The 212,910-nt window shown below is 45.3% G+C and overlaps 3 protein-coding genes and 1 long non-coding RNA gene across 7 annotated transcripts; 2 read left to right on the plus strand and 2 right to left on the minus strand.

Annotated features, from left to right (window-relative positions):
• Positions 1 to 21,860: 21,860 nt before the first annotated feature.
• PPP2R2C (protein phosphatase 2 regulatory subunit Bgamma) lies at positions 21,861 to 161,702 on the plus strand. 4 transcript variants are annotated; one of them, XM_083155367.1, is made up of 11 exons: positions 21,862 to 22,217; positions 74,508 to 74,639; positions 89,284 to 89,313; positions 119,626 to 119,723; positions 121,648 to 121,813; positions 124,468 to 124,580; positions 128,458 to 128,635; positions 141,238 to 141,402; positions 148,826 to 148,995; positions 152,205 to 152,296; positions 155,821 to 161,702. In XM_083155367.1, exons 2-11 carry the CDS (start codon positions 74,630 to 74,632, stop codon positions 156,110 to 156,112), a joined length of 1,314 nt encoding a protein of 437 aa, XP_083011493.1. In that variant the 5' UTR covers positions 21,862 to 22,217; positions 74,508 to 74,629; the 3' UTR covers positions 156,113 to 161,702. The 4 variants fall into 4 exon arrangements, with proteins under 4 accessions (XP_083011484.1, XP_083011493.1, XP_083011503.1 ...); XM_083155377.1 differs by lacking the exon at positions 89,284 to 89,313; XM_083155348.1 differs by lacking the exon at positions 74,508 to 74,639 and having other exon boundaries at positions 21,863 to 22,217.
• A 10,372-nt stretch (positions 161,703 to 172,074) lies between these two features.
• LOC146023681 (uncharacterized) lies at positions 172,075 to 173,915 on the plus strand. The gene is made up of 3 exons (XR_014453140.1): positions 172,075 to 172,874; positions 173,564 to 173,713; positions 173,815 to 173,915. It is a non-coding gene; the product is annotated as an uncharacterized LOC146023681 (long non-coding RNA).
• Positions 173,916 to 175,008: 1,093 nt separating this feature from the next.
• LOC146023786 (uncharacterized) lies at positions 175,009 to 180,737 on the minus strand. The gene is made up of 7 exons (XM_083155397.1): positions 180,395 to 180,737; positions 178,751 to 178,902; positions 177,954 to 178,118; positions 177,197 to 177,869; positions 176,854 to 177,120; positions 176,560 to 176,685; positions 175,009 to 176,449 (listed from the first exon to the last, which is right to left on the minus strand). The coding sequence occupies exons 2-7, from the start codon at positions 178,898 to 178,900 to the stop codon at positions 175,776 to 175,778; spliced, it is 2,055 nt and encodes a 684-aa protein (XP_083011523.1). The 5' UTR covers positions 178,901 to 178,902; positions 180,395 to 180,737; the 3' UTR covers positions 175,009 to 175,775.
• A 3,052-nt stretch (positions 180,738 to 183,789) lies between these two features.
• Positions 183,790 to 203,191, minus strand: WFS1 (wolframin ER transmembrane glycoprotein). The gene is made up of 8 exons (XM_083155411.1): positions 203,022 to 203,191; positions 200,401 to 200,541; positions 196,300 to 196,382; positions 193,509 to 193,653; positions 191,347 to 191,517; positions 191,056 to 191,136; positions 190,556 to 190,701; positions 183,790 to 188,866 (listed from the first exon to the last, which is right to left on the minus strand). Exons 2-8 carry the CDS (start codon positions 200,534 to 200,536, stop codon positions 187,058 to 187,060), a joined length of 2,571 nt encoding a protein of 856 aa, XP_083011537.1. The 5' UTR covers positions 200,537 to 200,541; positions 203,022 to 203,191; the 3' UTR covers positions 183,790 to 187,057.
• Between the last annotated feature and the right edge of the window lie 9,719 nt (positions 203,192 to 212,910).

Below are 212,910 nucleotides of genomic sequence, written 5' to 3' on the forward strand. Positions count from 1 at the left end.
TCGCCATAGGATCAAATTGTCATGCCAGCCATGACCAGCCTGTATATGATCCTCCTCCCACTTACCCATAAACAGGTTGGCATAGCTGGGTGCCACTTTCGATCCCATAGCGGTCCCAGTGGTCTGTAGGTAATATGTGTTGTTGAACCATGTGTAGTTGTGGTGTAGAATGTATTCAATGGCATTGATGATGAAGTCTGTCTGTTCTGGTGGGAGTTCTGTGTCTTTATCTAGGAAATGTTTGGTGCTTTCTAAACCCTGGTTATGGTTTATGACCGTGTACAGTGATGTGACATCGCTTGTGGCGATCCAGTAGTCTGATTCCCAGTTAATGGTTTGTAGGTGATTGATGATGTCCGTGGTGTCTTTAATGTATGAAGGTAGAGCTTTTACATGACTCTGGAGGAAGTTGTCTGTGTACTGTGCTAGGTTGGAGGTGAGGGAGTTAATGCCTGAGATGATAGGTCTCCCAGGTGGATGTGTTTGGTTTTTATGTATTTTAGGTAGGTAGTAGAAGACTGGTATGATGGGGTGTTGTTGTTGTAGAAAGAGGTATTCATGTTTGTTTAAGATCCCATTATCCCTGCCTGTTGTGAGAAGTGCGTCTAATTCTGTTTTGAAGTTCTGTGTAGGGTCTCCCTTCAGTGGTTTGTATGTGGTGGTGTCATCAAGTAAACGTTGTGCCTCTGTGGTGTAATCTTGTTTGTTCAGTACCACTATGCCTCCCCCCTTGTCTGCTGGTTTGATGATCAATTGGTCATTTTTCTCTAAGTTTCTGAGTTCTTGTAGCTCTTGTTTGGTCATGTTGTTTGTGTTGTGATTAGTGGGTTTGTCTCTCATGTTGTCGAGATCCCTAGCAACGAGGGTCTCGAAAGTTTTAATGTGGTGGGATTTCATATGTGTCGGATAGAAGGTGGACTTGGGTCTGAGTTGTGTGTGTTTGTATTTGTCAACTGCGTCTGTATGGTTTCTGATGATTGGATTGGAGTTGAATACTTCTTGAGAGTCAGTTTCTGGTAAATGATTGTAAGTCACAATATATGTCAAATTTATTGGGTTTTTTTGTTGGTGCAAATTTAAGTCCTTTTGAGAGTACCTGTTCCTGAACTGACGTGAGGGGGGTGCCACTTAGATTAAAGATGGCTGTGCTGTCAGGGTTGTCCTTGTTGTGTTTGTCTGTGTTTGTTCTGGTATGTGTTGTTTCTGTTTTTTTGGTGTTTTTGGAGGAGCCTCCTCTGCATCTCTTCTGGTTTTTGTCTTTTTTTGGTGTTTTTGCCTAGGTTTGGGTTCTGTTGACTGGGTTTTTTAGACAGGCCAGTCTGCCTGTCTCTGTGTCTAAAAATGTTCCCCCCATTCTGCTGTGGGTGTTGGTGTGGGGGGTCGTTACTGTTGTAGTGTTCTGGTAATCTCTAAGTGTTGTGACCCACCCCTGGTCAAAGGACAGCCTTGCAGGTGATCGTACTCTGTGTCGTCGTCTATTTCATGGACTGAAAATGAGGAATCACCCTCTGATTCGGAGTATGTGGTGTTGATGCTAATGTTGCAATCTTCTATTTGTGGATGGTCGGTGGTCGGTATTGTGTTTAAGTCTTTGTTGTTATCACCTGTTGCTGTGTAGTTACCCCCTTTATGTGTGTGCAGTTTTTTCATGTATTGTTGGTATGTGAGTCCTGTGTTTTTGTAGAGTCTGGGTGTGTTCTTGTATTTGTGGGTAGTGTGATGTCTTTTGTTTGGGGTGTGAGGTATGAGGGTCTTACGCTTGAGGTGTTTGCTACCTGTTTGTGTTTTTGTATTATGTCTGATGTTAGGTCTGGTGTTGCTATTGGTTAATTTTGGTTTTAAATCTCTGTGTATTTTATTGATTTTTGTTTTGATTATTTGATCCTCTTTATTCACGAGTCTCTGTTTGGTAATGTCCTCTATGTCTTTATATCCTGGTTCCTTTGTGTAAGGTTCTATGAGTTTGTTGGTGTCTTCTATTTGTGTGTTAAGTGTACTTAATTCTGTGTCGTGCTTTTCTAGTATGATTGAAATGAGTTTGCGTGAGCAGTCGTTCAGTGCCTCATTCCATTTGGACATGAACGTGGTGTCGTCAGTACTATGTGTCGGTGCTTTTCTGATGTGTAGGCCTTTTGGGATGAGGTTGTTGTTGTAGTACCAGTGTAGTATGTGCCTGTCCCACCACACACGTGTCTCTTTCTGAATCAGTGTTTCCAGTTGTCTAAAGTTCTGGAAGAACTCGGAGGGAGGTATATTAGGTGTGGTGGTGTTAATCTCCTCTATGGCTTTAAGAGCCTTCTGACTTCTGGTCAGCCTAATATCAGTTATCCCCATGTATATTGGGATAGTGTACGTGGTGTTTGGGGAAATAGCAGCTAGTAACCAGTGGACTTAGTAGTATAGTAGACAATGGGGGTGGTTACAGCGCTTATTAGCCTTTTGTATGTGGGGCAGCTTAACTTGAGTTGTCCGTGCTCAAAAATGGTATATAATATAGGTTTAAGTTAAGCGCTCTCCTTTGTGTTTGTAAGTAAGTGACAAGATGCTGATAATATGAAATCAAATGTTTCTTTATTATGTAATTGCAAACAGATGTACAAAAGAAATCAGGGTCAATGGTGACAGTGTCGAATGAGCCCCTGTGGGGGAATTGGGGTGCCAGCAGGCCCCTTTCTACCATAAGCCTATCAGGCTTATGTCTCATACAGGTGGGGGTGGTGTGGAGGCTGCCAGTGATAAGCCCTTGCGGGTATAAGGGGTCAGCAGAACCCTTTAACCATAAGCCAGCAGGCTTATGTCTTATGCCGGCAGACGTGTGAGGTGAGGAAATGGGGTAGCGATGGGGCGAGTGAGAGTATAGTCCAGAGCAGTAACAACAATGGCAGCGGCTGGAGGCAAAGTCACTTAATGTCTGTGTGGGTTGCGCTGGGTGGCGGCGTCCCGCTCCCAGGTATCTTACCCAGCTGATGTTCTTGCAGAGTGCTGCGCAGCGGTGCTGTGCTGAGGTCCCGGGGTTTTCTGTACCAGTCCGAGGTGAAGGACGTTCACCCGGCTGGCTGAGAAGTGTGAGGTTGCTCCGTTGGAAGTGCGGCCTGCTCGGACGCTACTTCCGGATTGTCGCGGTGACGTCACCGGGGGGCCGAGCGCTCGACTCCGGCTTGGAGGAGACTTCGTTCTGTATGGTGTTGCAAGCTTGAAGTGCTGTAAGGTGGGGTTTGTATTGTCCAACGCGTTTCAGCCACTGGGGCCTTTATCAAGGATAGTTCAGATGTGGGTAAAGCTTGATTTATGCTGGAGGGGCGTGCCTGTGGACGCAACCATGGAACTTGATTGGTCCGGGTGGTGGGTTTCTCATAGGCTGTTAGGCGGTGTCAATCAGAAAGAACTGTGCTATGTGTGTGTGGGACGGAGGGCTGTTAACCCTGTGAGAGCTGGATGTCAGTTGCTATACGGTGGGTGGTGAAAACTCATTTATTAGGTAATGGAATAAGTATTCATAATATTGTGTTAGAAGGTAATTGCAGGATATATAGTGATAGATGAAAATCAAAGATGAAAATCACAGTGTATGATGTTGGCATTTTATGAATTTTTATGAATAATGGGGTCAGGATCTTTGGGTTCAACCTAAGTGGCTGTTATGAAAATCAATGTTTAGTCCTTTTGGATTCAGTGTCTTGATAGTGTATATCCAGAAGAGCTCTCGTTTATTGAGGGTGTCTATATGGTTTCCCCCTCTCCAATTTTTAGGGGGGGTCTCTATTCCCATAAAGAATAGATTCTTGGGGTCGCAGTTGTGGTGATTTTTGTAATGCAGGGATACACTGTGATTTTCATAGCCTATGCGGATGTTCCTAATGTGTTCATAAATGCGCTGTTTGAGTGTGCGAGTGGTTCTTCCTATGTATTCTAGACCACAGGGGCATCTTAGAAGATATATCACCCCTGTGTGTTCACATGATGTCTGTTGTGTAATTTTGAATGTTTTTCCTGTTGTAGTGGATGTCCAGGCCTGGACTTTCTTAGTGGATTTGTTAGTTATGTTTTTGCAGCCCGTGCATCTTCCACAGTAGTGGAAGCCTGTGGTGTGGTCAATGGTTGTCTGGGTTAGAGTCTTGGGTTTAATGTGGTTGTGTACCAGTTTTTGTCTGATGTCCGGGGCTTTACGGTAGGTGATTTTGGGTTTGTCAGGTATTGAAGGTGTGAGATCAGGGTCCTGTTGTAAAATGTGCCAGTGTTTTCTTAGTATGTTGTGGAATTGTTTCGCTGATTGGTTGTAAGTGGTTATGAATGTAACTTCATTGTTCTCTGACTGATTGGGTTTTGGTCTGGTCTGTAGTGTGGTGGATCTATCCAATGCTGTGACTTCGTTAAGTGCAGTATCGACTATGTGTTGGTCGTACAATTTTTCTTTGAACTGTCCCATCAGTTCCGTGCTCTGTGTTATAAATTCCTCTGTTTTAGAGCAATTCCGTCTGATGCGGCGGAATTGCCCTTTGGGGATGTTCTGCAGCCAGGGTTTGTGATGTGCGCTGGTGTAGAGTATGTAGCTGTTAACGTCTACGTTTTTTCTGTATGTTCTTGTGTGTATGGTGTTGTCTTCTATGTATATGTCCAGGTCCAGAAATTGAACTGATGTTTTACTGATGTTGGTTGTGAAGGTGAGGTTCCTATTGTTAGCGTTGAGATAGTTGGTGAAGTTGGTCAGTGAGTCAAGTGTCCCTTTCCATATGAAGATGATGTCGTCGATGAAGCGCCGCCATAGGATCACTTGACTCACTGACCAACTTCACCAACTATCTCAACGCTAACAATAGGAACCTCACCTTCACAACCAACATCAGTAAAACATCAGTTCAATTTCTGGACCTGGACATATACATAGAAGACAACACCATACACACAAGAACATACAGAAAAAACGTAGACGTTAACAGCTACATACTCTACACCAGCGCACATCACAAACCCTGGCTGCAGAACATCCCCAAAGGGCAATTCCGCCGCATCAGATGGAATTGCTCTAAAACAGAGGAATTTATAACACAGAGCACGGAACTGATGGGACAGTTCAAAGAAAAATTGTACGACCAACACATAGTCGATACTGCACTTAACGAAGTCACAGCATTGGATAGATCCACCACACTACAGACCAGACCAAAACCCAATCAGTCAGAGAACAATGAAGTTACATTCATAACCACTTACAACCAATCAGCGAAACAATTCCACAACATACTAAGAAAACACTGGCACATTTTACAACAGGACCCTGATCTCACACCTTCAATACCTGACAAACCCAAAATCACCTACCGTAAAGCCCCGGACATCAGACAAAAACTGGTACACAACCACATTAAACCCAAGACTCTAACCCAGACAACCATTGACCACACCACAGGCTTCCACTACTGTGGAAGATGCACGGGCTGCAAAAACATAACTAACAAATCCACTAAGAAAGTCCAGGCCTGGACATCCACTACAACAGGAAAAACATTCAAAATTACACAACAGACATCATGTGAACACACAGGGGTGATATATCTTCTAAGATGCCCCTGTGGTCTAGAATACATAGGAAGAACCACTCGCACACTCAAACAGCGCATTTATGAACACATTAGGAACATCCGCATAGGCTATGAAAATCACAGTGTATCCCTGCATTACAAAAATCACCACAACTGCGACCCCAAGAATCTATTCTTTATGGGAATAGAGACCCCCCCTAAAAATTGGAGAGGGGGAAACCATATAGACACCCTCAATAAACGAGAGCTCTTCTGGATATACACTATCAAGACACTGAATCCAAAAGGACTAAACATTGATTTTCATAACAGCCACTTAGGTTGAACCCAAAGATCCTGACCCCATTATTCATAAAAATTCATAAAATGCCAACATCATACACTGTGATTTTCATCTTTGATTTTCATCTATCACTATATATCCTGCAATTACCTTCTAACACAATATTATGAATACTTATTCCATTACCTAATAAATGAGTTTTCACCACCCACCGTATAGCAACTGACATCCAGCTCTCACAGGGTTAACAGCCCTCCGTCCCACACACACATAGCACAGTTCTTTCTGATTGACACCGCCTAACAGCCTATGAGAAACCCACCACCCGGACCAATCAAGTTCCATGGTTGCGTCCACAGGCACGCCCCTCCAGCATAAATCAAGCTTTACCCACATCTGAACTATCCTTGATAAAGGCCCCAGTGGCTGAAACGCGTTGGACAATACAAACCCCACCTTACAGCACTTCAAGCTTGCAACACCATACAGAACGAAGTCTCCTCCAAGCCGGAGTCGAGCGCTCGGCCCCCCGGTGACGTCACCGCGACAATCCGGAAGTAGCGTCCGAGCAGGCCGCACTTCCAACGGAGCAACCTCACACTTCTCAGCCAGCCGGGTGAACGTCCTTCACCTCGGACTGGTACAGAAAACCCCGGGACCTCAGCACAGCACCGCTGCGCAGCACTCTGCAAGAACATCAGCTGGGTAAGATACCTGGGAGCGGGACGCCGCCACCCAGCGCAACCCACACAGACATTAAGTGACTTTGCCTCCAGCCGCTGCCATTGTTGTTACTGCTCTGGACTATACTCTCACTCGCCCCATCGCTACCCCATTTCCTCACCTCACACGTCTGCCGGCATAAGACATAAGCCTGCTGGCTTATGGTTAAAGGGTTCTGCTGACCCCTTATACCCGCAAGGGCTTATCACTGGCAGCCTCCACACCACCCCCACCTGTATGAGACATAAGCCTGATAGGCTTATGGTAGAAAGGGGCCTGCTGGCACCCCAATTCCCCCACAGGGGCTCATTCGACACTGTCACCATTGACCCTGATTTCTTTTGTACATCTGTTTGCAATTACATAATAAAGAAACATTTGATTTCATATTATCAGCATCTTGTCACTTACTTACAAACACAAAGGAGAGCGCTTAACTTAAACCTATATTATATACCATTTTTGAGCACGGACAACTCAAGTTAAGCTGCCCCACATACAAAAGGCTAATAAGCGCTGTAACCACCCCCATTGTCTACTATACTACTAAGTCCACTGGTTACTAGCTGCTATTTCCCCAAACACCACGTACACTATCCCAATATACATGGGGATAACTGATATTAGGCTGACCAGAAGTCAGAAGGCTCTTAAAGCCATAGAGGAGATTAACACCACCACACCTAATATACCTCCCTCCGAGTTCTTCCAGAACTTTAGACAACTGGAAACACTGATTCAGAAAGAGACACGTGTGTGGTGGGACAGGCACATACTACACTGGTACTACAACAACAACCTCATCCCAAAAGGCCTACACATCAGAAAAGCACCGACACATAGTACTGACGACACCACGTTCATGTCCAAATGGAATGAGGCACTGAACGACTGCTCACGCAAACTCATTTCAATCATACTAGAAAAGCACGACACAGAATTAAGTACACTTAACACACAAATAGAAGACACCAACAAACTCATAGAACCTTACACAAAGGAACCAGGATATAAAGACATAGAGGACATTACCAAACAGAGACTCGTGAATAAAGAGGATCAAATAATCAAAACAAAAATCAATAAAATACACAGAGATTTAAAACCAAAATTAACCAATAGCAACACCAGACCTAACATCAGACATAATACAAAAACACAAACAGGTAGCAAACACCTCAAGCGTAAGACCCTCATACCTCACACCCCAAACAAAAGACATCACACTACCCACAAATACAAGAACACACCCAGACTCTACAAAAACACAGGACTCACATACCAACAATACATGAAAAAACTGCACACACATAAAGGGGGTAACTACACAGCAACAGGTGATAACAACAAAGACTTAAACACAATACCGACCACCGACCATCCACAAATAGAAGATTGCAACATTAGCATCAACACCACATACTCCGAATCAGAGGGTGATTCCTCATTTTCAGTCCATGAAATAGACGACGACACAGAGTACGATCACCTGGCAAGGCTGTCCTTTGACCAGGGGTGGGTCACAACACTTAGAGATTACCAGAACACTACAACAGTAACGACCCCCACACCAACACCCACAGCAGAATGGGGGGAACATTTTTTAGACACAGAGACAGGCAGACTGGCCTGTCTAAAAAACCCCAGTCAACAGAACCCAAACCTAGGCAAAAACACCAAAAAAGACAAAAACCAGAAGAGGATGCAGAGGAGGCTCCTCCAAAAACACCAAAAAAACAGAAACAACACATACCAGAACAAACACAGACAAACACAACAAGGACAACCCTGACAGCACAGCCATCTTTAATCTAAGTGGCACCCCCCTCACGTCAGTTCAGGAACAGGTACTCTCAAAAGGACTTAAATTTGCACCAACAAAAAAACCCAATAAATTTGACATATATTGTGACTTACAATCATTTACCAGAAAACTGACTCTCAAGAAGTATTTCAACTCCAATCCAATCATCAGAAACCATACAGACGCAGTTGACAAATACAAACACACACAACTCAGACCCAAGTCCACCTTCTATCCGACACATATGAAATCCCACCACATTAAAACTTTCGAGACCCTCGTTGCTAGGGATCTCGACAACATGAGAGACAAACCCACTAATCACAACACAAACAACATGACCAAACAAGAGCTACAAGAACTCAGAAACTTAGAGAAAAATGACCAATTGATCATCAAACCAGCAGACAAGGGGGGAGGCATAGTGGTACTGAACAAACAAGATTACACCACAGAGGCACAACGTTTACTTGATGACACCACCACATACAAACCACTGAAGGGAGACCCTACACAGAACTTCAAAACAGAATTAGACGCACTTCTCACAACAGGCAGGGATAATGGGATCTTAAACAAACATGAATACCTCTTTCTACAACAACAACACCCCATCATACCAGTCTTCTACTACCTACCTAAAATACATAAAAACCAAACACATCCACCTGGGAGACCTATCATCTCAGGCATTAACTCCCTCACCTCCAACCTAGCACAGTACACAGACAACTTCCTCCAGAGTCATGTAAAAGCTCTACCTTCATACATTAAAGACACCACGGACATCATCAATCACCTACAAACCATTAACTGGGAATCAGACTACTGGATCGCCACAAGCGATGTCACATCACTGTACACGGTCATAAACCATAACCAGGGTTTAGAAAGCACCAAACATTTCCTAGATAAAGACACAGAACTCCCACCAGAACAGACAGACTTCATCATCAATGCCATTGAATACATTCTACACCACAACTACACATGGTTCAACAACACATATTACCTACAGACCACTGGGACCGCTATGGGATCGAAAGTGGCACCCAGCTATGCCAACCTGTTTATGGGTAAGTGGGAGGAGGATCATATACAGGCTGGTCATGGCTGGCATGACAATTTGATCCTATGGCGGCGCTTCATCGACGACATCATCTTCATATGGAAAGGGACACTTGACTCACTGACCAACTTCACCAACTATCTCAACGCTAACAATAGGAACCTCACCTTCACAACCAACATCAGTAAAACATCAGTTCAATTTCTGGACCTGGACATATACATAGAAGACAACACCATACACACAAGAACATACAGAAAAAACGTAGACGTTAACAGCTACATACTCTACACCAGCGCACATCACAAACCCTGGCTGCAGAACATCCCCAAAGGGCAATTCCGCCGCATCAGACGGAATTGCTCTAAAACAGAGGAATTTATAACACAGAGCACGGAACTGATGGGACAGTTCAAAGAAAAATTGTACGACCAACACATAGTCGATACTGCACTTAACGAAGTCACAGCATTGGATAGATCCACCACACTACAGACCAGACCAAAACCCAATCAGTCAGAGAACAATGAAGTTACATTCATAACCACTTACAACCAATCAGCGAAACAATTCCACAACATACTAAGAAAACACTGGCACATTTTACAACAGGACCCTGATCTCACACCTTCAATACCTGACAAACCCAAAATCACCTACCGTAAAGCCCCGGACATCAGACAAAAACTGGTACACAACCACATTAAACCCAAGACTCTAACCCAGACAACCATTGACCACACCACAGGCTTCCACTACTGTGGAAGATGCACGGGCTGCAAAAACATAACTAACAAATCCACTAAGAAAGTCCAGGCCTGGACATCCACTACAACAGGAAAAACATTCAAAATTACACAACAGACATCATGTGAACACACAGGGGTGATATATCTTCTAAGATGCCCCTGTGGTCTAGAATACATAGGAAGAACCACTCGCACACTCAAACAGCGCATTTATGAACACATTAGGAACATCCGCATAGGCTATGAAAATCACAGTGTATCCCTGCATTACAAAAATCACCACAACTGCGACCCCAAGAATCTATTCTTTATGGGAATAGAGACCCCCCCTAAAAATTGGAGAGGGGGAAACCATATAGACACCCTCAATAAACGAGAGCTCTTCTGGATATACACTATCAAGACACTGAATCCAAAAGGACTAAACATTGATTTTCATAACAGCCACTTAGGTTGAACCCAAAGATCCTGACCCCATTATTCATAAAAATTCATAAAATGCCAACATCATACACTGTGATTTTCATCTTTGATTTTCATCTATCACTATATATCCTGCAATTACCTTCTAACACAATATTATGAATACTTATTCCATTACCTAATAAATGAGTTTTCACCACCCACCGTATAGCAACTGACATCCAGCTCTCACAGGGTTAACAGCCCTCCGTCCCACACACACATAGCACAGTTCTTTCTGATTGACACCGCCTAACAGCCTATGAGAAACCCACCACCCGGACCAATCAAGTTCCATGGTTGCGTCCACAGGCACGCCCCTCCAGCATAAATCAAGCTTTACCCACATCTGAACTATCCTTGATAAAGGCCCCAGTGGCTGAAACGCGTTGGACAATACAAACCCCACCTTACAGCACTTCAAGCTTGCAACACCATACAGAACGAAGTCTCCTCCAAGCCGGAGTCGAGCGCTCGGCCCCCCGGTGACGTCACCGCGACAATCCGGAAGTAGCGTCCGAGCAGGCCGCACTTCCAACGGAGCAACCTCACACTTCTCAGCCAGCCGGGTGAACGTCCTTCACCTCGGACTGGTACAGAAAACCCCGGGACCTCAGCACAGCACCGCTGCGCAGCACTCTGCAAGAACATCAGCTGGGTAAGATACCTGGGAGCGGGACGCCGCCACCCAGCGCAACCCACACAGACATTAAGTGACTTTGCCTCCAGCCGCTGCCATTGTTGTTACTGCTCTGGACTATACTCTCACTCGCCCCATCGCTACCCCATTTCCTCACCTCACACGTCTGCCGGCATAAGACATAAGCCTGCTGGCTTATGGTTAAAGGGTTCTGCTGACCCCTTATACCCGCAAGGGCTTATCACTGGCAGCCTCCACACCACCCCCACCTGTATGAGACATAAGCCTGATAGGCTTATGGTAGAAAGGGGCCTGCTGGCACCCCAATTCCCCCACAGGGGCTCATTCGACACTGTCACCATTGACCCTGATTTCTTTTGTACATCTGTTTGCAATTACATAATAAAGAAACATTTGATTTCATATTATCAGCATCTTGTCACTTACTTACAAACACAAAGGAGAGCGCTTAACTTAAACCTATATTATAAACATATATATACGTAGCGCACCTCACACATTTACACATTTGACAGATACACACAACACACATAACACACCACTCACAGTACAACACACCCCCACATTCACTACACACACACACACCCAACAACAGTACAACACACAGAACACAAACTTAAACATTGCACAGATACAGAAACACACACTTAAACATTGCACAGATACACACAGCACACTACACACACATATAGAAGAGAGACTTCTGGTGGGGGCCGGGGATGGTCGCAAGCATGCGAGCTCCCATCCACTGGAACTTCTATCCTCGGCCCCCGGAGAAAGGGTGCGCCATGGATGGGAGGAGGATGGTGAGAAGGCAGAGGAGAAGACCTGGCATAGAAAACAGTGATACCCACTACCCCCGGCCCAGGACAGGGCACCGCCACGGCCCCCGCATTGACCCGGCACAGAGGAGATGCACACGGAGGAAACGGAAGTGACGAGGAGGAGGGGGACCCGGCTCTGGACAGGGCACAGGCATCAGCTTGGCCCCGGCATTGACCTTCAGAGGCTCAGGACATGGCATAGGACCGGGCCGCAGGCGAGCCCCCATCGGCACTGGCGGCAGCACCCACCATATGCTGCAGCACCCACCAATGCTCTGGGAGATACACATCTGCCGGCAGCACCCCCCCAAGGGAGGAGGTAGGATCAGACTATCGGTGGCAGCGGCGTGGAACTCAGCCCAGGGAGGGTCCAACTCCAGCCCCAGGCCTCACTGTCTCTCCCCAGGCCTCAGTGACTCTCTCCCCCCCAGTCCCACCCCCCATCACCACCACCACCACTACAACCCACGCTGGCTCTCCACGCTGGTTACCCTACAGAAAGATGGCCTGTTGAGGCCTTCAAGATGGCGCCGCAAATGGCTGCCAAGGAACTGTGCACTCAGCTATGTAACCCCGTGTCTTTGCTCTACTGTTACCTACCTGGCTGCTGCAGTGACCGGTGGCGCCGCTGATGGCTGCCTAGGCGCTGTGCAGCTTGGGGGGTATGTGTTCCCTGTGTGATCACTATACTGTCCCTGCTTACATTGTTACCTACCTGGCTGCTGCAACTACCAGTGGCGCCGCTGATGGCTGCATAGGCACTGTGCAGCTCGGCGGGCATGTGTTCCCTGCCTGTAATGTCTCAAGGTAATGTATGCAATGTCCCCCCCCCCCCCCCCCCTCATCCCTGCTTGATGCTGCACTGTAATCCACAAAAAATTCCTAGTGTGCGCAAGCACACATGGCCAATGAAGTTGACTCTTATTCTGATATACGTAGCACACTTACACATTGGACAGATACACACATCTCTAACAGTACGACACACACCCACATTCACTATACACACCCCAAAACAGCACAACACACACACTTAAACATAGCACAGATACACAAACACACTTAAACATTGCATAGATACACACAACACATATACTGTATATACGTAGCACACCTTACACACTTACACATTGGACAGATACACACATCCACCCACCCATATACACTACAACAACACACACACACAAAAACAGTACAACACATACAAACACACAGAACACATAAAAAATAAATGCATCATAGCATACCCTCCAACTGTACCGAATTTGCAGGTTTTTTTAACAGTCTTTACTGGCAAATAAAAAAAATTGCACTAAAGTGTCACCATAGGAGGATTCCCAATTGTTGTTACGGTGGTCTTTTAGGGACCCCTTTACAACCCCGTAGGTGTCTTCAGTTGGAGGCTACGGTCTCCCTCAGTGATTGACTATCAATCACTGAGGGAGACCGTAGGCTCCAGGATAAAAGACCTACGTGATTGTAAAGGGGTCCCTAAAAGACCACCTGAACCCCAATTGGGAATTCCCCTATGTTGACACTGTTGTGAATATTTCCCATCAATTGGCGACCCGATGTAGGTCGTCAGTACCAAACCCCAATTAAGCCCACAATATCCATACCCCCTCCTATAGATTTGTTTCGCAACCCATCCCCATCCAAACAATTATCAATTTGAATCAGAACTTTAATTCCTATGCGTAGGGCATAATGTGTAATAGGCATTACGGTGAGGGGAGTATTGTGTAATTGCCATCACAGTGTGGGTGTAATGGGCATCACAGTGGGGGGTCTAATGGGCATTATGGTGTGCGACATAATGTGTAATTGTCATCATGGTGTGCGGCATAATGTGTAATTGGCATCACGGATAAATAGTGTATATTGATTTAAGTAGCATGTCATTGTTTGTCCTTGATCTGTGAGGAGTACTAGGGGCGGGATGTATTAAAATACTTTGCCGCCCCCCAGCCGCGATGCTGCCGCATATGTACAAACATATGCGGCTGGCATCGTGGTGCGGTGACGGAGGCCCCCCGCGATACCTGTACACCGATGTGCGGGGGGTCTCCGTCACCTCCCTGACCTCACGCCGGGGACAGCTATGCATGCTGTCCCCGGCACTTCCTCCTCCCCCCTGCAGCCGGAAGGATGTCCGGCTGCTTCACTAGGGGGAGGCAGGACTTACCTTCCGGGGTCCAGGAGGACCCTTCAGGAAGGTAAGCCAGAGGGGGGGGGGGGGGGTCGGCGAGGCGGCGGGATTGCGTCAGCGGGTGGCGAAAAGAAGCCCATAGGCTTCTATAGGGTATCGCCACCCAAAGGTGGTGATACCCTTCAGTGCGGTATCATTTTTGATACATTGGAAAATGCGGTAAAACCAGGGTTTTACCGCATTTTCCATTTGATACATCTCGCCCTAGGTCACTGTGTGGGCCTTTATATTTTTATGTCACTGTGTGGCCTTCAGCCCAACTTAAGTGCGGGAGGACAATGACAATTCCTGCGGTAACCAATGTCTAGACATGTAGGTTGCAAAAGTGAGATGTAAGGTAATTGTTTTCCTGCGAGACCACGCCCTTATATTAAGCCACACCCCTTTAAAAATAAACCACACCCCTATTTCGGCACGCGCAATTTCTTCTATATATTGGGGGGGGGGGGGCGCATTTTTCATTTCTTTGCACTGGGAGCTAAATTGTCTAGAAACGGCCCTGCATGTACCCGTAGCACATCTACGGACTTGTAAACAAACTACAAATAAACAACAAAGTCAGAACATCACAAGAACTCAATGTTCCTCTGGTTCATGTCCTCTGCAGCGGAACTTCGTCTTAACACATGTATGGCCTTAGGGTACGCCTGCATTATTTGGTTAGGTAATGCATACTTTAACTACAGTTTTAATGTAAGAACTTTGTATCGATCATACTTAATAGCAGCCTGATGCAATTGTTTCTGCAGGGTCACCGGAAGCTTCCTATTGAAACAAAACAAGTTCATACAATACATAAATCATTTTTATCCAGATAATATACAGCTTATGTACCCAACACCTTTTACTGGGTTTAGTTGCAAATATCATGTAATTGTGATGGTTTTATAAGCTGCATCTTTAAATCCTAATCGGTACTTGTGAGTTATCTGGGCGCCCGATTTCTAAATCGGGTCGGATCGGGCACATCGCATCGCATCGCATGCGACCATCGGATGCGATGCGATGCGATGCGATGACCCGATTTTTCCATAGGAATCAATGTTAAAATGGACTGAGTCCATTTTAACATGGAATTCAATGGGAAAAAGGGGTCCTTTTCATACCCCTACTATCCAAGTGGGCATGGAGTTGGATATAAACCTGTGGCGAGCGTAGCGAGCCACCGAGCCCGAAGCGTGGCGAGCGTAGCGAGCCCCGCGAGGGGACACAGAATACCGGCCCCTCGCGGGGCTCGCTTCGCTCGCCACGCTTCGGGCTCGGTGGCTCGCTACGCTCGCCACAGGTTTATATCCAACTCCATGCCCACTTGGATAGTAGGGGTATGAAAAGGACCCCTTTTTCCCATTGAATTCCATGTTAAAATGGACTCAGTCCATTTTAACATTGATTCCTATGGAAAAATCGGGTCATCGCATCCGATGGTCGCATGCGATGCGATGCGATATCGCATCGCATCGCATCTGATTGTATGCCTTAACTTAAGGCATACAATCAAAAAATCGGGCGCCCAGATAACTCATAAGTACCTCATAATCTTATTTATTACTGATATTCATATAACTTGCGGCCCTTATAAGAATCCGCAATCGCATACAAACCAATCGTATACAATCAAATCACATACAATCAATTTGTGCGATGTGTGACCTCTATTAAGAAATGCCTTCATTCACCCGACAGACAAAATGATATCCAGAGACAGACATGTTTATGTCTCTGCAATGGCCGTGGACCACCTGCGATCAGAGCTGCCGGTTCAGCTGTCATCGCTTCCGCATCAGGTTGCTTTCATATCCATGAAACCACTGCAGAGATAAATATCATCTATACAGTGGCGAGTTCAGAGGGAGGACACCAGGGGAAATGTCCCCCTGTCATTTAGGAGAGAAAAACATGCTGTGGTGGTCATGGCTGCATTACTGCTAGGGGCATCGGTCGAGCAGGAGAAGCAGGAGTGTGGCTGCAGAATGCGTGAGGGAGGTGGATGCAGCCCACTGTGAGTCACCGGCAGCTACCAGCAGGGGACACTAGGGTTGTAGGACTGTTGGGTAGAAGTATGAAGCAGTGATAAGGGAGAAGTGAGCCAGCGGAGAAGTGTCCCATGGCAACCAATCAGCAATTAAGTAACATCTATAATTTGCATAATATAAATTTATTCCGAGCAGCTGATTGGTTGCTATGAGCCACCTCCTCTGGCTCACGTCTCCACTCTTACCGCTGCTTCATACATCTACACCTGAGAGAGGCGCTGATACTCCGAACAGTGGAGCGACAGATGCTAAAGTGCACAAGCATACAGTGGACTGGTGAGCGGACAGGGGTTGTTACTAGGACTGTGCTGAGAATTGCCCCCCTCCCCGGTGGCTAAGGTAATTGTAGCAGATACCGGGGGAAATTTATTAAAATGTGTATTCTACTTAACATGTGATGGTAACGTGGCGGGTACGTGCGTATGGTGGTGGTGGGCAGACCCCTCAGCCGTGACCGCTGACGGCCACGGCGCACCCTACACTGACTCTATTGACCTTCTCGGGCAGGTGACCGTAGACTGCGGATTGCTAGGCTTCTCCTGTAGTCGCCGCGTTCAAAGGAGCGAGTTAAGCCCGCTACGACCCCGATGCAACCAGGTCTTACGTGATGACAAGACTACGGTGAACACCAGAGATAGTGCCAAGAGGAGATCTAACTAACTGGCGCTATCTGGGAGGAACACCCTACCTGACGGCACCAGGCCAAGGACAGGGAGTGTGACCCAGTCACAGACACCAAGTTCGGATGGACCGGGGTGCCACCAAAGTAAATACTGGATACACAATAACCAGGGGTACCCCAAAACAGCTGTATACCCACAACCGTGGGCCTCTCTGTACCTGGGAGAGCTGTACCAAAAGTAGACATGAAGTAACAAAGTAAACAGGGCAGCTTGCCCACAGTAATAAAGAAAGAACTATGGCAGCTTGCCAGAACTAGTAAATAAATAAGGAAAAGAACCAGGCTCCACTGGAGCACTTACATGACTGGAACTGGACTCTCAGCTGCACCAGATGGGTAAATGCAGGCTGGGAAGGACTGACGGAACTGGACAGCGATGTTGATCAGGACAGGACAAGACCAGACCAAGACAGAACCAATACTGCAGCAATTCCAGGACACACTGCAGGAAGCAATGAACTGACAGGTGACCGGCAGGAAGCAAAGGACTGCAGCTCTCAGCATCAGGAACAGGAAACTATCACCGGCTTGGTAGTGCTGGGGAGAATGTCTTAAAAAGGGCTCAGGTGATCCAGACACCTGTAAAAATCCAGCCCAACTCCCAAGCTGGGATAACGAGGTCAGGCTTGTGCATAACTAAGCTCACGGAGGATTGAGCTGTAATGGCACAGACTCACCACCGGAGGCCACCAGAGAGTCAAATACCAAATACAGACTGAAAACAACACAGAACAGACATGACAGGACTGAGCCATGATGCTTCTAGAGGGTGCTAAATAAATAAGAAGTAGATTCTGATTGGTTACCCATAGCAACATCACATGTGAGTTAGAATACACATCTTAGTAAATTTCCCCCACTGTCTAATTACTGTGTCAGTCAGTAGTAATCAGGGAGCCTGCGGCAGCCCCCCCATGTAGCTTTAAATACCCCATCTCCCACTGCTGCTTGCTGTCTCTTTTTCAACCTGCTGCCTGCTCCTCAGCTAGCTTCTTCTGATCCTGGCGTCTCCTGGGCCTTGACCCCGTTGACTGATCTAGCCAGTCTCTGCCACAGCTTTCCAACTATATTTAAGGTGTGTTATAATGACAGAAATCCCACTAGCATTATTGGACGCACCAGATCACATGACCGTGCATTTTTCCCAGCGATAACATACCTGAACTATATCCAAGTGTCACCAAAACCTCATCACAGCCTCTACCCCCAAAACCAGTATGTTTCCTATGGTCACATGTAGTCTTAATACATCCCAAGTACAGGATGGAAAGGTCTCTAATGAAGAGGGCTCGTAACTATCGTCTGTCTCAATCATTTTCAAACCTGTCCCCGATAATGCCAAAAGGTGGGTAAGAAAACATGTGCACCTGCTAAATGACACCATTCGCCCATATGCTTCATCACACAAACGGATCATGGCCCTTATTCAGATCTGATCGCAGTACAAATTTGTTCTCAAAATGGGCAAAACCATGTGCACTGCAGGTGGGGCAGATGTAACACGTATAGAGAGAGTTAGATTTGTGTGAGTTATTATGTTTCTGTGCAGGGTAAATACTGGCTGCATTATTTTTACACTGCAATTAAGATTTCAGTTTCAACACACCCCACCCAAATTTAACTCTCTCTGCACATGTTACATCTGCCCCACCTGCAGTGCACATGGTTTTGCCCATCTTGAGAACAAATTTGTACTGCGATCAGATCTGAATAAGGGCCCATGTGTACGATGAAACTAAGAAACTTTTTGTGTGTGGATTAAACGGTGCTCACACAGCCGCCCACCCTTTCTCGCTCAGTGAGTTCCCCCATACGACTGCGGATGGATGTTTTGCATAAACATCCATTTGCAGTCTTGGGTGCGGGGGCCAAGTCATTCGATGGTCACGACCATTGAATGATTTGGGATCAGCACGCAAAACTAAGACGCTCTCTGGTGCTCTAGCTTTGCGTGCTACCTGTACAGGAAGAGGGTGGGCAGCTGAAATCTGGTGATGTCAGCTGCCGGCCCCTGGCAGCCGCGTCACTGCCTAATTCCTGGGAAGGCCTAGCGTTTTCATGGGAACAACCTTCGCCTCCACCCCACAGCCACCAGCAGTTTGCGTGCCCGCTCGCACCCAGCATATGCCCATGCGCAGAAATGACATCGCTCCCCCGTGCGAACGTGCAGGGGAGCGAAGAGATTAAAACAAGGCCCTAATTGCTGGTTGCATCTCCCATTTCACAAATTCCAAAATACAGAATTTGTGGAGCGAGAATGAGACTGTGACACTTTTGCTTTCTGATGCTACAAATTGCACAAGCTTTGTTTCATGCATAAAATGAATATAAAAATATTGTAGAAAATTACCTTGAGACATGGCGTAAATTCATAGTAGGCACCTGGAGGTAAGATGGATGAAAGTGCCTCCTGCCAGCCCCCCCTTTCCTGTGACAACATTATCAGTGCCTCCCCAGGCAGTAGCCTTCTGTTTCTCAAGACAGCTCCTGACTCCTCTGCCAGTACCCTTTTGTCTCTCCAGCCAGCACCCTTCTGTCTCTACAGCCAGCACCCTTCTGTCACTCCAGCCAGCACGCTTCTGTCTCCAGCCAGCACGCTTCTGTCACGCTTCACTCCAGCCAGCACCCTTCTGTCTCTCCAGCCAGCACCCTTCTGCCTCTCCAGCTAGCACCCTTCTGTCTCTTCAGCCAACACCCTTTGGTCACTCCAACCAGCACCCTTCTGTCTCTCCAACCAGCACCTTTCTGTCTCTCCAACCAGCACCTTTCTGTCTTTCCAGCCAGCACTCTTGTGCATCTTCAGTCATCATCCTTCTGTCTCTCCAGCTCTTCTGTCCTAGCCAGTATCCTTCTGCCTCCCCTGCCAGCCATCCTTCTGTCTCTCCTGCTAACCCCTGTCTCCCCAGCAAGCTACCATATCCAGCCCCCCTACTGCCTCATCAGCCAGCCCTGCATCCAGCCTGCCCTCTTGTCTCACCAGCCAGCCTCCTGCAGCCCACTCTCAGTTATCTGCTCCTCTGTCAGCAGTGCAGCGGCTCCTCTGTTAGCATGTGGCCTGTGTGACATCATGATGTTTAAGGCTTGGTTTTACAGAGAAGCAAACTGGAGATGACAAATACTTTTTGGGCGCACTCTTAATGTATATTGAAATTAAGGTACTTATTTCCTAGCACGGTGCCTGCGATCAAGATTGTATCCATCGGGTCCAAAAAAATTGCGTCGATCGCATCGCATGCAACCAACTCGCATGCGATGCGATCGACGCGATTGATGCGATTTTTACATCGGAACCAATGTAAAATGGTCCTTGAGACCCGATTTTACATTGAGCCCAATGTTAAATGCCCCCCAGACCCCAATTTTCATTGTATACCCACCCTGATGGGTCAAATGCCCCCCCCCCATTGTTAACGCTACCCCACGATGAACGACAACCCGAAGTGTGGCGAGCGCAGCGAGCCCGCGAGGGGCGGCGGTACGTGTCTTACGACCTTTTCATACCCCCACTATCCACGTCGGCGTGGAGTTGATTTTATATAGTGTGGCGAGCGCAGCAAACCACTGAGCCCGAAGTGTGGCGAGGGGACGCGGAATACATGTAAAGTAATACCTGTGAAGTAATTACTTCACAGGTATTACACCCAGAGGGTGGCGATACCCTGCCAGGCGAAGACGGGGTGGACGGGTATTGGTACATAGGAAAATGTGGTAAAACCCCCGTTTTACCGCATTTTGGGCAGGATGTACTAAAGGGAAAATGCGGTAAAACGGGGGTTTTAACGCATTTTCCTATTTACCATTACCCGTCCACCCCGTTTTCGCCTGGCAGGGTATCGCCACCCAGAGGGTGGCGATACACTATAGAGGCCTATGGGCTTCTATCGCCGCCTGACGTCCGCGCGCCCCTCCCGTCCTCCTGATCTGCTCCTCCCCCAGCAGGTGTCACAGCCGGGAGGACATCCGGCTGCAGGGGGGAGGAGGAGACGCAGGAAGACACTGGCAGCCGCCGGGATGTGACGGAGACCCCCCGAAGACCACATCACAGGTATCGCGGGGGTCTCTGTCACAGCAACCCAATGCTAGCCGCATATGTTAGTACATATGCAACAGCATCGCGGCGGCTGTCAGGCGAAGGGGTGGTGATGTATATTAATACATCCCGCCCTTTCCCTTTAGTACATCCCGCCTTTAAAAAGTTTCCTCTCAGATGTAGCACTACACACCCATGCTTCCAGGTGCCACGTTCACAATCTCGTTTCACAATCTTTCCATATATGGAACTAGACACGCCTTATGGGAGGAGCATGATACACCCCCTTAATAGGGTGCGGTGCAAAATTCTGCTACCAACTATAATCTCCCTGAAACTAGTTTTCAAAAGTAGGCAAGTATGCGCCAAGTACAGGAGCACGTGGGAACTAAATCTGGAGTTGGCATACTCGGTAATAGTTGCCAACTACGCCTTGCGTGGAAATAAATACTGACAGTCCCAATTCCATTCTTTTTCTCTCCTAACTTAATGTCACTGGCCGTGAGTCAAGACTGGCCAGCCTCTAACAGGGCATGTGTCTGTGTTATCATGCCAATGCAGTTGGCACACCAATACATGAACCTACTGTTACTCAATGAGGTTGTGACCCACTTTGTCTGGGAGGAAGAGGGTCAGGGGTAGAATGACTGTGCCTAGGACATGCACAATGCCCAGACAGTGCCATGTGAGCAGCAAAGTGCAGCCCCTGCAGTGCCACCCTCAGCAGCCCAGCAGCAGCAGGCAGGCAAGCAGGCACTGGGCTTGTGTGGTTGGGTCAGGAGAAGCTGCTGGGGAGGGGCGTGATGTGATGCAGCAGAAGAAGCAGATGACTCTGACAGCAGCAGCAACGAGTCACACACAGCGCCGCCGCTGCCATCTCTGCTGCTGCACCAGGGGCACTGCCACCACCAGTACCCAGCCTGCTGCCCCCGGGGCTCTCACCATGCTGGGCTCAGTGTCCGTCTGTGCCCCCCTTCTCTGCTAGCTGCTGGCAGTATGGATGCTGCTCTTGTGACGACCTCTGCTGAATGCATCAGCCCATTGCGGATGCTGGGCATGCTGACTAATCCTGCTGTCAATGGGCGAGGACGTGGACACGCGAAAAATTAACCACAGCTTTCTCCGGGACCACAACTATGTAACTGAAGGTACCCCATGATTCCTACTACCCCCCTGTGTGCCCCACGCCCATGCATTGTGCTTCCACTATGCCTATGTGTCACAAAGTACCCCTTGGTTTCTACCATCACTCTCTGTGCCCCATGCCCATGCATTGCGCTGCACTGGGTCTATGTGTGTGGAGGTACCCACCTTATGCCAATTCATATTATTGCACCATGTCGATGTATTGTGCTTCTCCAGTGCCTATGCGTTCTTTAGTACCCCCTGATTCCTATCACTACTCTGTGTGCCCCATGTCTATGCATTGTGCGGCATCTTTCTGAGTGCAGGTACCCACCCCATGCCATTTCATATTATTACCCCTTTGTACCCCATGCCCATGTATTTTACTGCATCTGTGTCTATGTGTGTGCAGGTACCCACCCCATCCCAATTCCTATTACCCCACCCCCCTTCCTTGTACACCATGCCCATGTATTGTGCTGCATCTGTGTCTATGATTGTGCAGACACCCACCCCATCCCAATTGTAGCTCATGCACATGTACTGTGCAGCTGCTTCTATGACTGAAAATGAAGGTACCCCCCAACCCATTTACAACCCCCCCCCCCCCCCCCCCATGCCACCCCGTGTGTCCCATGTCCATGTACAGTAATGTGCTTTGTCTGTGTCTATATCATGTGTGCAGGCTGCCGGAATTACATGATAGGGAGATGTGTTGCATGCCACGGGGTGGATAGAGTGCACACAGGCTTCTGTGCAGTGCTGACAGGGTTAACTACTGCAGAGAGGGAACATGCTCGGGGAGATGAAGAGAGGGGATCCGGTCATGCTGTGATCTGTATCATTTTGCAAAATTGTGTCACATGCATGCACACAGCAGTGATCCCAGAAGTGCAATATAATTGTTTTTAGAACTGCATTTTATATTACCCCTGGGGGGATACCTATATATATATGCCCGCTGTATAGCTAGATTCTGTCTTGCATTTATAGGACATTCCATGTATGTTATGTATGTTAGGACTTTTTATTGTTTAGTGTATGGCAAAGTTGTGTATGGGAAAACCAATTCAGCAAGTCATTGTTCTGTATTAAATAAGAGTAAAAGGATTAGATGAGGGAAACACCGGCTCATTCCCATCAGTAAATTACTAGGCTCATCAGTGCAGGCTTGGTGGAGACCAGGCAACACTGCTGCAATGGGGATGTCAATTGTACATCCATAGGTTCCTCTGTAGCACAAGATAGAAGTCCCAGGGTGCAATTTGAACGCTGAATGGCAACATCAGTCTGGACTTGCAAGATTTCAGCAGGGAGGGATGTTCCTGTGTATGTGGTGGTGGTGGTGGTGGTGGTGGTGGTGGGGGTGGGGGGGGGGGCATATCCTCAGATATATAAAGTATATGATAGATTTGTAGTAGATTTAATATCAGTACAAGTACATCCATCTATCTATCTATCTATCTATCTATCTATCTATCTATCTATCTAATGCTGCGTTCTCATTGCCGCCCCTGCAAAATCCTGGGTTTTTGTTCCCGTGTTTTTGGCGGGGCACAGAGCATCTCAGCTCTACAGACCCCATTCATACTGCACCTTAGACCCAGGATATTCCCCTGTCTGCCCCGTTCACACTGCTTCCCCTGGTATGCCTGCCATCAAGTGTGTGGCATCTAAGAGCAGCTTTGATTGGATGTTTAAAAAGTATCTTTGATTGGCTGTTTAAAAAGCAGCTTTAAACAATGCAATGTATTACCCAGGAAAAACCCTGCAAAAAACCCGTGTGTAATTTCCAGGCCACAACACCCGGGAATTTCACAAAGACCCTTAACATTGAGACAGGACATGGGAAATTACTGCTCGCCCTGGCAAATACCTGAATTTTTGCGGCAGTGAGAACGGGGTATAATGCTGTCCCTACCAGCCACTATATTATAACACTGTGCTGTGATCTGACCAGTCTCCCTCTGTGGACGGTTGTTTTCAAGTCAGAATGATGCTGTAGGTGGGAGAGAACTGTAGGCGGCAGTGAGATAAGACAAGTTGCAAAGCAATAGCCACCAAGAAATACAGGAAATAACATTGCAATTAGTTGATTTTAATGGTAATAAATGTAATATATATTTTGGTTATTATGAGAAATAAAAAAAAAAGGTAAAAATACTAAAATTTGTCTTCACGGTCGACGCTTTGTACATTTGCTGTCATGTTTGACAGAGGTTTTTTTTTTGGTGTTGTTTGTTTTTACTTGGTGGCACCGGCATGTTGGCCCAAAGGGTAAAACATTTACGGATGCCAATCTCGGGACATTTTTTCAATCCGGGATTCCTGGGATTGGCATCCCTAAAAGAAAAACACCCCCCTGTCCCCCACATTAACTTATGTGGCGCAGAGTGGTGCAACTGCTGTAATGGAGCTGGGAGCGGGCGGTGATAGAGTTACGGTAGCGAGGTGCATCAGAGCGTCCTGCGCAGCGTGACCTAGTCAAGCTGCGCAGGCCGCACACTGGGGTCGGGAAGAGCATCTGAGCGGCATTAGACTGCGCATCCAGGAATGGATACTTCAATCCCGGGATTGAAAACTGGACATTTTGGGGCCAAATCCCAGGATCCCGCCGATCTCTATCCCTGACATGGTCACCCTAGTTACAGTATACATGATAGACAATGTTTAAGTCAACAGTCGCTAGGTCGACCACTAATGCCCGACAGTGACTAGGTCAACACCGAAAAAAGGTCAACATATTTTAGATCGACTGCCAAAAGGTCGACACAAGCTTATGGTCGATATAGGCAAAGCCGAGAATTAAAAGTTAAGTTAATGAGCTTTTCAGGATTTTTTACAATTTGCATAAGGGAAAAGAAGAACCAATGTTTCATAATATCTAACAGGTAACTAGAACATTTCATATGAGTACATGTAGCTAAAGTTACTCCTTAAATGTCCATACACACTGGGCGATTATGAACATCGTGTATGACTAACGACGATGGGGAAAATCGCTGGGCTGAAGAACGCTCAGGGCATACACACTGAACGATTTTCGCTCTTCCCCACGATTTTCCCTGGGGTGGACAACTTTGGTACTTGTGTATTATCACGGCGCCCCCGATTTCCATCGTAGGGCATTGTATGGGGTTGCATCGCATCGCATTCGATATGATCGCATACGATGCGATGCGACCCGATTTTTAATCGTACAGGCACCCTGATGGGTGATTACTATGTTAAATGCACCCCCATTTTTAACGCCACCCACACTATCAACGCCAACCCGAAGTGTGGCGAGTGCAGGTCGCCCGCGAGGGGCGGCGGTACGCGTCCTTCCGACTGGCCTACGGCACGCACGCCAAAATAGGGGTGTGGTTTATTTTAAAAGGGGTGTGGCTTAATATACGGGGTGTGGTCTAGCAGGAAAACAATTACCTTACATCTCACTTTTGCAACCTGCATGTCCCGACATTGGTTACCGCAGGAATTGTCATTGTCCTCCCACACTTAAGTTGGCGGGCTGAAGGCCACACAGTGACATAAAAATATAAAGGCCCATACAGTGACCTAGGGTGGGATGTATTAATATACATCGCCGCCCTCCGCCTGGCAGCCGCCGCTATGCTGCCGCATAGGTACTAACATATGCAGCTAGCATCGGGTTGCGGTGACAGAGACCCCCACGATACCTGTGATGTGGTCTGCGGGGGTCTCCGTCACATCCCGGCGGCTGCCAGTGTCCCCCTGCGTCTCCTCCTCCCCCCTGCAGCCGGATGTCCTGCCGGCTGTGACACCTGGGGGAGGAGATCAAAGGAGGACGGGAGGGGGGGGGGGGGGGGGGGGCGCGCGGACGGCAGACGGCGGGTGGCGATACCCTGCCTAGCGAAAACGGGGCGGACGGGTATTGGTACATAGGAAAATACGGTAAAACATTTTCCTGTTAGTACATACCGCCCCTACTACGCTTCACAGATCAAGGCCAAACAATGACAGGCTACTTAAATCATTATACACTATTTATCCATGATGCCAATTACACATGACGCCGCACACCGTGTTGACAATTACACATTATGTCGCACACCGTGATGACAATTACACATTATGTCGCACACCGTGATGACAATTACACATTATGTCGCACACCATGATGACAATTACACATTATGTCGCACACCGTGATGACAATTACACATTATGTCGCACACCGTGATGACAATTACACATTATGTCGCACACCATGATGCCCATTAGACCCCACACTGTGATGGCAATTAAACAATTACTCCCCACACCGTAATGTCTATTACACATTCTGCCCCACGCGCCGCTGCTGCACAACAGATGCAGTTTACTAATATGTCCCCACAGTGCCAGATATGCCCCCACAGTGCCATAAATAAATGCCCCCACAGTGCCATACACATATGCCCCCACAGTGCCACACATATATGCCCCCACAGTGACAAATATGCCCCCACAGTGGCACACATATGCCCCCATAGTGGCACACATATGCCCCCACAGTGCCACAGATATGCCCCCACAGTGCCACGGATATGCCCCACAGTGCCACAGATACGCCCCTACAGTGCCACATATATGCCCCCACAGTGCCACATATGCCCCACAGTGCCACACATATGCCCCCACAGTGTCACACATATGCCCCAAAGTGCTAGAAGCAGCACAACTCACTGTCTGGGTCTCACCCTCTGCTGCCATTGTTGTTGCTGCTGCTGCTTTGCTTTCCTGGGGAGGGAAGCGGAGCGCATCGCACGCCTCTCCTTCACTGTGTGTAGCTGAGCCGTCAGCCATTCATAGCTCGCGGGCTGGCTCCTAATTGGCTGCCGGCCCGCGAGCTCACTGATTGGCTGCCGGCCCGCGAGCTCACTGATTGGCTGACAGCCCAGTGAGCAATCGGAAGGAGAGACGCCCGATGCGCTCCCCTCCCCTGGGAAATCAGCTGGGCGCTTGAGCGGCGCTTGTGGCGGCTGGGGAGAGGGGGAAGAAGGGAGGCGGCAGCGTTGGGAGGAGCTGACGGGCGCCCCGGCTGTTAACAGAGGCGGACAAGCCGTGCGGCGCCCCGGGCTGCTGCGCGGCTTGTCCGCCTCTAGAAACGGCCCTGCACATCAATATCTAAAGACCCCCCCCCCCTCCATACACGATTTCACGCGGCGGATCGGGGTGAGAAATTGTGTGACATCGGCCCATATAGCATGTGTCTGGCGGTCCCGTGTGCATCAGATTAGACCCGGAGATGATATGTGCGGCACGTTATGTTGTCACTAAAATCACATTTACTTCCAGTCTGATTACTGTGTTGTAAGCCCCTTTGTAGGACATGTATAATCCTATTTATTACATACTGTATACAGTATCTCCATGTTGGTTAACTAGATAGGTTTCAGATACAGGGCCAGATTTTCTAAGCTTCAAAAGTGATAAAATGTAGAGTGATAAACAGCCAGCCAATCAGCTCCTGTCTGACATTTTTCAAACACAGTCTGTTACATGGCAGGTAGGAGCTGATTGGCTGGCTATTTATCACTCTCCATTTTATCACTTTTGAAGCTTAGAGAATCTGGCCCACAGCCTCTACCAGTTATAGGGGCAGCTACCATTAGAAGCAGAAGCTGTTGGCATCCATTCTGGCATCTTCCGCACTTTGGGGACATTCAGAGTTGATCGATATTGTGCAAATTTGAAATCTGTCCAATCATTGAATGACTGCGCATGTATAACGTACGCATTGGGCGTGCACCAGGCAGGCAGTTTGCCTGACAGGAAAGGGTTTATTTACTATGTTCTATTGAAGATGGGATGTTGCCCATAGGAACCAATCAGATTATGGGCGATGCACTAAGCTTCAAAAGTGACAAAATGGATAGTGACAAACAGCCAGCCAATCAGTTCCTGCCTGCCATGTCACAGACTGTGTTTGAAAAATGTCAGACAGGAGCTGATTGGCTGGTAGTTTATCACTCTCCATTTTATCAATTTTGAAGCATAGGGCACCTGGCCCTATATCTATTCTCTTGTAGAAGGTGCTAATTACATAAAAAGCAGATTCTGAATGGTTGCTATGGGCAAATGCCATCTTCAATAGAACTCGCATTTTAGCAAATAATCCCCCGAAGCCGGCATTTAAGGGTGGTAACCAGATATTTTCTGGGGTGTGACGTTTTAAGGGAGGGTGTGCACATCAGTGCCAGCCTCGCTCAGCGGAAGCAGAGGAAGATTCTGCTCATGGCCTTTGGTGCTGCAAGCGGACTCTGCCTCCAGTATTATTATCTGCGGAGTGCACATGTGCTGCTGTTACATTGCGCACATGCTAAGCAGTGATGGACTGAGAGGGTAAGGGCCCACCGGGGGTACGGCGTGCGATGTCACGATGCCGGGTCGGTCTGGTGTGTGACGTCATGATGTGGAGCAGGTCCGGTGTGTGATGTCATGACGCAGTGAACGTCATGATGACAGCCCACCCATCCGCACAACCTCTCTTATCACTCCCAACCTGCAGCCGTTGCCGGGTCAGCCACCTGCTACTGACTCCCCGCCGTCATTAAGGGTTTGTGCCAGGCCCTGCCCACATAAAAAGTGGGTGGGGTCATAAATCACGGGGGCCTACTGGTGAATCCACCTGCCGGGCCAGTCCAAGCCTGGTGCTAAGGCACCTTCGCGATCATATTGAGATTTCTACTGCATAGTAATTGTCAGGAAGGAATAATTTTAGGGAGGTAACAGGGTATGGCAGCAAAAACACAGTTATTTCATGGCTGTTATATGCCTCCAGCTGTGATCAAGTATGTACTAAAATGATTAGTTTATTATTAATACAATTATTAATGCATACCGGTAGACCTTATATTACATATTCAGTATACAACCCAGGGGCAGTCTAATAAAAAATTTGATTACTTTTATATTTGCTTGAAAATGGATGTGAATAAACATGTTTTAAATGTATAAACAAGATTTATTAAAGATCTCAGTGCAACAATATACAATCAAATCACAACAAGCTGTGATGTATATAGGTATAAGTATGACCCGGCTTGGGTGGTCATTCCATAATGCGGCCAGCTCTCTCTGTGGGTGGGGGCTGTAGTTCCCCCCTTTGACACATTTATGAGATACGTGGGGACTGGCATGCGTTGTTCTCTCTTATAAAAATATTGATAGGTATTAATGTAGGTGGGTCCTTGATGTACTTGTATGTTTGAATTACCGTGCGGAGGACAAATAATATTTAATTAGAACTTGAGTAGCAAACTTTTGCCACTGCTGCTACTGCCAATAATAACTATAATGAATCCCAATGCTGAGTAGGATCTATGAAATATATTAAGGAGGAATTCTAAATCTCCCAGTAAATTTAGCTACAGGTATCATAACAAACACACACACACACACACACATTTCTAAAAGTTAGTTTTTCAGCAAATTCTCCACTGAAATTCAATCTCCTGGTCTTGCTGACACTTCTACTGAACCCCAGGCAGGAACAGTGGGATTAAGGTCATGAGGCTACCACTGAGCCCCAGACAGGAAGAGTGGGATTAAAGTCATGAGGCTACCACTGAACCCCAGACAGGAACAGTGGGATTAACGTCATGAGGCTACCACTGAGCCACAGGCAGGAACAGTGGGATTAACGTCATGAGGCTACCACTGAACCCCAGACAGGAACAGTGCGATTAATGTCATGAGGCTACCACTGAACCCCAGACAGGAACAGTGGGATTAACGTCATGAGGCTACCACTGAACCCCAGGCAGGAACAGTGGGATTTCCATCATGAGGCTACCACTGAGCCCCAGGCAGGAACAGTGGGATTAACGTCATGAGGCTACCACTGAGCCCCAGGCAGGAACAGTGGGATTAACGTCATGAGGCTACCACTGAGCCCCAGGCAGGAAAAGTGGGATTAACATCATGAGGCTACCACTGAGCCCCAGGCAGGAACAGTGGGATTTCCATCATGAGGCTACCACTGAGCCCCAGGCAGGAACAGTGGGATTTCCATCATGAGGCTACCACTGAGCCCCAGACAGGAACAGTGGGATTAACGTCATGAGGCTACCACTGAACCCCAGGCAGGAACAGTGGGATTTCCATCATGAGGCTACCACTGAGCCCCAGTCAGGAACAGTGGGATTAATGTCAGGAGGCTACCAATGAGCCACAGGCAGGAACAGTGGGATTAACATCAGGAGGCTACCACTGAGCCCCAGACAGGAACAGTGGGATTTCCATCATGAGGCTACCACTGAGCCCCAGACAGGAACAGTGGGATTAACGTCATGAGGCTACCACTGAGCCCCAGGCAGGAACAGTGGGATTAACATCATGAGGCTACCACTGAGCCCCAGGCAGGAACAGTGGGATTTCCATCATGAGGCTACCACTGAGCCCCAGGCAGGAACAGTGGGATTTCCATCATGAGGCTACCACTGAGCCCCAGGCAGGAACAGTAAGATTAACGTCATGAGGCTACCACTGAGCCCCAGTCAGGAACAGTGGGATTAATGTCAGAAGGCTACCACTGAGCCACAGGCAGGAACAGTGGGATTAACATCAGGAGGCTACCACTGAGCCCCAGGCAGGAACAGTGGGATTAATGTCAGGAGGCTACCACTGAGCCCCAGGCAGGAACAGTGGGATTAACATCATGAGGCTACCACTGAGCCCCAGGCAGGAACAGTGGGATTTCCATCATGAGGCTACCACTGAACCCCAGACAGGAACAGTGGGATTAACATCATGAGGCTACCACTGAGCCCCAGGCAGGAACAGTGGATTAGCGTCATGAGGCTACCATGGAACCCCATGCAGGAACAGTGGGATTAAAGTCATGAGGCTACCACTGAGCCCCAGGCAGGAACAGTGGGATTAACATCATGAGGCTACCACTGAACCCCAGGCAGGAACAGTGGTATTAACATCATGAGGCTACCACTGAGCCCCAGGCAGGAACAGTGGGTTAGCGTCTTGAGGCTACCACTCATAATTGCTGAAATATAGTCAGGGATACAGATCTAATCACAGCACATGTGGTTAACTATCAATACAACACATTGGAAAGAGAAAATAAGGGCGTAACTATAGCAACACCATGCCACTGCCCTGGAGCCCAATAGGACATAGTAATGTATTCAAACTTCCAAAATTCCTTTTGGTCTGCTCTGTCTGCATATTACTGTATGGGATGTTTCAGATCCAGGAGACACAGGCAATTTGATCGCAGTGTTGAGTGAGCCCAGCCTGATTGACATATTGTTCACTTTGCGGGTAATTACTCCGGGGAAATGACAAATGAGCCAGATTCTCTCTCCCGCATTATATCAGCATCGGCTACACAGCATCAGCTACACAGACTTAATGTCCTTTGTGCTAGAAAAGTGAAAATGTAATGACTGCACTGCAGCAAATTATCATGAGTGGGTATGACAAAATGAGCGGGAAAATAGTTTCTGTGGTATATTATAATCTTTATTTGGGTCGCCTCGTGGCGTCAGGCCCTCCTATTCTCTTGCACATAGCCTCCAAAACTCCCCAAAGGGCAGATAAAAAAGTAGGTTAAATAGTTTGGTGTCTTTTCCTGTTGGCGGGCTTTACATTAAATACATGTTTAAGTATTTTGAAAATAAGAATTTTATGAGTCTGTTTTCATAGTTATATATACTGGCAGACTCTCAATTGCATGATAACACTCAGGTAAGTGGAAGGGAGGGGTAACTTTAAGTAAGAAAAAGCACATTTCCTCCAGCACACTGATACCCCTTTCACACAGAAAAGGAAATTACCGGGTTAAACATTTCTAACGGTAAATTGTCGTTCAACACAGACTTTTTCTTTACCAGCGTCAAGGACCCGGGATTTTTGACCCAGGTTGACCCTTTCACACAAAGGGGGTTATTCTGGCGGATTCGCTCTGCGAATTCGTAACCTTCCGAGTCAACCAGAACCCGCCCTGCGAATGGTGGGATGCCCAACCCCCACCCCCCTCGCAGCTTGTATTCGCACACAGGGGCTGCAAATGGATGTTTAACATAAACATCCATTCTCAGCCTGTGGGTGAATACACACATCATGATGTGGAACGTGAACTGACAGCTGGGCCACACATCGTTACCTCAAGCAGAAGAAACACTGGAAGATTTTGACTAACCTTCTTGGCGATTTTTTGCTATCTAGTCAAAATCTCCTGGCAAAATCATGTTTACAACCCTGTAGTAGAATTCAGAGATCTTGGTTGCATATGTTTGCAAATATATGGGTAACCCCCAAGCCGACTGTGGTCCCTATTGCTTTAACTATTGCTCCGAAAATCAGCATAAGCCCTACTTGCCTACTTTTGATTTCACCTCTCCGGGAGAAGCCCAGAGAGGCAATACGTCAGGGGGGCGGGGACAAGGCTGACATAACTTGGCCCCGCCCCCATTGCGGGAAAAAACGCAGTGATTCGCGGGCCGCGGAGAGGGGGCTTAAATGACGCGAAATGCAGCGATCGTGTCATTTAAGCCCCGCTCCCTCGCTAGCAGACCCGCAACTTATGGTAATTAAACCAGCGGGCAAGGGGGGAGTGGGGGCTATCACTAGAAAGCAGGAGACTTGGCCACCTTCCCTGGGGGGCGGGAGAAGGGAGAAGGACCCGATTTTCGGGAGGCTCGCGGCCATTCCGGGAGGTTAGGCAAGCCTGGCATAAGCCAGAAAATCCAGAGCAATACTAGTGAAATAACTAGAGATAGTAAGTGTAAGAAGACAGAGCTTTGTACAAAAGTGATACAAATATGATGAATAGAATGAAAATATTAAAGGTAGTGTTCATTTTAGCACCCTGCTCCTTGTAAAATCCTTGTAGTTCCTCCGTCCTGCCTGGGGTGTCGCTGTCTGCTGTGGTACTTCAAGAACAGTCTGTTTGTATCTCATTATTGAGATACAAACCAGACTGTTGTAGAAACACCACAGCAGACAGCGACACCCCAGGCAGGGAGGAGGAACTGCAAGGATTTTACAAGGAGCAGGGTGCTAGAATGAAGAAGGAATAGTGTTATGCTGGGTACACACCAGAATGATTTGGGCTCATTTCGACGCGTCTTATGACCAATTGTATGTAAAAAGAGCAGAATTGTGCATGTTTTCAATGCGATACCGATCTGATGCGCGTCCCTGCTGGTAGTTGGGTCGTGTTGAAGATTTTACTTGATGCATTAAAGATTCGTCATCTACATTGGATTGGGTACTGATCATGTGCAGATCGTGTGCTGCAATCCAATCGTACGATTTCAAAGAACGATCATGGTCGTTCTAGTGTGTACCCTACATTAGTGAGATAATTACCGTGTTTCCCCGATAATAAGCCCTAACCAGAAAATAAGCCCTACCCTTGCTTTTGGAAACTAGTCCAAAATAAGCCCTACCCCAAAAATAAGCCCTAGCAGAAAGCCCGAAAAAGATCTGTAGGTGAGGAGCAGGACTCGGGGCATGGTGTCTGTAAAAGCAGGACTGGGGGCATGGTGTCTGTAAAAGCAGGACTGGGGGCATGGTGTCTGTAAAAGCAGGACTGGGGGCATGGTGTCTGTAAAAGCAGGACTGGGGGCATGGTGTCTGTAAAAGCAGGACTGGGGGGGCATGGTGTCTGTAAAAGCAGGACTGGGGTCATGATGTCTAAAAGCAGGACTGGGGGCATGGTGTCTGTAAAAGCAGGATTGGGGGCATGGTGTCTGTAAAAGCAGGACTGGGGGCATGGTGTCTGTAAAAGCAGGATTGGGGGCATGGTGTCTGTAAAAGCAGGACTGGGGACATGGTGTCTGTAAAAGCAGGACTGGGGGGGCATGGTGTCTGTAAAAGCAGGACTGGGGTCATGGTGTCTAAAAGCAGGACTGGGGGCATGGTGTCTGTAAAAGCAGGATTGGGGGCATGGTGTCTGTAAAAGCAGGACTGGGAGCATGGTGTATGTAAAAGCAGGACTGGGAGCATGGTGTCTGTAAAAGCAGGACTGGGGGCATGGTGTCTGTAAAAGCAGGACTGGGGGCATGGTGTCTGTAAAAGCAGGAGAGGGGCATGGTGTCTGTAAAAGCAGGACTGGGGGCATGGTGTCTGTAAAAGCAGGACTGGGGGCATGGTGTCTGTAAAAGCAGGACTGGGGGCATGGTGTCTGTAAAAGCAGGACTGGGGTCATGGTGTCTGTAAAAGCAGGACTGGGGTCATGGTGTCTGTAAAAGCAGGACTGGGGTCATGGTGTCTAAAAGCAGGACTGGGGGCATGGTGTCTGTAAAAGCAGGATTGGGGGCATGGTGTCTGTAAAAGCAGGACTGGGGCTTGGTGTCTGTAAAAGCAGGACTGGGGGGGCATGGTGTCTGTAAAAGCAGGACTGGGGTCATGGTGTCTAAAAGCAGGACTGGGGGCATGGTGTCTGTAAAAGCAGGATTGGGGGCATGGTGTCTGTAAAAGCAGGACTGGGAGCATGGTGTATGTAAAAGCAGGACTGGGAGCATGGTGTCTGTAAAATCAGGACTGGGGGCATGGTGTCTGTAAAAGCAGGACTGGGGGCATGGTGTCTGTAAAAGCAGGAGAGGGGCATGGTGTCTGTAAAAGCAGGACTGGGGGCATGGTGTCTGTAAAAGCAGGACTGGGGGCATGGTGTCTGTAAAAGCAGGAGAGGGGCATGGTGTCTGTAAAAGCAGGACTGGGGGCATGGTGTCTGTAAAAGCAGGACTGAAGCCATGGTGTCTGTAAAAGCAGGACCGGGGTTATTGTGTCTGTAAAAGCAGGACTGGGGGCATGGTGTCTGTAAAAGCAGGACCGGGGGCATGGTGTCTGTTAAAGCAGGACCGGGGGCTTAGTGTCTGTAAAAGCAGGACTGGGGGCATGGGGTGTGTAAAAGCAGGACTGGTGGAATGGTGTCTGTAAATGCAGGACTGGGGGCATGGTGTCAATGTTAATTAAAATAAGCCCTACCCCGAAAATAAGACCTATGGTGTTTTTTCTTGAAAAAACAAAACAAAAAACAAGACAGTGTTAATATACATCGCCGCCCTTCGCCTGACAGCTGCATATGTACTAACATATGCGGCTAGCATCGGGTTGTGGTGACGGAGACCCCCGCGATACCTGTGATGTGGTCTGCGGGGGTCTCCGTCACATCCCGGCGGCTGCCTGTGTCCCCCTGCGTCTCCTCCTCCCCCCTGCAGCCGGATGTCCTCCCGGCTGTGCCACCTGCTGGGGGAGGAGGAGATCAAAGGTGGACGGGAGGAGGGGGCGCGCGGGCGGCGATAGAAGCACATAGGCTTCTATAGGGTATCTCCACCCAGAGCCATGCGGAAACGGGGCGGACGGGTAATGGTACATAGGAAAATGCGGTAAAACCCCCGTTTTTTCCCTTTAGTACATCCCGCCCTAAGAGAGAAGTGTTAAATAGAATGTAACAGTGGAGGTTATTCTGGTTGGTGCGTAAATTTCCGAATTCTTTCGGAGCGGTCCGCACGCCACGCTGTGCGGAGATCGTACAAAGAAACGCCCACCGGTCCACCGCATTCGGACGGACTCACACTTTAAGAAGAGGGCGTGTTTACGGACTACATCCAAACCTTGCGTGTGCGGTGGACACACACATATTCTGCACGACAAAAGAAAGAAGAAAAAGACTCTCTGTTTTTCGGGGCACTCTTTAGTAATTGATAGCGCAGGACAATCCCTGCGTATCCGGAATGGTCAAAAAAATTTTTTTATATAGGATGGGAAAGGGTTACACTAGGTTTAACCTGTTGGGTACATAGATGGAGAAACAATGTCTCTGGTAGTAGAATAACCGTGAATAATTGATCTAGTTTACACAATGTACAGGAGGCTGGGGGAGTTCATGAGGAATTCCCCTCATTCTCCTAGTGAAAAATGGGTTTCTTAAAATATAACTTTTAATAATGTATTACTTAAAAAAGATTACTGGACAAACATGTAACTTGAACTAGACACACATACATAACATAAAAAAGGAAGAAGCAAAGCGGTGCACGATACGGTATTTAACAATTTCCGTCGTGAGATACTTAGTGATTGCCACAGAGGGCAGATACGTACACCGTTTGTCAATCCTTATATAAATATAAATATCCCGTCAGTAGTGAAGTTTCGCCAAATACAGATCTGGGATATCAGTTTAATCGATACTATAAGGGTGCTTCTTTATGTTCACCCAAATTCTGGTATCCGCTAATCTGTTGGTGTCCCACTAGTGCAGCCCGTAAGCTGGATTCTGGTGGATCTCAGCCTAGGATGGCCGGCTAATTGTAAGCTATCCCTAGGAATCTAAGAGGTAGGGTTCTGATGAAGGAAGAAAGATGCAAGAATAGGTGGGTGATCTGAGGATTCCTGTGGGGGTGATGTGAGGTGTTCCCAAACCGACTTTATATACCTTCAACAGACAGGTAGTGGGATCTGGTCAGTTCACAGAAGGTCACCCTTCCTGACTGGCAGGTCCCTCGAATCCTGTGGTCAGCTACCACCAATATAGATCGTGTGGGCTTTCTAGGTATTGTGGGGGAGCACCTCCCCTCCAGGTCTCGAAAAAGTGGTGATTGGCTCTGTATGGGCCCTTGCGTGACAGGCGGCTGCTGCCCAGCTTTATATACCTTATAACCAGACTGGAAATTAATACATGTTATCCGAGGAGGTCTCCCTTCCTCAGAAAATGTTTTCGAACATGCCTGGCAGGCTGCCACCAGTTTAAATTAGGTGGGCCCTTTGGGGTATTGCGGGTGAGCGGGCCTGTGTGCACAGCAGGGGGGTTCCTAAATAGGGAGCCAATAGATAAGGGTGCTGTTGTCCAATTCTCTCCCGCGTCTCCCTGTTGAAAAGAGATTTTCCAATACAGGGAGATACTGAGGGGTAGAGACTGGGTAAGCGACCCTGAAAAAATAGATGAAAGAAAGTGCTGGTGTGGCACGTTGCTGTCCTCCCCTTGTGGCTGACCACAGAGGTGGGGGGTGAGTGCTGCCTACAGTTTAGAGACCAGCCAAGACAGAAAGGAGTAAGTAAATGAGAAACTCGAAAATGAGTTACAGGTAAGTATATAGATTAGAGAACCACTTGTTCTTTGGGTATTTTATGTAACTGGCTGTTGTCTACACGGAGTGGTTATGAATCTAATTATAGATCGAAACTGTCTTAATACAGTTCCAAGCAGTGTGCGTATAAAATATAAGCTATGCGGCTGTAGTTATATGCTGGAGATAACAGGGAAAGAAGCGTTTACTTGTGCTGCATAATAATTATGACTGTATCCATATTACCCCGGAGTAGTACAGTTTACCTTCTGACATGGGTTCATGGATACAACTACACTTCTGAGATAATTGCCCAGACAGTCCAAATACTGTTCCGGGTGATACACTGCAATTAAACGTTGGAGGTCACAGAAACATTGTATTTTTAAAGCGTTTAGATGCGCTACATATGAGTTACTGCTAGATACAATTTTATAGCAGATTAAGACAAATGGTATGATCACAGTGAGTCAAAGGCTCTTGTGTACAGCGTTTATAGCTGTTTGTTACTCAAGAGAAAACGCAACATAGGAGTTTATATATGCAGATTCATTAATTAGCACCTAGGTTGCCACTGGATACAGACACAGCATAGACGTTTAAACGTTGGAGATCACAGAAACAGTGTATTTTTTGAGCGTTTAAGTGCGCTACATGTGGGTAACAGCTGGATACAATTTTATAGCAAGTTGAAACAAATGGTATGATCACAGTGGGCCAAAGACTCTTGGGTACAGCGTTTATAGCTGTTTGTTACTCAAGAGAAAACATAACATAGGGGTTTATACATGCAGATTCATTAATTAACACCTAGGTTGCCACTGGATACAGACACAGCATAGGAGTTTTAAATATGCAAGCCGGTTAATTAACACCCAATGTATGCGCAATAAATTTCTCCAGGTACTGTTGATTTAATGGAGCAGACTTTCTAGGAGTTTTAAATATGCAAACCAATTGAATATCTCCTGGTGTGTACGCAGTAAATATCTCCAGGTACTATTAATTTAGTGAAGCAGACTTTCAAAAAGCTGCTGCTATGTCCGCGTTATAAGGTTACAGGTGATGCCCTGATGCTGGAATGAGCGGTTCCCTGAGAGTTCACAGTGACCAATGCAGATTCATTAATTAACACCTAGGTTGCCACTGGATACAGACACAGCATAGGAGTTTTAAATATGCAAGCCGGTTAATTAACACCCAATGTATACGTAGTAAATATCTCCAGGTACTGTTAATTTAATGGAGCAGATTTTCTAGGAGTTTTAAATATGCAAACCAATTGAATATCTCCTGGTGTGTACGCAGTAAATATCTCCAGGTACTGTTAATTTAGTGAAGCAGACTTTCAAAAAGCTGCTGCTATGTCCACGTTATAGGGTTACAGGTGATGCCCTGATGCTGGGATGAGCGGTTGCCTAAGAGTTCACAGTGCCGCTGTCCCTTAGCAGGGATCAGTATGTGTGCAAATACCTCTGAGCGCGCTGGTGCGCTCGTTGTGCCCGGAGGACCCGGGCGGCTGTTATCTACAGACTGCGGGAACTACGTCCGTGGGAGCGTTGCTCCTGTGTTGCCAGGTGCCGAATAAGCAGTAACTCACAGCCCGCTGTGCTGGTAGGGTCCTGGTAGCTGCTGGCTCTGGCTGCGGGGGATAGTATGTGAAATGGCGACACTCCACTTCCACCGACGGCCGTTTCACCTCCTGCTGAGGCTTCTTCAGGGTGTGTGGGTGTGTGTGCAGGTAAGCCACATGCTGCTTATTTATCTGTACTTGATATCGTGCCATTGGTTGCTGTGTTTAGACGCTATTGGTCCATTCAGGCACATGTATTCAGTAACCTGCATCAGGTGCAGGTAATGGTGTCCAATTATTCCAGCAGAGAGAAAAAATGCTGGATTTAGTTAGAGTAGAAAAAAGAACATAAACTAAGGGGAAATCTATTTGGGAAAAGATATATAGTACTGCAAGACAGGCAGTATAGATCTCAGCAGATAGAATTTTCGCTGGATTGGGTTGAGAAGATGAAGTGAGCAAAAAAGAGAGAACAATAGTGAGGTATAAAAATATATAAACTGGTAAGTAATAATAATAAAATCAAATAAAATAAATTGAATAAAAATAAGAATAAATATAAAAAATGACAAAATGAAGAACAAGAGATGCAGCTGGAGAGAGATAAAATACTGCGGAGCAGACAGTATGTTTTGGGGGCGTTAGAAAAAATGTCATTTTTACACCTGATCTTATAGCAAGTAGTAATGTCATAATTTTATGACAGGGGAGCGGAAATGCACCAGACTTGTGTTGGTGAGAGGAGTGCTGTGTGCCATTAATTCGCAGGTAGCCAATGTAGAGTTGGACATGGTTGATTCCCTCTTATATCTAATATATATGGAGGATAGGCTATTCTGTATTGGTGATCTATATTCTCTAATCTAGATATCTAGAATTAACCAGTGAAATATAGTGTACTAAGTGGGCATCCTGTTAAACAGGGGTGAGCCCGGAGGCTGGAGTGCTGAGCAAGGGACGTGTGGGCTAAACAAGAGATTAATAGATTAATCTGAGGGGGAAGTTCTGGGTAAGACCTCAACAAAGAAGCTGGGCACTTGGGTTGTGTGCCACAGGTAAGTGAAGGTGTGACATAGAAAGGTAATCCTGAGTAAAGGGCAGTGTGCCAGTGTCAAGGTGATGGTGATACTGATGAGGTTGAGTACAAAAACCTAAGTGATATGGACTCATACAGAAAGAGTGTAGTACCGTAATAATATGTGAAAAAATCATCAACAGTGACATTCATATGGAAAAATGTGAACAACAGTGTGAAAAAAACCCGGGACTACTAAGAAAAGCGGGATGGTGCTCCAGTGTGGCATGGTGACATTGTGTAGTTGGGCTGTATGCTAGATTGTTAGATAGGTCTTATCTACAAATTTCCCATTTATTGGTCATGCACATTAGGGGGGAGTGTCGGTGCCTGACAAACAAGGCACATCCGGGTGAGGGGGCAGATGGGTTGGTTCTGCGTAGTTATAAAAATGACCCAAAGCTATTATTTTCATTGAGACCAAATGGGTTAACAGAGTTAAGATTGAAAATCCACTTGCTCTCTGTTTGCTGTAGTAATTTGGTCAGGTCCCCACCTCTGACTCCCATCCTGATGGATTCAAGTCCGAATGCCTTAAGATCTTGTGGTGTTCCCTTGTGTTTTGACAAGAAATGTCTGGCCACAGATGTCAGTTTTTTAAATTTACGGGTGTCTGCCTCCGCATTCCGTATATTGCTGGCATGTTCCAGTAGGCGGAGTTTTAGTTTCCTGCTGGTCATACCTACATATTGAAGGCCACAGGGGCATTCCAAGCAGTAAATTACTCCTGATGTTTCACATGTGATAAATTGTTGGATTTTGATAGTGTTACCAAAACGATTTGTCACTTGGTTCACTTTTTTAATATGTGTACATGCTTTACATTTCCCACATGGGACTGTGCCAGTTACCTTTGGTTTCTTTTTGGGGATCCGCTGAAAGTGGCTGCGGGTAAGTTTGTCCCTTAGATTTTTGGCTCGCCTCCAGCTAAATTGAGGACCAGATGATGTAATGTCCCTCAGATCAGGATCCATTTCCAGGATGTGCCAGTTCTTACGAATAATATCTTGCAAGTCCCTCCACTGGTCACAGAAATTGGTTATGAATCTGGTCACTGGTTGTTGTGTAGTAGTTCTCTTCATGTCTGAGAATAGCAGGTCTTCTCTATGACATTTGAGAGCCAGGTATTTTGCATTTTTGATGGACCTACGACTGTACCCCCTTGTCTGTAACCTTTGGCTCAATTCTTCACTCTGAATCTCGTACATCTCCTTGGTAGAGCAGTTTCGTCGCAGACGCAAAAATTCCCCCTTGGGAAGGTTTCTGATAGTCGGAGGAAAATGTGCACTGTTGCTGACTAGCAGACTATTGGTCGATGTTTCCTTCCTGTAGAGTTTGGTCTCCAATTGGTTGTCATCTGACCGGTAAATTGTTATATCCAGGAAGGTAATTTCGTCATGATGGATACAGTGTGTGAGCCTTAGGTTGAGTTGATTGTCGTTAAGCATGTTAACACATTGAATTAGACTTTCTTCATCCCCTTGCCAGATTATCATGATGTCATCAATATATCTTACCCAGGATACTATCCTGTTGGTATGGGCATCATTGTTCTCAGAAAAGACATGTTCTTTTTCCCACCACCCGAGGAACAGGTTTGCGTACGTCGGTGCGCAAGCCGCGCCCATCGCAGTTCCTCGGGTCTGTAGGAAGTATTTGTCGTCAAATGTAAAGTAGTTTTTATAGAGAACAAATTCCAGTAATGTTAGGAGAAATTCCCCAAAGTCCGTCATCCCCTCCATGGAAAGAAAGTATCTTATGGCCGCTATTCCAAGTTTGTGTTCAATGCAAGTGTAGAGAGATTCTACATCTAGCGTAGCCAGAATTTGTCCCTCCTCCAATTGTACGTCATGGATTCTCCTAAGCACATCCCGTGTGTCCTGGACGTATGATGGGAGTGTAAGGACATGATGCCTAAGGTGTTTATCTAAAAAGATGCTGGCTTGTTCTGATAATCCACCAATTCCCGATACAATCGGTCTTCCTGGTGGGTTAATAAGATTTTTATGAACTTTGGGGAGCATATAAAAAGTCGGGGTTTTGGGGTGTTCAGAAGACAGAAAAGTATGTTCGCTTTTAAGGATAACTCCCGCTTGATATGCCTGATTGATGAGTCTATCATAAATGATTTTGTAGTTGGTAGTGGGGTTAAGGGTCAGTTGTAGGTAGCATTTCTTGTCATGGAGTTGTCTCCTGGCTTCTTGCATGTAGAGTTCCTTGGGCCATAGCACGATGTTTCCCCCTTTGTCTGAGGGTTTGATGACCATCTCGTCCCATGACATAATTTCTCTAAGGGTTTTTCTTTCTGGCTTAGTTAGGTTGTTGTTAATATTCTGACGCTTGTCGATCTGTAGGGTAAGTTTGTTCATATCTCTTGACACCGTGTCAAGAAATACTTTGATTTCTGGGCTCAAGTTTTCTTGAGGCATAAAGTTGCTCTTTTTCTTCAGGATAGGTCGGTTAGTTCCAGTATCTCGAGAAGTAGTGGGGTCTTGTAATTCCTCCAGAATATCTATCATTTGTAGATCCAGTTCCGTGAGGGTCTGTTCCTCAGGAGATTGTGTGGTATCCGTGTCAGATGGATATGTGGGAATGAGATTCTCTTTGTTTGCAAAATACTTTTTTAAGAGTAATTTTCTCCCAAATAGACGAAGGTCTTTTTCCCAGGTGAAGCGATCCATGGAGCTGTTGGGGGAGAAGGACAGTCCTTTCCCTAGGAGTTCATGATGTTCTGGGGATAACTCCTTTTGGGTCAGGTTGATGATGGTGAGCTTGTTGTCCTCTATTAGTTGGGTTTTCGGGTTCTCGATGATTGGCGTTGGGGTTGAGATGGTTCCCACGTCCGCCAATCTCTTCCCCTTCTTCTGTCCTCTCCGGATCGTCCTTTTCCCTGTATTCGTCTGTGGCCTCGATTGCCTGGGCCTTCCTCTAAAAAAGAGACCTGGGATCTGGATTGTGCAGATGCTGGTTCGTCCGTTTCTGATATATCCGTCTCTGAGGAGCTATAATTGTGTATATATCTCCTACTTTGATTTCGGTTCTGATATCGTGTTTGAGTTGTCCATTTGAAGATATTCCCACTGGTGAAATCTTTCCTATCTCTGAGGAACTTGCTCTTCTTTCTCTCTATAATAGTGTCCTCATATCTCTTGAGTTCCTCTTTGTGTTGCTCGAAGTTTTTCTGGAAAAGGGCATCCTTCTCATGGGTTTCCAGTTTGGTTCCCAAATCATCTATTAATTTCTCGCAATCACTGAGGGTTAGCATACTATGCTTGACGAGGATCCCCATGAGCTCGCTTGAGCATTTGAGTAGACATGATTCCCATTCAGATCTCAGGGCATCTGTGGCCAGTTCAAATGTAGGGAAAATTCTAGGTCTCAGACCTCTCGGTACTATCTTGTGTTTAACATAATTGTTTAGAGTGGTAATTTCCCAATTTAATCTTATTTGTTTCTGGAGGGAGTTTTTCAGGGTTTTCAGGTCTTCCTCCCATGTCACATCAGTGGCAGAGTTTGCTGATGTAAATGGGAAGATGTCATCTAGGTTGTCATTCGTATTCCATTTGGATGTTAGTTCTTTTCTCAGACTGAACGCCATGGTGATTTTGTCCAACAGGGTAATGTGTGATCCTTGGAGTATACTTTGTGATCTCAGGATGAGATTTTTGGGTTGAGTATGGGTACCGTGCTACCAAGTCAGTTGGAAACCTGGGTTAACCCAGGTATGTATGGATCGCTTTTAGAAGGGAAAAGGGGAAGTGGAAATGGCGACCGGTGCACAGGTTGGGATTTACAGTAAGGTTTAGTAACTAGGTATATACCTTGACCTTAAGGTAGATAGATGTTCCACAATAGAGGATGTGTTGTCGGAAACAATGTTTTCCTTTAATTTGGAGACGTGGAGGTGCACCCAAGAGAGTGGTTATAGTTAGACAAAAGAAAGAAGAAAAAGACTCTCTGTTTTTCGGGGCACTCTTTAGTAATTGATAGCGCAGGACAATCCCTGCGTATCCGGAATGGTCAAAAAAATTTTTTTATATAGGATGGGAAAGGGTTACACTAGGTTTAACCTGTTGGGTACATAGATGGAGAAACAATGTCTCTGGTAGTAGAATAACCGTGAATAATTGATCTAGTTTACACAATGTACAGGAGGCTGGGGGAGTTCATGAGGAATTCCCCTCATTCTCCTAGTGAAAAATGGGTTTCTTAAAATATAACTTTTAATAATGTATTACTTAAAAAAGATTACTGGACAAACATGTAACTTGAACTAGACACACATACATAACATAAAAAAGGAAGAAGCAAAGCGGTGCACGATACGGTATTTAACAATTTCCGTCGTGAGATACTTAGTGATTGCCACAGAGGGCAGATACGTACACCGTTTGTCAATCCTTATATAAATATAAATATCCCGTCAGTAGTGAAGTTTCGCCAAATACAGATCTGGGATATCAGTTTAATCGATACTATAAGGGTGCTTCTTTATGTTCACCCAAATTCTGGTATCCGCTAATCTGTTGGTGTCCCACTAGTGCAGCCCGTAAGCTGGATTCTGGTGGATCTCAGCCTAGGATGGACTGGGGGCATGGTGTCTGTAAAAGCAGGACTGGGGGCATGGTGTCTGTAAAAGCAGGACTGGGGGCATGGTGTCTGTAAAAGCAGGACTGGGGGCATGGTGTCTGTAAAAGCAGGACTGGGGGGGCATGGTGTCTGTAAAAGCAGGACTGGGGTCATGATGTCTAAAAGCAGGACTGGGGGCATGGTGTCTGTAAAAGCAGGATTGGGGGCATGGTGTCTGTAAAAGCAGGACTGGGGGCATGGTGTCTGTAAAAGCAGGATTGGGGGCATGGTGTCTGTAAAAGCAGGACTGGGGACATGGTGTCTGTAAAAGCAGGACTGGGGGGGCATGGTGTCTGTAAAAGCAGGACTGGGGTCATGGTGTCTAAAAGCAGGACTGGGGGCATGGTGTCTGTAAAAGCAGGATTGGGGGCATGGTGTCTGTAAAAGCAGGACTGGGAGCATGGTGTATGTAAAAGCAGGACTGGGAGCATGGTGTCTGTAAAAGCAGGACTGGGGGCATGGTGTCTGTAAAAGCAGGACTGGGGGCATGGTGTCTGTAAAAGCAGGAGAGGGGCATGGTGTCTGTAAAAGCAGGACTGGGGGCATGGTGTCTGTAAAAGCAGGACTGGGGGCATGGTGTCTGTAAAAGCAGGACTGGGGGCATGGTGTCTGTAAAAGCAGGACTGGGGTCATGGTGTCTAAAAGCAGGACTGGGGGCATGGTGTCTGTAAAAGCAGGATTGGGGGCATGGTGTCTGTAAAAGCAGGACTGGGGCTTGGTGTCTGTAAAAGCAGGACTGGGGGGGCATGGTGTCTGTAAAAGCAGGACTGGGGTCATGGTGTCTAAAAGCAGGACTGGGGGCATGGTGTCTGTAAAAGCAGGATTGGGGGCATGGTGTCTGTAAAAGCAGGACTGGGAGCATGGTGTATGTAAAAGCAGGACTGGGAGCATGGTGTCTGTAAAATCAGGACTGGGGGCATGGTGTCTGTAAAAGCAGGACTGGGGGCATGGTGTCTGTAAAAGCAGGAGAGGGGCATGGTGTCTGTAAAAGCAGGACTGGGGGCATGGTGTCTGTAAAAGCAGGACTGGGGGCATGGTGTCTGTAAAAGCAGGAGAGGGGCATGGTGTCTGTAAAAGCAGGACTGGGGGCATGGTGTCTGTAAAAGCAGGACTGAAGCCATGGTGTCTGTAAAAGCAGGACCGGGGTTATTGTGTCTGTAAAAGCAGGACTGGGGGCATGGTGTCTGTAAAAGCAGGACCGGGGGCATGGTGTCTGTTAAAGCAGGACCGGGGGCTTAGTGTCTGTAAAAGCAGGACTGGGGGCATGGGGTGTGTAAAAGCAGGACTGGTGGAATGGTGTCTGTAAATGCAGGACTGGGGGCATGGTGTCAATGTTAATTAAAATAAGCCCTACCCCGAAAATAAGACCTATGGTGTTTTTTCTTGAAAAAACAAAACAAAAAACAAGACAGTGTTAATATACATCGCCGCCCTTCGCCTGACAGCTGCATATGTACTAACATATGCGGCTAGCATCGGGTTGTGGTGACGGAGACCCCCGCGATACCTGTGATGTGGTCTGCGGGGGTCTCCGTCACATCCCGGCGGCTGCCTGTGTCCCCCTGCGTCTCCTCCTCCCCCCTGCAGCCGGATGTCCTCCCGGCTGTGCCACCTGCTGGGGGAGGAGGAGATCAAAGGTGGACGGGAGGAGGGGGCGCGCGGGCGGCGATAGAAGCACATAGGCTTCTATAGGGTATCTCCACCCAGAGCCATGCGGAAACGGGGCGGACGGGTAATGGTACATAGGAAAATGCGGTAAAACCCCCGTTTTTTCCCTTTAGTACATCCCGCCCTAAGAGAGAAGTGTTAAATAGAATGTAACAGTGGAGGTTATTCTGGTTGGTGCGTAAATTTCCGAATTCTTTCGGAGCGGTCCGCACGCCACGCTGTGCGGAGATCGTACAAAGAAACGCCCACCGGTCCACCGCATTCGGACGGACTCACACTTTAAGAAGAGGGCGTGTTTACGGACTACATCCAAACCTTGCGTGTGCGGTGGACACACACATATTCTGCACGGTCTTACAGCATCTGCACGGTCTTACAGCGTCAGAACGGACGGGAACCTTAAATAAATACATTTTTAATTTGATCCCCAAATGTGTGGTGTTATTGGTAAATGTAAAAGTGACATGTATATTTATATTAGTGATAGGAAGTTCTGTCCATTGCTTGCAGTGTAAATGTGTTTAACAAATGCAGCCGTGCTTTCAGCATAGATTTGTGTGTTTTGTAATGGACCATTTAAGCTGCAAGTTTTCCAATTGAAGCAATGAAAAGAGTGTAATTAATGAGTAATGAGTAGAGGAGTGGATTGTATTGTGTTCAGCTGACATTGGTTTAGGTGCGGGAGTACTAATTGGGCGATCCGAATGCCTAGCGCATGACCGAGTGGTGTCCGCAAAGAAATACTTGCTTATGGACACCGCATATTTCTTGCCTTTTGGTTCGTTTGCAGTCGGTGTTCAGTCCGAATGCACGCCTACCAGAATTAGTGCACTCCCTCGTGTACGCCCATGTTTACGCCCAGTTTAGCCCCGGTGTACTTCCGAATGACGCCCATAATACGCCCATATCTCCCGAGTGAATGCGGTGCACATTTCTGTACGGTATTAGTGAGAACAAGTACGGAGACCTTGCGTGGCACATGTGCATAGCGTTGCCTACGCATGCGCAGACGGCTAAAAAACGCCCTCCGAAAGAATTCGGAAATTTACGCATCAACCAGAATAAGGCCCCGTGTGTCACCTCAGAGCCATCCAGCCGAACTAATCCAGGGGCACCGCAACCACACCCATGTTACCCCAGTGTGGGTCCTATGATGACCTAGTAAAGAGCCACATGTTACATAGTTTATATAGTTAATGTGGCAATTATAGCCTTGTGTTGTTTTATTTTATGTTGTGATGAGTTTACTTTATGCCAGTCATTATAGACCTGATCTTTACTGCAGATGTGTGTATTTAGATACCACATATAAAGGTGATATCTACAATACAGTCTATGCATATGTCTTAGATGGAACCATTTATATTTCCCATTTGCCTGGGTTGTGGTCCTGCGGATGTGTTTCAGGCATATATATTTGGTCATTTATGTTTTTCTGACAGTAACATACTGTAGCATATACATATAATGCAGCCCATATTCACTTCAGTCCCTGTCCTACTGGAGCTTACAATTTATATTCCGTACTGTACCCCACGCTAACACTGGGAGCACATGTAAACTCTACACACTAATAAATTTGGTCAGGAATTGAGCTCATAATCTCAGTGCTGTCAGGCAGTATTGCTAACCACCACACCACCCTTCATGGCGCCTAACATCAACATTCCGTGGCATAACGTTTTATCACCTGATAAGCCACGCCTCCTAAAGAGGACAGATGTGCAAAATTTCCACGTCTGATACATTTCCGCTATAGAATCATCAGCAAGCCATATTTGCCAATGTATGGCCTTACATCCAATTACAGTTTCTCTAGCCAAATCTCATACCTCTTTCACACCACACAAATAACCCGGGTCCGACTCGTGTTGTTGCCAGGTCGAACTGGGTCTCTGTGCTGTATAAAGGGCCATTTGAAAAAACCTGAGTTCAGCAACCCGGCATTCAGACCCAGGTTAAAAGAAAAGTTGGATCCAAGTTGCTGGGTAGTACAAACAGGTAACCCAGGTCGAGCGACCCGGGTCTCGTTCACACTATAGGGAGGAGGCAGCATCAGCTCCAAGTGCTGCCTCCTCCCCTGCTCTATCCCCCCTTCCCCCGATGATGTGCCGCCGCTCCACCCCACCCCCTTTCTGACATCAGCGACCTGGCTTATTGCCGGGTAGGGATGGCCATCAGTGCAGTCGATTCTGCAACCAACCATCGACAGTTACAAATAATGTGATGAATAGTTTTAGCTATCGATGGTCATCCATTCTCTTTGATTGACTGGCCCATAGGCCAGTTAGAACGTGTGTGCTGGGCTTCTGGGTTGTCAGGGGGTGGAGCTATACTTGAAAAAAAAAAAGAAACATTGTTTCTGCTGTGCTATCGATGTAGGGAAACCATCTGGTTCTCCCTCATCGTTGGCAAAAGTATTTGACATCTGCCATGAACCATCGATGATTTGGAATCATTGATGGTCGATGGCCGTCCCTATTGCCGATCTCTGTTGGAGTTAATCATCGCAAATGCCGTGTCGCAAATGCCGGCATTTGTGATGTGAAAGGGGTATTGGTGTTTGCTGCCTACACATGTGGTGATAAAGTAACCGACTTGATGGACTGTACCCGCTCACGTAGAGCCTCTTTTAGGCCACGTGCATCTTTCATCATCAGAGTGGTGCAGGCTCTGTGTGCTGGGGGGGGGGGGGGGGAGTTAGTGACATGATCAGCTGGCCGGGAATCTGAGGTGTGTGAGGTGGCAGATCCATAAGATGAGCCCACACAGATCCTGTGCTTGTTGCTAAGCACAGTCAAATTTCAACTTGTTATTCACCATCCTGGCAGAGACATCATGCCAGATGACGGCATTATTGTTCCTGCCTATTATCCTCGTAGTCTGCATTTGTTGTTGTACAATATTAACTATTGTGATGCTGATGTAACTTCAGTGTAAAGTGTATTGTCAATAAAAAATCTATCTATCTATCTATCTATCTATCTATCTATCTATCTATCTATCTATCTATCTATCTATCTATCTATTGGGAACCCAATCAAGGGTGTAACTACCATAGGTGCAGGGAGTGCAGCTGATATGGGACCCAGAGCTGAGAGGGGCCACCTTGTCTGTCACAGTTACATTTTATTTATTTATTTATTATTTGTATTTATTAACAGTTTCTTATATAGCACACACATATTCTGCAGCGCTGTACAGAGTATAGTTGAACATTCACATTGTGCTGCAGCACGGCGCTCAGTGCGGGTTCTTTAGGGTCCCACCACTTGATGCTTTGTGCAGAGTGTTCATGCTGAGCGGGTGTCCCGCTTTGTGCTGAGCATTCGTGCTGCAACACGGCGCACAGTACGGGTTCTTTAGGGTCCCACCGCGCGATGCGAGTGCAAAATGTTTCAATCGCATCATAAAATTGCGACATTGATAAATGTAGGAGTTAGAAAAAATAATAAAAATTAATTTTTTTCAGGTTTGACTTAAGTTTTCATATGTACAAATAGCTGGTGCAGCTCACCCCTGATCTATAGGCATACCTCCCAACTTCTGTCCTGATGAAATAGCGCCCGAAAAGCTGGGCGTATGCAAATGAGGGCGCGGCTTTTGCTAATTAGCCGCAACCTTATTTTCATACTAGAATAGACGCTGTGCGCATGCGCACAGCGTCTATTCTACTCGATTGGAGGGTCTCCCAACAGCCACCCCCCGCAGCGGGACAATGCCTGCCGTGGGTGGGACAGCAGGACAGGACCCGAAAATCGGGACTGTCCCGCTGTAATCTTGACAGTTGGGAGGTATGTCTATAGGTGTTGGCTGCCTCATAGAAGCTTATGGCTTTCTTTTCATATAGCTCCCCAGAAGGATTAATAGGATTCCTTACAGTGTCCCTCCGTGGCTGGTGCATGCGCTGGTCGGCAACACGCATGCTCATATACCCAGGAATCCCCACACTGCAAAGGGGTGTGGATCATTAGGTCACTAGCATGTTGATCGACAGTCATTAGGTCAACACCATTTGGTCGACATGTATATAGGTCGACATGAGTCTAGGTCGACATGGTCATTATACATGCAGTAAGTGGCCAGTGCATGTGACACATCCCTGCCCAGAATTTAGCTGGAGACCACCGCATACGTCCGACATCCCCGTCCCATCTCTGTGCTGTGTTCTGCACCCATGTCTCAGCATCACAGCTCTGTGTCAGATTCCTTTTTCCTCCATCCACCTGTCAGAAAACAAACAGGAGGATAAGCAGAAATAATCTATGGCTGGGCGCACTCGGCCTAATACATCTGTGAGTTACTGAGCGTGTAGGGGAACACTAGTGACAGCAATCCATATTCCTAAATTACCCACTGATTTTCCTTACAAATGACTTTAATCTGTTTGCTTGTCTGGTAGATCAGCTGCATTTTATGTATTCTTTTTTTAATTCTTTTTTCAAATGTGCTTTATTCTTATTTTATGTTGTTCCCAGAGATAGTACTGCAGGGAATGAATCAGTAGTCACGGAGCATACACTGCTGTCAGTAATCCAATAGCCCCAGTATTGGACACGTCAAGGACATTTGCAGTCAGCGATGATATCACTGCATCTCTATCGATTAGCAATATCTATTTTTATTTACAGACAGCGGTAATTTCCACATGAGACCCCAGCGATCCATCTGCAGAACGCCTGCATCTGTTCTCCAGCAGTGAGTGACTGGAGATAACCCTGGTCACAGCCATCGTGCCACTCTTGTTCCAGCCTGTAGTATCAGGGCTTGTTATCCAGCATCATTTGCAAATATAGTATATCTGTATCATGCTGCTGATCTCTTTATCGGATGCTTAGAGAATGCGCAGATGTGTCCTTAATATGCATTTTTGTGCATGTGCCAAGGTGTAAATACTCTTTTCTGATGGACTAGGTGTGTGTGAGCATTGGTGTCGCACAAAGTGGGGGACTCTGGGGGGGGTGAAACAGCCATTGTATCTGGCTAGCTTCCTGGGACGGCACACTGCAGACAGGATGTTCAGAATAGAGCTGCACTACCCAGTGGAGGTGGCCCCGCCCCCTCTCTGTTTTGTTGTCTTCCTGTTAAGCAGCTGACAGTAGAGATGGCCATCGGTGTAGTCCCCGTTGATGGTTTAAGGGCCCCATACATCAGCAATTAATTGTGACAATTTTCAGATATGGAGATGATTGCCAAAATTAATTTTAGATGTGTGGGCTCCCCCTTTTGGCAATCCCAATCAAAATCGCCAATCGATTGCTTAATCAGGCTTTTAAACATGTTTAATAATCTGGTATTATCTGCAGATCTTTTTTATATGTGTGGGCATTCCCAATTCGTCTTCTTCATCTATTTACATTATGAACAGCTGAAATGACAATCGATTGGGCAATTTCCAGATATGAAGATGCAATCTTTAGATGGAAAAATCTGCCGATCACTGAAATAAATCTGTAATGTGTGGGCAAAGTCAGATAGATTGTAAAATCCATTTATCTGGCCAAAAAATCCCTGGATCTGGAAATCCATAAATTGTGATTGCTGATGTATGGGGCCCATTACATTGATGGTGATATTGCAAGTGTCCATCAATAGCAGCATACTATGCAATGGAAGACCATCGATGCTGCCACCAATTGATGGTCATCTTTTACTAACTGGCCTGTGGACCAATCAGAACCTGGGGGTAGGGCTTCCCATAGGTCAGGGGTGGAGCTATGCTCCGTATCCCAGCACCTTGGGGAAAATAAAATGTAAAAAACTATTTGGTTTTGCTGTGCCATCGATGTAGGGAAACCATCCGGTTCTCCCTCATTGGAGGCAAAAGTATTCTATATGGGCCATAAACCATCAATGATTATGATTCATCGATGGTCTGTGGCCATCCCTAGCTGGAATGCTTGAGTAATACAGGTGACTTGCTTTCAATTCTAAATCAGGCCCTTTCCTGTAATGTTTGGGGGTTTTATTGTATGTAATTTACCAGTATGTTTGAGTCAAATCCTCGCACCGTTGAGTAATTTAATTTAATGCATAAATCTCCCAAAGCTATCCTGTTGTTAAAGATGCCCCAAATTATAGTAATACATCAGTGAGTTAACAATTCACATTATATTACATCACACTATATACCTACATTACAATACATAAACGCTCAGAGAACAAGGCTTGTGTGTAGAAGCCATTGCTGGTGGTGACAGTGATGCTGCTGCAGGGTCTGATGGATGCGTATGAAGGCTGATATAAAGGGAGCTGCCAGGTTTCTGGAAGTGACACACATGGCAAGTGTGGGGACTGTCACCGTGGGTAGGGGACACGAGAATGATGCCTGAATCTAGAGCACTTCTGTAGCTTACTGTACATGAAGGCTTGAGATGTTCTACATAAGCCATAAATAAATGTACCCTTGTATTTTGAGAACAAGTTTTATGATATGACCGGCTGTCTCATTTTACTTATACAATGTTATAACTCCCCAATCTATAATTTATGGTTTTATACAACCAGTGGGGGTCAATTGGGTGGGGTTGCACCTGCGCTGTGATGCTCAAAGTACCGCTTATCGATACTGTGCACATGGACAGGACCCATTCTGCTCATGCAAGAATGGGTCCCGGGACTGTTGCTGCCGTATTGGGGGAGGGAAGATGTCAGGGTTCTTCCTCGTCCTAGGTAGCAGGTTGGACCACTACTGTCTGCTTGTAATAGACACCTCCTGCTGAATTTGAATACAGTGCCATAAATGACCCCCCAGCCCTGTACATGTAGTCACAATATTAATGATTGCAGTACTCTTAGTCAGAGCTAGAGGGCGCTTGTGGTGTTATCATTAGTTGTTCTTTACATCCCGCAAAGATTCACCGCCTAAGAAGCGTATCAGTGGATGCCTCCAAGTCACATTAACATGCCCATTTATATTAAACTTAACGGATGTTGTCCGAACATTACAGATTTATGTTGCCAGGACTTCGTCCGTTCGTAAGACGGACTGCCTGTTTGTTCTGCATGACGCAGGTAAGAGGGGTTGGCATACTTCTAAGCAGACCCTAGCCAGGTGGATCTGTTTTACTATTCATATGGCTTATCTACAGGCGGCTAAGAACCCACCCTCTTCTTTGTCAGCCCATTCTACAAGAGCAGTGGGCGCTTAATGGGCAGCGCACAAAGGTGCTTCTATCTCGCAGCTCTGTAGGGCGGCACTCGCCACACTATCTAAAATCAACTCCACGCCGACGTGGATAGTGGGGGTATGAAAAGGTCGGAGGACGCGTACCACCGCCCCTGCGGGCTCGCCACGCTCGCCACACTTCGAGTTGGCGTTGATAGTGGGGGTGGCGTTGACAATGGGGGTGCATTTAACATTGTTAGTACCCATCAGGGTGCTTGTACAATTAAAAATCGCATCGCATGCCGCTATATTGCATGAGATGCGATGTGATAAGATGCACTTCGATCAAAATCGGGGGTGCCGTTCTAGGAAACAAGTACCATGTGTTTTATTGGCAATGCTATGCGAATAAGACGCACAAGCAAACCTTGCTGATGAAAATGATATGGGGCATGCCTATATTGCTGTAATCCATCCATTATTGACAAAGTGTGCCCCAAAAAGCCGTTGTTGTTCTCTTCGGGTCATTCTTTTGACCTATTCTTTCAGCATTTCCTATAAATAAGCTGCATTTGTGCACAGAATATAGGAATGCCATATATCATTCTAATGAGCAAGGTCTGCTTGTGTGTCATATTCGTAAAGTGATCATCTGAGTATCACTGTGAGCATGTTCGGCTAAAAATGACACCAGACTTTAGCATCACCTCAATGTGTGCAGCCCCGTCTTCAAACCTTGCAGCCTGAATCACCTCCCAATTTAAGGATCCTGACTGCAGTGATGAGTATACCACATACCCGCCAACATTTTTAGGACAGAAATCGGTACACATACGAAAAGGGGGCGTGGTCATGGATAAAGAGGGCGTGGTCACGCCCCCTTTCCGAATGTATACTGGGCATTTTTTCAGATATATGTATTTAAAATGCAGGAGAAGCCATCTTGGTAATTTATTTAATAAATAAGTATTTTAAATATTCTTATTTAATATGCCAGCAGCCCACCAAGCCACCATGTGACATGAGCTGCAGGCAGAGGTGCGTCATACAATGGTTAGAGTCAAGTGAGGAGATTTAGTCAAAGTGCAGCCATATACTTGCCACTGTACTGGAGTCTGATGTGCTGAACAACTTAGTGGCAGGCTCTGTCCGATGCGAAGATGTCGAGATCCCCCGTCACGCGCGGCGGGGCTGGCTACCGCACCCCTCTCCCTCAGGCAGATTCGCACCCTCAGTTTCTCAGTCTGCGCATGCTCAGACAGTGAGGGCTGAGATGTCCTTCCCCTGAGTGTGCGGGTGCGCGGTGCTGTCGCCTGACATCATGACGCACGGGACAGGCCCGCAATGCACTTTTGGGAACGGAGGGGGAGAGGGGAGAGCCGGCGCACCAGGCAGCACATGGAGCGGGGCCCGGAAGCCAGGAGGAATGATTTGCGGTGCACAGTAAGTGACTGACCGCCGGCGCAATGGGGAAAAATTGGTACAAACTATATTTGCCGGTACAGACTGTTAAAAAACGGTACTGTATCGGCAAATTCGGTACAGTTGGAGGGTATGATAACATAGGTATCAATAACATAGTCCAATGATCTGTGTTTGTATTGAGTAAAGCTTCCCAGCATGCAGAATCCCATCAAAGAAATGACGGCGCCTTCATTAGGGGGTTGGAAGCCAGTTCTGTGTCTGATGTCTTCTTTTCCATCTTATCGAATTTCACCCCCATGCAGCAGCATGGAACAGCAGATTCTGTACCGCAATGTGTCTGTTCTGTCATCTCACATGAATCTGTGCAGCTATAATTAGCAAGACATGCATCCCAGGACGCTCAGCCTAGTGTTTGTACATGCCAGCGAGAGAGAGAGACAAGTAGATGCATTGTTATAAGTTACCATACGGTGGTATTGATAATAAGCTCATTTATTTACTTTTCCTAGATCAATAAAACATGTGGAACTAATCCTAAAAACTAAAGTAGTCGTTTCAGATCTCCATAGAAGAGGCGGCGATTTACATATTGAAAGGTAGTAAATTGGCAATATACACTGATTGGCCTGCGGCAGGAATTTAAGGATTGACAGATTCCTTGGGCTTTGTGTCTCTTACGTGCATAATAAAGGGACCTACACACAAGGCGATATGGGGAGATGAGCAGTCTGCGCGATGCTAGATCACTAAGAACACTCAGATCGCTCAGCACACAGCGCTGCACAGCGATGTGTGTGCTGAGCGATCTGTCAGGGCCGGTGTTCTCCGTGAGTTCACTGGTCCTGACCCCAGTGATTATAGATTTATCCAGCATGCTGGATATTAATCGTCAGGTGGTAGCGCCGCATGTGCCGCACATCCCTATCGCAATGCCCCTACACACGTAGCGATGTAGTGGCAGCGGCGTAACTATAGCACCGCAGCCCCCGCCACCGCGGGGGGGGGCGCTGTGCATGTGGGGGCGCCGGGGGCTGCTGTGCTATAGTTAAACCCCCCCTCAATCCCCTGCAGACTTACCTATCGCGCTGGTCCCGGCGGCTCCGTTCTTCTGCTGAGGACCACCACAAAGTGGCGGCCCCCATATAGCACACAGTTCTCTGAAACTGTCTGCTGTATAAGGGCGGCCATTTTCTGGTGGTCCTCAGCAGATGAACGGAGCCGCCGGGACCAGCGCGATAGGTAAGGCTGTGGGGGATTGAGGGGGGGGTTTGCATGGGCGGCGGGGTAGGGGTGCTTGGCGGGGCGGCGACGGACGGGGGGGTGGGCGCCCCCCTTACGGCGGGGGGGGGGGGGGGCGCCCAAAACGTAGCTACGCCACTGTGTAGTGGCATTTTCTAAGTAATCTAGTTGATTAGCTTAGGAAATGATCAGGAATCACTACGTGTGTGGGCCCCATAAGCTTTACTATAATCAAGTTGTTAATTTGGTCGCCTACCTGTTTAGGAGTTCCCCATCTGCCTTTCCCCGACCTTTTTCCACTAGATTAGTAAATCAATCACAAATTTTCTGTATGCAAATTTCCCCTGACCACTCCTCCAGCATTGTCTATCTTTCTGCCAAATTCCTCGCTCTCCTGTGTATAATGGAGTCAGAATTCATTCCAAATATCATCCAGGCCAGGTATTAAGTGTGGTCAAGTCTAAAGCAATCCTGTTTGCAGAAAACCTGTCAATTGGTTTAAATAAAGTGTTCAAAGACATGCGACAGTGCTCCTGATGCTGAACAAGCTGGCCAGGCGATAGGCCTGAAAGTCATTATAGGTCCTGGAACTTACTGGTCTCTGAAGGAATTCACACCTTGTTTGTAAAAGACCTGCAGTGACCTGTGGTAACTTGTTTATGAACTGTTGACATTCTGCTAAGTCTGCAAATCCTGTGGAGAAATAAACCCATTTAATTTGGAATGTCATCCAGTGTATCTGATCCTTGCACATGACATAATTCTTATCAGTAGTCTTAATTTATTCTATAGAATTGTCATGTGAGAAGTGACATCACTAAATATGTTAGCCTATATTTTAAATGAATATCACAACTATACCTGAAGTGTCCTAAGCTATTCAATTAGATACAGTATCAGGTTTACAAAGCTATCACTATAGCAAATGGTCTGTGATTTCATCTTTTGTCATAGATATCTTTAGAGAATGTCTCTGCACACTAGAATCTATATATAAAAATGGAAATTTGCAGTGTGGAAAATGCAATCATCCGTCATTGTTAATAATGAAAAAGCTGCTGATTTTCTATCTTTATCTTTTGTTGTCAGTGAATAATAAAGTTTTCTTTTAGGGTTATATTTGAGAAAAAATAAAGTGGTCTGTTTTGTAGCTATAACCACAATCAAATTGTTAATTGTATTCTAGTAGAGCAGTGGTGTCAAACTCATGGCCCTCCAGAACTACAACTCCCACCATGCCTTGCCACAGTTTTGCTACCAGGGAATTCTAAAGCTATGGCAAGGCATGCTGGGATGTGTAGTTTCACAACAGCTGGAGTGCCACAGTTAGGACATGCCTGTAGTAGTGTGTACTTACTCAGCTGTCCTGAATCCTCTGCTGTTCATCAGTGGGTAGTCGGCAGTGAGATACTGTTCTGTATTTGTGAAATGCCTTTTTTAGTGTGGGAATTAGTGATGTCAAATTCCCTATGGAAATAACGACCCCGTTTTTAAATAAATGATCAGTAAAAAATGTTTGAAGTCATTTTGTCTGCTGCGCAAAATGAACCTAAAAAAGATAAGTGTCTTTATAAATTATGTAATAATTGAAGCCAGACTTGGAAATAAGTTAAAATATATTTTAGTACTCGAAATATGACAAATCAGATGTTCTCCAGTAAAATCGTATGCATGCAGCATAAACAGTAATATTGAGTACAAATAAAGCTGGCCATACACTACTGCGATGTATCGCGGAAGCGTTTGGCCATCCGATTCTCCATCGCATTCGGTGTATGGAATGTGACAGCTGTTCCCAGATGCAGGGAGGGGGGGTCCGAGTCGGAGGTCGGACCAGCATGCAGATCCGACCTCCTGCAACATATTGTAACAACATTTTCTTGCATATCGCCTAGTGTGTACGCACTATGGGGGAAATTTACTAATATGTGAGTTCACATGGGAAGTTTCTATAGGCAACCAATCAGATACTGGGGGAAATTTACTAAGATGTGAGTTCTATTTCACACGGGTTGTTGCTATGGGCAACCAATTAGAATCTACTTATTTAGTACCTTCATCTTGAAGATAAGACATACAATCTGATTGGTTGCCAATAGCAACATCCCATGTGAAATAGAATACACATCTTAGTAAATATTGCTCTATGGGTCTAATTCAGACCCGTGCATAGATGTCCCAAAATCGCAGATCGCAGTTTCAGTTCCGAAAGGTGCTGGTGATGGGGGAATGAGGTGGTGTTGTGGGGGGCGTGAATGTGGCCACAGATGATATCGTTTGTAAATTACTTTATTGTGAATGCACTATATCGTTTTTCCAGGAGTTCGAGGCAGTTGAACAGAAATGGTTGATGACATTGAGATATTTGTAGTGTCGTCTAATGTGTACCCAGCTTAAAACGTTTCAAATCACAGGAGCATCCTTAAACCAGAGAGCATACAAGCCCATACACACTAGAAGATCCCTGCCAACGCCAATATCGGCTGCGGCAGGTGGTAGGCATCGGAAAGTGTGTATGCACGCGAGGGGGCCAACGGGGGGTGGGGGGAGGGGATAATGGTCATGCTGCGGCTTGACCGTCGATAACGAGGTCCGAACATGTTTGGACGAGGGAGCGGGTCGTTAAAGATGTACAGTGTATACACTAGGCCCTTTCCACCTTGTCCAGTGCGCAGCGTATCATTAACCGCTCGCAGTGTGAGTTCCCAGTTCTGCAATCAGGCCCAGTGGCAAAAGTTGGGATTTGAGCTCTCCGGTTTAGCACTACCTGTCCGAGAATCGAGTGTGGTTTAGCACAACAACATTTGGGATTCCGACAGTCATTAGCCCAACATCGGAATCCCGACTGCCTGGACTCAGGCAGCGGGGGGAGCGCAACGGAGCCCCTTGCGGGCACAGTGGCTCTTTGTGCTCACCACCTATTCTATTCTCCCTCTATGCGGGTCGTGGTCCCCCACAAAGAAAAATAGTCGGTGGCCGTGAGGTGGATCCCGAGTGTCGGGAGTTCCGACGTCGGTTTAATGACTGTCAGAATCCCGACTGTCTGTCAGTCATCCAGCACCCAGAGAATCAGGGACACTACATACATTACTGTTAATATATAGCTAAAGATGTAGCATTTTGGAGCCAAATATATCAATGATCTGTACATTGTTAAAGAACAGCCACCACTCACACACGCGCGCGTTTAATGTTTATATCCTCGGTAATAGAAAATAGTCCTCCGGTATAACAGTATACTTTCCCTCAAAACAAAGCTCTGGCAGATCGCCACGGTTACCCCCTGCCAGCGGCCTGTGCAGCAGAATCGCAGGACTGTAAATACAAGCTCAGTGCTGTTAGGTGCACACTGCTCAGTATTCAGGACAGAATGTCGCATGATTCCGTTCTGCTTGCTTTCATTTTTTTCCTATAATGTCACGGATATACAATTTACAATCTCTCCGCATGCCTGAGGAACGCTGACAATGAATTCAGAAAGGGATTCTGGCAAGAGACAAAGGAGTTATCCTCTGACAAATGCTTAGTAACAGCGAAGGCTGTATAGAGATTGCAGATCCTTTACTGTACTTTACACTTTACATGAAGGGGATTCTGTCTTAAGTCAGCCCAGGTCTCTGCACCTGCAATATTAATTTTACATAAAATTACTGAGTGACTCAACAGGGTCATTTGGAAGAGGGGCTGGTAATGGCATAATGCCTGATCCAAAGACACTGGCTAATGCCCCTGCAGCTGCGAGTGGGGGAACAAATATGCAAATGCTGTGTTGCAAGATAGGTGTCGGGGGAGCCAGGAGTCACTGCATCAAAAAAAAAACATATAAATGAATGGGAAGCCACTGATTGGCTGAGAGCTCTCTCAGCCAATCAGCATTCATTTGTATGGGGATGTCAAATACAAGAGATTTGGTCTGTTTTATCGGCCCAATTCGTCGGAATCGGGTCCAATCGGACCAAATCTAGTGTATGGGGGCCTTAACTCCCCACATAGGGAAGGATTTTGATTCTCTCACAAAAGCAAATTCTCTCTCTAATGGACAAACCCATATGCACTGCAGGTGGGGCAGATGTAACATGTGCAGAGAGAATTTAGGTCCATACACACTGGGCGACTATGCCCAGCGTGTATGGACAGCGATGCATACACACTGAGCGGCTTTCCCCCTGCCCGGCGCCGACGGAGGGGGAGGACGGCTTTGCATAGCACAGAGCTATGCAACGCCGTCCTCAAAGACGCTCATCTGCTGGTATTACCAGCAGATGAGCGGCTTTCCTGGCAATGATGCGGGAGCGCGCAGCAGCGCTCACCGCTCATCGCAGGGCCATACACACTGGGCGGCTTTGAGCTGAAAGCCGCTCAAACCTGCTGCTCAAAGTCGCCCAGTGTGTATGGGCCTTTAGATTTGGGTGTGCTTTTTACTTCACACTGATTTCTATATTGCAGTGTAAGAATAAAGCAGCCAGTATTTACCCTGCATTGAAACAAAATAACTCACCCAAATCTAACTCTCCGCACAAGTTACATCTGCCCCACCTGCAGTGAACATGGTTTTGTCCATTGGAGAGTGAATTTGCTTTTGCAAGTGAACCAGAACCAGGCCCATAGTTCCCAACCCCTCCCCTCTCAACGCCTAACCCTTACCTCCTACTAGCCTACAATAAACAATTGGCATTCTGGGGCTTGTTGACATATTGAGCTACGTCAACATTCTAGTGTTGACATTTTTATGTTGACCTTATGAATGCCGACATGATAACTGTCAATGATGTAACTGGATCCCCTCTGGTAGATTTATAGGGGGAGTTGTGCTAATCCTTGGATAGCGATAAAGTGGAGAGAGGTAAAGTGTCAGACAATCAGCCCCTAACTGTCGGCATGTGCAGGGCTGCTGCAGCTGTACCAATGCCTTTGGTGACTATCACAGTCGCCGAGGCGTTCGGACGGTTAGAGGAGGCCGGGAGGGGGCGTGCAGGGGCCGCAGCAGGGAACCGCCCAGCGTTTTATGGACGTCCACATGAAAACATTGGGTGTGCCCCTGGACTTGCAGGCGGGCCAGGGGCGGACAGCTTACGTCACATGGCGTCAGCGGCCGCCCCCTCTTTTGCGGACACCAACGGAAACTAGGGATGGGACATCGAAAGAAAACATTGGTCAAATGATGTTTTTCAACATTGGTTGCAAAACATCATTTAGACCTAAACATTGGTACTGTGAACCCGATGTTAACCGATGTTTCGATATTTTTTAAAATAAACTGGTTACCAAAGCATATAATACACTAATAAGCTTCTGAAATGATAAATAATCCCTCTATTAAGTTTATCTTGTTGGGGTGGGTGCAGTTGCACTCTCAAATCCACCACTTAAGTATAAAAGATGCAACATTGCCAACATCAAACATATGAGCAACCCTATTGTTGCTTAGAATAACCATCAGAACAAAGACGCTGGAGCCAGTGCAACTGCAAATTAATGTTTGAAACACGTCTGCATTTGACAAACCAGCCCCCATCCCCTCCCTCAAATAGAAACTACTGTACCTGTCACTCAGTATCTGCAGCCGCTGTTACTAATAAATCATTGCACAGAAATAAACTGTGCAAATGTCTGCATCCACAACTGAATCAGGCCCTTTGTAAGGTGCTGTGAGATGCTTGCTGCATAATAATAAATCAATTGATAGATTGTAAGCTTGCGAGCAGGGCCCTCATACCTTTGACTGACTGTTAATACCCAGTTTGTTGTATCACTGTCTCCTATTGTAAAGCGCAAGTGAATATTCTGTGCTATATAAGAAACTATTAATAAATAAATAAATATGAAGGGAGTTCACCATAATGTCACTACTAGTGACTATCGTACTATACTGTTCATTCTAGCACCCACTATCTTTGAAAACCCATGCAGTTCCTCTTCCCTGCCTGGGGTGTCGCTGTCTGCTGTAGTGCTTCTAGCACATTGTGGTCTGTATATCAGCACTGACCTGTGCTAGAAACACCACAGCAGACAGCGACAGTGACTCACTAACAGCACTATTTGCAGTGAGGCAGGGGTGGGGCTGTCCTGTGTGCTGCTGCTTAATGGCTGGCCAGACTGTCTTTCACTGTCAGCTACCACCCACAGCAGCAGCACACAGCCACACACACACATATGAAAGCCGTGATACTGTCATGTTTGTTAATGTTTTTTTTATCAGTCTCTTAAGTTTTTAATGAATATAAATCAAGGAGAGAGTGAGCTGGCTGCAGAGCATTGAAAGCAGCACACATTGACACACAAAAGAAAAAACATTGGAAGATTGAGAAAAACATCGGGGGAGAAATCTAGCGATGTTGATGAAACATTGGATCCTCAACATAGCAGGGTTAAACATCGAACATTGGAACCATAAATCCGATGTTACCGATGAAACATCATATGATTACCCATCCCTAACGGAAACACAAGGGGACCATCAAAATCAAATGCTTTCTCCCCTTTGACCGCATTTGATGGGATGTGTTTGTGTTCACCCCCTTGCATGGTACTGATGGTATTCAGTGACAGGGCGACGGAAAGGATGTTTGGCCGGGTGGCAGGTGGTGTTTCAGGGCCCGCTAAGCTTAGCAAACCTTGATGAATCAGGCCCTTTGTCCAGCTCCGCAGCACACCACCACTTTGCCTATGTGAGCACACATCATTAATCCTGGTTTCACCTCTTTGGACATAAGTATAGATGCGTCCGGAGACTTCCCACGGCTTCTGGGCATGTGCAGTGCGAATTCATTACAGCTAGCAGGAATCCACGAGCCAGACGCAAACATGTGATCCGAAGTCTCCATCTGGAGTAATTTATTCCAGTCTCCTGGGACTGAGACACCGCTGGTGGTAAAGCCCATTCCTCTGTGAAATGTGCTGCTTTAATCCTGCCATTGTGGAATAAATTACTGCTTTAGGTGATGTGATGAGCGGTTCTCTCTGAAAAGCTGGAATATGGAGCAATAGCTGGGGAAATACAGTTTGTACAGAATATGCAGATAATATTGCCAACGTATGCAATGTCAATGAGCCTAAGGTTTCTAGTAGTTATCAAAAGTAATCTGTATAGCCAGGAAATAAAATATGTATTTATCTACAAATCCCAGCTCTAATCATAATGTTTTCACTGAACATAATTATAATGCCCTTTTGCTTTTAATATCCCTTCTTAAGGTGCAGCATGCTAGCGTAAAATATAGGGTAAGAGCAAATACTGAGAGTTTTCAGTATACAGCTCTTAGCGGGTCACAGCATTGTGGGGGGATTGTGGTTACAGAAATATGGGGGGTGGTCATGGCATTGTGGGGAGGGGATGTGGCCACAGCATTATGGGGGGTGGTCACGGTTTTGTGGGGAGGGGATGTGGTCAAAGCATTGTGGGGGAGATGTGGTCACAGCATTATGGGGGGTATGTAGTCATGGTATTGTGGGGGGTGGGGGGATTATGTGGTCACAGCATTGCGGGGTGGATGTGGTCACAGCATTATGGGGGGTGGTCACGGCTTTGTGGGGAGGGGATGTGGTCAAAGCATTGTGGGGGAGATGTGGTCATAGCCTTGTGGGGACGGGATGTGGCCACATCATTATGGGGGGCATACAGTCACGGCATTGTGTGTGCGGGATGATGTGGTCACAGCATTGTGGGGGATTGTGGTCACAGCATTGTGGGGGGATGTGATCATAGCATTGTGGTCACAGCATTGTGGGGGGATGTGATCATAGCATTGTGGTCACAGCATTGTGGGGGATTGTGGTCACAGCATTGTGGGGGGGGGATTGTGATCACAGCATTGTGGGGGAGGGTGCTCACAGCATTGGGGGGGATTGTGGTCACAGCATTGTTGGGGATGTGATAATAGCATTATGGGGGATTGTGGTCTCAGCAATGTGGGGAGAAGGATTGTGATCACAGCATTGTGGGGGGGGGGGTGGATTGTGGTCACAGCATTGTGGGGGGATGTGATCATAGCATTGTGGGGGATTGTGGTCTCAGCAATGTGGGGAGAAGGATTGTGATCACAGAATTGTGGGGGGGACGTAGTCACATCATTGGGGTGCGGTAGTGGTAATATCATTGTAGGGAGGATGTGATCACAGCATTGTGGGTGTGGGGGGTGGTTGTGGGGGAATTGTGATCAAAGCATTGTGGGGGGTGTGGTCACAGCATTGGGGGGATTGTGGTCACATCATTGTGGGTGGATGTGATCACAGCATTGTGGGGGAGATGTGGTTAAGACATTGTGAGTGGGAGCATGGTTGTCATATTGCAGCACAGTGTGGTAACACCTCTTCCGCATTCCTGGGACCCTACAGAGGGCTGAGCCCAGGTAATTTACAACCATCCCCCCTATACACACACATACGCGCACACACACCATAATACCCCTGCCCTTACATTGCCTATTACATAGAGAAGCAACATACACCGCATGTACACCGCAACATACAAACCTCCCTTGACTGATATTTTTGCATAAATGCACCAGTTTTTTAGGAAATACACAGATTTGCTTGACAAGATGGTGTTATTATCATTAATATTAGTGCCCCTAATTAATTATTAATAATAACAATAATAATATATGTTATCATTATTATTGTTGTTGCTAAGCAGTGAGACTCTCACCATACATAAATCAGGGACATACAGACACGAATACAAGGGGTGAGGGATCCTCTCATATACTGTAGGCATCCAGGAGAAGCTGAGGTTAATGAGATTCCATGGATGAGGGAGGCGAGCTCACCAGAGACGTTCTCCTGTTTAATAGGTGGCTGCAGAGCGTGTTCCTCCCCGCAGAGGGAATTTGACATGTTCTTGGTGGTGCTGGATATCAGGTCACGGTCTATAATTTTAATGGCGCACCATATGGGAATGGGAATTTATAGCTGCAATTTTGCCATTGAAATTAACACAGTGAACGTACCACAGTGACATGTGTAATACAATTTTAACTGTCCCCTGAAGCCCATTATGCATTTAGGACATAAAATACCGTTCAAAGATGTATGTTATAATGAAAAAATGATAATTATGAAGGGGATAATCCTGAGGTTGATTGGGAGGCGGTGATCACTGCTCCTACCACGGCTGGACCGGCAGAACTGCAGAACATTGCACACGATGATGCTAATATGTGCAGTTTGCCCGAAGCGTATAATCAGAAGAGCTGAACGCTAATAGTATATTTACTCAGCGACACATCATAGCATAAGCCCCGGGGTTATGTCAGGTATTCATCAGATACACTTGTATACACAACCAGGCCATAACACACGTTACAGCACAGTGAGTATTAATTACCCATAATGCATATTGCCTATTTTACATTATTACCCCTATCGCCAACACAACACCAGTGAATCCGCTAGCTATAGGGCCGCTGCAACACCCACACAACCTCCCTATGGGGCAAGTTTACTAAGATGAGTATTCTACTTCACATGTGATGTTGCTATAGGCAACCAATCAGAATCGACTTCTTATTTATAGTAGTATAGATAGTAGACAGGATCTGATTAGCCCCTGTATATTTTTTAAACGCTTATTAGGATATAAAATGTACAATAATAGCAGATAGATGTGAACGAGAGAATTCCACCTGTTTACATGATAAGTTACGGTGTTGTTTGAAGCGGAGACGGGCAGGGAGACGCTGCCCAGCCGCCGTGTTACTGGGACGCGCGTGCACGTGAGACGCACGTGCATCCCAGTCCCTATCGCCGGCGCTCACCAGTGAAAGGGATCTGGCGGGCGCCGGCCAAGGATGAAGTCTGCTACATCTGCATATAGCGCACACATATTCCGCAGCACTTTACTGAGAATATTAGAACATTCACATCAGTCCCTGCCCCAGTGGAGCTTACAATCTATATTCCCTACCACATGTACACGCACACACAAACATTATAGGGTTAATTTTTTTGGGAGCCAATTAACCTACCAGTATATATTTGGATTGTGGGAGGAGGAAACCGGAGCACCCGGAGGAAAACCACGCAAGCATGGGGAGAATATACAAACTCCGCACAGTTTCAGCCATAGTGGGAATTTCACCCATGACCTCAGTGTTGTGAGGCAGTAATGCCAACCGTTATACCACCCGTGCTGCTCTGTAGTCGAACGCAAACATCTATGGATTAGTCACAGCCTTGCCCAACTGAGATACATCTCCACCAGCTGCTGAACTAGATGGTAACGAGGCATTTGTGCGGTGGCTATGTTTGTGAAGTTTAAGTTGAAGGCATGCCACTAGGGGGGATATGTACCAATCCTTGGAGAGAGATAAACTACCAAACAGACGTATACTAACTGTCATTTTTCAAACACAGCCGGTACCGTGGCAGTTAGGAGCTGCTTGGCTTGTACTTTATCTCTTTCTGCTTTACCTTTCTCCATGGCTTGATACATCCCCACTTGTAGTGTGCGCTGTGTGTACAGTCGGTTTTCTTGCACCACAGATAGGGCTCTGCTAATGGCAGTTGGCACATTTGCCCCACCTTGTGGGAAGGGCTAAGCAGCTCATTGGAGACGCATCAGTTTGACCATTCACCATGTTACCTGCTGCACTCCAGTGTGTCCCTGTCCTTGACGTATAGACGCCTACATCTCTAGGAAGCTATTTCATTTAGTAGATGTGAAAGAACAAAGCCTTGTCACTGGAGAACTCCCTACTGCGACAGAGAATGTTCCATGCCCTTTCATCTGCTGCCAAATGTGAACCTCAACAGAATAAGCATATCTGTGTAACTGATTTAATATCCTAGCTGCGACTTTGGCACGTCATTACAGTATCATTTATGTAATACTAATAGCAACCTAATACGACATTCTCCAGTAATGACTGCATTTTATGTTGTTATCCATAATAGCAGCGTTTTTTTTTTTTTATATCCATATTCCCGTAATGCTCATTTTTGGAATCTTACCAGTGTGTTCTCTAGGATTAGACATTCTTTTATCTAAAGCAGCATAATTCAGGGTCGCCTACTTCTCTCGGAAGTCGGGTCCCCCTCCCGGCCCCCCAGAAAGGAGGGCAATCCTCCCGCATTCCCCTGGACATGGTGCTTTTTAGCACCCACAATGTGTTGGTCTGATCTGTAGGTGTGTGCCAGTGGTGAAGCACACCACTGGCACACACCTATGTGCAGCAGCGAGGTCTGGTCAGAGCGGCGGCTGGGAGTTTGTAGTGGTAATTGCCAGGCGGTGGTGTGGGAAGTGCTGCTGATTTTGAAAAAATATTTTGAAAAGACTGGATGCTGATTGGTTGAGAGAATTCAGCTATGATCTTCACCTGGGGGCGGAGTCCTTTAAGTTCTTTTGCGTTGGCCACCGCTCACCCAGAACCTTGGAGTATTCAGGAGCTCTACTCAGCTCCTCATTCACCATTGGGCTGCCAGTCCTCTGTCTCGTGCTGGCTAATATAACCAACCCAAGGAGGCCGGGCGGTGACACGCAAGCCATGGTTGACCCACTGTGGCCATCTTGATTTTTTTTAAATGTTGCCATGTGTGAGCCAATCGCGATTTGCTTTGCCACCAACGCAGTCACTGGCCCTGCTGGCACCACCATCGCTCCCCTTCACCCAGGGCCAGTGTATTGGTGAAGTGTTCGCCCTATTTGCAGATCCTTGCCATACACCAGGAAAACAAAGCCCCGATAAATAAGATATTTAAACAGTAGCCCATACATCATTGATTTATTGTGACAATCATCTCCAGAATGGGGGAGCGATGCAATTTATTGCTGGTGTATAGGCCTTTTAAGCCTTGAAGAGTGATAAAGTGGACAGAGATATAGTACTTAACAATCAGCTCCTAACTGCCATGTTAAGGCCCCCTTACACTTGTCCAGCTTGTTGCCCAACAAGTGGGACCTGATTGACTTGAGATTTATCCTATGTGCAGGAGGTTCAATCTCTTGGTTAGACCCAATGGGCACGGGATTGTGCATTGGGTCCTACACATCAGCCACATCAGATTTTGTCAGATAAATTGCCACAATCCATTTGAATTTGGTCAAAGCTGACAAAATCTCACAAGTGTAAGGGGCCCTTTTTTGTCAGTATTTGAAAAAGGACAGTTGGAAGATGATTGGTTGGTACTTAATCTCATTCTATTGTACCCGCCCAATCTCTCTGCAAGGCTCAGTACATTGGGCCTTATTTTAGTTCACTCTTTCGGACAAAATCCTTCTTAGATGGACAAAACCATGTGCACTGCAGGTGGGGCAGATGTTACTTGCGCAGAGAGAATTAGATTTGGGTGGGGTTTTACTTCAAAGTGAGATCTATATTGCAATGTAAAAATAAAGCAGCCAGTATTTACCCTGCACAGAAACAAAATAATTCACCCAAATCTAATTCTACATCTGCCCCCCTGCAGTGCACATGGTTTTGTCCATCTAAGAAGGAATTTGTCAGAAAGAGTGAACTAGAATAAGGTCCATAGACTCATTTATCACTTCTTTATCATCTGTAATAATTATCAGTGTTATGGGAATGTATTTACTTTATGTCAATCAATTGTACCATAGTGTATCCATGACAATGTCAAGCTGTCATCTTACAGAGGCTCTGGGCTCCGGCTAGTACCATGAAAAATAGAAAATAATAGATTAAGAATCCTGTGGTTTTAAGAAAACAAAAGAAAACTGTGCAGTCTAAGCCTCAGGAGCCGTCGTATTTGAAAGAATTCTAAATGAAAATATATAGGGGATTACTGCTCCAGAAACAGCAGCGTTATTGATGACTGTCACAGTACCCCAACTCCCCTCCTGACCTACCGAACTCACTGCACCCCCTCAGGACTAATATACACAGCAAGCACAAGTACTGTAGTAATGAGAGTCTAAGGGGTGATTTATCGCTATGATAATGTCGGCCCAATCCGCCATGCGATAATTTATTACATTGCACAGATGCAATCTCATCGGAGCACTGATCATCGGCCCCTGAGTAAATATTGTAGACATGTAATACTGTATATTTTTTTTCACATTGTAATCAGCTTGTGTGTCCATCAGACACATATAGCCGATCACACTGCCTGGTGTCCGCACTGCTGTGCAGGGATTTGCAGTGATACCTGATAATCACAGGGCTCACTGCATTTTTTTTTTTACTTTTTTTTTTTTTTAAAGTAAATTCGACCCGGATAGCTTGGGATGTAGGGGAAATACCATCTGTTTTCTTTAAAAAAATGCAAATGAAAGGGTTCGGACCAAAAAATGTATTCAGGTGATACCATTGAGTCTTATGTAAAATGTATAGCTGCTGTTTTCAGGATCGTTTTAATCAGTCTGAACCGGTGTAGTCATTATTTGTATAGTTTGGCGAAATCTTATACTGTATCAGTGGCGTAACTATAGCGACACAGGCCCCGCAACGGCAGGGAGGTGCTGACTAAGTGTGGATGCCGGGGGTCTGTGGGTGCTATTGTTACGCCTCCCAGCGCACCAGCATTGTGGGTTCAGTGTCGCAGGGGAGGTGGTACCCCCTACCTGGGCAGCGTGAAGCGCCAGCGCCCTAGTGTCCGGGAACTGAAGCGCTGAGTGCGGACACTGTGGAAAATTCTTTTGAATTTTCAAACTCTGCTGCCTCTGTCCATCCGCAGTGTCCGCTCTCAGCGCTTCAGTTCCCGGACACTGCTTACTCCACATCCACAGCACCCTTCAGTTCCCGCCGCCGCCGCACCCACAGAACCCGGGCACTGGCACTTCATGCTGACCAGGTTAGGGGTACCACCTCGCCTCCCCCTGCCTGTATCTGTCCCAGTCACAGGGGTCTGGGGTGTGGGGTGGGGGTGCCAAAATTTTCCTGGCGGGAGGTGCATCATTTTTTGATACACCACTGTACTGTATATACTCTCCATTTAGATAGGGTAAAATATCAAGTATATCAATATCAAGTATTGTTGTACTTCGTGTTTGGAGTTTGCGCCTGTGCGTACCCCAGGAGCGAACGGCTGCAGCGGGCTTCACACTAACCGGACCGAAAGCTACAGAGGGGGTAGACGAGGACAGGCAGGGGCTGGAGCAGGGGAACGCGCAGCGTTTTATGGGCGTGCCCATAAAAACAATGGGCGTTCCCCTGGGAGAACACAGAGGTGTCATTGGCTGCTCGGGGCGAGCTTCTGACATCACATGACGTCAGGACCCGTCCTGTATTCGGCGATCAGCGGTGAGAATAAATGCCCGTTCAGACGGACATTCATTACCGAAGGGGAGAAAAATCATTAGATCGTCAGCGACCAGCGAATAATTTCTCTCCCTTTCAGGCCGCATGTGAGGGGGAGGTTCTAGTGCACATCCCCTAGCATGCCAGTGAGGGGATTCAGCAGCACGGGGGGGGGGGGGGGGGGGGGGGGGGGGCAGGCAGGCGGCTGCAAGTATACCAGCCTAGCAAACCTGTCTGAATCAGGCCCTACTCAATACAGTGCTAGGGACTGCATGCCTGGCTGTAATTATCTCAGGGACTCACTGCCACTGCTAAACAGTGCATATGGGTGATACTACCCTGGGGTGAGAGGGGGAAGGGGGGGGGTTTAGGCGCGAGAGCCTTGCAGGCCATACATACAATCTGCCACTGGTCGTAACCTTTATTACAATATGCTGATACCCCTATTCCTGTTACATGCACTGTATAGAAGCACACTGATAGGATCACATTTCCTCCCTCTATAGTAACATACTGTATTCCAAACTCTGTAGTATCACATTTTATATAGCACAAATAAGCCCTACCTTCGAAATGACCCATACGTTTACTGTAGGGCAGAGGTAGCCAGCCCCAGTCCTTGAGAGCTAACAACAGGTCATGTCTTGTCTCCTCACAATGGTCCTTATTCTGATTGAGTCGGACGGCTCTGCGTGCAGTCGGACGGCCGATGGTTGGTGTTCCGTACAGAAAATGATCATACGGAACCATACGAGCAGGGTGTGGAGAGGGGGCGTGAAGGGCTGTTTGGGCTCATTAGATTAGATTAGATACCACTTTATTGTCATCACCCTAATTTAGGGCGACAAAATTCAATTTAGCATCCATCCGAATACATACATACAGTAAAAACTGAATATCCATATACAACAACAGTGAATACTTAAAACCCATCAACCCTCCTCCCCTGTCCTGAATTCGCATTTAATTCAAAAATAGCCCTAGGGAAAAAACTATTCCTCATCCTACTAGTTCTGCACCGCATACAACTAAAACGCCTGCCTGACGGTAGTAACACAAATAAACCATTTGCCGGGTGGGTGTTATCTTTTAAAATGTTATGAGCTCTGCGCAGACAGCGCTTACTCTGAATCTCCTCAGCAGACGGGAGAGTAGTGCCCATTATCCGTTGGGCCAGTTTCATTACCCTCTGTATAAGTTTCCTTTCTGCAGCGGTGCAATTCCCATACCAAACGGAGACACAAATGGTCAAAATACTCTTCACTGCGCATCAATAAAAATTTTACAATATGCGCAGTGACAATTGTTGTTTTTTCAACATCCGAAGGAAAAAAAGGCGTTGATGAGGCGTTCCCATGAAAACGCTGGGCGTACGTATTTTAATGCGGCCGTGACGCACGTGTGGAGGGCGGACAGCTGACATAGCCGGATGTCAGCTGCCCGCCCATATCCCGGCTTTCATACGGAAAAATGTCCGTGTGGTCTGGAGCACTCGGTGCTGCCTGACCACTCGGTCCATCATTCGATGGTCGGCGACCATCGGAGGATGGGGGAGGTTCCCACAGATGGGGGAGTTGTTCACATGAAACATTCACTCGCGGTCCGTTTGATCGGCATCTTACCGCATTCGGTTTGTGTGAGCAAACTGTACGGTAGGCGGGGCTAAGAACACTCGGTTCCTGTCCGAAAAACGCATCCATCTGAATCAACTAGAATAAGGGTCAGATTCAAAAGTGAAGTACACAGCGGCTCCAGACGTGGGACAGGACAGTTCAAAATTCAAATAGGGGAGGCACATCAACTGCCACCATCTGCAATTACAAACTGATTCTTTGGCAGTGGGTGTAGCTCCCATATTTGAATTTTGAATTGTGCTGCCCCATGTTTGGAGCCACTACTGGTTACCATACTTCTCAAATATCCCAATTTTTTCAGAACAGTCCATTTTTTGGGTTCTCAAACTTTTTTTTACCTGAATGTCGACAAGGTCGACATGGACACAGTTGGAAGTCAGTCGCAGCCCCTCGCTTCGCTCACGATGCTTCGGGCACGATGGTAGGGCATGAAATACCACCGGTCGGCACATATCGGTTCATAAAAAACAGTGAAAAAACCCATGGCGACCTGTTGACCTAAACCATGTCGACCTAACGCATTTGTTGACCTTGTCCCATGTCGACCTAGACAGCTGTCGACCTTCTTCCATGTCCACCTAGAACCATGTCGACCTTGTTGCCTGTCGACCCAACAGTGTCGACCTAATTACTGTCGGGTTGACAATACGACCGTATCCCCCAGTAACAGCAAATTGACTGCCACACACGACAGACCGCACAGTAGCACTGCAAAGGCACAACAAGGAAGTGAAGTGACTGTGAACACTGCATTGCGAGCTCCATGTCACTGTAATGTTTATATCCCTGGGAAGGCTTTGAGAGTGTTACGAAGTGGCAGAGGGTGACAGGGGAGTGATAGGTTACAGGAGAGAGACAGTAGGTGACAGGGGAGATACAATTTGAGAGGTGGATGGTGGCAGAATCAATGTGGAGGGTGACAGGGGGGAGAGAGTGTCAGGCGAGAGGTGAAGAATGACAGGGAAGAGAGTGGGTGATGCATGAAGCATAAGAGGACCAGCATCTGGCGGTGTCGGGCACCAGCGGGGACCAGCAGCGGTGGCAGTGGAAGGGAGGCGGCAGAGGTAAGAACCGCCACTGTACATATTCGTACATGAACAAACCCCACACATCAGACGAGGGAGCAAATTAGTCTCTCATTGAGCCGGTCTGAATCGTCCCCTTAGTCTCACTGTCAGATTGCCAGAATTAATGTAATAACATAACAATAAACATTAAAATGATGATTTTCTATTTAAATACATTGCAAAAAAAAAATCTGTTTTATTAACATAATCACTCTGTCTGGTCTGGTCTGGTTGACAGTGAGAAAACATATTGTGAAGGTCTTTTGCCCTGTCATTGTGAGTTTGTTTTTTCAAGATGTTGCTAACGTTTTAAAATTTGCCATGGCAACCACAGTCATGACATGATGTAGGGAGAATTTGAACCACAATTTCCACAGCAAGCTCATTCACTCTCTTCCTTTTTGCTCGGATATCTTGTGACTACAGAAGAAATTCCAATACACTGCTTGTAGCCATTGCATGGCCAACTACAGAGAACCAGGGGCCCATTTATCATTCAATATTTGCGGCTAAATCCCCGTAAACACCCGCTTTCGGGGGTTAGTCGGGTACTTGTTTAGTTTCACGGCGGCAGCATGGCCGCCGTGAACTTCCGGGTACGGCGCTCACCAAACTATCTAAAATAAACGAAATTAACTCTATGCCAACGTAGATAAATCATACCCCCACTATCCACGTTGGCATAGAGTTGATATTAGATAGCGTGGCGAGCGCAGCGAGCCACCGAGCCCCACAAGGGGACTCAGACGCACGGCCGCTGCCGCCGTGAAACGAAACAAGTACCGTTAGTTGCTAAATATTATCTATCGCCCAAATGTATGTAGGTGGGACCGCAGCAGGAATTTTCAATGCGATCCTTGATAAATGGCCCCTTATTACCCTAAGTGCTACTCTACTGATCAGTAAACCAGTAAGTAGCAGTAATGTACATGGGGGGAGAGCTCTGACCCCCTCAAAGCAAGCTTGAGACCAGAGAGACAGCCAAACTCACCTCCGACACAGAAAGAACAAGAAGACATCCAACAAAAATAATATATTCATGCTAAACAGGTACCAAAGAGATGATGTGGTGTGAGAAGAGAACAGCTTCGACTAAGATACAATGTTTCACAACATTAATACAGTATTTTATATGAAGAATCTTGGCCTGGAATGTTGTAGCTGAATAAGATGACCTGGCACGCACTGATTTCACATGACAGTGTTTCTGCAACTGGCTAATAAGACGCCCTCTGATATAAACACCTTAGACTACTGGTATCCAGCTGTTATGGTACTACAAGTCTCAGCATGTTCTGTCAGCCTCTCCATCTTTTGTGGCTGGGAAGGCAATGCTTTAGCAGAGGCTTGGACTTGTGGTTCTACAACCGCTGTATTAGTACCATGGTTTATCTAAGCATGCCATAGACCCTTGATGGCTAACCTTGACACTCTAGCTGTTGTTGAACTACACATCCCAGCATGCTCTGCTTCAGTTTTGCTATTTGGCCATGCTAAATATGATGCAGAGCATGCTGGGATGTGTAGTTCAGCAACAGCTAGAGTGTCAAGGTTAGCCATCAAGGCCGTAGACATTGCTAGTAGAGACCAAGTTGCATGACCTATCTCCTACCTGAGAAAAAGATGGTCAGAACCTTTCCATCTTTTTTAATTTAGGAGAGAAAAGAGAGCGGCCTGTGAGACTCCCAGACTGTGGAGAGGGCATGTACAGCCTACATTGTGGACTTCCCAGAGAGACCAACTCCCAGATTCCCATTGCGCTTCACAAGGGCTGAAATATGAGCTGTGGTGAGTCGCACCGTCAGGGGAGATAGTACAATCTGTGTGTTTATTCATCTTCTTGTACCATCACTGAGGGCGAGGTGTCCTAAGCTTGAAAAGTGATAAAATGGAGAGCGATAAACAACCAGCCAATCAGCTATTACCTGATATTTTTCAAACACAGCCTGTGAGATCACAGGTAGGAGCTGATTGGCTGGCTGTTTATCACTCTCCATTTGATCACTTTTCAAGCTTAGTACATGTGGCCCTGAATGTAAAGTCACACCTCACTGTTCTCAGTCTAGTTTATCAGCATCAGAGACCTTCTTATCTGCGATTGTACACATCCTTGGTACCCATCACCCAAGTAATTGTCTATTTTAGTTCCTGCACTTTACACTTATATTGAGGGTCTAATTCAGCTTGGATCCCTAACGTGAGAATTTGCAGTTGCCTGTGAGGAGAAAGCCGACGCCCAGACAGAAATAAAACCCACCCGAGTCAATTTGCGAAGGGATCTCTACCTGCCGTTGACTTGCAAATCCGTACGCAATTCCCAAACCAGCAGTCTGTGTCTGTGCAGTTCTGACCCTTCCTCTAATCTGTGACTGAGACAGGGTGAAAGTGGTCATCGCTGACATCACAGACCTTACTCATGAAGGCCTGGGAAAGCCTGCGCCAGAAAAGGTCAGGGTTCCACTCCCGTACGGCGGCTACCTAACAGTCATAGGGGGTTATTCTGGTTCACTCGCAAATTCACTCTCTAATGGACAAAACCATATGCACTGCAGGTGGGGCTGATGTAACACGTGCAGAGAGAGTTAGATTGGGGTCGGGGGTTTGTACTTCAAACGGATATCTATATTGCAGTGTAAAAATAAAGTAGCCAGTATTTACCCTGCACAGAAAGAATATAACACCCATATCTAACTCTCTCTGCACGTTACATCTGCCCCACCTGCAGTGCACATGGTTTTGTCTATTAGAGAGTGAATTTGCCTTTGCGAGTGAACCAGAATAACCCCTATAGTCCGACCACATTGCTTTATGATCCGAGCACATTTTATTTCACTAATAACCATCGCCGATGTGCGATGTGTACGGTACACAGGCGTAGTCATTCCATAATCACTGGATTTGCAAATTCTCTAATTAGCGATGGAAGCTGAATTAGCCCCAACATGTAGTTTGTGATCATTTTAATTATTTAGCTAACTCAAAAGTAATGGAAGAACGATACGTTATATAATACGTTCTACTTTTCATACCTTCCCTCCCTGAGATGGTCTGGGCAAGTATAAAGGGGCAGGCGTGATTTGGTAATGCGATCTGCATCGTCACATGGGAAGGGCAAATATGCGCCATGCTGCTACCTAGGGTAGGCGGGGCTTGTTGATGTCACATATGCTGTAATGTGGCCATCCACACCTGGACCTCCAGTGCAGGAGAGTATCCTGATCTCTCTCTATTTATCTCTCTGTCTCCTGTCCAGTAGTTCTCCTATTGCCGGGATTCTCAAATTCAGACCTCAGGACCCCACACAGTTCACATTTTCCAGGTCACAAGTGCATTCATTACTCATTGACACATTTGAATAGACCCACAGGTGCAGATAATGATTTCACTTGCGATTCTGTGAGGTGACCTGCAAAGCATGCACTGCGTGGGGTCCTGAGGACCGAGTTTGAGAACCTCCCCCAACACTGCAGCATGTCAAACATGCTGCACGTGCACAGAATGAATCGTGCAGACCCCCAAACATGAATCATGCCCTACAGTACAGTACATAGCCTATTATATATAAGACACTGAATTGGGAGGCACTAGAAAGCCAATGATGTGATGCGTCACCTGGCTGACAGCCAATCTTTGGGCCTCATTCACCATGGATCACGAATCAGACAATTTGCAGCAGACTGTGAGCAGAAAGCCGCCGCTCAGACAGAAAGAAATGCTGCCCCTTGTAAAATTGTGACTGCATGGCACATAGCGAGATATTTGGAGATCCTTTTGTAAAAACCGACCGCCCCTGACCGCCTCCATCCCCCGCCCCCTTGTGCGAACGTGTCGGCAAGTTGCCGGAGGCATCCGCACAGCGGCCCTGCACATGAGTATATTAGCATGTACGCATGTGCAGAGTGAAACATCAGTCCCCCCCGTTTACATTAACGGATGCCGGACGGGGTCCCGACAGGCATTTACCCGACGTCGGGGAGCCGGGTTCCGGACGGCCACCTGCTATTTTCCCTCGTGGGGGTCCACCACCATGCCCGCAAGGGCTTAGTTGCGCTCACCATGCTGTCTGAGTCCGGACAGTCGGGATCCCGACATTGGGCTAATGACTGTCGGGATCCCGACTGTCGGACCCCTGTACCACACCCACATTAACACATCATTATACACATGTTAAAGGGCTCTAAGCAATTATACAAAATCTGCTGCATATTATTTATATATATATATATATATATATATATATATATATATATACAGTATATATATATATATATATATATGTCCAGTGTCTGTGTGACTCTGAAACACTGCCATCTGTTGGCAGCATGTAAAACTACATCTACTAGCTTTGGAAGCATTTGCTTCAATCGGGCTTACACTGCCATCTGTTGGCAGCAAGTGCAAATTCTTCTGCGGCTTTCTAATCATTAGCTTTGAGCTGGCTTACTAGTTGATATATACAAACCTGAGTATCTCAGGGGAGTGATTGGCGTTCGACTGTGTACATATCTCAGTCACGCATATGCCACGATGAGTGACAGTCAGGGTGTGTTTGGGGGCAGGTAACAGGGAGTAAAATGCAGGTACGCTGCAGCAGAAGACTGCGGCGTCAGTCACATACAGTATGCAGCTGTAATGTCTCCTGCATCTTACCTCATGCGGCAGTGCTGTGCCACCACAATGAACTCGTATAATGGACTGACGGATACTGCACCTTTGTATACAGGGCCTGGGATAGGCTAAGCCACAAGCTATTTTCGCAGACACTGCATACAAATCTACAGCTGTGAATACATTTGTGTCAGGCCATAGAAATGACAAGGTTCAATAGCAATATAGGTTCTGAACGTGTTAGTTCAGAACCTTGCTATTGAACCTTGTCATTTCTGGTGCAAGGTTCCCCAGCACCCTAAGCAATATGTCAGCTTACTGCCCTCCCTGGCAGGAATGAAGGAGCTGGTTCAACCGTAACACAAGATTTGGGGGCACATTTGTCAAAGAATATTTGCGGCTAAATCCCCGATAACAAAAGTTTTCCGGGGTTAGCTGCAAATATTAAGTAGACCACGAATGTATCCCTGCTGCGATCCCCCCTTCGCCGCCGCTGGCTGCATCCCCTATAGGTTTCTATGGGGGATGTGACGCTGACCAATGTATCAACATCGGGCAGCCCGGCTTCGCATCCCTGGGCTATCGCCATTCTGACTAGACTATGACCACGGGATCGCACTGCCTCGGCGGCAGTGCGGTCAGCGGGATCGTGGGGGACCAGTTCTAACCGCGCATGCGCAGACCCCCCAGCTTCGGGCTCCGGACATCGCAGGGGCGGGCTCTTTTCGGAGCCCTGTCCCTTCGCCTCCAACTTTATACATCCCGTTGATGGGATCGCATTTTACAATGCGGTCCTGGGCGGTAACATTCCGCCCAGATTGCATTGTAAATGCAATCCATGATAAATGGGCCCCTTGGGCACATGAGGGGGAGGGACAACATGGGGATATGAGGGACACAGGACATGAGGGAATGACATAGGACCTTAGCACATGAGGGGGGGGGGATATCACAGGACATGAGGGGGAGAAGGGACAAAACACCAGGGGAGAGGAGGGACACAGGACCTGGGGAAATGAGGGGAGAGAGAGGGATAGGAGGGACATAGGACCTGGGGAAATGAGGGGAGAGATAGGGATAGGAGGGACACAGGAGCTGGGGACATGATAGTGGATTTCACTCTAGTGGGGCGGCATCTACATGATCGCTGCCACTGCACATTCCCTCAGGTCTGAATTACCCCTTCATCTCTCTCACTTGCTATAGCAGAGTCACAGCCACATTACCAGTGCCGGCACAAGCAGAGATCTGGTCAGAGAACAACATATTTCATGTGGTGCCAAAATGACTGCTTGTCAGATGCGGTTACATAACCATCCTCTCCACCCAGTGCTCCGCAGTAAGGGCTCCGCACAGTGCTCTGCATGTCAGCCATTTCCACTCCACTGTCGACATGGACACCGTATAAGTGTGCCACATGGCTCTCTGCGCTTGGCACACCATTATATTCCCACTCTATGCCCACTTGCATAGTAAAGTATGAAAAACCACCTTTTTTTGAAAACAAATATGAAAAACTCATGTCAACCTTATTCATGTCGACCATGTCTATGTCGACCATAAGTGTGTGTCAACCTTTTTCCAATGTGTATGTACGACCTTGGGTATGTAAATCATTTCCAGGTGTCCACCTAGTCACTGTTGACCATTAATGTCTACCTAGTGACCGCATACCATGTTTACTCTGATTTCAGCTCATGCCCTTCCTAGATCTACAGATGAATGTCAGATTCTCTCTGCCTTCAGGTCATATACCTTCCAAGTAGATGACAGGTGCAGTGTGTCTGATCACCTATGAGCTCAATGTGTAAAGGCCCCCATCAGGGCCGTTTCTAGACAATTTAGCTCCCAGGGCAAAGGAATAAAAATGCGCCCCCCCCCCCCCCCCCAAAAGTCAACACGACATAGAAGAAATTGCGCTCGCGCGACGAAATAGGGGGCATGGTTTATTTTAAAAAGGGGTGTGGCTTAATATAAGGGCGTGGTCTAGCAGGAAAACAATTACCTTACATCTCACCTTTGCAACCTGCATGTCCAGACATTGGTTACCGCAGGAATTGTCATTGTACTCCCGCACTTTAGTTGGCGGGCTGAAGGCCACACAGTGACATAAAAATATAAAGGCCCACACAGTGACCTAGTACGCAGGATCGGATTGGGAATTAAAAGCAGCCCGGGAAATTATTTGAAGCAGCCCTAGGGGGGCCGAGGGCACCCGTTGCGCGCCGCAGGCGCGCCAACATTTTTAGGGGGCGTAACCTAGTGACATGGGGGCGTGGCCCATTTTTGCCGCTGTGGGGTCATGGCTAGTAGCTCACCCACACCCACAGCCCACCCATTGCCCCGCCTTATTTTTTACATTTGCTTCAATCTTTTCTTGATTTCGCACACGGTTATTCCACATACACGTTACGACACACACTGATGCCCATTATACATTATGGCACACACCGTGATGCCCATTACATGTTACGCTGAAGGCACACACCAAAAATTATATTATATTATACCACATGCCATAGTGCCTATTACACATTATGCCAGGGCTCAACAATTTTTCATAAAAGAAAGACAACAGTGACAGTGCGCACCAGAGGCCATGATGCCCATTACGAGTTATGCCAGGGCTCAACAATTTTTAAAAACCAAGGACAATAGGGAAAGTGCGCGCCAAAAATTTACACCGTTATGCTTGCTACACGTCACACACCCAAAACATATTATACCACGTGCCATAATACCCATTACATGTTATGCAACACACCGTAATTCACACGCAACACGCTATAATGCCCATTACACGTTATACAAAACACTTTCATTCCCATTACACATTATGCCACACATCGTGATGCCCATTACACATTACTCAACACACCGTGATGCCCATTACACATTATGCCCCGCACCGTGATGCTCCATTATACATATTCCCCACACCTTGATGCTCATTATACATATGCCACACACATGATGCCCATTATATATATGCCCCACAGGTTGGAGTCAAAGGCAAATTGAACTACTGCGCGCTTCACAAATAGCCAGCATACACACGGTTTAAAAAAAAAAAAAAAGTTTACCAGATACAAGAGGCCCAATTGGACCAGCGGCGGTGACAAATGAGCACAGCATGAGGCAACGGAGAAGGCGCAAAATCTCACGATGGGGAAGTCACCTCACTCAGCAGAGAGAGGAGGTCACTGCCCCAAGTGAGGACCCGCAATGCGTCGGAGCTCAGCCAAGCTACTGCTGAACACCCGGCGAACCGGACGGGTGGTGACCCTACACACACATTGTATAATGACATGGGGCACGCTGACACACACATTGTATAATGGCATGGGGCACGCTGACACACACATTGTATAATGGCATGGGGCACGCTGACACACACATTGTATAATGGCATGGGGCACGCTGACACACACATTGTATAATGGCATGGGGCACACTGACACACATACAGTACAGCATACAGATGTATGCAATCCCTTGCATCCCTCCTCCCCCAGGATGAATACCTTTGTGGTGTGCAGTGTGCTGCCTGTGCATGTCTTGCAGCTTTTAGTGAGCAGAATGGCCCCAAAACTTAGTGCACATTAGTGAAGGGGGGCTGTGGAGCGACGACAGTGGGCTTGCCATTTTGAAAAGTAAAGTAAAGGTGAACCGCTGATTGGCTGAGAGCCGTGACAGAGGGCTCTCTCAGCCAATCAACGGCCGCTGATTCCCCTGTCTGCCGGATGCTCCTCACTGCGGGGGGGTGGGGGGTGGCGGGGGTTGCTGTCGCCACGGCCAGGGGGGGTGGCGGGTGTGCGGACATCACTCACAGCCGCGCTTCCGTCGGCATCCTGCGTCCACTCCTCAGACAGTGCAGCATTGCCCAAAACCAATATGGCCGCCGCATATGTGCATTTAATATATGCATATATGCGGCGGCCATGTTTGTTGTGGGCAATGCTGCCGTTCATGACCAGGCTGGGCTGCGGCCGCTTCTAACAAAGGTAAGCGGCCCAGCCAGAGTGAAATCTGGTCCGGCCCACCGGGAAATGGCCCGGTTTCCCGGTGGGCCAATCCGCCTCTGCTAGTACGCCTCACAGATCAAGGCCAAACAATGACAGGCTACTTGAATCATTATACACTATTTATCCGTGATGCCAATTACACATGGCGCCGCACACCGTGATGACAATTACACATTGTCGCACACCGTGATGACAATTACACATTATGTCACACACCGTGATGACAATTACACATTACGCCGCACACTGTGATGACAATTACACATTACGCCGCACACCGTGATGACAATTACACATTACGCCGCACACTGTGATGACAATTACACATAACGCTGCACAATGTGATGAGCCCACCAATGTTCGATGCCCACCAATGTATATATTTGTATATGCCCACTGCCCAGCAATGTATATATTTATATATGCCCACTGCCCAGCAATGTATATTTTTATATGCCCACTGATGTATATATTTTTATGCCCACTGCCCACCAATATTTATATGCCCACTGTCACCAATGTATATTTATTTAAACACCACTGCCCACCAATGTTTATTAATAATAGGCAGTAACATATATATTGCTGGCCTGCGCCATTAATTTATACGTTACCACCTATTGTTAATAAACATTGGTGGGCAGTGGTGTTTAAATATACATTGGTAGCAGTGGGCATATAAAAATATATACATCAGTGGGCATATAAAAATATACACATTGGTGGGCAGTGGATATATAAAAATATACACAATAGTGGGCATATAAAAATATATACATCAGTGGGCATATTATAATATATACATTGGTGGGCAGAGGGCATATTAAAATACATACATTGGTGGGCAGTGGATGTATAAATATATGCATTGGTGGGCAGTGGATGTATAAATGTATACATAGGTGGGCAGTGGATGTATAAATGTATACACATTGGTGGGCAGTGAGCATTAGCACACACTGACCTGGCCGGGCATGTGATCACAAATAGCAGCGCTGCGGGACAGGCAGTGCAGTGGCGGCTATTTGATTTTTAAAATACCTGTCAAATGGCAGGCCGTTCTCTGATTGGCTGAGAGCTCTCTCAGCCAATTAGAGAATGGCCAGTCATTTGACAGGTATTTTGAAAATCTAATTGCCGCCACTGCACTGCCCGTCCCGCAGCGCTGCTATTTGTGATCACAGGATACCCGGCCAGGTCAGCAGCACTCGCCGCACCCGGCGGGAACTCATTTGAGAGCCGCCGCCCGCCCCCACTACTGCCGCTGCCTTGCAGCTCCCCATTTGTTTTACATGTGATAAATCGCAAGCAATTTATCACATGTAAAAATTGGCTCATCAAGTGCCAAATTGTATGTGAGCCTCCCGGGGAGCTGCTGGGAAGCTCACAGGAGAATTGGGTCCAACTTGTCCTAAGGACAAGTCGGCCTAATGTATGGGGGCCTTTTTGGTGTTCTTAATTCTTCATCCTCCTTGATCCTGTATCAAAGATCTTTCACTGAAAACTTAATTAAAAAGTTGCATTGTGACTGTGGTGTGCACATACCAGAAAGAAAGGGATAAATTTAATAGGATGAGAGATTCAGAAAGTGAGGGATTTGGTAAGAAGTCTCCAGCTTTTTTTAAAGCGGCAATCATTTACACTGCAAAACCAGTTTGATATTGCAGTGTAAATGATTGCCGCTTTAAAAAAACTGGAAATTTCTTACCAAATCTCTCTTTTTCTGAATCTCTCATCCTATAAAATTTCACCCCAAATCTCTAACTTATTAAATGCAAGAATTGCTTTTCCCCAATCCTCCAAGTGGTGTCAGCCACTGTGACACTAAGGTCGGAAAATACGAGTCAGTCAAATACGACTGATTAGTAAATTTTCCTCCGGAATACAAATTTGCATATGGCTAAAACAGCCGTATACATTCGTATCCATTCGTATTAAGAATGCAAATACGATTTTTCGTATTCGTATTCTTAGTAAATTTTCCCCACTGTATAATTTGCAGTGTCGTCTAATGTGTACCATACTTGCCTACCTGACCCTCTCCATGAGGGATAGAATGCTGTTACTGGACTTCCCTGGTAATGTGTCTTATCAATTACCTAGCTCCCCACAGGTGATGGCAATCATACATTACCAGGGAAGGCCAGGAGCAGAGCATTTTCTCCCTCATGGAGAGGGTCAGTTAGGCAAGTATGATGTGTACCCAGCTTTAGGTTCAAATCCAGAGTACAGGACCCCCAGCCCGGCACAGGCCAATAGCCCCAAGGCCACACCCTAGTGAGAGGTTTATGTGTTACAAGGTGTTACATTAGTTAAGCCTCCTACACACTAGCCAATCCTGGCGGGGGATTGGCTGAGGACTGGATTTGGAAAACACGGCCATAAGCACCTAACCATTTTTTTTTTTTTTAATCACATCAGTAAAACATTTCTGGGACAATCCTCAGAAGACAAAGCCGTATCGTGTGGATGCCACAGCCGTAGATCACAGATTATGCAGGAATAATCACTGTAATACCCCTTTTACAACCTTTTACATTACTAAATTATATTTTTTAATACCATTAACTTAAAAGTTTTATAAACACATTGGGGGATATGTATCAAAACTTGGAGAGAGTTATAGTGGAGTGAAATAATGTACCAACCAGTCAGTTATTATCTCATTTTCCAAACACAGCCTGTGAAATGACAGTTAGGAGCTGATTGGCTGGTCCTGTATCACTTTTTGCTTTATCTCTCCATGCTTTGATACATTTCCACCGTGGCAGATTCTGAATCAGATGCATTGCCATTTTCCTGTTCGACCCGAAGCAGCCTACGCACCCATGCATTCAAAATATCCGTTCAGTGCCGCCCAGTGTTCTCCCATCATCAGCAGTCATCATTAGTATGAGGGCTAGTGCCAGAAACCCCATTATCGGAAAAAAACGTCTTTCTGGCTACTTATTTAGGTACTGGACACCCAGCATTATCCCGCTAACCGTACCACTTAGCAGAGACTACTGAGTGCACCGCTTGCCAATGTATTGTGCCCATTTATGCAATGAAGGGATTTTAGCCTTAAATAGAACTAAAAGCATTTGCAAATTCATCTATTATATAATGCAAAGTGTTCTTTTGCAAGGTTATATTTTTCTCCTCCCAAATAGTCGATATCAGCTATGATCAATAGAGTATTATTTATTCAGTGTTCATGATTCCTGTAAACATCTTTAAAAAGCACCGCAGTGTTATTGCTGCTTTGGAAATGTTCCCACTCTGGGAATAGATTATGTGGGGGACGCTTCCCTCACGCTTAGCTTACACTTAAAGGGCAACATCAAATAGATAATGGAGGTGTTTTGAATAAGTCTGAATGTTAACATCATCTTCGCTGCTATTCGCTGTCCGCAACTGTTCAATATTGTCCGAAAATTGCTGAGATTCCCTTGCAATAGTCAATGTCTTTTTCTTTTGAATTGCAAATGTAAACTAAAACGAATTCAGAATATTGTATAAAGTATGACCTAATCGGCTCCTAACTGTCGTGTTTTGACAGTGAAAGAGCTGATTGGTTGGTACTTTATCTCTCTCCATACATGATACATTTGCCCCCTGTATGTACCCTGCGATATTGGTGGCGACAGGGACCAGGTGGATTGCTGAAATCGGCAAGTGCATACTGTACATACTGGTCAATGCCGGTGGGGAAGGGAGTGACGGCGAGGGTATTGGTGGCCATGATGGAGCGTTTACGACAGTGGTAGCCGACTCCAGACCTCGAGACCCACCAACAGTTCACGTTTTCTAGATCACTTAGCTGCTGCACAGGTGCACTCATTACTCACTAACACATTGTAAAAGAGTCACAGGTGGAGCTAATTACTTCACTTGTGATTCTGTGAGGAGATCTGGAAAACATAAACTGTTGGTAGCTCTCGAGGACTGGAGATGGCTACCCCAGGTTTATGATGCCCTCTATCGTATGAACTGGACAGATGAGGAAGGGGGTTGTTAACAATGCTCGGGAGTGCGTATTGTTAACGATATTGAGTGTACACTCAAGGGGTGCCGGACGGCTCCTCGACAGTCGGGATTCCGACAGTCAGTACTCCGACGTCGGAATCCCGACTGCTCCCTCGTGGGGGTCCACGACCCCATAGAGGGAGAATAAAATAGGTGGTGAGCGCAGCTTGCCACCGTGCCCGCAAGGGGCTTCATTGCGCTCTCCGCGCTGTGCAGTCGGGATTCCGACGTCTGACTAATGACTGTCGGAATCCCGACTGTCGGAGTATTATACCACACCCCACTCAAGGGCCCTTCTGTGCAATATCTTTTACTTTCTCATCTATTGTGTATGGGGCTGAAGAACTGGATGTATCAAAAGGAAAATGTGGTAAAAAAAATTAAATAAATAAATAAACATTTTTAGGGGGCATTTTCCGCATTTTCAGATGTATCAACACGGGACCGCCGCATTTCTGCCATTTTTTTCTCATGTTACCTTATAGAAGATTACGGGCTTCTTTTCTCATCCCCCCCCTACTGCGCCACCTCCCCTCACCTGCTGTCTGGGCAGCCCCCTGCTGTGCTGCCCGGACCCAGTGATCTTCTCCTCCCTGGCAGCAGTACAAATGGAGCGCCGGTCAGCCCGCCTTTAGAATTGCCAGATCCCCTGAGCTGGCGCAGGCTGGCAGATAGGAGCTCCATCTGATTGTGACGCGCCAGCGTCTCACACGCTTGCACGTCCCCGTCAGCACGGTGCTGAAGCAGAGACGGGCAGGGCGAGTGGGGGGTGCGACAGAGAGCCGACAGAGAGCAGCGGTGGGCTCCATCAGAATGGGTCTCCGAGCATCTCATGTGCGCGCCCCTCTTCTGGCGGATATCTGATAGAATTGCCAGAAGCAGCTCCAATGTGAGCTGATCCATCTGTACTTCCCCTTGCGGGTGCAGGGAGGAGGAGCCTGGGAGTCCCTGCAGCTATCTGCAGCAGGAGTCTCCCGGGTGTAGGAGGGACCCTCTCACCCAGTGCCAGCTCCTTGGCAAAGGGCAGCTGTCCTTTGTAATTCTAATAGCATTTGTTCGTACATATGCGATTAGTATAAATGCGATGTGTGGCAGGATGTACGACAATTGCTAAGTACAGATGGAGTACGGGTCATCCTTGCTGGCGGATCGCCAGAACGTCTCGCCAACGAACATACTGAGACGCGCACGCCTCAGGGAGATGGACAGGGTTGGGGGGGGTGCGGGCAGGCGGCGGGGACCCGGGGGAACGGATGGAAGCACTGTTGGAAGGGGACGCGCGCTCCTCTCGTGCGCGCGCGTCCCCTTCTCGCCATCGATATGGCGCTGGCGGGGGATGGTGGCTGGCGTCGCCAGCGCCATCCCCTGCAAGGATGGCCCGTACTCCATCTGTACATCCCACCTTGAGATACAAGTTGACTGAAGAAATATTATCAGTATTATCACTACACTAGTTCCCAGTCCTTCAAAATGATGGAACAACATAGCAGTAATGTCAGAGCCGGTGGCTCCCGAACAGAAGCAACAGTTGAATTGCTCCGTTGGCTGCTATCTAGTGGCCTACAGCATGCATAACACTTAAGGTGCGTACACACGGGGCAATATGATCGCTGGCAATATATTGCTCAGCAATCATATTGCCCCGTGTCCCGTTTTCATCTGCGACCAGAGATGGTCGCAGATGAAAATTTAAACACTGCTGGGTGAAGAGGCAGTGGAAGTCGCTGGTCGGAGGAGCATGTTCCTCCGACCAGCGACCATTCAGGGGCTGAAAACGGGAGCGCGCACCCGGCGATTTATCGCTGGTGCACACTCCAATCACTGGCAATATGGTCGCTCAGCGACCATATTCCCAGCGATTTCAGCCCCTATCGCCCCCGTGTGTACACAGCATTAAGGTGGCCATACACACGCAGATTAATCTTCAGATCTGTCTGGTTGGAACAAAAACATGGTTATGGATGAGAGCAAATGACAGTTGACCATTTGCTTGGAAATACTGGAAAACTGACAAACTGTCACTCATCCATAACCATGTTTTTGTTCCAACCAGACAGATCTGAAGATAAATCTTACTAGTGTATGGGCACCATTACATTCACCCCATGAGTTTGTACCACAGAATTAATAAATAATCTGAAATATGAAAAGTGCATATCCAGGTGCCTTACTTGGGCTTTCATTGGCTATAAAAATAGTTCAACCTCATTTATGGCACTGTGAGCCTTATTCAGGCTTACTCGGAAGGGGCTGAATATGGCCTGTGTTCATTGGATCAGGTCTGAATTAGGCCCTTTGTCTCGTTGGTCTTGTAGAAATAACAATGTATTTATATCAGGAATAATACCAGATTATAAATACACAGTACTGTATATAGGTTTTTTGCTTGTTAAAGCGAGTACACAAAGAAAAGAATTGATCACACAATTATTCACCTTCCTAGCTAAGAAACCCTGGTACAGTTGTCAAGGAGATTTGTCAAATCTCATATGCATTTGTTGGATAATTTGTACTAACATTTGATGTTGCCCTTAGCAACCAATCCGATTCTTTCTATCATTTTCTAGGATGCAATAGAGAAATAAGACAGAATCTGATTGGTTGCTATGGGCAACGTCACCATTTTTAGGAGCTTTAGTAAATTTACCATTTATAATGCAGACCCAAAATATACAAGGGAGTTAGAGTAACATACTGTAGACGTAGAACCCTACAGTATATCAACCAATAAGCAATTCATTTATCTCCAATTACAGATGGAACGCCTCTCGTTCAGTGCCGGCTGTAGCTAGATGCCCTGAGCTGGCAAGATCTGGCAAGATCTGGTGGAGAGGTGCTTCACCTGACGGGGACGCGCAAGCGTCTCACATGCATGCGCGTTCCCGTCAACATGGAGGCAGGAGGAGCTTTCCTTGCCCATCTCCACTTCAGGGAGATAGTCAGAGTTAGGGGGGTGTGGGAAGATATGGGGGAGCGCGGAGGCGGCGGAGGGCTCAGACGGCATGGGGCATGCGGGTGTCTCTTGCGCCCCCTTCCATCTGATGGCGGATCCAGGCGGTTGGCAATAGAATTGCCAGGACCCGCAACACTGAGGGCCACTCCTTCTGTAGTTGACAATAATTTAATAAAAAGGTGCAAAGTGCTGTAACCCATAGCAACTGGTCAGACACAATTTTTCTAATGCTGCTTAATAGTTGAAAGAAAATTGTGCAAACTGAGTTTGATCTAGATTTACGTTGCATTACTATATATGGGGGGGGGGGTATTCAATTAGTTGCGGCACAATGATTCACACATTCAGGGAGGGATACTTATCCCAGATCCCACTGTTTATCACGCAAAAACTCTCATTAATTGAATAGCCCCATAATGACCATTGTTTAAAGATGTGCTTTTAGCTTGTTTTTTTTTTTTCAGATGATAAATAATTATGGCTAATTTAAACACCCCCCATAGAGCTTTGTATGCATTTTAAGCAACAATTAATTATAATTTGATATTTAAGAGCGGACCATTATAGAGAAGCACATATTCCATACTGCAGTATTTATTGTATCTTTCTCCTGTGATTGCATCTGTTATAATTCGTTGCATCATGCCTGTTTTGTATGTGTTTGTCCGTGTGTGTCACCCCCTGTCCCATAACGTACCACTCACAAGTTTGTCGTCAGTGAAGAAAATTGTTGGCCACGTCCGTGTGTAACGTTTGGTGTCTGATTCGGTTCATTGCAGTTAAAAGACTTTAAGTTTGTATTCTTTTTGTTTTGTTCTTTTTGTGCATGTTGCATTAGGCTGCCTTGACATCATAACAACAAGCAATGGTAGGTGCTGACATCTTATTTTATTTCCACAAGCTGAATGTTTATTTCAACTGCATTTATTGATTTATTAACTTGAGTTAGTTCATGGCAAACAAATGTCCTAAATCAGCAATGTATTGTAATGTAACATTGACTAAAGTTTTCAGCAGATTGTTTGTAGCAATATAATATAAATGATGTTAAAAGTAAATACTGTACACTCTTATAGTATAGACCAGGCATGTCCAAACTATGGCCCTCCAGCTGTTGTGAAACTACAAGTCCCATCATGCATTGCCACAGTTTTGTTATTGGGGAATGCTAAAACTATGGCAAGGCATGCTGGGATGTGTAGTTTCACAACAGCTGGAGGGCCACAGTTTGGCCATGTCTGTTATAGGCATATGTAGTGGTAATTCACATATTCTTTTAGATCTAGCACAATATGATATACTGTACTCTTATGTTTAGTCATTTTAATACTATGCTTTACTGATGTCAGTAGATGATATTACTATGTTATTTTCTGTTATTTAGTACTATATGGTGTAAATTTAGTAAGGTGTGAGTTTTTAGAGGTAAAGTTCCCCATACATTAGGCCGACTTGTCTGACGGACAAGTCGGACCGAATTTCCCCTGAGCCCCCCCAGCAGCTACCTGGGAGAGCTCACTTCGATGCGGCATTTTTTACATGCGATTTATCCCATGTAATTCCTGGGGATCTACGGGGGGGCCACGCGGGGTGGCAAGTCAGCAGTGTCCGGGAAGCTGAGCGGACACTTCGGACAGCGGCGGCAGAACGTGAAGAAAATTGTAAAAAATAGACCTACCGCTGATTGGCTGAGAGACAGCGAGACCCCTGATTGGCTGAGACAGGGCACTCTCGGCCAATCAGCTGCAGGCCTATCTTTTTTAATCAAATTCACGTTCTGCCGCCGCTGTCCGCAGTGTCCGCTCCGCACGTCCTGGACACTGCGGACTGCCCGCCCGACAAGCGACGTTGTACCCACAGCCTGGGCCGCACAACGCTGTACCACAGCCCAGACCCCATGCTGCTTGCCCCCTTCACATAGGTGTGTGCCAGCGGTGCTTCACCGCTGGCACACACCTCCGGATCGGACCAACACATCGTGGGTGCTAAAAATCACCGGCGATGTGCCTCTGATGGGCCCGATCCGACAGATCTGTCTGAGAGAATAACAATGTATATACTGTAGTTCTGTTTTTAATATCATTACATTGAAATTGATATTGAATAACCCTTGTTTCCTTTTTATGATGTGTTTTTGCTGATAATTAGAGCATGTATTATTCATTGATGAATAATCATAAGCTAAAACTTTCATTTTCATCTGTCTGCACTTTAATCATGAATTGTTCTTTTAATGTGTAATGTAATTGTTCAAAAGGAAGTTTACTCTTTTTTTTAAGAAAAAAAAGGATAATTATACTTAAACTGACTGCTTAACAGACACTACCGCGATTTGGGCTGATTTCACCGGTTCCCGACGAGAAATCATCCCAAATCGGGTGTGTGTGTGATGTCCCCTCATTTCCGATGCACGGTTCCCTGCGCATTAGACCTGAGTCGAAGGTCGGACCCTCCTCCCAGTACATGGGTCACTTGCAATCCATCACATGTGAAAGGACTGCATGTGATGCATCGCAGAGATCGCAGCAGTGTATGTCCAGCTTCAGTCTTGAAGAGAGATGAAGTGGACAGAGATAAAGTACCAGCCAATCAGCTCGTTTCTCAAAAACAGCCTGTAAGCTATAACTTGGCAGTAAAGAGCTGATTGGCTGGAACTTTCTGTCCTTCCATTTTATCTCTCTCCAGTGATTAGTATCTGGGCTGTAACTAGGTGTGTGCACTGTAGGCGCACCGCTGGCACACGTCCTCCAGGTCTGTCACCGCGGGTTGGGATCTTTTGGTCTACAGCATCTTGGTCGACAAGCATTAGGTTGACACCACTAGGTCGACATGGGGAAAGTTCAACATGGTTCTAGGTCGACATGTCGATAGGTCGACACAAGTATTAGGTCGACAGTGTCTCGGTCGACAATCAAAAAGTCAACGTGGGGTTTTTCAGGTTTTTTTACCCAAATGTCGACACAGTCAACATGGACACAGTTTGAAGTGCACTGCATCCCCACTTCGGGCATGGTGCCTCGCTGCGCTCGGCACACTATTCTATTCTCCCACCGCGCCCTAGTGGATGGTAGGACATGAAATACCGCCTGTCGGCACATGTCGGCTCAAAAAACAGTGAAAAACCACATGTCGACCTTTTGACTGTTGACCTGGACACTGTTGACCTAATTCTTGTGTCGACCTAGAACCATGTCGACCTAGAAGCATGTCAACCTAGAACCATGTCGACCTAATGGTTTCGATCCAATGCTTGTCGACCAACATGCTTTAGACCAAATTAACGTATCCCATCAGCGCTATAGACAGTGACAGCAAGTTACATAGGGGGAGGGGCCCTAAACTGCACACCCTGGACATATGAGGTGCTACCTGCTGAGACCTGTAGTGCAGCAAGCAGGAGGAGAAGTTTGCAGGTGCACACAAAATATAAATGCTAGACCTTTTAATATCATTGCTGTATTGCATTTCTGAGGTTATTAGCATAATGATGGCCATTATTATGGACTTGTCCACCGCGTCCAGGTTACCTCAATAGGACAAGTCCCTAACACTACTCTGAGACAGGTCCAGGGCACAGGGACCCCCAGGCCAGCCCAGCAGAGCCACCCCATGGCATCACATTAGTGTGAAATTGAAGTGATAGTAAAAGGGATAAGGGAAATTATATGTGATAGGACTTACCTAAGTAAGAGGTAATAATAAATGTGAAGGGTGCTACATATATACTAAACAAACTAAAGGGGGTGATGGAAAGTGTACGATATGATGCCATGGAGCAGCCCAGCAACAGCAGCCCAAAGAGCCCTGCGCCCCAAACACAGTCCCACAGACTGTGTTTGGGACAGCAATTTCCCTCCACGCTGCATTGTGTTTCCAAGCCGCCTGCTGAGCAGAGCGCTGAGTCTAGGGCACAGGGGGGAGCGCCGAGATCAGAGGCAGAACTCTGGGAGGCAATGGAGTCATCTGCCGCCGGGCTCCTGCACCCAAGGGGGCACCTCTTCTCCCCTTCAAGTTTGAATCAGTTAATTTAAAGCAGTTGATATTATTATTATTATTATTATTATTATTATTATAATTTTATTTATAAGGCGCCACAAGTGTTTCGCAGCGCCGTACAAAGGAACAATACAGGGAGACAAAACTTGGCATAACATTGAATAAATAACAAAAATACAGTACAAATAAAGAGCACCACAGTTCAATACACATTACAGCTTAAATGTAAGTAGTGAGGACCCAATCAACATACAACTAGAGGCTTGAGGCCAATGATGGAGATGAGTATGAAGATGGTCACTGAGTGTTGGGTAAAGGAGATATTGCTAATGTTGCTGACTCCAACTTCTGACAGCATTTTTGCAAGTGTCACACCCTGTATTAGATCCCATGACCATACTGGAGACAGACACCTTACTGATTGAGCTATTTGGGGGGGAACCAATACTTATCTTGCCTCCGGGCAACTGGGATAAACTTACGCTACTGGCCGAGATAATGCAGATCTCACCCATGTGCCCTAGACTCAGCGCTCTGCTTGGCAGGTGACGCTATGACCGGACCTGTGATACAGTGAGGATTTGCCGGCTGTCAAACAGAGTGCAGCACCGGAGGGGACACACTGTCAGGAGAGCAGCAGGAAGGAACACAAGTGGCACTGGTATGTGAGCCAACACAATGGGGCGGGGGGGGGATGTGACACAGGGGAATAGAGGGGCAGAGGCATAGCTGATTCTGGAGGAAGGGGGACAGGCTGAACACTGAGGGGGGGTAAGGGGACAGGGCTGACATTGGGGGAAGCTACTTCTGTGGTTATTATGCAGTGTGTCTTCCTATACCTGGCGCAGTGTGTCTAAAGGAGCTGTACCTGACGCAGTGTGTATAAGGGGCTGTATCTGGCGCAGTGTGCATAAGGAGCTGTACCTGACGCAGTGTGTGTAAGGGGCTGTACTGGCGCAGTGTGTATAAGGGGCTGTACCTGACGCAGTGTGTATAAGGGGCTGTATCTGACGCAGTGTGTATAAGGGGCTGTATCTGACGCAGTGTGTATAAGGGGCTGTATCTGGCACAGTGTGTATAAGGGGCTGTATCTGGCGCAGTGTGTATAAGGGGCTGTATCTGGCGCAGTGTGTATAAGGAGCTGTACCTGGCGCAGTGTGTATAAGGGGCTGTATCTGGTGCAGTGTGTATAAGGAGCTGTACCTGACGCAGTGTGTATAAGGGGCTGTATCTGGCGCAGTGTGTAGAAGGGGCTGTATCTGGCGCAGTGTGTATAAGGGGCTGTATCTGGCGAAGTGTGTAAAAGTGGCATAATGTGAATTATGGGAACTACTGTGTGATGTAATATAAATTAGTACTCATGTGGCCACGCCCTCTCCCATGAAGCCACGCCCCTAAATAAGGGTAGATGTCCTCATTTAGAGTAAAAGTAAATTTGAAGAATCTACAAAAAGGAGAATGAAAGTATTTGGAGTAGGCACAGCATCGCATCAGTCGGGTTCTCAAAATTCAATAACAGTTTACAATGTTGGACATCTGATCATAAGAATTGTAACTTCCAAATAAATGGTTACATAATAATAGATGTCTTCAGCTGTGCCATTCTCATAGAGAGCACTTCGGTAGAACCCCCTCTGTGTTCAGTGCTGCCCCAGCCTTGCCAGTTCTCCATAATACCTTCCTCTTGTTAATTAATTGCAAGGTTTTTAACAGGTGATTTCAGGCAGTCCTGTTTCAAGTTGTTCCAGTAATGATTTTAATTAGTCACAATCATTTTTTCAGCAGAGTCATTCTTGTAATGGTGATAATAGGTTTTAAAAGCTTTTGTTTTCTAACCGCAGGTTACACTGTGCCGCGCTTGCAGTATTTTCAAATGAAAAAATAAGTGAATTACGTGGAGAAGTTTTATCATCCGTTTCTCAAAGTGCCTCTAAATACAAAACTAGTTGATTAAACATAATGGGGTAAATTTACTAACATGGGAGGTCTATTAAAGATGATACGTTGCTATGGGCAACATACAGATTCTATTATCTTCTCGAATGTGCTAAATAAATGAAAATTAGACTCTGATTGGTTGCTATGGGAAACATCCTATCTTCAATAGAACTCCCATCTTTATAAATTTGCCCCTATGAGTTATAATATTTATGGGGAGAGATGCAATTGGCAGGCTATATGCTGTATTAGAATGGCAGATGATGTCTGTCCGCATCCCAAGTTTTGTCCGCACCCTATAGAGATGTGCAGGGAAACGTGTGATGTCAGAGGTACCGTAACTGGCTGACGTGTGCAGCTGAGTATAGACCCATACACACTAGGCAATATTCAGTTGAAAATCGCCTAGTGTGTATGGGCCAGAGATCCCCGACTAGCGATGATGCATACAGTATGCTGGTAAAACCAGCATGCTTGACGATGATGGTTCATTTTGGAACCATCATCGCTCAGTGTGTATGCGCTGGCTCAATGATGGCCCAAAGATGAAACGCTGCCTCCCTCCCCCTGTCCCCTGTCCTGCTCTCCCGTCAAAGGCACCGTGGCAATTGCACCCTCCCCCCGCTCCCTCCCCCTGTCCTGCTCTCACGTCCAGATAGATTCATCACAGGTGGTGCTGCATTTGTTTTCTCCCCCCCGCTCCCTCCCCTTGTCCTGCTCTCACCGTCCAGATCACAGGCGCCGCTGCACTTGTCCCTCCCCTAGTCGAACTCACCCGCCCTGCCGCTCTGTTCGTCCGTCCGCACGCTGCTTGTCAAGGTGCCGCTGTGGAAAAGAAGCAGCAGCAGCAGCACCACTACAGTGCCATAAGTGAGCATACTGCCACCAATGAATGTGCGACTGTGCACATACAATATTAACAACACTGCCCACAAAAAGTAGCTCAGTGTGTACGTACTACTTTGGTGACAGATATATCTTTCAGAGGTTTTAGCAAAGTCTTTTGAAATGAAAATCTTCTAGTGTGTATGGGCCTTATATCTGCAATATCTCTTATTACATTTACCCTATTTTCTTCCAAATTTGCTGACTGGGGGTTACCATGATAATGTCTTCAAAGTGGATGGTTCTGTACAAAGCAAATGATAGTATCCTAGAGTTAAGTTCCATCAATTATTTATATAGTGTTTCAAATAGAACACTAAGGGGGGTAATCAATTTCGGGACAGGACTGTCGATCTGTCACGACAGCCGTCACCCTGTCCCGTTTTAATTTTGCTCAACATCATATTGCCAGGTGGGATTCAATGTCCTGCCTGCCGATCGGTGAAAATGGGGCTTGACCGCGTAAACGGCCGTGGATTGTCGAGATTCGTTTGTGATCGCGGTCGAGGTCATTGAAGACCGCACACAGTTTCCTCTTGTAGTAAATGCTTGTATTTGTGGTGCACAGTTCATAAAAGATAAATATTCACACTCACCCTCCTGTAGACAGAATAGTGGAGGAACCGGCACTCCAGGTATAAAGATCCAACGTCATTTTATTAAGGCATGAGAGAAATGTACACACACGGCCCAACAGCCTTTTCAACTGCACAGGGCCCTTGATGATGCCACAAAGGGTACTGGTGAGACTGGCAGGCCTTTGTGACCTGCCGGATTGCCTGTGTGCTGAACTTCATTCTGTTCTGGCCCACCTCAAATACACTGATAATAGAAGGCTATTGCAATAACTTGAGGATATGCCAGTTTTCCAGCATTTCAAAGCAAATGGTCAACTGTCATCTGCTCTCACCCATTACCGGGATTTTGTTCCAACCAGACAGAGCAGACAATAAATCTGTAGATGTATGGGTAGCTAGGACTCCTTTGAATGTGAATGCAAGATCCAAATATCCCAAGATCATTCATGGTCCAAAGAGATCTTGAACTCCTGTTATCTGAGCTCAGGAATAAGGCCATCAAGTAGAGATGGGGCATTTATTTCAGCCTCAAGAATGGAAAGCTCCTAATGCGAAAATCACCATCTGACCTCCTGGACTTTTGTACTGTCTTTGATATTCAGACAGTGGTTCTCCAAAACTGGTCGACGGTCAAACATCCTATATTTCATATATATATATATATGTGTGTGTGTGTCTAGTGTCCGTGTGTCTCCAAAACAGTGGTGCTTGAGCATAGTATCTCAACTAAGCCCAACTGGGGCTCAAGTTTACCCCTTTTGTTTTTACTATTGGTGAATTCTTTGTAGTCTGGCATTTATGATTATTTCTGTTGACCCGGACTTGTGCTCCAGCTCCTACCCAATTTCCCTTTTAAATGTACTGTAGATGTAAATTTATTTGTGACCCTAATAGCGAATTGACTGAAAGTCTGGCTCCATGAGCAGATATAATCAAAACCATGTTGGTTTGTAACAGGCAGATAGGCCTGGGGCAATACTAGTAAAGTCATTGACCTGATTCATTCAATATTGGCTTCACGGTATCATACACTTTTGTTGTATAGTGATGCTGAAAAGTGTTTGACTGGTTGGGTTGTAGCTTTCTTGCATGGGTGTTGGAGCACTTAAGCCTTGGTGAATTGTGCCGCACCCACATTTAGTTGCTCTATAGCAGGCATGTCCAACCTGCGGCCCTCCAGCTGTTGTGAAACTACACATCCCAGAAGGCCTTGCCACAGTTTTGATATTAGGGAATGCTAAAACTATGGCAAGGCATGCTGGGATGTGTAGTTTTACAACAGCTGGAGGGCCGCAGGTTGGACATGCCTGCTCTATTGCAACACTTAGCTGAAGTCAAGAAGAATGGGATCCTCTCTGATCCCTTTAGCCTTATGCCTCCCCTATGTTTGAATCTTTCCATCAAAGCCCTGGCAAGGTCTGTTAGTGCCAACCCTGATTTTCGTAAGTTTGGATTCGGGGATCTGAGCACAAACTGGCAATACTGTGGGCCAGATGCACTAAGCTTCAAAAGTGATAAAATGGAGAGTGATAAACAACCAACCAATCAGCTACTGCCTGACACTTTTCAAGCACAGTCTGTGACATGTCAGGTAGGAGCTGATTGGCTGGCTGTTTATCACAGCGTCTGACGTGATCACATGATGTAAGGGCCCGCCCCCTTTTCTGCCACCTCCGTCTGAAATAAAAGTTAGTTCAGACTGCCTTTATTTCCAAATGGGAAAATTTTTTGGCAGGGTCACCGACCTCCGTTCGGCGGCGCTGATGTGTTCACTGTGCTGCGAGTATCCGCAGCCTAGCGAACAGTTCTGAATCAGGACGTTAATATCCTTTCCAACTTGAAGAATTATTTTTTCTATTTGACTGATTTAAGTCTTTTGACCCCACCCCATACAAAAATCACCATGCGACAACCTTTCCCCTACACTAGGCAACCCTCCTATAATAAGTATGTAGCGTAGACATGACAAAATGTCTGGGACATAAACAGAGGATAAGATGCAAGGAAAATAGTCTGATGGTAGTGCAGCTACTGGATATGTGGATTCCTTCTAGGTTCATGGTCTTTGTGATCTTTAAACTACTTTTATTTATAGAGGATGTAAGCTTAGAGGAGACAGGAGGGTCACCATTGTAATTGCCAACTGTCCCCAATTTTTTTTGTCTTGGAACATTCCTAAATAATCAAACTGTCCATTGAAATGTCACAATGTTTCTGTATCGACCAACTGCAGTATCGGGGATTGTGGTTACAAGACCCTCCCAGGGAGTATGTGACAAATGCACTACTGTAGCACTACTGTAGCTGAGCCCAAAGTTCACCTGGGAGGCGATAAAAGATGTCAGCACGGTATCGGTATCACACCACAGAGAAGAAATGCTACATACAGATGTGTCCGCATACTGTCATACATCTAGCCTCCTTTCACGTGAACGAGCCGATTCAGTAGTACCGGTCATATTTTTTTAAAACTTTTTCAATTAAAATGCATCTTATTTCGGAATCTGACTGGGGGAAGATGTTCGACATCATGCTCTTCACAGGCATTGCAGAGAGCAAAGCCATATCTATACACTATAATTATTTACGTCAAATTATAGATTATGATGACATACGTTCTGGTATAAAGGCATGGACATTAATTATGCCCTCATTAACATGTAGTCAGCTGGTTAAGACAATGCAAACATCTAGGAAACTGATCACGGCCATGCAATACCAAGAGATGTTTTTGAACATCTTTCACAAGGCCTATTTCTCCCCACACCGACAATTCCTGGCGGGGATGTCTGAGTCAGCGTCCTGTCCACGATGCCATGATGTCACCGTACTCACGGTGACATCAGCCGTGGAACACATAAAAAGGTATCTTTTCCAATTGTTTGAAGATAAACGATTTTTATTTCACAATCAAAGATAAAAAAATATGAATAAAACCCAGGATGCGGGCAGTGTCAATATTGGAGTCAACACCCAGGTATCCAAGGGTCCGGACCTGGAACCTGTGTGGGCTTCCAATCTCACACTTACCTACTTCTCTGGGGATGATAGCACTAGTCCAGGAACAACATGTTTCTAGACATGTGTCTCTTCCTCAGGCTCATGTCTCGAAACATGTTGTTTTATTCATATTTTTTTATCTTTGATTGTGAAATAAAAATCGTTTATCTTCAAACAATTGGAAAATATATATATATTTTTTTTAATCTTGATCTTTATTTCCTTTTCAAATATAAACACATCAGATTTACACAACGAGGGGGGTGATTAGTCATCCCCTCCCCTCTAATACAGATAGATACCACGACCTTACATCCAAATACATTCATTTATATATTCAATCGGAAAAGAGGGAAGAAAAGAAAAAAGGAAGACAATAACGAGACAATCACATTCAATCCGTGGGGGTCCTATCCCACAAGAGCCTAAGATATTCAGACATTTCACTTTCAGATAGCTAGCCTATAGAAGTAAGATCATATTGCCGCCTCGTATTTCAATATTCCGTCATCGTCTATTCTATGCATTCCTAAATTGAGACCACAGGGACCAGTTTTTAAGTACCCCTTTTCTTGGTGTTCCCCTTTCCATTGAGTAACAATATTCTATTTTTCAGATTATCATGTTTATGCCCGGAATAAGTTCCTGTTTCCACAGCTGTGCTAGGGAAGTTTTGGCCGCCATCAAGATGTGTAATACCATAAATTTCTGGGGATATGCCAGATCTATCTGCAGGAGATGTAGGAGTAGGAGATGGGGTGTAACCTTAATTCTAATCCCACAGACTTTATATATCAGAGTTTCAACCTCTGCCCAATAAGGAATCAGCTTTTTACAGGCCCAAAATATATGAATCATATCGCCCACCCCCTCTCCGCATCTCCAGCAGACATCCGTTGTGTTAGGCCATGCTTTATTCAGCTTAACCGGGGTCCAGTATAAATGGTGAAAAATTCTAATATATCTCTCTATATAATTAGATGAACTGATGGTCTTATGGGTTAATTCAAACATCCGGGCCCATTCTACTTCGTCAATTGAGAGGTCCAGATCCCGTTCCCAATCCTTTTGCCATTCAGTTTTTTCAGAACATTTCCAATCTAAATTATCTTTATATATTAGGGAGATACCTCCTTTTTTACCTCTAGTATTCAAATAGTTAAAGATTTTTTCCGGTATCCTTCTTACTCTCGGTCCCTCCCCAGTAAAGGACTTCATCCAGTGCCGAATTTGGAGATATTTATAAAAGTCATGTTTCACTACCCCAAACTTTTCTGTAATTTGGGAGAAGGTCATAAGTTCCCCATTTATAAATAGGTCTTTTAAAGATAGGATACCTCTCTGTCTCCATCCCTCCAATTTTAAGTCCGGGATAAGGTTGGATATGGCCTGCAATGAAAGTGTTTGGAGGGGGAAGCAAAAGGGTTCCCTCTCCTCCATCCACTCATCCCAAGCTTTAAAAGTTGCTTTAGTGGCTTTCAGGACTGATGTATCCAACCTCCTATTTTTCCCTGGTATACATATCAGATCCCGAAGATTTACTCCCCCTGCCAGGTGTTCCTCCATTCTAGCTGTTGGATTTAAACTATCTACCGGGAACCACTCCTTTATTTGTTCGATTAAGGAGGCCCTCTGATATAACTCCAGATCAGGGACCTCGAGCCCTCCCTGTTTTTTGGATAGATTCAGAAAGATACCTTTTTCATGGCTGATGTCACCGTGAGTACGGGTATGCCACCCAAACTTTAAAGATACAGTACCTAGATAAGTGTATGAAGCAGTTTTTTCAAGTGAGTTGGGTACCCCTGGAGAAAAGAAATTAAAAATAAATCAAAATCATCTAGAAGGGGAGTATATATATATATATATATTTCTTATTTACATGATTAAAAGGTTACTAGATACCTTCAAAGTCCGTGAGGAAAGCGCCTAGGTCCCGAGTACATTACCAAGATTTTATACGTTTGCTAGGGATAAGGGATATATCCCACCACCCGGGACGGGCAAATTCCTATCATAATAGCGCCACAGATTTTTCCCAAATTATAAAAACCTGGATGCACAAGCAGCTTCTGCTGATTAAAATGTCTATATTCAGTGTGTATCTGCATACAAAATGCTTCGCTACAGATTGGAAAAATATCCACAATGCTGTTAATTGGCCTCACTCCAAACAGTAGTATGAGAAATGTAAAGAAGACAACATTGCTATAAAAATGCGTTATGTGTATTGATTTCTGCTTCATATAAATGAATAGCAATATTACACCGTTCTAGTTCTTTCGTTTAGTTCTTTAGTTAAGGTTTTTTTTGTCCCTTTTCACTACTGTAAATACAGTGCTATTTTTAGCACTCTTTTAAACGTGTTGCTCTTATGTTTTTTTATCACTTTTTTGGGGGGAACTTGATTCACTTTTAAACACAAGATCGTAATTGATCTACTTTAGTATTTTTGCCAATGTATGTGGCTTCTGATGGAAGGTCAGTCATTTAGCTGTACAATATGTTTTATCTGGGACAGGCCAATATCAATAGGATGGAGAAGCTGATGTGGTTGATGTTGTTATTAATAACCAATTACCATTCATCCAGTGCACGGTAATAGACCCAGTCATGCGTACTGCCTGGCAGAGGATACCATTGGGGTATATAGAGAGAGACCACATTCTATCTGCTGGCTATAATTGCATTGACAGAAAATAATGCAGATTGGAGCCATTCCATCAGGATTATAAACTCTCCTATCCATTACCGTAATGATTGCGACTCTGCAAAATTCATTATTTCCATGGCGGAGATTTAGGTCAGCTTACCGCTCAATGTCATTGCTTCTTATGTTTTGCTAAATTGCCGCCCATTGTAGGCATTGTTGGCACTGTCTGTGAATTGGCTAAATAATAATGTTACATTTTTATCTGTCGGTAATAAATAACGTCTTCAAAAATCCCACGTGCCTCTATAGCGCCACTGATTTACACGCATACATAGAAGACCTGGCCTCATTCATAGGTAGACTATGATGCAGCCGCAATTAAGGGGGGGTGTAAAAAAAATTCTAAAGGGTGTAGGGGATTACCTGATGAGCCCACTGGTTTGTACATTCAGATCTGCAGCCATGTGTTCCTGCAGTGTTAACTAAGCTTGCCTACTTCTTGGCTAAAGTTGTAGATCAGGGTGTGGTCATAATTTGGTCTACAATAACTAGGTCGACAAGCATTGGGTCGACACCACTAGGTCGACATGCAGCAAGACCAACATGGGTCTAGGCCGACATGGGACAAGGTCGACATGGGTCTAGGTCGACACAGGTTAGGTCAACAGGGTCATTAGCTCCACATCAGGTTGACATGGGCAAGGTCAGCAGTCAAAAATGGGATTTTTCACAGTTTTTTTACACGAATGTCGGCATAGACACAGTTTGAAGAGCACCACATCCCCTCGCATCGCTCGCGATGCTTTGTGCACGGTGCCTCGCTACGCTCAGCACACTATTTTATTCTCCCACCATGTCCTAGTAGATGGTAGGGCATGAAATACCGCCTGTCTGCACATGTCGGCTTAAAAATCAGTGAAAAACCCCAATTCGACCTTTTGACTGTCGACCTTGCCCATGTCAATCTAATGCTTGTGTCAATCTAATGACCTGTCGACCTAAACCCATGTGGACCTAGACCCATGTCGACCTTGACCCATGTCGACCTTGTTGCATGCCGACCTAGTGGTGTCGACCCAATGTTTGTCGACCTAGTTGTTGTAGACCAAATAACTGTATCCCGTAGGGGATGTGGATCATTAGGGTCAAAAGGCAAAAGGTCGACAGAAGAAAAAGGTCAGTATTATCAAAGTGTCGACACACGGAAAATGTCCACATGGAATAGGTCGGCATGGTTTTTCAATGTTGACCTTCTGCTTGTGTCAACCTTCCCCATGTTGATCATTAGTGGTCGACCTTTTGAAAGTAGACCTAGACACTGTCAACCTAATGGCCACATACCGTTTTTGGGGGCACGATAATGCATTTCGGTTCATTACAGCCCCGCCTCCTTATCGCCATGATAACAGTATTAGTATACTTGAGCACCGCCTACGGCTCATGATACAGTGAACTGCGCCCTCTGGCAGCAGGGATAGGGGGCCAGATGCACTCAGCTTCAAAAGTGATCAAATGAAGAGTGATAAACAACCAGCCAATCATCTCCTGTCTGACATTTTTCAAACACACTCTGTGACATGGCAGGTAGGAGCTGATTGGTTGGCTCTCCATTTTATCCCTTTTGAAGCTTAGTGCATCTGGCCCAGGGTCTGAGACTACTGTCCCGATAGTAAGAACTCCCTTCAAAAGTCTCCTAGAATAGGCAAGTATGGTGTTAACTGTGTGGAAGCTTTAATTGCAGTTTACTGCACAGTAGCCAGGTGTAAGATGATCCTGTAAATTGGCCAAATGGAACAGAGCTTGAGGTTGGGGAAAGTGATAATGGTGTCTTATAACTGAATTATATACAGTCTCTGTATATACTGATGTGGGGCTGGAATAATAAATCGCTGTGTCTGCATTTCTGTTATGACACAAATGCTTTGCTCAGATTCTCTAAGTATTATTTGTTACTGTTGGGATACTTTGGGGTAAATGTAATAGGATGAGAGATTCGGAAAGTGAGAGATTTGGTAAGAAATCTCCAGTGTTTTTAAAGCGGCAATCATTTACACTACAAAATCAAACTGGTTTTGCAGTGTAAATGATTGCCGCTTTAAAAAAACTGGAGATTTCTTACCAAATCTCTCACTTTCTGAATCTCTCATCCTATTACATTTCACCCTTAATTTTGACCCAATTTACCAGTGATATGTTACCAGGAAGGCTGAGTAACACTGGCTGGCAGATATAAAAGTACCCTTACAGCTTTACCAGCCAGTCCTTCAATCTAGTGCAAGTGTTACTTAGATATACAGGTTCCCAGTTGTGCAGTGAACTAGAAGCCTATATAAACCATACTTGCAGACTCCCTATTTTTTTGTATGTAGTCCCCCAGATCCATGGCCACATCTCCTGCGTACTACCCTCGTCCTAATGAAGCATGCAGTAACAGGAGATTATACTGGAAATTGCAGCACCATGCAGTGGGCAGGGTTATGTGACACAAAAGTGCATCATTTAGCCCCCTCCCTGTGAACAGGCGAATAGTGGCATCTTCCTGAAAAAGGGGCGGGCCAAGTGAAATGACAGCCCAGCCCCTCGTCCCTCAAGAAGCCAGTGTATCTTCTCCAGACTTCTACAATAGAGGAGACCTTAAAAGTAGGCAAGTATGATAAAAACTATTCCAGAAACACCCAAGAGCGTTGATTCACAGTTGGGAGCAAAGCTACAGTAGGAGCCCATCTCATCTATCTTCCTTAGGCCATGGCTCAGCATAGCTAGCCATGGCTATCCTATTGTTCTCAGCTGCAACACAATACATAGAACAATAGAGTAGGGGATTAGCAGAGTAATCCAATTACTCACTTAATCTTATTATAGAGATAGATGACAGTGGCTCCATCTGTAATTTGCACCTAGGCAAATTGATGTTGCCCTGCAGGTGGGAAATTATGGGCTAGCAAGGGTACATCTTATGCAATGTAATAATAAAGCATGGCGGTATATGAATAGGACATCCCATTGACAAATTTTCATTGATGATGAGAAAATGAAACCCCACAAACCCATACACATCGGACATCAGCTACTGATGTTGCTAACCCTCAATGGTTTATTCAGACTGTCCCTGTCGCAGCCACCCAATCAAAACCCAGCAAGAACCAGGAAGTATAATATAAACCTACCTATAATAACACTTTATTTGTCACCATTGATAGCACGATCAGGCATTGATTTAGACACATGTTTACAGATCATCGATTTCTGGACATTGTGGGCTATGCGCAAATCATTTAAATGTGTACACCGAAATGTCTTCTTAGAGAAAGTGGTAGAGAAAAAGGGTCTGATTCACGTTGGCTCGGAAGAGCCGAACCCGGCCCCGTTCGGCGCGTTAAGGTTCTTGTTAGTCAGAAAATATATCCTATCATTCCCTAATAGACAATCCCACTTATTTGTTTTTCCAATTTTGGGGTTAAAAGAGAAGTGGATCAGTGGAGATGTTGCCCATAGCAACCAAGGGGGTTGCAGAGAGCCACACTTCACCAATCACACACCATACAGGATTTTCTGAATATTTCACACATGCGCAGTAGCAAATAGTCGCTCAGTTACATGAACACTGACATAGCCTGAGTTTGAGTGCACCTCTGAATAAGGCCAAAGTGCTTAGAAATTTGAAAGCTTAGTATTTGGGGATATTCAATCCCGGGACAGGACTGGTCCGACAGCCGTGACCCAGTCCCATTATTGGCCGGCTCGACGGCAGCTCAGCAGTCCCACCTGCCGAGCTTCGAAAAGGGGGCGTGGCCACAAGATACAGCCGTAAATCGTTGAGCTGCGGCCGGGAGCTCGACAATTCCCGGCCGTTCTTGGCAGAACGGGCCTGACTGCTTGTAAAGTTGGGCCCGTTCTGCTGAGATCCCTGTTCAATGCTGTCGGGGAAGACAGCATTAAGTAGGGCCCCGCCGCTATTTCCCCCATCGGGAATAGCCCTGGGAGATTGAATACCCCCCTATGTCTGAGACGTAACACAAGGAGGACATTACTCCTCTGCAAGGCATTAAAACAATTATATGTTCTAGTAATGGTCATTTGTGAGTAGTCGAAGGGTTTTTTAAATTGGGGCTTGCTGCTTATCAGTTTCCCAATGACAACTTGGTTCTGAAATCCAGATATCGTTATGGGTGTGTTCCTTGTTCCGTCATTCTACAGCTGGCTCTGCTTGCCTGAAATCCACAGGGTATTTACTGTATAGTAAAGTCACTTCAGCATTTTTTCATTGAGTTTATTTTCACTTTTTTGTAGAAAAGCAATAAAATGGAAACTTACTAACAATCCATCAAACAAAAGATTACAAAAATAGGGTAAAGCTAAAGCACAATGCAATATTCCTGCGAGTTCGGCCCCGTTCCGATGTTTGTGGGACTGCGTATGGTCTATTATGTGCATGTGCAGTTCCCCTGTGCGAATGCATAGTCGCCGAGCCCTTGGCAAACATCGAGGCGGGCGGCGGTGGGGAACACCCAGCATTTTATGGGCGTCCCCATGAAAATGTTGGGCCTTGCCATGACTGCGCGGGTGGGCCGATAGGATGTCAGCCGCCCACACTGTCTTCATTCCAACGGCCGCAAATAAAAGTCAGTTTCCAGTGGCTTTTATTTGTGAAGCCAGGAGAAATCATTCGATGGTCCGCGACCATCGAATGAGTCTCCTGCTGCGGAGACATCTGAGGGGATGTGTTTTTGTTACACATCCCCTCGCATGTTAAAGAGGAGAATTGAAGGCGGCACTCGGAACGGCGGCGGGCGCGGTCTCTGGTGCTTGGCAAGCTGCAATCCTCGCAGTTTACAGAGCCAACCAGAATGAACCCCTATATTTGTACAATCTCAAAATTTGGAAAAGCTGATATTCATAGAGAGATGATCAGACATGAAAAAGAAAACAAGTAAGTTAGTAAACAACAATTTGTTCATGGCCTATAGAGAGATTGAGAAGCCACACGCATTAAGTACTATTTAGTTCATGGTTGCCTACAAAGAACAATATTGCTGGCGCTTGACTCCGTCGAATAGATGTGACATCAAATAGTGGTCAACATTGGTGATATTCATAAATGAGAAAAATAAATAAAGACGTGTCAGAATTTCTCAAAATGTCATCATTAATAGGGGTGAGGGAAGAAAAATCGTGATGATTCGTGCACCGAACTCACATATGTGTAAGTGAAGTCCCACATATCAAGGTTTCTTTTAGCTGACAGCCCCTTGAATAACTCTAGTGGTTTTGCTCATTGATGGACGTATTTTAAGAGCAAACCCACTAGAGGTTTTCAAGGGGCTGTCAGCTAAAAGAAACCTTGATAGGTGTCCACCTGCAAGACCTGCTGTTAGTACGGTATGCATCCTACAGACTAGACCCCTGCACACCTGGTGGTACCCTTAAAAGATACCTTGATAGGCGTGATACACATAGCTTTGTGAGTCGGGTATGCTATAAAGATTCTCTATGTTCTTTTAAGAAGTAAAACATCTGGACCCTATGCTTGCATAGAAATGTTCTCTTTTCTTCTGATGTATAATGGCTATATGGATCCATACTAATTGAGATTGGAATAAGCGATCCCATATAAAGGAACCGCTCCCCTTACACTTGTGAGATTTTGTGAGATTTGACTCAATTCAGGTGGATTGAGTCAATTTATCTGAAAAAATCTTATGTGCCTGATGTGTAGGACACAATGCACAATCCTGTGCCATTGGATATAAGCAAGAGATTGATCCTCCTGCATAGGATAAATCTCGAGTCAATCAGGTCCAACTTGTTGGACAATAAGTTGGACAAGTGTAAGGGGGCCAGGTTATTTGCTGTAAATACGGTACGCTTTTTCTGGTATTCCTCTTATCTTTCACACAGAAGGTGGACCAATAAAAGAAACCTTTACACACGGGACTTCACTTACACAGACATATGTGAGTTTGGTATGCGAATCATCACGATTGTTCTTCCCTCACCCCTATTCATTATTTTGAGAAATTCTGACACAAGTCTTTATTTTTTCATTCTCATTTATGAATATCACCTTCAGTGTTGACCACTGTTTGATGTCACATCTATTCGATGAAGTCAAGCGCTAGCAATATTTTTCTTTCTTCTTATTCTACAGAAATCCCACCTGTGCTCGGCCAGTGCTCCAGCCTGTCTGTATGTGCTGGCTTCCTGCACTTTGTCTGTGTACCTGCTATCTTTAGCTGCTCTCAGTTGTGGCCCGGTTTAGCTCAAGCCCCATACACTTGATGGCCCCGAGGTGAGCGGTGGAGGGAGCGACGCGACGGATGTGCTGCCGCTGCAGCATGGCCGTTGCTAATGATGCTCTCCCTCATCCGCACATGCCGGATTAGGGGGGAGCATTAACGATGCGCGTGAGTGCGCATCGTTAACGACACTAGAGGATATTATAGCGACACTTATCGTGCAGGTTAAACACTTCTTGTTTCACCTCTGTACCGAGGTAAATCAGGAAGCAGCAGTGCAGAGATAAATGTATAGCTCATCTGCGAGAGCTGAGAGCAAAAACTCCAAGCCCCTCCCCCCCTCCAGTGGTCACTGCCATACCCCCCACAGTGCATCAGCCTATTGCTTACGCACTGTGTGTCTCTCCCCCGACCTGGTCGCTAAGCATGCGCCAGATCTCGCCACTATTGCAAGATCTCGCCTGCATCCAGAGCAGGTGGTATATGGACAACAACACCTGCAGCTGACGAATGAGGTTGCTGCAAGTGTCAGAACAGTCAGTGCTACTGTCAATGAGCACACTTATACCCATTCATACATCAGGCGGGGTGTACTAGACTGAAAATGCGGTAAAAACCCTGTTATCAGGGTTTTTACCGCATTTTGATATGCAGTAAAGCCCCACTTGACCATCCCCCGCTACCCCGTGCGACCCTCGCCGATCCGCGATGCCCCCACTCATCCTCGGAGGTGTAGCCCGGCAGCCTCTGCAGCCATCTGAGCAGGAGGCTGCCGGGCACAGCCGGAGGGGTGAGATCAGCGGAGACGCGCTCACCCCCCCCCCTCGTCTGCTGCTTCGCAAAGGGCAGCTGTTATCATAAGAGCTGCCTTTGCGCTATGCGATTAGTATGATTGCGATGTGTGTTGGGATGTAACTGCTTGGTACATCCCGCCCATGGGGAGAAGCACTGTCAGCCCTTCTTACATCTACAGATGGAGCGCCTGTCAGCCAGCCTGAGGAATCACCAGATCCCCTGAGCTGGCACAGGCTGGCGGACAGGAGCTCCATCTGACCCGGGACCTGCAAGCGCCTCACACGCTGACATGTTCTCGTCAGCACGGCAGCGGGGAGCGGATTCCCTGCCCATCTACGCTTCAGGGACCGCGTTACTGGGGGGCTGCGGGCGGCGATGGAGAGCAGCTGGGAGCCGGCAGAGGCCGGCAGCGTCCTGTGCACACGCGGCCCCCTCTTTCAGATGGCGGACAGCGGCAGATGCCGATTCTATCGCCAAGAACAGCTCTAATGAGAGCTGCTCCATCTGTACCCCAGTGTTCTGTATCCATTAACATCTGTTTTGTACAGATTTGTAAGTACACCATCAGGCATATAACAATTTTTTTTTGTGTGTTTGTAAAGTGACCTCATTTTTCAAATCAGAAATAACCCCTAAACCTTATGACTCAAAATATCGTCATTCCAGCCTACATTTTTCCATAGAAACCAAGTACAGAATGTACCGGAGTTCAGGATGTAGGTGTAAATTACCATTTCAGATCACCACAATCTGTGTGTCTCCAGCACTGACAGTGTGCTTGTATGTTGTATTACAGCAATAGGAAGGGAAAGCTGTGTTTGTTAGCATGGAAATGAACAGTTCCATCTTCAGAACTTGGGGGTCCTGGAGGCCCAAAAAAGGGTCCAACCAATAGACAAAGTGAATCAACATATGGCATAGTTGCATTACATAGAGGGGAAGGAGGACATGGAGTTCAAGAAAAAAAACTGTGGTCAAATCTATAGGCCCCTTTCACTCGCTCCGGCTCCTGCCGGGTGGCGAAACCCTGCACGGCCAAGAAGCCATTCCGCACTGAGAAGTTTACTATGGTAGAGATGGCCACAGCCCGGCAGACGTCCTTTCCAGTGGTGGGATCCGGCTGGGTGGGATCGTGTCCATTATTAACTACTGTGTGCGGCACAGCTTTTGGCCATGCGGGGTTTCGCCGCCCGGCAGGAGCCGGTGTGTGAAATAGCCCATAGGCATGGAGAGCATGTTCAGGGCGGATTTGGATGAGAACTTCAGAGAGGAATGGCAATTTTGTGTATGCCGGGCAGACCTTTGACCTTTGACCCGGGGAGCGCGTTCTGAGCGTGCTTATTAATATACTTTTTTTGGATTTATATATGACCCTCTTTTGATGTTATCAGCACAAACTCTAACTGTTAATAGATGATTTTCTATCTGCGCTGGTTGTCAGCAGTTACAGGGGCCTGATCTGGTTTCCTTCGCTGGCTGAGTTATACACCTTCCCATGCAGATTATTCTCCAGTGCTCTGGAAGTTGCTGAACAGTTTTAATATATAATTAGCTCCCATTTAGACAGCTGAGGATGCACTATTATTGTTAATTAGCAAGCTGCTGAGATGTAATACTGACTTCCAATCTATAGCTACTGCATCTGAAACATTGAGCAAGTACCTGCACCTCTTACATTAAATTTGCAGTGCATTTTACAGTGATCTACAGTATAGTGTGTTATTATACATAGCACTTTTTTGGGTGGGATGTAGCAATCCTAAAGAGATCCAGTCAGCATACTAATGATGACCCGATCCTAAAGGGTTACAGCGGTGGTGGGGAGGGGTTAGGGCTGGGCACTAAGGTAGTATAGTTAGGGTTAGGTTGCTGTGAGTCGGACCCTGGTGTTGGAATTCTGCACATAGGGATAACACTGTTGGTCTTGCGATCACTGGCATCCCAAGCGCCGGCATCCCGATACCATTCCATCCTAAAAATATAGTATAATGGAAAGTACATGTCATTTTTGGAGTTTATTGTAATAAATAGTTGTTACAATATTGGCGATATCTGCTGTGTATACATGTAACAGTCCCTATAGGATTATATGGCATGGCATTGCCCCCATATTTATCACGCTATGGAAAGTATAACTTTCTGGAGCTTGGCCCCAATAAGCGACGTCATCTACAGATAGCATTGCCTGGGGAAGTCTATGGGCTTCGATTCACAAAAGCTCCCTGGAGAGGGATCTGAAGAATCTTTGAGGCGCTGATGCAGAAAGGATGCTGGTGTGTGACAAATCTATTGTACCTAGTATGGGGTGGGTGTATTACAGAAAAGGGTTCAGATCTGGTCACTAAAGACCATGACATATTGATAATATAATTGCCATGTTCATTAATACATATGTACACACGTGATCTGTAGATGGAATCATTGTCATCCTGGTAGACACCCCTCCCTCCGAAAATAACTAATGCAACATGTGTGAAGGTTAAATAGCGGTTAGCTTTGACATTGCCTTCTAAGGGAATGGCTTCACCAAAACCATGCCAAGACAACACAACACACCACACAGAATGCCGACCAGAATCCTTCACTGTTGGAATAGTCATTCAGGGCCCTAGAGTTTTTAAGGTTGGCACCATACATGATACGAATAAAGGATGATTCATTTGACAACATCAACTTCCTACTTTACTTGTAAACATTGACCGATATATTGGCTTTCAACGGGTAATACTGTATATTGTGAATGCGCCAGTTCAAGGTTAGATGAGCTGCTTATTCACAAGTGATATTATCATGATTCTTGTAGACCTAGTCATCAATGGAACTGGCAAACTGACATCATCTTATACAAAGGGCAGGCCAAACTGGTCCTCGAGATCTACCAACAGCCATGTTTCTCAGACCATCATGTGTTTGAAAAAGTGACAGTTATTAATGACTAGGGGTGGCCTTTGATGATGGTTGACATTGATGGTGATACTGCAACCAGCCATCAATGGTAACAAACTACAGTATATGCTGGAAAACCATTGATAACTTTAGCTATCGATGGTCATCCATTTTCTTTGACTGACTGGCCCATGGACCAGTCAGAACGTGGGGGCAGAGCTTCAGGGTTGTCAGGGGCGGAGCTATGCTCTGTATCTCTGCACCTTGAAAAAAAAATACTGGCTCTGCTGTGCCATCGATGTAGGGAAACCATCTGGTTCTCCCACATCGATGGCAAAAGTATTTAACAAAAGCCATAAACCATTGATGATTTAAAATCATCGATGGTCAATGGCGATCAATAGTAGTGACTAGACCCTTGCACAAGCTTGGTGATCTGGAAAATATAAACTGTTGGCAGATCTTGAGGACCGATTCGGCCAGCCCTGCCTTAGAATTTTACAGCAGCTCACTTGCTCATTAAATCTTGCCAAATGCTCCCCTATAATTCACCATCGTCTCATCTGCCAGCAATGCTGCCATAATTCTAGGTATATTTGTTCTGTATCCAGTAACTGTGTTTGTTAATTTCTTCTACCCAACAAGTTTTTTAGTCATCTGTATTTATTAAATCAGTCTCACTTCCAGGGGAACTCTGATATTTATAATGCGTGTTCCCATCTTTATGTGCATTACTGTAGAACATGTACATTAGTAAATAAAAGCATTTTAACTCCGCATAACTTGACATTTCTATAATTTGCGTTGATGTTCCTGTATCGGGCGTCATGCATAATTCATTAGGTAGTTGTGACAATGCTGTTTGCTCTTAGTGGAGTGTCTGCTTTATTGTGTTATTAGCGGAGAGGTTTTTTTTTGTTAGACAAATGCACTATACCCAACCTATCCTAATAATTTAATAGTGCGCTCAGAAAAGCGAGATCTGCCGCCCTAATTTGGCGCCACATAAAGTAACACAGGCGAGTTTTATTCACATAATTACTCACTGCTGCTATCTATGTTTTATTAGTCTGTCTCGGTGCAGCGTGTGCTCTGTCAGAGATGTACACAGTGTGCTATCCTATTATGGGAGGAGAATAAAAATAAATTCACTTCTTTTTTCCTTTTTATTTTAACTCTTATGCTTAGACTCTTAAGCAGCCTATCCCTAACCTTCCCCTGTGGCCTCACCCTAATCCTCCTGACTCTCCCTGCCCACATCCTAACACTCTACCTAGGGGTGTGGATCAGTTGGTCACCAGCGAGTTGGTAGACAGCCATTAGGTCAACATGTGTCTAGGTCGACTTGCAGGAAGGTTGGCATGAGTCTAGGTCAACATGGGTAAGGTCGACACTGAAAAAGTCGACATGGATTTTTTTGGTTACCCTTATTTCCTAGTAGTTGGTAGGGCATGAAATACCGCCTGTCGGCACATGTTGGGTCGACATGGACACCGAACATACTGTACCACCACGTTCTCCCACCAAGCCCTAGTGAATGGTAGAGCATGAAATCCTGCCGGTCGGCACATGTTGGCTCAAAAAAACAGTAAAAAAAAACATGTCGACCTAATGACCCATGTCGACCTAACCCATGTTGACCTTACTGCATGACCCAATGACCGTATTCCCTACCTAACTCCTCTCCTGGAGCCTAAACCTATCCCTCTGCCCGCAGCATAACCCTATCCCTACCCCTGCAGTCTAACCCTGACTCTCCCCCTAGTGCCTAACCCTAATACTCATCTCCTACAGCATTATCCTCCCCACCAGCTGCTAATCGGGGTCAGGTTTTGAGGTTGGATGTGGAATAGGGGTCTGACAGTCGGGATCCTGACAGTTATTATGCCGACGTTGGGATGCCGACTGGCCGGACTCAGACAGCATGGTGAGCGCAACAAAGCCCCTTGCGGGCTTGCTGCGCTCGCGAGCCACCTATTCTATTCTCCCTCTATGGGGGTCGTGGACCCCCACAAGGGAAAATAGCAGGTGGCCGTCGGGAACCCGGCTGTCTGTGTTTTGACAGTCGGGATCCCGACGTCGGGTGAATGCCTGTTGGGATCCCAACTGTCGGGACCCCATCCGGCACCCTTTGAGGTTGACTATGAAAAGTCTACTGAGCTCTAATTGAAACAGGTTTATGCTAATTTATCATGATTTATGAAAATTCCTTAGGGATGGCCATTGACGAATAATCAATGGTTTATGACCGATGTAGAATTGTTTTGCCATGGATGGGGGGAACCTGATGTTTTCCTCCATCGTTGGCAATCATAACCAAATAGTTTATATATTTTTTCTCCCCAAGAGGCCGGGACATTGAGTATAGCTCCGCCACTGACTCCCTTGAAGCCCCACCCTGTGGTCTGATTGGCCAACAGGCCTATCAGTCAATGGATGACCATCGATGATCATCCATTGCATAGTATGCTTCCATCGATGCAATGGCAACGATGGCCATCTCTAAACTCCCATGGGATGGGTGACCAAATCTATAACATACCTAAGGGAACATGTTCCCAAAATCTAAGTAATCTAAATGCTTTTAATTTCTGTACTATCATGCGGAGAATAAGGGAGGACGCAGAGAACTGGTGTAACCTTTACCTTTCATACTTAGGGAGAACAAACTTGGTAAAATGATCTTATTCCCAAGACTTTTATACCCACCTCATTCTCTCTCAATTCTATTGACTAGACATGACACAATGGAGACGAGACGCTAATTAACATGTTTATTTGGAGTAGTAGGAGGCCTAGGATTGGCCTTGTTCAGCTTCAGCAGAGTAGAACCAATGGTGGCATTAATCTCTACTTGCAATGCGTGGCACATTTTGCACCACAGATGCTCGTTGAATTCATACAAATCCCTATTCCTTCCTTTGATAAAGAATCTAAACTTCCAAAATAGGGCAGCGATATATCCTTTCAGCCAATGTGGATTGGATGCGGGATGGTTTGCCGGTGGACCAGTGCTGCCATAGACCCTTTCAATTGGCTATGACAGAAATAAAAAATTCCTAAAAATTCTATACATGCACCATGTGCATTTTCATTTTTCCATATAACCGAGCAAAATACAATGCAGCCCCTGTTCTGGCGAAAGTTTCCATAGGGTTCCAGATGACCTCCCCACAGTCGGGATTCCAACCATCACTAGACTGACATTGGAATCCCAGCAGTCAGAATCCCAATTTACAGGGGCGTGGCTTCTTTCATATGGTGTTGATCCCAGGCATGGCCTCCCCACTATGTTGTTAGCTGTTACAGCTGTAGGGAAGTACGGATGGCGTACCACTGGGAACAAAGTGTTGGGAAGATTCTGCTGCTTCAGGATTTCCTTTTATCAGTAATATATTCATATTATACATACTTTTGTGCTTTAGCCACATTTTGCTGCTATTGCAAACAAAAGGACAAAAGTTCAAGTCTAGAGATAATCAAATGCAAATTGTATTTCTAGTTGATTTCTTGCTTTGGATGGAGATGATGCAAATAAAGCACGTATCATTTGCATTCCCATGTAAATGTAATCAAATAAGAGTCCTGTGATACATCTATAAATACGCGTATGTTGTAAAGCAAATATTTATCAATGTTCTCTTCAGAACAGTTGTTTGGGAAAAAAGCTTCACAGAACAATTACGGCACTCGGGGATCACTAGTTGCAGCGCTACTGGTGCAGTTTTTGCACTGCACATGGCATCGTGGGTAACGTAGGTGCATCAGAGGTAGGTGACTTGTGGTGCTCCAGCTTTCCAGGGACCACATGATCCAGCATGCTTAGAGCTGTTGTGGAGTACAATACATACTGAGACGTGGATGTCTACACCTGCTGGAGATCTACAAGTTGCCTGAGCTATAACACTACTTCCAGAGCCCCCGCCCTGTTGTGATGACCCACCTAATCCTTATCATACCTACCAAGCCCAGACATTGGTGATCAGAGCTCCTGGAGGGCTGTCAGTCCCTGCTGCTGTGACCTGCAGTGCTGTAAAGTGAGCTGCAGCTTTACAGCATCACTAAATTGCACGGGGGGGTCACAAGAGCAGCAAGATGCCCCAATGAGCAGCAGCCCTCAATAGAACTCAGATCACTGGTCTTTGGGGAGGTGAGTGTGAGTTTTAAAATTGTTGTTTTATGTGGGGGGTTTTATACTGTGATCAGCTTGTGTGTCGTTTGTGTACACATAGCTGATCACATTGGCCTGGTCCCCGCCCAGCTTTCTCTGCCCCTAGGCATATTGCAGTAAGCCCTTTTATATCTTTGGCAAGATCATATTTCCAATTATAAGTATGGGAAATGTTATCTGGTTATTAAAAAAAAAAAAAAGATCATCGAATGATTTTTTTCTCCCATCCGCAAATAAAAGTCAGTCTGTGCAGGCTTCGATCCGCCTGCGTTCGCCAAGTGGTTTTCTGGGAGTACCCAGTACCATTTTTGCGGGCACACCCTGCTGGGCATCCCCATTCGCCAGCCCCTTGTCCATTCCCTGCCCATCCCCCCTCTGTGCGTTCACACATTGGATCTGCACATGAATATAGTTGCTGATGCACATGCGCAGGCCCGAAACATTCGCAGGTGAACATTCCAAGCTGAATCAGGCTCCAAGATTTGAATAGTGATAGAGTATGAGAAATACAACACCAATACTTTATCTTTCTCCACTTCGGGAGGAAACCGGAGCACCCGGAGGAAACCCACGCAAGCACGGGGAGAATATACAAACTCCGCACAGTTAGGGCCACGTTGGGAATGGAACCCATGATCCCAGTGCTGTGATGCAGTAATGCTAACCGTCGTGCTGCCCAATGGAAAAATTATAGACATACTCTGAATGGTTGCTATGGAAAACATCTCCTATTTGAATTTTTTTCTAGCTTGAGTAAATTTATCCCTGAATCTTACAATTAATAGGCTTAGACCGAGCATTTTTAAATAACATTGTATAACGAACACAGTCTTAAAATATGGCAACCTAAAAGTACATTTTTCTGCAGTTACAGATTTGATTAGTGACTTTCAGTCTTTGTGTAACGATGTAGCGTCGGGCAACAGCCCAGGCAGCAGAGAATAGGCCTGCAGATGTTTCAGGCTTCCTTCCTGCAGAGCCTGATAATTGTCGTCTATAAAGTGCCATCAGACTCTGTATTGCCTCTAATTAGCTTCCTCTTAGCCTTGGTGCCGTTAGCCGTCCCCCATTATGTCTCCAGCTCCCGTATATATCATGTCAGCGGGGACAAAGAATATATAACCATTGTAAATCAAACTACCACATACAGTATCATGTTATCTTAACAAACCATCTTACAGTTATTATGTGACATCTGTTCTTGCTGTATGTGTAAATAATAATAGCAAGTGGACTACACTGTATCGTAATTAAATATTAATTATTATTATTATTATTATTATTAGCAAAGCTGTATTCATTTCTCACAGTATATACAATACTGTAGTTGTATTTGTTCAGTATCGACCAGAATGCCACCACATCCATCATCCTGAAGCAGACTGTAGAAGGTGCACCGGTGTCAGCAGTGACACAGGGGAAATTCCACTATTTGTTCCTGAGCTGTGATTGGTGCCATGACATGATTCCAGTAGCCGTTCCTGGAAAACATTAAACATGCTTGGGGCCAGATGCACTAAGCTTCAAAAGGCATAAACAGCCAGCCAATCAGCTCCTGTCTGACATTTTTCAAACACAGTCTTTGACATGGCAGGTAGGGGCTGATTGGCTGGTTTTTATCACTCTCCATTTTATCACTTTTGCAGCTTAGTGCCCTATAACTTCTGTGCATGACTTATGCAATTAAGGGGCTCATACATCAGCAGTGAATTGGTGACAATTCTTCATTCTGACGATACCTGGGTAGAATGACCGGCAAAAGCCAACATGTTGGACAATCTCGAGTTCGCCATTTCCGACTCAAAAATGATCAGTACCTCTGAGTTTTTTTTTTGTTTTTTTTTTTAAATGTTGTATTTTTGGCCATCACCCGAAATTGCCACTTAGTGGATCGGCATGGAGGAATCAGGAATGCACCCGTTATGTATGGGTTACATTACTTACATTCTGAATGTAATACTGTATTTCAGATAGTATAAAGAAGGAAGCTGGGATTATTCCAGCATTTAGGGATAAATCAGGCTTCGCTTTGGGTGAGGCTGCATTTAGGATAAGGGCAGTGGTGTATCAATAATGGGTGCAGGGGGTGAGGTGCATTCCTGCACACCCTACAGGAGTTGAAATGGCGGCCATTTTCCCGGTGATTTTGCACAGCTGCCACTGTAAATGTGGGGTATATGGTCGTTGGGTTCGACAAATATAAGGTTGACCACTGAAGGTTGACATGGCTTCGGTGGACACATTAAATAGGTTGGAAGGTTGACACAAGCATTAGGTCGACAATTAAATTACTAGGTCGGTAGTCAAAAGGTCCACATGGGCTTTTCATTTTTGTTTGAGCCGGCATGTACCGACAGGCAGTATTTCCTGCCCTGCCATCCACAAAGGCGTGGAGGGAGAATATAATAGTGCGCCAAGCGTCGCAAAACACAGTGCCATGCGAGGGGGCTCAGTGCACTGATATGGTGACCATGTCAACACCGGGGACAAAGCAGTGGCGTAACTACCTTGTATGCGCCCCCCCGCCGCTAAAATATCGGCGCCCCCCCCCCCCCTTGCCCTCCCCCTCCCCTCGGCGCACCCCCCCCCCGATGCTCTTACCTGCCCGGCCGAATATGCAGTCACGGTCCCGTCGCCGGCAGCTGCTGCTATAATGAAAACGGACTCTTAGAAAATGGCTGCCCCCATACTGCAGACAGAAAACTGTCTGCAGTATGGGGGCAGCCATTTTCTAAGAGTCCGTTTTCATTATAGCAGCAGGAGCCAGTGCCGGGAGACGGAGAGACGGCAACGGGACCATGAAGGCAGGCAAGACAGCAGCGGGTAACTATTGCCCCGCAGACCCCGGCGCCCACATGTTCTCTGCGCCTCCCCGCCACCGCGGGGGCTGCAGAGCTATAGCTACGCCACTGGGACAAAGAAAGAGAAAACCCATGTCGACTTTTGACCTAGCCATTGTCGACCTAATGCTTGTGTCCATTTTCCAACCAGGTCAGCCTACTGGGATGGGGAGGGGGGGGGGGGGGTGTACGAAAGCTGCTCACTGGCCCCTTCGTTTTGCAGGGGGTGTTTTGGGCTGCAATTAGGATTACGCCGAGATTTCAGCAGAAATGGCATTTTACAACTGACATTCACAGGAATATGGTCGGCAGGTCGGCAGTAATTAGTCGACAGCCCATAGGTCGATACATGAAATAGGTTAACATGCCTTATGTCGACTTGTTCAAAAGGTTGACACAAGTAATGGGTTGCCATGAAAATGGTTGACATGAGGTTTTCACTTTTTATACGATGTCCATGTCGACCTATGTCGACATAGACACTCAAGAACCATGAAAACTCATGTCGACCTTTTTATGCTGATCTTTTCCATGTCGACCTATTACTTGTGTCTACCTTTGTACCATGTCAACCTAAGCCACATCGACATTTCTCATGTGCCAACCTAAGGTCTGTCGACCTTTTGAGTGTCAACATTATTATTGTCAACCCTATGACCCATACCCCCATTCATAATGTCAGCATTCTGGCCATGTCAACATTATGCTGTCAACATAATGAATGTCGACATTGTGATCATTGACGTGTGATACCCCACCCAGTAGGAGTACTCTGGCAGTCCATGGAGTGCTACGTTGTCTACCCACTAGAATACAGGACAGCAGCAACGCTGGTACTAAAAATCTGGAGTAAAAGATCTTACAGCAGTGGTGTCAAACTTATGGCCCTCTAGCTGTGGTGGAACTACACATCCCAGCATGCCCTGCCACAGATTTTATATAATCGATTGCTAAAGCTGCAGCAGGGCATGCTGGGACATTCAGTTCCACAACAGCTAGATGGGCCGTGAGTTAGACACCACTGGTCTTAAGAATTCTCAGGAAGTAAACATTTCTGAATTGAAAACAATGGCTTGTAGTAATACAAGATACAAAATAATATATAGAAAATAATGGTTTGTGTAGTAATATTCATATCTGCTGTTTTATGTACATTATGATTGTTATCTGACTAAAGCAACGTTCTCCTACTTCTCTTACAGCTGATATCATTTCTACAGTTGAGTTTAATCACACTGGAGAGCTGCTGGCAACCGGGGACAAGGGGGGTCGTGTTGTAATATTCCAAAGGGAACCTGAGGTAGGTCTCCAGTGTACTAGCCGCCCTATCAGTCATTTCTCTCTGGTGTTGATAGAGAAATTCTAGAATATGTGGAAAAGTTAAAAAAAATAATAATAATTTGTGCCAGACTTTTTCAGATACATAAAAGTGTGTAGTGAACAACTACCGAGTGTTGGTTTTTCTGCAAAAGAGAATGGCCGTACAGAAAATAAAAGACATATATAACATTATTTTTTTATAGCGGATGTTACAAACGACATTCTCATGACATTCACACCATTGATTTAGTACCGTAGCACAGTCAGGTACCCGGAAATCCAGCACATCAATCTCTCTGCCGCCTGCTTGGGTGACAGTTTCATTAGAGTTGTATAACTGTTACACCATGTGTGCAGCATCTCTGCTCCTGCTTGTGTCAGCAGTTCTTAAAGACATGAAACATTAACCTGGCATCATGTATGCAGCAGCAGCAAGGCTGACTTAATCTTCCCCTTTATCTCTTGCGGAGATTTTTGGCCTTATGACCAATACTGCTGATAATTAAGCAGTTATTAAACCGATCCAGTGCCTATTTATTCCTGCTTTGTTATAGTGCAGGTGTAGGCAACCTGTGGCTCTCCAGCTGTTGTGAAACTACAAGTCCCAGCATGACGTGCCACAGTTTTAGCCTCCCGGCTCACTCCTTCCAGGCATCTTGCGGTGCATGTCATATTGAGGCTAAATGTATGAGGTCACGTGTATAGCACATACATGTTCCACATACAGGTAAACCAGGCACGTCCAAACTGTGGCCCTCCAGCTGTTGTAAAACTACACATCCCAGCATGCCTTGCCATAGTTTTAGCATTCCCTATACTGTGGCAAGGCATGATGGGACTTGTAGTTCCACAACAGCAGGAGGGCCATAGTTTGGACATGCCTAATGGAAACTAAACAGTGTAGCTAGGGAACCTGTGTACTCTCAGATTTCCACATTGTTTTATTATTCCGTTATGCTGCTTTCAGACCGCATAACTGCCAAAAAACGGGTCTGCCAGGTAAAACCCCTTTCACACCGCATCGTGCGCGGGGGGGCCCCAGGGGGTGAAGTGCATATGAATATTTAATGAGCGCTCATTAAATATTCACTGCGCTGGGTCCTAATTACCGTTTCAGACCAGATTTTGATGCCAAAATACCGGGTCTGAAACGGGTAGGACCCTCCATTTTAACCGTTTTAAAAAAAACTGCTTTTTTAAAACGGTAAAGTGGTTCTGCACCTTTCAGACCGCACAGATTACCGTTTTAAAACGGTTAAAAATTGGCAAAATACCATTTTTTAATTGCTGTCTGAAAGGGGCATTAGAGGTTTATGCCAGTAAGATGACCAGTGGTCTAATTAGATATACTGGTTAGCACAGATAACCCATACACTCACCGCTTGAGAGAATGCTCAGTGGCTCAGATATTAATGCATACCTCCCAACTGTCACGATTACAGTGGGACAGTCCCGATTTTCGGGTCCTGTCCCGCTGTCCCACCCGCGGCAGGCATTGTCCTGCTGCGGGGGGTGGCAGTTGGGAGACCCCCCAATCTAATAGAATAGACGCTGTGCGCATGCGCACAGCGTCTATTCTCGTATGAAAATGAGGTTGCGGCTAATTAGCATAAGCCACACCCTCATTTGCATACGCCCCACCCCCTTTTCGGGCGTGTCCCTATTTCCCCAACACAAAAGTTGGGAGGTATGTTAATGCCAGCGAATGAATTCAGCCAGGGTACTGGGATTGGGAAGAAGTGGGATACATAGGGACAGAACAATATATCACTGTGGAAATGGGTAATAGGTTTCTTTTACTTTATAACACAGGTCCATTAGCACTGTACAGTATATGATTAATCATCTACCCTGTGTACTGTATGTGTGTGAGTAATGCACTTTCTTCATTGTTTTCTCCTTAGTGTAAGAATGAACCCTGCAGTCAGGGCGAATACAATGTGTACAGCACGTTCCAGAGCCACGAGCCCGAATTTGATTATTTGAAGAGCTTGGAAATAGAGGAAAAAATTAACAAGATTAAATGGCTCCCCCAGCAGAATGCAGCCCACTCCCTTCTGTCTACAAATGGTAGGATCACAGATCATCTGCCTGCTGAGCTGCTGGAGGAGACAAATAGTGATTACTAGAATGTGCGCTCCTCCGCAGAGACACTGTATTTAACACTATGCTCTATAGGACGGATTCTGATTTGGGAATAAAGTAAGAAATAACAAGTAACTCTGCACAATGCTGCATTGCAGGTAGGGCAGATGCAACGGGTGCAGAGAGATTTGGGAGGGGTGTGTCCAAATTCAAATCTCATGCACCTTTCAGACCGCACATATCACCCGGTATTTTGCCGTTTTTTTACCGTTTCAAAACTGTAATATGGGCCTTATTCAGATCTGAGCTCAGTACAAATTTGTTTGGAAAATGGGCAAAACCATGTGCACTGCAGGTGGGGCAGATGTAACCTGTGCAGAGAGAGTTAAATTTGAGTGGAGTGTGCTGAAACCGAAATCTAACTTGCAGTGTAAAAATAATGCAGCCAGTATTTACCCTGCACAGAAACAAAATAACTCACACAAATCTAACTCTCTCTCTATACATGTTACATCTGCCCCACCTGCAGTGCACATGGTTTTGCCCATTTTCCAAACAAATTTGTACTGAGCTCAGATCTGAATAAGGCCCCATGTGCGGTCCGAAAGGTCCAGAGTGAATTTACCATTTCCAAAAAAAGTTATTTGGAAACGGTGAAAAAGCAGGGTCCTACCCGTTTCACACCTGGTTTTTTTTGCAGTCTGAAACGGTATTTAGGACCCAGTCAATAGGGAGCACAAGCTGGTCCCGCTCTGTGCATATCTAATGAGCGGGACCCGCTCATTAAATATTCACTGTGATGTGATTGTATACACATGGAGTGAGGGTAAAAATCACTTCATGTGAGTTATCGAACAGGGAGCTTCAAGGGAAATTGCAGCACAATATTGGGGATGCAGTTTAAATCCCGGCGGTCAGGATCCCGGCGTTCAGAATCCCGACCGCCGAAATCCCGACACTTTCTCCCTCCGTGGGTGTCCACGACACCCCTGGAGGGAGAATAAATTAGCGTGCCGAGCGTAGCGAGGCACCGGGCCCACTGCGTGGCGAGCGCAGAGAGCCCGCAAGGGGGGGCGATCCACGTCCCCCCCTTGTCGGGATTTCGGCGGTCGGGATTTCGGCGGTCGGGATTCCGGCGTCGGGATTTTGAACGCCGGGATCCCGACCGCCGGGATTTCATACTGAATACAATAGCACAGACATGTCCAAACTATGGCCCTCCAGCTGTTGTGAAGTTACAAGTCCCATCATGCATTGACACAGTTTTGCTCTTAGGGAATGCTAAAACTATGGCAAGGCATGATGGGACTTGTAGTTTCACAACAGCTGGAGGGCCACAGTTTGGACATGCCTGCGGAATAGCACATACTGTATGTATGGGCATCATTAGACATTATTACCACATACGGTATATATAATTTTGTACTTTATCATTTCAGTGCCATTTTTTTTGCATTTCAGCCACTCACTAACAGACTTGCGTATTGAGGGCTTAGATTAGGCACTTTTCCACCAATACAGGTTGAGTAGCCCTTATCCGAAAATGCTCGGGACCACGAGCATTCCGGATAAGGGAATATTCCGGTTTTAGGAATATTTCTTTTAGCCATACTTACCTGCCCCTGGTGGGTCCCTGATGGTCCCTCGGCGTCCATGGAGTCCTCCGGCGTCCACGGCAGGCCACTAGCACCGTCTCCGGCGGTCCCAGGAGTGCTTTGCGCAAGTTCCCAGGCGTGCCGGTGACGTCACCGGCGCGCGCGCGCGCACTCGCGCAAAGCACTCCTGGGACCGCCGGAGAGGATGCTGAAGGCCTGCTATGGACGCCGGAGGACTTGGTAAGTATTAAAAGAGGGTTGGGGGGGGGAACAAAATTTTTTTTTTTTAATTATTCCAAAAAAACACGGTTTTTGGAATAATTCGGTTACGGGATGCCCGGATACGGGATACCCGACCTGTAGTAGCAGGTGTAAATAAATCCACATGATGCTGGCAGTGGGGGTCATTCTGGTTCCATCGGCCTCCAGGGTGTTCGCACAGGGGGAGTGTTGATAAGCCTCTGTGTATGCGCCTATTCTCATATGTGCATGTGCAGGGCTTATGTGTGGGCGCCTTTGCCGACCTGCACAGTCGGTGTGGTGCTTGTACAGGGGGTGGCAACGGGGGATGGGTACGGACAGCGTTTCTTGGGCATCCCCATGCAAACGCTGGGTGTTCCCATGCTAATGCAGGCAGGACGCAGTGTGCAGGGGCGGGCGGCTGACTTCACATGATGTCAGCCGCCCGACTTGTCTTCCCCACTGATTTATATTTGCGAGCCCAGGAGAGATCATTCGATGGTCGCCATGCGAGCCGATGCGAGGGGGCGTATTTTCAGCATGGCGGTCTCTTTGGAACTCGTTAAGCTGCGAACTTCACAGCTTACCGAGTCGACCAGAATTAGGGCCGGTGTGTACAGATCTGTTCTGAATACCGTGGTTATGACGCTGTATATTATACGTGATCCCAGAACTGCCCTGCTCTAGCGCCTGCCTGCCGCGCTATCTGTCTGCTACTCTCCATTGCACTCATGGTGTTTACAAGAAAACAATATTTGGGGGAAATATGTGAATGTAACACGGACGTGTTTTCTTTAATTCTAGATAAAACAATCAAGTTATGGAAAATTAGTGAGCGTGACAAAAGGCCGGAAGGTTACAATCTTAAAGATGAAGAAGGGAAAATGAAAGATCTTTCCACAGTGACCTCATTACAGGTAACTATAGCAGTGTGATTGCTGAGGGGCCAGGTAACTATAGAAATGTTTTTTAGGACAAGAGAAAGAAAGAGACTGCTTTCTTAGGAACGCACTGTACTGTATGTAAACGTTTTTAACCCTTATGTTTCGCTGAAATTATTATTCCCACACAGTCAATTTGGGATTATTAAAGATAAATAAATAAAGGTTGCATTTTATGAGTACATTTTTTTCAGTGCGTTCCCCAGAAAGCAGTCCCTTTCTTTCTCTTGTCCTAAAAAAACATTATATGCTTGACTGCTGGGAACAGCACCCCCTCTCATTCATCTAAAGAATTGGGGTCTCTCTTTGAACTACTAAAATTATTTGGTGTGCAGGTGTGCAACAGACTTCCTAGTGGAGTCACAACAAACTATAGAAATGTGACTGGGGTGGGGCCCGGTAACTATAGCAACGTGACTGGGGTGGAGCCCGGTAACTATAGCAACGTGACTGGGGTGGAGCCCGGTAACTACAGTAATGTGATTGGGGTGGGGCCCAGTAACTACAGTAATATGACTGCTGTGGGTTCCAGTAACTAAAGCAATGTGATTGGGGTGGGGCCCAATAACTACAGCAATGTGACTGCTATGGGGCCAAGTAACTATAGCAATGTGGCTGCTATGGGGCCGGTAACTAAAGCAATGTGGCTGCTATGGGGCCCAGTAACTATAGCAGTGGTTCCCAAACTGTGTGCCGTGGCTCCCTGGGGTGCCTCAGGGCACTGGCAGGGGTGCCCTGTGATGGTGGTCCAGGACCAACAAAAAATATTAATGGTGCATTATTTATTAGAAAAACCAGTGCTTGTGGCTGCCAATCATAAAATGTGTACAAACAGAAGCAAACCCTGCCATTTACCACATAACTGACATGAAGAATCGCATATAAACACAATCTAATAAAATAAATTTTGGCCTAGGGATGCCGTGAAAAAATTCTGATACTCTAGGGGTGCCTTGATTAAAAAAAGATTGGGAACCCCTGAACTATAGCAATGTGGCTGCTATGGGGCCCAGTAACTATAGCAATGTGGCTGCTATGGGGCCCAGTAACTATAGCAATGTGGCTGCTATGGGGCCCAGTAACTAAAGCAATATGACTGCTATGGGGCCCAGTAACTATAGCAATGTGGCTGCTATGGGGCCCAGTAACTAAAGCAATATGACTGCTATGGGGCCCAGTAACTAAAGCAATGTGGCTGCTATGGGGCCCAGTAACTATAGCAGTATGACTGCTATGGGGCCCAGTAACTACAGTAATATGACTGCTGTGGGCTCCAGTAACTAAAGCAATGTGATTGCTGTGGGGCCCAATAACTACAGCAATGTGGCTGCTACGGGGCCCAGTATAACTATAGCAATGTGGCTGCTATGGGGCCCAGTAACTATAGTAATGTGACTTTTGTATGGCCAGGTAACTATAGTAATGCAATTGCAATGTTTTTGGGGTGGCAGTGGGTGTGGCTTCTGTATTTGAGTTGTGGACTGTGTCGCAGCCAAACCTCTAGAGCTGCCCCTGGGTACGAGTGTTACCACGCAGACTCCTGGCCTCGCTGCGCCCACTTCCTTCGGTCAGCTGAATAAGCTGGGGCTTACTCAGTTGGCCATTTGCGTGGAACATTGCAACCATCGGATTGTAGCTTGCAACGTCGGTTGCAGTTCTGGGATCGTAGCTGCATGCAGGAGGCGTCTCTTCTATTGGAGACTGAACAGAAATACAATGCTGCTTGCATATGGCATTGAACTTTAATCCATCTCCAAATGTGGCCCATGGATTGTAAACTGTATTGGGGTAGGGGCAAATGGGAACAGCTAAAACATTCTCTGAACCACACTGCATAAATGGTGGTACTTTGCTGATAAATAGACTACCTTTGTACCTGGCACCTGGAAGTGCAATATTAAGGTCAGCCACGCCCCCCTGGTCAGCACTCTCCTCATCTATTACTGGTCATTGCAGCTGACATCCATCTATTCGGGCTGACAGTAGCTGGATCTATGAAGCAGCATGGAGCTGGACTGGAGCAATTAATGATCATGGAGATTAACAGTCTCTTATCCAGCGGACAACAATGCTGTCAGGGTGCTAGTTCAACAGAGGCTCTTTAAAAGCTTGTGTCACAATATCAGCCCTGGTTGAGGTGCCAGATCGAAGCACCAAAACCTTGTTAATTGTTATCGCTGGCAGAGTAGCCAAGGTTCCATCATTTATTCAGATTCTTGGCACAGTTACAAGACTTTCACACTGGTGAACCCCTGCTGTATGTGACTGCTCCTATCCTTGCTAATTTGTTTTGAGGATTCTATCACATCTGGCAAATATCTTTGATCGTTTATGCCACATTAGGAACATCCCTTGTTTTTTTTCTGATTGCTGGAAACGTACCGGATTATTTCTGAGACACCAGACTCCTAAGTATTTTATTGCATAGAACATTCATAGTTACTGCTGATTGCAATATTTGCCCCTGATGAAGTCATGATTTGACGAAACGCTTTGGGCCTTCTATCTGTGATCAAGAAATCTCTGAATTGAGCAATTACCACTGATGTTCACCAATTGTGTATCTGTGATACCCTAATAAGGGTTCTTTTATTATTGTACATGATGTATATGTGTACTTTTTATATTTTATATTAAATATACAATTTTCTAAGTGACATTTATTTTTCATTAGCGCACTCTGATCCCCCCCCTCTTTTCTCATTTCTATTTGACTGGGTCTTGTCTAGCAGAGGACCCTTCAGAGGTGCTGCTTTCATTCCATTAGCGCAGGAAGGGGTCTCTCCTTTTTTGTATATATATATATATATATATTTTTTTTTTTTTAGCTAAAGGTTTTGTGCATGGGGGTGGGGAAGTGCTGCAGTATCACCTATCTGCCAATGTGACAATGATTAATGGTGCTGAGCATCGGGAGCCAAGGCACACTGATTGCACAAGTGTGCAGTGCATTACTGGGAGTTGACTAAGTCCCATGACACTGCACAAGAGGTCAGAGGCTGAGAGGCTTGTGCTGAGCTCTGATTGGTGTAGCTCATCACATGCTTCTCAGGCCCATGTAGGACAGCAGCAGCAGCAGCTGCCTCATCATGGGAGGGGTTTTAATCAGAGGCAGCGCTGAGCCTTTGAGGTCTTCCCCAGAGTAAAATACAGAGGGATAAACACAGGCATTACTAGTGGTATGTGTATATATATATATATATATATATATATTAACCCCCCCCCCCCCCCATCAGTTACTCATTGACCAAGTTGGTATAGCCTTTACTCAGTGTTTTCACAGTGTAATATTCTCCAGTGCCAGTAATGACAAGTCGGAGGGGGCCGGCCCCCCTGTCTAAAGTGACCCGGGCCCCCCGAAGGCTTAATCCTGCTCTGCTCCAGCCAATCAGCTCCTGTCATGTGTCTGAGAAGCCGGCAGTGGGTGTCTCTTGCACAGGATGTCTCCGGCATATTTTCGCATATTTTCGGCAACTGCTGAATCCGTCCAACATATTTACATTTGTTCCGAATACATTTTCAGACCTGGGCCCAAAAGTAATAGCCTCTGACATCGGTGGCCTTTCGAAATGCCGGACAAACTTTTTTTTTTTTTAAAGAGGCAATCACTTACAAAGCATGGTTTTGCCTTGAAAAATTAATTGCCCCTTTAAAAAACCTTCTCAGTTCGGCCGGCATCCCGCACAGCTTTCAAAATCGGAGGCTATTACATCTGAGCCCCAATCATTTTGGAGCGTTTTTCAAAGATTGAAAATAAGGATTATTTGTTTATTGTGTGCTCTCCATATATTATTCCTCAACCAGAACAATGTGTCACATACAATACTCTTATCCTAAGATCTTCTGTTTCCAGGTGCCTGTCCTAAAGCCCATGGATCTGATGGTAGAAGTGTCCCCAAGGAGAATATTTTCTAACGGTCACATGTATCATGTCAACTCCATCTCTGTCAACAGTGACTGTGAGACATACATGTCAGCCGATGATCTCAGGATTAACCTCTGGCACCTGGCAATCACAGACCGGAGCTTCAGTATCCTTTTATACATCAGGAGGGAGTGTGCTCAGCGCTGTCACTGCGAAATTACCAGTAGCGGAAAATAAACAGTTTTATTTTTTGCATTAAAACAGCTCTGTTTTATTTAATTTTTTTTGCATTAATGTTTTAATGGGGAAAAAAATGAATCCCATTTATAGCAATACTGTGAAACAGTTCTGTGTATTAGAAACCTTGGTTGCCAATGTTTTAATGCTTTCTAACAATAACAATCCCAAGATTTTTGGCTTTGATATTATTTATTATACATCTTGAAATCAAAATCAACTAGTTTGTTACTGCTTATTATTCTTATTACAACTGAATTAATGTAGATAGATTAAACATTAAAACTTACAAGGTGCAGATGATGGAATTGAAAGTAAGAATGTTGGTTGTTTTCTCCTGTCTTAGGGGGGGTATTTAATCGCCGGCAACCATATCCCCACGGGGGAGATGACCGCCGGGCCCTATTCAATGCTGTCTTCCCTGACAGCATTGAGCAGGGTTTCTCGGCAGAACGAGCCCCACTTCACAAGCTGTCGGGCTTGTTCTGCCGACAACGGCCGGGAAGTGACGAGCTGCCGGCTGCAGCACGCCTCCACGCCCCATTCTCGCTTCCCGGCTGGCGGCACATTGAATCCCGCCTGCATGTTCTCGGTCACGCTGACCGAGAACGGGACAGGGTCGCGGCGGTCGAGCTGTGACCTAAACATTGAATACCCCCCTTAATGTATTGTTGGGGGAGGAGTTTGTGGAGTCTTAGCCGATGCTAGGCAAATTTAGTAGCTCACTGATCTGGTTCACACCCTGCCTTCCGTATCTCTCTCTGTTGTTTGTGTGAATTTACTGCATTGGTTCAGCTCACTCAAGTGAAAACCACAAGCAACAAGATTGTGGAATAATACCAGGGGGATAGTCTTTATCTAAGAAGTCATGGTGCCGTGCCTATAGTCACGGTTTTACTTAGTAATCCATAGTTTAAACCATGATTTAAACCAAGGTGGATTAAACCAGCCAACCCTGTAAAAATCGCAAAATTCTGTTGAATGGGTAAATAACCCTTAAGCGATTTTGAGCTTAAAGCCGCTCAAAACACCAAGTTTGAGCGGCTTTCATCTCAAAGCTGCCCAGTATGTATGGCCCGGTGGTGAGCGGTGATACACGCTCCCACATCATCACCGGGAAAGCCGTTCATCTGCTGGTATTACCAGCAGATGAGAGGATTTGTGGATGGCTTTGCATAGCGCTGCGCAATTCAAGGCCGTCCACCCTCCGCTGACAACGTCGGGCAGGGGGAAAGCGACTCAGTGTGTATGTACTGAGCGGCTTTCCCCCCAGCAATGACAGCGCTCATCACTGTCCATACATGCTGGACATAATCGCCTAGTGTGTATGGACCTTTATACCCCTTTCAGATCACAGTTATAACTGAGTAATTGCCAGGTCAACCTGGGTCAAAGTGTGGTGTGAAAGCACCAAATTTAATAACCCGGGTCGTGCAACCCTGCAATTCATCCCGGGGTTATAAGGCTTAACCCTTCTTTTAACCCAGGTCTGAATCCCGGGAAATTTGAAAAGGTCCTTTCACACCACACAGAAACCCGGGTCGACCCGACAACAACCTGGGATCAACCCTGGTTATTTTTGAGATGTGAAAGGGGTATAAAAGGGTCGGGCCAGATCAAAATCCGGCATATTAGATGTCATCTTCTTCACATAAACGGTAAACCTGTTATGAAACTACAGTAATTGGGGTTTTCAAATAATTCTGTAGATCCTGAGTTATTGGGCACATAACTCTGGGAATATAACTCTTTACTAATAAACACTGTGGCTCTGTGTGTCCATACACTTACTGTATGTTTCCAAGGCAGTGTTTTTTCTCAATATATGTTCAACTTTAAAATGTAGAGTTTACATGCAGCACAAATGATGCCATTGTCAACATCAACAAAATCCAACACATTTCTGGGCCTATGGTTTACCTGCGTCTCCACGTCCCTAATATACACTTTTAATTAAGCATTTTTGTTCACATGCATAGTTTAGGAAAACCGTATTATAACCCTCCCCAAATGGACTTGCTAAGATGAAATTGCAAGATCCTGCCCTTCCCAAACCTAGTAACTATACCCCCTTATTTTATTATTTATTTACAGTTTCTTATATAGCGCAGCAGATTCCATTGCGCTCTACAATAGCAAACAGTGATAGAACAAACTGGGTAACAACAGACAGACTTGGAGGTTAGAGGGCCCTGCTGCAAGCTTACAATCTATAGGGATATAGGAGGGAAACACAAGAACAGGCACCAGTAATAGCATAACAGTCCCCCAGTTACAAGTCCAGAAGAGAAGCTATATAATACATAAGTGCCTCAGAGGGTTATGCATGTAGAACTTAAACATTATAGGCTTGCCTGAAGAGGTGAGTTTTCAGGGAACGCTTGAATGTTTGGAGGCTATTGGAGAGTCTTATTGTGCGTGGAAGGGCATTCCATAGGATGGGAGCAGCCCGATGAAAGTCCTGTAATAGTGAATGGGAGCTGGTGATCCGTGCAGAAGAGAGACGCAGATATTGTGCAGAGCGGAGTGGTCGAAATGGGAGATATTTTGTGATAAGTAGAGAGATATATGCTGGTTGGGTACTTATGTAGTATCTGGGCGTCCGATTTTGTGATTGTATGCCTTACCTTAAGGCATACAATCAGATGCGATGCGATTCGATGCGATTTTGCATAGGATTCAATGTTAAGAAGGTCCTGTTCATTTCCCCACTATCCAAGTGGGCATAGAGTTGATTTTATATAGCGTGGCGAGCGCAGCGAGCCACCGAGCCCGAAGCGTGGCGAGCGAAGCGAGCCCCGCGAGGGAACGCATATTTCTTAAAAAGTATTTTGTGTCCCCTCGCGGGGCTCGCTACGCTCGCCACGCTTCGGGCTCGGTGGCTCGCTACGCTCGCCACAGGTTTATATCCAACTCCATGCCCACTTGGATAGTGGGGAAAGGAAAAGGACCCCTTTTTCCCATTGAATTCTATGTTAAAATGGACTTAGACCATTTTAACATTGAATCCTAAGGAAAAATCTTGACCATTGCATCGCATTTGGTCGCATGCGATGCGATCCGATTTCTAAATCGGACGCCCAGATACTACATAAGTACCGCTGGTTGTCACACCAGGGGTCTGAGTCGACGAGACTGAGACCTCTGGTGGGGACCTGGACCGGTACCTAAACCGGGGAGGTTGGAGAGGACCCTTACGCATAGAATGCGTGACAGTGCACCCAAAGCCAATGAACAGTCAGTAATAAAATACAACCAAGTTTTATTAGCAGATGGTTGTAAATGGACAGGCAGTAAAGTATGCAGGAGATATGATACAATCTATGCAGATAGCGATACTTTACTGATGGATGATGATGATATGGAATCGATGGTGGAACATCGGATCCGGAATGTCGGATATGGAGTGAAGACTGTGGGTCCGGAATGACGGACGGAAACAGGGAACAGGAGATCCGGAATATCGGACTTTACTGACGATGATGGAACATCGATGGTGAGCGATGATGGAACATCGGAAGGACCAGAGTCCCAGAGCTAGGCTTGAGTGCTGGGCTGTAGAAGCAGGATCACAGGAGATGGAATAACCTGGACTTCACAGGAGATGGAATGCCTGGAATACACTGCAGCATAGAGGAGACAACACCAGCAGGAATACACTTGCACGGAGACAAGGACACACACTGGAGACAACTGAAGCACTAGCAATGGTTCTGAGAGCTCCCAGCATACTTATACCCACTGAGTGGCCAGGATTGGCCGGGCAGGTATGACTGGGAGATCAGAACCATCGGGATTGGACAGAGCAAACATGTGACTGGGAAAAACATGGCAGCCCCCATGTCTGCTATGGCGGGAAAGTGTGTTTGTGCACGCCATGCTTGTGACTGGGAGCAATGGCGGCGGACAGACGGATTGCCGTGCACTGGACACTGTCACTGTGGGTAAGGAGAGCGGTGCGCCGCGCAGCCGCGGACTCAGCAGCGCTAAGAGGACTGGAGGATGGCAGCGGTGATGGCGCACGGCAGACAGGACGCCGGCAGGGATGACACTTGAACCGCAAGCTGAGCCTGCGGAGGCACTTAGCCGGTAAGATAGTCTGTCTGAGAGCTCGGATCGTGACACTGGTGCAGTATAGGTAATAGCTTTATATGCGAGTCTAAGTGTTTTATAGTGAATACGGTAAGATACAGGCAACCAATGGAGGGACTGGCAGAGCGGATCAGCAGACGATGAGCGTCTTGCTAGGTAGATCAGCCAAGCAGCAGCATTTAGAATGGATTGCAGTGGTGAGAGTCTGTTCTTGGGAAGACCAATCAGGAGACTATTGCAATAATCAATGCGGGATATAATGAGTGCATGGATAAGAGATTTAGTAGTGTCTTGTGTGAGATACGGTCGTATTTTGGATATGTTTTTTAGATGCATGTAACATGATTTGGTGACAGATTGAATGTGCGGAACAAAGGACAGTTCAGAGTCGAGGATGACCCCTAAGCAACGAGCTTGTGGGGTATGGTAGATTGTCGAGTTATCAACAGTTATGGAGATATCAGGATGGTAACTGTTCTTGGCTGGTGGGAATATAAGTAATTCCGTTTTGGAAATATTGAGAAGAGTCATTACAGATTTCTTAACAAACTGTGTAAATTATTACACACTATACACAATCCATAATGTTCAGCCAGATTATGATCAGAGCAAGCTACAGTATTTTCTGTGTATGCTAGAGATGGATGACAGAGATGTTGTTAAGCAGAAGACGGCAGACAGTTGTTAAAGAAAGTATGTGGGTAATCCATGAGCCCAAATTTTGGAGTCTTCTCTGTAATGTTTTCTATGTCCAACAGATTTGAAAAGAGAGAAGATAACGAGCTCCGTTTTATACATGTTGAATTTTAAGCAGCAGGAGGTCATGAAAGAACACAGCTGCAAGGACGGCAGGAACATGAATCATTAGAGATGAGAGATAAGAAACTGATAGATTTGAACATCACAAGCACATACTGTAGATGATAATGAATCCCAGAGGACTGAATATGCTGACCGTGACCATATTTATAAATGGGGAACAGGACAGGTCCAAGCAACAGAGAGTGAGTTTTAATAATCGGATAGAGAGAAGGTAGATCTAGGGTTGGAGACGGTGTAACGGTTAGCATTGCTGCCTCACAGCACTGAGGTCATGGGTTAGATTCCCACCATGGCCCTAACTGTGTTGTGAGGTTTCCTCCCACAATCCAAAAATATACTGGTAGGTTAATTGGCTCCCAACAAATTAAACCTAGAATGAGTGTACGTGTATATGTGGTAGGGAATATAGATTGTAAGCTCCACTGGGGCAGGGACTGATGTGAATGTTCAAATATTCACTGTAAAGTGCTGTGGAATATGTGTGCGCTATATAAATAACTGGTAATAATAATAATAATATTTATTAAGCTCGATGAAGTGATAATGTGGCTGGTACTTTATCACCAGCCAATCAGCTCCTAACTGAAGTTACAGGCTTGTTTTGAAAAATGACAGGTAGGAGCTGATTGGCCGATGATAAAGACCAGACACTGGACATTAGAGCCTTGGATTCCTAAATAAGAGAGATATTTGTATTTCAGATAATGAACAATTGCGTCCTGGACTGCAGGTAAATAGTGTGTGTGACTTGTAGACATTGCAAGTAAATTTGGTGAGGGAGAGTAGGGCATAATGACATCATGAGGGTCGGCTTCAAGAGAACAGTTGGGAAGTAGAGACAAAAACTGTTAACTGGGACAAAGATACATTTGATAAAATAGGGGATTTTGCTTTTTTTAAAATATTCATATTTGCCGTAATGTCCTAGTTACATGACAGCTACCAACCGCTGTTATTGCCATTTTAATAGTTATTATTTAGAGTTTTTTTATATTATTATTTAATGGTTTATGGTAATGGTATCTATATAAAAAAAAGATACAGAAAAAAATATGTGTATGTAACATATTATAAGGTTATTTTTCAATGAAAGGATTTGGTTATTTTCATTATTTCTAATTATAATATATATATATATATATATATATATATATATATATATATTTTTTTTTTTTTTTTTTTTTTTTAAATGACAGTGTATTTGACACAAATCCAGGTCAACTTATTCGTTCGGTGCTAAAATATGTTTTGCTGCCTCCAGCAATAGAATTTAAATTTATTCTGCAAGGAATATTTTTCTTCTGTGATCTGTGTTGTATTATTAATAGTACTCTGTCCTAAGAATATACAATGTTCAGAAGCAGAAAAAACTGTGTGATAGTGATATACTGTAGACACTGTGTTCAGGGGAGGAATATACTGTGTTAGATAGATAGATAGATAGATAGATAGATAGATAGATAGATAGATAGATAGATAGTATTCTGTATTGTATTCTATTTAACAACAGGTAGCTTTCCTGTCTTTGTGGCTCCTAAGGTTTTGGATCAATCAAAAAATCAACAGAACCCTCCCATTTTAATGAGCAAAATGTTCTGTGTGCTTTCAACCTCTTCTGAGATTGCTTCCATCAATAAATCCTCAATCTCCTGCTGATCTCTGGGTATAAATCTTATCTGAATCAAGGTCAATATAAATCGAGTAATCTGATAATAGACTAACTTTGTACATTTGGAGAGACGCACAAGCTATATATTTTGAGTGTTTTCTATTTTCTAACACATCAAAAAATATATAATCAATAACATCACACATTATAATGCACAGCACTTTTGTGACATCTTCATGATTGGTTGCATGGCACATGTGTTTGGACACAGGGGTTTAACCAGATATTCCTAGGCCCCATAGCAAATGTTTGTAAGAACCCCTAAATACAGAATAATGGCTATAAATGTATACAGCAAATATAACTTATACAGTAAAGATGGGCCCCCTTCAGCTCTGGGCCCCATAGCAGCTGCACCCCTTGCACCTATGGTAGTTACACCCTTGTTTGGACTGATTCCTTATTAGAGGAGAACAGATTATAGTTTACCCACCGGTAGAGAAGTACGGTTTTCTGTCCACTTTTCCATTCCCTTATAACCAGGCTCAGCATTACATGAGCCAAATTATTCCAAATTTCTCAGAACAAGACTGGGACAATACTCTGGATACAATTTTATCTTATATCCAGCCAGTATACAAGGCAACTTTTAAGCACTATAATTGTTAGCGGAACAATTTAGATTATGACAATATCCATACCGGCCTGCCCCAGTGGTTGCACCACTTCCCTGACCTAACTGTTAACATATTATTACTGAAAATATTTTTTCACTCTTGTTGTATTTTATCGCTAGTTCTTACAGAAATTTGTTTTTGAATATATATTACAGAACAGATATTAGTCCACACTGTAGTTTATCTCATATGTGCCCTAAGTGTCAGTAGATTAACGCTGATCTCTACCATTGTCTGTGGTCTTGCCCTATGGTCAGACTATTCTGGTTCCAAATGCGTAGATATGCCCTTGATAATCGGGATAAGTATTTGCTTTGTAATCCTGCATGGAACGTATTGGAAGTCTTGCCACAGGTTCAATGGATGTCAAGTAGTTGTAGTAAACTTTTATTGGCGCTGAGTTCGGCTGCTAAAAAAAAAACTATTTTACAAGTCTGGACTCAGCCTGGAGTGCTTCCTTTTTTCACTTTCAGGAAATATGATTTTACTAGTCCCGTATGGATTGGTTGGAGGCTTCCTTGGCTAAGGAGTCCAGAGCAGTAAATTTAATAAGGTTTGGGAGAGTTACATACTGTATCTGTTCTCTGTTCACAGACACAACGAGGGATGCCAATCCCAATTCATTTTTTTTTTAAATCCTGGGAATTGGGATTGATAAATGCTCAATCCTGTGATTGCCATCGGTAAAAGAAAATTGCCCCCCCCGGGGCAGCGGGGTAGTCGGCGGGTGTGATAGCGGGAGGCGGAGGTGCTTGTGTGCCGGCCGGGAGCAGCGGTGCTGCCTGCGCAGAGTGACCTATAACCAATGTTCAGATGCTGCCCAGCATTAGACTGTGCATGCGCAGTCTAATCCCGATATCCTGGGATTGGATATTCCAATCACGGTATTGAAATCCTGGACATTTTTGGGCCAAATCCTGGGATCCCACCGATCAAATTCCCAGGATTGGCCACCCTAGACACAACAACTACCTGTTTCTCATCAAACTTTTTAACGGATCTTCTAGTAAATGATCCCCCTAATCCATAGGGATTTATCCTTATAATTTGCACAGCATGTCTCCCAATTAATTTGTTTTTTATAGTTGTCAGATCAAATGTATAATAGCCATCGATCATTTTTGTGAGTTGTTATTATTATTGATTGTACCACTTTATTATCTAATTTGATATTGTGTTACATGCAATATCTTTGTTATGCTTCAATAAAAAAACATACATTTTTTAAAATTAATAATCAAACTCAGAACATGACCTCTCCTCTGTTAAGTGTGCCAGGTGACTTCAAGCAGTGGAGATCATGTACGAATTGCACTTGTTGCTTGCAGCACATGAACTTGGTTTGGAACCAGTGCCCGGATGGTGCATTTGATGCCTTCACAAAGTAGAATGGAACTATTTTGCAGAGATGCGGTAAATCTCTAGAGACGCACTGCGAAAATAATGAAAAACCTCAATTTCCATAAGCTTTCGCTTTCCCTTCCCCTAAAAAAATAGACTTGTCAGCTATCGTCATAGGAGTATATGTACTAAAGGTCAATGTTGGTTGATTTTTTTGTTTCAGATACAGTATATAGAAATTTTATTTCATTTTTGAAATTTTTATTTTTAAATCAACGGTTGTCGATTTAAAAAAAAATATTTTACTTGGTGACGGTCTTCCAGGGCTAAATCACAAATTTACTGACAGATTAATTTTTTTATTCATTTTAAAACGGTAGTACAAGCCCTGAATGTCCAACATCAAAGCTTCTTGCTCACATCCGCTATGCAGTTACCAATTTGTAGGCATTTTCCAATGTACAAGTTTAAATAGGGAGCTCTAGTAGTGGATTGGATGTGTCATTAGAGCGTAAGGATGCTTTTTTTATGGCTGGATTGGCTTAGCTGACCTTAATCAAGATGATGGTGCCCTTGCTGAATCATACTGCAGCCACAGGTTATTCCTGATATGACTGGCCAGCTGACATTTGCAAGCAGCACTGGCTAAGGTGAGAGGGGTTATGTAGCTTCATTGTGACAGTGCTCTGTGCATTTATTACACCTTCATTGGTTGCGATCAATGCATGTCATATTTCTCTTTAAAAATGTCTCCCTGGAGAGCAAAACTGCATTGATTTGTCCTGGCTGATAATTGCTGAGAACCCTGGATCAATAGCACAGATCCATCTCTTTCTTTTTACGCATTTAGAATCAGCTATACTAACCCTGTTTATAAGGCCACCTTTGCTATTCTTCAGGGTTTTCATAATTGCATTATGGTATTTAAAGAGGAATCATTGTATTAGTATAATAATTAATTACTATTCTGCCACTTAACATTATGGATCTTTGACATCACAGTAAAGTTCTGTGGAATCTATAACAGGATTTAGGTGTAGAGTTTGAGGCTGGTGCAGGTTTGGACATACTGTAAGTCAGCTTGTGGAATGCACTGTATTTTGACTAGGGATGGCCATCGTTGTCTTTACTATCGATGGTTGCCATCGATGGCAAAAGTGCAACGGGCCATCGATAGTGTAGTACTATTCATGTTTTTACATCTTGATGGTCATCCATTTTCTTTGATTCATTGGTCTGTGGGCCAATCAAAATACGGGGGCGGGGCTTCGCAGGTGCCGGGGGTGGAACTATGCTCCGTGTCCTGGCACCTTGGGGAAAAAGATAAATCTAAACTATTCGTTTAAGCTTGACATCGATAGTGGGAAACCATCTGGTTCTCCCCCATCGATGACAAACCTATTAAACATCGGCCATAAACCATCGATGATTGTCATCATCAATGGTCGATGGCCATCCCTAATTTTGTCTGTCTTCACTCATTGAATGTTCTAGAACCTACACTTGTAACTGAAGGGATGCGCCTGTCCTATAATGGGGTGGTCTCACATAGGTAATGTTCAGTGAGGGGTGCCAAATTGAATTGTATATACTACAGATGCGTAGATTATGTGACATCATTGTCATCATTAAGCCCTAAATATGATCGGGGGCCAGGGATGCACCTTTATAGAGCCTTAGACATTTTGGGATAGCTGTCTTAGGTAACCCATTGTGTTGGCAGTAAGCACGCTTGCCAACTTCAGCAACAGATGAGATCCATTAGTTTAGCTTCTGCTCCAAGCTGGCTCCACAAACAAGACAAACTCCTGCTCCAGGAACCCTGTTGCCAGGGCCGGCTCTACCATTAGGCAGCTTAAGGCAGTTGCCTAGGGCGTCGGGCTCTGAGGAGGGCGTCACCAAGTCTGCCTATCAAAAAATGAAGGGTGTCTATGAGGCTCCTTGTTGTACTTAATGAAGGTGTCTGCTCTGGAATTTCTAAGACCTCACCTCCATACTTTCCCTCGAGGCATACTACCCTACTTTGCTGCCCCCTCCTCCTTGTACTCTGTTGTGGGTGGCAAAGCGGGGCCTTCAGGGAAAGCAGGGGACTTGCCCACCTTCCCGGATGGGGCTGGTAGGACCACCCAGTTTTTGGGAGCCCCCCCGCCATTTTGGAATGTTAGTCAAGTATACCTTTAGGGGTTGGAAAGTGGGTATTGATGTCAGTATGGGGGAGGGGAGGGGGGTGCAGTAGGTTGAAGTTTTGCCTAGGGTGCTGAGAAGCCCTACACCAGCTCTGACTGTTGCAATTCTTTAGATTTAATGTCTAATTATCTGGATACATTTGTCAGTATATATTACATTTAGCTTTAGAATTAAATCTTAATATTGGGCAGACCAGCGCCCGCCCCCCCGTGTAAAAAAAGAGACCAACTATTTAAGACCCCCAGCATAGCCCTGTCCCTTATCATTAGTCCCCTCTGTGGCAGATGATCTCTGCATCATAGTTGTGGTGGGGAGGTGAATTATGTTCCCCTCCTAGCACACGCACCCTATCATGCTGCACAGAAGGCCACCTGGGGCATGATTTTAGGAGTGATGTCATGATCCCAAACTGCTGCATTATTTCCGGGGTGCCGCAGCAGCAGCAGGAGGAAGTCTGTTCTGTGCTTGTGCATTGAAGAAGGGGAAGCAGCAGGCCAGACAGACATAAGTGATAGCTCCTGTGCAGCTCTGCTAATGCCAGGTGTCTTTGTTGCTAACAAATGAGTCTTAATTGCAATGGAATGTGACAAGGACTCACGAGGAGACTGTGCTGAGTCATGTGATATGTAACACCTGTATTCCGTGTGTGACTGAGTCTTGTATATGGAGCAGAGGAGAACTTATTCTCGAAAAAACTGTGGCTGCTACATAATGGTGCTTCATGTACAGACTCAGAGACTCTGGTACCGTGACGGTGACTGTGGAATTCTGCGAGGGGCTAACAGTGGCTTCAGCAGCACCTCGGCAAGCGGCGCTGGCAGTGGCTGTGAAGTGGGGGAAACACAGCTGAATCATTCTCTGATTTCAGTACCAGCAGCGTGCGCGATTCAGGTGGAGAGTATGGGGGCCCAAATGACGACCGCCCCTGTCACCCCTCCTTGGATCCTACCATGGCCTCACGTGCCTAATGTGAGATTCACTCCTGCTCGCGTGCATATACAGTATATTATTAATATTGCAACATATGAAAAAGGGGATACCCTTATCAAAAATAAGTTAGCCCCCCCCCCCCCCCCCTACCTGTTAAGGGGCCTTCTTTTGTATCGTAATTTTGCTACATTGTAGTGTATTATATATATTATTTTTTTTACCAGTACTATTTGTGACACTTAACGACTGTATACAACTAAATAAACTTTCATTATTCTCTGCCTTTAGCCCAGGCATGACCAAACTATGGCCCCTCCAGCTGTTGTGAAACTACAAGACCCATCATGCCTTGCCACAGTTTTGCTATTAGGGAATGCTAACACTATGGCAAGGCATGCTGGGATGTGTAGTTTCACAACAGCTGGAGGGCCACAGTTTGGCTCTAGCCTCATCATTTATGGTTTAGTGACCTACAATGCAACCGACTTATCAAACACTTTACATTGCACTATGGTTTGAGAATGGTGAGAAATCGGCATCTGTACAAGGGCACATTCAGCTTCTCAGTAACGTGTACACAGAACTCTGTCGGCAGCTGCTGTTCCTATGTAACAATTGCAAGTCCATTAAAGCGAGTCCTTCTCTGTTAGCGCATAATAGCTAATGCTGATAACTGGAAATGACTCTGGTAATTTCCTGGAATCGCTTCTACGCTACCTCTCCTCATATGCAAAGGAGACAATTAGAGCACTATTATTATTGTTACAGCTTTCTACATGAAGGGGAGTTACATCCGATTCCCTAATTGCCCACAAAAGAGCACATGAATCTGTTGGATGTAAAATTACTTTTCTTAATAACCTCCAAAACCAGACATTGTAGACATCAAGCCGGCAAACATGGAGGACCTGACCGAAGTGATCACAGCAGCCGAATTTCATCCCTATCATTGTAACCTGTTTGTGTACAGCAGCAGCAAAGGGTCCCTGAGGCTGTGTGACATGAGAGCATCTGCATTGTGCGACCAGCACTGCAAACGTAAGTGTCATACTGATGTGTATTATTACTGTACGTGTCATACTAATGTGTATTATTACAGTACGTGTCATGCTAACAGTTATTATTACATAGGAACATGCTAAAACAGAGTAGGGGTGTTCTGTTCGCCTCACTGCAAATTCACAATGGGGACCAATGTTGATTATTTGTTTATTAACAGTTTCTTATATAGCGCAGCATATTCCGTTGCGCTTGGCCTGTACATGCGCATAATTGCTTATTATGCACTGCGGGCACACCGAGGTGCTCACAGCGCACGAGGGGGCGTTCACATACGAATGCCCTGTGTTTCCTGGGCGTAACCACGAAAATGCTGGGTGTCCTCATGTGAATGGGGACGGCCCCCTGCCTTCCGGGACAGGCGGCTGACATCACCGGATAATCGCTGCCCCCCGCCTTGTTCTCAGAACAGGGCACCAATGATCTAAGCCAGCAGAGACTGACTTAGATTTGCGAGCGTCACAGAAACTATTCGATGGTCGGCAACCATCGAATTATTTTGGGCTTGCACGCAAGCCTGCGAATGAATTTATGCAAAACATCCATTCGCAGTGTTGCGGGAAAATTCAGCGATTCGTCGTTACCTGGCGCACAGAGCAGGGAACTAATGCTGCTTTGTGAGCCAACCGTAATCACGGCCATATGCTAAAGTGTATTACATAATGTCACACTAAGAAGTATTAGAAAGTGTCATTCTACAATATGTTATAATTAATTATGTTGCCAATAAAGAGCCTAATTCAGACTGGATCGCAAAGCACATTTTTCTTTAATGGACAAATCCATGTGCACTACAGATAGGGCAAATGTGACATGTGCAGAGAGAGAGTTAGATTTGGATGGGTTATAATGTTTCTGCGCATGGTAAATACTGGCTGTTTATTTCTACACTGCAATTTAGATTTCAGTTTCAACACACCTAACCAACATCTAACTCTCTTTGCACATGTTACATCTGCCCCACCTGCAGTGCGCATGGTTTTCTCCATTAGAGAAAAAAGTGTTCTTTGCGATCCAGTCTGAACTAGGCCCATAATAAGATATGTTTGCTTAATTTAATTGATCAACTGTTGAACAGTGGTTTTATGAGATTAATAAGGGTTCTAGAGATGAGCGGGTTTGGTTTTACTCTGATTTTCTCTGTTCTTATCGCCAAATTATTGTTATTTCGGATTTTTCCGATTGGCTATCGGCTGTCACTAGTTTTGGATATCCAATAAGATTTTTGATTAAATCCGAGTAAAACCGAACCCGCTCATCTCTAGATTTTATCAGTTATGATGGAATTCCAAGTAGAGCAGTAGCTTTCATTACAATAGATCATACTAAAATACTTGGGGCGAGATGCAGCAAGCGGACAAACCTCAAAAAAATGCTTTTTTTGTGGATGATTGGCCACATAGATACCAATCCTGGAATCCGATAGATTCCAGGGCTTGGATGCAGCGGGCAACGCCATCTTCAGATGCCAATTGGCCACATACAGTATACTGATTTGGGAGTTTGGTAACCAGATTTGTTCTTTGTACAGTATAACTTTGTGTATTTAACTAGTAGTATTGATTTATGTTTGCATGCATGTTTACATCTCTTATATATTTAGCCAGATCTGTCACTCATCCCCTGTGTATATAACGTTCCCGCCCAGCAGGATACACAAATCCGCCCCCCTAGGGACATCACCTCCCCCCGCCCAGCCAGGGCTACAGTACACGCCCACCATTACTCCACAGACACCATCCACCATTACTCCCCCCCCCCCCCCCCCCCCCCCCTCTGCCAGCAAACCTTCCCCCCGGACACCCACGACCCCCCTCCCACGATTCGCAGACCCCCCATTCGCGGGACCCCCGCGACACCCCCCCTCCCACAATTCGTGGGACCCCCCTCCTGCAATTCGCGGCACCCCCGCGACCCCTCCCCCCCATTCGCAGGCCCCCACGACCCCCCCTCCCCTTATTCTCGGGACCCCCGCGACCCCCCTCCCACAATTCACGGAACCCCCGCGACCCCCCTCCCGCGATTCGCTGTACCCCCGCGACCCTCCCCCCCCATTCACGGGACCCCCGCGACCCCCCCTTCTGCGATTCGCGGGACCCCCGCGACCCCCCTTCCGTGATTCGTGGGACCCCCGCAACCCCCCTCCCGTTATTCGCGACACCCCCCGTGACCCCCCCTCCAGCAATTCACGGCGCCCCCCCCTCCCGTGATTTGCGGACCCAAGCCCCCTCCCGCGATTCACGACCCCCCCCCCCCACTATTCATGGCACCCCAGCGGACCCCCTCCTGCGATTTGTGACCTCCCCTCCCGCGATTCGTGGCACCCCCGCGATTCACGGCACCACCGCGCCCCCTCCCGTGATTCGCCGCGCCCCCCCTCCCGTGCTTCGCTGCACCCCCTCCCGCGATTTGCAAACCCCTGCCCCCTCCCGCGATTCACGGCACCCCCTCCTGCGATTTGCACCCCCCCGCGATTCTAGCACCCCTCTTCTGCGATTTGCGCGCCCCCCCGCGATTCTAGCCCCCCGCGCCCCCCCTCCCACGATTCGCGGCCCCCCCCCCCCTGGAACTTGCGAACCCCCTCCCGCAATTGCGAACCCCCTCCTGCGATTTGCGGACCCCCTCCCGCAATTCATGGAACCCCACAGCACCTCCGGCGCCCCCTCCCACGATTCGCGACCTCCCACGATTCACGGCACCCCCTGCACCCCCTTCCTGCGATTCGCGGCCCCCCACGACCCCCCCTCCCGCGATTCATGAACCCCTGCGCCCCCCTCCCGCAATTTGCGGACCCCCCCACGCCCCCATCCCTTAAGTCACGGCACCCCGCGCGCCCCTCCCGCGATTCACGGACCCCCACAACCCCCCCTCCCGCAATTCACTGACCCCCACAACCCCCCTCCCGCAATTTGCGGACCCCCCCTTCCAGCGATTCATGGCCCCCCCGCGCCCCCTCCTGCAATTTGCAGACCCCCGCCCCCTCCCGCTAATCGCAGATCCCCCCCCTCCCGCAATTTGCAGACCCCCCAGACTCCTTTCCGGCAATTCCACCCCCAGCAGACCCCCGTGACCCCGCTCCTGCATTTCAAATACCCCCGTGAGAATGGGGGATCCTGTACCGCCACAAGCAGGTGCCGCCCCTAGGTGGGAAATCCGGCACTGGCTGCTGCGCTGCAGGTTCCCCCACTGCCAGAAGTGTCCCCACAGTCCTCTGCACCAGCGCCACAACTTTTATCAATGTCTTGCCCACATACCACTATTATACAGCCTCCTGCTCTCATACACCCTGCTCACCCACTGCCGGGAGCTGCATACTGTCCCCCACCCTCCTCCAGTTCTAGGGATGCCCATTGACCATCAATGATTTCAAATCACCGATGGTTTATGGCCGATAAACCATCGATGATGGTTTATGGCCCCCACACCCGGAAGTCCCGCCCCCGAGTTCTGATTGACCCACGGCCTATTCAGTCAGATATATTGGAAGACCATCGATAGCTACAACAATCGATGGTTATCCATGTAATATGTTACTACTATCAATGGCATGGTGCAAAATCACCATCAATGCCAACCATCGATGGCGTCTGCACCAATGGCCATCCCTACTCTGCAACAGCCAAAAACCTTTACTAACCCTCATGCCCACACACCTCTATCACTGCCCTGCCTCCTGTTCTCCTGCCCCGTAACTTCCACCAGTGGGAAGCCACTCACCCTGTGTTGCCCACATTCCCCCATCATGCTTTACCACCCAGCCTCCTGCTCTCATGCACCCTAACTCCCACCCAGTAGGAGGAGACACTGTTGGGAATTTACTAAAGGAAATTTGTAAAAAAAAATAGGTGTATTTGTATCCAGAAATACACTTATTTTTGACATTTACTATCCCGAAAATAGGGCAATTCGTATTCATATTGATAGCACATCAATATGACTACGAATTGCCCTATTTTCGGGTGCACTCCTTACTGACTGACACATTCTAAACAGGGCCGGTGTAAGGCATCTCAGCGATTCACCTACCTCCATATCAAATACAGTATATGTTGCACACTGGAGTGATGGAAAGTCCACAAATCGTAGAAAACAGCCACAGATTGCCGAAAAACGGCCATGAATTTGTCAATCTGCGGTTATTTTGACAAAACAGACCCAACTTTTTAGTTGGATCGGACACCCTTCAATGCTGTAGTTAACGGCAGCATTGAATAGGTGAGTAACGCTATTTCCCCGGTTGGAATATATCGTCACAAATGTCCCCGCAAACTTGCTAATTAATATTGACCTTAACAAGTGAGTAGAGCTTGCCAATACTGGCTTCAATACTGACGCACATGGTGAATACTACATCTCTGTGCTGCTTTGTCTAGGCAGAAATCCAAACAAAATGCCACTTATAAATAATGCTAAGGGATGCCTTTATTCTCTTATGTGACTTAAAAGGGCTCAATTATATTTCTTTCTTATGCCAAAATCAATAATAACATGATGTGAAAAGTATCGTTATTAACTTTTCTGCTAGGTTCTGGTGGAAAAATGAGTTTATACCGACATGTATCAATTCAGTTTGAAAACATATTAGTCTGAGGATAAGCTGCCTCGCCTCCCCCTTCCTTCATTGCACCCTTCCATAGAAGTTGGCGAACAGTCACAACTAATGTTCAGGGGGAAATATTTCAGATGGAATGTTGCTATGGGAAACCAATCATATACAGATGGAGCCAGGGGCGGAACTCTGGGAGGCAATGGAGGCTCCCGCCGCCGGGCGCCAAGCCCTGGCGGGGGCACTTCCACTCTATTGTCACAGCCAGAGTCTGGCTCTGGAGGGCAAGTATCCCTGGGTCCCCCTGAAAACTCACGACTCACCCCCACTTTTGTAAATTTCCCCTTCAATGTCAAATAAAAATGTTTGCTGATCATCTTCAACAATTGGGGAGGTTTTATTATTATTTTAATTTGATAACTTTAATTAAAAAGTTCACACTAGCAGAGTGCGTAGGCCTTGTCCAGTGCATTCATCGCCCGTCTCCTTTGATGGTGCAGTCTGCAGATATCCACGAGATCAGCGCACATTCCCCACTTGCGCATAAATCAGGCCCTATAAATCCTGAATCTTATTTTCCTAAGATTGACATCCCCGAAAATGCAGATAGCCAGATACCGTTATTCTTCCTGCACTTGTCAAGCAAGGAGAAAGCCAGCGGTGGTAAGCGCAGATGGAGAACGTGTCATGTCACATCTTTCGGCTTTAAACAATAGAGGGCTTTTCGCAGAGTGTAAAAATTTGGGATGTCTTCCAAGTCATTTCGTAGCTTGTTTTGTGACACCGTGCAGAGATTTCCATTCTGGTTGTAGCATAGAAATGAGCAATTAGACAGATGTGGGGTAAAATGTCATTATCAGCCTCTTGGCGCTGTAGAATTATTTATGACGGCTTTACAAAGTGAAACGTATAATTTAGAATAAGAATTCCTGCCGAACGATCACAGTGCATTAGCGAGTGTAGCAGTATGGGTCCTCTAAATGTGTACTTAGCGCTCTTTGGGTATTGTGAACAGAACGTTATAAAAATATAACCCGGTGTATTGTTCTATTTATGTGTGAAATATAGTAAGCTGTAAATAACCTAATCCGGCTTTAGCAGCCTGTGATACTCTATGTGTATATATGCCATGTCTATACACTAGACAGAATCTAGTATCAAATCTCAATGTAAGCTAATGCCATGTTTTAAGGTGGCCATACACTACAGCGATGTATTGCAGCAGAGTATGGCCATCCAACCCCCCCCCCCCCCCCCCTGAGGCGGGAGGGGGGCCAAGTGGGAGATCGGATGGGAAGCAGGTCTGACCTCCAGCACAGGTCCAATGCACACAGAACTTTGCATTAGCCCCGAGGGGGATGTCAAACATCCGATTTGGGATGATTTCTCGCTGTAATCGGTCCAAATCAGACTAGTGTATGGGTACCTTTGGTCTTGTCATTCCCAACCTCTGTCCCCAAGGCACAGTAAGGCTGGGTACACACTTGTAGATATATCTGCAGATCAATCTGTCAGGACTATCATCACAACTGGGCAGGCTTAGGCTTTGGGTTGGGAGTGATAGGTTTAGGCTGCGGTGTAGGAAGGTTAGGGTCAGGCACTAGCGGGGAGGGTCAGGATTATTCTGTGTTGTGGGTGAGGTTTAGGCTGACGGGTGGGGGGGAGGGATGTAAGTATACTTACCAGACAACTGTTGAGATTACCTTCATTGGGATGCTGGCGTTGGTAATCTGGCTGCCAGCATCCCTATCTCTGGTAATCTGTATTCCTTCAATCAGGCATTCCCCAAACCTTTTAGATAGTAAGCTCTCAGGCAGAGCCGTCTTTACGCTCTGTCATTGCATGCAATTTACTTCTATCGCAAGTCCCTGAATGTACAGAACTGCATATCATGAGTCCCTGAATGTACAGAACTGCATATCACGAGTCCCTGAGTGTACAGAACTGCATATCACGAGTCCCTGAGTGTACAGAACTGCATATCACAAGTCCCTGAGTGTACAGAACTGCATATCACGAGTCCCTGAATGTACAGAACTGCATATCACGAGTCCCTGAGTGTGCAGAACTGCATATCACGAGTCCCTGAGTGTACACAACTGCATATCACAAGTCCGTAAATGTACAGAACCGCATATCACGAGTCCCTGAGTGTACAGAACTGCATATCACGAGTCCCTGAATGTACAGATCTGCATATCAAAAGTCCCTGAATGTACAGAACTGCATATCACAAGTCCCTGAATGTACAGAACTGCATATCACGGGTCCCTGAATGTACAGAACTGCATATCACAAGTCTCTGAATGTACAGAACTGCATATCACGAGTCTCTGAATGTACAGAACTGCATATCACGAGTCCCTGAATGTACAGAACTGCATGTCACGAGTCCCTGAATGTACAGAACTGCATATCACGAGTTCCTGAATGTACAGAACTGCATATCACGGGTCCCTGAATGTACAGAACTGCATATCACGGGTCCCTGAATGTACAGAACTGCATATCACAAGTCTCTGAATGTACAGAACTGCATATCACGAGTCTCTGAATGTACAGAACCGCATATCACAAGTCCCTTATAGTGAATGATATAAATGACAGGAGCGTATTACTGTAGAGTACAGTACTGATACACGTACTTGAGTGTGATTAATTATGAGAGCTGTATATTAATACTGTAAGCAGCAGGAATTACTGGGGTGGGCGCAGTGTAAATAGCACTATTCGGTTTATCCTATAAAATCTGGAGACAATTTGCAACCATTAACTATTCAATTTGAATCCGATGAAATAAATGACCACCTTCAGCGTTAGAGATCTGGTAATGTGATCTACTTTCTCTGCATTCAGTGTACGAAGAACCAGAGGATCCCAGCAACAGGTCATTTTTTTCTGAAATCATCTCATCAGTCTCCGATGTAAAATTCAGCCACAGCGGACGCTACATGCTCACACGCGATTACCTCACTGTCAAAGTTTGGGATCTGAACATGGAAACCAAGCCTATTGAGACGTACCAGGTAAATGTTTCTAAGGTGCTACAGTATGTTCTAAGTGTTGTGTTGAGATAAGCGGCTTTGACTACAGTGACTGCCAATGCTACACGCTGCATCGTTCAATGTAAACTTGAATGATTTATTGTCTGAACGTGGAATGGAACATGCAGACAGGAATCACTATAAAGAAAACCAGGTACTCCCTTAGTGGCAGATGTGAGTGACAATGAGATCTGATTGTTGGAAGGGAAGGACTGTCTATCTAGTGTCACTATTGAGCTTTCAAAGCCGTTGGTGATGAGAGGATTCTACCAATTGATTTCAAACAGCATCTGTTATACCGATCCAGCATGTATTACAGTTGCTAATTTGCAATCTGTCAAAGCCGGATCATTAAAGCCCCCAAGGCCAATAATGGTTTGCAGCCATCAATGTTTTGTGGCGAATGGTTTTTAAATCAGCGATGGAGGTACAGTGATACACATAGAGGGCAAGCCACCATCGATGGTTTCATGCCATGATTTTAAACAATCAAATAGCCCTAAGTGTCCACTGCTAGTCAGACCGTGTTCTGTGTTTAGCATACATCCCAACATGACCCTCTCCAGGAGGGACACATCGCTCTGTTCCTGGACTTCCCTCTTAATCTATGATTGCCAACACCTGTGTTGAACATGTTAATTGGTGAGAAAGGTGTTTCAACACAGGTGATGGCAATCATACATTAAGAGGGAAGTCCAGAAACAGAGCGATGTGTCCCTCCTGGAGAGGGTCATGTTGGGAGGTGTGGTTTAGTGTCCGAGGTGGTTTCAAGCCAATGTTTGTATAATAAAGGGATATCATTGACTTGTGTCAATCCCTGGCTCTCGCACATCCCACCTCGTATAGATAAAGGTGATCAGAACATGTGCTCTACTTGGCCTGTGCATAAGGCCTCATTATAGCCTCATCTGGCGGCTTGCTGGCTGTGAGAGAAGACTAAGCACTACAGGTCACTGACACTATGGGGAATAAGCACACCATAAATATAATAATAATGATTATACTGCAGAGCTGCTGGTGGCTAATTGAATTTGACCCTATAACCCTATATATCTGTGTGTGAAACATCAGCAAGTCAATTTACATAAGCTTACATGTATATAAACATGTGTCAGTGTGTTCGAAGACTCCAGAATACAAAGATTAAAGAGTTAGCTCTCTCTCTTTCTCTTTCTCTCTCTCTCTCTCTCTATATATATATATATATGGTACTCTTTACTTAGAAGGGCGCCCATCTCGGGCATCTCGGGGATTGAATGCACTAAAAAATCGGGTGCGATCAACCGACGAGATGCCCGAGATTTCCCATAGGGAACAATGTTAAATGTCTCAATTGACCCGATTTTCCTGTTCAATGCCTCAATTGACCCAATTTTTCCATAGGAAACAATGTTAAATGGGCCACAGAGGCCAAATAGGCACCCTGAAGTGAATAATGGCCACCCGAATTGTTAACGCCACCCCACGATCAACGTCAACCCGAAGCGTGGCGAGCGCAGCGAGCCCGCGAGGGGCGGCGGTACGCGTCCTACGACCTTTTCATACCCCCACTATCCACGTCGGCGTGGAGTTGAGAATAGAAAGTGTGGCGAGCGCAGCGAGCCACCGAGCCCGAAGCGTGGCGAGCGCAGCGAGCCCCGCGAGGGGACGCGGATACCTTCACAGCTGTCCGCGTACCCTCGCGGGCTTCACAGCTGTCCGCGTACCCTCGCGGGGCTCGCTGCGCTCGCCACGCTTCGGGCTCGGTGGCTCGCTGCGCTCGCCACACTTTCTATTCTCAACTCCACGCCGACATGGATAGTGGGGGTATGAAAAGGTCGTAGGACGCGTACCGCCGCCCCTCGCGGGCTCGCTGCGCTCGCCACGCATCGGGTTGACGTTGATCGTGGGGTGGCGTTAACAATTCGGGTGGCCATTATACACTTCAGGGTGCCTATTTGGCCTCTGTGGCCCATTTAACATTGTTTCCTATGGAAAAATCGGGTCAATTGAGGCATTGAACAGGAAAATTGGGTCAATTGAGACATTTAACATTGTTCCCTATGGGAAATCTCGGGCATCTCGTCGGTTGATCGCACCCGATTTTTTAGTGCATTCAATCCCCGAGATGCCCGAGATTTTTTACTAACGATGCCCACGATCAAAATCGTGGGCGCCCTTCTAAGTAAAGAGTACCATATATATATATATATATATATATATATATATATATATATATATATATATATATATATATATCTATATATATAAACAAACACATACATACATACATTTGTAGAACACTGCAGGAAAATGGATTTGAACACAAATCCTCTTTATACCACATTCATGAACTTAACTTGAGAGCTCTTGTTATTCAGTTACAGTACCCTTTAGTAAATGACACAATTCAATATACAGCAATACACATTCCAGTCAAACACACCACTCAATGCGCTATTTGATCCTGCATGAAAACTTTTGAGACTAACTATATAAAACTACTTGTACTATGTAAAAAAATAAATAATAATCCTCATTCTAATTGAACAGATCTATGTAGTGTGCAGCAACACATCCAATCCAGTGCAGCCACACATTACATAATTCATTCATTAAAAAAGATAATTGACAAGTGCCGCCAACAACACTTCCTACCCTGTGAACCACCCGGGTTACAGGCTGCTGAGAGGGGCTGTTTGGCATGTGTGCAACAAAGATGTAGCAGGACTCATCTGTATCTATCACTTAGATCAGGCATGTCCAAATTGCGGCCCTCCAGCTGTTGTGAAACTACACATCCCAGCATGCCTTGCCATAGTTTTAGAGTTCCCTAATAGCAAAACTTTGGCAAGGCATGATGGGACTTGTAGTTTCACAACAGCTGGAGGGTCATAGTTTGGACATGTCTGCCCTTAGTGGTCCACAACACAACCCTGTGCACATGGAATGCAATTTAGTGCTTTGCAGTGTAATTTTGTGTTGAAAAACACTTCATACATGGAAACGTGACACCTAAATGTAGTGGATGCGACCATTTTGTGGGTTGGATAAACATTTCTTATAAATGCAGAATATAAGCCAAGCAGTGCCTTCTCTGGTTCTTAGCACATAGGTACTGGTTCTCTTTGTGTAGGGGACGGTCCATGTGAATAAAAGGGGTAATAGGATAGATAGTTTGTGCCTCACACACATTTCTCTTTATCCCTCAGGTTCATGATTACCTCAGAAGCAAGTTATGCTCTCTGTATGAGAACGACTGTATTTTTGACAAGTTTGAGTGTGCCTGGAATGGATCAGACAGGTAACCCTGTTTATTTGCTTTTTATGCTTTTCATTTTTCATGAAAACTGCTTTGATACCATTTGTTTTTGAATTATCAGTGGGTGGTGATATTGAAGACTGCAATCTTACAAAGCAGAGTATCAAATGCAAATTAGAATGTGGAGCCATAGGGCCTGATTCAGTACCGCTCGCTAAACAGCGGTCACCCGCTGCTTAGAGATCGGCTTAACGCCGCCTGGCCGAATTAACCCCCCCACCGACGAATCGCCTCAGTACCATCCATTCGAGGGGATGTACACAAGTCACTCCTTCACATGTGGCCAAAGGGGAGAGAAATCGCAAGCCGCCCGCCACGAGCAGGCATCGGCCCGCCTGGGGACACCCATAAAATGCTGGGAAATACTCTCAGGTGCAGACCCCCCCACCATCAGAATGGGGCCGAATTCCACCACGTCCAATTACTAATGAATCGCCCCCATGGTTCAGAGTTGGGAGATGCATCAAGCAGTAAAACAGTGGAGAAGTTGCCCATAGCAACCACACACTTCTACAGTACCTTTCACTTTATAGAATGTACTTGATAATTTAGGTGATAGTATTGTAATTGGGGTAATTGGAGCAACTGACTGCACTACATTAAGGAACCAGGACAAGTTCATTAGGACACTGGTAACAAGTGAGCTGAAAGAATGATACACCTACAAAGGAGTAAAATTCGATTAGGGAAATGTGAGACATTTGGAGTTGAGATTCATGGCCACATAAACAAGACAGCCAGTGGTTTGTGCCTATTGGTGTAGCCAAGGAGCCCAGACCTGAATGTGTTTCTTATCATGTAGAAGAAAAGATACAGTAGCGCCTGCATCTGAATCCTAATAATAAAGGTCTGCCTCATAATGTGGTATGGAACCCCTTTGCAAATCGTAGATTTTAGGTATACAGTAATTCTCGGAGTAGTCTCCACCATGCATCAATGTCGCTTTCCACAATGGTAGATGGTAGAAGAGAGAGCAGACAAGACAGTGTAATACATTAATTAACTTTAAATATATGCCCATACAATTAAAAGAATTAGAAATAGTTTACCTGAAAGTTCCCTTAATCTGCAGGAGGATCAGGTAGTGGTCGTGTGAACATGTTTTGTCCTTCACACATGTAGCTGGACATTTATCAGGAGTGTTAGGCATAGTGTCCCTTTAGCTGTGTTTTGACCCCATACAATTAATTAGGCCAGGGGACAAGTGTACCGTCCGAAAACCCAGGTGAGCGTGTCACTTCCTGTGTATGTCCACAGGAAGTGTACAAGTTGTAATAGTAAATTGTGTTCCCCAGAAACGGAACACTGGTATAACGCTGGTTAATGATATTGCTCGGTTGTCCAGATGACGGCCCAGAAAATGTATTATATCGATAATGTGCAGAAAGAAGCACAGTTGGGCTGTTTCCATCAAACATTTACAGCAGCTGCTGATAGAATGTGAGAGGTGAGCTAGATTGGGTACTTGTTTCCTAGAACGGAGCCCACGATTTTGATCTTAGGCATCGCAAGGAAAAAAATCGCGTCGGTCGCATCGCATGCGGCCAAAAAATCGCATGCGTTGCGACCGATGCGATTACCGCGATTTTACATAGGGAACAATGTTAAATGGCCCACTTGACCCGATTTCACATAGGGAACAATGTTAAATGGCCCACAGACCCCAAATACCCACCCTGAAGTGTGAAATGGCCCCCCCAATTGTTAACGCCACCCCACGATCAACGTCAACCCGAAGCGTGGCGAGCGCAGCGAGCCCGCGAGGGGCGGCGGTACGCGTCTTCCGACCTTTTCATACCCCCACTATCCACGTTGGCGTGGAGTTGAGAATAGAAAGCGTGGAGAGGGGACGCGGAACACGCTCCCGAAGCGTGGCGATCGCAGCGAGCCCCGCGAGGGGACACGGATTACTTAACATGTATTCCGCGTCCGCTCGCCACGCTTCGGGCTCGTATTCCGCGTCCGCTCGCCACGCTTCGGGCTCGGTGGCTCGCTGCGCTCGCCACACTTTCTATTCTCAACTCCACGCCGACGTGGATAGTGGGGGTATGAAAAGGTCGGAGGACGCGTACCGCCGCCGCTCGCCACGCTTCGGGTTGACGTTGATCGTGGGGTGGCGTTAACAATTGGGGGGGGCCATTTCACACTTCAGGGTGGCTATTTGGGGTCTGTGGGCCATTTAACATTGTTCCCTACGTAAAATCGGGTCAATTGGGCCATATAACATTGTTCCCTAGGTAAAATCGGTAATCGCGACTGTCGCATCGCATGCGATTTTTTGGCCACATGCGATGCGACTGACGCGATTTACATTTTACCATGCATTTCTATGTAAAATCGCGGCGATGGGCGCCGTTCTAGGAAACAAGTACCCTAGATTGTGATGAGGGTAGCATTGGAAAGGATCAGGGGGCCTTTAAGTGAAGCACACAGGAGAAGTGAAGTCAAGAGGGGATGTAGTGGGCATCCTGGTGCTCAGGATGTTGATGGATGGAAGACTAGTGTTAGGCTGTGCGAAAAGAGGGTTAGGCCGTGGAGAAATTGGGTTAGGGGTTGGAGGGGAGATGGTTAGAATACTTACCTTAGAAATGTCAGGATAGTGGCCATTGGGATGCTGGGGTCTTCTGACCTCCAGCATTCCCAGCACCTGGATCCCATACCCAACCCATCTGGAAGGTCTAGATATTATTTCCAGAATACCGCAAGATATGCAGGAAGTTGGACAGCTTGCCTGGGTAGTAACACCACCTGAAGTAAATTGCATTTAGTCAGACTGGCCCATAGGGGTTCAGGTGATAACTCCCATATGGCTCCAGTGCCTATGAGCACCAACTCCTCCTGATGTCGGCTTCCAGGCTGTGTTACTCACTTATCTCAGGGGTAGAGTAGTTCCTGGTACAGCAGAGGCATGTATGAACATGGCTGCTTGGTTTATTTGTATAGAAACTCCACCTAGATCCGCCCTTGGTGGTGTACATGACCTTAAAAAGTTTGCAGGAGATGAGATTTATAGAATTTTTAAAGGATTAGAAGGACATTTTAGCCAAAAAAAAGAGTGAAATATCGCTTTCTAGGTCTAGGTCACATCTCCAAAGGAGGATCTCATAGTGGCTGCCAAAGGTTCTGTAAGTTGGGTAAAAGGAGCTAAACTGAAACCCTTGTCTTGTACCATTGTGGATATTAACTGGATCAGATGGAATGCCATTTATAATTACTATAGCAATTGAGCAGGAGAACATTTCCAGACTGTCCAAATTGGTTGCACATTCTGGATGTATCTTTAGCTTTAATGTAAACATGTAGAGAAATCTGTGTATAGAATGTCCTCGTACACCAAGCCTCAATATGCCATATAGAGTGTGTCGCCAACACAGACGTGCTGCCCAGGACCTATTGTGCCAAGAGGGGTTGTTTTTGCACAACTGTGGCTATGATGTATGAGACACCATCTGTAGGATGATTTCTGTCTACCTTCAAGGACAATATTGTCTTTCTTTTTCCTTTAGTGTCATCATGACTGGTGCGTACAATAACTTTTTCCGCATGTTTGACCGGAACACAAAGCGAGATGTCACCTTGGAAGCCTCACGCGAGAGCAGCAAACCAAGAGCCGTCCTTAAACCCAGAAGAGTGTGTGTCGGTGGCAAGAGAAGAAAAGATGACATTAGTGTAGATAGTTTGGACTTCACCAAGAAGATCTTGCACACAGCTTGGCACCCAACCGAGAACATCATTGCCATTGCAGCGACAAACAATCTGTATATATTCCAGGATAAAGTGAACTCAGATATGCACTAGGATTACCAAGTTTCTAGAATTCCTCAGCTAAACTTTCCAGGGGGATCACATTTTGATAACCTGTACAGGAAAGTCTTGTTGGTGACAGAATTCTTATATTTGTGTTTCTAAACTCCTTGCATTGTATAGCTAATCCTCAAACAATTATTTTTCATTGTCCATTAAATATTTCCTTTTTAATTATTGCAAGACATGAACTGTGCTATAAAAACTGATCTAATATTATTGAATGGAAAATGTTGGCCTAATTTTAATTGCCAAAGAGATTTTTAGGCAGCAGAGGTTGAAACCTTTTTTGTAGTTTTACTTTATTTACTTTGTGTAGATTTTGTTATACAAGTACGTTATGTTTAATATTTGAAACTTCCCACAGGATTTTAACGTTTAATCAGTTTTAAACTGTTTTTATCATGAATAACTGTCATGTTACTGTATTTCTTTTATTTTCAGAAACTACAAAGTGACATCTGCAAAATAAATTTTAATGCAGTTTGAAGAGAAATATTCAGTATACAAAAGACTGATAAATAATTTATCAGATCATGTAAATGTCATCTTCACATTCTATTAAAAAAATTTCAAAAAATAAAAACTTAAAAGACATGCACGAACCATAATCTGGTCAAATTTATTATATTCTTCAGAATACAGAGAATATATTATAGTTTTACCCAAAGTGATCTATAAGAAGTATCATTTAAGGGGTAAAAAAGTTTTTATTCCATCGACGCATGTGTAAAGTTTGATAATGACAGTTTTATGCTTAGTCTCATAAATATAAAAAGTGTAATCAAACCTAATATAAAATTACCAATCAGTGCATAAAAATCTGCATTCTGACTAAAACTACAGTATTTGTTATTTTAATGTAAAGGAAAAAAAATTAGGTTTCTGGAAAATAGATTTTTCACCATAACAAAAAAGACTAACTTAACTTAACTTAAGAAAATAAAAAAAATGCATTTGCTTTTCACAAAACATATATGAAATATATAACTTCAGAAAAATTTGGACTCGAACTACTCCTTAATTAAAAATAAAATAAAAAAACACCCTAATAATAATACTATAAGGAGAAAGATGTTAATAAACTTAAGGTTGAGAAAAAGTTATAATTAAAAATAAATCTACAACCCCATTCCTATTTCTGTTTTGTTTTTTAATTGTAAAAATATATATGGTCTTTATGCATGCTTTTATTAACCAAATAGGAAAGCTATTTTTTTTTCCTCACAGCTGCTGCTCTATTTTGCTCAAAACAGCATTTTATACATGATAACTTTATTTCATTACTACAGTATATTGCTTAGGAAGTAGAAGTACTCTGATTTGTGAGGTAAGTACTGATTGCTTAGGCACAGTACAAAATGGCTGCTCAGTTGGTACCTTATTGCATTTTTACTGAGGAAGTGAAGGCCCGTGAAGTTCACAATCTCTATGCAGGTTCACTATTTAGGAATCTCAAACGTACATTTTAAATAAAGAGAAAAACCGTAACAAGAAATGTTTACATTGAATAACCTTGGTGTTCTGTGTGGCGGACAGGTTTGTGATCATTTACAGGATTGTACTTAAAAGTGTGTCACCTACACACACTGGTGGCATCCATTTTGTTGGCTGAATTGATAGGCTGCATCCTGAATACTATTAGTTTATCTTACAAAATGGCTGCCTCCATGTGCATATTGTAAACCTGTCAACAGCGAATTAACTAAATATGCATGTTTTTTTATTATTTGGTTTTGGGAAGGGGGGCGGCTGCTGCTTTCAAGCGAGACAAGCAAATCTTTTTATATATCTATATTTCCTGTATGACAAGATGATACATACAATGTGTATGTTATAAATTTTCTTTTTTAAACTTATGCTGTAAATAAATGTGTGAAGCACAACCGCATGTGCACCGATTTTCAGCCATACTGCACACAATATAAAATGTGTCAGCTTTCGTTCAAGGAAATGAGGAATGTCTGTTTATATTGTATAATCTACTCAATAAGGACAATATATGTACATATTTACCGAACTAAGGTTTTTCTTCTGTAAAAAAAAATATATATATATAATTTTAAAGATTGTTCTGATAACATGGACAAATGAATGACAGAAAACAGCAAATATGATCGCTTTTTATTTGTTTACAGTCTCAGAATCAAATTTGCATCTAAATTAAAATGACATATAATTTGGATATTTTGTGAGGATTGCATTTTAATGGTCAGCCCCTCACTTTTAATAATTACATTATTTGTCTTTTTTTTTTAAGTTAAATAAGTGTCTCCCTCCATGATAGATATATGTGTGTAAATATACACACACACACCAGATATCAGTCTCAACACAACGTTGTTTATATTTATTTATTAACAGTTTCTTATATAGCGCATACATATTCTGTAGTGCTTTACAGAGGATATTTGAACATTCACATCGGTCCCTGCCCCAGTGGAGCTTACAATCTATATTCCCTACCACATGTACACACACACACAGACATTCTAGGGTTAATTTTGTTGGGTAGCCAATTAGCCTACCAGTATATTTTTGGATTGTGGGAGGAAACCAGAGTACCCGCACGCAAGCACGGGGAGAATATACAAACTCCACACAGAGCCACGGTGGGAATCGAACCCATGACCTCAGTGCTATGAGGCAGTAATGCTAACCATTACACCATCTGTACTGCCCTAATTTACTCAGTTTTATCAGAGCCAAGTGTTCATATACAACAAATGGGGTGTACAGACGTGTCGATTCGATATCCACGGCAGGCGGGAGCCAGCATCGAAGAGGAAGGAGGGAGGGACAGGCAGCACATGGGGGGATGCTGCAGAGAGCAGTATTACTTTGCCTTCAATCTTCCAGATCGAAGCAGAAATAGACTTGTCAGGCAAGACTATTTCTGTTTTCGATCCTGATGCTGCAGCACTTTGATTCGATTTAGATTTGATTTTGCTTCTAGAAGCAAAATCGAATAAAAAACATGTCCAAACGAAGTGTGCCAATAAACACTGTGGACTTCTGAAAGTAGTGTTTTTAGCTACATGCACTGAAACACGTTTTTAGTAAAGATAAATAAAATACCACCATCGAAACAGGATGACGTCTAGACTCTTGTACCCTACGTGTCCTATTCTAGTTCAGGGTGAATCATTGTGATCCAGCATGATGGCTTTTGTGATGGCTAATGAGTTTGGAAGGCTGTAGTCCAGGAGACAAGTATAAGATGATTATTTGATACAGTATGTGCTGCTCTAATTAGGCGCAGTATGCAGGTGTATAAAAAAGAAAAAGTGCACCTACAATGCTTCATTATCTAGGTAGATGATAAATGGAATCCTTTCCCCGATCATTATATACTGTAGTGCAGAAACAACATCCCTTATCTGCAGAGCACTGTACTAAATGGATCCAATGCACAACTAAAAAGGCAAAACTGCAAAGCAGAGCATACCAGTTCATTCACTCCAGTACCCTGGCCCTGTAATCCATGCAGGGCATTTCCTTTACATGGAAACAAGCCAGTCACTCTCAATCTAGATTGCTGCTGTTGCATAATAACGTTAGAGGAAGAAGCACCACCTGTCTTATCAATGTTTCGCTTTTCTGACCTGTAGACATCGTGGGGGTCATACTTAAGTAAAATATGTAGTTCAATATTTAAAGGACCATTTAAATCAAGTCTGTACTATTTATGAAATACCAGAGTGAGTGAAAGTAAGGCTGCGTAACTATGGCAGCCAATGGACCAGGGGCTTTGCGCAATGAATGGGACAGATGACAGAATTGGGCATCGGGTGAACTGTATTCTGCTCCTTCCCCAAAGTCCACCATTGTTGAATCACCAGGGCTTCGGACCTCTTAAATTTCAGAAGTTCGCAACACCCTGGCAGAGCCATCTTAACAGCACATTATACTGTATGCCACTGTTTCGAACTTGATTGATACATAACCCCACAATAACCATAACACAAACGCATATTATTTATTTCATTTAAAACTGTTAACAGAGGCTTTCATCATTATCAAAGTCAACAATATCCTTTACTTGCTCTTCAATTGGTTCTAGAGGTGTATTAATCCTTGGAGATAAATTGGAGAAGTTGTCCATAGCAACATTTATCTATGTAGCATCATCTTTAAAATTCCAGACACTGATTGGATACTGAAAAAAAGTCTCCACTTTCTCTCCAAGGGGCTATAAATCTTCATCATAAATCTTACCGGCATTATACCCTGTGGTATTGAAACTGACACTGATAAAACAATGGGAAAGGTGTCTATAGCGGTAAGTTGAGTGTAAAAATATTACTATTTTAATATGTATATATTGTGACACCATATACAGTATGTACGTGGTTACATTTACATTTTTCTGCACACATCCCCAGTGCCAAACGGAATTGGTGGCTTTGCAAGACTTCGATTTCAACATCAGTTTATTTATTTGTCAGCAGAGGGTGCTTCCTTGTATATTACATTTCACTTTTTACATTTTCAATGTGTTATATGTGTAAAATAGGCATACGAAGGCAGAGGCCAAAACATTCTTATTCACACACAATGGTGATGTAGCTATCCTATCCTCCACCATCATTTTTCAGTGCCGTACAGTAGCAAAAAGCGCCAGCATTGCTCAGTGTATTGCATTATGGAACTTTTTTGTAAAGGAAATGTTTTCCCCAATATATACTTTACACTTAAGATGTGGGCTATTCACATAAATTACATTTTTCAACTTTGCTGATCATGTAAATCAGGCTTTTAATGGATCAATACATCATAACATGGGAACCTCCTGCACCAAAGAACCAGTTTCTACCGATTCTGGACCATTAAGAGTATAGGATCCACTTTCACCTCTAGTTCTTACTTTTTGTTTTAATATCTCTTATGAAGTCAATGTTAAAAAATACAAACAGTTATGTTGAACTTTTAACAATTCCTGTCTCAGTTCCTGCTAAAAATCAAAAAGTTTCCTCATTTTTAACCTCAGAATTGATAGACGAGGTACCGAGAAGAAATCCAAATGTTTTAAATCCATTGACAATGGAATGTTGAGTAGTACGTATGTCATGCCGTTTTCAAACTGTATAGAAAACCGATTGTTTGGCTTGATTTTCATTTACACAGTCAAATGTTTTCCATTATAGTGGATCCCACCACGGCACACGGTAGTGGCAGCCATTTTGTGATACTACTGAGACATGGGGCACCTCATACCTCATGCCTTCATGCCTTATGCGTCAGTGATGGTTGCAAGCCAAATGAAATATTTATCACAGAAATTGCTGCTTCCGCTGTGTGATGGGTCCGCTGTAAGGGAAGACCTCCATTTTGAGGAGATTGTTTATTCTGGCAACATTTATGCTATTGACTTGAGAGATGTATTTTTTAAAGAAAACTTGATTTACAGAATGTATATTTTGACCTTCTTTTTTTCCCTTTCTTCGCTTGTTCTGAGTGCTGTAAAGTCATTGAAGTAAGCTTGATTTAGTCTGAATATTATGAAAGATGTTCTTATGACTATTGTGTTTCAAAAATTATAAATATGTTAATAACATTTTTTAAATAAAAATGTCTAACTGCCTATCATTTCCGTTCACAAGTCTTTGTTTCTCTACGAGGTGGTGTTATTTTAAGAAAAAGATGTAATTGCCACACGGCAGTCTCTTCAGCCACACAAATGCCTGTGCACCCAGAAGTACAGGGCTAAAGAACACTTAAGAATTCTACAAGGTTAAGCAACGCAGCTGCGTCTGTTGGTCGGCCGTCTGCAACTTTATTGCTACAAACAAATACGCTTGTGTACATCCCTGCGGCCAAGTGTGCACGGACTGAGATGTTCACTTAAACCTTAAACAGAAATAAACATGAGGGCGATAAACATCTAGCCAATCAGCTACCAACAATCATACTAAAGGCTTTGTTTGAAAAACAGCAGTTAGGAGCTGATTGGCTGGAAATTTATAGCTTTTGATCACCCTCGCGTTTATCTCTTTTAAGGCTTAATACATCTTCCTCTGTAATACAAATTGGTGTGCACTTATACAAAACCATTTAACGAGATGCAGTCCGGTGGTCAGGATGTTGGTGTTCAGTATACCGTCACCAGCAGCCTGACTGCCGTCTAAACACCGATGCCTCAAAAGGACCAGGTGTGCGATTCCAGAACTCTTAGGTAACCGAGGGGTTAGGTCTAGTCACTAGTGGGGGGACTTAGGGTAAGGCTGTGTGGGGGGGGGGGGGGGGCTAGGGTCAGAATGCTATAAGGAAGGGGTAAGGGGGGGGGGGGGGACAATGTGAGGGTACAGTAAATATACCCTGCCAGGATTTCCTCTTTCAAAATGCTGTCATCGTTATTCTGGCCACTAGCATCCTGACTGCCGGTCATGCGTATCTATCCCCCATTGGTCGCACTATGGCCCTTATTCTGGTTCACTCACAAAGGAAAATTGCTTCTCAAATGGACAAATCATGTGCACTGCAGGTGGGGCAGAGGTAACGTGCAGAGAGAGTTAGATTTGGGTGGGGTTTTTCTTCAAAGTGAGATCTATATTGCAGTGTAAAAATAAAGCAGTCAGTATTTACCCTGCACACAAACAAAATAACTCACCCAAATCTAATTATCTCTGCACATGTTACATCTGCCCCCCCCCCTGCAGTGCACATGGTTTTGTTCATTTGAGAAGGAATTTGCCTTTGCGAGTGAACCAGCGTAAGGGCCTATATTCACTCGCATTAGCCCTATGATATCCTTTTACCACAACATTTGTGATACAGGGCCTCTCAGTCGCAACAGTGCCTTTGGGCATACACTCTGGGTAACACATGTGCCTTAGGAGTTTTGAAGGATTTGTATTCATTTAGCCACAAGAGGTCAGGTGATATTAATTATACAATAATGTTTGAAAAATGATTGGAGTCAACTGTAACAGTCACATTTCCTAAAAAGCTTACAAAATCTTCCTGGTACTTATAAGGTGTTAGAACTTCTTCTGTAGTAGCTGCTGGCATCAGTAAAAGGTAACAATCCCAATGGTGATACTTGTAAACAGTTTCCTGGTGGGAATATGTAGCAACAGACAACCAAACAAACAATAAGCATATGCCTGTGGGCCTAATTCATGTTTGTACACAAATGCAATTTGGATTTTCTAGACCTGGGGTAGCCAACCCTAGCCCTCAAGAGCTACCAACAGTGCATGTTTTGCAGGTCTCCTCACAGAATCACAAGTGAGCTAATTAGCTCCATCTGTGGATCTTTTAAAATGTGTCAGTGATTAATGAGTGCAGCTGTGCAGCAGCTAGGTTGTCTGGAAAATGTGAACTGTTGGTAGCTCTCGAGGGCTAGGGTTGGCTACCACTGTTCTAGACTATACAACTGCTACAAGTCACAATGCTACCCAGGAATAAAAAGGCAGGTTTACCGTTTATTGCAAGCTCGTTAGCAATTGCATATACATTGGGGGTATGAGTTGGTATATGACTATGCAGTCTGGATACAGCAGTAGTGATGCTGGTACCATGTTTTTGCATGTACTGTACGAGCTCACAGCGGTTGGCAGATAAACACACTGAAAATGGCCATGGTACACCTATATTTTCCAAGTCCCTCCCCATAAACACTCTGTTTATCCCAAAAGGTGTTTGATGAAGTTGAGGTCAGGGCACAATGCTGGTCTGGAAAATAACTAAGATTATACACTTGGTAGAGTAATAGGTCACCTTAATGTTTCACATAAAAAAACAAGGTTGCCATCAGAAATGATGGGGCCCGGGGCTGAAAATAGGCAGTGCCCCCACCACACACACACTGCCCCATAGCTACACCTTAGCCACACACAAACTTTCTGCACCACCCCATGCAGCAGCAGCCTCTCCTTTAACCCCCCACAGATTACCATTGAGAGGGGACCAGGTGGCAGAAATGTGAATCGGGCCAATCAAGAGCTGCAGTCGGAAGCTCCTGATTGGCTGCTGGTCAGTAAGTTCCAATTGGCTTATTGCCTGCTCTGTCCATCTGTGGTTGCCCTCTAGTGCACAGCTGGCATGGCCCTGATCCACACTGCCGTCACCCGGGCACCCTATTGTCCCGGGCCCCGGATTGTAGTCCCAACAGTCCATCCCCGATGGCGGCGGCCTTGTAATAATTACCCCAATAGGTCATCAAACCATAGTGCATAATAACACTAGTAAACCTATAGCTATATATGCATGTCATGGAAGCATTTACCCAGAAGACAATGCATGCAGGATCCTCTGAGCGTCAGTGATCCCATGTGACAGGTACAAGCAGTACTATCGCAGGTTTTATTTCTCACTTAGGGCCAGATGTATCAAGCTGCAAAAAGTGATAAATTGAAGAGTAATAACAAGTAGGAGCTGATTGGCTGGCTGTTTATCACTCTCCATTTTATCAATTTTTGAAGCTTGATACATCTGGCCCTCAGTAATGGGATCTATGCTCTTTGCTTTAAAGTGTACAGGGCAGTATAGAGCCTGGCTGGGCCCAGGTACTTTTCAGGGGGTGTGGCCTAATTGCAGGAGGTGTGGCCATGCACTCATAAGGCCCCCATACACTATGCGATTTGGTAAAAATCGACCCAAATAGCATGTGTCTGATGTCCGATCCGATGCGCGGTCCAGTGTGCATCAGATTGCCCCTGGAGATCATATGTAAGATCTTCGAGTCGGACCCCCACCCGGTGACAGGGAGCAGGGATTGCATGTGATCACATGCGAACCTGCTGCCCGAGAGGGTTGCAGGCGGCGGAAGGGGGATTGGGTGCGACTTCTCTGAGGAGAAAAGTCGCATAGGGGGTTATTCTGGTTCACTCTTTCTGACAAAATCCTTCTTAGATGGACAAAACCATGTTCACTGCAGGTGGGGCAGATGTAACATGTGCAGAGAGAATTAGATTTGGGTGGGGTTTTACTTCAAAGTGAGATCTATATTGCGGTGTAAAAATAAAGCAGTCAGTATTTTCCCTGCACAGAAACAAAATAACTCACCCAAATCTAATTATCTCTGCACATGTTACATCTGCCCCACCTGCAGTGCACATGGTTTTGTCCATCTAAGAAGGATTTTGTCAGAAAGAGTGAACCAAAATAACCACCATAGTGTATGAGAGCCCTTAGAATAAAATACAGCTGCTGCTGTCAGGTAACAGGGGCCCCACTGGGCCTGGGTAATTACTATCCCTCCCCCACTCTCTGCACCACTGCCCCCAACACTTTGCAGGCAGCCACATTGTAGACTGGAGGAAATATTCAGTCAGAACCAGCACATCATGAATGCTAAGCATTACCTCAGCAGATGCCTAAACCCACTTCATAGCCGCCCATTTGCACATTTTCTGTGCTCCAACTGCTTATTCCGCTCCCCACGACACACCATACACTGTCTGCGATCAAAGTCTCACAACGGTCAACAAGAACCAACCAATTACATGTTTCCCTCTCCCTGATGAAGCAAGCAGGGCTTAAGGCAGAGGCTTGAGACACATCTCACTGTGAAATTCTGCCAGCACCTGGTTCTCAAGTAGTGAAGGCTGCAGGGTATCAGCACAGTCACAATAATAAGGCTCAGAAGCGTTTGACTGGCGGAAGTAACGGGCAGAGAGCGATCCTGCAGGCTCACTGTGCAGAGACACAAATAATGCAGACACCGCATTGTGCATGAAATACATACATGCTCGCTGCATAAGTCTGACCTATTTATACTGCTATTGTTGGAGGAAGAAAGACGCCTTATAACAGGAACAGGTAGATGTGGCCGTACGGGAGGAAGACTGCATACAGAAGCTGAAATAGAATCTCCGCTCACTTTTAAATCATTGAATTATTTATGCCGCTGTTACAAATGGAATCAACGTTAATCTCATCACAGGATAAAACGGACTCCAGGAATACAATAAATTACCCAATATTGAAAGGAATAATCCATCTTTTTAAATGTTACCTAATACCTACCCACCCAGAATGGCCGGGAGGCTCCCGAAAATCGGGACTGTCATTTTCCTGACCCCCCGGACCTACTGCCCACTTCACGGCATCGCCCTGTGTTCACGGCAGTGCGGAGAGGGGGCGGGGCTAAAATAACATGAATCGCACCATTTTTGCCCCGACCCTCTCCGTTAATGACATCATCGCCAGGAGAGGAGCACACGAAAGTAGGCGAGCCTGTGTTACCCACTGCAATGAAATGTAATAGCCAAGATATTATCTGGGATTTATTTACTAAAATGAAAGTTATATTGAAGATATTGCTATGAGCAACCAATCAGATTCTATGTATTATCGTCTAGAACAGGGGCGGGCAACAAGTGGCCCTCCAGCTGTTGATGAAGTACACATCCCAGCATGCCTTGCATCAGTTTCAGCATTGCCAAATAGCAAATCTAAGGCAAGGCATGCTGGGATGTGTAGTTCATCAACAGCTGGAGGGTCGCTTATTGCCCACCCCTGGTCTAGAAGGTGCTAAATAAATAAGATGTAGAACCTGATTGGTTGCTATGGGCAACATCCTATCTTCAATAGAATGCCCATCTTAGTTAATAAACCCCTCCAAGTTCAAGCCTGCGATTACCCAATAGAGATTAATGTAAATGCTAATGTCACAGGAGGAGACTGAAGAAAAGAATTAAAGATGAATTTGCAGATCAGAGGGCTGCATCCGAAGACACATGACTCACCATTGCATCCATGGACGGAAGGAGCGGTCGCCCTGGAGCCTCCACACTCTCCCACTGAATAGCGCATACCACTTGTACTAAAATCGGAGCACAGGATGATTCAGCTGTGTCTCTTATGTCTCCATTATACCGCCTCTGCCAGTGCCGCCTGCTGAGGTGCTGCTGAAGTCACGGTCAGCCTCTCGCGGGATGTCACTGTCGTGGCCGCTGGGATTTCTGTGATGACTAGGAGTGGGGTGAGGCGGCGCCATTTCACTCAGTGTCAGCTCCTTCCTCAGAGGCGGCAGCAGCAGTGTGTGACTGGCTGGCAGCGGGCTTTGAGTTGTGTGGTGCCATTACATATCAGTAATTGTGAATTATTCATAGACAACAGCATTATGGGCCTTATTCAGATCGGAGCTCAGTACAAATTTGTTTGGAAAATGGGCAAAACCATGTGCACTGCAGGTGGGGCAGATGTAACATGTGCAGAGAGAGTTAAATTTGGGTGGGGTGTGCTGAAACTGAAATCTAAATTGCAGTGTAAAAATAATGCAGCCAGTATTTACCCTGCACAGAAATAAAATAACTCACACAAATCTAACTCTCTCTCTGTACATGTTACATCTGCCCCACCTGCAGTGCACATGGTTTTGCCCATTTTCCAAACAAATTTGTACTGCGATCAGATCGGAATAAGGCCCTATATACGGTTTTCTATTAGGTAACGAAGTTTATTTAACTACTAATATTTTGTGAGCTTCCTTTGGAATCTTATGATGTCTGTCCATCTTCTTCCTGTTTTTGTTAACCCATTACTTACTGTATGTTATTTGTATGTTCTTAGAATAAATGCACCAAAGATTCATTGGTACATTTCAATAAATATATAACATGGAATAATCGATAAGTGATGCCGATGTATTGTGTTATTCTTTATATTATTAAAAATATTTGGAGCATTAGGGTACATTTTGTAAAGTGTGATTTGCATTTTGGTTTTCAAAAATAATACTACAGGCCAAATGTAATAGGGTGTGAGAATCAGAAAAAAAAAAAAAAAAAAAAGAGATATTTTGGGGGAGTTTCCTATTTTTTTAAAGCAGCAATCATTTACATTGAAAGGGTCTACATTGGGGATTTTTTTAAAGCTTTTTGGGGTGTCAATTTTTACCTAATAGCACATGGACCCCCAATTAGTATACTGCTTAGCTCGCCATGCTGCAGGTAAGTATTCTCAGTTGTAGTCCACATGGATGGTAAAGTATTGAAAAGTAAAAAAATAAATAATGTGACAAACACGTCAACCATACACTTTGTCCAGCATTGTCATGTTGTAGTTTTTGACCATGTCGGACGACTGAGTGCCGACCAGTAGTGTGTGACCTATTGTCCACATACTTAGAATTGTAATGGCATCTAGTGGCGATAGAAGTAAAATAAAGAGGCGGGGTAAGCCGCTGATTTGGCAGGTCTGGGACCTAAACTCCCATGATCAGATAAGGCGTACAGAGAATGATTTGGCAGTCAAGAGGCACCAACAGTAAAATGATGGCGGGCGACTGATAATATTGTGCCTAGGCTGACCCCTAATTTTGCTCCTGCCTAATCCCTCTGAGGAAGGAAGCATCGATTTATCCCGTACTTATCTATAAATCACTGGTGGACTTCATTGAAAAAATTGTACAAATCACATTTTTTATCACACAGTAAGTTTTGTGCCACACCGTACCCTCAAAGCCTTACAATCAGGGCCGGCGGAACCCACTCAGCGAGGGATGCAAAGCAGGGAGGCGCCGGCCAGCAGAGGCGCTCTCCCTGCCCTGCACCCTGCTCCTGTCGGCTGCCGCTACCTGTTGCAATACGGTACACTTCTATCATGGTTTTGGGTTTTTGCAGCAGATTTGTCAGACCAGGTAATGGGTTTATAATCTTCCAATGGCCATGGTTGGTGAGCCTCTGCCCTAGGCACTTTATTGTTCTAAAGGTCCATACACACTGGGTGATTATGCCCAGCATGTATGAAGAACAATGATGGCGAAAATCGCTGGGCTGAAAAACTCTCAGTGCATACACACTGAGTGTTTTTTCACAGTTCCTGGGGGGCTACTTTAAATAGCAAGACCCCAGGTAACACCAGCAGATGAGCGGCCGCCACCAGTGAGGATGCAGGAACGTGCAGCAGTGCTCATCTTTGCCCGGAACACGATGGGCAGCATTCCAGCTGAGAGCTGCTCAGCTGCTTTTAGCTGAAAATCGCCCAGTGTGTAACAGGGCTTCAGCTGCCAGGAGCGGAACCCAGATTGATGTTATGCCGTTGTAGCCTATCCACTACATGGTTTTGCTGACCGCTTATCATGGTGTTTTTGCCCACAGAACACCATTTCTCTGTATGTTGTTTTTTTTTTTGTACACTTTATATACTTAATCCAGCATGTCTTTCACCAACAATCATGCCACAGTCAAAATCAAATTGTCACATTTCTTTCTCTGCTGATTGGTCTGAACAACAACAACAACAACAATTAAACCTCTTGACCACATCTGCATGCTTTATGCATGGAGTTGTTGCCACACAATCGATCATTAGATATTTTAATTGACAAACGTGCCTTATAAAGTGGGCACTGACACTATGGCCTTTATTCAGATCTGATCGCAGTACAAATTTGTTTGGAAAATGGGCAACACCATGTGCACTGCAGGTGGGGCAGATGTAATGTGCAGAGAGAGTTAGATGTGTGAGTTATTTTGTTTCTGTGCAGGGTAAATACTGGCTGCATTATTTATTTTTACATTGCAATTTAGATTTCAGTTTCAACACAACCCACCCAAATTGAACTCTCTCTGGACATGTTACATCTGCCCCACCTGCAGTGCACATGGTTTTGCCTATTTTCCAAACAAATTTGTACTGCGATCAGATCTGAATAAAGGCCTAAGGTAGGATATTTCCCACCTTTTGAAAACTAGTTTCAGGGAGATTATAGTTGGTAGTAGAATTTTCCACAGCACCCCTTTGAGGGGGCGTGTCATGCTCCACTTAAAGGGCGTGTCTAGTTCCATATATGGAGAAATTGTGAACGTGGCCCTTAGAAGTGTGGGAGTGTACTGCTACAGTACATCTGCAAGGACTCTTTTAAAATGCATTATATCCAAATGTAGATGAGCCCCAAAGTGCTGGGAAATAGCGCTGATGATTTAATGTAAATGTATCTATCTCTCATTCCTTTTTTCCCCAAAGAATGTAACAGCGTAATGTGGGCTAGTTGAAATGAGGGAGATTGGTAGACTAATGAGGGAGAGAGGGAGATTGCTGTTATTTCAGGGAGTCTCCTGCAGAATGCAGGAGGGGAGGTAACTATGATATGGATGCATTTTAGCCCAGCTGACAACAGCTCTGTACAATGGTTGTGACAGTAAATGACACCTCCTATTATCTGTTTTAGCTTTATAAGCATTAACCAGCATAAACAGTACAGGTGTGCAGCCTGTGACATCAGCACAGAGCCACCTATAGATTGGCTCCAGCAGCTGGGAATTGTAATTATGCAGAGCTCTATAGAGAGTACAACACAACTGGGAGTTATACGGTGTCAGTTTGTGCAGAGTTCCCAGAGGCTGCAGGGAACAGCAAACAAATAGTATTGCTCCAAGGCTGGCCGGGAATGGCTAAATGCAACAAGCTGTGGTGTTCATTTTAGCACCCTGCAAAATCTGTGCAGTTCCTGTTCCCTGTCTGAGGTGTCGCTCACTACTGTGGTGCTTTTAGCACAGTGTGGTCTGTATTTCAGCTCTGATAAGCAGGCCAGACCTGTAATAGAAGCACCGCAGCATAGAGTGACACCCCAGGTAGCTAAGAGGAATTACACGGGTTCTGAGGCGCAGGGTGCTAGAATGAACACTAAACCTGTAAATTGTCATTAATAAACCTTCCACATTTGCATACATTTTTTTTTTCCAAATATGACCATGGTTTCAACCATGTGCATTTGTCATGAGGTAAATGCATAGAACGCCACAACATGATACTGGCCTCTGTCCCCTCCACACTACTGCATATATCTTTAAATAAGAAATAAGGGCAATAAACCACTAGTCACGTTCTTGGAAGATATTTAAAACACATTAATGTAGGGTAACAATGTGTTTGTAATGAATGTGCACAGGGGTCATGAAAAGTACCCAGCACCCAAGCCAAGTGTAGCAGAAGTAGTAAGCCTCGTAAAGTGATTAAGGGGGGTATTCAATCGTTATCGAAATGGTTTTTTTCACGTGTTTTTTTTCACTTTTTCACATCGGAGAGTCCTCAGCTATTCAATCTAGTCATTTTTCGAGTATGTGAAATGTTTTTTTTCACGATGCATTTTCGTTTGATTCGGTAGCGATATTTCCACTTTTTCACTTTTTTTTATAGCTTTTTTTCGACTTTTCACTCAGACATATTCAATGATATGATACCGATATGAATGTTTCCGCGTGTATGCTCTTCTTCTCAATTTTCCTTTCACCATGTCACGGGTGATGAATTCATAGATTCAACTCTGTATTTTGTTAAGTAACGGCTCGTTTGCTCTCCAGAATAAAATATATGCAGGATTGTTTGCCCTTATTTGGTTTTTTGCTTATTTTGTGTGAAATATTACTTGTTTTCTTACAATTCACTTCCCAGCATGCCTTTCTTTTCTCCCATCATGCACTTCACCACACCTCCTCACTCCTGCGTTTGGGATTTCATGGAGTAGCAGCCTTGTGCAGTCAGCTGTATTTGGAAGCGTTTTTATAGGTCAATTTGCGTTTTTGGATACAAATTCCTTCATTTTTTATCACTGTCTCAAAGAATGGATTATTTTGCTGACTTGCTTGTGATGTTCATGATCGTGTCAACATACCTGATGCGCTGTCGACGTCGTCGTTTGGCAAGTGGCTATCGGTGTCCTGTTCAGGGCCGTGGATATCATCATCGTGGTCAGCATCTTACTCCTTCTGGTGAGTCAGTGCGTGTTTCAATTCCACGTCCACGCCAGTATCGTACTAGGCGTGTACTGGATGGTCTCTCTGAGACGGAAGTGATTGGTACCTTTCGCTTGTCGTCTCAGGATATATATTCGCTGTATGATCTGTTGGAAGCTGACCTTGAGCCCCGGGTACGGTCAAACCATGCAGTCAGCGGTTTCCAGAAACTGCTGGCTGCATTGCAATTTTTTGCGTCTGGCACCTTCCAGCCAACTTTATCCCAGACATGCGGTTTTTCCCAGCCAACGATGTCTTGCTGTTTATCTCAGGTCATTAAAGCTTTCCGTAAATTAACGGCCCAGGTTATAAAATTTCCAGACACTGACAGCGAATGTAATGAGATCAAATTTGGCTTCTTTCAAAAATGGAGATTCCCCAATGTGCTGGGCGCGATTGACTGCACCCATGTGCAACTCACACCTCCCAGGGAATCGGAAGAATGTTATCGGAATCGAAAACACTTCCATTCCCTGAATGTCCAGATGGTGTGTGATTCCACAATGAGGTTATTGGACATCTGTGTGGGTTTTCCTGGGTCGACCCACGACTCCTTCGTTTTAAGCCAGTCATCTATTTTCCGTGATTTTGAGGAAGGAAGAATGCCAGATGGCTGGTTGTTAGGTATGTAATCTATATATATATATATTTTATAATGCATAAGTTATTAGCAAATATGTTACAACTTTTTATTGATATTTTAGGTGATGCGGGTTATCCGAATAAACCGTGGCTGTTGACCCCATTGCTTAATCCTGTAGGTGATGCTGAAAAAAGGTACCAGGAGTTACACATTGCATCGAGGGGTGTAATAGAAAGGACCTTCGGTGTACTTAAGAGCCGGTTTAGATGTTTAGACATCTCCGGTGGTAGCCTCTTATATTCTCCGGGAAAAGTCTGCGGCATTATTAATGCCTGTTGCATTCTGCATAATATCTGTGTCGCAAGACGTTTGCCGGTGAATATTCGTGCTAGTGTTAACCAGCATGGGGATCTTTCTTCAGTGTTACCTGTGGGCATGGACGAAGGAGCAGAAACCAGAAGAAATCTGATCAATACTTTTTTCGCATGTGAGTATTTCTGTGTTTTTTTTTCGTTTAAACAGATATCTCTATATATCATGATCCGTATCATTAACGATACATATGTATATACACACATGTCTGTATGGTTGACAGACCTTGTAATATTATTGTTTTAACGATTGCTATCGTATTGGGACATGTGTGTATAGCACACATTAGTTCTTTACATGTAAATGCACATGGACTTTACATATATATATTTGGTGTTTGTAATGTGATGCAATGGAACTGATTTTTCCGTGGTATTCAATTTGTACAATATTTAACTACGCATGGCGGTGGATAGAAACCTGTGCCAAGGGTAGTGACCCTCCGTGGCCCAACGAGGCAAGCACAGCGAGCCCTGCAAGGGGACGTTGTTTTGTTTTTAACTAATCAGCATCCCCTTGCGTGGATAGCTGATCATGTCCCCGATCTGGGTGGGTGCCTCTTGACGCTTGTCCCAGGTTTAGATCCAACTGAATGCCTTGTTGGATAGTGGGGATTTGCAAAGCTTACTTCCCATACAACCCTTTGAAAAATCGGGACCATCACATTGCATCGCAGTGCATATAAATTTGTTACATGCGATGTGATGCGATTATGGAGTTGCAACACACCAGATTGTGTGCCATGTTTCTGAACAAGTCCCTGAATATTTTTTAACGATATACTTTATCCCTTTCTAATTACAGAGTTGATCCATGTTGGTTCTTGTTGGCCTAGTTGGTTCTTGTTGGCCTTGTTCGGCTTGAAGTTTTCTGTCTTTTTTGGAGTTGTTGATTCAAAGTTTATTTTCGAAAGAGTCTGCATCACAAAATTATTGGGGTTCATTTGCAATGGATGTAAGTAGCAAACTGCCAGGTGTAACTCGGTGCCATGTCCGTGTGCAACAGGGCCACTACTGACCAGCACGCTATGTTCCCATTCATGTTTCCCCCTGCAGGTCCTTATGTCTCCTGCTGCCTCTGCAAACATCCCTTTGCAGTTTGATGTCTGCCTTCACGCCACATCCAGTTCATTCCCAAGTGCCAGAGACAGGCCCCACTTCTCAGCTGCTGTGTGAAATTGGTAAGTAGCTCATTCATGTGCCCCCGCAACACTGGTGTTCAACCTGTGGCACTCCTCAGGGAGGGCCACAGGTTGAAGACCCATCCCCTAGGTTAAACCCCAAACAAACCAAGGGCGCATGCGCTGTGTGCCAGGTGTACCTCGGTGCCATGTCCGTGTGCAACAGGGCCACTACTGACCAGCACGCTATGTTCCCATTCATGTTTCCCCCTGCAGGTCCTTATGTCTCCTGCTGCCTCTGCAAACATCCCTTTGCAGTTTGATGTCTGCCTTCACGCCACATCCAGTTCATTCCCAAGTGCCAGAGACAGGCCCCACTTCTCAGCTGCTGTGTGAAATTGGTAAGTAGCTCATTCATGTGCCCCCGCAACACTGGTGTTCAACCTGTGGCACTCCTCAGGGAGGGCCACAGGTTGAAGACCCATCCCCTAGGTTAAACCCCAAACAAACCAAGGGCGCATGCGCTGTGGGCCAGGTGTACCTCGGTGCCATGTCCGTCTGCAACAGGGCCACTACTGACCAGCACGCTATGTTCCCATTCATGTTTCCCCCTGCAGGTCCTTATGTCTCCTGCTGCCTCTGCAAACATCCCTTTGCAGTTTGATGTCTGCCTTCACGCCACATCCAGTTCATTCCCAAGTGCCAGAGACAGGCCCCACTTCTCAGCTGCTGTGTGAAATTGGTAAGTAGCTCATTCATGTGCCCCCGCAACACTGGTGTTCAACCTGTGGCACTCCTCAGGGAGGGCCACAGGTTGAAGACCCATCCCCTAGGTTAAACCCCAAACAAACCAAGGGCGCATGCGCTGTGGGCCAGGTGTAACTCAGTTCCATGTCTGTTTATAACAGGGCCACTACTAACCATTAATTTTTCCCCTTGCAGGTCCATATGTCTACTGCTGGCCACACAGAGAACACTGTGCTTGATGACCGGTTGAACCGATGGCAAAATCTTTGCATTACACCACTTGCATCGTGTGTCATAAAATTGTATTGTTATACTATAATAGTTCAATGTAAATAATTGTATACGAAAAATGATTCTTGAAATGTTGTTTGGTTCAATAAAATTTTATTGAACAATTTTGGATTTTCGACTGACATGAATCATGACCTTTGATGTTGTTTCATTTATAAATAGTTAGAAAGATATAAAAACGCTCAAAAAATGAGAAAATATTCAAAGTGTTTATAGAAACAGAGAACCAAGATACGCCACAAGGTAAAGTTTCAGAACTGTCATTTGTTTGTAACAATGACCATTGTCACCACTGACCACGCTGCTCCTTCCAAATGTGCAGTGCGTCACATCTGGGGGGAGAAGGTTGGCCAGTGTTGACAATGGAACATTGAAATCAGCACAAATGATATACGCCACAAGGTAAAGTTTCAGAACTGTCATTTGTTTGTAACAATGACCATTGTCACCACTGACCACGCTGCTCCTTCCAAATGTGCAGTGCGTCACATCTGGGGGGAGAAGGTTGGCCAGTGTTGACAATGGAACATTGAAATCAGCACAAATGATATACGCCACAAGGTAAAGTTTCAGAACTGTCATTTGTTTGTAACAATGACCATTGTCACCACTGACCACGCTGCTCCTTCCAAATGTGCAGTGCGTCACATCTGGGGGGAGAAGGTTGGCCAGTGTTGACAATGGTTCCTATGTTGCTGCATTGAAAAAAATAACTTATAGATAATAAACAATAAAAACTTAAATAAGTGCAATTTCACAATAAAAATACCTATTCCTTCCTAAAGAGACCAGAGTCAGATCTGGATGGAGATGGATGTTACAAGTTATTACTGTGAAAACATTGTAATTTTAAACTTTTTATAATTCCTGTGAAATCTGAGTTTCATCGTCATCGTGTGTAGGTGCTGATAATGACAGATCGTTAGCTAACGATTCAGGTTGCACACAAGATGTTGTCGCATGATCTGGCTCTCTAACATTTGGAAACATGCCTGAATATCCTGTGTACATTTGGGAATAGGAATAGGTATTTTGTGTGGGAAATACACCCCCTTTCCTCTCGTTTACTGATGCTTTTCTTTGTTTTTCACTTATGTTTTTTTTGTGCGACTTTGCAATCATGTCCTCTGCAATTAACTTCAGAGAAGTAGCAATCAACCCTGTACTGGCAGAAGTTTGTCGATGGCACTCTAACATGATATCAAAGGTATTTGCTGATTGTGCATTAGCATCTGAAATTTTCATTAAACTGTGTGCGTGGCTAGTTGTATTGTCAACCAATTTGTTGATTGACACAGCTATAATATTCAGTATATCCTGAGTAGTTTTGTATTGGCTCTGGCGGTTTACATCAATCTGTTTTACTATGTCTATAAAACCTTTAAAAGTGTTTTCTAAGCTATCTAGTCTTTTGTTTAAAACTTTTTCAAAGTCAACATGTCTCCGCTGCATTTGATCTGCCAAAGCTCTGATTTGCAGATATTCTGGTTCTTCTGATGTGTCGTTGTTTCCAAGCTGCCTTGCTTGAGATGCTGTAAGGATAGAGAAATTTTGAAGAACATTCAATTACTTGATTTTATTTGTAAATAATGAAGAGTGTAGTAGAAAACCAAAGATATTGCTGAAATATATTATTACTTACGTATAGGTGTTGATTCCGATTGTCGCACCTCCACATCTCCATCCTCAGACAAATTTTCAATTAAATCAGGCCTAAAAAAACGACCAATTCCGGAGGAAAGTCCTCCACTTGTCATAGGCATATCTTCTGTAATTAAAATTCCCATTAAATTTATTATAAACAAATAAATCACACTTTTCATGTAAGGAGTGCATAACATTTCCAAAAAAGTATTACTGTTTAATAAAATACATCCCTTGATTATAAACTGGTTTTATGCCGCAATACACAGCTATTTTTTTAAAAAAAACTAACCTTTTTCTTTTGGATTTACAGTACTCTCGCATTCCATCTGTTGAGAATTTCTCTCCCTTGAGGATCGGTTACCGGAATAATTATCTATGGAACTGCTGTTGAAACCCTCAAACGTTACGTCGGTTACATCAGATGATTCAAGGAAGCATGTTGGTATACTTTGCAATTCAGCCATACCACTGCCATCATTATCTTTCGAACGTTCAAGAACTCGATTGCTGGAATTATTGTGCCTTCTTTCCGCTTGCATTAAATGTTGACGCTCATCTAATGAAGGTAAAAATATTATTAATAACATTTCATTACATTTTGGTACATAGATTTTATGCTATTAAATTTTTACCATTTTTACTAGACATATTTTTCTCATTGCTAATTCTGCTGCCTCTTTTCTTTCTAGGATTCTCCTCTTCCTCCTGAATGCCTCCTCGTCTAGAGTCAACACCTCCTTTCACTCCATAAATCATTATTGGGTTTAATCGTTTCTTGATTATTTCCTCCCAGGAAAGCCACTTTATTTTCATCTCCGGTCCGCCACCTGTACCTATCTCATGTCTTCTTTGCATACCCATTTTTTTTTTAGTTTGCCTGCGGCAGTCACTATACCTTTTGATACAATGTTTGGAATCTCTTTGAACACCTGATATAGAGGTGACTTTTTCGGCAATATTATTCCACATCTTTCTTTTCAATTTTGGAGCTGTAGTTGGTGCCCTTGGACCAAACAACATATCATAATATCTATCAACTGCCTCCACCAGAGCATAATTCTCGGACTCATTGAACCGTACGCCACGTTGAGCCTTTTTCAGATTTTCACCACCGGATCCTTCACCAGAAGAATGATGAGATGCTGAGTCATCAGAAAACCTTGCAACCTCATTTGTATCACTTTGCATGCTTTCTTGACTACGGATATTTGATCGCTGCCTATCATTGGGACGCTTCTTTTCTTGACTGTTTTGTGGCCGGCTGTGATGAACATTTTGTAAATGTTGCCTTTTGCTGTGGAACATCTGCAAACAGAATGAGAATTTACAATTTAAACATCATTACATTGCAAAATTGAAATCATCTTTGGTTGAATTAAAAATAAATACCTTCGAATGTCCACTTGTGGTGGCTTTTTGTTTATTGCGCGATGCTTCAACTTTCGCCCTCCAGATTCTAAATTCGGCACTTTGCTCCCAATCCTCCTCAAATCTTTCAAAATCTTCCTCCGTTGTAGAAATATCGGAACGATGTGGGCTTCTCAATGTAGGAGACTGTATAAAAAAGATGTAGTGTTATTGTTTTTAAACAAGCACATAATAAAAATTATTTGCCATGTTCAATTTGCCCTTAGTTTACCTATCTCTTTCAGGAATTTTTCTTGTATGTCTAAATAAAAGGCATGTGTGCCAATGACATTCATTGATCACCCAGTTTAATAAACCATAATGGTTATAGACCCAGCACCCACCCATGTTTTACCAAAGCACACCAAGCTGTAACCGCTACTTTTTGCCTTATAGAAGGCTGCTGTGTCTGTTCCAACTTCTCGAATAATGTGTTGTACTTGTGAGAGCCAAATACCATTTCTTCCAATAAATTATGGTTGGATATTAGGACAACATTTTAAGAAATTGGTGTGTTATAAAATCACCATAAACAAATAAATGGATGTTAGTATTGATGTACCGACACATGGTGATTTTTAAAAACGCATTGGGGCGTGGTGTGAGCGTTGTTGGGGTTGGAATATCATATAGGAGGGTTCACTCTGAGGTGGCAACAGTATGAGCCGCACACCCACAGGCCTTGTCCGTGACACTCAATGCAATGCATATTTACTGATCCAGACTATCATTACATATTGGTGATACTATATTCATAAACCCAAAATAATTTTAATTACCCGATGTCTTCCATTGCTTTTCTTTCTAGTTCCAACAAGGCTTGTTGTCTTCAAAGCCATCTCATCCAGTTCTTGATGTTCTGTATTTTTATTCACTGAATCTTCTGAAGAGGAATCCACTGGTGAAAAAAGACTTCTTTCTGTAGACATTCCTAATAAATACAAATGTCATGATTGAGCATGGTCGATTCAATGTACAACAAAAGATCCCCATGTGCTAAACTTGCACAGTGAATACACCCAGTTGAATAACTTTATAACAGATGCCCATAGGCGGGGTGTGGATCATGTGTGAGAATGAAATTATATATGTACAGTCATAAAGTCGTCCCCACTAGTGCAACTTCCCTGGAAGGTCGACCTGACTTAGGTCTTATGTTGGAATTTGAATAGAGATCGACAGGTCATAAGATGAGCAGGGAATTTCCAGCACTTATGTGGGCACGACATATAACTGTAGAAATAAGGGCAGTCTGATTGATTACCGCTTCTATTAGAATGACTACTGTTTATGCCAGACTAATATACAGACACACCCGCATAGGCACACACAGCAACTCACACAAATATAAAATCCACATATATAGAAACTGCAACATACTTCACATGTACACACATAACAGGACGGACATATGCACATACACCAACAATTCATATATGGCATTAACAGACACAAATCCATGTATACACACAACAACATATGCACATACACCCACATCCATACACACAGCGTTATATGCACAAGAACCACCATCTATACACACTTCCACAAACATCACATGTATACACATGCAGTTGCTACAGATGCACATACACCCACAATTATAAACTGCAACTTTCAGGTACACAGACACATGTATACCCACAGCTACATGTGCCCATACATCCACATGTACTGTAGACCAACCTCTCTAAATACAGTGACATAATAGCCCTTACATACACACAAGCAACACATACATAAATAAACAAAGCAGCATCTACATAAACACACAATACACATACAAATCCTCACACACTGCGACTGCCCCCTCACACCTCTAAAAGAGCCATCTAGCTATTTCTTTATTCATAAGATAGTTGGAGGTGGTCAGCTGGATGGGCTTTATGGCTGCGAGGAAGACACAGGGGCTTTCTGCGTGTGACAGGAAGTCACGTCTCCTCCTGTGACTGAGCTCCTCCAGCAATGCTGCTATTCACTGCAGCGCTGCTCCATCACAAAGCATTCTGGCTGGCACGCAGGGGCTGGAGTTTAACAAATGCTGCTGGTCAGGCAGGGTGCACCCTTAAGACGTTCCCCAACAAGAAAGTGCAAAGCTTTGAAAAGTGGCCATGCTGACCCACCCCAACCATGCACACTTCAAAGCTCATATAACAGTACAATTTGAATTTATCCCCTTAACAACCAAGCACTTAAAAGAACCAATTTGGAAATATGAAAGACATGCCACACACAAGGAGAGTATCGTTTAAAGGACATGCTAAAATCTCACTAACAACGGACAAAACTAAAAAGCCCTAACCTGTGGTTAAATTCAAGGACAACGCTGTCGAGCAGAAGGTTCCATTTTAAAGAAAATAAACAATAGAAACAGCGCAGCAATACTGTACAAAACAACTAATAAAATAAAGGATATTACTCACTCTGTTTGAAGACACGCGGTCCGAACGTGGAAGGGGGCTGCTGTGATCCACTGCACTACGGCCATTAGACACAACACTGTCGGCATCCCAAAATGGTGGATGCGTTGCGCAGCACGTTCTTTTTATACAATACGCGTAAGTTTCGCTTAGCGAAAAAGTCACGCCCATTTTTCGATACATTTCACTTTTTTCACTTCTTGCTGTCTCCGGAAAAAAAACCTTTGAATACCTCGAAAAAAAAAATAGCGAAAAAGGATTCTTGATGCGAAATAAACGAAAACATAATGTTAAACGTAAAATAGTTTTTTTCGGAGCACATTGAATACCCCCCTAAGTGGAGGGTGATAATTTAGCAGCCAATCGGCTCCTGTCATTTTTCATTCAAACCCAGCCTGTATCTTGACAGCTAGGAGATGATTGGCCGCTGCATTATCACCTTCCACTTTGTCACTTCACCAGACTTAATACCTCTGCCCCAGAGAAACGGGACACACACACACACACACACAATGAACCAGCACATTGCACATGCCTATGTATAATGCACTCTCCTGACTTGTCTTTACAGCACATTCATAATGCACAAGAACCTATGTAAAGATTATTGTGTTACAGACCGGACCAGGCCTCTATTGAATTTGCAAGGCAGATTAATGCAAATCCTGCCACTTGTGTGTGCGCATCCCACATCCTAGTTTATAAAACAAAAATGGTATACCCCTTGTGCCTGTTCTGGAGGGGGAACATTGTGCTTTCAGAGCTTGTGTCACAGAATTCAGATCACTGACAAAGCAATAGATTTCTACAATACATTGGACTGTGCAAACTCAGAGCAAACAAATCAAGCGATCATTTATAGTACTGGTACTATTAGACAGAGGCCTGTACATTGTCTGTGTGCACCAGCACGGCCCAAGGGACAATTCTAAATCTCTACAGGTTTAGGGGCAAGCTATAGCTAGGAGCTCATTACTGACTTTGCCCCTGGCAATACCCGGAGGCAGAGATACTCAAATCCCATTAAATATATATAACATTGATCGGACTGATATCAGACCAGCTCCACTTGTGAAAATGTCCTATATTGGCTTTTGTGCAACAGTAAAAACAGAATTCCATAATAATGTAATAATGCATTGTGTGGGGAGTCAGCACAGTACAGCGTGTCTTATATTTGAACCAATGGCAATCAGCCTATGGAAAAAAAAATCAGATCGTTTTCACAACACAAAGAAAGAAATGACCAAATCATGTTTCCTAGAAACTGACAGCGACTTTCTATTTAAAATACGAGGCACAAGATGAAGGGAAGAGGCGGAAGTCGCAGATTTGTCATAGTAACGATTATCATATTAATGACATCAGTCTATGACTGCCCTCTGCTGGGAGACTTGTGAACTGCCAGAGAAATATCTCTATTTTTATTTATTTTCAGTCGAAACACTTTAAATTACATTAATGTAGATAAAGTTTATATTCCTGGAGCAAGATTGTGTCACGAGGTAACTTTGGGCCTGATTCAGTATCAGTATTCAGCCCGCCCTCAAAAGTACAAACAGATTCATCTACCATACGGACTTGCATTCAACCCTGCAGTGTGGCTACAGACACTGCTTTCAGCTGGTATTTTGCAGTGCATTATCCCGCAGAGAGTTGGACAGAGAGGGCCTGATTCAGATGGAAGTGCATCGCTACTGCACATTTAAACCCCACTAGAGGATATAGGAAAGAGATCGCTAAGAAAGGGCTTTCTGTGCATCATCTACACGTCGTTAACGATGATTGAGGTCTGCTATACATGCTGGTTAAATTGGCTATATAGCGAAAAGAGCTGCGTGTTTAGCGGATCCCGGTGACATCACTGAACGATATTATTCAGTGTGTAAGCACACTATCGGATGACCGCAACCATGGACGATATAGTTAGTGTGTATGGGGCTGTATGCTAATGCCACAGACAATAGGCCGTCTGCTGAGACGCTCACCTGCTGCAATAGGCCGCCTGCTGAGACGCTCACCTGCTGCAATAGGCCGCCTGCTGAGACGCTCACCTGCTGCACTAGGCCGCCTGCTGAGACGCTCACCTGCTGCACTAGGCCGTCTGCTGAGACGCTCACCTGCTGCACTAGGCCGTCTGCTGAGACGCTCACCTGCTGCAATAGGCCGTCTGCTGAGACGCTCACCTGCTGCAATAGGCCGTCTACTGAGACGCTCACCTGCTGCAATAGGCCGTCTACTGAGACGCTCACCTGCTGCAATAGGCCATCTACGGAGACGCTCACCTGCTGCAATAGGCCGTCTACTGAGACGATCACCTTCTTCAATAGGCCGTCTACTGAGACGCTCACCTGCTGCAATAGGCCGCCTACTGAGACGCCTGCTGCAATAGGCCATCTGCTGAGACGCTCACCTGCTGCAATAGGCCGTCTGCTGAGACGCTCAGCTGCTGCAATAGGCCGTCTGCTGAGTCGCTCACCTGCTGCAATAGGCCGTCTGCTGAGTCGCTCACCTGCTGCAATAGGCCGTCTACTGAGACGCTCACCTTCTGCAATAGGCCATGTACGGAGACGCTCACCTGCTGCAATAGGCCGTCTACTGAGACGCTCACCTGCTGCAATAGGCCGTCTACTGAGACGCTCACCTGCTGCAATAGGCCGTCTACTGAGACGCTCACCTTCTGCAATAGGCCGTCTACTGAGACGCTCACCTGCTGCAATAGGCCGTCTACTGAGACGCTCACCTGCTGCAATAGGCCATCTACGGAGACGCTCACCTGCTGCAATAGGCCGTCTACTGAGACGCTCACCTGCTGCAATAGGCCGTCTGCTGAGACGCTCACCTGCTGCAATAGGCCGTCTACTGAGACGCTCACCTGCTGCAATAGGCCGTCTACTGAGACGCTCACCTGCTGCAATAGGCCGTCTACTGAGACGCTCACCTGCTGCAATAGGCCGTCTACTGAGACGCTCACCTGCTCCAATAGGCCAAATAGGTATTTTACCAGATAAACTACAGTAAGAGGGACATGAGGGAAAATGTCGCGTCAGTCAGGGCATTTAGCAGTCGGAATTCCGATATCAGAGAAACGGCTATCAGAATCCCGACTGTCGGAGCGTCACCCGGCACCCCTCTCGCTTGTCCCCTGCTTTTACCCAGTGCGTACCAACAAGGCACAAGGTGCATATGTACTGTATCAAACTTTGTCCATGACCCCCACAGAGGGAGAACAGAACCTGTGGCGAGCGCAGTAAGCGTCCGTATTGGGCTTTTTTGAGCTTGCCCCCTTGTTGGACTACCGACGGCCGGGTTCTGAGGTCAGTATACTAACCGTCGGCCAGTCATACCACACCCATCAGACTCACCACTGTATAGAATAATAGCATAGGAAACATATGCACTTGAAGAGAAAAGTTTAATATACTGTACAATATAAGCCATCATTTAACGGAAAAATCACACAAGGCCTATTACAATACTGTACTTATAGTCTACATAAAGAGGTGATGTTAGTTTTATACTGTTTAGCGGTTGGTTTACTTCGTTCCCATGTTTAAGTGCAGATAACAGACTAAAGCAATATATCCATCCTAGGCACAGTGGAGGCAGCCATTTTGCGATTGAAACTTGTGACTTCACAAAGGGCCACAAAATGGCCGCATTTATTTAGGCATCATATATACTCCGGATTGACCTCGCAATTTTCAGAAAAGCCATTATATAGTCTCCATTTCAATATATATTCTCATTACAAAAAAAAAATTATATATGCTATTCTACAAATTCCTTTAATGTTAGACCATGTTTTAGTGGTCTTAGTACTCTACAACGTAAACATTTTGGATATAATAACAGCAGTGAGCACCCAGTGTCATAACATAATTACCTTATTCTTGTCATAATTCCTATAAAACAGGGCATACTTAGCAATACAGAAGCTGATAACAACGCTCTCGTTCTCAATGGGCTGTAACACCTAGCAACCAAACTTTGGCATTCATTTCTTATTCTGCAGGAGAACATTTTCGCTAGAATCAGGTTGGTTGCTATTGGTTACAGCAGACGTCAATTATACACTCGTTTATTAAGAAAGACCACTTTTCCTTAGTAAGGCACTGAAACCAAAGACTGTAGGCACATTCCCTGTTCATTTAATAGTGTTGTGCAGTCAAATAGAAGCATTATATGTGATTAAAAGCATAAAAAAAAATCATAGTTACAAGAAACTTATTTCATGACTGAAAACTTATTAGAAACCGGAATTGACAGATGGATTTTGGGCAGGGATTATGTTCAATAATTAACCTCTATTAAGTGATGAAGTTCACATTACTATTCTTGCAAGTATATATAGTTATACACATGATAAAACATGTAGGTTTTTAACTTCTGTCTTACAAAATGCAATGGATTATATGATATTCACCAGTGTTCTTCTTCCTGTAGAGACATTTGAGGCCTAAACCTCATTAAACAGTTACACAGAACCACACTGTAAAGTGTACATACATGCGGAAGGACTAGCAACACCTTACTTACTCTAAGGACCTTACTCAGGTTTGCAAGCAACGTAGACAAAACCATGCTGCACTGAAGGGAGCAGATGTAACATGTACAGAGAGCGTTAGATTTGGGCGGGGCTTTAACTAACTGAAATCTAAATGGCAGTGTAAAAATAAAGTGGTCTATCCTTTGTGGGCTACATACAAAAGCAGCCAGTATTTACCCTGCGCATAAAAAAACATAACCTAATAAACTCAAAATCTCTCTGCACACGTTACATCTTACACCTTCAGTGCAGCATGGATTTGCCCATTTCTGTGCTTCATTTGCAAACTCGAATCAGGCCCCTAGTCAGGTAGCCTATTATGAAAGGAGAACGGCTTGCAGTCCAGTAACAGGCCCTCTGCACACGAACATGGCAGTTATGACGTACAAGTGTAAAACGCCTGAATGTATTAACACTACAGCACAAGCAGCGTGTGTAAGAGATGTACATAATACATATATTAAGCTGCCTCGTCTAACCAACAAGGGTGGAGACAAATGTCATTGCTGACATACACGTAATCGTTCCGTTTGTGATTAATAACAGATATTAGATTGTAGAACTCTATGATTTAGTGGTTAATTAAACAGGTATAATTATATTGTGCGGTTACGTTCAGGAGTGTGATTTGTTTAGAGATTGGTGTAGAAAAAGATGGGGCGCTTCTTTATCTCTGCTGCCTATACCCCAGGATCAATCCTTTTGATCCCAAAAGAATACAATGGTCAAGTTGGCGAAGTTCACTTGTTTGTTAAAGAAGACTCAAGTCCAAAGATACCTTTAGAGGAGTATACATACTTTGAACATGGAGAGTATGGGTACGCACCCTTAAAGAAACCTTTATAAGTGTCCCTAGCTACACATGTGTAAGTTACGCCAATCATGAATACCTATAGTTAACTGTTGTATCAAAACAATATTACACATTGATATATACTGTACATATTTTGCAATTATTCTTATTTTTCATATTTGGAAACTCTACCACCATATACCCGAGAGAGGAGATATCTGAAAAAAGAAAAAAATATATACTATTACTTCAATTCTCTCAGCGCCCTGTCTATATACCCCTTCACCAACTTGACCATCACGTTCAGGAGTATCTTCTTGCAACTGCTGTATACAGAAAACCGGTTCATTAATTCATATTTTTTGTAGTGTTAAAAGGGAACTCCAACCCCAAGAACTGTCTCAGTACACAACCTTTATCCCCTAATTATTGTTGTGCTGTTTGTCTGCCTTACTAGAACTAGAACGAAAACCTTGCAACAATATTAACCGTATCTGTGTTCATCCAATGGCTTCACCTGGTCACTTCAGGCCATGAGCAGGACAGTATAAGCATTGCCCAACATTATGGATGTATTGAAGAGTTTGCCCAGATATATATGTGTTAATGCACACATAAGGCTTTAAAAAAAAATGTTAGGTTGGCGTTCTCATTTGAACCGTGAAAGTATAAGCTGTAAGTCATTACATAGTTTAAGAGGTAGCAATAGAACTAGCTATAATAGTAAATATTAAAGGCATTATCTTTGGTTGGCAACCAGACCACCAAGGAGATATATCAACCCCTCTAAACAGGATAGGTGATGTTAGAAGATTTCTGTAGGTTCGGTACAGACCCAGGTCACTAACCTAACGACCCGAGCCAAGGTGAGGTGTGAAAGCAGCAAACCATATAATAAGGGGCAAACCGGGTTGCCCGCTGAATAATGGGTTTAATGTGAATGTGCTGGACCAGGAATTGCTATACCGGGTCCGTACCGGCTTTGCGATGTTAAAGGGGTTAAATGGCGGCTACATGAAGTAGTTTTTGATGATTTTGTGAACAAACAATAGGTAAATAAAGTCGGTTTGCACCCCCCCCCCCCCCCCCCAAAAAAAAATAAAATAAAGTGTCAGGTCTCTGTAAACAAAATAAAACATGCGCACAATGACATGTTCCTGATGTGTAACGAGATGACAAGAATCAATTAGTACTCCTCCAATACACACATACAAATTCTGCCTATACAAGTAACAAAGTGCAAGTAGTACTAAGCTAGAAGAAAACTCGCTTTGGTTTTAGCATATTGACGTGATTGCAGTTAATAGTTCCTATGTGGACTTGTTCATACAGCAGAGAGGAAGGGAGAAAAGAAAAAGTCAAAGGCGAATTTAAAGGCCGCGTGGACATTGCGTCTCCAGTCGTCCTCAATCTTGACGTGCCTGGAAGCTGGAGTGAGCTTGGTCATGCAATTTAAGCAGCTAATGGCCTTCAGTTCAAAGACCGGCCACTTGCTCCCTAGTCGTCCCTCTAGTATGGTGCTGAATTCGATCATGCTCCCCTGCCGCAAGCTTAGCAGCACCGTTTTGAACTCATTGCTGGCTTTCAGCACTATATCTTTAGTGGCATCATCTTCTTCCAGCGTCCGGTTTCCATTTTTGCCATTTAAGGGCATACCGACCGATATCTCAAACTTGTACCGGTCAAACCTCTTCATGTGGCAGGTATGTTTTGACAGGAACTTGAGGCGACAAAGTTCTTCTTCTTCTATGGTGACGTTCTGTGGATCGCAAGATGGGTATAGCTCTCCGTACAAGCATCTCATCCAGTCTCCGATAAGGAGGGGTAGCATGTTCACGGCAGACTCGGCACTGTTGTCAATGTCCGTGATTCGGACGTATTTGAACCTCCCAGTCCAAGTCACCCTGTGACCTTCCAAATGGCTGCATAAAATCTGGGTCCTTGCCATGTTGGTCTCTTTCCATGACCTAGGGCCACACAAAAAGCCATACTGTTGCCAAGTCAGTGTGGAGTTATAAACCTTCATTCCTTCTGAGCGGTAGACGTATATCCAGCAAAACATGACAATGGCCGTGATCCACACCAGTATCAGCTTCACTATGGAGCTTTTAGTGAGCGTCTTGACCATTTCGACCAATGAATAGTTGGCTTTGGACCACCAACGGAGAAGCAGTGGAATCGTGCACAAGACAAGGGTCACCACAATCTTGGTCAGCTCTAAACACAGAAACCACTTTATGAAATGGACGACAAGCATGACAGCAATGCCAACGAGGAGTATGGGAAGGGCAAAGAGAAATAGGAAATAGCCAATAGATGCGCGGATAAGGCCAATGGTAGTAGATTCACGAAGAATGACAACTGAAAGCTCGCACCACATGAAGCACACCAGATATGGGACCAGATAGCAGTAGACGCCCTTGAAGCCACGCAGCTGTGCCATCCTGAAGAAGATGTAAAACAAGTAGATGAAGAGTATACAAGGGATGCTTATGTGGAACTCAATCAAATGCCCGACTGGCAAGGTAAAGAACGTTTTGCAAAGTAATCCAACGTAGGGCACAGATTTCGGCAGCAATTTCACAAAGGTGAGTGCTCCAGCAGACACTTCCGTTATTAAAGCTCTCCGGGTGTACGGCTCAGCACTTGTGCTCAGGCTCAGATAGCTGGTAACCGTGAAGAAGATGGAGATGATCGCCAGCTCCGAGCAGGGTATCCAATGTCTGTCCGATATTGGGAATGAAAAGATGACGAAAAAGACGGATATCAGGAAGTAGAGATACGGTTCTAAATGGTTCCACCCGAAATTCACTTCCGCTTGTTCAACGTCCAGGTTCGGCTCGAATCGAAGCAGTAGGTCTGTCAATGCACGGAAGTTCTCCCAAGCTTTGCTGTCCTGGAAAACTTTCAGGGTGCAAATGACCATGGAGATGAAGGACAAGTAGAATATGACCAGAGGGATGAAAAAGGCAAAAAACTCTATGGTGAGGTTACTGATTATGAAGAAAAAGATGAGCGCATTGATGTGGTGTGTCGGTATAATTGTGGACAACCAGTGCATTCCGGCCTTTGATCCCACATCTATGAGGTACTCTTTAAGCTCCATAATGACGTGCAGTGGATATTTCATAATCTGGGGGAAAGAGAGAAATATGAGGATAGGCAGCAATCTTTTACCTAAGCATAATGAGAACAAAATTCAGGTCCCTCACATAAAAGTCATCAAGACTCGATTTTGTTTGCCATCCCTTAACCATAATTTAATAAATACAACAACAACAACTTCTGCTACTTCTTACTGCAAAGCAAATCGCGCCTCAGCAGGGTCTTATTGGAATCTCGGTATAACTAGCCGGAGAATAACACTTTACCGAATACCACTTTTACACCAAAATCCCGGATTTGACCAGGTATTCGGAACATGGTTCCAATTTTCCCCGTTTACACCGCGGTGCCAACCCGGAATATTCCCGGGCCGGCACCGTTTACACTGCACACGGGTGTAGGGTGTGGGACTTGGAGGGGACATCATCTCCAAGCACCGAAACTGTCGATGGCTGCGCTGCGGGCAAGCCCAGCACCAAGGTAAGTTGCTGGGCTGCCCCAGCCTCCATGCAACCCCTAGCCCCCTTCCACGAGGTGAATGGATGCCGCACACAGGCATCCATTCACCTCCACCCTGGCTCCGCTGCTGTCTGCACAGTACAGCAGACAGCAGCGTAGGCTGCGTGCACCCCTGCCCAACCGCCATAAGCAGGACATTGCGGTCGGGAGGTTGGGCTCCCCCATTGGTGTAAACGGTAGTCAGGTCAATGACCCAGCATACCTGTTTACACTGCCCCATGACCCTTTTTTTCAGTACCCCTTTTACACTGATGCTGACCCGGGTCCATGAGGCAAAAACCCGTGTTTTTGCCTCGGTGTAAAAGAGGTATAACAGAAAATGCCTGAATATCGCTCTGTGTGTAGGGCCTATTAGGTTTGGGTGGGGTGTGTTCAAACTGAAATCTAGATTGCAGTGTAAAAATAAAGCAGCCAGTATTTACCCTGCACAGAAACAAAAGAATTCACCCAAATCTAAAGGGGCCTACACACATAGCAATATACAGGCATTTTCTGAGCGCAGCCCTGAACATCGCTAACGCGCGGCGATTGATAACCAGCACGCTGGTTATTAATTCAGAGCACACTGACGCCGACAGATCGCCCAGAATACAGTTCTGACACATCACTGTATGCCGAGCGATCATGCTACAGCGTTCTGAGCGATCTTACTCTGTCTGCACATGTAGCATCTGCCCCACCTGCAGTGCAACATGGTTTCGACCATTGGAAACTAATTTGTCCTGCAAACAGGTGTGAATTAGACCCAATGTCAAGGTCAACAGCCATTAAGGCATCCTAGACATTGTCGACATGGAAAAGGTAGACATGAGTTTTTTTTCACGTTTTTTTTCATGTCAGTGTCGACTCCTCAGCATGGAAACCCCAATTAGCGTACCACGCACCCAATCCTGAAAAACTCATGGCAACCTTTCTATATGTCCACTATTAGCAGGCCAACATATTGCTTGTGCCGACCTAGAGATTTCTGTCATCCGGCTACCATACGAACTAAAAGCCTCATTTGCAAACAGTGGCTGTGACATTTGCATGTTTTAGCACATCAGCTGCCTACTGAATCACCGCTGCGAGCGTTTGTTTTCATCTCCGAATCAGGCCATACGCAAAAATAAGAGAAATAAGTGCGCAGCAGCGGAATCGGGCGCAAAAGGAAGGCACACCTGCGACATACTAAGAACTATTACTACCCCCGATATACCTTTTGTTGAAGGGGCAGCTCCTCTGGGCTCTTCCCAGCAAACTCATCATCCTCGTCGTCATGCATGAACAAGTAGGACGGCACGATCCCTTTCGCATATTTTTTGGTGATTTCCACAAAATCATCAACGGCAATGAAACTTTTAGCTGTAAAAAGATTTTTAAAAAATAAAAAATTCAAAAAAGAGCAAAATAACGTAAAAGGGTTTTTGTTCCGTCTCTTAGAAGGCCAGATGTATCAAGTTTCAAAAAGTGATAAAATGGAGAATGACAAACAACCAGCCAATCAGCTCCTACCTGTCACGTCACAGGCTGGGTTTGAAAAATGAAAGGTAGGAGCTGATTGGTTGGTCGGTTATCACACTCCATTTAGAACTTTCTGAAGCTTGATACATCTGGCCCATTATCACAATATCAGTATTTAGGAAATCTAACCTCCCCCTCCCCCCAGTACAAAGCTGCATATTAGATGGCATAAGAATCTCCAAACCCCCTACTCACCTTCACTACTGACCAACCGCTCAAGCACCCGGCGCTCCTTCTGAGCAGACTTTGGGATCGGCCCGGGCTGTTGTTCCCCATCTAGAACACAAAGTAATTAGTGAAAGCGCCATGGAATATGCTGCCGCTATCTAAGTAAATGATAATAAGAACAACTACAGATCACTGGGATATTCTGTAACCATCAGCTATCAGTTTACACGCACACACACACACACACACACACACACACACACACACACACACACACAGGAAGATGCAAATATATAACAGTTATTACATTTCACCAACCTTCAGCATTGACATGTCCGACATTTTCCAGTAGCTCAGACACGGACAGCTGCTGCTTCTTCTTTGGGTTCATTCTCCAGTACATAACTAAGGCGGCCTTCCTCACAGCCCTCTCCAAATCGGTTTCTGTGGAAAGCTTCTTCACTTCGCTCTCATTTTCATTTGTGATTCCTAAACAAACAGAGCATGGGTGGACATTGCTGTAATCTGGATGTTAATAAAACCTACCAAGAAATATCTTACGCAATATGCTGCATTTCCATTGGCTTAGCCGTGCATCGGCTGCTTAGTCACAATAGGGGGAAACCACGAGGTCATGACCAATTAGTCACCAGATGGCTGCATATTCGTACATGGCGATTGGCTCGGCTACATCTGTATATATGTAAAAGATTTTTTTTCATTAAAAAGTAATGATAGCTACACCAGGAACACAAACATATACTTGGTTGCTGTGGGTGACAGCAGCTTTTCTGCAACAAGGGATCCAAACTTTGGGTTGACATTGTCAATAGGTCGGCCACTATTGGTTTAAATGAATTAGGCCGACATGGATAAAAGGTTGGCACATGGAAAGGTCGACGTGAGTTTTTTTTTTTAAAGTGCATCTAGCCCTGTCGGGATTCCGATGGTAACTTTATCGACCTCGGAATCCCAACTTTCAGGGGCTATTCTCCCTTGTGGGGGTCCATGACATCCATACAGGGAGAACAGAACCTGTGGTGAGCGCAGCGAGCCACCGATCCCGCAGTGTGCAGAGAGCTGGCAAGCGGCTACTTTGCACTCGCCCCCTATAGGAGAACTGGCAGCTGGGATTCCGATATCGGTATACTGACAGTCAGCCCAGCATACCACACCCCTTGTCCCAAGCCACTCCTACGCTTACTGGTCTCCATATCTCCTAGTGTCAGGAGACCACCTAAAACAGGCTTTAATCATAAATGTGGGCAGATCTGTGTGGCACCCAGATAAATGGCTGTGTATAATAAGGACGTATGGCAGCAGGTGAGTCTATTGCTCTGGTATATGAGAGAACGAGTCATTATGGCAGCATTGCAATACTCAATAAATACACACAATTATTAGCAAATATTACTATTGCTCAGAACAGGCCATACCCTCCACACAAAACAAATCCCAGCTTGCCCTGCATCAGTTTTAGCATGGCCAAATAGTAAAACTGTAGCAGGGCATGATGGGATGTGTAGTTCAACAACAGCTGGAGTGTCAAGGACTAGAACATTGCCTAAGAATATGTGATTTTCTTTTTCTTTCATTGCCTGCACCCTAGTTTCTTCGAATATATACGAATAGAAAACATCAGGGTTTACAGTATGTAACAGATTTGGAGGAGCCGGTGTGTTTTCTGCATATTTACCGCTAAATTTAAAGCAGCAATTTGTTATGAGGCTGGTTTTGACCTTATGCGAAATGTAGCTTTCAATTTAGAAGCGATTGGAATGACCTTACGGTACCATCAGCTATATGAGTAACCTTCAGGTTTCTCGGATTGGCCACCAAACCGCCGTAAACAATGCCAATAAATATGTCGGAAGAAGCAGACCCTGGCACTCCTAGAAAATAGAAAAGCTGGCCGGCACTACCGCCTCCCCACCCTCCGTAAATCAGGATGTAGCTGCCAGGCATGGCGAGTGGATTTGCAAATGTGCGGAACAGGTCCTGTACACGAGCAGATCACCGAGCAATGGATTTGTACATCGACCATCCGGTTTGTGTACCAATCCTAATCCGGCCCTAAACAGGATGAATTTGTAGATTCCCATTTCACTAAATGAAACCAAATATAGCCAGAGGGATCCCTGCATCGTGTAACTGCTGGAGGGCAGAATTCAAAAACTGTACCCACCATAAACCACTGTAGCGGTGCGGCTTACATCTCCTGCTCTCTGAGCCTGCATGTTCCTTTCTCCGGGATTGTGTTACCCATATATTCTATTTTAGGGTCCACCTGCTGCATTCGTACGGTTACGGTGCAGCCAATCAATAAATTCCACTGTCAGATTCACACATAAAAATTCTGGATGTGACAGACAGCAGTTTGCGTGTCAAACAACCCTCCAAGGGTCCTAATTATAACACATCCCTCTGAGCTAATGCTGGACATGGTGAATACTTTACTTCTAAGGACAGTGTTTATGCACCTCTTCTGTCTGCCAAACATTTCCGCAGGAGCTTCACCGCCTCCCTCCGACCTTGCTTGGCAGACTGGATCAGCCAGTTTACTGCAGCACAGCTGTTCGCTTCTTCATCCCGCTCTTCAGCAAGTTTCAAGTAGTATTTTCCCACCTGGAGCGAAATGAATTGTAAAAATCAGACAGTGTTTTAAAGGGGCTTCATCTAACAGTCATCTAAGTGGGCTCGGCATCACTCAACCCCAAATGACCCCCACAGTGACCATTCCAATGGGGACCTCTGCACTACGGGAGGCTTGCTCACCCTGAGGCTGCTGTGCAGAAGAAACATGACACTGTAGTTTATTCGGCAGAACAACCAGTTCCCATCCGCAGGATCACAAAAGGCCAGTCTGCATAAGAACTACAATACATACAGGGCCTTATTCTAGTTCACTCTTTCTGACAAAATCCTTCTTAGACGGACAAAACCATGTCCACTGCAGGGGGCAGATGTAACATGTGCAGAGAGAATTAGATTTGGGTGAGTTATTTTGTTTCTGTGCAGGGTAAATATGGGTGTGGTACAGGGGTCTAACAGTCGGGATCCCGACAGTCATTAGCCCGGCGCCGGGATACCGACTGGCCAGACCCAGACAGCATGGTGAGCGCAACTAAGCCCCTTATTCTATTCAACTAAGCCACCTATTCTATTCTCCCTCTAAAATAGCAGGTGGCCATCGGTGTTTTGACAGTCGGTATCTCGACGTCGGGTAAATGCCCTGTTCGGCACCCGTAAATACTGGCTGCTTTATTTTTACACTGCAATATACAGTAGATCTCACTTTGAAGTAAAACCCCACCCAAATCTAACTCTCTCTGCACATTTTACATCTGCCCCCCTGCAGTGCACATGGTTTTGTCCATCTAAGAAGGATTTTGGCAGAAAGAGTGAACTAGAATAAGGCCCAGTGTCCCTAGACAAATATAGTCTTTGGTGTAGTGTTCCGTTAAATCCAAGAACTAAAGGAATGATTTGTGATGGAGTGACCTTTACATTACCGCTTCACAAAAGCTCCACAAACCAAGGCGCCAAAGGCAGTATGAAACCCATTCGCCTAGAAGTCTACTGTTGATGGTTAATAGGTCGACAAATGTCAACACTTGGAAAATGTTGACATAACCATTAGGTTTAGGGGTTAGGATAAGGATACACTTGCTGTAAAGACACAATGTCGATATAATAACCATGTGGACATTATATCAGCAATGATCAGGTAAATGGGAACTTATGATCATGTCAGCAGCCTCTTGTTGACATTGTGACTTCTTCTATTGCATTGCTAAAAAAACCAGGGCCAGATGTACCAAGGGGCCGATTCTGGATCGCACGTAGTGATCCCAATGCGGCCCCTGCCCCCATGTGCAAACCCCGACTGCAGACGTCCGCGGCAATTTGCTCACTCGCCGGGCAGTTCGCAGAGGGAGGGACTAGTGGGGCGCTGGGCCATGGGAACACCCAGCGTGTTATGGGCGTACCCATGCAAATGCTGTGCGTTTACATGGGTATGGCGGGCGGGCCGATTCACAGGACATCAGCCTTCCGCCCTGTCTTTGTCCTGGCTGGCCACAAATAGGTCAGTTCACAAACGTCTGAGTTTTGTCACCTTTTCCCCCCTCCCCCCAAAATACTCTGCCTGTACAGACTTTACAAAGAACTCCTTACTATGACCATTGGAGGTGCCTGTGCAGTGCTACTTGGATGCATGTAAAGTTGCAACCAAAAAAATAAAAACCTTTGGGTATATTGTATCATGTATTTAAATTCAAATATTGAATGGAGCCGCTGTAAGTACTGTAGTCTGCCTCTTCTGTTTTATCAATGCACTGGGTCACCAGACTGCCCGCTGCTCTACTTATCCCCGTCTCTGGTTCTGTACTGCCCCACCCCTTCCTGCTCAGTCTCACTACAGCAGCTGCATGCTTAAGCATCACTCTTGGGTCATCCTCCACTCCACGTCGCTGCAGCAATTGGAACCATTGGAGGGGCGTGGAATAAAAACCTATAGGGGTACCACCTGCTCTGCTTACCTTGAAGCACATTCCTGGATTTATATTTATGTATGTTTGACATGCGTAATGAAAGGTCTGTTACTTGCTTATATATGTTAATCCCTGTCCTAACTTGCTCTCACAGTACATTGGAAAGGTCATCAGCAATGTGACGGCCTAAATTAGATCTTGTTTATAGCACCTCTGTTACGTGGTGGTGACACGGAGCCCTGAAGGCTGTCAGACGCAGACATTAACTGCCGAGCACTGAGCTCAGAGATAGGTATCCAAACAATAGCATAGTGCAATGGTTCCAAAACTTTGAATCACAGCACTTTTTTCCATTGCACCCCTAGGCCAAATGTTTCATATTGAGAAATTTTAGGTTTAATTATGTCCACATACTTTATGATTGGCAGCCACCTGTACTGGGTTTGCCTATGCTACATTGTCCAATAATTATATGAATTGATCCTGGACCGGCAATCCAAGGGTGCCACGGCTTACAATTTAGAAACCAGTGGCTTAGAACTTTCTGTACAGGACTATGACATTAAATTTACATGAGCATTAACAAATACTAAGCTAATGTACAAAAGAGGACAGGAATTACACAGTCGCCACATTCATTTGGTTATACAGTACAACTGTACAGTGTAAAGCAGAATAATGTCTGCACAGTGAATCATTCTGATTGTTTCATGCAGAGAGAATTCCAGGCCAGAGCAATCAACTTCCTATCTGTTACTACAGCAATGATCAGATTTACCTCACTCTGCGCCTTTGCGTCCCCGGTCCTAGCCTTCTCCAGCATCTCCTGCATCATGGGATCCTCATCCTCGTTCAAGTCCTCTGCAACAAGACAACATATCAAATGCTTTTGTTTATTTAACACCAAAACCGGATCGAATATTTCGCTTTAGTAATCTCTTAGTGTTCATTCTAGCACCCGCCATCTTTGAAAACCCATTCAGTTCCTGTTCCCTGTCTGGGGGTGTCTGCTGTGGTGTTTGTAGCACAGGTCTGGTTTGTATATCACTGCTGATATACAGGCCACTCTGTGCTAGAAGCACTACAGTAGACCGCGACACCCCAGGCAGGGAAGAGGAACTGCATGGGTTTTCAAAGATGGCGAGTGCTACAATGAACACTATTCTCTAACTCCCCATTACAGGTCCTCTCATCCAAGTATTGCCTATTCTGCTACAGTAGAACTTATAAAGAGCACCCAAGATGGCTGCCTCACCTTCACAGGCAGGGTAAATAACTCATGGAATTTATGATGCAAAATGGCTGCTTAAATGCTGTATATGTGCCAATCTAATTTATTACTGTAGTTTACTTTCCCTCAGTCGTCGGCTACCCAGGATAAACAGATTTGATTCTCGTATCATCCATACTGATATAAGATTTGGTCTCGCTATCAGTAACACTGAATACATAGCACTGTTATCAGGACAGTTGTTCTATTCTTGTGATCAGCCAGGTCACGTGAGACTGGACAGCTCTCATATCAAACCACAAGACAACAGTCTCAGTCGTATGACTGCAGGACATGCCCAGATCAAGAAAACCGCAATAGCTTTCTGCAGAGATGTGGAAGTAAGGGGTATGAAAAAGAACAAAAAACGATATTCTCAAATTGAACCAATACATGTCGGCTGGAATTTCAAGCTCACAAATTATAGTAGAAATTATCCTCTTCTATTCATAAGGCGCGACAAAGGTTCCACTGCGTTGTATAGGGGTGAAAACATATTAGAATTACAGAGCACTACACAGGTAACCGGCCGAGAAGTACACACTTTTACTATAACACACGATAGGCGGGTCACAGATGTAGAGGACAACTAAATTCTACCAAGCAATTACAAATAGAGAAATAGTAGGCAGAGGAACTATGGCATAGGACATAGTGGAGGGACTAGTACACACATAACCATTATGCAGGGTCTATTTTATAAGCCTGGAATAGAGATAGATAAAGTACCAACCAAGCAGCTCCGAACTGTCATGTTACAGACAGTTTAAAAATGGCAGTTATGAGCTGGCTCCTTATCGCTCTCCAATTTATCTTCATCCAAGGCTTAGTATAAGCCTAAAATAACAGGAGGCAGCTTGGTCAATTCAGTATAAGACACAGGTCATACACCATTCAAAGTGCACCTACATTATCACCTAATCACAGCGGAAGCAGCGATTTTTGATGTGTTGGAGCAATACATTCATGAATGCTGCCTCCTAGGTCACCACGGAAACAGCTCATAAAACACCAAGGCATCATGGATAGATTATGTCACTTAAGATTGGTCATGTTTTTGAGAGAGAGCAGGAAATAAAGTGGAGACGTTGCCCAAAGCCACCAATCCTCTTCGGTCTTACCGAAAATAATCTTTAAAATAATAGTTAGAAGCCGATTGTTATTTTTCAACAACTACACAATTATATCTCTCTCCAAGGCTAGATACTCCATGCCAATACTAGTTAACTTATAGGCTGCAAAATGGCCGTTTCTATTGAGTGCAAGTGGCAGATGCTCTATCTAGAGACTTGTGGTTCCACCAGAATTCATCCTTTTAATGTGTACCTGACAGGTCTATTTTAATCTACTATTAATACTACAGACGGATTCAGTATTAAATCCCGGCGGTCGGGATCCCGGTGTTCAGAATCCCGACCGCCGAAATCCCGACAAGGGGGGGGGGGGGGACGTGGATTGCCCCCCCTTGCGGGCTCGCTGCGCTCTGCAAACTAATTGATTCTCCCTCCGGGGGCGTCGTGGACACCCCCGGAGGGAGAAAGTGTCGGGATTCTGAACGCCGGGATCCCGACCGCCGGGATTTACACTGCATCCCCTACAGACCAGTGGTGGCCCCAGAGAGGGGCTGCAGTACAGTTCAAAATTCAAATAGGAGAGAAACACTAACTGTCAATGAGGCAGTTTGGAATGGCAGTTGGTGTGGCTACCCTGTTTGAATTTTGAACTGTGCTCCATTTGGTGTGAAGATTATGTATCTCTAAGATCATGCGACTACTCAATGCCAGTCAGATGACATAGGACAGACTTTGTACACTACCATGACGCTAGAGAACACTTCCGCAGATCCAGTACAGCGGGCATGTCCAAACTATGGCCCTCCAGCTGTTGTGAAACTACAAGTCCCACCATGCCTTGCCACCGTTTTGCTATTAGGGAATGCTAAAACTATGGCAAGGCATGCTGGGATCTGTAGTTTCATAACAGCTGGAGGGCCACAGTTTGGACATGCCTGCAGTACAGGGATGTTACACACTCACAGTATAGCGACAGCCAAACCTATAAACAGTAGCTTTGCACCATGCTCGATGTGGACCAGGGGACTAAGCATGTGTCATAAATGTCTCTGACAGGAACCTCACCCATTTGGGTCACCTAGACACCCTCCCATAATATTCAGTTAAAACAAGATACACTATAAAATGCCACAACAGCCTCCAGACAACAAGCACGTCCACAAGCATCCTCTATATACACACACCAACAGCCTGAACATGCCCAGAGCTTAGCTTGGCAAACAGTTTTTGTGGGTTCTCTTAGAAAACAAAATATGTAACAAACAGGTTAATGCGCATCTCTAGAATACTAATATTAACCGCTTCACACCTGGAGATACGGCACACCTTCACCGTTTAACAATTTAGAGAAAAAAAAATGATTATATACAGTATATATATATATCGTTCATTATGAAGCCATTATACAACCTCTGTATACAACATTATAGTTTTTTTTTTGTCGATGGTTTTGGCTGTGGTCTCACATGTTAATACTGCCATATAAGATGGTGATATCAGGTTTAATCTGTACAATACGGATATCTCATTATACAAAGTTTGTGTGTGTGTGTGTGGGGGGGGGGGGGTTTGCAGCACAGTTCGAAATTCAAATAGGGGAGCCGCACCCACCTCCAGTGAGTCAGTCTGGAATGACAGTTGGTGCAGCTCCCCTATTTGAATTTTGAACTGTCTTGCAGCCCCACCTCTGGTGCCTCCCCTGGTGGTCACCTCATATTACAGGATGGCGGCCCCTTTATTGGGCTTGCTGTCCCTCCCCTCGCACATTGCTGGGCTGTCCGCATTGACTGCGCAGTCTATGGCCAGCTTTAGAGGGATACAGATGTATCACCTCTCAGCCAGCTCAGGGAATCGCCAGATACCTTGAGTTGGCGCAGGCTGACAGAGAGACGCTGCGTTAGATGGGGACCTGCAACCGTCTCACACACACATGCGTGTCCCCTTCACACAGCGGTGGGGAGTGGATTCCCTGCCCGTCTCCGCTTCAAGGAGATGGGCAGGCTTAGTGCGGTATGCGGACAAGCTACAGAGGGGAGCAGTAGGTTCCGTCAGAATGGGGCACGCGAGCATCTCATGCTCCCCCTTCTGGCAGGCAGCAGACGATGGCCTTTGGTGATAGAAATCACCAGGAGCTGCTCGAATAAGAGCTGCTCCGTCTGTACTCAATAAAGTTTTTTTTTTTTTTTTTAACTGCATATATTGTCAAACCATGCGTCCGATTGGTCAATTCTGGAAAATGTCACAGTTAATAATGGTAGTATCCAAGTGCATTACATGCGCAGATTGCTCATTTCCGCATGAGGAAAATTACTTTTTACTATAAGTCATTATATTTTGTTACATTACAATTTTGCAATAAATATGAAGGCAAGAAACCACAGATCTTAACAGGCAGTACAGAAGATGGCAAAAGCACGCATGACATTGTCGTTCAATCACAGGCACAGCTGCGGGGACAGATGTGGATGAAATTACAAATACACAAAGGTTTGTGTATTGGTGTATAAACACATTCCAGAGCAGAGCTTATATGTACCTGATACAGCTGCAAATACCCCGGCAGACCCGGGAGTGGACGGAGCTGATTTCTGGGTTTCTTCATGTCCGTCAGTAGCAGCATTAAGCTGTGATCTGCCGAGTACATGTGGGGCAGAAGGGGAGTCAGACTCCATGCTTTCTGGAAGAGAGAATATAGAGAATGTCACTCAGCAACTTCCTTCTGCCAGGGAGATTTCATAAACACAACCCAACTACAGATGGTCCTGCCGCTGATAAAACGGGAACTGTTGTAACACAATCTAGGAGATTGCAGCAACCAAGTACTCAAATAAACCGGGCTGGTAGGAAGCCAGATCACCGCCCATTGCATTCTGTGAAGTAACTGAGGTTTTGTGCAGAAACTACAACTTCCTGGTCCTCACATCAGCGGAGCACCGGCCAAATCACAGCAAAGGGTAAACATTACCATGTAGGATATTACCTTTGGTTGAGTTAAGGAACAGAAAAGAAGACAGCGATTAAGGTCAAAGCCATCTAATGTTTCCCACACATGCAGACATACGGTCTCTTCAGAATAAAATGGTCCAATACTATATTGCTGTCATGTCAACAAATGCACAAAATAATTAAAGCTGGCCAAAGGCATGAAGAAACCCAGAAATTTGCCAAAAGGCCTTCATCAGTGTACATGTGCTTTTGACCAGGAAGTACAATAGCATACGTCCCAACTGTCTCGCTTTCCGCGGGAACTTCCCGCATTTTGGGGGGGGGCATTCCTGCGTCCCTCCCGGGGCCAGCAGTCTCCTGCGCACGGGGGAGCAGTTGGTAGTCCGCCCCTCCGAGTTGTGGCATTGCGAGTACTGGCCACACCCCATTCACTAGGCCACTCCCCCAACAATTTTCAGGTGACAGTGTCCCTCCTCAATGTTGCATACCTCCCAACTGTCCCGCTAAACGCGGTAACGTCCCAGTTTTTGGGGACGTTCCCGCATCCCCCCCCAAACTGACAGAATAGAAACTGTGCGCATGCACACAACGTCTATTCAGCGGCACAGTGGCCGAAAATGGGGGCACGGCCTGATTTGCATAAGCTGTGCCCCTTTTCGGGCGAAGCCACGCACATTTCCCTATTGTTCAATTTAAAAAGTTGGGAGGTATGCAATAGGGGTACACTGATACCGGGATGACCTGTGTTTGGGATGTCTGTATCCTGAAGTAGGGAATACTGACAGGGGTCAAGTAAGTGTACTTTCCCTCCCCTGCCCCGGCTAATCCTCCCTTCCTGCAGCTTGACCCTTACCCCCGTACCCTGGCACATAAACGTAACCCGCAGCCTAACCCTGTTGCTAGCAATACCTTCGGTAGACATGCACCAAAGTGTGGGAAGTGACAAAACCCACAGATACGCATTGTACAACATTGTATCCATTGCATTAATTAATCGGTTAGCCCTAGTTAGCATTTAATAAGGTCTTATTTTTATGAACTACCCTAAATTGTTTGGAAAACATGTAAACTCCAAGGCTTTAGTTACTTGCTTCAATGTAGAAATATATAATGAAAGCAGCGATATGAAATTTAGGAACATCCACGTGTTTTAAAACATGGACTGGCATCAGTCGTGAAGTGACCACTAATTCAATTACTTCACCTGTCCTATGGGACATTGGCACGCTATCGCAAATGCGCTGTCATGTGCGGCCATTGCTGGTGCCCTACGGATCCCTTTCATGGTAAATGTTACATGTAAGGATATGGAGTCTACATACTTAGCCTTGGAAAAATATAAAGTGGAAGGAATTCCCGGCCAATCAGCTCCTGTAATTTTTCAAACACAGCCTGTATCATGGCAGTTAGAAGTTGATTGGTTAGTGCTTTCTCTCCATCCACTTATTCACTCTAGTACATAGACCAAGCTTGGTAAATAGCCCCCTACAAGTTGAACTAATCAAATGTTTAGTTGCAAGCCAAGAAGATTCATGTTCTGCGTAAACCAACACAAATCCATAAAAGCACCCGAATTCCAGATCTGTAAACAATAAGCAATGTTAATAAATACACACACACACACACACACACACACACACACACACGTCACAAGCTGTGGAGTGTTCTGGATGTACACAGACACCATGCTTGTCTATCAGCATACAGCAAATAAAACATGAGGGCTGGGTCTCGGTACTCGCCCAGAAACCTGCCACTAACCACTAACCCATTGCATACAGGAAAAGTACAGATCACACAGATCCTAAATCAGAAGAAAAGAAAATAGTCACCATGTCACTTTGTCCTCCAACCTACTGTGCATTGCAGACCTCACACTGCTACCACCTAGGATTGCCAATGCCCAGTGCCCTCCCTGTCCTGCAGCAGCCACATTACCCAGACCGTCAGCCCTGATCAGCAAGCTGCATCCTCATTATTATCATTAATAAACCCACTCCCCAGCTGCAGCCTTTCCTGCAAGTAGCTACAAAGATCACCCATAGCAGACACATCATATATACAGTTACAGTAACAGCATGCTGGCAACATAAACAGCCATGTAACCAATCCAAGGCAGTGTCAGCCCTAGTGCTGTATATACTGCATGCACTACTGGAGAGCAGCAGCAGGGCCCTGCATTTCTCAGTGACAGCAATCCCTGATAATTACCAGGCAGACAGCTGCAGGGGATCCTTCCTGGGTGCACTGGGGAGTTATCCTGCAGTGTCAGTGCTGGGAGAGCCGGTGCCACTTATCTCAGAGTGCTGCCATGCTCCCAGCCTCATTACTTCCCTTCCATCAGAACTGCTGTGCACAATGTAGCTGTAGCCCACTCTGTAAGTCTGCAACTCCTCCCATCCCACCGCTGTCAGCACTGGCAGGCTGACAAGTCTACCGTGCTCTAGCTGACTCATAGACTCCGACCGCAATCATGTGCCGCACTCGATTGCTTTTCACTGTGATCATCTCCAGCAGCAGTGACACAGTGAATACACTGAGTTCTAAATAAAGAGTTTAATTTATGACATTGCTGGCCCTGTGCTGTGAAGGCATGTCTGCTTACTGTACAAGTATTTACCCAGTGACAGGCTGACAATGGCATCCAACCTGAGCTTCTTGTCAGTGACTTTTACAATGTCTGACTCAACAAGCCAGAGATGAACCATGGGATAGTTACTTAGTGCAATAACTATTGTTTATAAATATAAGACACATATCTCACTGGACAGTCTCTGTTGGTTTTATTATAGTAAAGTTATTTAAGGAGGAATATTTTCAATGTCAATAAATTATATAATAATAATAAACCATGTACAAATCCAGGTGCACTAGTGCACCGAATGGAAAAGGTGCACCTCCCAAGACATATCCCTTGTCAGTTAAGTTGGCCATACACCTAAAGATTTATTGTCCAATCTGGATGGTTGGAACACAAATCTGGCCATTTATGGTAGCAAATGACAGTTGACATTTGCTTCGAAATGTTGGAGGACTGACAAAAATGACCATTCAGATATTAGCAGAACTTTGGGTCTGATTCAGGCCTGTTTGATAGGCTGCATAAGTTGTCAGCCTAGCGAACAGGTAAACGCCCCCCCCCCCCACACACACACACACACACACAGAGCGAATCCCTGCATTTGTGTACGAGGGCATGTGTACGCTTACATTCCCTCGCATGCATCCACGCAGACCGAAAAATCATGCTATGCTTTTTTTTCCCATTCGCAGATAAAAGTCAGTCTAGACTTGGCCAAATTTGGGGCAGCGCTGATGTCATGTGACATCAGCCCCACGCAGGCATCGTCAAGCCTCCATGTGCAGGGGAATGCCCAGCATTTTTATTGGTAGGCCCATAAGCGCTGGGCATTCCCCTGCTGGCATTCCCACCCCTCCTAGAGCGAACAGCTCATCGAGTGTGAAAGCTTTCACCTCCGGTCTTGAAAAGTCTAGGCGTGACTACAATGACGTATTTTAGTGAGAATTGCATCATCAGCCTCCCCGGACTGCCCCGTTTCAGTGACAGCTTCAGAGTGGTAAGGGAGGTTGAGATAGGCGTGATTGGTTCTGGGAGGCTTTCCTACCTTTACTGGGTGAGGCGGGATCTCCACCCAATTTTCTGGAGCCTCCAATCTGGAAGAGTGGGAGAGCATGGCCAATGGCCAGTCAATAGTTAAGTAGCAATGTTTTTATTTTTACAAAAAACAATATTCAGCAGCCTGGTGAGCGAACCCGCATGGGGCCTCTTTGCACGCTCAACCCTGCTAGAGTACTGGCGGTCGAGATTCCGATATCGGTATACTGACTGTCGTAATCCCGACTGAGAGGCCATCATACTACATCCGTAAATTACTTGATTTTCCCGCATATCCTACAGATGCTTAATTGGAGTGAGAGCTGGAGAATTTGGAGGCCAAGTGAACTGATTGATCTATTTGTAATGTTCTTCAAACTATTCCTGAACAGTATTTGCAATGTGGCAGGGCACAGTATCCTGCATAAAGGGCCTCTGCCATCAGGGAATGCCATTACAAAGATGGAGAGTATATTCTACATGATTCATGAATGCCAGGACCCAATGCTTCCCTGCAGAACATTTTCAAGAGCATCACACTGCCTCCGCTGGCTTGGACCCTGGTGCAATCTCTTCCCCATATAAATGATGCACCTGGTCATCTACATGATGTAAAATAAAATATGATTCATCAGAACCAGTGGCGTAGCTACGTTTTGGGTGCCCCCCCCCCCCCGCCGTTAGGGGGGGCGCCCCCCCCCCCCCGTCGCCGCTCCGCCGAGCACCCCTACCCCGCCGAGCACCCCTATGGCCGCCCCCATACAGCAGACAATTTCAGAGAACTGTGTGCTATATGGGGGCGGCCATTTTGTGGTGGTCCTCAGCAGAAGAACGGAGCCGCCGGGACCAGCGCGATAGGTAAGTCTGCGGGGGATTGAGGGGGGGGGGGGGTTAACTATAGCACCGCAGCCCCCGGCGCCCCCACATGCACAGCGCCCCCCCGCGGTGGCGGGGGCTGCGGTGCTATAGTTACGCCCCTGATCAGAACAGGTCACTTTTCACATTGCTCCATGGACCAGTTCTGAAGCTCACTTGCCCATTGTAGGCACTTTCGGTGTGTGACAGTGGCCGTTCTGCAACAATGCAGCTGTGTGTTCTGACAACATTCTATTATAGTCAGTGTAAGAACTGGGACTGGATCGGTTTGTATTCCTGGACTAGGATTAAAAGGCTTGGAGTTGCAGGAGCAGTTTAGTGTTGGAAACTGGCCTTTTGATTATTCTGTGCATATGCCGAAACTAGGAACACTGCAGAAGAGAACTAGTAGACTGAGATTACCACTGGTACTGTAGACTTTATGGTACTAGATAGATCTAAATAGTCACAGGAGGTCTGGAAGTACCGTCTGGACATTGCCTCGGATCCAGGGAAGTCCTGCTATAAAATGTGCTAGATTTATGAGACTAGAGAAAACACTGAGTAGATACTGTTGAGATGCTAGCCTGGACATCAGGCTGGTACTGGGGATGTGTTGGGCTCAACACCAGCCTGGAACCAGTGAGATGCTGCTGAATACCAGGTTGGTCCTGAGGATGTGTTGGGATGAACACCAGGCTTCTACCGATCAGTTCTTTGACTGAACACCAGGCTGGAACCGATGAGATGCTGCTGAATACCAGGTTGGTACTCATGAGATGTTTGACTGTACACCAAAAACTAGCTCACTATTAGCATAATCTTTGTCATCTGATCTGATATGACTGAATATCACTATCACTACTTAGGCCTTGTCAAGGTCTTTCAGATCATTTTGCTTGCTCATTCTTCATGCACACATAAACTTCTAGACCTGATGGATAACTTGTTGTCTAATATATCCCACCCCTTGGCAGTGACATTGTAACAAGATGATTTGTGGCAGAAGGGGATGTATTTGGTCTTCTTTTCTTTCTTTCTGTAACTTCTCCATAGTCCAGTGGTTCCCAACCTGGGGGTACACTGCAGACCGGTTGGGGGTACTTGAAAATAATATTGGTAATGGTGGAAGAAGAGGAACCACATGGCGTTACTTCCGGTTCCGTCTAGTGTCATCAGTCTCTCCTTGTACTTTTGGCAGACCAGCAATCCAATGGGAGCTATCCGCACTGCCCACAGACATCAGCGTTCGTCTGCCCTGAGCTGACATTGGTCGAGGAAGCAGCAGCATTAATCCTGCAGACATTAGCGAGAACCGATTCCTCACTGCATCCCTACGCTACTCCTTAACCCCTTCCTGACAGAGCCAGTTTTTGCGTTCCTGACAGAGCCCTTTTTTTCAAATCTGACATGTATCACTTAAGTGGGGATAACTTTTTTTTGCTTTTACTTATCCCAGTGATTTTGAGATTGTTTTTTCGTGACACATTGTACTTCAAATTAGTGGTAAATTTGGGTCGATACAGTCTGTGTTTTTTTGTGAAAAATACCAAAATGTCGTAAAAAAATGGAAAATTTAGCAATTTGCAAAATGTTAAATTTTCTGCTTGTGAGACAAATAATCATACCACTCAAAATAGTTAATAACTAACATAGACCATATGTCTACTTTATGTTTCCATCATTATTTCAACTTCCTTTTAATTTTTTTGGACACTAGGAGGCTTACAATATGAATAGCAAATTCTCAAATTTTCAAGAAAATTTCAAACACTGATTTTTTTAGGGACCAGTTCAGTTCTGATGTGACTTTGAGGGACTTGTATGTGAGACACCCCCATAAATGAAACCATTTCAAAAACTGCACCCCTCACAGTATTCAAAACAGCATTTTGGAAGTTTGTTAACCCTTTAGGTGTTTCACAGGAATTAAAACAAAGTGTAGGTGAAATTTCAAAATTTCATTTTTTTTGCAGATTTGCAATTTTAATACATTTTTCTAAGGAACACAGTACATTTTACTAGAGAAATGTGACTGAAAATTGATTCCCCCAATTCTTTTGTTTTCATAAATATCCTATATGTGGCCCTAGTGTGCACGTTGACCAAACCACAGGCTTCATAATAGAAGGAGCACCTACTTGATTTTGGAGCCTCCTTTTTATGAGATTATTTTTTAGGCACCATGTAGGTTTCTAGGCACCATAAGATGCTAAAAGTTAGGAACCCCCCCACAAGTGACCCCATTTTGCAAACTACACCCCTCAGGGAATTCATCTAGGGGTATAGTGTACATTTCAAACCCCCAGGGGTTTCACCAATTGTGGTACAACTGGGCAGTGAAAATGAAAAATTATTTTTTTTACACAAAAATGCAGTTCTGGCTCCAAATTTGTCATTTTCAGAAGGTATGAAGGAGACAAAGCACCCCAAAATCTGTGCCCCAATTTCTCCCGAGTACGGCAATGCCTCACATGTGACCAAAAAATACCATTTGGGTGCATGGCAGGACTCAGAAGGGAAGGAGTGATTTTTGGATTTTGCAGCTCAGATTCTGGTGGAATTTTGGTGGGTGCTATGTCGCATTAGCAAGACCCCCCAAGCACCAATACAGTGGAACCCCCCACAAGTGACCCCATTTTGCAAACTACACCCCTCAGGGAATTCATCTAGGGGTATAGTGTACATTTCAAATCCCCAGGGGTTTCACCAATTTTGATACAAGTGGGCAGTGAAAATGAAAAATTACATTTTTTACACAAAAATGCAGTTCTGGCTCAAATTTTTTCATTTTCAGAAGGTATGAAGGAGAAAAAGCACCCCAAAATCTGTGCCCCAATTTCTCCCGAGTACGGCAATGCCTCACATGTGACCAAAAAATACCAGTTGGGTGCATGGCAGGACTCAGAAGGGAAGGAGTGATTTTTGGATTTTGCAGCACAGATTCTGGTGGAATGAATGGTGGGTGCTATGTTGCACCAATACAGTGGAACCCCCCCACAAGTCACCCCATTTTGCAAAGTACACCCCTCAGGGAATTCATCTAGGGGTATAGTGTACATTTCAAACCCCCAGGGGTTTCACCAATTTTGATACAAGTGGGCAGTGAAAATGAAAAATTACATTTTTTTACACAAAAATGCAGTTCTGGCTCAAAATTTTTCATTTTCAGAAGGTATGAAGGAGAAAAAGCACCCCAAAATATGTGCCCCAATTTCTTCCGAGTACGGCAATGCCTCACATGTGACCAAAAAATACCAGTTGGGTGCATGGCAGGACTCAGAACGGAAGGAGTGATTTTTGGATTTTGCGGCTCAGATTCTGGTGGAATTTTGGTGGGTGCTATGTCGCATTAGCAAGACCCCCCAAGCACCAATACAGTGGAACCCCCCCACAAGTGACCCCATTTTGCAAACTACACCCCTCAGGGAATTCATCTAGGGGTATAGTGTACATTTCAAACCCCCAGGGGTTTCACCAATTTTGATACAAGTGGGCAGTGAAAATGAAAAATTACATTTTTTACACAAAAATGCAGTTCTGGCTCAAAATTTTTCATTTTCAGAAGGTATGAAGGAGAAAAAGCACCCCAAAATATGTGCCCCATTTTCTCCCGAGTACGGCAATGCCTCACATGTGACCAAAAAATACCAGTTGGGTGCATGGCAGGACTCAGAACGGAAGGAGTGATTTTTGGATTTTGCAGCTCAGATTCTGGTGGAATTTTGGTGGGTGCTATGTCGCATTAGCAAGACCCCCCAAGCACCAATACAGTGGAACCCCCCCACAAGTGACCCCATTTTGCAAACTACACCCCTCAGGGAATTCATCTAGGGGTATAGTGTACATTTCAAACCCCCAGGGGTTTCACCAATTTTGATACAAGTGGGCAGTGAAAATGAAAAATTACATTTTTTACACAAAAATGCAGTTCTGGCTCAAAAATTTTCATTTTCAGAAGGTATGAAGGAGAAAAAGCACCCCAAAATCTGTGCCCCAATTTCTCCCGAGTACGGCAATGCCTCACATGTGACCAAAAAATACCAGTTGGGTGCATGGCAGGACTCAGAAGGGAAGGAGTGATTTTTGGATTTTGCAGCACAGATTCTGGTGGAATGAATGGTGGGTGCTATGTTGCACCAATACAGTGGAACCCCCCCACAAGTCACCCCATTTTGCAAAGTACACCCCTCAGGGAATTCATCTAGGGGTATAGTGTACATTTCAAACCCCCAGGGGTTTCACCAATTTTGATACAAGTGGGCAGTGAAAATGAAAAATTACATTTTTTTACACAAAAATGCAGTTCTGGCTCAAAATTTTTCATTTTCAGAAGGTATGAAGGAGAAAAAGCACCCCAAAATATGTGCCCCAATTTCTCCCGAGTACGGCAATGCCTCACATGTGACCAAAAAATACCAGTTGGGTGCATGGCAGGACTCAGAACGGAAGGAGTGATTTTTGGATTTTGCGGCTCAGATTCTGGTGGAATTTTGGTGGGTGCTATGTCGCATTAGCAAGACCCCCCAAGCACCAATACAGTGGAACCCCCCCACAAGTGACCCCATTTTGCAAACTACACCCCTCAGGGAATTCATCTAGGGGTATAGTGTACATTTCAAACCCCCAGGGGTTTCACCAATTTTGATACAAGTGGGCAGTGAAAATGAAAAATTACATTTTTTACACAAAAATGCAGTTCTGGCTCAAAATTTTTCATTTTCAGAAGGTATGAAGGAGAAAAAGCACCCCAAAATATGTGCCCCAATTTCTCCCGAGTACGGCAATGCCTCACATGTGACCAAAAAATACCAGTTGGGTGCATGGCAGGACTCAGAACGGAAGGAGTGATTTTTGGATTTTGCAGCTCAGATTCTGGTGGAATTTTGGTGGGTGCTATGTCGCATTAGCAAGACCCCCTAAGCACCAATACAGTGGAACCCCCCACAAGTGACCCCATTTTGCAAACTACACCCCTCAGGGAATTCATCTAGGGGTATAGTGTACATTTCAAACCCCCAGGGGTTTCACCAATTTTGATACAAGTGGGCAGTGAAAATGAAAAATTACATTTTTTACACAAAAATGCAGTTCTGGCTCAAAATTTTTCATTTTCAGAAGGTATGAAGGAGAAAAAGCACCCCAAAATCTGTGCCCCATTTTCTCCCGAGTACGGCAATGCCTCACATGTGACCAAAAAATACCAGTTGGGTGCATGGCAGGACTCAGAAGGGAAGGAGTGATTTTTGGATTTTGCAGCACAGATTCTGGTGGAATGAATGGTGGGTGCTATGTTGCACCAATACAGTGGAACCCCCCCACAAGTCACCCCATTTTGCAAAGTACACCCCTCAGGGAATTCATCTAGGGGTATAGTGTACATTTCAAACCCCCAGGGGTTTCACCAATTTTGATACAAGTGGGCAGTGAAAATGAAAAATTACATTTTTTTACACAAAAATGCAGTTCTGGCTCAAAATTTTTCATTTTCAGAAGGTATGAAGGAGAAAAAGCACCCCAAAATATGTGCTCCAATTTCTCCCGAGTACGGCAATGCCTCACATGTGACCAAAAAATACCAGTTGGGTGCATGGCAGGACTCAGAACGGAAGGAGTGATTTTTGGATTTTGCGGCTCAGATTCTGGTGGAATTTTGGTGGGTGCTATGTCGCATTAGCAAGACCCCCCAAGCACCAATACAGTGGAACCCCCCCACAAGTGACCCCATTTTGCAAACTACACCCCTCAGGGAATTCATCTAGGGGTATAGTGTACATTTCAAACCCCCAGGGGTTTCACCAATTTTGATACAAGTGGGCAGTGAAAATGAAAAATTACATTTTTTACACAAAAATGCAGTTCTGGCTCAAAATTTTTCATTTTCAGAAGGTATGAAGGAGAAAAAGCACCCCAAAATATGTGCCCCAATTTCTCCCGAGTACGGCAATGCCTCACATGTGACCAAAAAATACCAGTTGGGTGCATGGCAGGACTCAGAACGGAAGGAGTGATTTTTGGATTTTGCAGCTCAGATTCTGGTGGAATTTTGGTGGGTGCTATGTCGCATTAGCAAGACCCCCCAAGCACCAATACAGTGGAACCCCCCACAAGTGACCCCATTTTGCAAACTACACCCCTCAGGGAATTCATCTAGGGGTATAGTGTACATTTCAAACCCCCAGGGGTTTCACCAATTTTGATACAAGTGGGCAGTGAAAATGAAAAATTACATTTTTTACACAAAAATGCAGTTCTGGCTCAAAATTTTTCATTTTCAGAAGGTATGAAGGAGAAAAAGCACCCCAAAATCTGTGCCCCAATTTCTCCCGAGTACGGCAATGCCTCACATGTGACCAAAAAATACCAGTTGGGTGCATGGCAGGACTCAGAAGGGAAGGAGTGATTTTTGGATTTTGCAGCACAGATTCTGGTGGAATGAATGGTGGGTGCTATGTTGCACCAATACAGTGGAACCCCCCCACAAGTCACCCCATTTTGCAAACTACACCCCTCAGGGAATTCATCTAGGGGTATAGTGTACATTTCAAACCCCCAGGGGTTTCACCAATTTTGATACAAGTGGGCAGTGAAAATGAAAAATTACATTTTTTTACACAAAAATGCAGTTCTGGCTCAAAATTTTTCAATTTCAGAAGGAATGAAGGAGAAAAAGCACCCCAAAATCTGTGCCCCAATTTCTCCCGAGTACGGCAATGCCTCATGTGTGACCAAAAAGTTGCAGGACTCAGAAGGGAAGGAGTGATATTTGGATTTTGCAGCACAAATTCTGGTGGAATGATGGTGGGTGCTATGTCGCATTAGCAAGACCCCCAAAGCACCAATACAGTGGAACCCCCCCACAAGTGACCCCATTTTGCAAACTACACCCCTCAGGGAATTCATCTAGGGGTATAGTGTACATTTAAAACCCCCAGGGGTTTCACCAATTTTGATACAAGTGGGCAGTGAAAATGAAAAATTACATTTTTTTACACAAAAATGCAGTTCTGGCTCAAAATTTTTCATTTTCAGAAGGTATGAAGGAGAAAAAGCACCCCAAAATCTGTGCCCCAATTTCTCCCGAGTACGGCAATGCCTCACATGTGACCAAAAAATACCAGTTGGGTGCATGGCAGGACTCAGAAGGGAAGGAGTGATTTTTGGATTTTGCGGCTCAGATTATGGTGGAATGAATGGTGGGTGGTATGTGGCATTAGCAAGACCCCCGAAGCACGGTGAAATTATGAACCTAATAATCCATAGATGTGTGGTATATTTTAAAACACTCCTTTATACATAGGCCGGGTTTGTCGGGGCAAGTGTCACACTGGAAAATAGTTTGCTTTCTTATTCCCTTTTTATAGCAAACTTTGCACCTTTTTTGTGTCCTGCCCTTTTTTCCAGTGGAGGGGATTTCATCAGGAAAATGCTGCCCTGGTACAATACGGGGGCCAGTACTAGAAGTACTGGGGCCCTCAGCCTGCTGGTTCCCAAATATTAGGCCCTTTATGACTTCCTCTTGAAAGTGCATAAATGTCCCCCTCTGGCCGGTAGAACGGAATAGCACGTAAGCGTTATACAGTGCCATCTGGATGATATACACGGCCAGCTTCTTGTACCAGATTTTTG

Source organism: Crinia signifera, chromosome 1 (assembly GCF_055691185.1).
Source record: "Crinia signifera chromosome 1, ASM5569118v1, whole genome shotgun sequence".
Taxonomy (NCBI): Eukaryota; Metazoa; Chordata; class Amphibia; order Anura; family Myobatrachidae; genus Crinia; species Crinia signifera.

What these genes read in the sequence shown, in the direction of transcription:
- PPP2R2C (XM_083155348.1), top strand. Translation starts at nt 22,148, where the DNA reads ATGGGCGAGGACGTGGACACGCGAAAAATTAACCACAGCTTTCTCCGG. An exon ending in GTGCGACCAGCACTGCAAAC is followed by an intron (nt 141,403 to 148,825) that starts GTAAGTGTCATA and finishes CTCTGCATTCAG; the next exon opens with TGTACGAAGAACCAGAGGAT. An exon ending in GCCTGGAATGGATCAGACAG is followed by an intron (nt 152,297 to 155,820) that starts GTAACCCTGTTT and finishes TTTTTCCTTTAG; the next exon opens with TGTCATCATGACTGGTGCGT.
- LOC146023786 (XM_083155397.1), bottom strand. Translation starts at nt 178,900, where the DNA reads ATGTCTACAGAAAGAAGTCTTTTTTCACCAGTGGATTCCTCTTCAGAA. An exon ending in AAAGCAATGGAAGACATCGG is followed by an intron (nt 178,119 to 178,750) that starts GTAATTAAAATT and finishes TTTTTTATACAG; the next exon opens with TCTCCTACATTGAGAAGCCC. An exon ending in ATCGGAATCAACACCTATAC is followed by an intron (nt 176,450 to 176,559) that starts GTAAGTAATAAT and finishes CTATCCTTACAG; the next exon opens with CATCTCAAGCAAGGCAGCTT.
- WFS1 (XM_083155411.1), bottom strand. Translation starts at nt 200,536, where the DNA reads ATGGAGTCTGACTCCCCTTCTGCCCCACATGTACTCGGCAGATCACAG. An exon ending in ATGTTTGGCAGACAGAAGAG is followed by an intron (nt 191,518 to 193,508) that starts GTGCATAAACAC and finishes CTGTTTGTTTAG; the next exon opens with GAATCACAAATGAAAATGAG. An exon ending in AGCTGCCCCTTCAACAAAAG is followed by an intron (nt 188,867 to 190,555) that starts GTATATCGGGGG and finishes TCTTTCCCCCAG; the next exon opens with ATTATGAAATATCCACTGCA.